At 40.4% G+C, this 288,358-nt stretch overlaps 1 protein-coding gene and 1 pseudogene across 4 annotated transcripts; one reads left to right on the forward strand and one right to left on the reverse strand.

The window, feature by feature from the left end:
- Positions 1–29,533: 29,533 nt before the first annotated feature.
- Positions 29,534–231,022, reverse strand: CCDC85A (coiled-coil domain containing 85A). Of its 4 annotated transcripts, XM_036873890.1 has the most exons (6): positions 230,150–231,022; positions 221,146–222,127; positions 70,098–70,174; positions 42,322–42,456; positions 39,034–39,153; positions 29,534–31,442 (listed from the first exon to the last, which is right to left on the reverse strand). In XM_036873890.1, exons 1-6 carry the CDS (start codon positions 230,411–230,413, stop codon positions 31,353–31,355), a joined length of 1,668 nt encoding a protein of 555 aa, XP_036729785.1. In that variant the 5' UTR covers positions 230,414–231,022; the 3' UTR covers positions 29,534–31,352. The 4 variants fall into 4 exon arrangements, with proteins under 4 accessions (XP_036729785.1, XP_036729782.1, XP_036729784.1 ...); XM_036873887.1 differs by lacking the exon at positions 42,322–42,456 and having other exon boundaries at positions 29,537–31,442; XM_036873888.1 differs by lacking the exons at positions 39,034–39,153; positions 42,322–42,456 and having other exon boundaries at positions 29,542–31,442.
- On the forward strand, positions 51,226–52,295 carry LOC118906389 (annotated as a pseudogene).
- Positions 231,023–288,358: the final 57,336 nt, after the last annotated feature.

Consider the following 288,358-nt stretch of genomic DNA (forward strand, 5'->3'; position numbering starts at 1 on the left):
GTATTGACACTATTAATTCTTCTAATCCATGAACACAGTATATCTTTCCATATGTTTGTGTCATCTTCAATTTCTTTCATCAGTGTCTTATAGTTTTTGGAGTACAGGACCTTTGATCTGAGGTATGTTTATTCCAAGGTATTTTAGTATTCTTAATGCAATTATAAATGAGATTGTCTCCTTAATTTCTCCTTCTGCCAATTCATTGCTAGCATATAGAAATTTAACAGATCTTTGTATATTTTGTGTCCTGTGAATTTACTGAATTTATTGATGAGTTCTAGTAGTTTTTTGTTGGCACCTTGAGGATTTTCCCTGTATAGTATCATGTCTTCTGCAAACAATGACAGCTTTACTTCTTCCTTTCCAATTTGGATTCTTTTTATTTCTTTTTCTTATCTCATTGCTGTGATGAGGACTGCCAATACTATGTTGAATTAAAGTGGTGAGAGTGGGCATCCTGGTCTTGTTCCTGATCTTAGAGGAAATGCTTCCAGCTTTTTGCCATTGAGTATGATGTTGGCAGAGAGTTTCTCAGATATGGCCTTTATCATGTTGAGGTATGTTCCCTCTATTCCCACTTCCTGGAGAGTTTTTATCATAAAAGGATGTTAAATTTTGTCAAAAGTTTTTTCTGCATCTATTGATGATTATATGGTTTTCATTCTTCAATTTGTTAATGTGGTGTATCACATAGATTTTATGAATATTGAAAAACCCTTGCATCCCTAGGATAAATCCCACTTAATCATGGTGTATGATTTTTTTAACATATTATTGGATTTGGTTTGCTAATATTTTGAGGATTTTTGCATCTATGTTCATCTGTGATATTGGCCTATAATTTTCTTTTTTGTGATATCTTTGGTTTGGTATCAGGGTGACACTGGCCTCATAGAATGAATTTGGAACTTCCTACCTCTGCAAATTTTTGGAATAGTTTGAGAAAGATAAGTGTTAACTCTTCTCTAAATGTTTGGTGGGATTCACCTGTGAAGCCATGTGGTCCTGGACTTCTGTTTCTTTGGAGATTTTTTTATTATTGATTCAGTTTCATTACTGGTAATTAGTCTGTTCATATTTCCTATTTCTTACTGGTTCAGTCTCCAAAGATTGTTCATTTCTAGGAATTTGTCCACTTCTAGATTGTCCATTTTATTTACATGTAATTGTTTGTAGTTTCTTATGATCTTCTGTATTTCTGTGGTGTCAGTTGTAACTTTTCTTTTTTCATTTTTGATTTTATTGATTTGAGCCCTCTCCCTTTTTTTCTTGATGAGTCTGGCTGAAGATTTATCAATTTTGTTTATCTTTTCACAGAATCCACTCTTAGTTTCATTGATCTTTTCTATTGGTTTTTTAGTCTCTTTCATTTATTTCTGCTCTCATCTTTTTTTATTTCTTTCCTTCTACTAACTTTGGGTTTTGTTATTTTTCTAGCTCCTTTAGGTGTAAAGTTAGGTTGTTTATTTGAGATTTTCCTTATTTTCTTGAGGTAAGCTTGCATAACTATAAACTTCCCTCTTAAAACTACTTTTGCAGCATCTCATAGATTTTGAATCATTGTGTTTTCATTTTCATTTGTCTCTAGGTGTTTTTTGATTTCCTCCTTGATTTCTTCAATGATCCATTGGTTGTTTAGGAGCATATTACTTTTTTTGGGTTTTTTTTTTTTTTTTTAGGTTTCATTTGCCATATATTAATGTATTTGCCCAACTTGAAATTTACATTTATTCAATTTGGATAACTCCTTCTAGTGTATGGTAAATCTGAAACTGCTGTGTCTCTAAATGTACCCAATAAAGGATTTTTAAAAATTACATCCTAATTGTAAAAACATGCTTACTGCTCACACGTTGGTGTGGATTAATTAGTGTAATTAGTCTTGTGTATATAACCACTGCCCAAAATGTCCCCGACAGCTAAAAAGCAACCAGCCACATAGTGCCTGGTGGACAACTTTGCATGTAAGGGCCAGGCAACTGGTGATTTACATTTTTGCATAGTTGTCAGAAAAACAATCGAAAATCTGGCACTTCAGATTTCACTTTCTGAAAATGAAGACAAATTGTAATATATTTCTACATTAACCTGGCTTTAATCTGCGAATTTGCTTTATTGGGTGTTTGGATAAATTCAAGGTTACTTCTTATCTGAGTGAAGGTTACTTCTTCTCTGAGTGAAGGAGCATATTGTTTAGCCTCTACATTTTTTGCAGTTTTTTAAATAGTTGATTTCTAGTCTCATAGCATCGTGGTCAGAAAAGATGCTTGATATGATTTCAGTTTTCTTACTGACTCTTCCTTTGTGGCCTAGCATGTGATCTCCCTGGAGAATACTCCATGTGCATTTTAAAAGAATGTATATTCTGCCGGTTTTGGATGGAGTGTTCTATCTATATATCTATTAATTCCATCTGGTCTAATGTATCATTTAAGGCCAATGTTTCCATATTGATTTTCTGTCAGGATGATCTGTCCATTGATGTAAGTAGAGTGTACCCTACTACTATTGTGTTACTGTTGATTTCTTCCTTTATGTCTGTTAATATTTGCTTTATGTATTTAGGTGCTCTTATATTGGGCACATATATATTTACAGTTGTTATATCTTCTTCTTGGATTGATCCTTGATCATTATGTAATGTACTTCTTTGTCTCTTGTAACACTCTTTAATTTTATTTATTTATTTATTTTTAAATGACCTTTTTTATTTCAAATAATTTCAAATCTGCAGAAAAGATTATAGAGCACACTCTTTATTTTAAAGTCTATTTTGTCTGATATAACTATTGCTACCACAGGTTTCTTTTGATTTCCATTTGCCTAAGATACATTTTTCCATCCTCTCACTTATAGTCTGTGTGTGTCTTTAGATGAAGTGAGTCTGTTGTAGGCAGCATATATATGGGTCTTGTTTTTATATACATTCAGCCTCTCTATTTCTTTTGATTGGAGCCTTTAGTCATTTACATTTAAAGTAATTACTGACATGTATGTTCTTATTGCCATTTTGTTCATTGTTTTGGGGTTTTGTGTAGGTCTTTTTCAGTAGATTCCTTCTTTTGTTCTTTTATGATTGGATGTCTTTATGTTTGGTTTCCTTTTAGTTTGTTGTGTGTATGATTTATTATACATTATTGATTTGCAGTTACCATGAGATTTATATATAGCCATATATATATATATATATATATATATATATATATATGATTAAGTTGCTGATCTCTTAATTTCAAATGCTTTTTAACAACCCTGCATTTGCACCCTCCTCTCCTCACAATTACTGTTTCTTATATTTTACATCTAATTGTTTTGTGTATCCCTTAACTGCTTATTGTGGATATAGATGATTCTATTATTTTGTCTTTTAACTGTCCTACTAGCTTTGTGCATGGATGATTTTCTACCTTTACTATATGTTTACCTTTACTGATGAGCTTTTTCCTTTCATAATTTTCACGTTTCTCATTGTGCCCCTTTCTTTTTCTCTTAGAGAAGTTCCTTTAACATTTCTTGTAAAGCTGGTTAGGTGGTGCTGAACTCTTATCTTTTGCTTGTTTGTAAAACTCTTATCTTTTGCTTGTTTGTAAAGCTTTTGATCTCTCAGTCAAATCTGAGAGACTTGCCAGGTATAATATTCTTGGTTGTAGGTTTGTTTTATTGATCACTTTCAATATATTGTGCCACTCCCTTCTGGCCTGTGATTTCTGCTGAAAAGTCAGCTGATAGCCTTATGGGAGTTCCCTTGTACCTAATGTATTGCTTTTCCCTTGCTGCTTTTAATAATTATCTTTAATTTTTGCCATTTTAATTATACTGTGTCTTGATGGGTTCCTCTTTGGGATTCTCTGTATTTCCTGGACTTGGATGTCTGTTTCCTTTCCCAGGTTAGGGAAGTTTTCAGTCATTATGTCTTCAATTATGTTCTCAGCTCCTTTCTCTTTTCCTTCTAGGACCTTTTATAATGCAAATATTAGTGAGCTTGATGTTGTCCTAAAGGTCTCCTTAACTGTATTCATTTCTTTTCACTATTTTTTCTTCTGTTCAATATCAGTGATTTTCACTACTTTCTTCCAGCTCACTGACTGTTCCTCTGTATCATTTAGTCTACTGTTGATTCCTTCTAGTGCACTTTTCATTTCTATCCCTGTACATCCATTCTACTCCCAAGTTCTTTGATCATGTTTACAATCACTACCCTAAACTCTTTCTCTGGTAGATTGCCTACCTCCACTTCACTTAATTCTTCTTTTGGGGTTTTATGTTGTTCTTTCATTTGGAACATGCTCCTCTGTCACCTCATTTTGCCTGAATTCTTGTTTCTATTTATCTGGTACACTGGTTACATTTCTCAACCTTGGAGAAGTGGCTTTTTGTAGGCGGCATCCTATGGGTCCCAGCAGCCTACTGCCCTCATCACCAGAATTGTATGCTCTAGGGGTTCCCCCTATGAGGGCTGTGTGGGTCTGCTGTCTATTGTGAAAGACTGTATGGGCAGTGTGGTAAGCCTTGTTGGCCCCCAGTCTGGTTGGTTGCCAGGTCCTAACTTGTGGGAAGGCTGCTGGTTGGTAGGATCAGGTCAGGAGGCAGCTGACTGTGGAACCCCAGGATCCCTGGGGCTAGTGCTAGGTTACTTGTGGGCAAAGTCAGGGTCCAGGAGATCCCAGGGCTACTGCCCACACAGTGGTGGATGAAGCCAGTCCTGGGGCTAGTGCCAGCCTACTGGCAAGCAGAACCATGTCCTGGGGTCTGGTTGCAGAGCACAGGGGTCCCAGAGCTGGTGTCAGATCACTGGTGGGTGGGGCTGGTTCCTGAAACAGCTGGCTGCGTGATTCGGGTGTCTTGAAGCTTATATTAGCTTGCTGGTGGACAGGGCCAGAGCCCAGTAGGTCACAGGGCAGGGTCTGGCCTGCTACTGGGAGAGCTTGGTCCACAGGCTCTAGGGCTACAGTTTTGTTGCAACTGGCATCTGCCCACTGGTGGGTAAGGCTGGGCCCAAGGCTAGAGCAGGCTTCCTGGAGGACAGGGCCAGGACCCAGGAGATTCTGGGGCTGATGCCTGTGCACTGGTGGGTGGAGCTGGGTCCCAGATTGTCTGGTTGGAAGTCCCTGGAGGTTTATGGTCTAGTGCCTACATACTGTGGTGTGTGGTTGTGTCCTGGGCCTTTTGGTGGGCAGGGCTGTTTCCAGGGGTGGCTTTAGGCTCAGGGAGTCTTAAGGAAGCCTGTCTACTGGTAGGTGGGGCTGGGTCCATGCCCAGTTAGTTTGGCCTGAGGCGTCCCAGCACTGGCACTTATAGGCTGTTGGTCCAGGGTGCGGCTGGGTTCTGGGGCTAGTAAGCTAGAGGGAGTATTCTAAAATGGCGCTTGCTAGCACCTGTGTCCATGTGGTAGAACAAGCTCCCAAAAATAGCTGCCACTGGTATCTGTGTCCCCAGGGTGAGCTGCAGTTGTCTCTTGCCTCTCCAGGAAACTCTGCAAGATAAGCAGGTAGGTAGCACAAAGGCCTGTGCCCTTTGAGATTGAAGTCTCTATTTCCTCCAGCCCTCTGGGACTCCTAAAAGTAAGCCCCACTGGCCTTCAGAGACAAATGCTCTGGGGTCTTGTCTTCACAGCGCAGGAACCTCGGTCTGGAGAGCTCAACGTGGGTCTCAGATCTTTCACCCCTTTGGGAGAACCTCTGCAATTATAGATATTCTCCCATGTTGTGAGTTGCCTACCCAGGGGCATTTGGGACTTGACTATTGTGACTCCACCCCTCCTACCTATCTCACTGTGTTTCCTTCTTTATATCTTTAGTTGTAGAAGATCTTTTCTGGTAGGTTCTGGTCTTTTTCATCTATGGTTGTTCTGCAAATACATGATTTTGATGCGCCTGTGAGAAGAGGTGAGCTCAGAGCCTTTATACCCCACCATCTTGGCCAATCTCCTTAAGATTTTCTTAAAATGTAAAAAAGCAAAAGTCATAAGGGAATACTAAAATTTTTACTACATAAACACTAAAAGCTTCTCTACAAGAAATAATACAATGAAAATAATTAGAGAAGATATGTGCAACGCATAAAACCCTCAAAGACATAATAAATAGAATATACAAAGCTCCTAAAAATTAAAGACAACCTAGTAGACAAATGATTAAAGTACATGGCCTTCAAGAGGAAAACCTACAGGCCAATAAACATTATGGTGGTTAATCTCACTAACAATAGGGGTAAAGCAGACTGAAACAACAATGAGATATTATTTTGTACCTATCAGATCAGCAAAAACTGTAAAAGGTAGTATGTACCAAATGTTAACTACGTGGGGAACTAGATCTCCTGGATACTCTACTGATAAGTAGGCACAACCACTCCAGAGGACATCTGGCAATATCTTGTAGTTGAAGACATTCACACCCTGGAAACAAGTTATTCTACTTCCAAGTGTATACTCTAGAAACTCTGGCACAGGTGCACAAAGAGAATTGCACACAGGTTTTCACTGAACATTGTTTATTTTGCTACTATAAATTATTTTGCTATTATAATCTAAAATAATCTAACTTTGGGTAATAAGTTCTTTCAATGAAAATTATGCAGCAATTAAAAAATATGAATTAGATCCTCATGAATTAATATGTACACATCTCAAATGTTGCATGAAAAAGTTGCAGGATGACATTTATGTAAATGCATAAAACCCAAGAATAATTTTCTATATGTATGAACATATTTATGTTATAAATCTATGAGTGGAAAGGACACATATCAACTCTGGAACAGATTTTGCCTCTAGAATTGGGAGAAGGAGATGAATAAGGAAGAGAGTTCAAAAGAGACTTTAAAAAATGTTTTCTGTTAAGAGTGACTCAAATATTAGCAAAATGTCAGCATTTGTTATAACATTTTTCACTAAATCTTTGAAATATTTTATAATTTGAGAAAATGGGCAAACTCCAAGTCCAGAGTTTTATTAACATCTCTGGTCCACTTTTATTCTTGGAAACTCTAAAACTCCTAGGATTCCTTCAGTCTCTTCAGGGGCCCTCTCTCATCCACCATCCTGGTCCCTCCATCTCCTCTCGCCCTGACTCCTCAGCCCCCAGCATAGGGGCTGAAAATACTGCTTCTCACTCTCCCCACTGCATTGCTACAAGTAGTCTTCATTTACTGTTGAGACTGCCTCAGCACTGTTTTATTTTTTTCTCCCAGATGCATTGGAGGAGGGGAGGGGTCAGGAGAGGAGTGACAAAATAGATGAAAATAAGGAAAAGGAATGAGGAAGGCCATGAAGCCCCACTTGTAATTTTTTTTTAATCAAAGTATAGTTGACACTTTCAGGTGTGGAGCATAGTGATTCAGTATTTTTGCAGATTATACTTACAAAATAATGGCTCTAATATCCTGTGCTATACAGTAAATCTTTGTTGCTTATCAATTTTATACATAGTAATTTGTATCTGTTAATCCCATAACCCTATCTGGCCCCTCCCCACTTCCTCTCCTGTTTGGTGACCATAAGTTTGTTTTCCATATCTATGCGTCTTTCTGTTTTACATATACATTCATTTCTGTTTTTGAGATTCCACATATAAGTGATATCATACAGAATTTGTCACTTTCTGATTGATTTCACTAACCATCCTAAGCATAATATTCTCTAGGTCCATCCATGTTGCTGCAAATGGCAATATTTCATTCCGTTTGTGGCTGATATACCATTGTGTATGTATATATGTATGTATGTACCACATCTTTTTAATCCAAATGTCTGTTGTTGGGCAGTTGGGTTTCTTTCATGTCTTGGCTGTTGTAAATAGTGCTGCTATGAACTTTGGGGTACAAGTATCTTTTCTAATTACTGTTTTCATATTTTCTGGGCATATACCCAGGAGTGGAATTGCTGGATCAGATGGTAGTTCAATTTTTAGTTTCTTGAGAAACCTTCATACTGTTTCCATAGTGGCCACACCCATTTACATTCCCACAAACAGTGTGTGAGGGTTCTCATTTCTCCACATCCTCATCAGCATTTGTTATTTATAGACTTTTTGATGATGGCCATTCTGATAGATGTGAGGTGATAGCTCATTGTTGTCTTGATTTGCCTTTCTCTAATAATTAGTGATGTTGAGCATCTTTTTATGTGCCTGTTAGCCATCTGTATGTATTCTTTGAAAAAAGGTCTATTCACGTTTTCTGGACATTTAATGATTGGGTTATTTTTTCTTTATTGAATTCTGTTTGACTTACAATATTGCATTAGTTTTAAGTGTATAGCATGGTGATTCCTTTTTTTTTTGCAGAGTATATTCCATTATAGGTTATTACAAGATATTGGATATAATTCCCTGTGCTGTATAGTAAATTCTTGTTGCTTATATATTGTATGTATAGTAGTTTGTATCTCTTAATCCTATACTCCTAAATTTGTCCATCGCCCCCCCTCCCCTTTGGTAATCATAAGTTTGTTTTCTTGTCAGTGAGTCTGTTTTTCTATACAGATTCATTTGGATTATTTTTGAGATTCCACATATCAGTGATATCATATAGTGTTTGTCTTTCTCTATTTCACTAAGCATAATATTCTCTAGGTCTATCCATGTTGCTGCAAATGGTAATATTTTACTCTTTTCTATGGCTGAGTAATATTCCATTGTATATTTATTGAATATATACCAGTTCTTCTTAAACCAGTCATCTATTGATGGGCACTTAGGTTGTTTCCATATCCTGGTTATTGTAAACAGTGCTGCTGTAAATATTGAGGTGCATGTATCTTTTCGAATTAGAATTTTCATTTTTTTCCCAGATCGATGCACAGGAGTGAGATTGCTGGATAATATGGTAGCTCTATTTTTAGTTTTTTAAGGAACCTTCGTATTATATTTTCCACAGTAGCTGCACCAAGTTACATTCCAACCAGCAGTGTATGAGGGTACTCTTTCCTCCATACCCTTTCAGCATTTTTATTTGTAGACTTTTTGATGATTGCCATTCTGACTGGTGTGAGGTGATTGTGGTTTTCATTTGCATTTCTATAAAAATTAACAATGCTGAGCATCTTTTCATGTGCCTGTTAGCCATCTGTATGTGTTCTTTGGGGGAAAAAAATGTCTTTTAAGTCTTCTGTCCATTTCTTGATTGGGTTGTTGATTTATTTTTTATTTTTTTGATATTGAGTTGAATGAGCTGTTTTTATATTTTGGATATTAATCCTTTGTCAGTTGCATCATTTGCAAATATTTACTCCCATTGTATATGTTGCCTTTTCATTTTGTTGATGGTTTCCTTTGCTGTGCAAAGGCTTTTAAATTTGATTAGGCCCCATTTGTTTATTTTTGCTTTTATTTATTTTGCTTAAGGAGTCTGATCTAAGAAAATATTGCTACGATTTACGTCAGAATGTTTTGCCTATGTTTTCTTTTAGGAGTTTTTTGGTTTTTTTTTTTTAATTATTTATTTATTTATTTATTTATTGGCAGTGTTGGGTCTTCGTTTCTGTGCGAGGGCTTTCTCTAGTTGCGGCGAGCGGGGGCCACTCTTCATCGCGGTGCGCGAGCCTCTCACTATCACGGCCTCTCTTGTTGCGGAGCACAGACTCCAGACGCGCAGGCTCAGTAGTTGTGGCTCACGGGCCCAGTTGCTCCGCGGCATGTGGGATCTTCCCAGACCAGGGCTGGAACCCGTGTCCCCTGCATTGGCAGGCAGATTCTCAACCACTGCGCCACCAGGGAAGCCCTCTTTTAGGAGTTTTATGAGGTCATGTCTTATATTTAGGTCTTTAAACCATTTTGAGTTTGAGTATATAGTGTAAGGGAGTGTTTATTGATTTACATGTAGCTGCCCAGCTTTCCTAACAGTATTTGTTGAAGAGACTGTCTTTTCTTCATTGTATATTCTTGCCTCCTTTGTCATAGATTAATTGACCATATGTGCATGGGTTTATTTCTGGGCTCTCTATTCTCTTCCATTGATCTATATGTCTGTTTTTGTGCCACTATCACACTGTTTCGGTTACTGTAGCTTTGTATTATAATCTGAAGTCTGGAAGGGTTATACATCCAGCTTTCTTTTTTCTTGGAATTGCTTTGACAAGTCTCAGTCTTTTATGGTTCCATATGAATTTTGAAATTATTTGTTCTAGCTCTGAGAAAAGTGTCATTGATATTTTGATAGGGATTGCATTAAATCTGTAGATTGCTTTGGGTAGTATGGCCACTTTAACAATATTAATTCTTCCAATCCAAGAGAATGGAATATCTTTCCTTTTCTTCTAGGTTATCCAATTTTTTGGCATATAACTGTTGATAGTATTCTGTTAGGATTTTTTTGTATTTCTATGTTATGGGTTGTTATTTCTCCTGTTTCATTTCCTACTTTGTTTATTTGCATCCTCTCTCTTCTTCCTGGTGAGCCTAGAGGTTTGTTGATTTTGTTTATCTCTTCAAAAAACCAGCTCTTGTTTTTATTGATCATTTCTATTGTTTTTTGATATTTGTTTTATTTATTTCCTCTCTGATCTTTATTATTTCCTTCCTTCTGCTGACGTTGGGCTTTGTTTGTTCTTATTTTTCTAACTCTTTTAAGTGATGGATTAGGTTGTTACTTAAGATTTTTCTTGTTTCTTCAGGAAGGCCTGTATTGCTATGAACCTCTTACAACTGCTTTTGCTTCATCCCATAGATTGTGTAAAGTTGTATTTTCATTTTCTTTTGTCTCAAGGTATTTTATAATTTCTTTTTTTTTTATTTCATCATTGACCCATTGGCTTTTTGGTAGCATGTTGTTTAGTCTTAATGTGTTCATTCTATTCCCATTTTTCTTTCTGTGTTGACTTCTAGTTTCAAATATCTTGGTCAGGAATTACGCTTGAAATAATTTCTAGCCTCTTAAATTTCTTGAGCCTTGTTTTTTGTTTGTTTGTTTGTTTGTTTGTTTTAAATAGGGAGCATTTTCTTTTTTCTTTTTTTTTAAATTTTATTTATTTATGGCTGTGTTGGGTCTTCGTTTCTGTGCGAGGGCTTTCTCTAGTTGTGGCAAGCGGGGGCCACTCTTCATCGCGGTGCACGGGCCTCTCACTATCGTGGCCTCTCTTGTTGTGGAGCACAGGCTCCAGACGTGCAGGCTCAGTAATTGTGGCTCACGGGCCCAGTTGCTCCGCGGCATGTGGGATCTTCCCAGACCAGGGCTCGAACCTGTGTCCCCTGCATTGGCAGGCAGATTTTCAACCACTGCGCCACCAGGGAAGCCCCGAGCCTTGTTTTTTGACCTAGTATATGGTCTTTCCTAGAGATCATTCCATGCACACTTGAAAATAATGTGTATTCTCCTCTTTGGGGGTGTAATGTTCTATAGATATCAAGTAAGTCCAACTGGTCTATTTTGTCATTTAGGAGTTCTGCCTTATTGATTTTCTGTCAGGATGATCTGTCCATTGATGTCACTGCAGTGTTAAAATCTCTTATTATTACTGTATTACTGTCGCTTTCTCCCATTGTCTGTTAGTATTTACTTTATGTATTTAGGTGCCCCTCCATTTGGTGCATATAGGTGAACAAGTATAATATTCTCAATGAATTGATACCTATATTGTTATATACTGCCCTTCTTTGTCTTTCTTTATGGCCTTTGTTTTAAAGTTTATTTTGTCTGATATGAGTGTTGCTACCCCCACTTTCTTGTCATTTCCCTTTGCAAGAAATATTTTTTCCCACCCCCTCACTGTAGTCTGTCTTTCACCCTGAAGAGAGTCTCTTGTAGGCAACATATTGCACGTTCTTTTTTTTTTTTTTTTTTTAAATGCTATTCTTGTCTGCTTACATTCTTTTTATGTATGTATGTATGTATGTATGTATGTATGGCTGTGTTGGGTCCTCGTCTCTGTGCGAGGGCTTCCTCTAGTTGTGGCAAGCGGGGGCCACCCTCCATCGCGGTGCGCAGGCCCCTCACCATCGCGGCCTCCCGCTGCCAAGCACAGGCTCCAGACGCGCAGGCTCAGCAATCGTGGCTCACGGGCCGAGTCGCTCTGCGGCATGTGGGATCCTCCCAGACCAGGGCTCGAACCCGCGTCCCCCGCACTGGCAGGCAGACTCCCAACCACTGCGCCACCAGGGAAGCCCTGCACGTTCTTTTTTAATCCAATTTGCCACTCAGTCTTTTTATTGGATCATTTAGTCCTTTGTTATTTAAAGTAATTATTGATAGATATATACTTACTGCCATTTTAATCCTTGTTTTCTAGTTGTTTTTGTAGTTCTTCTTTGTTCATTTTTTTCTTCTTTTTGTTTTTTCCTGTTGTGGTTTGATGATTTTCTTTTGTAGTATGCTTGAGTTCCTTTCTTTTTGGTTTTTATAAATCTATTGTATATTTTTGATTTGTGGTTACCATGGAGTTCAACAATGTTGACCCATAACTATATCTATTTGCTTTAAATTGATAGTCATTCAATTTCAAACACATTCTAAAAGATCTACATATTTATACTCCCCTCCCTCACATTTTGTGATTCTGATGTTCTATTTTACATCTTAATGCATATCCTTTTACTTCTTATTGTAGTTTTAAATACTTTTACAACTTTGACTGTTTTTAATCCATATATTGGCTTATTTAAATGATTTTCAATCCTTACAATATAAGATATTTGCCTTTTGCATTGGGATTTTCCCTTTCCTTTAGATTTTTGCTTCTTTTCTATTTAGAGAAGACCCTTCAGTATTCCTTTTAGGGTAGGTTTAGTATGGCTGAATTCTTTTAGCTTTTGCTTGTCTGAGAAGTTCTTTATCTCTCCTTCTATTCTAAATAATAATCTTCTTGGGTAGTGTATCCTGGATTGTAGGCTTTTCCCTTTCAGGGCTTTGAATACATCATGCCACTCCCTTCTGGCCTGTAAAGTTTCTGTAGAGAAATCAGCTGGTAGCCTTATGGGGATTCCCTTGTATATGACTTTTTCTCTTGTTGCTTTTAGAATTCTCTTTTTATATTTAACTTTTGCCATTTTAATTACAATATGACTTGGTGTGAGTCTGTTTGGGTTCATCTTGTTTGGGACCCTCTGTGCTTCCTATCCCTGGATATCTATTTCCTTCTTTAAGTTTGGGAAGTTTTCAGTCATAATTTCTTCAATCCCCTTCTTTCTCTTCTCCTGGAACATGTATTATGTATAGGTTGCATGCTTTATGTTATCCCATAGATCTTGTGTGTTACTTTTTTTTTTTCATTTGTCTTTCTGCTGTTCTAATTGGGTGATTTCCATTATTCTATTTTCCAGAACACTTGAGCATTTTTTTGGGTCATTTAGTTGACTGTTCATTGCTTCTAGATTGCTTTTTATCTCAGCAATTGAATTTTCTGTTCTTGATTGGTTTATCTTTATACTTTCTAGTTCCTTGTTACAGTGATCTGCATTTCTATTGATAATTTTTCTTAATTCAGTTAGCATTTTTATTATGACCTTTTTGAACTCAGGATCTGTTCATTATTTGTTCTTTCAGGGAATTTCTCTTGTTCCTTTAGTTGGGAGTAATTCTGCTGCCATTATATTTTCCTTAACTTTACTGTGGTCTTGAAGGGATGTTTTTACATGAGAGCATCCTTGTGTAGACTGTGTGTGTTCAATGTCTTTGGTGCGAGGGCTGGTTTTTTGTTTGTTTGTTTGTTTTTTAACATCATTATTGGAGTATAATTGCTTTACAATGGTGTGTTAGTTTCTGCTTTATAACAAAGTGAATCAGTTATACATATACATATGTTCCCATATCTCTTCCCTCTTGCATCTCCCTCCCTCCCACCCTCCCTATCCCACCCCTCTAGGTGGTCACAAACCACCTAGCTGATCTCCCTGTGCTATGCGGCTACTTCCCACTAGCTATCTATTTTACGTTTGGTAGTGTATATATGTCCATGCCACTCTCTCACTTTGTCACAGCTTACCCTTCCCCCTCCCCATATCCTGAAGTCCATGATCTAGTAGGTCTGTGTATTTATTCCTGTCTTACCCCTAGGTTCTTCATGACCTTTTTTTTTTTCTTAGATTCCATATATATGTGTTAGCATATGGTATTTGTTTTTCTCTTTCTGACTTACTTCACTCTGTATGACAGACTCTAGGTCCATCCACCTCACTACAAATAGCTCAATTTCGTTTCTTTTTATGGCTGAGTAATATTCCATTGTATATATGTGCCACATCTTCTTTATCCATTCATCTGTTGATGGACACTTAGGTTGCTTCCACGTCCTGGCTATTGTAAATAGAGCTGCAATGAACATTGTGGTACATGACCCTTTTTGAATTATGGTTTTCTCACGGTATATGCCCAGTAGTGGGGTTGCTGGGTCGTATGGTAGTTCTATTTGTAGTTTTTTAAGGAACCTCCATACTGTTCTCCATAGTGGCTGTATCAATTTACATTCCCACCAACAGTGCAAGAGTGTTCCCTTTTCTCCAAACCCTCTCCAGCATTTATTGTTTCTAGATTTTTTGATGATGGCCATTCTGACCAGTGTGAGATGATATCTCATTGCAGTTTTGATTTGCATTTCTCTAATGATTACTGATGTTGAGCATTCTTTCATGTGTTTGTTGGCAATCTGTATATCTTCTTTGGAGAAATGTCTACTTAGGTCTTCTGCCCATTTTTGGATTGGGTTGTTTGTTTTTTTGTTATTGAGCTGCATGAGCTGCTTGTAAATCTTAGAGATTAATCTTTTGTCAGTTGCTTCATTTGCAAATATTTTCTCTCATTCTGAGGGTTGTCTTTTGGTCTTGTTTATGGTTTCCTTTGCTGTGCAAAAGCTTTTAAGTTTCATTAGGTCCCATGTGTTTATTTTTGTTTTTATTTCCATTTCTCTAGGAGGTGGGTCAAAAAGGATCTTGCTGTGATTTATGTCAAAGAGTGTTCTGTCTATGTTTTCCTCTAAGAGTTTGATAGTGTCTGGCCTTACATTTAGGTCTTTAATCCATTTTGAGTTTATTTTTGTGTAGGGTGTTAGGGAGTGTTCTAATTTCACACTTTTACATGTAGCTGTCCAGTTTTTCCAGCACCACTTATTGAAGAGGCTGTCTTTTCTCCACTGTATATGCTTGCCTCCTTTATCAAAGATAAGGTGACCATATGTGCGTGGGTTTTTCTCTGGGCTTTCCTATTCCATTGATATATGTTTCTGTTTTTGTGCCAGTACCATACTGTCTTGATTACTGTAGCTTTGTAGTATAGTCTAAAGTCAGGGAGCCTGATTCCTCCAGCTCCATTTTTCGTTCTCAAGATTGCTTTGGCTATTCGGGGTCTTTTGTGTTTCCATACAAATTGTGAAATTTTTGTTCTAGTTCTGTGAAAAGTACCAGTGGTAGTTTGATAGGGATTGCATTGAATCTGTAGATTGCTTTGGGTAGTAGAGTCATTTTCACAATGTTGATTCTTCCAATCCAAGAACATGGTATATCTCTCCATCTATTTGTATCATCTTTAATTTCTTTCATCAGTGTCTTATTATTTTCTGCATACAGGTCTTTTGTCTCCTTAGGTAGGTTTATTCCTAGATATTTTATTCTTTTTGTTGCAATGGTAAACGGGAGTGTTTTCTTAATTTCACTTTCAGGTTTTTCATCATTAGTGTATAGGAATGCAAGAGATTTCTGTGCATTAATTTTGTATCCTGCTACTTTACCCAATTCATTGATTAGCTCTAGTAGTTTTCTGGTAGCATCTTTAGGATTCTCTATGTATAGTATCATGTCATCTGCAAACAGTGACAGCTTTACTTCTTCTTTTCTGACTTGGATTCCTTTTATTTCTTTTTCTTCTCTGATTGCTGTGGCTAAAACTTCCAAAACTATGTTCAGTAAGAGTGGTGAGAGTGGGCAACCTTGTCTTGTTCCTGATCTTAGTGGAAATGGTTTCAGTTTTTCACCATTGAGGACGATGTTGGCTGTAGGTTTGTCATATATGGCCTTTATTATGTTGAGGAAAGTTCCCTCTATGCCTACTTTCTTCAGGATTTTTATCATAAAAGGGTGTTGAATTTTGTTGAAAGCTTTCTCTTCATCTATTGAGGTGATCATATGGTTTTTCTCCTTCAGTTTGTTAATATGGTGTATCACATTGATTGATTTGCATATATTGAAGAACCCTTGCATTCCTGGGATAAACCCCACTTGATCATGGTGTATGATCGTTTTAATGTGCTGTTGGATTCTGTTTGCTAGTATTTTGTTGAGGATTTCTGCATCTATGTTCATTGGTGATATTGGCCTGTAGTTTTCTTTCTTTGTGACATTTTTGTCTGGTTTTGGTATCAGGGTGATGGTGGCCTCGTAGAATGAGTTTGGGAGTGTTCCTCCCTCTGCTATATTCTGGAAGAGTTTGAGAAGGATAGGTGTTAGTTCTTCTCTAGATGTTTGATAGAATTTGCCTGTGAAGCCATCTGGTCCTGGGCTTTTGTTTGTTGGAAGATTTTTAATCACAGTTTCAATTTCAGTGCTTGTGATTGGTCTGTTCATATTTTCTATTTCTTCCTGGTTCAGTCTCAGCAGGTTGTGCATTTAGAATTTGTCCATTTCTTCTAGGTTGTCCATTTTATTGGCATAGAGTTGCTTGTAGTAATCTCTCATGATCCTTTGTATTTCTGCAGTGTCAGTTGTTACTTCTCCTTTTTCATTTCTAATTCTATTGATTTGAGTCTTCTCCCTTTTTTTCTTGATGAGTCTGGCTAATGGTTTATCAATGTTGTTTATCTTCTCAAAGAACCAGTTTTATTGATTTAGTATTTTGTAGTATAGTCTGAAGTTAGGGAGCCTGATTCCTCCAGCTCCATTTTTCGTTTTATTTAGTTTTATTGATCTTTGCTATTGTTTCCTTCATTTCTTTTTCATTTATTTCTGATCTGATCTCTATGATTTCTTTCCTTCTGCTAACTTTGGGGTTTTTTTGTTCTTTCTCTAATTGCTTTAGGTGCAAGGTTAGGTTGTTTATTTGAGATGTTTCCTGTTTCTTAAGGTAGGATTGTATTGCTATAAACTTCCCTCTTAGAACTACTTTTGCTGCATCCCATAGGTTTTGGGTCATTGTGTCTCCATTATCATTTGTTTCTAGGTATTTTTTGATTTCCCCAGTGATCACTTCATTATTAAGTAGTGTATTGTTTAGCCTCCATGTGTTTGTATTTTCTACAGATGTTTTCGTGTAAGTCATATATAGTCTCATAGCGTTGTGGTCGGAAAAGATACTTGATATGATTTCAATTTTCTTAAAATTACCAAGGTTAGATTTGTGACCCAAGATATGATCTATCCTGGAGAATGTTCCATGAGCACTTGAGAAAAATGTGTATTCTGTTGTTTTTGGGTGGAATGTCCTATAAATATCAATTAAGTCCATCTTGTTTAATGTATCATTTAAAGCTTGTGTTTCCTTATTTATATTCATTTTGGATGATCTGTCCATTGGTGAAAGTGGGGTGTTAAAGTCCCCTACTATGATTGTGTTACTGTCGATTTCCCCTTTTATGGCTGTTAGTGTTTGCCTTATGTATTGAGGTGCTCCTATGTTGGGTGCATAAATATTTACAATTGTTATAACTTCTTCTTGGATTGATCCCTTGATCATTATATAGTGTCCTTCTTTGTCTCTTGTAATAGTCTTTATTTTAAAGTCTATTTTGTCTAATATGAGAATTGCTACTCCAGCTTTCTTTTGATTTCCATTTGCATGGAATATCTTTTTCCATCCCCTCACTTTCAGTCTGTATGTGTCCCTAGGTCTGAAGTGGGTCTCTTGTAGACAGCATATATACGGGTCTTGTTTTTGTATCCATTCAGCCAGTCTGTGTCTTTTGGTGGGAGCATTTAATCCATTTACATTTAAGGTAATTATTGATATGTATGTTCCTTTTCTCATTTTCTTAATTGTTTTGGGTTTGTTATTGTAGGTCTTTTCCTTCTCTTGTGTTTCTTGCCTAGAGAAGTTCCTTTAGCATTTGTTGTAAAGCTGGTTTGCTGGTGCTGAACTCTCTCAGCTTTTGCTTGTCTGTAAAGGTTTTAATTTCTCCATCAAATCTGAATGAGATCCTTGCTGGGTAGAGTAATCTTGGTTGTAGGTTTTTCTCCTTCATCACTTTAAATATGTCCTGCCACTCCCTTCTGGTTTGCAGAGTTTCTGCTGAAAGATCAGCTGTTAACCTTATGGGGATTCCCTTGTGTGTTATTTGTTGTTTTTCCCTTGCTGCTTTTAATATGTTTTCTTTGTATTTAATTTTTGATAGTTTGATTTATATGTGTCTTGGCGTGTTTCTCCTTGGATTTATCCTGTATGGGACTCTCTGCATATCCTGGACTTGATTAACTATTTCCTTTCCCATATTAGGGAAGTTTTCAACTATAATCTCTTCAAATATTTTCTCAGTCCCTTTCTTTTTCTCTTCTTCTTCTGGGACCCCTATAATTCGAATGTTGGTGCGTTTAATGTTGTCCCAGAGGTCTCTGAGACTGTCCTCAGTTCTTTTCATTCTTTTTTCTTTATTATGCTCTGCAGTAGTTATTTCCACTATTTTATCTTCCAGGTCACTTATCCGTTCTTCTGCCTCAGTTATTCTGCTATTGATCCCTTCTAGAGTATTTTAAATTTCATTTATTGTGTTGTTCATCATTGCTTGTTTCCTCTTTAGTTCTTATAGGTCCTTGTTAAATGTTTCTTGCATTTTGTCTATTCTATTTCCAAGATTTTTCATCATCTTTACTATCATTATTCTGAATTCTTTTTCAGGTAGACTGCCTATTTCCTCTTCATTTGTTAGGTCTGGTGTGTTTTTATCTTGCTCCTTCATCTGCTGTGTGTTTTTCTGTCTTCTCATTTTGCTTATCTTACTTTGTTTGGGGTCTCCTTTTCTCAGGCTGCAGGTTCGTAGTTCCCATTGTTTTTGGTGTCTGTCCCCAGTGGCTAAGGTTGGTTCAGTGGGTTGTGTAGGTTTCCTGGTGGAGGGGACTAGTGCCTGTGTTCTGGTGGATGAGGCTGGATCTTGTCTTTCTGGTGGGGAGGTCCATGTCTGGTGGTGTGTTTTGGGGTGTCTGTGGCCTTATTATGATTTTAGGCAGCCTCTCTGCTAATGGATGGGGCTGTGTTCCTGTCTTGCTAATTGTTTGGCATAGGGTGTCCAGCACTGTAGCTTGCTGGTCGTTGAGTGAAGCTGGGTGTTGGTGTTGAGATGGAGATCTCTGGGAGATTTTTGCCGTTTGATATTACGTGGAGCTGGGAGGTCTCTTGTGGACCAGTGTCCTGAAGTTGGCTCTCCCACCTCAGAGGCACAGCCCTGATGCCTGGCTGGAGCACCAAGAGCCTGTCATCCACATGGCTCAGAATAAAATGGAGAAAAAATAGAAAGAAAGAAAGAAAGAGGATAAAATAAAATAAAGTAAGTTAAAATAAAATAAAGTTATTAAAATAAAAAATAATTATTAAGAAAAAATTTTTTAAAAGTTAAAAAACAAAAAAAATGGACGGACAGAGTCCTAGGACAAATGGTGAAAGCAAAGCTATACAGATAAAATCTCACACAGAAGCATACGCATACACACTCACAAAAAGAGGAAAAGGGGAAAGAATAATCTATCTTGCTCCCAAAGTCCACCTCCTGAATTTGGGATGATTCGTTGTCTATTCAGGTATTCCACAGATGCAGGGTACATCAAGTTGTTTGTGGAGATTTTATCCGCTGCTTCTGAGGCTGTTGGGAGAGATTTCTGTTTCTCTTCTTTGTTCGCACAACTCCCAGGGTTCAGCTTTGGATTTGGACCCGCCTCTTCATGTAGGTTGCCTGAGGGCGTCTGTTCTTCGCTCACACAGGATGGGTTTAAAGGAGCAGCTGCTTCGGGGGCTCTAGCTCACTCAGGTTGGGGGGAGGAAGGGTACGGAGGAGGCGGGGTGAGCCTGCGGTGGCAGAGGCCGGCGTGACGTTGCACCAGCCTGAGGCGCGCCGTGCGTTCTCCCAGGGAAGTTGTCCCTGGATCACGGGAGCCTGGCAGTGGCGGGCTGCACAGGTTCCCGGGAGGGGCGGTGTGGAGAGTGACCTGTGCTCGCACACAGGCTTCTTGGTGGCGGCAGCAGCAGCCTTAGCATCTCATGCCCGTCTCTGGGGTCCGCGCTGACCGCCGCGGCTCGCGCCCGTCTCTGGAGCTCCTTTAAGCGGTGCTCTGAATCCCCTCTCCTCGCGCACCAGGAAACAAAGAGGCAAGAAAACATCTCTTGCCTGTTCGGCAGCTCCAGACCTTTTCCCAGACTCCCTCCCGGCTAGTTGTGGCACATTAGCTCCTTCAAGCTGTGTTCACGCCGCCACCCCCAGTCCTCTCCCTGGGATCTGACCGAAGCCCGAGCCTCAGCTCCCAGCCCCCGCCTGCCCCGGCGGGTGAGCAGACAAGCCTCTCGGGCTGGTGAGTGCTGGTCGGCACCGCTCCTCCATGCGGGAACCTCTCCGCTTTGCCCTCCGCACCCCTGTGGCTGTGCTCTCCTCTGTGGCTCCGAAGCTTCCCCCCTATGCCACCCGCAGTCTCTGCCCGCGAAGGGGCTTCTAGTGTGTGGAAACCTTTCCTCCTTCACAGCTCCCTCCCACTGGTGCAGGTTCCGTCCCTATTCTTTTGTCTCTGTTTTTTTCTTTTGCCCTACCCAGGTACGTGGGAGGTTTCTTGCCTTTTGGGAGGTCTGAGGTCTTCTGCCAGCGTTCAGTGGGTGTTCTGTAGGGGTTGTTCCACATGTAGATGTATTTCTGATGTATTTGTGGGGAAGAAGGTGATCTCCTCGTTTTACTCTTCTGCCATCTTCTCAAATCTCCGAGGGCTGGTTTTGATATAGACCCCAGCCACGTCTTTCCTCAGGGTGTGCTGGACTTTATCCCCTTGATAGGGGGTATGGTTGGTGTTGGGGGATATAAAGCCTGTGCAGGGTGTGATGTAAGACTTGCTCTCTGCTCTGTGGCTGTCACTGCTCTGTCAGGAGTGGAGTCTGCTCCCCAGTTGTTGGAGTAGAAGCCCTGAGGGTCATGTTCAATCAGCCTTCATTGCCCTTGAGTGCATGTCCTGCCCCAAAAGAGGTGATTGCTGAAGTGATACCCATGAGGTCACAGAGGACATGTGCACTGCCTGTGTAGGTGTCTGCAACTCTGCTCAGAAGCAGACCAAAGACACATCCCTTCCCCTCTTGTGTTCATCCCAGATCTAGTGCAAGGCTGTGGTGTGGAGTAGGCTGGGGCTGAGGGTAGGGCATTCTGAATGCAGGAATTGAGGTGGCTGCAATGCTGCCTAAGACCTGGGCTGCTTCTGTGGTAGTCTTCTCCCAGGACCTGTCTGCCCCAGATCCAGCACTAAGCTTTGGTGTAGAGTGGGCAGGACCAGGGTGGTCTCACTATGAGATGAGCCATTGCATGCTCCTGCACTGCATGGCTGGCGCTGCCCTGCCTGAGCCACACCCAAGTCCCCCAGGCTGTCTCTGCACAGCTAGATTCTGAGTCCTCCCTCAGGGCTTGTGTGCTAGTGTTCCAGCTCTAAGCTGCAGTGTGCTCCTGTGCCATTGCCTCTTGTGTGTGCTGACAGTGGCCCCCACTGCCCCACTCGGATCACATCCCAGATACCCATCTGTGTCTGTGTACCTAGACTAAGTCTTTTCCCAGGGCCATGCCAAGCTTTGGTGTGGAGTGCACAGAGCCGGGGTGTTTGCCCTGTTTGGATTGGGGAGTGTGGCAGTGAGGTGAGAGCCCACAGTGCAAGGCTCTCTCCACCATGATTGTTGGCAAACTAGCACACATGCACTCCTCGTGAGTAGAGTCTAGGTTTCTCCAGCCCTTCTGTCTGTCCCAGTGGTTCTCCCAGCAGCCAAGGCAGCTTGTCTCCTCCACATAGGCCCCCAGGACTGGGATGCCCAGATTGCGGCTTGACCTGCTTGTTCCCTAGGGTGAGGGTTCTCCAGAGCATACCTTCTCTTCCTTTCGGATCCTTCATAGGGGTGCAGGTCCTAACCCAATGCCTTTTTTCTGTCCTACCCTCTTACATGGAGATCTTTCTTGCAGCTTTGGTTATATAGGAGTTCTGCCTGTTTCCAGTTAGTTTTCTGTAAGAATTGTCCCATATATAGATGTATTCTTGATGTTTGTGGGGGGAGATGAACTCCATGTCCTGCTGGTTCACCATCTTGATCCTTCTCTCTCTAGGTTATTTGTTTTTTTGGATATTGAGTTGTATGAGCTGTTTGTATATTTTGGATATTAACCCCCTGTTGGTTGCATCATTTGCAAATATTTTCTCCCATTCTTTAGGTTGTCTTTTTTTTAAATGGTTTCCTTTGCTGTGTGAAAGCTTTTAAATTTAATTAGGCCACATTTGTTTATTTCTGCTTTTGTTTCTCTTGACTTCAGAGACCGGGCCAAGAAAATACTGCTACAATTTATGTCAGAGTGTTGTGCATATGTGCTCTTCTAGGAGTTGTATGCTTTCCATTCTTACATTTAGGTCTTTCAACCATTTTGGGTTTATTTTTGTACATGGCACGAGGGAATGTTCTAATCACGTGGCTGTCCAGTATTCTTAGCACCACTTGTTGAAGAAACTGTCTTTTCTGCATTGTATATTCTGGCCTCTTTTGTCGTAGGTTAATTGACTGTATGTGTAGGGGTTTATTTCTGAGCTCTCTATTCTGGTCCATTGATCTATATGTCTGTTTTTGTGCACATACCATGCTGTTTTGATTACTGTAGCTTTGTTGTCTGATGTCTGGGAAGGTTATAACTCCAGCTTTCTTCTTTTCTCTCAAGATTGCTTTGGAAATTTGAGGTCTTTTGTGATTCTATATGAATTTAAAGATTATTTGTTGTGGTTCTGTGAAAAATGTCAAGGGTATTTTGATAGGAATTGCACTAAATCTATAGATTGCTTTCAGTAGTATGACCATTTTAACAATATTAATTCTTCCAATCCAAGAGCATAGGATATCTTTCCATTTCTTTGTATCATCTTCAATTTCTTTCATCAGTGTTTTATAGTTTTCAGAGTATAGGTGTTTCACTTCCATGGTTAAGTTTACTCCTAGGTATTTTATTCTTTTTGATGTGTTTTAAACAGGATTTTTTTTTTTACTTTCTCTTTCTGATAATTTATTATTAGTGTATAAAAACACAGATTTCTGTATATTAATCTTGTATCCTACATCCTTGCTGAATTCATTTATTCTAGTAGATTTTTGTTAGAGACTTTAGAGTTCTCCATATAAAGTATTATGTCAACTACAAATACTGACAGTTTTACCTCTTCCTTTCCAATTTGGATAACTTTTATTTCTTTTACTGTCTGATTGCTGTGACTAAGACTTCTTATACTATGTTTAATGAAGTGGTGAGAGTAGAAATCCTTGTCTTGTTTCTAAGTATAGCAGGAATACTTTAAGCTTTTTCACCTTTAAGTATGATGTTGGCTGTGGGTTTGTCAAAAACGGCCTTTATATGTTGAGATTTGTTCCCTCTATACCCACCTTGGTGAGAGTTTTTATCATGAATAGATGTTGAATTTTGTCAAATGCTTTTTCTGCATCTGTTGAGATGATCAGGTGGTTTTTGTCTTTCCTTTTGTTAATGTGGTGTATCACATTGATTTGCCTTATGGGGATTCCCTTGGATATGACTTTTTCTCTTGCTGCTTTTAGAATTCTCTATCTTTAACTTTTGCCATTTTAATTATGTCTTGGTATAGGTCTATTTGGGTTCATCTTGATTGGGACCTCTGTGCTTCCTATACCTAGATATTTATTTCCTTCTTTAGGTGGGGAAGTTTTCAGCCATAACTTCTTCAATCAGTTTTTCAAAACCCTTCTTTCTCTCTTTTCCTTCTGGAACCCCTATAATGCAGATGTTGGCACATTTGATGTTATACCAGAGATCTCATATGTTGTACTCATATTGTTTCATTTGTTTGTCTGCTGTTCTGATTGGATGATTTCCATTATTATTCTATCTTCCCGATCACTTATGCATTCTTCTGTGTCATTTAGTATGCTATTCATTGTTCCTAGTATGCTTTTTATCTCAGATATTGAATTATCTATTTTTGTTTGCTGCTTCTTTATAATTTCTAGTTCCTCATGAAAATGATCTGTCTTTAGATCAATCTTCTTCCCTAATTCAGTTAGCCATATTATTACCAATATTTTGAATTTTCTGTCTGGTAAATTGCCTATTTCTGTTTCATTATTTTTTCAGAGGTTTTCTCTTGCTCTTTCAAATTAAGCTTAGTTCCTTTCCCTTTTCATTTTATTTAACTTTCTCTGTCTCTACGAATTTAGGTGAAATAGTTACCTACTTTGGTCTTGAAGGGGTGTTCTTATGTGGGAGTGTACCTATGTAAACTGCATGTTCAGTGTTCAGTGCCTTGGTGATAGGGCTGAATTTGATGTGGATGCCAGTTATGTCTTTCCTCAGGGAGTGCTGGCAGCTATCGCCTTGGTAGGGGGTGTGGCTGGTGATAGAAGAGCTAGAGTCTGAGAAGGGTGTGAGGTGGGACTTCCTTTCTGCTCAGTGGCCATCACTGCCCTGTCAGGGGTGTGGGTCTCCTCCCAAGTTGCTAGAATAGAAGACCTGAGAGTTGGGCTCAGGCTAGCTCTGTTCGCTTTAATTGTGTGTTTTTCCTTCTCCCCACACTGGGACCTTTGCCCCAGAGGAGGGGAGTGCTGAAACAAGGAGAGCTTGTGTGCTTACAGAGGTCCAATGCTCTGCCTGTATAGGCATCCGGGGCTCTGCTCAGACAAAGCCCATGGTGGCATTTTTCCCCTGCTGTGGCCACCCCAGATCTAGTGCTAGACTATGGCAGGAAGTGGGCAGGGCCAGAGCGTTCACTTGGCTTGGGCTAGGGACCTTTCTCCGCCATGCCTGGGGGCAAACCAGCACCTGCACACTCCTCAGGAGTAGAGTCTAGACTTCTCCAGTCTATCTGTCCCAGTGCTTTTCCAATTAGCCAAACGGGCTTGTCTCCTACACATAGGACCCCAGGACTGGGATACCCAGTCTGTGGCTCGACCCACTCACTACCCAGGGTGACTGTCTGCCTGTGCAATCTCCCTTTTCCTCTTGGTCCCCTCCCAGGGGCACAGATCCTGACCCAATGCTTCTCTTCCCATCCTACCCAAATACATGTGTATCTTTCTTGCAGCATTGTTTTTTTTTTTTAATTTTATTTATTTATTTATTCATTTTTGTCCATGGGATCTTAGTTCCCGGACCAGGGATCGAATCCATGCCCCCTGCCTTAGAAGCACAGAGTCTTAACCACTGAACCACCAGGGAAGTCCCCTCAGCATTGGTTTTATAGGAGTCTTTCTAACAGTTTCCAGTTAGTTTTCCATGGGAATTGTTCCAAGTGTAGATATATTTTTGAGGTGTCTGTCGGGGGAGATAAGCTCCGTATCATCCACCATCTTGATCTCCCTTCTTGCTAATTTCTTTTTATTCGACTACATAAAGATAACATAGAACCTCTCTTTTGTGACAGTAGTTAGAGGAATCAGTTGTTTGAACACACTCCTTGTTCTTCCCAATACAACTAAGCCATCATCATAGAATATCCTGCAATTTTCTACATCAGGAGACCAGATATTCAATTCATAACATTTAAAGTGTACAATATTAGTCAGTAAAAGAATCCCAAATCAAAAACAGTAAGGAAAATTTGAATCTCTCTGAGAGTCCAGAAGAGGGTGGACTCCAGACAAGGTATAATCAAAGTTCAGCTCCCTTTCTCCACAGTTCTCTTGTCCCTACCCTTAACTGTATGCATGCTTTCTCCTCTGGATGACTTCTCAATAACAGCCAATATGGCTTTTTGCAACAGACGACTCTTCCTTATACACCCAACAAGAGAAAAAAAAAGCCTCTCCCCTACCCACAAAATAAAATTTCTTCCCCAAGAATTTAGATGAGCCTTGTTAGGCCATGTTGCCTCAGTTGGGCCATAGGAATGCTGTGTGCTGATTGGCTGAAGATTGGCTTCCTGAATCAATTACTAGCAAGTAGGATGAGATTACCAAGATGGACTTTGTGAGTCTAGGCTTTAAAATAATCCAGATTCAGCTATGGAGTTGGAAACACTTCTCCTGATTCTCTTGGACAGTGTAGAAGAGCATTGTCTTTCTACAGCAAAGGAGAACTGTCTTAGGAAAAAGAGAAAACAATCTTGGCTAGCCAATCAATGTGTTCAATATTGAGTGGTAGGGCTAGACTGAGCCTGGGGAATGGTGATGGTTATAAAAAAAAAAAAAGAAAAGAAAGGAAAAAGCCCTAGAGACTGTTATCTGGACTGTCAGAAACCCATTCGTACCTAACCCAGATTTTTGCAAAGGGAAAACAGATTTTGTATATGCTGTATTAAGCCCATCCAGCTTGGCCCATACCCAACAATGGCCCATAGGATCAAAGGCCAATTTTAGAGGCCTTTGTGCTTCTATAAAACACAAATGTGCTGCATTCCTGATTAGCATATGAATCTGTTGTTGCCATGGCAAGTATGATGTTGTATATTGTATGCTATCACTTTAGAACAGGATCTAGAAAACTAAAGGTCCTGGGATAGGAAATGAAAGCCTTCTTGGTAATAAGACCAAATGGAATTATAACATGGGCATCAAAACTCTGAGAAACATTTCTGCAAAATGAGAGGATACTGCTTTTTAAAGAGACATTCTTAAATTTCAGTTAAATGAGACTATACTTCACTTATGATTTATCCTTACTTCCAAATGGTTTTGAAGTACCTTTAACATTTAAACTCATAAAATAGGGCAGTTAGAAAACAACTAGGAAAGAGAAGGAAGGAAGGCTGAAGGAAATGGAAGACAGTGAGAGAAATGTTGGGTGATGTTTGGTTATATACTCATGTTAGTATTGAAACTTCCCTATTAGCCTGCTGTGTTTATTCTACCACTTGCCTAAAGAAGGTCAGGACGCTGGGTTTTGGAGATACTTCAGCCTCTCTAAATTAAGTGCAAAGGAGGTGGTGGGACAAACTTCTAGGCAGGGTGTTATCAGTAGCTAAGGATCCGAGCACAGAGGGTCCCTTTTCCTCTGGGTGTTACCAATCCAAAGGCTTTGCACTGTGTCTGATTCAGTCATACTTACTCTCTATTCCAGCCTGTGAGTAATTATCTCTTGTTCTATGTCTGACCCAAGGAGGGAAAGGTCATATGCAGGAGTCAAAACGTCTGGCTATTGTCAATTATCCCAGAATCTCCATGCAATGCGTGTATCAAACTCTTCCGTGTTTGAAACATCCTTGCAGCCACGCATCCTTTTTAAACAATACCCTCCATCATGTACTTTGAATTATGGATCCATTCTTCAACAAGATACTGTTTGTCTCCCTTCTTTCAAGAATTCATCATAATTGCTGGTCCATAGAGTACAGTGCTTTTTACGTTCTACTGGAATTATGAGTTTATTAAGTATCTTTTCAATCATTTTTAGGGTTCAAGACAAGAGGGGAAAGCTGCAGCAGGTACTCATTCTGCCATTTTGAATTGAAAGTATTATGCCTACAGTGACATGAAAAACAAATACAGGATTAAATGGTTGTAGAAATTGTTTTTCGAACATACTGTTCCTGTATGAGAATCAGACACATGTCCTTTTTCTCCATTTCCAAAATCACAATATGTGATTGGTCGTAACAAGGCCTGTGGTAGGCTGATGATATGTAAAGAATAGAGCTTGAAAGTACGAATGTGCAGCTAGAATCTGTGTGGTAGATAGAGTCCCTTCAGTGTTGTGGTTCCTTCCCCCAGCCTAATGGTATAAACTGCCACAGCTCACGGGTCTAGGCTCCTATGTCTTAAAGGATCGCCATTGTTTCTTGTGGACTGTCAAGATCATTGAGCTTTGGAACTAGGAAGGCTACTAAGAACCTTACAGTAACTCAGCAAGATAGATGTTATCTCCACTCAGCACATCAGGACACTGAGGCTCAATGAGATTAAGTCTCAAATGCACAGAGCTAATTATAGTCACATGCTGAACTTGCCGCCCCAAAGGCAGCCTCACTAAGCCAAAGGCCTTTATTCAATGCTGCACGTAGTAAAGCATACTTTATATTGCTCCAGCTCAATATGCTGACACAAACTTCTATTGTGTCTATTCCCACCAAAAATCTCTTAATCATACCAAGTTGTACCATATGCTGTTTTGGTAATCCAAAGATGGTCAAATATTGGCAATCTCATATGGTTCAATCTGATAGATTGTCCTTTAATTGTGTAATGAGATGGAGAAATTTTTCTTTTAGAGGTCAATGTATGAATTCCTCATAGAAGTGTCTTGAGCTTGTTGGGAATTTACTTTGATAAGCCAGCTTGAAGTAGGCAGATCCTTTCCAAGAATGGGTGACAAGATTTCTAATGGAGAATCAGTTTGCACTTGAGGTGAAGCCGAATGAGGCAACAGGATGCTTACGTAGAGTGAAAACTCTGGAAATGAGTGGAAGGCACTAGGAGACTTAGCACTTCCTCAAGATGATGAAAATAGATGTTTGAGGCAAACTTATCTAGATCTCAAGGATAAAGGAAGCTTCTGCTGGTATCCAAGATACTACGGTTCCATGTATTTCTTGAACAGTCAGCATCCTGAGTGAGGAACCAAAGTGTGTTTACTCATATGGTAGTGGTAGGCATTCGTTAAAAGTTAACTGAACTGTCAAAAAAAAAAAAAAAAAAAAAAGTTAACTGAACTGTCAAACAAACAATCATCCCAATTAGACTGTCAGCATTTTGCTGGATGTCACATATGATCTAAGTTTTCTGTAGTGCCTTGAGCATGTGCTAGAAACTTACAAAGCATTAATTTAAGAAGCTTAGATTCTGGTAGACTGACAATCAGCTTCAAGGCTGGTAAAGATCATCTACTAAGACATGTAAATTAACCTTTGTTCCAGGGAAAATGAAATCATAAACTAATAAACTGGCCATGTAACAGAAGGGTGCCACTCACTCTTATTGATAAACATATTGGGCAGTAGCAAGATTCAGGCCCTGGGCTGTCCATCTACTATGTCATTTAAAGTACAGACTAATGCTAAGTGTAGGAAGCCTTGTTCCACAGTTGTGTGAGTGATTTCCAAGTTCTCTACCTGAGCATGTGTGTGTGTGTTCTCTAATTTACGTCTTGGTCATATGTGTGTATTATCTTTCCTCAATAATGTATAAGCTTCTTAAATACAGATGCAGAGTTTTCCATTTCTTTAATATTTTCTCTCTGGTGTATTTCCTTGTGATTACTAATATTTTAATAATAAATAATTGAAGTTTAATCTTATTCTATATGAATTAGAAGAGCAAGGGAAAGAGTTTATAACTAATTTTTAAATATTCTTAAATATTCTAAATTTTTAACTGCATTATACTAGAAAATAATGAATTGAGGAATCTCAATATTAAATCCCTCATTAAGAGCATATTTAAACATGCCTTTGTCTTATATTTAAGATAATGAATCATCTGTATTACTATCATTACTGTCATCATACAGGAGTAATATGATATTTAGTGACTATTAGAAATCTCAATTTAGGAAAAACATTTTGAAGAAAAAAACCACTGCGATTAAATAATTTATTATCATTGCTAAGATGAACACATATACTTGATACTCAATTTTATGCAGAACTTTAAAAAAATAGTTTTAATACAGTATCAAAATCTACACATTTTGTCAAAAGACCAGTGTTCCTTGTATTAGCTTCTGCAGGCTCTACTGCAGGCACAGAAACTTGTTTTAAATGTCTTCAGAGTGTAGGAATACAACAATTTAAAGATGAAAGCTTTTCAAGAGAAGGTGTAAATATAGCAATTTTCTTTTATAGAGTAATAATATTCTTAAAATATATAACATTTTAAAAGAAAAGCTTAAATGATAACCCAATTACAATAATTAGAGAAAATTCTATAGCAAATTAATTCATAAATATTTTCTGAGACCAGAGGGCTGCTTTTTCATCACAGTAACATTCAAAAAAGTGTAACAATTCCTTCACCAATGACAATTAATACATGTCTAATGAGCCTGTTTAAAAACAAGAGCAACAACAGAATATCTGCTATGAATCAAATCTGAGTAATTTAGAAGAAATCTGGGAATTGTTGCATTCCTACTTTTATAGTCTTAAACTACAATATAAACTTAGCATTCGGTCACAGGCCTCTTGCACATTCATACAAGAAACTATCGTTGCATTTAGATAAACACAAAATACCTATCATAGCATTTCCAATACACACAGTCTGTTATATATATATATATATATATATATATACACACACACACACATATATATATATATATATACACCAAAAATAAGGAAAACTAAGCAAAGCTAGCACACCTCCTTTTCAAACCTCAAGCAATCTGAACAAGAGCTTTTAGCTTCAATAATGAAGGACATGCGTCAGTTTCATAAAATGTTACATAGCTGCTGTAGGCTAAGAAAGCTTTTTTCATAAATGCAGTGCAATATTTTAAAGTTTACAGAAAGTTTATTAAGTATAACAGCATGTCTAGAAACTAAATTGTAGAAATTGACATCTCACAGCTGGAAACACTTAGAAAAATTGTTTGCTTGTTCTTTAATTGAAACTGTTAATATTAACATTAATGAATACACTGAAGATGGAGGTTGATATGTTCCCAAGATGTGTCTTCATGAACAATACATTAAGATGAAAAGAAAAGATATATTTACTTTTATCAACTGAAATAAATGATACTCACTGATAAGCGCTTGACAAAGTCTTGCTACCCTCCTAGCTGATAAGGAAAATTTATGTGGTATTTTTAGCACCTCAAAAGTCAAAACAAAATCCCAGAAACCTAATCTTATCTTGCATTCAAATCAATTATGCATCAGGAACTAGTATTTTATTAACTAAAATATAATAGGTGACCAACTCTCCAACTTGGGAAGCTGGAAACCACCTCTTATCTGGAACAATATGGTAGAACACTCCCACCATTATATGCAATGATTCAATTCTATCAAAACCGCAGAGGCTCTACTGGACTCTTCCAATCATGCAGGTTTCCCAATTACAATCTTCGATCTGTAGAGTCAAAAACTTTTAGTTCTAATGAAAATATTGGTACCAAAATGGTGATTTTCAAAGCTACCTTGTTTGAGATTGACTGTTGTGAACATTGAAGTGAGAGACAAAATACAACTTCAGTTATACAACTAAAGGTTTTAGAGGGAAAATATGTGCAATGTACAATCACTCCATGTTATTCCATGAGTCCAGGTTTGTGGAAATCCACTCTTTTCTTCTATCTCTCTTGCAGTGGTGATGTCATGTTTGAAAGAGAGTCCTTCTCACATGGGTCCTTTGTACTGGTTTCCAGACAAATGCTGCCTAATTCCAGGACACGAACCTGCAGCATCTCCAAGTTTCCTCCATACAACCTTAAGAAAAGAAGAAAAAAAAGTAAGCATCTTAATTGTTCTCTTCCGCAAAGACATGTGTATGTTTTTTTTTTTCTTTTTTTAAGCGGGAATCTATGAGAGGGACAAAAAGGAATATAAGACAAGAGACAAAATATTCACATATTTTGTCAAACACAAACACAAAATGAAATGTGATGCAAGTTTCTAAATCACAAGAACTGCTCAACAGATGGGACTACTACACTTTGTTAGCAACCAGGGTCAGAATTAAAGAATGATGTGCCAGCTTACACTAGCTATGAGAGTGGTCCTCAACTTAGTTGCACACTGGGAGTTACTCTCAAACAGGTATGGTCATCTATTTTTTTTTTTTTTAAAGCTTTCAACATGATTCTAATATCTAGCCAGAATTAAGAACACATGAGCAAAATCATCCTGGTTCCTATACTATACATCTAAAATGAGGGATACCAAAATGTTAAATAACTAAGAACAAACGCTCCTTCATTGTCCTTAGTGGTTTAAAGTCCTGAGGTGGTAGCCTTAAGGGTCAGTGGTAGATTTCCCCTGCGAAATGGGGGCCTCAGTTATCATAAATCTTAGCTACCCAACAGTATGGTATCTCGGATTACCACAACAGAAAGCATATAGATGCAGGGAAAAGATAAGAATAAATTCAAGAGTCACTAAAATAGATACAATTACAGTATGCTAAAAATTGGGCCATTTTAAAGGGACAGTAGCAAAAGGTGAGATTAATAATAATTGTCACTGAATTCAACAACGACATGCCAATATACTAACATTAATTAGGAAACACACACAGTAAGTCATAACCCTCTTAGAGTGTTTCACTATTAGGATTATGATCAGATTGATTAATTCCACAAAAGTTTGCATTGCTCTAACATGAATACAAACCCGTTGGCTCATTAATTATTCATAGATTGTATTTCTCTGTTTTCTCTTTTAAAAAGAGCAGATACTCCAGGGAAGCCAAGTACTATTCACAGTACTACATAAGAATATATAGGGTTCTGTCTACCTTCATTTCGAAGCCCATGTAGCTATTAGTCTCTCTGTTTTAGTAGGCACAACTATGTGGTGGAGATATTCTGTCATATTTGAAGGGAATTGTCGTTATGGTCCTTAACTATTTGGAAAGGAATGATATAGCAATGGATGGCCCAAATTGTACCCAAGGGAGTTAGGAAAGTGTCATTTCTCAGTACACTGACTGAAGAGGCACAAATTCTGAATCAGGAAGCCAAGGTGCTATGGACTTTGCCTTTCTAGCCCTTAAATGGTATACACAATTACATCTACCCAGAACGCTTTGATGTCTTGGTTAGAAGCAGAGGATAGAGTCAAATGATCAGGGACGTAAGGCAGTAGATGATTACAACTCAAAAGTGCAACCCCTCTTCAAGTATTCAAATGTAGAATGCAATGGGCCTTAACCCTGAAATTACTATGTGGTGAAAGGAAACTCAGAGAAGGCAGAACTCTGAAATAAGCCAAGGATACAGAATACTAAGGCGGACACAGAGTAGTGACTCATTAACTGAAAGCAGAACAGGTGGGTATCTGAGATGGTCACTGAGATAACCAGTCAAGTATTTCAACTGTTCTCAGGGAAGTGACAAGAGCCAAACAGACAAACCTAAGATAAAACCATTACTACAACAAGATAGATTTACTATTTCTTAGAGGGCAGTGTGTGTTTGGGGTATAGCTTGGGAAGAGAATAAAAGCACTTAGTGCTGTGAAGAAGAGTCTTTCCATTGTATAGATGTTGACAACTTATCTCCAGAAAGAATACCAGAGACTGAGATAAAACAAGTTCTATCTGAGTCTTTTAACGGCTATCACATTATGAGAAAGCTTTACATTTCTGTGACGTTACTGTAAAAGCACATAGTTCCTCTAATAGGTTTCATAATCTTATGTAAGTTTTTTCTTAGAAACTATGAAACTGTCTCACAATCTGTATTTTTCTTTAATCTCCAATATTTGCTGTGTTTTTGATATTGATATAATTTACCATGGTGACACAAATATTTTAAATCAACACTTTTTTCTCTTAGCTTTTAAATAGTTTCCAAATATAAGAGTGCTAATAATCAGATTTGAACTACATTTTTTTCTCAAATTTCGGTGATCAAAGACAAAAGCAGACAGTGAGAAAAGATGCCCTAGAAAACTTTTGAAGGTAAATGAAGAGGACAATGAAGGATTTTTGGAAATACAGGCGAACAAAAATCAATGCAAAACTCATCAAGATCCAATTCATTAGTGGGTCTCTTCTATGACTAAGAAATAACTTTTCTAATATCTAAAAATCTTTCCTCAAAAACAGTCCTGCTGTTTCTTTACAGAAATTCTGCCATTAAGCACAATGGAGATGGTCTCCTCTGCAAGCTATTGGGTTGGCCAAAAAGTTCGGTCTGGTTTTTCTCACAGATGTTACAGAAAAACCCAAACGAACTTTTTGGGCAGCCCAATACGTTGATTTTCATTCTTGAGGAAAGAAAATGGCAGTGCCTAGATTAACTACACTTGGGAAAGTGGAAAGGGCTGGTCCTCAGAGAAAATCTGGGTATATGTCTGACTCCACTGTTCATTAGAGAACAATTTGGGCAAGTAACTTAGTTTCAGAATCTTAGTTTCTTCAAATATAAAATGCAAGTACGGGGTTCTTACCTAGGAGTTCCTAGCCCAACTGCCCATGATCTGGGGTGAAACCCAGACCTCTGAATTATGAAGGAGCCTCGTATGACTCTTTGAGAACCACTGGAGGTACGACCTTCTATGGTCCCTTCTAGTTTTACAATTCCTAATGTCTGAACTTTTTAAAATTTATCTGAGGGAAATGTTCAAATTGAAAACCTTAAGGACAGGCAGAAAGCTACAGAAGATGAACAGTGATGCATTAAGGAAATTATGACATCTAGAACGAACGACCTTTTGAAAACAGACAAAAACAGATATGTAGGAAAGAAAAACAGCCACAACGCAAGCAAGCAGGAGCCTAGATGTGCTGGGGCAAGAGTGTTAAAATGCCTGTGGGACTTAATTTAACATTTACTGGATTCCAGGAACACCTTAGGGAGGTACATAAATGAGATATCTGGTCGTAATAGCCTAAAGCTGAAGGGTATTTCTAAGCCATTTTGATACCCTAATGAACAAAGACTATAGGGATAAAAGTACAGTATAAAGCCAATTCAAATCAGTGCTTAAAATAATCGGCCATGAATTTTTGCTTTTAACAAATGTCTTCCCCTATCATATTCTACTTAGCTTTTTAACAAGCTTCACAAATTATATTCTTGATCAAATGATATATCCAAGCATATTACTAAAAAACTAAAATTCAGTTAATGAAATCCAAACTGCAATAATGATTACATAGGCTATGCATTGTGAAAATAGCATGTCTTTTTTTTTTAAACTGTGTTTTTCTATGACTTCATAAGGTAGATTTCTGTGTGGCTATCTCTTAAGTTCATATCTATCTACCTCTTACTATTTTGAGCTTGCATCAACCACTGAGAGGTAAAGATACTGCTTGGCATGACAGGAGCACACATATCATATGCATGAAGAACTAAGCAAATATTACCTATTAAGATGGTGATTTTTTTTTTCCCCAAGTATAGTTACAAAAAATCTGAAGAAGGTTGCTTTCTCTTTGTTTATCACAGGTTTTTAAACATAATTAAGGAAAATTATGAAATGGAAACTGATTTATTTTATCAAAACTAGTAACATTTTAGAAAATTTATTCAAAAACTTTCACAATTCATTCTGGAACACAGAATTGGCTGATTCTCGCTTACCTGAATATTTTACAACATGATTACTGTGTTAATAAAACTGCAATAAAATTTACTAAAGAAAATCAAGGGAAGGTTGGTTTTACTTTCACATAAAAATATAAAGGCATTTGGCCAGCATTTTTAAAAGAAGGTATTCATGAAGCAATAACTAAGCTATGATGAGGCTTTCAACACAGAATACACAATAAAGCACATTAAACTTACATTGCACATTTCTCTGACTATAGCTTTTTCTGTCTCACTAAGGTCATGTTCATACTCTTTACCCTGTTGACGATCTATAGTTTCCTGAACATCCAAGACCTGGATTTGTTGAAAAAGAAAAGCAAATTTCACATGGAAAAAAAACTTGTCAGTTATGAATAAAAATCAATCATCAAGGAGCTCCACTTTGTAAAAACCTTTAGTTTTCTCCATGTCTGCATATCAGAGTGGATTAGCATATGGCAAAATCTTATAAAAGAGTTGATTGTTCTGAAAGCTATCTGAATCCTCCTTGATTTTCAAATGGCCATTAAGAGAAATCTATTGCATCACTAATAGTCAATTGAATTCATTAATGATTAGATGCATTTAGTTAATTTGGTCATTAAGACAAACTTGACTGTCAACCATTTGGAGACAGTCAATAATTCTTGCTCCATTGTAAGACTGGCATGTAATTAATTAATTATATTGCTCAACAGTCCAAATGATATGTAGACACAGCCTATAGAAAAAAATGACTAAAAAAGATAATAGTCACAGCTGAAACTGGTCAGAACCCAGGAGTATGTAGCATAAGAACCTTTGTTAACATTAACACTAGTGACCTCACAGTTCCTGCCTGGACGTGTTTCCGGTGCCTAGGAAAGGACTGTGGACACAGCTCTTTGACAGAAGCAAAGAGAGGCAATGGCTCCCCAGTTGTGAAAATATTTGAGCAACACTAAATTTTTTTCATCTGGGAATGAGATGCTTTTAAACAATTTTAGGTTCTACTTCTCTAAATTATCACTAAATGGATTGAGAATACAATTCTGTTCAAAATGTCTTTAAAATTTTCATGTCAATACTTTCTGTAGTAAAAAAGAGGGCAAAACTTTGGCTTTGAGTGCTGTTTATTTTTCTCTACATCAGCTTATAAATCAAATCATTGATGTAGCATAAAAAAAAAAAAAATGCTTTTTCTAAAAGCTCCGGTAGAATCCACACTGAACTGTTAACACTGCTAAACTCCCTGGTTCTGTTGTTGTCAGGGTCAGTGCTGATAGCCACACCTAAAGGTGTCACCTGAGAATTTGCACCAATGAACAGGCGGACCAAAAGAAATAACTTAGGCCCGAAGTGGGACCTTCATGTCGAGTTCATGGATACTGAGACTACAACGATATTTACCCGAGTTCAAATCTATAATAAATAATCTCACAAACTACTTTCTCATTAACTCAAAACTTCTGGCCATTATTACTCTGTAGGCACTACTTCTTTAAAGAAGGATATGACAGTGGTAAGTAAGTGAAAGCCTCACCCTGGTACTCAACTCATATTAGAGTCAGTTCACATTTTTTTTTATACTTCGAGGAAATCACTGACGATGCTCAGTGAATATTCATAGAAAACTTACTTACGGAACTCCTGGAACGAGCTCATTTGCCTACAGATTCGATTTATAATGTACCTCAGAGAAGTGTACTTAAATTCAGTTAATTTCTAATAAATGAAGTGAAGCTCCAGTTAATAGTTAGGAATTTTAAAGCAAGAAAAATGTGGTGTTATCACAAGTGGGCTAACTCCTCACACTGACTTACAACAATGCTTTCCCCACAGCTATGACCATGGAGTTTATTAAAGCCTAGACAGATATTTTAAAAAACTTATCAGAACATGAGAAAAGGAGCCATTGTCCTGACTATTCCTTTCAGAACAGAACACCCTTATGATATAAATCAGCTCTAGAGTGGTAGCTTTTAAAAACAAAACATGTTGAGTGGCTACATTTCTTTTTTTACACTGAGATGTTCTGAAGATGCATTTCCCAGAGGCTATGTTTGCACATATTTCTGTTTCAACTCATGGAAGCGAATGTGTATTCTATATTCAAGAGCTTCCAGTTACCCAATCAAGACGCTTCAGTTGCTTGGCATTACCCATCAGCGAAGTGAGGACACTTAACGTGTTCTGATTATAACATAGTATCTTCCTCTCGAGATAAAATTTTCGATGAAAATTAGAGAATGAATTCAGAGAAAATTGAATAGCTCTTCCTTGCCCTCCCCTTCCTTTTAGGCCATACTAACACAGCTGCATCGAGAAATTTGGGAATGATGGCAATGTGACCCACTGCACTGATCTGATTCCAACTGCACTTGCCATTGAATAAGGCAATAGGCTGAAACAGGTTTCAAACAGTTTGGAAAGCAGGGCAGCGTGTTGCCTTTGGAGTATGTGCAGATACTAATACTACAGGATTGAAGCCACTCCTGCATTTTCCCATTTCGAAAATGCTTTTCAGATCGCTAGTGCCTGATTTACACGAAAGTAACAAACAGCTTCTTTAGCATGCTGTTCGTACTAAACAGTATCCAAATGCTGTTGCAGAGAGCAAGGCAGCTGATAAACCAGCAGCCCAGACACAGGGCAGTGCCCAACCAGTATGTGCTTCAGAGAAGCAAACTCACTTCATCTAAGCTACAGCAAAATATAACAAGGGAGCTAAACCGACTGCTAAAACAATCATCCTCAAGTCAAGTAAATATTCTAAAGTTCTCATCTACTTCTTTGCTTTCTGCATGCCAAGGAAAGTGTGGTCCCCTTCACAAGAGCGCATCATCAGGCTGTTGATAAGTCATTCTGAAACCAAAACAATTTTAGAAAAGTCATTGAAACCCACGTGGCAAAAGCAGGACTGAAGCACTCTGCTTACTTTATGACTCAGAAAGGTTTGACCAAGGCTACATGTTAGGAATTATAGATAATTTGGAGGACAGTGTTTTACACTTTGGAACTGATGAAACTTCAAGGAACTGTCTCAGTTTTTAAGATGATTTTTATTGCCTGCCGTTTCTTCTCAGAGAGGTAAATATTTACACTGCTTATTATTACTTATTGGAAAGCTCATTACTGGTAAAGAAAAATAAATGATAAATTTCATCCAAATCTTTTTTTAAGTCATTGCTGAAGCTGAAGTATAAGCAAAAAATAAAATATCTTCATGAATAAGACCATATATCTATTTTCTAATACTCTATAAAGAAGCATTAAAGCATTAACTAGAGTTTGAAGACTTAATTTCTATTTAATGGTGAACAGAGTAGGTTTCTGTTTATTTGAAAACTTTCAGTAAGTTGCACAACGTACTTCAGTTGCAAAAAGAAAGAAAAATATGGTATCTTTCCATATTTTGGCCAACTATTAACTTCCTATATTTGAAGACATCCATGCTACAAACATTGCACAGAAAATACCTGTAACAGTATTTTACATATATGGATATACATGCACATCAGACTTCAACTTCGATGCAGATAGATATGAATCACATTACTCAAAACAAAATGATAAAACTAAAGATTCAATTCAACCATAAGTATTCAAACCCACTATTAGTTTAAAAAAATTAAAATCATACTTTAAAACTTAAGATAAAAAAAAAAAAAGTTACACCATAAGGGCTCAAAAAATAAAGTATCTATGGTTAAAACGAGACCGTGAGGATTACCAGACTATAGCAAACAAGCCACAACACAACTGAAGTACTGGATAAATGGCTGTACACAGTTGGTTACCTTAAGAGAGTGTACCACGGGTTCAGGCTGCTGAGAAGGTGTGGTATGTCCACTGAAGCTAGGTGGAGAGTTGGGTGAACTGTTATTCCCATCAGCCCCTGATGACAACCTAAAAGAACCCTTAGTAGAAAATCAACAACTTTGTTATTAAAACAAAGGTCGTTTATAACTGCAGAGATGTCATTCAATATTCAATTTCACTGCCAAACAAGAATTAGCCATTTTGTTAATTTTTTCTAGCCTGTCCAAAGATGCTATCAACCTGTTAATTGGAAGACACTTGCTGCTTGACCAGCAAAAAAAAAAAAAAAAAAAAAAAAATGTAACCAAGAGCCATCTCTATGCATTTCCAGATGTCACTTCTGATTTACCGAAGAGAGCAGTGCCCCCTAAGGAATGCCCATTAAGAACATTTCAAGAATGATTTTTGAAACTTAAAGATACTCAAGAGTAGGGAATTTGTGAGTTACTCCACAGCTGAGTTAAACATGCTCACTCAGCAAGACAAATGCCATATTCCATATGTCTCAGAAAATGCAGACACATCACCATTTCTCAAATGCATATTGCTGCATTCGAGAAATGGTGTCCCTTATAAAACCCTTCTTTGAGGGAAAGACCTATGCTGGAACATTTCCCAAAGAGATTTAACCATATTCAACAGTTTCTTCAAGAATTCTCTCATTTTATGAACTTTTAAAAACTGAAAAACAAAACAGATCACAAATTACATATTTGTAGATAAGTGACTCTTCAGCTGAACTGCTGGGAAGTCAGAACCTGGGCATTATTAATTTGACCTGTGAGAGTCACAGTCACCCCATACAGGAACTGGGAAAAAGTAAAAAACGTCACTTTTTCTAGGGGTTCCTTGGGAAAAAGACTAATGGATCAGGAAAGAAAAAGAACAGCAGTGATCTATCCTCCTAACAAAAACAGTCCAATGGGAATTGCCCAAACCTGTTTTTAGGGCCTGAGAAATTTTAATTTCTGCCCATCAACAAATCTACAGATTTTTTTCATACTTAATAGATTAATAACTGTTCCCTTTAACTTGATCTTATAAGTCTAACCCCCCGAGAAGGAGCCACGGAAGGTGCATCACGTGTGAAATCATGAAAGGAAGAAACAACAGTGATCTGGGATGTTAATTTTCCAGCACCTACAGGAGAGCTTCTATGTTGTGCATTTTGGGGACGGGAGGGAGAAGCTGAGCACAGGTTATAGGTATGGGTTTTACACAAACCACACTATTTGTAGAGAAATTAACTCTTCCCGTTGACTTTTACAAAGGTGATTATATATATGCAACTTGGAAAATCTCTCTTCCCTTGTCACTGTCCTTTCTTCCTATGTCCTTGAAGGCTATCCTTGCGACCTCACAAGCCAACTAAGGCCATGTTCTTTTCCTAATGCAATCAGGTCAGGTCCTGCCCCCGCCCTCACTAGCCAACAGGGAGAGGAAGGCATGGAAGCTGACATTTAGGTGACCTCTCCAGCTTCTGTCTGCCGTTGCAACTAATGATGAAATTAACAGCAGGTGATGAACAGAACATACAATTATTATAGCCCCAACCCCCCTCTGGGAAAAAATGTTTATAATATTTGTTTTGCTGTATTTGTAATTCGGATCGAATCAGACATGATAGCACCCAAAACAAATAATAGAAAGGAAACTATTTGAAGTTTAAAGATGGTTAATAATAGGCACACACTCCCCCCACCAAATGTGGGCATCCCCTTCCTTTGTAGAGATCAAATATTTCCAAAGCGAAGGAGTTATAAAGGAAGCTCTTCTTCCCTGAAAAGCTCTGATCCTCTACTAGTCTCTTTCCTTACTGGTATCACCCTTATGAACTCTTTGCAAAAGGCTTCTGAGGTTATACAGAGTTCACATCAACCCTCTCATTTAGACTCCACCACTGCAGTGCTGTTTCCTCTGAGTGGTAATCTAACTTGGCAGGCAACAATCCTTCCCCACTCTGGGATACACTCCCTTCCAGTTCTTCCTTTCAAATCCTTTTCTGCCCAGCCCTTCTGTTTCAAAGGTTCCCTTCCCAGACCTGGCAAAATGGTAGGCACGTCAAATTCTAGCTTGCTATTCCTTGGGCACGGGACCTCTATCTTTCAGGGTATTTTGGTTTAAGAGAATTTCTGAAATCAATGATAAGCAGCTTCCCTAAACCAAATCCTCTGGGCAATTAAGCATTGTTTAAACTTAAGGAGAGTCCTATTTAGAAAAACATACTCTTTTATTAAAGAAGTTTCATCATCATCATCATCATCATGAAGGCTACAATGGAAACTACCCAGTGGAGAAAAACTTATCATTCAGGGATTAAAGTTCTACTTCAAACTTGCTTTGCGAGCCATGGACTGGTAATTACTAGAAAGGTCAAGGTTTATATTGTATGTAGTTTTTGTGAAGCCACAAAGGTTACTGAATGCTGGTTAAGTTGTACACTAACAGGTGCTAAAGAGTTTTCTAGATTATAACAGAAACAAGCACCTCATTCTATCACATCTTATTTAGTTACTGTGAAATAAAAGGTTAGATTTCTATGTGCTTATTAGTAGAATCAGACCAATACCTGCAGTTTTCTCTGGGCTCCATCAATACATATTCTCCATCGAATAATACATTTTTCACTGAAGTATTTTTTAAAATATGCTACTGGGTGAAATACTAGCACAACAAATAATTTTAAACAGTCCCTTGGAGTTTATTTCAATAAGATTTAGCCTGTTTATTTAAACTGTATCTTGGCTGGCTCAGGAGACAGGGAATTTAAAAAGAAAAAAATCTTACTAAAATTGGAAATGTGACTCCCAGCTTCGGGGTTGCTTATTTTCAGGCTACACATGATCACACAGTGCATGCACCACCTCTTGGGTCAGCAGTCATTTTGAAAGGGCAAGGAATAATTTTCTGGGCTGGTCGTGAGACATCTGATGGTGTCTAACAATTCATTTCCATGGCCACTGACCTTTAAACTCCTTTTCAAAAAAGGTGCAGGTACTTTCCTCCTCCTCCAGTGTTTGGGGTTATTCAACTTTCACCCCCAGGTTCAGGGAAAAAAAAAAAAAACACTGAAGGCGACCATTTAGGAGGTGAAATAGACTCTACTCCCGCCTTCCCTCCCCTGATTTGGACACACAGTGACTTTCTTTCATGTGTACAGACTTATTCTCTCCCCCCCACCTCCCCGGCAGTACGACTTTTCCTCTAGCAACAGAAGCCATCTGGTTATGCACAAGCAAATCAGCAGCTGACTCATCTTCACTCACCGGGAGAGTGGGCAGGCATCGTCCTATTCCTCGGCACCCTTGCCACCACTGCAAGACCCGCCGGGCTCTGGGCCCCCAGCCTTTCTCCATATTTGAGCTGTTTCTAGTTGGAGGTTGCCTTCTATTCTGGGTGGCCTTATATTTGGAACAATATAGTACAATCACTCAGAAAAATACTGTTTCCCAAGTCTCAAGAAAGCAGATAGAACAAGAAGCTTAATGAAATGAACCACAATGACCACAATGGCAAGCTGTAACATGCACCTCTAACTAGGGAAAAAATTAAAATAAAAACTCACTGAAGTCCTGTATATAAGAGCTAATACTGATTTTTTTTTAACAAGTTTTGGGCAAAGGTATAACTAATTCTCAAGCTATCAAAAAGAGACAGATGATAATGCCAAAATTCCAGATTAAAAAAAAAAAGGAAGCTATTTATACAACTTAATTTTGTTGGTTTTATTTGTGAGAAACAGAATTAACATAAATCTTACAAGTATTTAAAACTGCAACTTAGAAATTATTTAAATGCAGTTGGGAGCACTCTGACCTTATGTTAAGAAACACAAGTTGGGTAGATATATTCAACACTCGGAAAAACTGACACTGCATCAAATTCTCAGCAAAATTTCTGCACACTGAAGAGTATATAATGAACCAAGAGATCACCATTGCATTAAAATAACTTTTAAATGGGACATATACACAATTATCAACATTTCTATTAATTGGTTAATTCCCAAATTTCTGTACTGGTTGGAACTAGAGACATCACAACTGACATAAAAAGAAAATACAAAATTTTTTTTTCCCTGAATTTCAGGTTTTTTCCATGACCAAACTGTGTAATTTTATTAAAATGATCAGAAGCAAAATGAACTAATTTGAACATAATTTCTTTTCCCTGCCAACTTTCACTAAGACCTGTATCTAAGAATGCTATATCCTAAGGAATAAGAAACAATTTTTAAAATATAGAAAATTCGCAAATACAGTCCAAAAATTCCAGTGTCCAAATGTTTAAGTTAATTTTAGGAGATTGAAAATGAGAATATAATTTTTTAGTTCTCATTAATCTATTATCCTAGAAGTATGTGCTTTACTGTGAATAGCACTGGTCTAATCTTGACTTTTCTCTAACTTTTGGAGGCTGAACCATAAAGGCAATGTACCATCGTCTTAAGCGAAGTAAAAAAGGGGAGCAATCTTGACCAGCAGTTGGTACTCACAAAACTTTTTCCTGACTCTACAAAATCAATACCAGTTACCTATTAAATAAGTAAGTCACACATATTCCTCACATATAACAGAGAAAATTATATATTTACACTTGGACCATAATGATCATTTCATCAAAGCAACACTGATTTAAACTTTGCTCTTTTAGTAATCATTTCATATGTCAGTGTCTAATTTATTTCCATCATCAAAAGAGTTATATCCAATAATTTATAATATGGTTGATGGCTTAAAATTCACCTCCCATCCCAATCTGCATAGTTCTGTTTCTGAGATGATCATTAACAACTAATGCAGATTTTTTACAAGTGAGTTCTATCTTCTAAATTTGGTTCTCTCCAAGTCTTACGCATCTCTCAGATCTCATGTTTTTTGGATTCAACAACCAAGTAAAACATAGAAACTTCCTTCATTCTTCCTTAGTGTGTAGCGAGATTAAATCCCAATGCCTCTCCACTGTAACAAAGCTTATTATCATAACCATGAAATCTAAGGTAACATCTATAACCATTTAGAGCCCTGCTGAAAAGAGCAGTCATTTATTTTCCCACTTTCAGAAAGTTGATACAACATGCAATAGCTACGCCTTTCAGTATCTTGTAACAGGTTCTTTTTAAACATATTAAATATAGATTATACAGTATTATTAATCTCATAAGAGGGGGTGATATATGGGCCAGATTTTTTATGGAAGAATAAACTACTTGATGATATCATTTTAAAGGAATAGGTCCTCTTTTAGAATCAGGATTATTGACTTTCTACTCACGTCAGCAATTTTCTTGTTTTAATTCAGGTCAAGGAAAAATGTGTCCAGACCAGCCATCATTTTTGACCTTCGAGTAAAATATATCTGAATAATACTTATATACTAATGAAGGCTTAGCTCTCTGCTAGTTCTACCATTGTCAATCATGACATTTTTTGAAGACAGCTTCATAAAACATAAGCCTTCAATAATTCAGTGGTTGGAGTTATTTCTGGCAACTTCAGAGCCTGAAGTGGGGAAACCCAGATTCCAGCCATCAATTGGGAGAACAGTTCCCAACAACCTTAAGAAAGTCACTTCCTATTCTCTGAGGAATTCTATTTTGCTTTGTTTTCTGGAGTTTTCCAAAAATCCAGAATCATTTAAAAAAAAAAAAGAAGCATGTGTGAATGACCCTACTACTCCAGTAGAAATCTGTGTACTCATCAGCTACTTTATATACAGTTACTTAGAGTAATCTGCAAATTATCTAGTACTCTGCAAATTATTTTACTTTGCTATATAGCAAAGTAATGCTCTGCATCAAGACTGTGGGAGGTGACTTACAGATCACTTACTGTGTGCTAAGTACTCATTATAGAAACCACAAATTCTAATACTCTAAGCAAACACCATAGATAAGGAAATAAAAGCACACCTCAACATAACATAGGCCATATATGATAAGCCCACAGCTAACATCATGCCCAATGGTTGAAAGCTAAAAGCACTTCCCCTCAGCCATAAAAAAGAATTAAATTTTTACATTTGCAACAACATGGATGGGCTGGAGGGTATTATGCTTAGTGAAATAAGTCAGAAAGAGAAAGAAAAATACTGTATGTTACCATTTATATGAGAAATCTAAAAAATAAAACGAATGAATATAACAAAACAGAAACAGACTCATGGATCTAGAGAACCAACAAGGGGTTACCAGGGAGAAGAGGGAAGTGGGGAGGGGCAAGACAGGGGTAGGGAGTTAAGAGGTACAAAGTACTAGGTATAAAATAAATAAGCTAAAAGAATATATTGTACAGCATAGGGAATATAGTCAATAATTTATAATAACTTTAAGTGGAGTATAATATATAAAAGTTTTGAATCACTATGTTCTAAACCTGAAATTAATATTGTTAATCAACTAAACTTCAATTTTAAAAAAACAAAAAATTAAAAATAATTTTTAGTATTAGAATTATTATATAATGTAAAAATGAGATGAAATAAAATAAATCATGAATTCTAATACTATAAGCAAACACCCTATATGAGGAAACAAAAACATCCCTTCAAATCACTGACGAAGATAAAACATATTGGTACTACTATTCCTCTTTAATGACATGATATCTGGAAGATCTTTTTCCATGAAAATTGAGATTTGGAATACTTTCTAGTATTGTCCTTAAAATAACTGACTTCTCCTTCAAAATTAAGGAAAAAATATGAAGCCATTCAAATTTTTAAAAGATCATCTAAACGAAAAGAGAATACTTATATTACTTACAGTCTCACCGAGGAAAATTATAATTCACAATGTGAGTTTTAAGAGAACTAGCAAGATGAAGCTATTGTGATTATCTTCTTGCTACTTTATGGTTATATTTTATTTATTACTCTTTTAGTAAAATTATTTTAATTGATACTCTGGAAGCTTCCATTCTTTTGCCTTATAGAAATACATTTAAAAAACATCTTTAACAAGAATAAAAGAATACTATGTTTTTATATTTTATTATATAAAATACAGGCTTCCCATTTAGATATAAATCAGATGTAATGCATTTGTAACAAACATTAGAGCTCAGCCCCTCATCTATTATAGGAAGCCAACTATGAAAGCCTGAAGATTGATCGACTAAAGTGGTTTCCTGTTAGTTAAAGATGTTTAATATTTTATAAGTCCTGAAGCTAGGTCAAACTATCAAACAGTGCATCATACCTCATGAGAATGCATACCTAGTTTAGGAGGGAGGATGAATTCTCTCTTTCCCTATTATATGGCAAGAGCAGATGCTTTGCTTAATCTCATCAGGAAAATAATATTTTGTTCAGTTTGATCAGTCTTCATTCTGAAATGTTGCAATACTGCACCAGCACACAAATAAATGCTCAGATCAGAAGAGATTTTAAAGGTCACCTTGACAAATCTTTTCCAAAAGATTCCTGTCAATGGGCTTAGAAATGCTAAGAGACCCTCTGCTTTGCTCTAATAGATAATAGTTGACTGTATTCAGGGAAAAGTACTTTTTAATTTAAATTAACTAAAGAATCTATTCAATACTAATTTAAAATATTAGATAATTTCCTGGATTTACAGATATTCATTTATTCACTTAACAAAATATTTACTAAGCCCGTACCAAAGATAATATTCCATACGATGCCAAGTAGGTCTCTATTCCAGTAAATTTTTGTTGAAAGAAAAGCACAGTGAGCTCAGATCATTGACTATAGGGTCACAATGCCTAGGTTCAGATTCTTTTTTTTTTTTTTGATGTGGACCATTTTTAAAGTCTTTATTGAATTTGTTACAGTATTGCTTCTGTTTTATGTTTTGTTTTTTTGGTCGCAAGGCATGTGGGATCTTAGCTCCGATGAGGGATGGAACCAGCACCCCCCTGCAGAGGAAGGCGAAGTCTTAACCACTGGACCGCCAGGGAAGTCCCTAGGTTCAGATTCTGGATCTGACACTTAGCAGCTGCATGACCTCTCTGTGCCCCAGTGTCCTCGTCTATAAAATGTGTATAAGTCATGGTACAATGGTACCTCAGTCTGTGGGTTTGGTTACTTACATGAAAAGAGCTTTTCCAGCAGTGCCCGGCCCACATTAAGTGCTAAGTATTTGCTGTCATTACCACGAATGGTTTTGCTTTGCTTGTCAACACATTTATAACTTGTTTGTCAATCTACTTTCACGTGTTTATTATTTAGAGCAGTTCTCAACCTGAAGTGATTTGGCCCCCAGCAGGGGTATTTGACAAAAATGCCTTGCAGACATTTTTAGTTGTCAAAACTGGGCAGTTTCTATGGGAATCTTGTTGGTAGAGGACAAGGATGCTTCTGAATGTCTGACAATGTACAGGATAGCCCCCTACAGTTATCCAGCCCCAAATGTCAATAGTGCTCAAGTTGAGAAATCCTGAGTTGGAGAAAGAAGTGTGCTGGGAAACTGCAAAACAAAATTTCTGGTGATAGCTCCGTAGCAGATTTTGCATATGAAGGCAAGTCGCCCACAAGATTTGGAGCTTGTGATGATTTTAAAGGAAACTCTCTGGGCTTCAGCCCTCAAAGTGGTCTAAGTATAAAGACATCTTTATTTCCACCCCCAAAAAGGAAATTACTCTTTCTAACAAAAGGAATAGAATTAAAAATACCTGATACATCCTACTGCAGCAACACTAGCAGAAACAGAATACTGAATGGGCAGGCTCAGGGCAGCATTCCAAAGAACAAAGAGCTCTTAGAGTGGAGAGAGACAGCATGCTGTAGCGCCATGAAAACGGAGACACCAACCCCACAGAGAATAAAACTGGCAGAAGATGCTCTGTGGACATTATGGAAGAAAATGAAACTTCCTTAGCAATACAACAGGTAAAGATGCTGCACTTAACTTTAAGTAGTCACACTAGGAAAGAATTAAATTGCCATCAAATAGAAATGAGGGCCCTGACACATGAAACATCCCAGTGCAGATGAGAGCATCCTGTGATACGCAGAGGGGAATCAGAGAGAGAGAACACTGGACCAGGACAGGGACCATTCTCTCCTTCATGCGTAGCTAAGGGTTGTGGTCTCTTTACATACGTCTCCTCAGTAGAAAGAAGACTCCTTGAGGGTGTGTCTTAGTAATAACAGCTCTCAATTACTAAGCCCCTACTACATGTTAGGTCTCTCCTAAGTGCTGTCAGTTAAAAGATTATTAAGACTAGCTAGCTCCTACTATTTATCTATTAAGACATGAACTGTTGGCCTGGCGCTTGTTCTCAATAATTTATACTCCGTAGTGATTGTTTTCTTTTTGGTTGGGGGCCCTGAAGGTCATCTTCTGTCCCATGTACTCACTACTTAGCTCCTGGGCTGCAAGGAGATCCCGTAGATCCTGGGGAGGATCAGGACAGTTTAGAATGGCCGAGGGGCTTGGGGAGGTCAGAATAGAAGCGTGTTAATATTAATAACTGATGCAGAAGAACTGGTACACACCAGCTAAACATCACCTCTGGGCCCTTTTGACTTTGTCCACTCCAGACCCAGAACTGTGGCCACAACACTTACTTAAAGCCTGTAGCTATAATAACCCAAAGATTTTGAGACTTGAGATTTGATAAAGTTGCCTGAAGAACTTGTTGAGAATTGCTAACAACTCACTTTGGAATACTATGTGAGTCATGGTATTGATATAAACAAAATACACTAGGGTTCCAGCTAAATACAGTTACCAAGAGAATAGTCTATCTCCTGTTCTTTCTTCTCTTGGGTTTGGAGTTCCAGTGATACTTTTCTGGATCCCATGCTTTACTTGTCCCACACTGGTGTGAACCAGGATGTCATTCTCTTGATTCTGGTTCCTTATTCATTCATATTCTTTCTCTTATTCTGGAATAGGTATTGAAAAAGCTTGCTTCCATCCTGGCTCTGATGAACAAATCATGATCATGTGGACTGTACTTTCATGGTTTGACAGAGGGTGTAATTACCCTGACCACTCACTGTAAGGTGAGCTGATAAGACTCTTGTTCATAGCCCTATCCTGTTTTACAGTAATATTTCATGTATCTTGGAGCTCCCTGAGGTCACCACACTTGACTTTTATTATCTCTGTAATCACAATGACTAGCACCCTATCTACATGTAGTAGTTGCTCAATAAACTTAATATATTAATGGATGATCAAAATCTATGTGTGAGACTGTGGCTTTTCCTCTGTCATCTCAGAAATAGTTGTGTAAATGCTTTACTTGTGTGCCTGTGTACCTGGTAATTAGTAGGTACTCAGCTATTTGTTAACTAACTAAAGCACACTTCTAGAGTGCTAAAATGGCCTGAAGTAAGTGAAACTGACGTTACTATGATGGCCCATATAGCCTTTTTTGGCAAGTCTATAGAATTTAAACACAGACTAAATTCCCACTATTTTTCCTTCTCATTAGCCAGTTATTATTTGAACAAAATAAATTTATTCTGAAAATCTGGACTCACTTCCATCTATTTCTAAAGCTGCAGTGAAGCTCTAATATGTTAAAAAAGAAACAACAGAAAAACCAAAAAAACAGTAACTGAAAAGATCACTAGGAATGGTTAGCAGACCAAAAGTAGAAATAAGACCTTATTACTGAGGCATCCAGAGTATATGCTGATTTCCATCAAAATCATTATGTAATGCCAGACATCAAGTGGTGAATATAAAAAAAGTTATCATCAAGAGGAATATTATTCTCAACTTAATTACGTGTAGGCCAATCAATCTGTAAGTATCCAGGCCTTCCCAGCTAAGGAAGCCGGAAGGGAATATTTTTTCACTCACTCCTCATTTATTATGCCAAATAATGGCTAAGATTGAGGTCTGTGGAGTTGCAGTTGAGGCTGTGAGGAACTTCAATTCAGAGAACCTGAAATATTAAACAGTTGTCACAGTCAGGGAAACAGAAGTTCAGAATGATGTGAGCCTAGGACACAAGGGACAGAGTAGCAAGAACTGAGGCTGACATGAAAGGCAGGAGGTCAGATGATGGAGAACCTTCTATACCATATGAAGGATTTGAAATTTATTCTCTGCTGAGGCATGAGCTACGTGACAAGACCTGATTTGGTTTGATAGATTGCTCTAGGAATAATGTGGAGAATGATCTGGGTGGGACAAGACTAGGTAGGATAAAGTCCAATTAGGAGATTAACAAAGAAGTTCAAGTAAAAAATGATTACCCATCACCTACACTGGACAATAGCAGAAGGAATAAAAAGGATATTGATGGATTACAGGGCAGGACCTTTTGAGCCTTAATATTTATTTCAGTGGAGGCAGGGAGGCTGAAAGAGGACTCTGGGATGAGTACCAGCTAAATGGTCATGCGATTAACCAGGATAGGAAATGCCAGGGGAAGTAATATATCTCATTCATCAGATTTTAGAATGAAGATCAAAGAGGGAATTAACAATATTAAACACAAAAGCATCTTTCTCACAAATACCCCCAACAAATGGTTTTCTTCTGACATGTAAAATAGGAGTTTGCAAAATACTTAAATTGTAAATGACTTTAACTTCATGCCATAATGAAAATATGTTCTTGGAAAAGAAAATAATTCTGAAATATCTATCACTCCAGGTGAAACTTGAAGATATTTAAATACAGTTTCCAGAAAAAAAAAAATAAATGAAAGTAATTACAGAGGTTAGCAGGATGCCTTTTTACAAGAATGAGAGAGGGCAAACCCCAGGAAGAAAAGAATTAATATCTTGAAAGGGCCAAAACAGCAAACACCCTGTATCTCTGTAGCCAGAGCAATAACAGACAAAGAATAACAATGAAGGCCTGGTTAAAAAAAAATAGCTGTTAAACAATAGGTAGGAAATGTGGACAATTAGATTTACGTGCATTCTGCTTCTAAGTAAAGAGTTTATGTGCTTAATTCTTGTCTTTTATTAACCATACACCTCCCTGTGAGAAAGATTGAAATTTCTAGAAAAAAAGAAAGATCATACATCTAAATGAGTTTCCAATCAGGTTGACATTAAATAGTAAAAGTTTATGGCATTCTTGCTGAGAGAAACATATCTGAATACTTTTAGGTCTTGAGCTTATAAAAAAAGGGGCATGAGAGGGGCATGAGAAGGAGTGAGAGTCAGGGCATAGAAACGAAATGCCCATGTAGATGCAAAAGCAAAAAAGTAATTCTAGCTCTTTTCACTTTCAGACATGGGCACACTGCAGAAGGATGTTATTATCAAGTCAGATGCACCCGACACCCTATTACTGGAGAAGCATGCAGATTATATAGCATCCGATGGCTCAAAGAAAGATGCTTACATTCTTACTCTCTCTGATAGTATTAATGTTATTGACGTAAATAAAGTTGTGGAATAAGTTCAGAGTCTACAGAAAGAAGATGGTTCTTTCACTGGAGATATGTGGGGTCCCACTAAGCAGCTGGTCTAACTGGAGTTAATGGTCTGCTGGAAGTTCCAGCATGCACTGTGCTAGTTATATCAGCATACAGGAGTACTGGAACAGAGGGGGCCAGTCTAAAAGATAAGGGCTGAATACAGTGCAGGCCGGAGAGACCAGCTGCTTCATGGGATGTGAAAATCTACTTTTATATAATAGGGAGAAATCGATACAAGATTCTCTTTTTGTGCGGCGGCAATTTGGCTCTATTGGGGAAGCTGGATGCTATTAATGTGGAAAAGGCAATCGAATTTGTTTTAATCATGTATGAACTTTGATGGTGGGTTTGGTTGCAGGCCAGGTTCTGAATCCCATGCTGGGCAGATCTATTGGTGCCCAGGATTCCTGGCTATTACTAGTCAGTTGCATCGAGTAAATTCTGATTTACTTGGCTGGTGGCTTTGTGAACGCCAGCTTGCGTCAGGTGGATTCAATGGAAGGCCAGAGAAGTTACCAGATGTATGCTATTCTTGGTGGGTGTTGGCCTCCCTAAAGATAATTGGAAGGCTTCACTGGATTGACAGAGAGAAACTGCAGTTTCATCTTAGCATGTCAAGATGAAGAAACGGGAGGATTTGCGGACAGGCCAGGAGATATGGTAGATCCTTTTCATACTGTATTTGGAATTGCTGGATTGTCACTTTTGGGAGAAGAACAGATTAAACCTGTTAGCCCTGTTTTTTGCATGCCTGAAGAAGTACTTCGGAGAGTGAATGTTCAGCCTGAACTAGTGAGCTAGATTAGATCCCTTGATGCAAAAGTTGCTTAGTGTAGTTTTACTGTTTTAACATTTCAGTATTTGAAGTGCTTAACAAACTTAATGACTGCCATGTTAATATTCTGTATATGAATTGTGTTGATTTTAATAAATTATATAATTATACATTTAAAAAAAGTAATTCTAATTAACATTGCTTTTCGCTTGCAGAGCAGAGCTGAGCAATGATTGTGTTAAATACCTCAGCACTTCAGAGCCCAGTGGAAGACATGTAGCTAGAGCCCCAGGGACTAAACAGATATTTAGGACAAATCCTTGCTGAGGTTACTGAGAAATATACACTGTGAGGTGGTGTTCACTGGCCTGGCTTTGGCAAAAGGAAGGGTCTACAGTATCTTCAAGGAGTGTTCCAGTCCCCGAAGCTCCCACACAAAATGGGGAGGTCAAGATATGAGAGAGGTCAACAGAGAGGCAGGAAGAGTCAGCTTCATCCAAGGGCAGCTACCACCCTAGGACACGCGTTCGTAACACAAATAACAATGGCTGCCTGTCAAGACTGCAGTTCACCCGTGCCATTTTGTGGAAAGCTCTACCTCAGAGCAATTCACAATGATCTGACTGTTAAAGGTTTACAAAAACAAGAGTGGTCCAAATGAATCTAGGCCCCATAGTCTCTGCACACATGGTAGTAATGAAATCACCAGCAGGGAGAAATGAGATCTCCCATTAGTGACAACACCATTAAAGCACAAAAGGAAACATCATGGGGACATGAGCTCAATTTTCACAAACGGCTCTTACTAGGGGAGGAAGAAAATAAGTGATTTAAAAATATGTTTATTTGTGCACTACTTCCTAACATAAATAATTTAGGATGCATTGTACGCCTCTCTCATTCCCTACCTTTAAATCTTGCAGTGTCCCAGGGCACAGTCCACAAACCACTTTTTTTTTCTCAACACTCATTCACAAAAATTTCTAATTCAGTCCCATAGCCATGTATTCTTTCAAATTTTTATATCCAGCCCTGCCCTTTCCCGACTTCCATATGTATACATCTAACTCTGCATCTGACATCTCCTCGTCAATGTCCAACATCTCAACTTTACCACGTCCCCAAAGAACTTGATTCCCCTGCACCCCTTAACCTGTTCCCCCCAATCTTCCCCATCTCAGTAAAAAGCACCACCAATCATACAGTTGCTTAGATCAAAATCCAAGGATCATCCTTCCTTGATTCTTCCCTGAGCTGCCATTCACTGCACAGTCTCTGTAAACAGTTCTTCCTGGGGTTGTCAGTACCCAACCGGTGAAGCCATATGCAGTCTCTTTCCCTTATATTCCACATCTAATCTGTCATAAAGCACTCCCAGCTCTACTTCAATATATAGCGTTGTGCATCCATGCCTCCTCACCATTTCCACCCCTAGTTCAAGCTACCATCAGCCCTCTCAGTCTACCAAAGTAGCTCCCTATTGAGTGTCCTTATGTCCCCTCTCCCTGCCTCTACTATCTTTAGTCTGGTTTCAACCCAATATTCGCAGAGACCTTTGGGAAATGTAAATAGATAATATCATACCCTCACCCAATTCCTCCAATGGCTTTCCATCAACTCAGACCCCAAATCCACACGCTCGACCTTGGTCAACAAAGCCCACAGGGTCTGTTCCCTGCCCGTCTCTGACTTCACATCCTGTTACTCTCTGTCTCACTCATTCTGTTCCAGCCACTCTAGCCTTCTAGCTCCTGTTTCCTCAAACACGCCTATCTCATTCCTGCCTAAGGCTTTTGTCTTTGCTGTTCTCACTTCTTGCAATACTCGATTCTAGCCATAATCTTTTCCTTCCTTCGGGTCTCTTTAGATTTCACGTCCTCAGAGAGGCTTTTTCTAACTCCATGTAAAATACCCCCTTACTCCAGTCACTGCCCAATTCTGTTCCCTGCTTTTGTTTACAGTGATTATCACTTCCCAATAATACGTATTTATGGTTTTAAAAGAATAATCCACCTACTAAGATGTAAGCTGCATGAATTTCTTATTCAGGGCTGTATCCCCATTGTCTAAAGCAGTATCTCTATATAAGGGATGCTCAAAAAATACTTGGGTAAAATATTGAATGAATGGTCAATACAAGTCATCAGCCTTCCATGACCTATAGAAATCCCATTCCCTATTTGTTAGGGGTTGTTTTGGTTATATTAAGAAAAGCAGAGAAAGCCCACTAGTCACTCATCATTGAATGAATATCCCTGTACTAATTGAACAATAAATGTCAACATCTCTCATTCCAAAAAGTGAGGTTACTGCTTTTGTCTAGCCTCTATGAGATTCTGGGAATACAAGACAGAATAATTGAGGGGCTTCCCTGGTGGTCCAGTGGTAAAGAATCCACCTTACAATGCAGGGGACGTGGGTTCCATCCCTGGTCAGGAAACTAAGATCCCACATGCCGCGGGGCAACTAAGCCCACGCACCACAACTACTGAGCTCGCACGCCTCAACTAGAGAGCCTGCGTGCCGCAAACTACAGAGCCCATGTGCTCTGGAGCCTGCACGCCACAACTAGAGAGAAAAACCCGCAAGCCACAACTAGAGAGAAGTCGGTGCGCCGCAACTAAGACCCGACGCAGCCAAAAAAAAAGAAAAGAATAACTGAAATATAAAAGTTTCACCTCATGCCTCCATACAAATTTTGACCACAGCTAATGCCACAAACCAAGTCTTCCTAGTTAAAAAATTTTATTTCTCCTGAAGTCTCTCCTGAAGTCTCTGGTTGAAGAACTTAAGAGGAATAAAAGGGCCAAAATTCTGAGATCGTTACCTAAATAAAGGACTTGGCTAAAGTTTAAAATGCACAGCTAAATTTTTCTGAAAAGTGACATTATGAAGCTTTAAGAAAGGCAAATCTTAAAAAAATATTTTTAAGTTAGAATTTTTTACAATAGTATCATCCTGGAAAACAATCAGGTCTACCAGTAGTAATAAGTTTTCCAAGGCTGGCTAGAGCTGGTTTTAGAAAAAAAAAAGGAAATAATATTTTGCTATCCCACAAGACTGATGACCCAGGGACTAATGAGCTCCATAAGCAACTCACTGCCTGACCCTCAGCAAGTCACTTGTCCTCAGTGCTAAAAGGGAGAGGCCTATCAACTAGCTTCATGTGGTGGCCGTGAAGGGTGACTAAGAAACCTGATTGCAAAGCACTCTGAAAACACTAAACACTATAGAGACAGGCTTGCTGATAGCCAGGTTGCCACCAGTCACCATCTAAGCATTGCGAATGCCCTTGGCTCTTTTTAAGCTCCCTTCTCCCTCTTGGCTCTTCTGATGTCAATCGCTCCTGGTGGCAAAGACAAAAAGACAAGTGAGGATTCTTCTCACTTGCCTAGTCCTCTCACTCACTTCTCACTTCCTGATCCACAGGAAACATGCTGGAGACTTGAACTAGCCTCTGTGTTCCTGTTGTTTCCAAAGCAACTTGCAGAGCCCCTATGAAGGAAGAGACACTGTACAAACAGCCAACTAAAGGCCTTTCTTTCCTTTCCTTTCCAGGTACACACAGACCACAATTAAAACCACATATTTAACAAAGATCATGAGAGAGGAGAAGATTAATATGAAGGACTTGAAAATACAGAATTCACTTAATTCTTATCAGTGATCTTCCTATTTCTTATTCTTTCATGAAATGCCCTCACTTAAGGGAAAAGGGAGATTAATTGATTTCCGACCTCCTCCCAAGCCAGAAATGGCTTTCCTCATTCATTGATAAACACTGATTTAGAATTTTGCTTGTCTGTGAGGGACTATATAGCAATTCACGTTCTTCCCAAGCCACCAGCTGTACGGTATCTATTTTAAAGACAAGCCTGCCCCATGTTATCTTCCCAGCAATTTCTTGAAGGCATGCAAGAATAGCCAGGACACAAAAGCAATATAATCACTCACTCACTAAAGTATACATTCAGTCACCATACATATGCGTTTCAGAAAACTACAAATTTCCTATCTGTTAGCACCACAATTGTCCTTCCTGTATGGGAGGACTTGCCTTTTCAAGTCAAACGCAAGCATGTCGATCCCCAGCAAGATCATTCCAAAGCTACGTGGTTTGCTAGGAAAGAATACCTTTACCTCTTGCTCAACTACTCCTCTGGTTCAATTGCAACACTTTCCAAATACCAGCTACTGATTACTCAGGGCAGGTTTGGGGATGATAAGACAAAGGAACTTAAACCAATGAAAAAATAAATAATACTTATTGAGAAAAGTATTTGCATACAATAAATTCTCTATGTACAAATGCAAATTTATGTAACAATATGCGAGACCAATTTTTTAAAAATAATATTAACAGATAACCCAAGCAATTGACACATAAATATTTTTAGTGTAGGACAAGGGTCAGCAAACTACTGCCAGAGTTAAATCCAGCCTCTTTCTCCTGTGTTATAAACAAAGTTTTATCAGAACACAGCCAAACCCATTCATTTAGATACTCTGCATTTGTTTTCAGCTGTCTTGGTGCTACAGAGACAGATGTGTAGTTGCAACACAACATATGGCTCACAAACTTGAAAATGTTTACTATCTGCCCCGTTACTAAAAAAGCACCAACCCCTGGTTTAGAAGATAACAAGGTCACTGCAGATTGGAATAGTCTGGGAAGTTTCTAGAGAAGGAGGCAAGCAGCTTAAAGAGAAACTACAATTGAACCAGAAGATAAGTGATAAGTGGACAAATATTTTTTCCTGAGTAATCATTTATCTATAGACTAGAAATGTCCTTAAAATTGATAAAAGGATGAGATCTTCCTATGCTGAGAAGATCATTATTAGAGCGATGAAACTCTCAGTGAACAGCAAAACAGATGGACTAGAACATAAACTGGGTTTCTTGGCTAATTCCCAATTCACACCCCAATGATACCACACCAGAGGTTTGTTGTGGATGGAGGTGGTGGTGATGGTCGTGGTGTTTTCAAAGCTAACTTGCTTCAAGAGAAACATACTTGCCACATGACAAGTTTCAGCAAAATGGGAAGAATGCTAGACTAGTGGTAACAGAAAATCTGGACACAAACCTTGCCTCTGCCTATTAGTGAACACACACTCACCTGCAATAGAGATAATCATAGGGGCCAAGGTCAGAATGGGAATCAGTATCCCAAGATAGACTCAGTGGCAGTCCAATACCCAGGACATCAGCTGATACTCAGGCTGTGGTTAGTGCTTGTAACCTAAACAAGGCTTCAGAGTAGAATGGGTGATTCAACCATCACATCCTGTGCCCTGAGGCAGACCCAGCTGCAAGGGTCACAGATTTTTCTAAATCATCCATCCTGCTGTGGTCCAAGCTGTTTCTCACAGAAAGAAAGGTCCATTTTAGGTTACAACCTCATCATTTAAAAGAAGAAAGAACATATACAAATAAAAGAATTGGACACTATCCTTTTCATGACCTATAATGGGGTCTCTCCTGGGGCCCTAAAGACGTAAGATTCTGAACAAACGCTTAAAACCAGTAGGATTGATGCCTGCAAACAGAATTACCATAAAGATACATCTAAAATAAAAAGCACAGTTTAATAAGGCAATAAGGTATTAAAAATCAATGTGAGAACGAAATTGAACATTTTCTACTGGTTTAAAGACTAGTTAAAGTCTATTGACTCACAAATTACTCTGGCATCATTTATAGCCCTGAAGCCCTGAGAAACCACCTAGAATTGAGAGATGTCTTATCACATTCTGGTAACTGACTCTGAAGAACCTTGTCAACATCAAGATCCTGAGCAGGGCGCTTATTTTAAGTGAAAAACATTGGAAGGGCAGCTGCCCTTACCTGCTCTCATGCCCATTTTGATCTTGTTCTCAAGTGTCAAAGGCTCAGTATAACTGGTTTCCCTAACCAAGAGAATCCTCTTTAATAAAACGAATGCTGTGAGGCCACATAAGGCACCTTCTTTACAAATGACCATTTAGTAGAGGGTCCAGTCTTAAATGGACCTCTCCAAAGTCCTTTTCAATTGGCAATGAATGTGAGCTGCCATCACTAACTACCTTACCATTTGCGGAACTCATCAACAAACGCATGTGAGTTTTGCCGGTCAAGGAATTGTGCATTAAAATAGGAGTGGGATGAGAACAGGGGCTGAAAAGTGAATGGAATTTGTCCCAAACAATATAACAAATTTCAAAATGCAGTTGCTAAAGTCTCCTCTGTCTAAAACTCTGTCGGAAAGAAAGCATCCAAGTTCTAACTGTAGCTTCTGTTAACTTCTGGCACTCAATACATGCCTGGCATCCAAAAGGATACAGACCCATCATTCCCACACAATTTATTTGTGATCAAATTTACTGGAGTTGTGATTTATTTCTGAGTGTGTATTTTATGTTTTACTTTTATGATATTTCTGTAGTTAGGGTTATTAAATTTCCTAGCATATGGAAATACTTAAATAAAAAAATTCTCTTTTTGACATTAAGACACACCGGTCTTGAATGGCAAAAACAGCTGAAATAGTTTGACTATTAAAAAGCCTTTCTTAGAGCCAGCTTTTATGTAAGTCCACGATGGCTCCCATCTGCGCCTGGGTTTATTAGTTATTTGTTATCTGTCAAACATTAGAACTTCTGCTTCACATGTTGTTCTGTTGCAAATGAGAGGCATCTTAGGTCAAGAAAAGACAGTATCAAATTCCTTTATTTGCTATACTACATTTACATCAGATTTACATTTCCTCCATGATCCTTACATTTCTGTATCCAATCTTTTTTCTAATAAACTGCTAAGGGCAATAGCTGTATGAATAAAACTACCAAAATACTAATTAGTCCAAGGGTTTTAAAGCAAGGTTAGCTGTCTCCTTGTGTTTTATTTTTCTCTTTTAAAAAAAAATAAGAATTCAAAAGTTGCTTCTACTCCTCCAAACTATATTACGGAAATTACAATAATCTGTAAGTGGATAAAAATTCTGAAAGAGGGCTCGATGATCCATGTGCCTCAACTAAGCACTCCTGAGATCACAAGTATCTGAGATGAGTGGATTTTTGTGAGATTTCGAAAAGTTTGAGGACAAGACGTTCTCCCAAAGGAAAGAATTAGACCAGGGAGAGACACCTGAAACAAGGATAATGAAATACGTCCAGAAGGGAGGAACGATCTTTGAATAGACTGTCCCTTCACTACTAGTACCTCTTCCTTCCCACCTCTGATTCTGGGCTTAACACTAGGACCCTGTGGTAAGAAGTACTTTTTCTATAGGCTTTGGGCCTGGAACAAGGTGGCTTGCAAGCAGGAGTTGGGGAATTTTCTCAGCCCAGGGAATGTTGGGAGACATGATCGTAGGAGCCTTGGGGAAGGGCCAGGACCTCACTGTAGCAGCCAGTCAACAGCCAAAGTCAGGACCAGACTATGGAGGCCAGGGAAACCTGTACACTTGAGGAGGGAGCAGCTCCCAAAGGCAGGCTCCCAGGGGCTGAGTGCACAGATCCCATCTACCCACCCAACCTGTGCTGGCCTGGCCTGAGCAAACACAGTCTACCATGACTTTCAGGAATGCCACATTTACACGTGTGGGCGGGTTGTTTTTTCCAAGTACCCCATTGCTTAGCAATACAGAAACTACGTTGTAGAATTTCTAGATTAAACTCTAAAATAACCCTAAGTCTACTAAGAATTATTTACCCAGCTACTAAAGGCCCGTAAGTCATAAAACAATTAAGGGGAAGCCTGTAATTTATTTCATACGCTCTCTTTCTTCATACTGCTTCTCTACACATGCTTTAATTAGCTTCATGTGTCAACATGCCACCAGTTTATACAGGCTCCATGGCACACAATCTAAAAGATAATAAAGAAAAGTTCCATGTGAACTTTTACTGATTACTGGCTCGCAATGGACCTCCTACCATTTTTCTTTCATTCTCTATGACAACCACAGAATCTAAAGAAAGGCCCAGTCCACTTCTTGCTGGCTTTCATTTCAGGTGCTTTAGTCTACAGTCTACAGTTGTCTACAATATATAAGTTTCCTTTGAAAGAACATTGTCTTCTTTCTGTGTATCCCAGTATAGCTGCCATTTGATTCATATGCAGGGCCTCTTGCGTTATTCTCCTCAGTCTAGTCACACTGCAAAAGACTAATACCTGATATCTCGTATCTTTGTCATGTCTTTTGCACAGTAATCTATTTTGGCTTCTTTCACAATTGAATTCCTGAAAGGTATGTTACATTTTAAAATAAAGAATACATACTGTTTTGGTATAAATTAGAGGTAAATAAAAGTTGATTTTCTAACATTTCCTATATTGATGATCTCTTTCATCATAATTTTAAAAACTTTGTGAAATAACATTCTCCATTTATTATATGAAATCCTTTGAAATCTTTTTAAAGACTTTTTATTCATTTATTTATTTATTTATTTTTGGCTGCGTCGGGTCTTTAGTTGCGGCACGCAGGATCTTCGTTGAGGCATGCGGGATCTTTCATTGCGGTGCACGGATTTCTCTCTAGTTGTGGCATGTGGGTTTTCTCTTCTCTAGTTGTGGCGCGCAGGTTCCAGAGTGCATGGGCTCTGTAGTTTATGGTATGCGGGCTCTCTCACTGAGGCGCGCGAGCTCAGTAGTTGTGACCCGCCAGCTTAGTTGCCCCACAGCATGTGGGACCTTAGTTCCCTGACCAGGGATCGAACCTGCATCCCCTGCATTGTAAGGTGGATTCTTTACCACTGGACCACCAGGGAAGTCCCCCTTTGAAATATTTTTCACGGTGATTTGTAAAAAAACATTTACATTGGTTTATGTGCTTAGGAGAGAATATCTGAAGTTCTGGGGATCTTTATCATTGGTACCAACTTTGAAAAGGCATTTCTTTCTCAAATGATAATACCTAATAGGTAATACTGAATTTTTAAAAAGTAAGAGGACCATTCATACTTTTGGGCTCCCTTTGAAATACTGTGTTCACAAGCTGGGTGTAGAGTACAGCGCTCAACGATGCTTGTGGAGCACCACGGAGACCATGGCAGATCGAAGAGCCTGTGCTCGCCAGGTGATGAGTGATACCCACGCATACTTCCCGAGGGCTCCTCTTGATCACCGGATAGAACCAACTCAATCTTCACTGCATTTCTCTATCTGTTCTTGACTACAGACCCCTTCATTCTGGGACTTGGTAACTTTGCATGGGTATAAGACAGACACACACGCTTTTATTTATCCTTGGGCTTGGAATGTTCAGGGTTGAAAGGAACCACGCTTACCAATGAAGAAACAGAGGCCTTTGTATCTGACCAGAGAGAAATCCATAAGCATTCCTTACACTCATCTTGGTTATTTTAAAATGTGTATAGTGTTAGGGAAAACTAGTCCCTTTATGTTCATTACATATAATTTTATATAAATAAGGGGATTGCACATTATCTCTCAAAATATACATAAGCTAACACTGCCCAGACTAGTATGTGAGCCCCATTACATGCATACTTGATATGATATGAGCCTCAAAGATTTATACATAAGACTGTACGTTACTTAAATTTAATAGCTGTCTGATGAAATTTTATTAGCTCTAGAACACAGTGAGGAAGAATAACCCAAAATGACGTAAATACACACTAAATACACACCTGTAAATAAAAGATCCAATATGGTGCCAAGCTGTAGTTTTAGGGAACTTTACATCAAAATTAAAAGGGGCACACCTCTTTCGTGTATACATTACACATATACACAAATTTTCTCTGGATAAAGAGTCATGGATTTGCAGAGCTGAGCAGAACCTTCCACCTCACCTTTGACAATCCTCTTTTCTAGTCAAGACATTTAAGGTTCACATTTAAGAGGTTAGGGTATCATCCTGGTCCAGCAGCTCTTTAGGCCAAGTCCTAGTTCTTGTAATTCCCATTCAGTGCTTGTTCTAACATATTCACAGTGACTCCTTTAATTACTTGATTATTAACAGAGTCCAAAGTCACGGCTGACGATGTCTCAGCTTTCTAAAAACGACTTAGTTATGTTTTGCTTATTTTTCACACAATGATAGCTTTTTAAGTATAATTTAGGAAAGTCTCAAATCACTTAGAAATTTATTTACTTAAACTGTCTTACTTTGTCAAAGAATATAATTATTTGCCTATACTACATTTATTATCTATACTGTATTTATACTTAGGCAATATATAGGCATTGCCTATATTACATTTATATTTGCCTACTTTACATTTTGATATAGGTAACTATCAGTTATTAAGAGGCACCAATTTTAATTTTTATTGTGTTATAAATGTGATCCTTTTCCTCAGGCTACAGCGAAGAAAGAAACTAGACGTTTAGACCCTTACATGAAAAATGCCTAAACCCCACTGTAGGAAAGATTTGAACTGGAAAGAAGAGGACAGCACAGTTCAGATGCCTCTTTTCCATCAGTCAGAGAGGTAGTGACCTCCAGCGGGAAATGGAGAGCAAAGTGAGACTGTGCTCCAACGGCAGTCTCCACACCTTTACGAGTGTCGACTAAGCCAGGTTTTCATCATTTTCATCATTTTTTGATATCCATATTTCAATAGTATTTACATTTAATTTGCTTAATTTAATCCCCAAGTCAAACATTACGCAGTACTTTCTACCACTTTCTCTGAGACTGTTTTCTTACCCTTAGAAAAAGCAAGAAAAGGGAAGACTGTTTCATCTTTACCTCATAAAACATTTTTGACTCCACTCTGGATTAAAAAAAATAATAATAAGAGTAGAGAGCCATTTCTACAGGACAAGGTAACATTAATTTCTCTTGTAGTTCCATCCCAAATTTTCCCCAAATATTCCTCCATATTGCTTCCCATTCAAGTATCTATGATTCTAGTTGATATTACTATACAGCAAAACTTTGTGCTAAGAGAGTCCCATTGTTTTTGGTGACAAATTCTGCCAAGGACAGGTAACAAAAATGCTACTATTTTTATGGCTACTACAAATCAAAAAAACATCTTAAAAAATATGCCCTAGTGATAGAATTACTAAGATACCAGTATAGCTATAAAAAGGCAACACTGTTAAATATGAATTATTGATACCACAGTCCCTAACAGTGGAGTACCTTTTAAATTCAATAATTCTATTAATAAGTTTAATAAGTAGTATAGCTATGTTGCCTGTTGCATTTCTATTACACCTATTTTCCCTCATGAGAAATAAGATTTCTCATCATGTAGCAGATTCTCAAACAAGAATCCTTAAGCATGAGGGGGTGACAGAAGAATGTTGTAGATCCCTTCACTCTGAGAGACTCCATGTTGCTTTAGACATTTTTGCTGTGAGCTTTACTCTCTTTGATATTTTCTCTGATAGATTTTTGCTTTTCCCTTAATCCAGTCTCCATGTATTTAGGTTCTCCAGCATGACTTCCCCCCATCAACTTACTTCCCATATCTATTTGTCTCTTTTATTCCAATACACCCACGCCACTTGTGTAGTACCCGTCTCCTTTGAAAGCTCTATACAGAAAAAGCTTTTTTTCCTTTTCTTTAATTATATAAATCATGGTGATTTAGAGAAAATTGTAATCCACAAGCACTATTTCTCTGGTGGAGTCCATTTTTCCCCCAAATATGACTCTAGCAGCAACCAACCCTTAATGGATTTAACTAATTTCTTCCATCAGTAGCATCCAGGTTCTACTCAGGTTGTGCGACATAATTAGAGTTGCTATCCATGAAAAACTTTTTTGCACAAGTTGCTCCTCGTGAGTGCCACAAAGGTAATTTCCATGCAAATAACAACTGAAGGATACCACCATTCGCTCTTAGCACCCTCGAAAGCACTACTCTGTGTCTGCTTTTGTGCTACAGTTACTGAATTTTTCTTCCAGAGCAATTCCAACCCTAGAAGAGCCATATATTTATGACCCGATAAGGCAAAAATGACTTGCAAAACATAAAGTCAGAAAATGTGGAAAGGAGAAAGAGTGACACAATAAATAAATACTTCCATAGCAAAACAGGAAAAGCACAGGAGGGAAATCTACATATCAGAGAGAAAACAACCCTCCCCGCCCCCCCAATCTCTGCCCAGCATGCCGGCAATCTGCACAAGCACACAGGTGAGGGAGCTTTTTCCGAGATGAGATGCTGGACCTGGGGTGTGTTGCCATGGAAGTGAGGGGCTCGATTTCTTCAGCTCCTGGGTACCCTCCTCAGCACTTCTGGCAATGGTGACAGCTTCTTTCCTTTGTTCAGGAACTGCTCTGAAAACGGCTCTGACTCTTTCCCAGCACTGAAAGACTGCATTGTTGAGGCCACATTGCAACCGAATTACATGAGAGGGAGATTTTTCATTTCCACTCCTAAAATTAGACTCCTGTGTGTGTGCTAGCACAACAGAAAGAGAAACACTTGCTGAAAAGGGCCCACTCAGTGGTGCTCCAAGTTGCCAGTGCCTTTCTAACACATTTGCTGAACCCACAGCACAGGGCAGGCATAGGACACCAGGCACCTACACTGATGCTGGAAAACTTGCTCTAAAACCTTGGTCTCAAGAGGTGGGTGGTTTGTTCTGGAGAGGGTCTCTGGGGCATAAGGGACACAGTGCTTTCCAAGCAAATGTTGGTGCCAGAGTATTAGAGGAAATGACAGATTTCCCAGTAAGACTTGTAGCAAATGTACTTAATTGACTTTGGATTTATAGCAAACTGCTTGCTTCTTGTCTTTAGCCTTCTCCATAATGCAAAATCCAAACTCAAAACAAGATAGGTGAAAATAGCTTTAAAAATATTAGTTTTTACCTTATGGTTGTATCTGAAAAGTAACTGATGTCTTCAAAGGATAGTATTATTTATAATAAAATCATCAGATAGGTATTCTTCATTATCCACTTTAAGATATTTTCTCCTTGAACAGACTGCATTGCAGACATAGCACATAAACCTATCGGCTAGGTCTGGATTAAAAAACCTTTGTGACCGTCAAGAAAAGGACAATGGAATGAGCAGAGAGATCCAAGCAAGGGTTTTGAATTTAGGCTAAGATATCAAATGTCACTGGGAAATGCCTTGAAAACCACTACCGTATCTATGTTTCCCTACCCACCTACCTCCAAATCATCTGAACGGAAAGACCTTCTCTGACCACATTCTGTTAAGTATGAATTTTTCATGCAGATATGGGTCTGTGGGTTTGTACAATAAAACTTTATGATTCTGAAGTATCTGGGAAATATGTCAGGGAGGAGAAGGCTCTAAAATGCATTTTTCTTTCATTTATGATACTGCGGCTTGACGAACAATACTTCCCTTAAAAGCAGGAATAGAATAAACGTCTAACAAATCTTAGACGGCTAAGCAGATCCAATGTTAATTTTTAAGATAAGGGTTAAAAAAACAATTTGACAATAAGATAAAAATAGATTTAGCAGCTTAATTCCAGTGAATTAAGTTAATGGTATGAAATGATTGATGGAGGCACTGTGTGTGAAAGAACACACAGTTTCTAGTGCCTCTTAGTGAAAGAGGCACTAGAAAGAACACTGAATAGGCCTGTGTCTTAGCCTGAGTCTGTCTGTAATCAGCTGTCTGCCCAGGGCTATACTCCCAGACTCTGTGAACCTTATATGCTTTTTCTAAGGGAGGGGATTGTCCAATCTCATATGTCAGGTTCTAGTCAGATTTGAAAATTAATGCCTTTTTATCCAGAGCAAGCTTGTGTTCATGTGTAAATATACCTGAGATAGAAATGTTGCTTTTAAATTTGATATGAAATTCCTTTACAACTACAACTTTACACCATCTCAGGTCTGTAATTTATAAATGCTAACTTATGACACTGTGGGTGACTTTACCTCATTGGATTTGAAAGTTAACAAAATTTCATAGCTAGCGGCTACATTTATTTAAGTAACACACAATCTTCATTTAGGGTTCATATTGTATTAAATATGTACATAGTGGAGCTGACAGACCAGTCTGAGCAGTTTTAGCATTACAGGTATATATTATGAGAGGGTAGATGCAATCATGTGAAATATTTTTAAACGTAATCTGCAAAAAATGTTCATGTTAGTTTATATGTTCAAGGAAGAATATCCCAGGTCCAGGTTTATCTTTAGTGATCACTTATACCAACTTTCAAAAAAGCATTTTCAAGGTTTATCCTTGTTGTCTCATATGGCAGGATTTCCTTCTTTTTCAAAAGGCTGAATAATGATCCATTATATGTTTATGCCACATTTTCATTATCTATTCATCTGTTGATGTACCTTTAAAGTTGCTTCCACATCTTGGCTATGGTTAATAGTGCTGCAGTAGACACAGGAGTGCCAATGTCTCTTTGAGATCCTGACTGCAGTTCTTCTGGGTGACTATCTGGAAGTGGGATTGCTGGATCAAATGGCAATATTATGGCAAGAGAAATAAGCCAGTCACAGAAGGACACACACCCCATGATTCCACTTATATATGAGGTGTCTAACACACTCAAACTCACAGGAGCCAAGAACAGAGTGGTGGTCGCCAGGGGCCAGGAGAGGGGCAGGGAGAGATGGGGAGTCACTCATCAGCACGTATAAACTTTCCGTTATGCGAGATGAGTAAGTTCTGGAGATCGGAAGTACAACATCATGCCTACAGATAACAATACCGTATTAAACGCTTAAAAATCTGTTAAGAGGGTAGACCTCATGTTGTCTTCCTCGCAAAATAAAAACAAAAGTAAAAAGGCATTTTCTTTTCCAATAATACTGCATTTTCGGAAATTAATGAGACTGTTCTGACTTTAGGATACCTTTGAAATATTGTGTTTACTAACTGGACGTACAGCGTAGCTCAGTGATCCTTGGAGGATGTTGCAAAGGCTGCGGCAGAGCCAAGAGCTCTGTGCTTACTAGGTGCTGACCTGCCATGGCATCCATACTGACATTTCACCCGTGCCTTCTGTGAGCTCCTCTTCACCACCAGATAGAACCAAACTCAGTCTTCACTGCATTTTTCTATCTATTTTCTAAAAAAAACCCCCTTCCTTCTGGGACCTGGTAACTTCGCATGGGTAGAAGGCTGGACCCAAGCTTTAATTACACTTAGGCCTATGAAATACAAGAGCTGGGAGGAACCTTGTCATTTACACATCAAGAAATGGAAGCCTTTGCGCCTAACCAGAAGGATATCCACAAGCATTTATGACACTCATCCTGCTTATTTTTAAATATGTATTTCTAGAGCAAAGTTGTGACTTTCTGTTCATTATACACAGTTTTATATAAGGAATGAAAGTAAGCATTAAGGAAATTTCTTCATCCAGGAAAAGGTTTTATGTAATTAGTCTAAATACTAAACTAACAGCAAAGGACCTTGCTACAGATATCACAAAAGATATCTGATATACTTGGAATTCCAATTGCCAACTATATTCTTATTACTGTTTATCCAAAGACAAGTGGACATATTTTTATAAACTTGGGAGTAAAAAATAATACCTTCTAATCAAGGCACAGTGAACAAGCTCTTATAATTGGAAATCAAGTGTTCAGATACTGATACTAATTTATGCAAGGATGTCAGCTTGTCACATTGAACTGACCTTGCAAATCAGCTCACATCATGCAGTCATAAATCCTTTCTGCAGGGAAATCTCACGATTATTTGTTTTAGCACCAATAAACATCTAAGAATAAATTACATATGTCTTTGTGCTAGTCGGCCCAAGTCTCAGAGTTCCACGAGGATTCTTGGCATGATTTCCACTGCTCTAAGGTCCATTTACTGTTTTCCAACCTCAGATCTCACCTACTGTCCCTGTTCATTTCAGTTGTGTTTATACAAGTAGTTGCAAATCGTGGTTCTATCATATCTATCTTAGCTATAAATGAAGGCAACGCTCTCAAATACAGAAATTTAACAGAAATAATGTTTATGAACTGAGATAGATATTCGTTGCATTAAGTCCAACAGCATATTTCACGCAACAGATTTTCTTTGCATTAAAGTGCTTTGGACACGTGAGACCTGTTTAATTCTAAAACATTGTTTTTCCATTTTATCATCACTGAAATCAGCAAGAATTGGACATGGTATAATTGACAACATTTTTTTCTTTCTGAATAGTACACATGATAATGGTGCTTCTCACATCAATAACATCTTAGGTTCAATAAAACATGGTCTTTCTTAGCCATTTCTTGTGGGGAAAAACAAAAACAACAACAACAATCTTCTTAGTTAAAAAATAGCAATGCGTTTAAAATTATATGAATTTGGAGAAAATAGTTTAATTTGGAAAGCGGTTTAATCTCTTCTACTCTTAACTACGCAAGCATTTAAATACGCACACACATATCAAGTATAGTTGAGGACTCTTCTGATTTCCCTTCAAGGCCTCTAACACTCACTTTCACAGATTTTTAAAAATCAATCTTATAATTATTTTTGTGCCTCTTTTTCAGTAAGACAGCACACATGCATTCATTCAATACTCGGTATGAGTTTCAATTCTCACTCAGAGAAAAACCAAGAAACATATCTCTTTTTTTCCTCTTTCTTGTCACTTACATTCCCAGTTGCCTGAGAGATGGTATAACCGTATATAAAATAAATACATCTTTTAGGTTTCTTGGAACAGAGACGTTAGATGTTGTCAGTTAAGGGTATTAGCACAGTCATACTCTGAATCCAATATAAAAGGGAAAATGGCAAAGAAATTAAAAAAATGAAAAGTGTAGAAGAGCACAGGAAAAAACTCTACCAGCAGTATTTTATTTCATAATGCAAATAATCCTTTCTGTCATCATGAGCATTGATATATGTACAGTTTGAGAAGGGTGAGAAATAGACTCATTTCATTTAATCTCGTGATTTCTAGCTGGATGGCTGGCCAGTGGAAGAAAGAGAGAGGCATTCCCACATGCAGTACCTGACAGCTCAAATCATCATCAGTGAGCAAAACTAGTTTAAAAGCGAAACAAGATTAAAAAGACCTAAAATATCTTTCCAAAGCCTTTGCATTAATTAAGTCTTTGTATTAATGTTTATATGTCTTCTCCTGAATTATAAACAGTCTTTGTCTTGACACTTAAACTGTTTACTAGCTGTTTGAGGTTTAATTTTCTCTTAGTCACTTATGAAATAGAAATAGTCACCAGAATGTAGAAAGAACACTAGTGACTAAATGCTGAGAAAACACCTTTTTATGAAATATTAAAATACATTACTGTTTACCTGGCTGTCAAGGAAACCAAGCTAGAATGAGTAGATTTGTTCAACTCTTCAACAAAACATTTCCCAAGAACCACGACCTCAACCAACATCATTCTCACCAAGATATCAGCCCATGGAAAAAGTTTTTACAGTAAAACATATGGCAAGGCGTTAAATCCCAGAAAAAGTGCCATTTTACATTCATCAGGGAAAAAAAAATTAAGCCCCAAAGTAAAAACTGTCAATTACTGTGATTGCTTTGTTGCACTGAAAGAGTTCAATAACATCACAAAGAATTTTAGAAAGTACTCATTTAATTAAAATATGAACTCTTCAAACTACCTGCAGCTTTCCCTAGCTCATAAATGAGCACATTTTCCATTTAAATAAGAGTCCGTTCCCTATATTCACCAACAACATGCATGACGGATGTGAGCAGTACCATCAAAGCACTTTCTACTTCTCTTCATTTTCTCTTTCTTCTTCCTTTCAAAATGATTTTACATTCATATTTTAGACATCTGTGCCCTTTAGTATCACACTTAAGAATCTGGACAATATGATGGGTAAGTGGTTGATTACGGAAAGTAATCACGCTCTACGTTGACGAATGGCTGTTAACAAAATGATTTCTATCATGTAACTGAGACTTTAAATTCCACATAAAATGCTACAACTCAAATGACACTGACTAGCTATGAGCTTCTGGAAGTCACCCACCTGGGGCAGCATGCGATTTTCCTCCTCCAGCTGTCTTACTCTTGCCTCCAGCTGCCTAACATAGGACAAGGTTGATTCTAAAATTGAAAAGAAAGAACTCACATTATACACACAGGTCTTGTTTGGTACACTGTCAGGATGTTTCTGGCTCCATTTATTCAAATCAGGTAGTGACTACTTAATCTGATATTTAGGAAAAAAAGATTTCTCCCCAGAAGAACAATAACAGAAGCCATTAAAACCATAAGCAGTCTGAACAACTGCACAGTGTTAAGGAGAATCAGAGAAATTTACAGGTGGTTAAGACTGTAGGCGTCTGCACACCATGCAGCCTTCAGAACATTAGACACGTTGGAGACAGTTATTCTCTCTTTTCTACTTATTTTGTGTATGTATTTTAAGCTTTCCCACACATAAGACTTTTTGTAACATTCATTATAACAGAGAAATTACAAGGTTTTTTAAAAAAAAATAGAAAATAAGAAGATATTTAAAATATCCGGCTCCCTTCATTTTCTCCATAAACTTTTCAAGTCTTAAGAGCAACATTTTGTTCTTCTCACAAATCTATAGATAGTGTGACTATACCTAGAGAACAGCTACAAAAGGGCTAAATAATTTTAGTCTGAATTTTGACTTTGATTTTGGCTGAGCATGACAGAGACTCAAGCTTTTCAGGGCAGACTTGAAATTTGTTGTTTTCATTTCTTCAACAAGCTCAGGTGTGTGCTGACAGCTCAGAATCAGCATCATGCTTAGTATCTGTTCCATAGCGAAACTCTCTATTTTATAGCTTTACATTATGAAAAAGTTCACACGTGGAGCAAAGTGGAGTTTTCTTTTTGAGGAACCATCTGACAGTGACTCTTCTTCATTAAATCCAAAATAATCAACTGCACAGCATCATACTGCAACATAGTTGCAATGCATTCATTACCCAAGAGGAAACATATTTCAGGTATAGTGAAATGTACATGACCAAAGAATCCCTCCAGAGCATATTTCCACAGTTAATTTTAAAGCAGCAGATCATGTGCATGTTCCTCAGCCTCAAAAAACACAAAAGAGCAAGAGGCAAGGCCAAGAAGGTAGTGCATTTTAGAAGGAAACATTTGGAGCCCCTAATAATCGGCAGTTAGGATGGATATGTATGCAAATTAATACCTTGATCTGAAATTCATCATGGAAACTCTTAATTTTTATATGGAAATCGGTTATATGAACCCAATTCCATTTTGTGACCTCCAAAGCAACAAGGTAACATTTTATTTTCTTAAAATACATAAGAAACTTAAGTCCTTAATTCACAAATGTAAAAATTGAACTCATCCCTAACCGGTTTACAGCATGCCTGTTTTCACAAATGTCTGCAGAAAAGTCCCCATCACTAACATTAATATAACCATCCACTGATCTCACACCAATGGTGACGACTTGCCTTGAGCATTTCTCAACAAGACAGAAACACAAGGTAAAGGAAGCTGAAGACATTTGCTAGAAATATGCTCTCATTTTTTTTTAGCTCAATGAAATGTTAAGTGTTTGCTTTATGGACTCTTCAAAAGGGAAAAAAAAAGTATCCGGCATAAATGAATAACCAACTTATTGATTTCATGAATCCGCTTTACTCTAGCAAATGAATTAAGTGATTTGCTGCTCATCAAAATGTGAATGTAGATTGCCTGATTTACACAGTTTTGCAAGCTCCCCTCTCTACGCTAAAAAAACAACCACTTGATAAGGGTCATTCGAGTGGAAAGTTGCTCAGAAATAGCCTATTTAAACCATAAACAAATAAAATTCTTTTTTCCTTTGTTCACAATTTACACTGTATCTTTATTGTCCCTATACTGCATCATCCTTAAGGCTGTGATACTGAAAGCAGCTGAAATGACTCTATACAGAGTGATTCAGGTGACATTTGAAAAATGCCACTGAATGGATTTTAATTCAGTAACTATCTTCAGTCACTTTAATCTATTTCTCTTCTTTAAATCTTTGCAGTTTACATATTTGATGGTTTCATTACGTTTCTGCTTACATTACGAAAGTCACATCATGTCAGTTCCAAAAAAAGGGTAAATTCTTGAATTTGGAAAACATTCCTTAACTACAATTTTTAATGTCAAGTTACAACAGATGAAGTCCAGATCTCTGTTTCAAAGCATTCACTGCAAATACGGGCAGGGACAGGAAATGATAGGGAAGATTTTTGGACAGGTAAGGTAAAAAAGCAAATTAGCTCCAAGGTAAAGGCAAAGCTAAGGAAAGTTTTGAGTTCATTTGCTCCACAAATATTTGTTGCGTCACTGATGTGTGTTGGGCACTACTAGGGTTGGAATGAAGAAAAGGCCAGTTATTGCAAGTCTTAAGTTTCTCAGAATGCAAATTTCATTTTAGGATTACACACCCATGTGCTGTGTTCCAGAAGGTCCTGTTGTTCCAAGCTCACTCTCTTTTGCAATTATTATTTAACAATGAACAGATACGATGAATGAAAAAACTCGTGTGTGTATGTGGGGGGGGTGGAGTTTGGGGGACAGGAAGTATAGTTAATCTGCATGAATAAAAGAGAATTCACGCTGTTAGTTGTTTAATTCATCAAGAAACTTTTTATATACTCCTTTTATATGGGAGTGGAGCAGGCAAACTTTTTTCTGGAATATACTGGAAGATCATCATTGGGTCCCCAAGTCCCTATATGAAGAGCCATTGAGGAAACCATCCAATCCTTCAATTGTGACATGAGAGAAAAATAAACATTTGTTTTGTTAAACCCTCATGATTTCAAGATTTATTTGTTATTGCATCATAGGCTAGCCAAGCCCAACTACTAGTACATAACCAATAATGGGACAGAAAATATGTAAACATTTTAATAAAACAGAATAGAATAAAGTGTAAGAACTTCCACTTTAAAAAATACACCGCAATCCACATCCCAGTCCTAGCTGATCATTAGAAAAAAAAGATAAAATCTTCTGTGTAAGAAAGAAAAGGAGCCCCTTGTGTGCTGGAATATATTTGACCATGTCTGCTACAGTCCCTTCCCCAAGCTGCTGCTTCCTTTTCCTTGCTCACACAAGGACCTTCCAGAGTGGTGTCAACTATAAGATACACACTTCCATTACACCCAGGACGTGTGGAGTACCACTGTGCTCCCAAGAGAAGTACATGACAAAAATCGGTGCTTTTATTATAAAGTGACACACACATGCATGTGCATGCACACACACAACTGCATTAGAATGTACTATCATTTGAACTGATCATTACATTTATACCAGTGCCTGACAGCTGTTAAAACAGATTTCAGAATGTCATTTTGGCTTTCAGAACTCTGAGAATGAGGTTCCAAAAGAAAAATCAAGCCTCCTGCAGAAAACAGCCAAATACGAGGCTATACTCTACATCAGGGGTACCCAGGAACCAGGAACCAGGCCTCACAGCAGGAGGTGAGCAGCGGGTGAGCGACAGAAGCTTCATCTGTATTTACAGCCACCCCCCATGGCTCGCATTACCACCTGAGCTCCGCCTCCTGTCAGATCAGCGGGCAGCATTAGATTCTCATAGGAGCGTGAACCCTACTGTGAACTGCGCATGCCAGAGATCTAGGCTGTGCTCTCCTTATGAGAATCTAATGCCTGATGATCTGAGCAGAGGCGGTGATGCTAGCGCTGGGGAGTGGCTGCAAATACAGATTATCATTAGCAGAGAGGTTTGACTGCACAGAGACCATAATAAATCGCTTGCAGACTCCTATCAAAACTCTATCAGTGGGACTTCCCTGGTGGCACAGTGGTTAAGAATCCACCTGCCAATGCAGGGGACATGGGTTCGAGCCCTGGTCTGGGAAGATCCCAGGTACTGAGGAGCAACTAAGCCCGTGTGCCACAACTACTGAGCCTGCGCTCTAGAGTCCATGAGCCACAACTACTGAGCCTGTGTGCCACAACTACTGAAGCCTGCATGCCTAGAGCCTGTGCTCCGCAACAAGAGAAGCCCCTGCAACGAGAAGCCCTCGTACCACAAGGAAGAATAGTCCCCGCTCGCCACAACTAGAGAAAGCCCACGTGCAGCAACAAAGACCCAATGCAGCCAAAAAATAAATCAATAAATAAATTTATTAAAAAATAAAACAAAAAACCCTATCAGTGAGTGGCAAGTGAAAACAAGCTCAGGGCTCCCACTGATTCTGCATTATGGCGAGTTGTATAATTATTTCATTATATATTACAATGTAATAATAATAGAAATAAAGTGAACAATAAATGTAATGCGCTTGAATCATCCTGAAACCATCCCCCCAACCCAGCTCCCGTCCGTGGAAAAACTGTCTTCCATGAAACGGGTCCCTGGTGCCAAAAAGGTTGGGGACGGCTGCTCTATGTAGATATACAATATATTAAAGAAGGATCCTATCTTCAAGAAGTATATAACCAGTTGAGGGGCGATAAGGAGGAAAAAAAGCAATAGGTAATATGATATTCACAGCTAAATCATGTGAAGCAGGAGTACAAAAAGATCAATATTGGCTGCAGTTCTTCTGAAGGAGAAACTTGACTAATGGATCAACAGAAGCTTGAGAGACAGAGAGATGCTAGTAGAGCCACAGGACGGACAAGAATGATCCTCTTGTAAACAGGGAAGAGAGAAGGAATTCACATGAAGGAAGAGAGAGGGACATACTGGAAGCAGGAGGAAAAGCCAAGTTGCATCCCACATTCAGGGATCTAAAAAGCCAATGTCAAATCACAGCTATGCAAATGGTGAGATTTGCTTTTAACTTCCCCCAAGGGCATTTTATTTCTCTTTCCTGGGAAATCTATGGACATCTGCACATTAGAAAAGCCAGGTTAAGCAAACAATACCAATGTGAAAATCCAATGACATTCTCAAGAGGTTCTTTGGGTAAATCTTGGGCATGTTTTCAAAGCAGAAACCATTTTCTCCATGTATCCTCACTTTTCTCTGAACCTACATGTAGAAGTTCACAGGACCTCTTGTAATAAAACAAGTATGAGAAACAGTCATAAGAATTCCACTAACACACATCTAATTGATTCCAATTTGAGAACTGGAATGTACCTAAGAGATTCCCTAATCCAACCAGTCCCCCATCCTGACTCATTTGGCAGATAAGAGAATAAAGCCCAGAAGGTAGTGAACTTGGCCTCTAACACTGGGGATTAGTTATACATATACATTCAAAAGATTCTGTTTCATTCCTGGGGCATCACAGGGATTCCCATCCTGGATCTTCTAATCACTAAGATGTCAAGCTTCTCACATAGACAGTTAAATTCTAACTTCTCCTTTTTTCTTCCTGATTTTAGATATTCTGGATGGACTTTTACCTTTAAAATAACTTGATATTCTCCTTGGACAATATCCTGGACTTGATTTCACTTCAATTTACCTGAAATGCATTCAATCATAGAAAGTAGCTCGACTTTCTTCTCTGCTAGTTTGAAAATACTCTGGTTGAAATATTAAACCCTCTAATTTCCCCCTTGATTTCTAAAGCAGTGTTTGTCTCCCTAGGGGAATCCCATCCTTGAAATCAGCCAAGGATTACTCTGATTATTGTACATGAAAGGTTTACTGTTGATATTTGCAACTGTCTAAGGTTGGTCAAACTTCTGAGTAGTTTTGATTAGATGAAGTGCCGTCTGGTCTTCAAAATTTCAGGGCGAAAAATAAAATCTGGTAATGGTCCATTCTAAAACAAATTACAGCATTTGGAAGAATATAAAGGAGGACAATCATCTGGAAGACTATTGCTGCTGTGGGTTCATAGATGTTAGCTTTTCTGTGACTGAGTTAGTCTCCCTCGGCCAGAGAGAGTCCAACAGTCACATGATTTCAAATCTGGAGGCAATCTCTTTAATAAACCCCAACGTCTAAAGACACTGCTTGAATTAGTTCCAAATTAATCCCACCATCCACAGGCTTTTACACATTCCGAAGGAAATGACTTCAGAACTATATAGTTAAAAAATTATTACTGTTCTAAAAGTGTTTCTCTTTCTTCCTCAGGCAAGCAAAGTTCAGCCTCCTACTTAGAATTCGTATGAGCTCCAGAAGTATAAGTGATTACATTTCTCACTATAATTTGATGCTTTACTTATTAAAAAAAAAAAATCTTGTTGGCATCAGCAGTTTCGGATTTGCCTGGATATTTAACTCAGGCTGCTTTACTGGCAGAGGTAGAATTTTTAAATTTTTAATGGGAGCTTTAATTGTCCTAAGTAGGTAAAAAATGATGTCAGGTCTTGCTCTGGTCCCTCATCTATGAAGCTAATTCTACTCTTGTCAGACCCTTCTCTCTGTGGCAATCTGAAAGAAATAGGAGATAGTTATTTTCTACCCGTTCCTCCCATGTAGAAACCTGTTCACTGTTATTCACTGGCCCCAACTTAGCTCTGGGTCTCTGCCCACACCTTCCCCTGCCAAATAATCATTCTCGGCCTAGTCCATACTCCTTATTTCTCTATGCATGTTATGAAAAACAACCTTCTAATAATTAGAATATCCAAAGATTAGAATATACTGCTTCAGATGATAACGTGATTCGTGTTCTTGGAAATGTTTGGAAACGCTCAATGAGATGCTGCAAAGATTTCTACCTGTGTGTGCTGCTGGGCTAGTCCCTTTACCTCTGAAGATCAATAGTTCTACAGTTTTAAATTCTGCTCCCTCCATAAATCTCTTTCATTTTCCTTCTTATCATTTGCCAAGAAATCATATATTGAGTGCCTTGTGGTGTTCCTTTACCTAGTTGTCTGTATGTTATTTATTTTCATGTTTTCATTTTTTGCCCAAATATGCTACTTGAAAATATTCCCTTAAACCCTACACAGTGACTGTTGGTGTTTCCCGTAGGGATTTAATACATACTTACTGACTTCCTGTAATATCAAGACTTGGTCTTCACCCAATACTGATTATCTGCTGTGTGCCAGACACTGTTCTAGATAATGGAGATACAGCAGCAAGCAAAAGTGATAAGGTCTGTGCATTCACGGAGTGCACATTCCAGAGAGGAAGACCAACAATGGAGAGCAAATACACTCCTTTGTGAAGGCAACATGCGCAATAAAGGCAATGAAACAGAGAACTAGCAGAGTTGAGCGGAAGTACAGCTACATTAGGGAGCGTGGCCTAGAGGAGCTCTCTGGGGACTACAGCCTGCAAATGAGCCAGCTATGCAGAGAGCTTGGAGAAGAGAGTTCTAGGCATCAGGAAAGGGGGGTGCACAGGCCCTGGCTGGGAAGACTCCTCTGCTGGAATCCAGCTGGGAAGGGGGAAGGGACAGCAGCTTGAAACTGGGATCTGTTTGTCTTGTCACCTTCCTCCACTACTTAAATTTCAAAAAACCTTGTGCTCCCTTAAGTGCTGTTTACACTTAAACCTAGACTTTAACCCTTTGACGATTAGGTTTTCTTTGTGACAAAAACCTTAGCATGACATTTGGCTCCACCCTCTCACACACCCCACTCCCCATCCATTGGGAAATTCTGTTGACCCTGCCACCAAAATATCCTGAAAATCCAACCTCCCACTAGTCTCCTAACAGGTGTCCTCACTTCTCTCTTTGCCTCCTCTCCCAGGTCTACTATCATTCAAAGTCTATTTCAAACCCACGGCAGCCAGGGTTTTCCTTCTAAAATGCTAAGTCTGATCGCGTCATTCTCCAGAACCACACAGGAGCTCACCATTTTGCTCCATATAAAAGTCAAGGTCCGGGCTTCCCTGGTGGTGCAGTGGTTGAGAATCTGCCTGCCAGTGCAGGGGACACGGGTTCGAGCCCTGGTCTGGGAGGATCCCACATGCCGCGGAGCAACTGGGCCCGTGAGCCATAATTACTGAGCCTGCGCGTCTGGAGCCTGTGCTCCGCAACAAGAGAGGCCGCGATAGTGAGAGGCCCGTGCACCGCGATGAGGAGTGGCCCCCGCTTGCCACAACTAGAGAAAGCCCTCGCACAGAAACGAAGACCCAACATAGCCAAAAATAAATAAATAGATAAATAAAATTCGGAGAAAAAAAAAAAAGAAAACAGGTTTAAAAAAAAAAAACAAAAAAACAGTCAAGGTCCTTAAAAAGGCCAGCAGGGCCCATGTAATCTGGGGACCTGGTGCCTTTCCGACTTCATGACGTCACACCTCTGCTCCAGCCACAAGGCCTCCTTTCGGCTCCTGAACACCCCAGGCATACACTAGCTTTAGTCGTCCACACTCTCTGGACTGCTCTTCCCCCAGGGAGCTGCTTGGCCAATTTCCTCACTCTTACAAGTCTTTGTTCAGACCTCAGCTTCTCAGTGAGACTTACCAAGTCCTCTTCCTTTAATCCTGTAAACTACCCCCACCCTCCGTCCCACATTCTCCTGATCTCCTTTGGCCTGTTGTGCTTCTTTATTTTTCTTCAAAATACTTTATCACTTTCTATCATATAAATTAGCTTGTTCATATGTTATGTTTATTGTATAAGCCCTGTCTCTCTCCATCAGAATGTCAACTCCACAAGGCAGGGATCTTTGTCTGTTGTGTTGAGTGATGTACTCCAAGCGCCTAGAATAGTGTCTGCACATTAAAAAGTTATTGAATGAGTCAATCAACCCATTACACAGATAGTGCCCTGAAAAGAAATTATTTCATAGTACAGGTCTACAATTGTCAATCACTCCAGGTAAGACTGGGTTTGTATCTGAATGGAGCCTAATATCAATTCTGTTGTGCCACTGAACATGAAGAACATTCTAGAGAACATTAAACTTTGGATGGAAACATTGGGGAGGTTCTCAAATTATGTCAGGTCTAATCACTGGTGGGTAATCTCAATAAGAAAATCTGGGGACTTCCCTGGTGGTCCAGTGGTTAAGAATCCACCTTCCAATGCAGGGGACGTGGGTTCGATCCCTGGTCGGGGAATTAAGATCCCACATGCCACAGGGCAACTAAGTCCGCGCACCGCAATGAAAGATCCCACATGCTGCAATGAAGATCCTGTGTGCCACAACTAAGACCCGACGTGACCAAATAAAAAGAAAAAATAAATGAATAAATAAAATCTGAAATGTGTTTTCACCAGGCTCAAAAAAAAAATGTCTTATGGGGGGGGGGGTGGCACACTGGGGGGGGGGGAAGGCGAGGAGGAAAGAGAGGGAGAGTACAAAGAGGGATAAAGAGAAAGAGACACATAAAAACAGTTATGGGAAATGTGCAAAACATGAACCATTTCTGCCACTAACATCTTGGAATACAATATAAATGCCTTCATCTGGACATCTGCTTAAGTTGATAGGATTCCCCCTTTTGGTTAGAAATACCACCGGGAGGAATTTAAACTTCACCTGGACATTCTCCTTCCAGACACTCCCTGCGAGGGAGGGGTGTACCGAGGGGGAAGGCACAGGGCAGGTGCCAGCTGGGCCCTGAGTGAGGGTCTCTGAGCTGCGAGAGAGCAGCCTGAGGAGGGAAGAGAGCAGTGGTCCGTTCAAAACAGGTTATGTTTCTTCGTGAAGAGAAAAACCTGTCATTTCAAAGGAAAAGGAAACAGAGCAATGCGCTGTCCTGTTCATTAGAATGAAAGCTGGAAATACTGTATCCTTTTCCAAGAAAGCGTTGACAGAAAAAAAATCACGAGTGTTATCCCCCTAGTGCCATGCAAGTGGTATGTTTTTGGAAACAGCCCAGATTGTTTTCACTTATTATTTTCTATAAAAGAGTAAATATAATAGTTAAATGGATATTGAAATCCAATGATTTGCACATAAACCAATTCAGAAAACAGAAAAGAAAATCAGGGTCTATGTCCTAACTTTGTTCCAGAAAATAATTACCAAAAAATTTTCAAGTTTCTCCTCTTTCCAAATGAGAGTGTTTTTAAAACGGGAGAGAATGGCATTTTGTTGCCTATTTGCTATCATCTACCTGTCCCTATTCCTTGGGAATCGGCACCTGGTTGTTTCAGCTTCCATTTCTCTCTAGAAGCTGGAGGCTCCATGTGGCAAGGCCTTGCCTTATAGTTACTTTCCGAGCTGTCCTGTGATTCGCACAGCGCTATGTGCTAGAAGGTGTCCTGTCAATTTCTGATGAACGAATGTCCTCATCATTCGGTTCCCAACTGCTCTGGCTGCTACTCCAAGTTTGTTGCTCCCCGAACAGTTTCAGGCAGTTAACTCAAAATGCAGGCAGATTTCCACCAAAAAAATCACACAATAGCAAGCCATTGAAACTGAAGTCTGGCTTACAGGAAGTTTGTGCGCCCTAAAATTGCCTTCACTTTGACTTTTCCCTTTGAAAGCATCAACTCCATGAAGGAGACACTAGGTAAGTAGCACTGAACTGGCCTAAAGGACTGGGGACTCTATGGAAAATATTTCCAACTCTAAAGAGCTGTTTAGCATGAGTACCATTTTAACAGCTATTCAGGGTTAAAATGTGTCTTACTTTCCATTGTTATGTTGCTGCTGCTGCTGTTGTCATTTCCCAGAGAAAATGCTGCCTTTTCCCAATGCCAGAGGATAAAAGTTGATGTCATTTTAAGAAATGTAACAATTTCCTTCCGTGTGTGCGGCCCCCTTGTAAGTGCATCTTGTCAGCATTGTCAATGAACGAACAAGGAAGCAAATCTATAAGAAAACCAAATTTTCAAAAGACAGTTAAGTCTATAAAAATTTTATTTTCTCTTAGGATAATTATTTTGACTTTTTCTAAAGTTTTAGAAGCCTATGCACAGTTGTTTTTTTACTGTCATACACTGCAGCAAAATAAAAATATTTTTTATCATATTGTACAGCAAAGCGTCATTAATCTGGATTCTATCAATTGGGAATTCATAAAAATGTTGTTCAATTCAGCCTATATATACTCTCTGCAGTGGCTACGAAACGGTAGCTGGCCAAACAAACTCATAGTGTAACAATTCAGGAATAGTTGCCTTACATAAGAAAAGCAAAGTTTTCACAATGTTTTAGCATTATCTATCCGTACACAAAGTGCTATGAATAGATAATGGATGAATGCAGTTAGATAATGGATAAGTATAGTTAGTTTAGATAAACAAAATTGGAAAGACCACATACTGTGGAACTGTTTTTTTTGTTAGCTATTTAAGCATGTATTAACAAGCCCTTTCTAATCAGTCAGTTAACATACATTCACTGAGCACTCACTATGTGTTAGACGCTCTTTCATGTGCTATAGACAGTCCACTGCAAACAAACAAAAAGGGGTCCTCTGCTCATGGAACACTCTAATACGGAAGACAGACAAGACAGACAGACATGCAGACACACACATAAATAAGCACACTGCTCCCCTGTACACCCTTCACCCCTTTAGCTTAGATCGAGATCATCTGAGAAGATCTGAGGCATTCAACTTGAAACTTGAATGTAAAGATTCTGGGAATGAACTCTCCAAACAGCAAGAACAGAATTTGCAAAGTCCCCAAGATGGGAGTGAGCCACAGGCGCTCAAAGAAAAGAAAGAAGACTGAAGTGGCCAGAAAGAAGTGAGGAAAGTGAGGGGAGATGAGGTTGGAGCAGCAGAGACAAGACCCACGGTGTCAGTGAACCAATGTAAGGAGCTGGGATTTTGTACCGTTTGGAATGGGGAGCGGTTGGGGAAGGGGGATTGGTACATTACACTGGCACCATCTGATTTATACTTTAAAAGGATCGTCTTGGCTGCTCTGTAAAAGACAGAGAAAAATAGGATGAGAGTGAAGTTTGGGGGATGATTGAGGGGACCTCTGTAGGAGGTGGGCTGAGAGGTGACTGTGGGTTGTAAAGGAGCCATAGCCGTGGTGCACAGAGAAGTGGTCACATTCAACAAGCCTCCTGGAGAAAGAAACTAAGGACAAAGCATAGCTATGGAGCAAATGTGAGGTCTTACGAAGAAAAGGAATCAAAGATAATGGCTACCTTTCCGGCAAGGGCAACCAGGGGATGGGGAGATGGCTTGGAGATGGAGCAGGAGTGGGGTTTGAAATCAAGAATTCTATTTTGTTCATGTTAGGCTTAATCTTTCTACTGGACATCTAAGGCAAGATCCAGAGTAGGCAGTTAAATATATGACTCTGCAGCTCTGAGAAGGGATGTGGGGTGCTTTAAATGTGGAAGTCTCCAGTAGAGAGCTGCTGTCAAAAGCCTGCGGTTTGGAGGAGGGTCTGAATAGAGAAGCCTGGTGGAGGGGAAGAGCCACAGGGCAGGTACCCAGCCACGGCCCCCTCCTCCCCAGCCCTGAGCCTCAGAAAGCTAAGCAAGCACCCGGCTGCCTTTGTAGACACGGCCACAGAGCTTGTGTATCTTCTGCTCAGGTACCTTTTAATTAGATCTCTCTCTCTCTCCTTTACTCTCACTGTGTTTCATTCCCAAATCCAATCCTCCCACTTTGCTTTTCTCCTGCTGCCCCCTTTCAGCATGCCTCTCTTTCTCCTCCTCTTGGGGCCCCAAGCCCTCCCACAGTAATTTTGGAAGGAGTACAGCACAGTGGCTAAGTGCTAGCTCTGTGGGTTTCAGTTTTCACACAAATATGCATATAGAAATAGATGATCTTTAAGACTCTTTAAGACCCACAATTCCTGGGTTACAATTATCATGTATTTTACCGTAATCCATATTAGTGGTTTAACCACTAAAGGCAGCTAAGATAAGATTTCTAACAGTATATGTAAGTTATGTTGCTATTCTTTCATTTATTCATTAAACAAACATTTATAGACTATCTACCATGCACAAAGCCTTGGAGAAGTAGAGAATATTTAAGATGACGTTGTTATGTTCTGAGAAAGGGAATAAAGCACATTCATGCGACAGATGTACACCAGTTCTGATTAGGGCAGTTAAACATGTTTAAGTGAAGCTTATAAACATTTAAAAATTCTATTCTTTAAGAACACCTACCCTTACAGATTTCTTTCCTCAACTGTGTACTTAAAAACTCCTTCCACTAAAGAAAGTTACAAGGCTAAGAAAAAAAAAGACTTATCTCAATACAACAGAATATTAGTTGATGACATTGTTGAGAACAAATTACTGAATGTTTGCAAAAACAAGGAGCCAAAAAACTATAAAAGCACTACTTAATCTAAGCATTTTATTTGACAATGGTATTCTAAACTTAAGATATCAAGCTTTTTTTTTTCCACCACTGGAAAAATTGTAATGGGAAATAAATCTCAAAAGTCCTATTAAATACAGCCAACACAGGGCACCCTGCATGTGTTCACATTGGTTTTCATGCCCTTTGATTTTAGAGACACTTGACCATAGGGCAGGAGGGAGGGCAAGTTCTGGCCAGGAAAACTCCTGCTGACCTCAAAGTTCATTTGGGCTCTTCTCCATTCCCAAGGATTCGATCATTTTGTCTTCACTGAACAGTTATTAGGCGACAACAGACTAATCAATTTGGTCAAGCAAGTATGTCAGAGGACACACATAATGGCTAATAACTTTAATTTGATTTAGCATGTATCAAGCACTTCACTAAAAAGGCACAGGCATTTTTCACGTGCACTAATGCATTTGATCCTCACTGCAAAACTAAGAAGCAGGTATTATTATTCCCATCTTAGAGATGAAAGATTGAGGCTTAGAGGTGTTGAGTACCTCCTCAAAGTCACAAAGCTAGTAGAGTGCAATTCTGGACCTCAAAGGCCACTCCTCACTGCTGGAGAACACAGACCCTGCGAAGAGACAGAGGGAAGGCCAAATTAAGCAATGGCCAAAGACGGTGATCAGCACCGATAGAGTCTGATTGATTTAAAGTCTCTTCCTCATCATTACACTTGAACGCTACACCATCACTCAATGAATGCATTTGTTGAAAGAAAACTGTTTTCCCTAAGACACACAAAAAATACATCACCCCTTCAATTCATGCGGTTGTTCCTTCAAGTAAACAAGAGTCAGCCAAAGTGAAGGCAGCAAGTTTCACGGTCAACAACCACCAAACCATCGCCAGCTAAGTACCTGGATCTGCTAAGTCATTAGTGGGCTTAATAAATATAGATGGCATTCACAATGCAATCGTTGGACAATTTCACAAACTTCTTACAATTCAGAAACCTACAGGCTTAGAAGAAAATACTGGACAAAGGCAAAGAGCAGATTCTTCTGGCTAATGTCTAATCTGAGTTGTTTTCAAAGCAGCTGCTTTCCTGGATTCTCTTCTGAACAGTTGGGGAACCCAATGAAATGTTCACTCTGCTTAATTTAATGTCACGGCTACCAATGCTGTTTCACCTTCTTCCTGGTGATAACAAAAGAGAATTTGATGTATTGTATATCACTTAACAGAAGTACCCAGGAACATTAAGGTAGAATAAAACAACAGGCCCAGGGCCCATGTAAATTCAAATCCATGGAGAATGACGGACGCCTCTTACATCTACAAATGTATATATCTTTCCATAATGCCCATTTTAATGAACTGACTTATAAAGAGATTAATCTTCTTAGTCTAAATAGCAACTCACTCGAAATTTATTTTCCTATTGCTGTCTGTGCAGGGGTAACTGAGAGAGAATTCAGTCTATCATCAAGAGACACCAACTTCTCTTATCCTATCCCTGCTATCAAGCTAAGAATCTAGCTCCTAATATACATGGAGAAAAATGAATTACTCAGAAGTGCACATAATTCTGAAGATAGTGCTCAATTCTGTGTCAATAAATTCCAATCAGCTCTATTTTTTTAGCAGCCTAGAAAAAATACTTGCTTTGTAATCACCACCATCACTAGGTATTTGATACATGCGCAAGGAGGAAAAAATTTTTAGAAGTTTAGTCAAGTCTTCCACATCAGAACAGACAAGGTTCTAGCCCAGGAAGGAAATACCAAATGGAACCTTCTCATAGCCACAGAATCAGGATACCTTTTACCAGCATCTGCTCACTCAGATCTAAACAGCAAGCAGATGGTACAGTAGTTCGAAAGTTAACTTCAACAGGGCATCTCCCTGGAGCTCTAACCAGAATCCTTGACAGTGGAAGGATTCGGCCTCTGCTTTTTACGCTTTCAGAAGCTAAGGTCTGTCTTCCGTTCAGTTCGCAGCACCTGGGTTCTACACTAACTGTCCAGTCACTTTGTGTGCGGGGTCCAGTGACCTCCCTAACCACTCTCCAGGACATTCCACAGGGTCCTGGTCCCTGGTACTTGAGTCTTCTGCATGCTTATTGTTTCTTTTATCATGTTGTCTTTTCCACATATTTTATTCCACTTTTATCAGCACCTGAAAATATGCAATCTTTGTTTACTTCAAAAACAACCTTTGTCAAGAGTTCATGTGGTCTTTTAAAAACTTGTCTGGCTCTTAAAAGTTACTCTTAAATAAAAGGTTTTTAACTTTTTAAAAAAGCTCTTCATTTATGCTACTGGTTTATATATTTTTATGCAATGTTTTTATAGTAAAATGGAGCATGTTGGATCCAAAGTCTTAGGATACTCTTTCCTGGACAAAGGATTGTGGTCTAGGGGTTAGAAGACCCTGCCTGACTCTGCCCAACCTGCAGGACTCTTGAGAAGCTGCAACACTATGAATGCTTTTAATTTGCTCTGACAATCAAGACTCTAATCCCAGGACCTGCACCCAGACTTAAGCCACAAATCCAATGTCAGGCTGGGGACTGGAGCACGGCACCTTGAAGGAAAGCAAAGGCCAGGAAGGAAGGCAAGCAGTAGACCTTTCAAGGACATTTCTTAGGAACAAAGCTCAGGCATGGAGATGACTGGGATTGCCCTGTGCCTGATTTCCAGGACCAGGCCTCTTTCCTGTTCACTGGCTTCTGCTAAATTTAGCTGGAAACCTTCCAGACAGTTCCAACCTCTATCTGACCCCACCCTATCTGTGCAATATTCTCTTTATGCTACTGTTAGAATCAGCCCCCGAAGACACTCATCTGGGATCTGGCTTAGACTAGTAGTTAAGAGCATAGAGCCAGACTGCCTGAGTTTGAATGCTGACTCAACTACCTCCTCTGTGGCCTTGAGCGCGTTATTAAACTCCTGCGTCTCCGTTTCCTCATTTGCAAAGTGGATGAATAACAATCTTCCACTCAGAGGTTGGTACTGAGTGAGTTACTCTGTGTAGGCACTGAGGGCAGTGGTAAGGAAGCCCCAGCTATGACTAACACCTGCCTCCCTTCCAGTGCTAAGTGTCGTTGTGAGACCACCACCGCCGGCCCATGTCTCTGGCCCTCTGCAGTGGAGCAGAGCGCTTGCTCTGCCCCCTGCCTCCGGCACTGCGATGGCAGACAGGGCTGCGCTCCACGTTTGTGCCGCCTCCCCTGGTCCTATGCATACGTGGTTCACGGGCTCTTCAGCCTCGCTTTACGGGCTGCTCTGCTCTCAGCCATACATACTAACACTGGTAAGTCACAGCTTCCACTGAGTGCAGCCTGACCGCTGCATCAAGCACTGAACGTCAGCAAAGAGAATCTGTGAAATGGGAGTAAAAAGCAGCTGAATACAAATGGGTACGATGATTCAAAGGAAAGGGAATGCCTGTGTTTGGGAGCAGCACTGACTCAATGTGCACACACTTTGTTTGACTAGTCTTTAGAAAGTGACTAGTGACCCTCTGGCCGCTAATAAACACTGAATTTAGGCCAAAACAGCATACTTATTTATTCAGCAAATATTTGAATGTTTCAGACACTGAGCTATAACGGAGAACAAACAATAGATAAGAAGCAAGAAAATAAATAAAATCATTTCAAATGTGTTGAGGGTGATGAAGGAATGATTGGATGGTTAGGGAAGGCCTCTCTGAAGAATGGGTGTTTAATAAAGAATGAATGAGAGCCAGCCATGGTTAGAGGATGAGCATTCTACAAAAAGGGGAAGTGCATGCAAAGGCCCTGTGGTAGAGATGAGAAAAATATTTTGTTAAAAATAGAGTACAGTTAGAAAGAAGAGTGTTAGGCATCAAGTCTGTATCTGCCTCAAACCAGCTTGGTGATTAGGTTCATGTGATCCCTTCCAGCTCTAAAATCCCATAAATGTCTCTAGGAAGTGATGTATTGATTGGTACAGATAAGGCAAATTATACTGGCTCTAGCACCCTGGACTGACTATAAAAAATGCCAGAGGAAGGCATCTCAGTAGATGACATGCGTAAGCAGTCATCTGCTTTCATCACAAGAATAAATAAGATGAATTGGATTTCAGAAGCTTTGTTGTGATCTGGTTAGTCAAAGAAAGAGTAAAGTGGTCATAGACAATCCCCCATCTCCACAACGTAAAAGACCACAGGACTTGAGAATGGAGGGGATGTGGAGAGAGAAAGTGGGACCTGGAGATGACACCACAGACAAGCAGATTCATGAATGACCTGGAGTTTAAAAAATCATTTAAGAAAGTTTAAACTCCAAAGGCTATTCAAGAGAATCAGTCAAACTGCTCTGCAGGGGCTTTGAAACAAACACCCTTTTCAAGTCCCTTCTGAAAAATTCATTTCCAATTATGAAGACAACTCCAATATTTCAGGTAAAATTCCTCTTAATGAGGGAAGAGAAGGAGTCTGGGGACAGATGAACTCAGTTGCCTGGCTAAGTATTTAATTTCTCACTTATGTTAGCAAGTCAAGACAGACAGCCTTAGTTCATACATTAATATTTATGAAAAATGGCACAACGTTCCATTTGGAAAGAAGATCTGGGGGAAATGTTATATCCAGCAATGGCGGCCCAGACTCTCTGGACTGCTACATGCTGGAGGAGGTGTGCCCCTCGATACAGAAGGTAAACTCCCAATTAATGTGGCATTTATGCTGTGAAAATATCTTTACAGATAAATTGCTCAAATGGAGGCCTCGGAAACCATAGCAACTATACATTTTAATTAAAGTTTGCGGCTTGAAAGGAGAACCTTAAATAATTGGTGCCTCCAAGTCTTTGCTGAATTGGCTTAGCTACGGGAAATACAGGCTTTTAATAATAGGAAAAGAAAAATCTTCCACTCTACCATCTTCCAATTACTATGCGCCTCTCTTAGAATGTGAGATAGCCTGAGTTATATTGGAGTTAATTCTCCAATATATGAAACTAAAATATGCCCTCTGAATAGAAAGTCCGTTGGAACACAAAATAGAAGAAAAATTATAACTCTGGCTTAGGAATGTTTTTCCAGCCACGGGTAAGACACATACAAAAGACATTTTAAAAATCTTTTGACAACTACCATTAATACTTTCAATTTATTGAATGACATTGACGTCTGTATATCATAGAAAAGTGACATTTTGCTATTTTGTGAATAACTGCCTGAAACAGAAGTGGAAATCTTTAACCACACACTTATTCAACAAATATTTATGGACAGTCAACCATGTGTCTGTACTGAAGACAAATATCCTAATAGAATATATTTAACAGAACATTCCCGTACTATGTGCTTTCTGGACACTTTGTTTTATTCTCACAATAGCATCGTAACTATTCAACAGATAGGGTGATAAGGATCTAGCAAAGGTTAGTGACTTTTTCCAAGTCAAGTACTAACATTGGGTCTACAATTGCAAACCAGTTCAAGGCTTCAAGAGAACTGGTCAGTTAGCTTCATCAACAGCCTATCAATTTCTGTCAATAGTAACAATGCCAAAAATAAAACTCAGGTAAATCTCTGGAGTGATCTATCTGTGCACTCAGCAGGAGAGAAAGGTCCTTTGTGTGGGTCCTTGTGCCCAGTCAAAAGCAGAAATAAAATTCTGTGGCTCTAAATATACAAAAGAAAAAAATCCAAGATGGGATCAGATTGGTTTTGTCCCTAATATCCAAGAACAGGTTATAGGAGAACAATATAAATGTCCATATGATCATATAAGCGTCCTGGCAAAGATTAATAGTTAAATGCCATCCAAACCAAATTTGGCACTGGGGCAGTTCTTGGAATGATTCCAAAAGGAAACAGGCAACATTTTATTTGAAATTTATAATCTCCTTGGCTATCAACTGATCCAAATATCTATCGAAGTTCTTTTAACAAATACAGGAATGTATTGCTATTATTTATAATTAGCATTGTGCTCCCCTGTCACCACTCTATCTGGTCCCAGGTCTCCCAACACCAAGTCCAGCACTGAGCCGACTCCTTCTAGGTGGTCTGTGCACTGCCACCAAGCTGGGAAAGTTCCAACTTTCAACTAAACAGGGAAGCTGGGATTTGTTATTTTTTCTGCCTGGGGTGGCTCTATTTACACATTCATTCTCCCAGGTCCTACACATCCACTTGCCACCTCACAGAGGAAGTTCTCATGATCATCCCCTGCTACAAAACACACAGCCTAGCACACAACAGGGTTTCAAAAGTCTTTTCTTGGAGGAGGTTTGATTTACTTATGCTTTTGCCCATTTAAACACTGGCCCTTTTCTTTGTAAAATCTATAAATCCCACCTATCTTTCAATACCTGGCCCTCAAGTCCTTCCATCTCAGCAGTCCTTCCAACTCCCTTGACTAAGTTAGTCTGTCATGGTCACTCCTGTCTCTGAATTCATACCATACATTGCCTTAACTCAATGAAATGCTATGTAGAATAACACTGGATTCCATTCTCATGTATCCATATGGTGGTTTTACTTCCCCAGTTGTGTAAGTTCCTTGAGGGCAGGAGCTTGGTTGATATCCCACTATGTCAGGCACAATGATAGACACGTGGTATAAGCTGCAATAAATACTTGCTATGTGGGTAAATATTTTCAGTCTCAAAGTCATTTCCATAGCTTGATTCAATCACTAAAAAAATAGTCACTTTTACTTCCACCGAGTTGTTTTATGAAATTTCCCCATTCTCAAAAGGCCACTGGGAAAAAAGTTATTTATGCAAAATGCAGCCTGATAAAACAATTAGTATTTTTTTCCTATTCTTGATTAGAAAATGTTTAAACAGATTGCATTTAAGAAACTACCTCAGCCAACCCCATGGGAGGTGGGGTGAGTGGGCAGAATTCCAAAAGTTTATTTGTAAACCACTTGTTGGGGAAGAGGAAAACACGTTCCCAGTGACTGAAATAATGCCCTGTGTCGGGGGTTCATTTTCCAGAAGATGTAACAGATGCAGCAAAAGGGGCTGAGAGGAAGAGAAGCTACTTTGGGGAGGCTGACTTGACTCCCAACACCAAGGCTCTGGGAGAGGAAGGAGGAACAATCACAGGCACCCTCCACACCCCTTCCTCTAAATCATGATTGGGAATCGGGGACCAGTGCGCTCCAGGGCTGGGGGACAGGAAATTCCAAACAGCAGCAAGTCTCCACTATAACTTTCAAGACGGAAGGGACACCAAGTTAAAGTTGAAAGGAAAGGACCACTTGTGGCTCTCCAACTGGACAAGCCATTTGTGTATCTGCAGCCTCATAAATGAGCAGCGGATACACTTAGGGTATCCTCCACTGGCAGGCACCTGGGAGATCACCGAACCCAGTCTTCCTCAGACTGTGTGCTTCCAAGCTCGAGATTCCCTCACCGAGTCAACAGCTGCCCGGGGGAAAAGACACGCTATGGTCAATCAGTTTGAGAACCACTAGGCTAAATAAAAGTCATCACAGGTCATCACTGGCTACTTGAAGATAATAACAAATACTGTAAATCTTGTCAATGTTGAAGACAGACCATGCAGCATTTCCCAAACTATGTTAACACAGAATGCTTTTCCCAAAGGACAGCACCATGCAGGTCATAGGTTGGAAAACGCACCTCAAACCATCCTCTGCATTTTACAGATGAGGCAACTGAGGCCTAGAGAAGCAAAATAATTTCTGGAGACAACAGGGTTAATATGTGGAAGAACAGGGACGAGACTCAGAATTTTCCTACTCCAGGTCAGTACTCTTTCTTCAGAGCACCTCTCAACTTCCAACTCCAGGTTCCGTTTTGTTAGGCAGCTGTGCCTCAGCCCCACCTTCTCTCCGCACCCGTTGTGAGGCTCTGCCTTCCCCCCTCCCTCCATAGCTAAGTGCCCAAGCTCATTCAAGACTGCCCTTGCCTCCTGGCCCTCATCTATCCTACTTAACATCAGATCTAATCTCAACTGCCAGCTCACCTGGATCTCTGCAGATTACCTGCCGCCAGAATCCCCATTGCAAGGTGGCTGATCACCAGCCAAAACACACCTGCTGCCCTAAGCAAACCTTTTCAGTGCTGATTACTGCCTGCAGCAACACGATCTCCTGACACCACACGCTTGCTCCCTCCACAGGCCCAGCGCCGACTATCCGACTAGAAGACTCCCCAGCCTCTGCTGGGTGCAAGCAAAGTCCCTGCCCTCCCTGTGAATACCTAGTACTCACGTCCCATTCCTGTTCCTCTGCCACCCAGCTAGCTATTTGTTGCCACAGGCAACATCATGTACCGGTGCCTGTAGGACAACCTTCTGCCACGGCAAGTATCCATGGCAACCAGATGAGGCCAGCAAATAGAATTAAACTCCACAGATAATTCCCCAAAGTTAGCTTAGCCGATAGATGATTTATCAGAGCAGTGAACATTTTGGCAAAACTGAGTATATTGGGCTCCAAATCCTCTTTGTTGTATCATGGTCTGCTGGGCAAAGACATGGCTTAAAGTGAGAACCTGGAAAAGAGAAACAGCAGTCCCAGCCTTGACTGACCTAGAGAAAAAAGCACTGCCTAGGAAATGAAACAAATGAGGGCAGGATGCAAATCATTTTGCATGGCAGGATATTAGTTCTCCTTATTCCCACTTAAAATTCAACTAAATTTATCGAGGGCCTATGAGGCACCAGGTAATATAAGGAACATAAAGAAATATAACACACATGAGATTTGCACAGGCTATTAGGAAAGTAAAACTGAAATGTATACAAAGATAAATATGATATAAATGACTATTAAGATAAAAACAGAAGACAAAGTTACCATAAAAAAGAACATGACTAGCGGCCAACTGGATAGTACAAACAGTAACAGCCATGAACAGTCAGGCAATAAAATGACAATTGATCATCTCTGCTCACAACAAAAGACTTTCAGGATACAAAAGACAGTAAGACCATCTGACTCATCAATCCTTCGATCAAATGAGCATGTTCAACCCTGACCCATGTGAGGGTTAAACAGCATGGTGTATATGAAGCATTTTGGAAGCATAAAGAACTCTACAAACTTAGTTATCATGCTCTTGTATTTCAGGATCAAAACCTAGACCACAAGTCTATTCTCTTCATGTGAAACTCCAGAAACATTATTATCAAATCAGCTTCAGGACTGGTGAATACTGTCAGATTTTCAAAATTAGAGATGAAAGTGATTAGCACAGAGTAGGCACTCAATAAATATCAAATAAATGAATGTTAAAATGAAAGTGCTGTGCAGATAGTAATTCCTTTTCGCCAAGTTAAAATACTTACAATCACTTTATAAAGTGGACTCTCATAAAGCAATCATGTTTTCCCGCTGAGACTATACAGTAATTGGATGCTTATTTCTGACCAAGGATTCGGTATTACAGCTGTCACAAATACGATCTACAATGTCATAAAAGCAAAGATAGAATAATCATAAATCTTCATAATCATGGAAAGCACTAAAGTTCTTCTTCAAAGCCTATAATAGGGACATCATGCTTGGTACACATTGATTACACAAAGGGCCCAATTCATCATAAGTTGTAGCTATATCAGAATACAACCGCATTACGTTATAAATGTAAACCCAAACCACTGTGGTAACTACAATAAACATTTAATTAAAAATGATTTCCTTGCTTTTTTAGCACTGTCTCCAGCTACTCAAACTCAGTCCAAGAAATTCTGATTTAGGCTCCCATTTTCTCCCGATAAATGTCTCATAACAGACAGAGGCATTCTAAATCATTCCATCAACTGAGAGCTGCCATTTAAAGAAGGTTTTAATGGATGTTTACTAGTGATAATGACAGTGATGATGGTGCTTCCACACCCCAAAAATCACTCCTTAGGTTACCATTACCACAATGCTTCTCTTTGTTTGCTCCTACCTCCTGCTTCAGACACAGTTCGAAAAGCAAACGCCCAACATCACACCTCAACAGCACCACCAGGAAGCAAGTGTCCCGACCCTCCTGTCTACTGCAGTCTCCACTTTATCAGACTTCTGAGTGCAGCAGTGCTTCTCAAGTATTAATGTGCATTCAAGTCACCTTTGGATTGCCTTAAAGTGTAGATTTTTGGTTCAGTAGTTCCAGGCTGAGATGACAGTCTTGTTGCTAGTCTGGGGACTACCCCTGAGATGTAAGGTATTACAGTGCTATGGATGCTTGAATCCTTGCTCTGCCCTCTAACAGCTGTGAGACCTTGAGCAAGTCATTCAGCCTTTAGAGCTGGTTTCACATCTGCAAAGAGGAATTTCTACTGCTCCATTCTTAGAATTATTGTAAAGGTGAACTGAACTCACATAGAAGCTCTTAGCATGGTGCCTGACACATGGTTAGATTCTCATTAAATATTAGTCACCATCACTTTATTGCAAAGGCATCAAAACCAACCAAACCAGGACAATGCTTAACAGATCATTAGCTTGAGCTTTCAGAAGCAATCTGTAAACAATTCTTACCAGAATTTCTAGAAGCCAGCAAAAGCCAAAATCCTATGTTTAAGTATTGATGGAAAGTGTCAAATGGAAAAAGGCACTGGGACCTGAGGGATGGTGTGAATGCTGCAGTGTGATGAGGGCAGGAGGGAAATGGGAAACAGTCAAAGAAGGCTGCCCCTGATGATTAACTCCAGAGTTTGAGACATTAAAGTCTGTACTCTCTTCCTCTGTCTCTTCCCCTGAGCCTTATCACCAGAAAGGACCAAGAATTCTGAAGAATTTAAAAAACTGGAACACTATACAAATCAAAATTATTCTCTCCCTTCTATATTTCAAGTCAAAATACCAGCATTTAAGAATAACATACCCATGGAAATATCTAAGGACACTGCCACTGAACTTACAGGAAATTTGGGTAGAAAATGTCATAGTTGACATTCTCTCCCTAAATTAAAAGTTGCCAGCATTGCAAGGATCAAGAGTTCCTTGAAGGTATGAATTCAAGAGAGAGACAAATGGCTCAAGCTGTAGGATGAATAGGGATTTAACAGTCTTCATTTTCTGTCTATTCACACCTGTAAACCTCAAGTGAAAAATTTGATGGGACTAATCCTTTCTTCCTAAAAAGCACGTGCAGTTTTCCATACAACCTTGCTTCCATTTTGCTTCCTGGAAGAATTCCTGGCTGCTGCTTTTTCTCAGCGGTACAGAGTGCTGTAGACCTCACACACTTAGATGTGAAGGGAACAGGTTTAACAGTAGGAATCTCATTTTTCCTTTTCCACTTCTGGGGCATTCTTAAATGAGCAATCTCAGATGCAGCCATATAAAAACTTCAAAAAAAACTTCTAATAATCAGTCAGAGTAATACTAAACCCAGGGAACATGAAATCAATTAAGAATGTGCTCAGATAATCCAATAAAGTAAAGTGGAAGTAGATCAATTTTTTGTTTTGTTTGCTTGATTGGTCTGGTCGGATTGATTTGGTTCTTAATATAAAATCATCATCGTGGTCCAACTTTGTAAGGGCCTTGTTATAAGTTAGAATAAAAGAAATCCATTTTATCTAAACAGACTTGCTCTGAGATTCCTGTTGTGTCCCACACGAACCCTGGGACTTCTTGTTGCTTCTGGTGGCTGCAGTTGAGAGGAGTAACAGAAAGGTAGATTCCAGCAAGGATATATACTAACCTCCACTGCATCCTAAACTGGTCTTTGATCCACTAGAAACTGCTTCCTGTACTTGGGGGGAACACTCCTCTCTGGACTTGTCCCCCCACTTCTCAAGATAAGCAAACATCTGCTCAACAATCAGTTGCATCAGTGAACATGGCCATGACATTACATCCAAGGCACATCCCTGTCTCCCCTGAGACTATAAGTATGCAGGTTAAACAGTAGTTGGAACTGGAGACAGCAAATGACTCCAGCCCTGCCACAGTTGGATGGGACCAGGAGTATGCCATTTCTTTAAGCCTCTTGTTCTTCATATGTCATACGGGGTAAACTGAGGTTCTTGGTGCGAACAGTATGACTCCTCCAGGGCCTTGTACAAATATACAAGGAGGAAAAAAAAAACACCCTTTTTCTCTATCAGGCAAAGTGTACATTATAGTATAAAAACTCAAGAAGCAACCCTAATGTCTAGGCATGGAGCTAGACTTACATTCAGCCAACCGTGCTGTGAAGCCAACCTCAATCCCCACTGCCAAAACCCCAGGCCTTCTCGGAAGCATTCAGCTTTCCGGTTAACATCCTTTCCTGCCTTCAGCTAGCACAATAGTCAAAGTCAGTGACAACTTTCCCAAGGGGATACATGATGGCTTCTTTATTTGTTCAAATCCTTCCTAAAGCTATTTAACAAATGTGACAGTCAAAACATGAACCAATAACAAGTAGGCTCATTTCCCCAGTTCAAACTGCCCCAAAGTTTCTTTTTTTTTCTTTTTTTCCTAACATCTTTATTGGAGGATAAATGCTTTACAATGGTGTGTTAGTTTCTGCTGTATAACAAAGTGAATCAGCTATACGTATACATATATCCCCATACTCCCTCCCTCTTGCGTCTCCCTCCCACCCTCCCTACTCCACCCCTCTAGGTGGTCACAAAGCATCGAGCTGATCTCCCTGTGCTATGCGACTGCTTCCCACTAGCTATCTATTCTACATTTGGTAGTGTATATGTGTCCATGCCACTCTCTCACTTCGTCCCAGCTTACCCTTCCCACTCCCTGTGTCAAGTCCATTCCCTATGTCTGTGTCTTTATTCCTGTCCTGCCCCTAGGTTCTTCAGAACCATTTTTCTTTTTTTAGATTCCATATATATGCATTAGCATGTGGTATTCGTTTTCCTCTTTCTGACTTACTTCACTCTGTATGAGAGGCTCTAGGTCCATCCACCTCACTAAAGATAACTCAATTTCATTTCTTTTTATGGCTGAGTAATATTCCATTGTATATATGTGCCACATCTTCTTTATCCATTCATCTGTCAATGGACACTTAGGTTGCTTCCATGTCCTGGCTACTGTAAATAGAGCTGCAATGAACATTGTGGTACATGACTCTTTTTGAATTATGGTTTTCTCAGGGTATATGCCCAGTAGTGGGATTGCTGGGTTGTATGGTAGTTCTATTTTTAGTTTTTTAAGGAACCTCCATACTGTTCTCCATAGTGGCTGTATCAATTTACATTCAAAGTTTATTTTCAAAATCACTTCTATTATTAACCAAATGTTACAATCTTGTCACCTCTCCCATCAGCATCACCATTACTTTCTGAGCAATATTTTATACAGTGCCATTAGATAAGTTATCACTATACCATAAAACATTTTAGAAACTGAGCCTGTGATACCAACTAGGGTCTGTGAAGCTTTTATGATCATTAAGCTGGCGGTCTCACTTACTATGTTGTAAGCTGAAGTTCATAAAACTTATTTACAAAACAGCTGTATCTGCGTAGTTGCCTATCAGATTGAAGAGCTGGTTCTGATGTCAAGAAAGAAATTTAATTTTAACCATTACAAGGACTCATGTCATAAGCTACATATTTTCTTTCTTCTAAAGTCTTCAAACAAGAAATAAGATCTAAAATTTTACTCTGTAGTTACCTTCTTATGAAAAAATTTTGACACAGGGACTTCCCTGGTGGCTCAGTGGTTAAGAATCCGCCTGCCGATGCAGGAGACACAGGTTCGAGCCTTGGTCCAGGAAGATCCCACATGCCGCAGAACAACTAAGCCCGTGCGCCACAACTACTGAGCCTGCGCTCCAGAGCCCTCGAGCTACAGCTACTGAAACCCGCATGCCTGGAGCCTGTGTTCCGCAACAAGAGAAGCCACTGCAATGAGAAGCCCACGCACCGCAACGAAGAGTAGCCCCCACTCACCGCAACTAGAGAAAGCCCGCATGCAGCAACGAAGACCCAACGCAGCTAATAAATAAATAAATAAAAATTTTAAAAGTTTTGACACATAAATTCATATTCTACGTTTTTTCTCTTTTTTTCCCCACAGAAGGAATGCCTAGGTTTCCAGCTAAACAAAATAAATCTTAACTCTCAACACAGCAGAATTATCATATTAATAATATTTTCAGGTTATTTCTACAGGAAGCAGTCTCAAGGTCTAGTTTAGAGTCTGGAACTTTGGGATCTAGGGAAGCCACCTCTCCTTTCCACCTCCAAAAGGGAATTCTGGTTTTTAAAGGAGAAGACTCCCCTAGCTTTCCCAAAGGTACAGCCTTCTCTCTCTCCAGGCAATAGCCTGTAAGTTGCAAGGCTAGGACTGCATCGACTCCAAGGCCAAAGAAACTTACTTTGGACTGTACAGTGCACCGTGCACAGATTCAATGAGACTACAGATCTGCCAAAGGCCTGGACTCAGTGGACATCTAATAAATACCAGTTCTCTTTCCTTCCACTCACAAATAATTGCCATTCTGGCTGAAGGCCCCTCTTTGCTTTCAGTGAATGGTAGTATCAACAGTGAATAAACCTTACATAAAACATCCACAGTAGGTATTATTAGGTTCAATTTTCCAGTTGAGGGAAAGTGAAGTTCAGGTAAATTAAGTCTCCCCAACCTTCACTAACATTCAGATAACTAGAAGATAGCAGTCAGGATTTGAACCCAGATCTTTACGAGTCCAAAAGAAAGTTCAATCTTGTTAACTCCCGTCTTAAGTGGATCTTCACAGTTCCACAGTGCCCTAAAGAAATTCCCGTTCCTGAGATGACATTGGCTGAACCCAGAACCCTTGCATGTATCAATTGATGAGAGCTCCCCCAACACTGTCTTCCATTTTAGTCCAAAATAGTTTAGGCAGGAGCAAGGAGTTCTTCCTACAGAGGTATAGACAGCCCAAAGAGTGAGTTTCAGAACAGAAACATTCTAATGAACATCAATTAAATCTCTTTCTTGTGGAAGCAGCTCAGATGTTCTTCTTCAGTAGAATGGATGAACAAATTGTAGCACATCCAGACAATGAAATATTACTGAATGCTAAAAAGAAATGAGCTATCAAACCATGAAAAGACATGGAGGAATCTTAAATCCATATTATTAACTGAGAGAAGCCAATCTGAAAAGACTACATTACTGTATGATTCCAACTATATGACATTCTGGAAAAGGCAAAACAATGGAGACAGTAAAAAGATCAGTGGGGCTTCCCTGGTGGTGCAGTGGTTGAGAATCTGCCTGCCAATGCAGGGGACACGGGTTCGAGCCCTGGTCTGGGAGGATCCCACATGCCGTGGAGCGACTAGGCCCGTGAGCCACAACTACTGAGCCTGCGCGTCTGGAGCCTGTGCTCCGCAACAAGAGAGGCCGCGATAGTGAGAGGCCCGCGCACCGCGATGAAGAGTGGCCCCGCTTGCTGCAACTGGAGAAAGCCCTTGCACAGAAACGAAGACCCAACACAGCCAAAAATAAATAAATAAATAAATAATAATTTAAAAAAAAAACAAAACCTCACATTATTTAAAAAAAAAAAAAAAAAAAGATCAGTGGTTGCCAGGAAAGGGGTGGAAGGATGAACAGGCAGAGCACAGAGGATTTTTAGGGTGGTGAAAGTAACCTATGTGATAATTAAAATGATGGATATCTGCTATTATACTTTTGTCCAAACCCACAGAATGTACAACACGAAGAATGGACCCCAAGGTAAACTATGGACTTTGGGTGATTATGATGTATCAATGTAGGTTCATCAGTTGTAACCAATGTACCCCTTTGATGAGGGATGCTGATAGTGTGGAAGGCTATGCATGTGTGGGGCAGGGGGTATATGGGAAAACTCTGTACCTTTCTCTCAATTTTGTTGTTAAGTCTAAAACTTCTCCAAAGTATAAAGTCTTGGGAGGAAAAAAGTCTCATTTGAAAAAATGTCTGAAAATGGTGAACTACACCGGCTTCTCATGATTAGTTTGAGGAAATGTCGAGATTTGCCCACAATGGTTTGGGCTGCTGTCAAACCACCAGGTCATGTCCTTAAACGTCTAGTCATGCTATGAGAGTAAAAACAGGACGCTCTCAGAGTGAATGAACTTCAGAATGGGAGTGACTCATGGAAAATGTGCTTCCTGAAGACATTTAAGTGTTTGCTACTGACAATGACGTCATGAGGGCTGTGCTCAGAAAGGCCTTTCTTCCCTGTATTGTTACTCAAAACAAGCTTACCTCAACCGTCAATTGCCGCTGCTCAAAGCACTCAAGAAGTCAGTCCTATATATGAGTCATATCCACCTCTCTGTACATAACAGATGTATCTGGAAAAGAGTTTTTTGCTCTGGGTAAATCCAAGTTTCTTTATGTCAAATCATTTTATATCAGGTTTGCTTCAGTCAAATGTATTACATCTTCTGCAGCAAAGCCGGAAGCAGGCAGGAACATCTTGACATTGGAAGGAGTAGAACTACATAACAACCATTACAGGCTATTCTATCAACTTTGCTTCACTGCAGGCCGGTGCTGGGATGCACTTGGGCCGTGTGTGTATCCTGCTCTTTCCACTTGAGCCATCACTAGATCCACCATCTTGCTTGCTAAGTAAAACAGCCCAGATACGGACAAGGGGTGGGCCCTGAAGCCACAGAGACGTTTGTTCTAATCGTGGTGCTGCCAATTATTAGGTACACTACTTTTAATCTCCCCGACTCTCAGTTTCCTTGCCTGTAAGATGAAGGTAACAATATTTTGTAGAATTGCTGTAAGCATAAGAAATAAATAACTGGTACAAAATAATCAATGATAGGCTAAGTATTATTACTTTTACGTGCATACATCCATAAAGAAGAGCAAACCCGAAGTCTCCACGTATCAGTGTCACTCAGTAGAAGAAAAAGGGCCATTTATTCAACAGCTATTGGTTCATTAAGTTTCTAGACTACCTCTTATCATTGGGCGAGGCACCAGGGTCACTCCTACGAATGAGCGAGGGTTGCATGGAGCTTGACTCCACTGAAAAGCTGATCTGATTACACTGGACTTAAACCCAGCTTTTTAAAAGCACAGATGATAATTTCTGTGTTATGGAATTAATATATTTCATCATGGTGAATTTCATTATTTACTACTTTTCTTGTTTTGCATACTTAAAAGCAGGCAATCCCTTTAACTCGTAAGACTACAACATGCAAGGAAATGAAGAAAAATGAGTTTAAAAACATTTATAATAAACTACTCAAAAAGACTCCAATTTCAACTATTCAAGGCACAGGAAGTAAATTATGAAGATGACCCCCTTAGATTTCTTTGGTTTGGGCTGAAGTTCTAGAAATTCTTTAAATGTTTAACCTTATCTCCAGCTTAAAAATCTAAATTATTAAGAAAGTCACATAAATTTTGAATCTAGCAAAATCACTCATTCTGAATTTTCAATCAATCAACCTGAATTAGGCAAAATGCCTTTCTAAGATAACAACAGCTAGGAAAGAGAAAAATGTAACCCACTTTGGACGATAATCACATTGAGTCTGGCAGTATCTTACTAGATCATCTTGTGTGGAAGGAGAGGTGCTGCATCTTGCTCACTGCTATAACTCAGCACCCAGCCCGGCCCTGGCACATAGTAGGTGTCCAATAAATATCTATTGCCTAACCAAGTGTCAAACATGCTCACTTGAAATTTTATTACACACGGCAGCTCTCCAGCTAGAAACAGTGTGGACCATGCTATGGACTGAATGTCCTCAAATCCCTAGGGTGAAGCCCTAATCGGCCCCCCATGTGATGGCATTTGGAGGTGGAGCTTTTGAAAGGTAATTAGGTCATGAGGGTGGAGCCCTCATGAATGGGAGTAGTGCCCTTAAACGAAAAACACGAGAGATGATCTCTCTTCTCTATCTAGCATGTGTGGATACAACAACCAGGAAGAGGACTCTCACCAGAATCCTATCATGCTGGCACCCTGATCTTAGACTTCCAGTCTCTAGAACAGTGAGAAATAAAGTTCTATTGTTAAGCTACTTAGTCTGTGATATTTTTGTTATAGCAGCCCAAGCTATGACAGGGGGTTACTACATGCAATAAACACAGTAAATAAAACATTTCTAAGTCATTATTTTCACTAACTTAAACTCACACCACCACAATTTCTCTGACCTAATTAAATTAGACATATGATTGTGTAAGTGGTCATGCAATGAGTTAAAATTTGAATATTTCTATAAAATATTTTCATTCCAACTCAAAAATTGCTGTTAAGAAAGACAAGTTTTTCTGTGCTGAAGTGTCACAGGACTTATAGTATAGAAGGAGAGGCCATGACCATCCTGTTCATAACCATATCATTTAGCACAGTCTGGCACGTAAGCATTTAATACAATTTTTGTGAAGAAAGTGAAAGAAGAAAAAAAGAGCATGAGAAAGGAGGGAATCTCTTCTTGGAACAAGTTTATAGTTCGACTGAAAAGAAATGTGTCAATCTTCAAATTGTCATTTTTGGTACCTAATGTCATTATCTTGGAAACAGGGGTACTTGATTATTAAATCAGCAATGCTGATTAGAGAATAAGAAGCACTCTACACAGAATTAAATTCAGCAATTAATCAAAGCCAATGTGCCCACTTGTAAATATCAATATTGAATTTTAAGCATATAAACCAGCCAATCAGTTAAAACTGAGACCATGACTTTAATCAGTGAATGTTGAGATGCAATTTGCTGAATTCTGCAAGTAATGAAACTTAAGTCATTGTTGAAACCTGTTAAAAGGTAAACTAAGGCACATTAAAATTGTGAAAAATCTATGAGCAAACATGCACTGGCCTTGAGCAGTACCAAACCAAAAGTGGTTGGAGCGCCTCCACCTAGAGGAGCTAGGGGCAATGTTTTCATTGTGAAAATGTGAAAGCAAAGAATTTATAGTCTTCCCTCGGTATCCACAGGAATACTGTGGACTGGTTCCAGGACCCCCTACAGACACCAAAATCCATGGATGCTCACGTCTCTTATATAAAATGATGTAGTATTTGCATATAACCTACGCACATCCTCCTGCATACTTTAAATCACCTCTAGATTATTCGTGATACCTAATACAATGTAAATGCTATGTAAATAGTTGCAAAAAATTCAAGCTTTGCTTTTTGGAACTTTCTGGAAGTTCTTAAAAATTTTCTATCCTAGTTGGTTGAATCTGAGGATGCAAAACCCACAGATAGGAAGGCCCAACTGTACTTGACTGCTTATAGCGTTAAGTGGTTGCCTTATTTGAAAAAGTCTTGTTGGCTGTTTGTGATTGGGTGTCCTTAAGTTTCACTTTCTTGGATTCAAGTGTATTGACTCTGGCTTAAGTTTTGGTTTGCTCACCTAGGTGACCAAGGCATCAGTCACCTGAGTCTAATGGCCTCCTTACTGAAATACTTTAACAACCCTGATCTTACGGCCTTTGAGGCAGATACACAAATTACAGAATTTCTCGGTGCTGTTATCTACCAGTTGTGCCCTTGCTTTTTGAATAAATCTGGAAGTAAAGGTTGTGTACTACAAAGAGAACTCCCACAACTGCAAACACAGAGCAGTATGTTTTAATGTTTAAAAGCACAGGAACTAGATATTGTCCAAGTTCAAGTCCCAATTCCACTACTTACCAGCTGTGTGACCTAGGGCAGGTTACTTGACATCTCTGTGCTTCAATAAAACGGGGGATAATAATAATACCTACCTCACATACTACTTATTGGAAGATCAAGTTAACACCTGTGAAACACTTAAAACAGTATCTGCTAAACTGTTAACTGTTCAGTAAATGTTAGCTATTACTAATAAATGTATGTATTCGCCCTCCCTTCCTTAAAGTGAGAATGTGTCAGAAGCATTATATTCTAAATATATCCATACTCTTTTAAAAAATTTTCCTAATAATCCTGAGGATAATCTTCCATGGATTATTAAAATATTTTAAAATTTTTAAACATTTAAAAATAAACTTTTTAAAGGAAGTTTACTAAAGTCAGACTTTTCTTTAAAATATTTGAGACATGTTTCTGTCTCCCAGATTCCCCCATGAATAAAACTGAGAGTGAGCATGAGGTGAATCTTATTTTTTCGTCCATTTGCTATTTCAACATTTCTGAGTTTCACGTTCATCACAATATTATTGCAGGTGGCCCAACAGTTCTTCCCATAATTTGAATTTCCTATTCTGCCCCCAGCACAGATGCAAATAAAGTCAAAGAGTGTGTCATTTCACCTCATAATTAAGTCTACTTGGCCCGGTGAACTCTAGTATAAATGCACCAGTCCTAGAGGAAATTATCAATGCCACTGCACAAAAGTCAAACTTGCATGCATATCCTCTTCCTCAGAATTAAAATTCTACTCAGAACCCATCTTCAGCACCATTGTTTAGTGTGAGCATGGCAGTGTTTCAAAAACGTTATTTATTTGAAATGTCAGTTCTGTGGATTTCCCCTTAAGTCCAGAAAGCCCAAATAATAGGTGCTATCATCCATAAAAACTACAAAATCTAAGGTGCACTTTATTGTCAGTGGCACTGGTCATGAAATGGGGTGGGATTTCAGATAACGTGTCATATTTCCCAACAAGAATGCACTTACAACAGCCCGGTTCATAGCAACGCAAGGAACCATCACAATTGCTACCTAATTGAAATAACTTATGTAATTGCTGCTTTCATTTGAGGAAAATAAGTAGAACAAAGAGATCTAAGATCCACTCTTTGCTCTTTTTGTTCTCATCTTTATCTCTTTCACAGCTCCTCCTGGCTTTCCTTGATATGATGAGCCTCCTCAATTCTTAGGGTCATTTCCCAAAAATGCCCTTGCAGACTCTTAGCTTCCAAGCAACCTTCACAGGAGATACATCAGCCAACATATTACTTGTCCATTAATGATGCCAGAACATAACAGCCTAAACCATACTTTATACTTATCAAATAATTGTTCTTTGCATTCACCGAAGACAGTTCAATACTTTTATGGGTATAGTCATTTTCTTTCTGCAATCAATCAGAAAAAAAAAAAACACCTGGTAGTTTTTCATCTGCACCATAAACACAGCAACCATTCAGAGAGGAAAAATAATGATCCAGCTCCCATAAAGGCAAACTCCTCTTCCTCCCAAGTGTTTTGCTCATAATAATTACCAGCTTTAGAATGCCTTCACTGGTTGCTGCCTTTCAAGAAAACCTACTTATTCTTCCAGATCCAGGGTTCAAATCAAGTGCTTTCCTACTCATGATACTCCTTGTTGATCTTCATCCAGTTCTTTATGCAACAAATACTGATTAAGCACTTACTCTGTGCCAGGTCTCCGGCCAAGAATTGAGGGCCCAGCAGAGAGGAGAATAACAGTTGATACCCTCTGTGTTCCTAAAGTCCAGTATTATGTCTTTTGAACTATTTTAGTTTGAACCATAAAAGCACGCACATTCTTTCATTTAAACATTGCATAATGATTACTTACTACGTGCATGCAGGCCGTAAAGTATAGACAGGACATAACTGTAGGCCTTAAGCAGCTTACTCTGAGTCCAGCACAGGGGACAGACAGACAAGTAAAGAATTGCAATGCAATGAGATAGGTTTGTGAAAGACTGGTACAGGGGGATATGAAAACATGGAGAAGGATTATTTTTGGGTTGAGGAGGAAGCTGGAGATGCTTTCACAGTGGTAGCACACAGACAAAGGGCAAGAATGTTGTATCTTAATGCAAGAAAAATGCAGAGAGACACAGGGGGCAAAAGCACTGCCAGGGAATTGGCAGAGAGGCCAGGAAAGTGGGCAGAGGCCAGGGGATGAAGAACCTCTGCCTGTCTTCACCATGCCCTTTGGCCAGGGCATTGGAGAGCCACTGGAAAGTGATAAATGGAAGAAGACTAGACCAGATTTGTATAACAGGAGGATAGGAATACAACAAGTTAAGAAACTAGTACAGCTTAAGAGGACAGTATAATTCTATAAGTAGGTAATGGGGTAGAAGGGAAAATTTTAAAATATTCAGAAAACTAATGGAAATTAGGACACAGTCCATATTATGAAGGGTGAAGGAGGAAGGTAATGGATGAGAGAGACATCTATGTTCCTTGATGGTGGGTGCTCTGTTTCAAATTTCTTTTTGTATCATGGTGTTCACCCACTGCACAGCACATAGGAGAGAGCTTCAATAAACTTTAGCCATTTGATCCTTTAAGAAAACAAACCAGCAAAACATTTATTTTAATGGGTCAAAGTCCAGATTAAAACAAAAGAAGAACTAAGATATGGTGAAATAAAAATAATGAGGAAAGTCATGTCTACTAATAAGATATTGAATAGTAACATCACTTCCAAATGGCTGAAATCTTATTTGAAATGGGAAAGAAATTATTCCCTGGAAAGTTTAAACCTCATTCTTTATCTTCAGCCCTACAACATACATTCAAAAATGTTATGGTAAGCTTTGGGGGACCTGTGATCTACAATCCTACATAAGCCCCAAAATGCCTTGTATGTGGAAGTGACTAAATTAAAAAATGAAGGATTTCTGTGAAACTTCAATTATCAGAAGTATATTCAATTAGAAATCTCTAAACCCACTAAAGCGCATCCAATTTGCAACCATCAGCATGTCCTATGAGTGAGATACTATAATCAGCATCTCAGAAGACAGTACACTACAGAGTCACACAAGAGGAATGACGGCCATCGAGTACTCACATCAGCAACATTTTATCCCAGCCTGAAGAGCCCCAAAGAAACTTTGTTTTTCTTTTCTTTCCATCCTCCCTGTGCAGTCTTACTCAAGTACTTATCAGTTCTGCGCCTCGGTTTCTTTACCTCTAAAATAGCCATAGAAATAGTTCTTACTTCATAGGGTTAAGATAAGGATGAAATAAGTCAATATGTATCAAGTGTTTCGAACAAGAATATAAGTGTCCAGTATTTCCTATTATGTTTTCTTTTAGATGATAAACCTAATCCTACGACCAAAGTCCAAAGAATGTTAATAAGTCTCTGAATTTTGTAAGAAATCTGTGACTGGAAAACAATGATTTCCAGCAGTCTATAGGCTTTACACTTGTGTCAAGGACAGAATATCCCTAGAGTTCCAGAAAAGAAATCAGCGGGTCCATTCAAAGGAGGCATGGCAAGTGGAGAGGAAAGGCACTGGCCTGGCTTCTCCCTCATTTAGCTCTGCAAGCCACAGAGCACAAATCTTAGCTTCTCCCCGACTCAGGTTCTCAGCTTAAACGGGCTAACAAAGCCTGTCAATTTCACCTGCCTCACAGGGTTCATCTGAGCACCAAATGAAGGAAAAAGAGGGAAATGTAATTTACTAAGACCCCTATTCTCAATTCTTATACTAGGCTGGTTGCAGAGAAGGGAACAAAAGGCTTAGAAGAGCTGTCCTAATGTATGCTAATAAACACAGCACACACTCTCACAGTGAGTATGACAGAAGCATTTGTAAAAATGAGCTTTACGTTGAAATTATGATGTTAGTCTAAGATTAGGTTCATGGCAGAAAACAGTGGAAACAAAGATATCTTTGTATTGGGAAGATGTTATCTGAACACATTCACCTCTGTCCAGATCTTTCTGTCTTAAGCAAATAGCTCAAAACCAAATGCTTTTCTCCCAAATAGTGTTCCTCCTGTAATTATGTGGTTAGTTTTTCTGGTCCAAAATTCTGGAGGCCATGCCTATTTCACTTTCTGACAGGTGGGAAGCAGGAAGGAAACTTATGGGGGCCAAAGCATCACATGTTACTCTCAGTGGTTTTACAGCCCAGTCTCATTCCTGCCTCTCAATGCCCCATCCCAGTATCTTCTACTGCCCTAGGGTAAACAAAGCCTTCACTCTGATGGTGCAGGTCTATTTACCTTCTTTTAAACTCTACCTTTTGCTTAAGCCACTCTTTGTGCATAAAATGTCTATCTCTTGTCTCAGAACCTAAAAAAAATTCAGATTCCACATTGTCTATAAAGTTTTTCTCAACACCTCAAACACCATCTCCAATGACCTTACCCTTTCTTACTTGCTATTCACTTCGTGTTAATCACATATCGTCCAAAAAAATCACTCATCCTGATATCCCCTATGTGTCAGAATCATGGGAGGTGCACTTGTTTAGAGATTCCCAGACTCCGGCCTCAAGAAATTCTGATTGGGAAAGTAGGGCCAAAGAAGCTATATTTTAATGGCACCCCAGGTGATTCTGTCTCTGGTGGTAGGAAGGCCACACTCAGAGAGCGTCCTGCCACAAATTCATCCCATGACAGAACTCTGCACACGCATGGGTGTACACACACTCACACACAAATACACACATTTATCAACCACTGAGTAATTTGATTTGCCTCACAAATACTTTGTACGACATGTTATTATTTCAGTAAAAGCATCCAAAGTCTAGAGGTTGACTTCTTTTACAATTTCTGCTGCAAAAACTTACTTTATGCAGCTTGGACTGATTAAAAAAGAGGGAGTTGAGTATTACTCTTCCCATTCACTGTTGCTTATAAAGTAAAACCAGGGTTTCAAAACCTGTATTACTTAGATGATAATCTAGACTGAACTTCACAGTTTGTGTTTGTAGAAAAAACTTAATGTGATTAAACGTGACTCAAAACATGGACTCGTAGTGCAAGATTAACTGACCTTCCAGGGCAAACGTCACAAATGCAGTCACACGCAGAGAAAACCCCATCCCCAGATGGGAGATGACAAAAGTGGGCCAGCCCATGCACACGGGCTGGAGTGCCCAATACTGTCACCTGTTTTTGTCATATCAGGTTATATGTAAGTACTCTGGAACGCTTCCTTAAATCCTCTGGAAAAATAGAGAGAGTATAAATTCACTGAGTTTACAAACCGAAATGTAGTCCATCCTCGAAAATCAGGCAGTAGTGTGCTAGAGTAACCTGTGTTTTCTGCGTCTACCGTTCTCTTCCACTCAACTAGAACACCTTGATCAGGCTCTAGCGAGCTCCCTTTCCCCCAGCCAGGCTCAGCCTGTCCTGAGGTGACTAAAGCTGCCCTTACGGTAGGGGGAGGTAGGGAGAGGGTTGCTGGTGACATCTAAGTCAGCTCACTAGCAGATCCAGCGTTATATTACACTTGCCGATAGACTACCTCTGAGTCTATTCTCAACATCAAGAAACAGTTTTTTCCATGTTTACCTATTCAACAAATATTTAGAACCTTCTTTGTATAATATATGGTATTTACCTTCGAGTGTCTCATGATCTAGACACTAAAGTCAAACTCCACACATCTCTTCCCCCTAGAAGAACCATGTCCTACCTTTATCCTGTAATATCTTACGTTGTGTCTTGGTAACTTGTCCGGCAGCCAGTTCCTTTAGGTCTGGGAGCCATGGAATCCTTTCTGTGAACCTCAGTCACCCTGGAGGGGCCTGGTCTGCCTGCATCTATGTGTACTGTCTCGGAACGCTGGCTGCTCCTAGGGTCACCACTAGGATACACATTTATGTCACCCAGGTGCCTCTTACCTGCCACCATTCTTTTCAGACACCACCGTCCTTTCTTCCCCAGAATAGGGCCTACTGAATGTGCCAAAGGTCAAGTCTCCTCTCCAGCTGCTCACCTCCTCCAGTTTTTCCCAGCCTGGTCAAGTTCAGTCTTCTATTTCCCATTATGCCCTTTGAGTCACTGCACCTGGGACCACTAAAATGTGTCCTCCTTGTACTTGTACTTGAAATGAATCACTGCAGACCTTTAGTTAGTAAAAACCCACTCCCCAGCCCCATGTCAAACACCTTAATTCAGCTTGTAAAAAGCAATGGGGTGGGGCAGGGAAGCATCTGTTGATTTCATGAAGACAACGGCAGGGATTCACAGCTAGTGTTCCTTCCGGGAGCTAATTTGGTCTGTGTTTTTTTTTTTTTTTTTTTTTTTTTTAAATTTATTTCTTTATTTATTTTTGGGTGTGTTGGGTCTTCGTTTCTGTGCGAGGGCTTTCTCCAGTTGCGGCAAGCGGGGGCCACTCTTCATCGCGGTGCGCGGGCCTCTCACTATCGCGGCCTCTCTTGTTGCGGAGCACAGGCTCCAGACGCGCAGGCTCAGCAATTGTGGCTCACGGGCCCAGTTGCTCCGCGGCATGTGGGATCTTCCCAGACCAGGGCTCGAACCCGTGTCCCCTGCCTTGGCAGGCGGACTCTCAACCACTGCGCCACCAGGGAAGCCCTGGTCTGTCTTTTTGCTTATAATGATCTGTTCCTCACCCTGCTCAGTTTCTTGATTCAGGACACTATCCTTTCTAATCCACAGCAGCTGGAATCTCCTCTTCTGAGTCAGACAGACTGTAACTGACCAACCTCCATTCCCAGCATTTTCTTTCTCACGTTCATGCTGCTCATCCAACGCCCAGCCAACTTGCCAGGATATTTGTTTCCAGTGGCAAAGCTAGGAAACAAAAGACGTCTGGGCTCCAGAACAGAGTACAGCCTCAGGATCCCAAACAGAGATTATGAATTTTAATTCTCTATTGCAGCACAGACGCACCCAGGCAAGAACATTAGAAAAGACTAATCAAGGAAGAAATCAGCAGGGGGCATCCGTGCAGTGGATCACTGACAGCACTCTCAGCTCAGCACAGCCAAGGCTAATAGCCTCCTTATATCCTCTCCACCCATTAAAGATGCCCTGAAAGCAAGCTACCCAAGAATACTGCTGCAGTTATCACCGTTACCAAATTGACAGGCCATCTTCTCTAAGTGCACTAGGCCGAGAGCTGAGGATTTCCTGTGCACCCTTCACTCTTCCAGATGGAGTGCAGTTATAAGCAGAGTAAGAGCAGAGGTACAAGCGATAAATAATGCATGAGAACTACAGGTGCACAAAGCTTTATTCAGACCTGCCAGGCTAATGCACGCCTAAGCCTGGCATTTGCTACAATGTGACTGGATTTGCTACTCTGTGTGTCCGAAATGGTAATGAGAATGGCAGAGTTGAGGAAGGATCTGTACCTTTGATCTGGTCCTTAGCCTCTCTCCAGCTGGTCTGTCCACTCTGCATTGCAATCCCCTCCCAGGTCTCTCCCCTCCAGACCTTTGCAATTTGCCTAGCTGATAAAATCACATTATTTCAAGGCCCATGATAAACAGAACTTGATGTGTGTGGTTAAATACACTTTATTAGTAAGACCACAAATTTCTAACCTTGCAAAGCTTTATTTGCAATTAAATTAGCTGCCTCTCCTAATTTCCAATTGTTCTCTACTCTTTAGGTTAGTGATGTCACCACAAACCATTCAAGAGATTGCTTGGACTTCAGTTGTCCTAGAAAGAGTTGAAGAAAATCTGAAAATGGAAAAGGCAGAGTAGGCTTAAAAGATTCCTTAAACTCATCAAGTCCTCAGGGAAGGCATGATATCACATATATTGGAAAGATTTTCCTCAAACATTTCTGAGTTAAGAAATTCATTTGGGCAGAAACAGAAGTAAGGATCTAAATACTTACTGAAAGCATTAATACGTGCCTTTAACCAACTGTGGAACAAGATCACTTTTTCTCCATAATGCAGCCTATCATGTGGTTGAAATGAAGGCTCTCCTGCATTTACGTTGCTTCAGGATCTGAAATTCCATGATGCTTCCTAAGCAATGGAGGCATTTGACTGGAACTTTTTCACACACCAGAACCCTCACTTCTGCAATTACCTCTGCATCAAACTCAGAGCGTTGGATATCACTTCAGTCTAGCATATTCTCTCTCCTGCTGCCATTTCTCAACCAGGACTATTCAGTCAGCTTCAAATTATCCCCAAATAGCACAAGCTGCCATTCAGCGAGTGCACCCACAAACAAGGAAGCATCATTTTTCAACATCACATCAACCCCAGGAAGGTTCCATGGCTACGCAAGATGGCTCTAGTGCCTGAAGCATGACCTTGTAAATTTCTGCAGCCTGTATGGAATGGCACAGCCCAGGAATCATAGCTAAAACCTTTCCCAGAGATGAATACGTAGTTGATAGCAGATCACAGTGTTTCAAACATGGAACAGGTTGAAAGGTACTACCATTTTCACAGCCTTTTTTTTTTTTTTTCCTAAACAGCCCTAAACACTGCCAATGGTTGGTGCCAAGCTCCATCTACCAAGTGCCACTCAGTTTGGTCAAATGGCTGAGGGAGAATGCAGCTATGGACCCAATTCCATGCACCAACATCCAAGGCTCCCAAATCATCTCAAGTAGCAAGCTCTGACACTCACCTGAATTTAGTGAAAAAATATTTTTCCTACCGTCTATGCTATTGGAACTGACTGTGAATAGGGCATACCCTGTCCTTGAGGACATCACAGTTTAACACAGAAAACCTACCAATGAGGAGCCACTTTCCTTGGCCCTGCACTGTGATTCCATTTGAAATATAGCATCAGTCAGTTGATTAACTCTTGCTTATTAAGTAGCTACATCACAAATGCCATAACTCTTGGCCCTAAAACTTGAACAACCACATATGCATGCTTTGGAAATAGAAAAACACACATACATCACACAAAGGTCACACAATGGAAAACACAGACCAGTACAAAGACTGGTATCCAAAAAAACCTAAGAGAAGGATGTGTTCTTCTAAACACAGAGCTAGAGGAGAGGCACTGGCTCTCTGTTGTCCTGAGTAAGTTTCCCCAACTCATCCATACTCCACTTAACACACTGATAAGAATCCATTTCAATGAAGCAACATGGCCCGGCTTGCTTCTCACTTCCACTGATCATTTCAGTGCCACTGTGGGAAGCATCTGTAATGTGCTCACAGACACATGTCCCCACCTCTCAACAAATAAGTATTTCCTCAGTAAATCCCGCTGAGAATGCACTCCAGGAAAAGCAGTGCTTGCAAAACCTCTCATGTTCATTTTTCAGAATTCAGAATGAAGTGACTATACCCTGATATACAATAAAAAAGATTAAATGCAAACACTACTGAGCCTCTGTAATAAATATTTTATAAATACATTTTCAAAAGTCTTATTTCATTTTTACAGCTTTTTGGTATGGCATTTTTCTATTTTAGTACATGCAATGAAATAACCTTCCATGAAAAAAGTAGGCTTTTCTGGCCCATTTTAAATAAACAAATGGATAATTATTGTGCTATTAATTTGCTATGTAAATTGTTTAAATTGCTAACTCTTTCCTCTTTCCATTATTAGAGATGGTTCAATCCTTCCCAAGGAAAATGGAAAATTCCTTTCCAAGGTAAACTGTTTCCTCCCTCATGTCCAAGATAAATAATCCAGGTGCTCTCTCCTATGATTCTTTTTCAAAACAACTCATAAACTCGTTATGCCTGCTTAATGCTCATTCAATGTCAAAATCCACCAAAATTCCCTTCCCTACTCTAGAAGCTACCACCTTGCTTTAGGAGAAAACACTGGCTAGGGACCACCTGATGCCTCCATAGAGTAATAACAGGTGCCTGGTGATGCTGCCTTCTCCTCTGACAGGCTTAATTGTGCTTTAATAGTCTCCGTTCCTTGGACCTAGAGATTATTATGCTAAGCGAAGTAAGCCAGACAGAGGAAAAACTATATCATATGATATCGCCTATATGTGGAATCTAAAAAAAAAAAAGAATAATATAAATGAACTTACTATATAAAAAGCAGAAATAGACCCACACACAGGGACTTCCTTGATGGTCCAGTGGGTAGGACTCCATGGTCCCAATGCAAGGGGGCCCAGGTTTGGTCCCTGGTCAGGGAAGTAGATCCCACACACATGCCGCAACTAGGAGTTCGCATGCCACAACTAAGAAGTCCACATGCTGGAACGAAGATCCCGTGTGTTGCAACTAAGACGCGGCGCAGCCCAAATAAATAAATAATTATTAAAAAAATAGACCCACAGACATAGAAAACAAACTTTACCAAGGGGGAAAGGTGGGGGAGGGATAAATAAGGAGTTTGGGATTAACAGATACACACTGCTATATATAAAATAGATAACCAACAAGCACCTACTGTATAGCACAGGGAACTCTACTCAAATATTTTGTAATAACCTATAAGGGAAAAGAACCTGAAAAAGAAAATTTATATATATATATATATATAAAACTGAATCACTATGCTGTACACCTGAAACTAACAACATTGCAAATCAACTATACTTCAATAATAACAAAAAAATAGTCTCCATTCCTTGTTTTCATTTGCTGTTATGGAAAAGGGAAAGAAGAAAACTACCACATTCCAGGGACTCCTCAGTAGGTATGTTGTAAACAGTTTTTATAACATCCTGGCACAGTTCAGCAAAAAATCCTTTTTTAAACTACGAATGACTCTTTGCAACAAACCTTTTATGCAGGTGCTGTGATGGTAGCCAAGGAGGCACACATGGCCGTTAGACACATTTAGAAGCTTCTGTTAAGGACTTCCCTGGTGGCGCAGTGGTTAGGAATCCGCCTGCCAATGCGGGGGACACGGGTTCGAGCCCTGGTCCTGGAGGATCCCACATGCCACGGAGCAACTAAGCCCGCGAGCTACAACTACTGAGCCCACGTTCCACAACTATTGAAGCCCATGTGCCTAGAGCCCGTGCTACGCAACAAGATAAGCCACCGCAATGAGAAGACCGTGCACCGCAACAAGAGTAGCCCCTGCTCACCGCAACTAGAGAAAGCCTGCACGCAGCAACAAAGACCCAATGCAGCCAAAAATAAAGAAAGAAAGAAGAAGTTTGTGTTAAGTGGGAAATATTAAGGAAGAGAATAAAAAGAGGCAATGAAAGCTATACCCATGAGATGCTGCCCGTGTGCTAAAGTTCCTGGTGTTATTTTCACATACAGGAAAGGAAAATTGCTGCCTGTAGATTTCACATTTTAAAAACTGCCTTCTTTTTCATTTTCAGGACTGCTTGCCTCCCTTCTCCTTATCATATATGTAAAAAAGATGTCAACACTTTACCGACTTAACTGAAAAGTGGTAGAAAACCCTGTCAGCTACATCTGCAGAATCCTGACCCAGAAATCCTCAGGCTCACAGCACCTGGGCAGCGACACTGGTGGCGTGGCACCTCTCCCCTCTCACCAGGACTTTGCCTGAAGCCAAAAGCTAGTAGGTGTGGGCGGGAGAGGGATTCCCCCAGGCACAGCCTTCTCATTCTATCCCCCAAAGAGTTTCCAGACATGAGATAATGAGGCTAAAACTCCTGGGAAGAAGTCACCACACAGACAGAAATGATCTGGAGCAAGAGTGAGTGGCAGCAGAGACCCAGTCCTCAGAGAGAGGGGTCATTTCTCTTTACTGGAGCCGGGCACTTGCCACCCACTCCGACTGCCACCCTCTGAGGGCCCTTAGGGTGGACTCCAGCAGCATCCTTTCAGAAAGAGGTCAACCTCCTTTCCATTAACCATGTGTAAGCTGAGTTTCTGCATCAGAAAGAGAGAAAAGTTATCAGCATGCAATCAATCAGTTATACTTATGGCACAGCCCATATGCAAAATCTAGCCCTCTGTAAAGGAACCAACCCATCTTGGAAGATCACAGGTTAATAAACACAAAGGAAACCTTGATTTATGTCTCACTACACAAAAGAAAACAAAATGTAGGATAAAGTTCAGAAATAATGATCTAATGCTCTTAAAAAACAAGTGTGAGGAAAAATAAATAATAACTCAATAAATATGCTTGTCAAATTGACTTCTTCCTTTGAAGCTGTGAGACTATATTTAAGGGGTGGCATTTAGGGAGGTGTTTGACTTATTTATTAAAAAAAAAAAAGAAGGGGCTTCCCTGGTGGCGCAGTGGTTGAGAATCTGCCTGCCAATGCAGGGGACACGGATTCGAGCCCTGGTCTGGGAGGATCCCACATGCCGCAGAGCAACTGGGCCCGTGAGCCACAATTGCTGAGCCTGCGCGTCTGGAGCCTGTGCTCCGCAGCGGGAGAGGCCGCGATAGTGAGAGGCCCGCACACCGCGATGAAGAGTGGCCCCCGCTTGCCGCAACTAGAGAAAGCCCTCGCACAGAAACGAAGACCCAACACAGCCATAAATAAATAAATAAGTAAATAATTAAAAAAAAAAAAAAAAAAGAAATACAACTGGTCAGTTAAAAAAATCTGGGCAGAAAAAATGTAATATCTGGCATATTCCTTCAGCAATCTGGATGTTATAAATACAATGTTTTGAATCCTACACTCTTATCAGGTAGATACATACAATTCCATACAATTCAATGACTCAAGTTTTTGCTATCACGTGTTTAGTCCTCATGACTACCAAAATCACTGCTTAATTATTACTACTGTTAACAACACCAACCCATCTGGGGTATTTTGGGTACCTAGCAATGGGAGGTACTGGCCTTGGGAAGCACCATGTACTTCTTCACAGCTAAAGCTCTCTTCAAAGCAGCAAGTCTTAGATTAGATTCAGGATCTCTCTCTCTTTTTTTTTTTTTACTTGAAGTGTAGTTGATTTACAATGTTGTGTTAGTTTCTAGGTACAGCAAAGTGATTCAGTTATATAGATATATTCTTTTTCAAATTCTTTTACATTATAGGTTATCACAGATATTGAATATTATTCCCTGTGCTATACAGTAGGACCTTGTTGTTCATCTATTTTATATAAAGTAGTGTGCATCTGTTATCCCAAGCTCCTAATTTATCCCTCCCCCGTCCTCTTTCTTCTTTGGTAACCATAAGTTTGTTTTTTATGTCTGTGAAGACTTAGGATCTTGAATGTGTGATTTTCCAGAAGTTCTCCCCTCCAGCCCAGCAATCTGGAAACACTATCCCCTTTTCATATATAAATCCCCAAGTTCTGACACTACTTAGGTAAATGTTTTATCTGTCACCACCAGTCAGTCCCTACATGATCATAGATCAAGTGATCGAAAAAGATGTGAATCCTCAGTTCTGAATAGAGTTATCTGGTTGGGATGAACAAGAAGATAAACTAATTCCAAGAGGCCACTCCCAAACTGAGAATGTCAGTGACGAGATAACACTGGCTGCAACCATTCCTACAGAATGAAAAGCAAACTCCGTGACCTGGAAAACTGACTTGTAAGTCCCATTTCTGGTATGCCCTTTGGCTTTCTCTTCATGCAGTCCTCCAGCCTAGAACATTCCAACTGGGACATCTAGTGGGCAGCAAATAGGTCACTAACAGGCCACAGACATTGATCCCCTTCCCCACTGGAGCAGCCATCCGGTGCCCAAGGGGCCTGAGCCCTGACTCTGGTCTTCTCCAGCCTGGTCCACTCACTCCACGGTGCTGCACAAATGCTATCATTTTCTACGTGTGCCATGACATGAAAGGCTGAGTGCTGTTCTAATCCTCCATCTGGGCTTCACAGGATTATTTACTTTTGAAATATCTGGAAAAACTTACACCTATATAGGTTTGCACACTACCTCATTTTCAGCTTCTTTTTACAGATGATCTCATCAATGTCAGCCATGATGGGATGGGCTGGGAAAGAACTAAGCCAGGGACCAAAATCCACAATGCCTTTGTGGCCCCTCTGGAGGATACAGGTATAAATGCCAGGTCCAAGGGAATTGTGTACCCCCGTAGACCCCTGGTAACCCAGAACAGATCACATGGAGTATTTTTCATTTTTTTGCCTCGGTTTGAAACAGGTACAAGTGACTTACAACGCTAAAAGCAGGCCAGACTAATTTCTTGCCCTGCAACCTACCTTAAATCCAACTGTTTATTCCTATCACCCTTGCCTTCCCAGGGCACTGAGAAGAGGGCTGGGGAAGGCAGAGGGGTCTGGAGCTCCCTGAGAAGGCCAAAACAGAATGGTTTAGACCAGAAGGAAATAAGAGAAGATGTGTAGCCTTTCTCAAGTTTAGAATCATGCTGCAACTCAAAATGTGCCTTTGCTGCCAAAATAAATGTTGATAATGAGGCACTGGTTTTACTAAAGAATATGTCTCAAATTTGCCTAATCCTCTGCATCTCCACAGACATCACCCTAGTCCAAGCCTGCCTCTGCCATCTCTCACCTGGGCCCGCACCAGCCTCCATTGGCCTCCAAGCTTCCACTCCTCCTTCTCCAATTCTCTGTACTCAGGAGTCAGCATGAGCTTTCCAAAACTGTCATTCAGGTTATGTCATCCCCCTCCTTAAAACTCTACTTCCCATTTTTCTTTGAATAAAAGTTAAACATGGAACTCATCCATGTTTATGTCTGAATGTCTGCTGGGCCTGACATAGTCTGTCATATATTTCCAAGCTCATTTCATGCTATGCACCCATTATCCTGCAAAGCTCCAACCACAATGGACTCCGACATCTCCTCAAATGTTCTTTTCTTCTTCAAGGCTTTTGTATATACTGGTCCCTCTGATCTTCTCCCAAATTTTCAAGGGGACAGCATCTTTTCATCCTTTAAGTCTCAGCTTAAACTGCACCTACTCAGGGAGGCCTTCTCTGAGCACCCTAGCCAGGGCAGCCCCCATCCTCGTATCCCCTCTCAGCCACAGTCCCTTACCTCACATCTCTTACTACCTGCTGTTTTCATTGTCTATTGTCTACTGATGTGTTCTTTCAACCTTTATCTCACTCATTAATGCTGTGTGTTCACTACTGTGTCCTTAGTGCCCAGCATAGTGCCTGTCTCATAGTGGAGGGTCCACCAGCACTTCAATGACTAATAAGTGAAGAGATGAGCCACGACAAGGCTGGAAACATCTGTGCATATTTGGTTGTCATTGGGCCTCTACTCAAAGATTAAGACATCAAGATTTCCTTAATTCTCTCACTGCTCTATTTGTATTCTTCAATATTTCTCTCTGAAATACATTTTAAGTTTTCCAAGGTCAGAGTTTCCCAATTTATCATCAGCTGTGCTAATAATGTCTACCTACACAACAATTTGACTTCTGAAAATCTTCCCTCCCCCACCCCCCCCAAAAAAGAATTACATGATCAAATCAATCTGGAAAACACTCCACATTTTTTTTTTTTGCCTTGGAAATTCACCATGCACATTAACGTATTAAAGGCTCCGAAAGAATTTCAGTAAAGAAGACTGATTATCCGTGTTTAACCCAAGACTTTCCATACTTATTTGACAACAGAACTAGTTTTTCTACCAGTACCAATTAACATCCTTAAGAACTAGTATTTCACAGGATACACTTTGGAAACAATTTTCTAGATGAATATATAGAAGATGCCAAATGTAGTTTTCTTAAGAGACATTTGCTGAGTTCAAGGTAAATATGTTAGTGATATAAATTTGAAACACTAACAAAGATAGTTAAAAGTCAGTGATCTACAGACCAGAGGTTAATTATGTGATTTCAGAATTATCTACACTATTTCCTTCTTCTGTTTGTCTTCTGGACAGTTAAATGATCACCATGTTATGTTAACTAACTCAATCCAAAGCTGAGTAAGTCTGGAAGAATTAAGGAGCAAAATTTCACCACAGACACAAACATAATTCATTTACTCTCATTTGCTATAGCTGCGAGGCAGAGGGTCAGGTGTACTGAATCATAAACACGGAAAATGGCAAAAAGCTATTCTCTCCCCCTCCCCACCACAAATGATGAATCTTCCTAGGGTCCCCTTCTAGCAAAACCAGGAAAAAAGCACACTGAAAAATATAGAGATGTCACGTTAGTATTAGCAAAAAGTTACAACTTCAGCATCTACTTGGATTATATAGTTAATAATTAAGAACCAAAATAGCTAGAATGACAGATAATGGATTCAATTTCAGAATGATCTTTGAGTGATTATAGACAGAGAGATTGAGAACTCACTACAATTGATGTGTCAGCACCGATGCAAGAATAAGAGAAGGGAATTGGAGAAGGATGTGGCCCACAGTAGAGCAGAGCAAAGAACCAGATCACAGCAAGAAAAGGAGGTCTGGGTCAGAACCAGGAATAATCACTACCCCAACCCCTCCGGGATAGGGTCTGACTGAGACCCTAGAGCCAGAAAAAGCTCTTCAACTTGATCTGTGGAAAGAAGATGGCAGAGGTGACTACTGAGAGGGCCCTTTAAGATCTGATGTGTGTCTACCTCTCCAGCTCCATCTTTCACGGTCCCCTACTGTCACCTCTGCCTTAACTGTTTTGAATTCTATATTCCAAGCATCTAAACTACGTAGCTTCCCAAGCATGCCACAATCTCTCAGGCCGCTCCCTCTGCTTAGAATACCTTCCTACCACCCACATCACCCCCTCTTTGCCCAGCTAAATCCTGTTTATCTTTCCAGACTTGGCTCAGATGCCTTCCATGAGCACCCTTCCGTTTCAGTCTAAGTTAATTGCATTTCCCAGGGCTCACACAACTACATCAGAATATCTATACTATGCTGCCTGGTCTATTTACTTGACAATTTATTGTCATGCCTATAACCCCAGTGCCTGTCACACTGAACAGTAAACAGTGATACATATAGGTAGAATGAATAAATACACGAAAAAAATCCATGCAAAAAGAGAGACAAAGTAGTGATAATGTGAAACTGAATTCAGCCACTAATCAGAAATCATGGGTCCTGGTGCTTACTGACTTACGAATCTATATACTTTCATTGGACATGCTAATTGCAGCTTAAGCAGCTCTGCCTATACTGTAATCTTGGTCTGCCTCCCAGGCCCCAGTCCCCTCCCAGTACTACTTTTATGCCACCTCTGCTTACACTGTTGAGCCACTTATTGCCATGTCAGTGAATCCCTCAGCAACTAAAGGGTCACTGTATATGGGCACAAGGTTCTCTGCACACCGACCTTTAGAAATAATTATCACTTTTCCACTACAGAGAGCAAATGCCATGCCCACTTCCCCAAGCCATCTGAACTATTAATGCAGACACTGAACTACAAATTTGCAAGGTTCATCGATTAGGAAAATGGTGTTAATTGTGGTGCTCTGGTCTTAAGATCTACAATTTCGTCATAACCAAATCTGATTTTTTTAAAAAATATTGATTTGAGGGCTTCCCTGGTGGCGCAGTGGTTGAGAATCTGCCTGCCAATGCAGGGGACACGGGTTCGAGCCCTGGTCTGGGAAGATCCCACATGCTGTGGAGCGACTGGGCCTGTGAGCCACAACTACTGAGCCTGTGCATCTGGAGCCTGTGCTCTGCAACAAGAGAGGCCGCGACAGTGAGAGGCCCGCGCACCACGATGAAGAGTGGCCCCCGCTCTCCGCAACTAGAGAAAGCCCTCGCACAGAAACGAAGACCCAACACAGCCAAAAATAAATAAATAAATTTATTAAAAAAATATATATATATTGATTTGAATTCATTGATGGTAGGGAGAAGTGGAAACAGGGGCCCAGGAGATGAAATGTATTTCTCTAGTGGTGTGTTCTAAAATACACCACTAAACTTAGTTCTAGAAATATCATTTTCATGCCAAATTAAAGGTAAACATAATTATGTGTAATACATCAAAAGTGCCTAATTAAAACACTCTTTGAGGCTAAAATATGCAGACAAACATAACTAATTCTAACTTATTTCATAATAATTTCATTATTGAAAAGTGTCAGTCAAAAACATTAAACTGGATTGTGTTTATAAGAAGAGCTTAAAAACTGGCAGCGACTTTCATTGTAATTCATTCCTGGTTTCCTGCTTTGGGAAATCTATAAACATCTGATTATTTTGATGCTAAAAGGGGAAAAAAAGAACAAAAGGAAATTTTAAATATGGAGAGGTAGTGAGTAAAGATAAAGCCTGGTGAGTAACATGGAGCTTGCTTCAAATAAAAATGCTGGGATTGTAACCAGATATAAAACTATTCATCACGCTAATATAAAGACCTCAGTCTCCCTCAGTCCACTCCATCCCTCTGTGATGAATAATGACCATGGCATTAGCACTACCTCTCAGCAGTGGAGAGTGAATTGTCAATCAGCCCCAAAGCATTGTATTCGGAGGTGAGGCTGTTACCAGGCTCTGTAAAGGAGGGAGATAGGTCCCAAAGCTTCCCCAGAGAGCCTCTTCCATGATTCATGGCAGTTCTCTGGGGAAGAGGGAAAACCCAAAGATAACAGGGAAGGAACTTAAGAGGCCTAAAGCCCTGCACCAAATTGGGAAGAAAAGGCCACACTTCCTAAAGTAGTTCACACTTATGTGCACAGAACGTTGTGTGTTGGGTGCTACAATGTCCCATTTCTTAAAATCAGGCCTCACTACACACCTTAGCCTTCAGTTAAGACCACAGAATGGCTACACTTTGGAAAAACACCACTCCCTAAAGAAGAGTCATGCCCTAGCACTAAGAACAAAACCTAAAATAGAGCAATCCTAACAGAATAATACCAAGTCTGACAGGATCAAGAGAATCCACCAATAATTTAACTACAGGCCAGAAGAAAATCCAATCTCCTTCAAAGATGACAACATAATCCAGACTCCCTACAAGGATTGTCCCAGATGACTTATAATACAAAAATTATAAGTCATAAAAAGTAGGAAGATGTGACTCATAATAAAGAAAAATAAGCATTCAATATAAAGACACCAAGAGATGATGCAGATGTAGGAATGAGTAGATGAGATTTTAAAGTAGTTTTTATAAATATGTTCAAGGGTTTAGAGGAAAATACAGACACATGACTAAACCAAATGATAAAGAGAACCAATTCTAGTACTATAAAGTAATAAATTTAAAATTAAAAATTCACCAAATGGGCTTAATAGTCAGTTGGAGACTAAAGAATAGAGGATCTGTAAGCTTGAAGATAGATCAATAGAAATTATCTAATTTGAATAACACAGATAAAAGTATTTTAAAATATAAAAAGAACCTCAGTGAAGACAGTCTTAATGATACCAATGGTCTAACATATGCAATTGTTGGAAGAGAAGAGAAAAGAGAGAATAGGACAGGAAAATATTTAAAGAAATAATGGCTGAATATTTTCCAATTTGATTTAAAACATCTACCTACATATCCAAGCAGCTCAGTGAACCACGAACAGATAAATACAAAGAAAAATCACAACTAGCCACATGTCAAACTGCTAAAACCCAAGATACAGAGAACTGCAAAAGCAGTCAAAGAAAAACAAAGATACTACCTACAGAGGAACAATGATTCAAATTACAGTTGACTTCTCATCAGAAACAAAGACCACCAACCAACAATAAACTAACTATTTATACTGCTGGGTGGTGGGGGAAACCTGTCAAGTCATAATTCTATACCTAGTGAATATATCCTTCAAAATTGAGGGTGAAAACAAACACATCTGCAGAGAGACAAAACCTAAGAAGATTCACTTCCAGCAGACCGGCACTACAAAAAGATAGTTCTGCAGGCTGAAGGAAAAACATAACCAGCTCAATACTCACAGTATAGGAATGGAAGAAGAGCACTACAAATGGTAAGTTAGGTGGGTAAATTTAAAAGATATTAAGTTTTATTTTAACAAAGTTAAGGAAAAAAATTATTTAAAAGCAAAGTAATATCATTTCCTTGTATGGTTTATAAAGCATACAGAAGTAAAATATATGATACAACACATAAGGACAAAGAGAGTAAATGTAATTATATAATTATAATTCTTACACTGTACAGTGTACAGTATAAATTCTGAGAATACTGATGAATTCAATATGTATAGTGTAATTCTCACAGCAATGATTTAAAAATATAAAGGATTATAGCTAAAATTTTGATTAATCTAACAGTAAATTAATCTAAATACTATATGAAATAAAAATGAAGCAAAGGGAAAAAAAGGGAGGGGGAAGGAAAACAAGATGAAAAGATGGAACAAATAGAAAACAAATTGCAAAACGTTAGACCTCAACTCAACCAGATCAAAAAAAAGTACATTAAATGGAAGAGGACTAAATACTCTATAACTGAAAAGCAGAGACTACCAGACTGGATGAAAAGGCAAAGTCCAACTATATGCTGCCTAAAAGGTATGAGAACAAAAAAATATACACCATGCAAATGATAGGCATAAGAAAACTGGTGTGACTATATTAACAACAAAAATATAGACTTTAAGACAAGCAGTAATACTGCAGATAAAGGATAATTAATAATGATTAAAAGGTTGACTTTTCAGGAAGATATAACAGTTATAAATACTTACATGCATAATAACAGCACTTCAAAATGAAGTAAGGGGCTTCCCTGGTGGTGCAGTGGTTGAGAATCTGCCTGCCAATGCAGGGGACACGGGTTCGAGCCCTGGTCTGGGAAGATCCCACATGCCGCGTAGCAACTAGGCCCGTGAGCCACAACTACTGAGCCTGCGCATCTGGAGCCTGTGCTCTGCAACAGGAGAGGCCGCGATAGTGAGAGGCCCGCGCACTGCGATGAAGAGTGGCCCCCGCTTGCCACAACTAAAGAAAGCCCTCGCACAGAAACGAAGACCCAACACAGCCAAAAATAAATAAATTAATTAATTAAAAGAAAAATATATATATGGTATTTAATTTAAAAAAAAATGAAGTAAGAAAAAGCTAATAGAACTAAAGGAAGAAAGACAAACCCATAATCATAGTTGAACATTCAAATATACCTCTCTCAATAATAGAACAGTAAACCAAAACTTAGTAAGGATTTAGGAGATCTGAACAACACTATCAACTAATGGACATTTAGAAACAGCTACATCCAGAAATGTCAGAATTCATTCTTTTCAATTACAAATGGGTTACTCAAGAAAAAGCAATGTAAGTTGTAATAAATTTCAAATGCTGAAATATTAAAGAGTATGATATATAAAAACAATGGAATCATTATAAATCAGTAAGAATCCTATCTAGAAATACCCAAGTATTTAAAAGTTAAACACTTGTAAATAACTTTTTTATCTAAAAAAAAAAAAAAAAAATCACCAGGGAATTTGAAATTGATGAGTAACAAAAACACAATATATCAGAATGTATGGGATGCAGATAAAGCAGTGCTTAGAGGAAAATGCAGTTTTAAATACTTAGAAAAGATAAAAAGGCTTAAGACCAATTATCTAAGTTTCTTTTTTAAGGAGCTAGGGAAAGTGAAAAAAATATTAGGCCCAAAATAATTAGAAGGAAATGATAAAGATAAAAACTAATGAAGTAGACAACACTAGTAAAAAATTTAACAAAGCTAAAGGTAACTCATTTAAAAGATTAGTACAATTGATAAACCCCTAACACTGCTGATTTTAAAAAAAGAAAAATATAAATTGCAAATATCATAAAGGAAAGATGTTATATCGCTATAGATCCTACAGATACAGCAGCCGCATAACAGAAACTTTAGAAACTTAGATGAAATAGACATTCCATGAAAAATGCAATTACCAATATTTATTCAATAAAAACTAGCATAACTCTGATACCAAAGCCAACCAAAAAATGATTTTTAATTACATATCAAAATTCTTCATAAAGATAGACTGAAAAAATAATCTTAAAAAATCCAAACACAGCAAGATACAAGGAAAAAAAAAAAAATTTCATGACCAAGTAGGGGTGGTTCCAAACACCAATTTGGTTTAACAGTCAAAAAATCAATGTAATTCACTCTAACAGAATAAAGAAAAACCATATCATAACAAGAGACACACAAAGCTTATTTGACAAAACACCCATATTTGATGAAAACTCAGGAAACTGGAATAGAAGGGCACAGCATTATAAAGACATCTACAGGGCTTCCCTGGTGGCACAGTGGTTGAGAATCTGCCTGCCAATGCAGGGGACACGGGTTCGAGCCCTGGTCTGGGAAGATCCCACATGCCGCGGAGCAACTGGGCCCGTGACCCACAATTACTGAGCCTGCGCATCTGGAACCTGTGCTCCGCAACAAGAGAGGCCGCGATACTGAGAGGCCCACGCACCGCGATGAAGAGTGGCCCCCGCTTGCCACAACTAGAGTAAGCCCTCGCACAGAAACGAAGACCCAACACAGGCATAAATAAATAAATAAATAAATAAAAATTAAAAAAAAAAATAAAGACATCTACAAAAAGTGACAGGGGTGTGGGAACAACTGGACATGCAAATACAAAAAAGGAAAGTGAGTCTAGACCTTACACACTTCATAAAAATTAACTCAGAATGGTGCACATAGAAGAAAAACTCAATCACATTTTAAAAAAACCAAAAAAAAAAAACCCCAAAAACCTGACAGTTAACATTGTGAAACATCAAAGGCTTTCCCCCTAAGATCAAAAAGGACTCTCTCATCACTTCTATTCAACATATTATCTGAGTTCCTAGCATGGATATTAAGGCAATAAAAATAAATAATATAGATTGGAAAGTGAGATAAAAATGTCTTCATTTGTAGACAACATGATTCTTTTTTTTATACAGAAAATCTTAAATATTTTACTTAATACTACTATAAAAAGAGAATCTAATACTGTCACAGGATACAAGGTTAATATACAAGTATCAACTGTATTTCTACATACATGCAGAAAAAATGGAAAATATTTTAATACCCTTAACAATTCAATAAAAAATAAAACCTTTAGGAATACATTTTTAAAAAGATATGCAAGGCCACTGTTCTGAAAATTACAAAAAAAAAAAAAAACTGCTAAGAGAAATGAAAGAAGCCGAAATAAATGGGGGATAAATTGAAAGACTCTGTATTATTAAGATATATAGATTCAACACAACCCAAATCAAAATCCCATCTGGCTTTTTCTTTTGTAGAAACTAAAATGTTGTTCTGAGATATATTTGATCTCAAATGATGGAAATAATCTTAACAACAAGGACTTGGGCTATCTGATTCCAGGACTTTCTAGAAAGCTACAGTTATCAAGACAGTGTTGTATTAATATAAGAATAGACAAATATAACAGAATAGATCCACAAAAACATCCGCACATATATGGTCAACAGATCTTTAACAAAGGTGCCAGTGTAAGGTATTCAAAGAAGAAAGAATACTCTTTTCAACAAATTGTGCTGGAACCAGGATATTTATATGGGGTACGAAGGATCTTAAATTCCTTACATGACCAAAAAAAAAAAAATTATGACTTTAAATGGATATTAGATCTAAAAAGGTAAAACCTAAAATGATAAAAGTTCTAGTTAAAAGGAAGATAACATAGAGGTTAACATTTACAATACTGGAGTAGGCAAAGTTTTCTTCGAAAGGATATAGCAAGTACAAACCCCCAATTTTTTTAATTGATACACTGAACTTCAAATTTAAGAACTCTGTTCATCTAGAAAATGACAAGCTAAAGATTGAAAAACAACTATCCACTATATATGTATCAAATATGTATATGTGACAAACGACTTGATTGCAAAATATATAAAGAGCCCCAACTCAATAAAAAGATGAACAATCCAACTTAAAAACCCAAAATACATGAACACACACTTCATTAAAAGAAATACAAATAGCCAACACACACAACAGAAAGTGCTCACCATCATTATTCATCACAAGAACACAAATGAAAACCACAAGGTACCATTATATACTCACCAGAATGGCTAAAAGTAAAAAGCCTGAAAATACTGTTTGAGTATGTGGAGCAACTGGAACTCTCATACGCTTGATGATGTGAGTGTAAAATGGTACAACCACTTTCAGATATTATCTGGCAGTTTTTATTAAAAAATAAAAATAAAAAATTCAACATACATCTATCCTATGACCTGTAATTCCACTCCTAGGTATTACCCAGAACAAATGAAAATATATGTATACACACATAACACACACTCATATATGGCTTTATTTAAAATAATCCCGGGACTTCCCTGGTGGGGCAGTGGTTAAGAACCCGCCTGCCAATGGAGGGGACAGGGGTTTGAGCCCTGGTCCGGGAAGATCCCACATACCACGGAGCAACTAAACCCGTGCGCCACAACTACTGAGCCTGTGCTCTAGAGCTCACGAGCCACAACTACTGAGCCCTTGTGCCACAGCTACTGAAGCCTGCACGCCTAGAGCCCGTGCTCCAGAACAAGAGAAGCCACCGTAATGAGAAGCCCACGCGCCGCAACGAAGAGTAGCCCCCGCTCACCACAACTAGAGAAAGCCTGCACGCAGCAACGAAGACCCAATGCCACCAAAAATAAATACATAAATTAATTAATTTTAAAAAAATAAATAAAATAGTCCCAAACTAGAAGCAACCCAAATGCCCACCAACACCATCATGTATAAACAAGTTGTGCTATATTCATACAACTGAACACACTTTTTAGAAAATTAACTTGTGATACACGTAACATGACTTAATTTCAAAAACACTATGTTCAGTGAAAGAATCCAGACACAAGAAGTAATACCAGATGATTCTATTTATCTGAAGCTAAGAAAAGGCAAAACTAATCTATGGTGATGTAAATAAGAACAGTAGTTGCCGAAGTGGTTTAGGGGTTGACTGTAAAGGGATACAAGGTTACCTTCCGGGATGATGGAAATGTCCTACATCTTCATTGAAGTATTGGTTACATGGACACAATGTCTGTCAAAATTCATTCACCTGTACACTCAAGATACATGCATTTTACTCTATTTAAAATTTTACCCCCAAGGGCATTGACCTTCACCAGTGATGTCAGCAGTTGTATCAGTTAAGACAAAAATGATCTCGCCCCTTTTCCCCTAAGCCTCCTGCTTGTCCTAACACATACACTAGAGGAAAAAGGAGCCTGGAAGAGGTGAGAATAAAAAAGTAGACCCTGCCCCCCCTTCCATGCCAAGCCCCTCCGATTGAATGCTGGGCACTGCTTAGAAGGATAGGAGGAAAAGGTAAGCCCAAGTATTCAGCTGGACCAGACTGCGCTGGACTCTCTTATGTACCTAGAAGTGACCAGAAACCTCATATGATCATTAAAAGACAGCAAAGAGCCATTCAACATAACATGGTTGAAGGCTGTGACTGGAGAAAAATGAGACCATTTCATTTATGTACCCAGTCCTGCTCAGACTCAAAAAAACAGTTTATGAGGAAATCATTTTCTTGATTTTCTTCCCGAAAAAGGGGAAGAGAGGAGAGTAAATACTCAAGCCATTACAGAGGGTCTAGAAACTCTGGCATGGGGGAAAGACACTACAGACACACAGGTTCTAATGACACATCTACACTGACCATTGCCTGCCCATTCCCCTAGCTAGGACTGATGTCCTGAGCTCCTGACCAAAAGAAAAACAGCTGCCCACTGGACATCTCACTCAGGTATTTAAGTTTCCCACACTCAGTAAGTTCAAGACTGAAATTGTCATCATCTACCCCCACCTCACTTTCTCCTCCTATATCCTCAGTTGATCCAACCGTGCAGCTCCAGAGTCCTTACTAATCTTCATCAGATCCTTCCTGGACTGCTGTTTTCCCCAAATCACGCCCACCCCTGAGCTGCTGCTCTCCTAGAGTCTTAGAGTCTCCAGGCTACTGTCACCTTGATCCTTCCAAAAAGCAAATATGATTACATATTATTCCCCATCTATGATCCTTCCAAAGTGTCCTGGGGCTTCCTTCAGCATCCAAAGTCCTTGAAGATATGGGTCCTGCCTACTTCCCCAGCTGCACCTCCCATGCCTTCACACACTTCCCTAACCCCAGCCAGGCCAAGCTGTTGGAACCCGTGACCTCTCCTGAGTTACTCTCCTTGCACGCTACTCTGTCAGGTATGTCCTTTCCTAATATCTTTGTCGGAGATACTCCTACTCATCCTTCCTAAACTCAGAGCAAGAGTCACCCCCTCTTAGAAACCCAGCAGAGGTAAGTGCCGCTCTCACTACATTATGGTGTTTCCTAAGAAGAAAATACTAAACGGCAGCTCCTTAGGACAGGGGTCCTCAACCCCCGGGCCACGGACTGGTACCGGTCTGTGGCCTGTTAGGAACTGGGCCACACAGCAGGGGGTGAGTGGCAGGCGAGCGAGTGAAGCTTCATCTGTATTTACAGCCGCCCCCATCGCTCACATTACCACTTGAGCTCCGCCTCCTGTCAGATCAGCAGTGGCATTAGATTCTCATAGGAGCGCAAACCCTACTGTGAACTGCACATGTGAGGGATCTAGGTTGCACGCTCGTTATGAGAATCTAATGCCTGATGATCTGAGGTGGAGCTGAGGCGGTGATGCTAGCGCTGGGGAACAGCTGCAAATGCAGATTATCATTAGCAGAGAGGTCTGACTGCACAGAGACCATAATAAATCAATTGCTTGCAGACTCATACCAAAACTCTATCCATGAGTGGCAACTGACAAGCTGCATCTCATGGAGTAGACTGGACATATGCAACACACTTCGGGGGTCACTGTCTCCCATCACCCCCATCTGGTTGCAGGAAAACAAGCTCAGGGCTCCCACTGATTCTGCATTATGGTGAGTTGTATAATTATTTCATTAAATATTACAATGTAATAATAATAGAAATAAAGTGCACAATAAATGTAATGCAGTTGAATCATCCCGAAACCATCCCCCCCACCCCACCCCCACCCAATCCGTGGAAAAACTGTCTTCCATGAAACCTTTTTGGTGCCGAAAAGGTTGGGAACCGCTGCCTTGGGAGACTCTGAGGCCACAGTCTCGAGCCTCATCTTACTCATGTTTGCATTCCCTATGCTGAGCAGAGTGTCTTGTACATAGAAAGGGCTAAAAATTTTTATCTGAGAGAATAAGTGAGAGAACCACTGAAGATATGAATTCTGTCAGGGATTCCTTCCAGAGAATGCTAAAATGTAATATAGGAAGCAATCATTATAGAGCAAGTCAAACTTTGAGTACTGCCCTATGACTTTAAAGAAGTCAGGTGAATTTTCTTATGCTTCCATGTCTCCAGTGTCAAATGGAGAGATTGGTTACATCATCTCTAAAGAATTCTTCTCAGTTCTAAAAGTCGATGGTGCTATGATTCTGTGTTAACACAGAATCAGGAAGGAAATGGGCTTAATTTAGAGCAGGAGAGATTCTAGATGGACATAAGAAAGAACCTCTTAACAAGGAAGAAAATGAGGGACATTTGGGGTTTTCTGTTCCCAGAGTTTTCAGGAGAAAAACAACCAACCACCTGCTTTAAACGGGTGCATCATGCCCTGAACATGAGGGGCCATACAAGGTTTTTAAATTTTACCTCTTTTCCTACTTCCTAATTATTATAGAATGCAGACATCAAAGGCACAAGTAGAAACTCCCCATTGGGAAAGACAGGAGAAAGTTAATCAAAGAACTGCCAACTTGGCACTAGGATCCAGCTTCCTTGTTTAAGCTACTGAGCTATTGTGAAAGACTCAAATAGTCACCGAAGGCACCGTCAGCCACCCAGGGAGAGAGCCCTCACCAGACACCAGACCCTGCTGATACCCTGATCAGGGATTCCAGTCTCCACAAATGTGAGAAATAGATTCCAGTTGTTTAAGCCACTCAGTCTATGGTATTTTGTTATGGTAGCCCAAACAGACTGAGATACAGGTTATGCTAAACAGATTTTGATGGGTAACTTCATATGTCAACTTGGCTAGGCTATGGCACCCAGCTGTTTGGTCAAACACTAGTCTAGATGTTTCTATGAAGGTATTTGTGAATGTGATTAATATTTACAATCAGTAGACCAGATTATCCTCCATAATGTGGATCCAATCAGTTGAAGGCCCTAAGAACAAAGAGTGTGGTTTCCCTAAAAAGAAGCAAGTCTGCCTCAAGACTACAACATAGAAACTCTGCTGGCCTGCCCTACAGATTTTGGACTCAAAATAGCAACATCAACCTTTAACTAAATTTCTGGCCTGCTGGCCAGCCCTACAAACTTCAGACATGCCACCCCTCTCCGACTGTCCCTTAAAATAAATCTCTATTTCTCTCTTTCTGTGTGTGTGTGTGTGTGTGTGTGTGTGTGTGAGACATATCTATGCTCTTTGATTCTGTTTTTCCCTAAAACTCTGCCTAGTACACAAGTTTAGCAAAACGGTGTAACACAAACATGGGCTATATCAAACAATATACCAAATAATCATAACTAAGAGAGAGGGGAACAACGAGAAAGAAAACAGCACATCTTTCCCAAGTTATCTACAAGGGTTGGGGGTAATTTACAGAGCTACAGGACAGCTATTTTAGACTTAACTAACTTGGTTGATAAGTCTAAGTAAATAGAGTTAAATTAAACCTTTTAGTATTGTCTACTATGATCATGTTTACTTTAACCAATTTTGTGTTTTCCTTAGAGATAATAATGGCCTTAGAGATAAAAAAAAAAAATGGAGTTTTCTCATTTGCACAGTTTTCAATTCATTCATCTTCAATACTTGCCATCAGATATGCTGTCATATGCCTGACAAAAGATTTTTTCCCCACAATGAACAAACGTCAGATATCCTATCAACTCTTCTTTCTCTGGCGTCCTCTCTTGCAGTTACCTCCCAGCCATCCTACTTCTCACACCCAGCTCTGCTGTACAGCTGTCCTCCTGGGACTTCCCTTTTCCTTTCTCTTGTGTTGCACTGTCTTTTTTCTGGAACGCATGTCCTCCTCTTTCTTGGTTTATTTATTCATTTTGTTGGAGCACATCTTTCAGTAACATTCCAAGAAAGATTAGATGGAAGGTACATTTTAAAAACACTTTTATCCCTGAAAATATCATTATTTTACTTCACAGATGTTTGATCATTTGAGTATGAAATATTAAGTTGAAGGTAACTCCCCCTCAATTTCAAAGGCATTGTTCCTTTGTTTTCTAGAATCCAGCTAGTGTTGTTATTGTAAAGTCTGACTCCAATTCTTTCCTGTTTCTCCTTGAATCCTCCAGTGGTTTTCTTTGGTCTAGGTTTTACCCCATACTAAAGCATTCAATGTACCTTTCGGAAATACATGCCTTTCTGAATTTTGATTTGTCCAAAAACACATGTCTTTCATTTTATTTATTTTTTGGTTTTTTTTTTTATTGCTTCTGTGTTAATTTCCTATCCTTTTTTGGTGATCTCTCTAGAACTCACACTGGATGTGAACCTCACAAACTGATCTACTTTTCTTATCTCTCAACTCCTTTTTGCCATGTTTGCTTTTTTATTTACTTTCTAGGGGAGTTATTTTCCAAATTGTCCTTTGAATTTATTTTGGCTAAGTATGTTTTTATTTACAAAACCTCTGTGTATTCCTTAATTGTTCCTTTATCATAGTATACTGTTCTTAATTCATAAATAAAGTACCATCCCAAATCTCTTTAAGAATATTAATACAGTTATTTTGATATTTTCTTGTTTCTAGTTTCTATACTTTTTTTTTTTTTCAATTTGTTCATATCAGTGCCTCTTCCACGTTGAAAGCTTTCCTCTAATGCTTGTGATCTTTGCTTGCATATTCATATTTACAAGTAGAAGCTTGGAATATATGGGCTGGGCATGTTGCCTGGAGGCTTCACTGAAGAGGAATCACAAAGAAGACTTTTTTTCTTCTTTATAGAGAGACTCTCAAATGTAAGGATCTGGAAATCTTCCCATCCAGGAGTCATTCTGTTTCTCAAGACACCAACTTTCTGCTCTCCTGCCTCAGGAGTACCTACTATATAGATTTACTGAATCTCCTTGTTTTCAACCCTGTGATTTATCTTTGCCCTTTGCTGTATACATGATACCCCTGAGTACAGAGCTTCCCAGTTAACTTCTCAAAAGAAGAACCTCAGTTCTATGAAAGAGAGATGGGAGGCCGGTGAGAAGAGTATCACATGACCATGTTATGTAGAGAGGGGCCAAGGATCCAAAAACTCCCTCTTCCTTATGAGCCTTTTCCCGCTTTTAAAATTCAATTTTATTTCTACATATAGCAACAAACATGTCAATAAAAATTTAATAAAAATTTTAAATGAAACCATTTACAATAGAATCAAACAAAATCTAATATCTAGGAGGACATCTAACGAAATATGAACAAAACTTCTCTATGGAAAAACACAAAGAGAAAACGAATCCTGAGAAAAATTAAGGAAAGCTAAATAATTCGACTGATACACCTTTGATCATGGATTGGAAAGCTCAGTAATAGTAAATATATCACTTTCCCCCAAACTGATGTACAGTTTTATTTCAATTCCCCAAGAAAGACAGAAGCAGCTCCTGACATCTGGGTGCCTGTCAAGTCCTATCAGCTAGACTGGTGTTGCTACAAGCTGGCCTAGTCCTCACATACAGGCCTTAGTGTTCTCCTGATAAGCATAAACAATTCCATTGAACGCTAATATTAGACAAGAACACCCAGTGCCCATGGCAGATCAAAACATTCTACTCTGTAATCAAGTCTGGAAAGAGACAGGACATGAATATTGTCCAAGCCGCAAACTACCAAAGAGTCCCCTATCCTGGCAAAGATGAAATTGTTGCTTCTTTACCAATTATAGCTTTAGTCTCAGTCTAGTCTTGCCTCTTAGGTAAGATTTATTAAGATATCCAATAATAGAATTAGCTCCATTTTCTGACAGCGTCTGGAGCCAGAGCAAGCACATACTTCCTTAAACTTTCCATAAAATCATGTAATACAACCATAAATTCTACAATAAATCTTTTTTAATACCGTCTAACTGAGATATCCTATGGTTCCCCGTGAGGTACATTCTCTCTCGCTACAATGAGTAATAAATTCGACTTATTCAACTACAAGTATATTCCTGGTTTACTTTGGCTGCAGGACATTGCATTTGGTAATCTTATTCCAAAAGCTGAAATATTACTGTCTAATGTCAAAATTATTTGGGTGTTTTCTAGTTATAAATTTCTTTGAATTTTTAGCGTAATTCTACTGTTACTGGAGAATATACTATTAAATAACAAAATTCAAATGAGTAAATTTTAAAGATATTCTTGGTCTTATTCAATGATTCATGAATTAGGCAGCATCCCATCTAGCAGACAGAAAGGAGCTCTGAGGAGCTGTACAAAATGTAAGGTTTTTATAGGCAGAAGGGAGTGGGACAAGGAAGTTATACTAGCAGAAAGGGGATTGGCTGTGGCAAGGTCATTTTCCTTTAGGGGATGACAAGGGTCTACCTCAGTAGGGCTGATCAGGCAGCTCCTGACCGATTGGTCTAAAATTCCACTTCTGGGAGAGGCCAAAAGTGTAATTAAGTCAACTCTCGGTTTGGTAACATGGGGAGTAGCATAAGTGACTCCACCTTGGGCCTGCTGTCTTGTTCTGACAGGCATTTTGGGCCTGTGGATTTCAATGGCTTTGATGTAATAAGAAATCTGTTCTCATTTTGGTAAATGTTCCATGTTCATTTGTGAAAAATGTATATAACACTGCATATGAAGGAATATAATAAAGAACACATATTCTTTAGTTGCACATTTTAATATTCTATCTATGTCAATGAGGCTAAGTTTATCCGTCATTTTGTTCAAATTTTTCATATCAACTGGATTTTTCTAACAGCTACCAGGACACTTATATTAATGCCGTGCACCTTTTTTTTTTTTTTTTGCATTGGTCCTTTTAGTTCAACCTTATGAACCTTCTAAACAACAGTACTTTGGCAGCTTTCAGACCTATCACTCTGCAACCATCTGTAGTTTCTACTACTTCTAAGACCCTTAGGTTCTATAAGGTGAATCTACTTGCTTCTGGTCAGAATACCCCTTTGTAAGATGGGAGGCGTTTTGCTAAGTTGGTTACCACTCCTCTTTCTGCTTCTCATCTTGCTAACCTTTATTAATGTCTCCTATCCACTGATGCCCCCATCCCATTTTCTTTAGCTTTTGCACAGCCAAGGAAGCCATAAACAAGACGAAAAGATAACCCTCAGAATGGGAGAAAATATTCCTTAGCCTTGGGGATTAGTATCATTTAATAACTTTACTAGTGTTTGGTAGTAGTTTGGGTGGAGAAGGTGAGAAGAGAAAAAAAGAACAAGTGGTCAACTTGTCATATTAAATTGTGTCCAAAGCCCAGGACTGTCGTATTAGCCTCACACACACAGCCTGGCTAACATATTTAGAAATGAAAGCCCACCCCACCCACTCCTCTTAGCTTCCAACCAGGTTCAGGCAGAAATTGGAAGAAGACGTGAAGGAAGTTCACAAATCTAAACGGTGCATAACTTGCACCTTTCCCTCCATGTCATCAATGCCATCATTTGTCAAAAACAGCAGGGACCTGGCCAGGGATGGCCTGCCACTGGTAGAAATAGCCCAGATCTGATATATTTATGCCCCTGAGAACACTGTCTTTATGCTGTATCTGAAGCTTCCTGATCTGAGGCTTCTCACCCTCCCAGATAGAGGAAATGCCTGCCCCTGTCTCTGTGCCTCACCTCCCATCGGACACAGAGCTGTTCAGCAACAGAGACCCCCTAACTGGTCCAAACTCTGGGACAGAATGATGGATCAGAAGTTTTTTCCAGGAGAAAAAAACTGAAGGACTTACTATCACTCGCTTGTCTCTTTATAAGGCAACCCCCAGCATCTCTGCCCTGAACCTCACCTGCATACCTCCGACACGGCTGTGTAGGGTCTGTGGACCCAAAGCAAACAGGCTGTATAAAATAGGGCGGAAAGAAGCTCTGGTTCAAATACAATGCCTCCCACTTCTAGTTAGCACTCTTGCCTTCTTGGTGTCTGAGTCCGGCCAGCCCAGCCAATGATACCTGTCTGCTCCTCTCCACTACAGCTTCGCTGTCTGGTCCAATCCTGTGCTTGCCTTAGCACACACAGAATCTACCAATTCTCCCACTGTGCTCTGTCCAACAGTCATTCACTACTCAAATTATTCTTATCTTTACTGAAGACAGTTCCTGATCAAACTGTACAGCTCCTCAAAAGTGACCCACATCTGACCCAAATCTGATTCTAGCCTCACAACTCCAGTTTAGTAAAAATCCTACAGAAGAGGTGATGTAGTGTACTAGTAATGGATTACACATTGGAGCCAGATAGACCTGGATTCAATTCCAGCCCTGCCACTTAATAGCTGTGGGATCTTGAGTGAATTATTGCAACTCCTTAAGCCTATTTCCTCATCTGGAAAATGGAGATAATAAATCCTAATTCAAAGGGTTGTGAGGATTCAAAGAAATAATACAGCAATTATCAATTAGAGTACGTGAAACAGAACAAGCACTCCATCACATCAAAGCCGACTTGAACCAGTAATAAATCAGTAGTTTCCCCCGGTGGACTACTTAGACTGTCTGGGAAGCATCATATGGACACTGCCTGCCTTGAGTTCCTAAATTAATCACCTTTATCTTTAGTGCTGATTTCTGAATGCTTCTAAATCCCTCGACCTCCATCTAAACACAATGCAAAGCAAATCTTTCGGAGCCATTATAATACACAATGCACATTAAAATAGCAAAAAAAATTAAAACGGGAAGTTGTTAAAATTAATTTGAACTTGTAAAAATAACTACAAAAATAAGTCCTCTAGGTTTAACAGTTCTTGATTTAAGTGGAAAATCAACTATGCTCATGGGTACACAGTAATTGACATAATATTGCAGATATCTACAAAGTATAGGTTACTTTTCACCCCAGGTGTTTAAATGGAAATGGTAGGACACTATTGCATTCAAAGCTTTTCTTGCTCTTTGGTATTTTATGATCACATTTTCTTTGGAAATCTGAGTGGCAGTTAACATTCTACTCAATTACCCGGGACTCTTAAAAATCAGCCTTCAAAGATACTTAGTGAATTAATAGGAGAATAAACTATTTTTAAGGTATTGTTCTCTGCTATCAAATTATGACATTATATGAATACTACTTATAAAAACAATGCTAATTCCGCCACAATTCTTGAAATTTTGTCAATTTCCAATCACTAAGAAATCAAACCTTTCTGTATTCTACCACTAATTAATGCAATGGAAAGGGGCAAATTAGCCAGTCCCAACGGACACAAACACATGTATACATTCACCCACCAAGATCTTAATTCCTGCAGTGGAATGAAAACAGGTGGGGTATACTTGACAGACTATTTCTGCACAAAACGAATCTGACACTCACTTAGCCTGACAATGCCATTACTGTGAGAAATCATTTAGCAGACAAGACTCCTAACAGCAGTCCAACTGACAGATATGCATACCCCATGTTGAGTATAAAATAAAAATCACCAGCAAAGCTAATGTGGAAGGAAAAATCTAATAGTGCTGTTTCTGGTAATGGATCATCTGAGATAACCCAAGGGAATGAATGGGTGTTAACTCCATCTTATCCTCACTTTAAAAAAAAAAAAAAAAAAAAAATATATATATATATATATATATCTTCACTTAAAAAAAAAAAACGGCTTTCTTGGTACTTTTTTAGTGGGGTGGTGCTAATGGGAGGAGTAAGACAGCATCAATTAAATACTAGGAGATTTTCAATCACACGCTTAAATTATGAGGACTGAATGTGACCCTGGGGATTGGTGTTGCTGGTGAGGCAAAGTGCCATACTCTTCCTCTGGGGAGCACTCTTGGTGATGGATCTGATGAATCATCAATACATATTAGCAAAGGCAAATTTACTGTGACGATAATGAAGCTTAAGCTTTAGGACTCTCACTCACATGGGCCTCTTCCAAGGACTTGGGAGGAGCCCTAGCAATGTGTTCATAACAGACTTAGGTTTTTGTCAATTCTGCAAAAGTGAGATCTGTTACCACTACCACTGAGATTGCTTCCTTCTACTCCAATTTTTCCTCCTTCACACACCCTGTCAAACACAAACACCCTGACAGGTGGTGTGGTAACATCTATGGGCATGTTGGGATCCAGATAAGGAGAAACTGAGTTGGGAGTACATTTAGCTGGGATTTAGGAGGATACATTTATGTGCTTCCGTGTGAGGTAAGTTATTACTAGGGGTCCTGGTGGAAAAATGGCTTCCAGGAACGCTCCTGCCATACACGGTCCCGGTTCCCCCTGCGTGATGACCCAAAGGTGCAATGCCAGGGATTGCAAAGTAAATGTGGCCTACGTTGCCCAGCACCAAAAAAAGAAATGGGGTGTGGAAGGAGAAAACAAAGCTTAAAATAAGTGTTCAGAGCCAGAAATCAGTCTACGGAAAAGTCTTCCGAATCTTAGAGAAAGAGATCTTCTGTGAAAGAAACTTGAGTTTCCCAAATTTGACAGCTGTGCTAAAAGATATATGACGTTGCTAATAAAATCTACAATTTTTCTAAACTAACAATAAAAAACAAAGTCCAATCAACCCTGATAAAGGGAAGACAATTATCTAAGCTCTCCGTAGAAAATATTACAAAAATCATTATTGTATGAAGTGGTCAAAGACCATGCAGCCAAAAATGTTTTTCGAAAATCAGACAATAGGCAATTAAAATATTACATAATTTTTCTGGATATTATATGATAATGGTGGTATTTGTCATTTTTTTTTTTAATTTGTAATTTGTTGTGATTTCTTTTCTCATTCTAAATAGTTCATTTGTACTTAATCTGTTGTTCTTCCTTTAAGAAGTCCTCCAAAATTTTGTGTTTCAGGTCCCATAAAACCTGGATCTGCCTCAGCATGGTAGATCCTTGTTTTCAACATTCCATAGGATAACTGAATGTCATTCCTGATATATATGTGAAAACCCCAGAAACTTCGAAATTTGACTTAATGTTAACCTGAAGAGCTCATGTAAATCTTCCAAAAAATAATGAATACATTAACCCAACTTGTATGAAAAGCATAATTGGATCTAACATTTCCTTTAATTTGTATATAAAGCTTCAAGGGCATCGTTTAACCATCATACAGAAGAGTCAGCATATAAAGTCTATGAGATTTATCCTTGAAATTTATTTTTAGGAAAAATCATTGACATAAGACTTCTGAGCCTACCAAACTTCACACCAAACAGCACTGGCTCTAATACCACTACCATCTAGCCTGTTTCTCTAAATTATGTTCGAGGAGAAAGTCCAGATATTTCTAAATCCTGATAGTTCGATTTTTGGCTAATTAAGTTTATTGTAAGTGTAATTCTGGGCGGGAGTTCAAAATAGTCCTTAATTACACTGAATCCCACTCCCTAGTGTTTCCAGTGAAATATGGGTCTACTTGATTGTCTTGTGAGGTTAGCTGTGTAAGACACAGCCAGTTTTACATTCCATGAGGGCTGTGAGCACTCAATAAACCTACCCCAAAGCCCCCCAGGCTCTCCCTGGGTTCCAGCACACCCAAGCCATGCTGGCGTCTCACATCTGTCCCATCTGGTCCCTGTCAGAGTGAAGGTGAGGGTCTGTGCACTGGGATAAATACACCAATTACCTTTTTGAGGAAGAATCAAAAACCACGTGGATCAAAATATCGTTCAAATTATTTAGGTGTGCACCATATGTAAAAAGACCGTAAGCATTTGAAACACTATCATTCCTAAGAGGTTTAATCAATCTTTTCAAAGATCTGCATTTTTTGTTTAAAAAAAAAAAGAGCAGAAATAGTAGTTCTGGTTGTTAAAGAGATCTGCCCAGGGAGCTGGCTGCTTGAATCCTATTCTGTAGCCTTGGCTGGGGATGGCGCGAACTGGCAGGAAAATGGGTCTGGGGGGTGGTGGAGGAGGAGTTCATCTCTATATTTAGGGTCGGTGAAAACTGTTCCATTTTAGAACAGCTTCTACTTCACACTTGGAAATACCACAAACCAAGCCCATGAACATATTTCATTGTCCATAATTACACATTAAACTATCTCTACACTGTATATTTTTTTAAAAAAGCTAAGGCTGTCTTCATGTGTGCAAGCACACGGAGAGTCACAAACAGAAAAATCTTCAAAGATCTTGTTCTCAGATACTCACTTTTTATTTAAAGCAAACCATACTCCACCCCATTTAATGTAAATGGTCTTTATCCTATTTTTCATATAACAGTAGAGAAGGCTTAACTAACTGCTAATGTATCTTAAACATCCTCATTTGGACAACTTGATAACAGTCCTTCTTAAAGAAGAGGATGTAACTAAGGGTCGGGGCTATAAGTGGTGACAACAGCAACCACAGTAAGGCAAAGGGACAGAGAAACGTGAACAACAGGATTCAGGAAGCTGCTGAGCCCAGGAAGACCCTCAGTGAAAATGTTGAGTCATGAACCCTAAATTACAAATTTCAAGGCTTTCTTCAATTCATTTCATATACATTATGGTTAATCTTCTTTGGTAGCTGTGTCAGTAGAACTGTTCTCACAGAAAGGATTACTCTAGGAAGGTGATTCAAGTATAGGCAACTTTGACACTGCTGGCAAAGTGGCATCACAAGGACAGCTTTTCTTTCTAGAGCTTGTCCTTTCCTTCCAATACCTCTTCTTTTCTCCCTTTCCCTCTTCCTACTCCTTGAGTAAGACTTGAGAGTGCCAGCAGCACTCATAAGCAATGCCCACCCCCCCACACCCCGCCCAACTGGCATTCTGGTTGATTAAGCTCACACAGTGGTATGCACTACGAAGAAAAATAAAGGAAGGTAAGGGACAGAAGTAACACCAGGATGAGGAAGCCATTGTGTCACCGGCAAGTCCAGGAAGGCCTCTTTGAAGAGGCGACATTTTACCAGAGATCTAAACAAGGGCCTAAATCATGCAAAACACCTAAAGGTAAAAGGCAGAGGGAATAGTACATGCAAAGGTCCTGAGGCAAAAGCATACTGGGTGTGACTGAAGAGCAAGAATGCGAGGATGGCCTGGAGGGAAGTAAGTGAGGTGAAGTGGGTTGGGAGGTGAGATCAGAGCAAAAGCGGGGCCAGATCACAGAGGGGCTGCCTTTTTAGTCCTTTAAGGACTGCTTTCAGACTGTAAGAAGGGAAGCAATTAGGAGGGTTGCAAACAGAAGAGTGATATAATGGCAGGCTCACTCTGGCTTCTGTGTGAAGAACAGACAATGGGGAGCAAGGGTACATGCAGGGAGACCAGCTAGGAAGCTACTGCAATACTCCAGGAGAGAAATCATGGTGGCTCGGACCAGGGTGCTATTAGGCTCGGCAGGGAAAGTGGACGGATTCTGGGTATGTTTTGAAAACAGAGCTGATAGGATTTGCTGGTAGTTTGGATATGAAATTTCAGAGGAAGATAGGATGTGAAAGTCAAAGGTGACTCGTGGATTCCTGGTCTGAGAAACAGAAAAAATAGTGTTGCTTTCTATGAAGACAGGTCAGGCAGCCCAAGGGGCGGGTTCTGGGGAGATGAGGATATCAGAACTTTGGTTCTGGACAAGTTTGAAAACCTACTGTATATTCAAGAAGAAATATCAAATAGGCAGTTAGATACAAGAACCTGGAATTTCGGAAGAGAGGTTCAAGCTGTAGATAAAATTTGAAAGTTGAAAGCATAGAAATGATCTAAAGACTGTATGAGTGACACGAGATGGGATGAAATCATCTATGGAACGAGGGGAAATGGAAAAGGGAAGAGGCTAAAGTATTGAAACTCAGGGCAGTCCAGTGTTTCAGTTTGTAAACTGGGGGAGATGAAAAGAAATCAGGAAAAAGGGGCTGAGAAGGAGTCCCTCATAAATCATCCTGTGTGCCCCACTGTAAAAGGAGAATGAACCAGTTCACATTGCCCAAGAGCCATGCTCTCCACTGCAGGAAGAAGGCTGCTAAGGTGTCCACACTGTCCTACTCATCTCTCGCCAACACACATTCCTCCCATACACACAGACATACACTCTCTCTCTCACACTCGCCAAGAACACACACTCACACATCTTCACATCCAGGATGCTCATCCATGGGACCACCCAATACACAGCTCGAGTGCAACCATGGGAACGCACTTGGGATTTTCCCAGCCAGGGCTCCATGGAGCCAGGAACTACCTTGAAGCATCACTCTACTCACCTGAGAAGGCAGGCGTAGAGGGAGAAGGGGTCGGGAACTCTGAATTTCAAGGTTGTGTCCTGATTCAATTACACAGAATATTCTCCCAAAGGAAACAAAACCCCAAGAGTAAATTATTCTGCTTGTCTCCAAACATTCATTCAAGTATTAAAGAAGAATTTCTTACTAAAACTTACAGAGACTAACACTATCTAGAAGCCCTATGAGTGTGCAAGGCAGTGAAGACAAAGGGCCCCGGGTCATCAACTCCCCTTATGCGCCAGGACTAAGCAATCCCAAGGCTGCTGGGCTCTCTGTGGAAACTCTGTGCCTCTGGAGTATGCTGCATTTCTACAAAATGTCATAGTGCCCAGCAAAGGTCAAGTTTTACACACTCTAATTAAGTACTTTCACTTGCTTTGTGCTGCTTGCAGTATTTCTAGTGCTATTCTGAACAAAGTATTCATTTGGTCTCTGCTGGTCTCTTTGTTAATCAACGCTTTACGTGGTCTTGAAAAAAAAAAATGTTCTCTGAGGCGTCTCTTATTTTCCAAGCATTATAATTGAAGCTGTAGTTATACTTTGCCAAAGTAATGGAATGATCTAGTCAGGGCAGAAGTGGGCAAACCAAATGCCCCATTTAGAGACATGTGGCCGAGTCCTTAAATTTTCTATTTGTAAGCTGTTGTGCTGGCATCATACGGACATTCTCTGTGCCGTGGATCTTGCCTATGATGACTCTACCGGAAAGCATAATACTGAGAAGCAAGAGACAGCAATGCCCTGCCTTAACCCTACTCTGAACACAAGGTCTGACCCTGCTGCAGCCTCTCACAGATCTCACAAGTCTCTCTGCCACTGGGTACCAGATACCACAGAGAACTTAATGAACCCTTAACAATGTGTGGATTGTTTATTGATGGCCACTATTGGGAATGAGCATCTCCTAGGGAGGTGAAGACAACCCTTGATTACCTGGGGGTATTTGAGTTACGCCAGTTTATCCAACAGCACCTAATTGCCCAATCCTGGGCTTCACACGCAGAAAAACCCTTAGAAACTAAGGAAATCTGGGTGAAAGCCAATTTTGTATTAGACTGAGAGAGGCATTTCTAGCAATTATTTACAGAAAAAAGTGAAGCAAGTCTTTATGAGCAAAGACTGTCATTCTGCTTGAAATAAATCCTCAGAATATCCGACGCACTCCTGTTCATACCAAATTCTTTTAAAAATCCAAAACCAATATATTAAGTTAGTCCTGAATAACCCACCCTTCAGTTATCCAAACCTCAATCAAGACTTAAGTAAAAAAGACTGAAATCTTGCCATTTGCGACAACATGGATGGACCTTGAGGGTATTATGCTAAGTGACGTAAGACGGAGAAAGACAAAATACTGTATGATCTAACTTATATGTGAAATATTAAAAAACGAACAAACCCCAAGTTCCTAGATACAGACAACAGATCAGTGGTTGCCAGAGGCTGGGGTTGGGGAGCAGGTGAAATGGGTAAAGGGGATCCAAAGATACAAACTTCCGGCTATAAAATAAGTCATGGGGATGTAATGTAGAGCATGGCACTATAGTTAATAACATTTTGTACCATATTTGAAAGTTGCTAAGACAGTAGATCTTGAAATTTCTCATCACAAGAAAAAAATTTTGTAACTACATATAGTGACACTAGTCTCATTGTGCTGATCATTTAGCAATATATACAAATACTAAATCATCATGCTGTACACCTGAAACTAAGTAATGTTGTATATTAATTATACCTCAGTGGTAAAAAATTAAAGGTGGAAAAAAGATTTTTTTCAAAAATCTTAAACAGAAATTAAACCTAAAGTTATGCTGACTTTAGGCATAGGTCATAACAGTAAATTCGCAACAAATCAGTGAAGTTAAACAACAACGAAAAGAAGACTAAAAGAGTTCAGTTTAACATGTAAGAGGGGTAATTGAACAGCTATAGGAGACTAGCCCATACCTTCGCTGACCCTCTCAAATTTCCTCTACAATCCTATTCCTGGCATGGAAATTTCACCATTAGAGTAGAACTGGGTTCATGCAGTTGTCTCTTCTTAGCTTCAAAATACTCCAAAATCCTATAGCACGGTATATGGCAGATGTTCATTGAGTATATCCTGAGTGAATGTACGGTTAATTACTTTCATTAGCTCTTTCCTAGTTGCCAGGATGCCAGAGTAGCTAGGACAGTAGATGCTAAGAAGGGGTTAAGGGTGAAGGGCCAGCATGTGACTTGGGTTGAATCTCTGGGCAACTGAAAGCTACAGTACATGAGTCAATGGCACTGTTAAAGGGTATATGAAGACTGCTCCAAAAATTCATTTCACCTACAACACAAATTTGCCCCGAGTCATTAGCACTGTTTCTACTTTTCAAACAGCAAATTTATAGCTAGCTTATCCTCATTTCACCAGATGGGAAGTCCTCGGGAACTGGGGCCAGGTCATACACCATACCTTACATATATTTGATGCTCACTCAGTAAACGTTGGCTAAAAGGGACTAACTAAAATGAGGCACAGACTGTGTGAATACAACCAAAGTGATCCCACTGGGCTGTAATGAATGCATGCAGAATTTCAGACTGGCTTAAATGTGATCAATCTTAGCATATGAATTTGGTTAAGTGATATATGATCGTTCAGAATGGCAGCAGGGCTTTGCCTGAGTCACTTTGGATGCAGGAGGATGTGCACACAACATCCATAAAGGAAGGAAAGAGGATGGAACACTCGAGCTTATAAACTACCAATCTTGCTGCCCTATTTCCCTCTGCAAGGCTCAGGGTTTCAGTTCTAGCCCAAGAATACCACCGTATGTTTATACAGCCCTGTGGTTTTCAAAGTGCTATCGCAGGTTTCTTCACAATCTCCCTGATGGAGGAGGTTTCATTATCCTCATTTAAGAGATGACAAAACCGCATTTCCAAGATGCTTTGCAAATTTCCCTAGATCACTCAAGGAAAGGACTGATCTAAGATGCAAACCCAGGGTACTGATTCATGACTATTCAGGGCTGTGTCAACTTCATCCCTAAAGCAGATTTTTTTTTTAAGAGATGAAAACAAAAAACTAAATTGTATAAGATGGTTTTGTAACACCAAGGTGCATTTTAAAATTTTTGTTACTTTTTTTTTTGCAAAGCTCTATGAGAAGCAGATCTAATAATCAAAGGCTAAATGCCCTGGAACAGTACAGAGACTATTCAGGCTAAATAAGATATTTAGCCAACGAATTCAATCACTAGGAATGTGTTTTTAAAATGACACTGTTTTATACGTCCGATCGACCTTTTCCTTATACTACAGTAATTACCTGCCAGGTACAGTAAATATATTTACTTCCAGAGCCAGTAGACTTTATGCTAACTCCAGGCAACCTAACCCCCAAAAGACACTTCCTGACAGCAGCACCTAGTGAAGATATTACCCAGGTCATGAATGCAACACGATTACTAACACAGCTGTGTCCTGCTCATTATGCTAAACTACAGAACCACGGCACATTGCTACTCCTGCTGGCAGATAAGTAGCCATGACATGAGAGCAGCTCAAGAAAAATTGGACAAATGTATCAAGTTCATGTAAGCCCAGGTTTGAATAAACACGTTCCACTAAAGTTTTATTTCAAGCATGACTTCTCCCATTATAGGCAGTGGCAAACATCTTCTTGAAAGCACTGATGAAAGATTCTTGTGATTCTTTGTCAGAATCTACCTTTTTTTTTTTAACCACTTCCCCTAGCCTGATTCAAGCTGAAATCACTAGGAAAGCCAAGCTCCAGAAAATCTCTTCTCCAGCAGAAGGCCAAATGGTGTTTTGGGAAGAGCAAGTGTTACTGATTATCTTTTGTCTGTTGCCCTGTCCATTTTTTCATTTTTATTTGTTTTTGGTTCCATACTATCTTTCTAGACTTCAAGATGCATGCTGATTTTCACATTGGTATTTCTCTGCTCACCATCAGTCTTCCTGTTCCTCTGAACCTCTGGTTCCCTTTACATCCCACTTTTCTTGTCTTAAATGCTAGTTTGGTTGCTAACCCACCACCTTAAATTTCCCAACTCGATATGGACATTTGAGCAGGTTTGGCCAAGGGAGTACTGAGGTCTCCATAGCATAGGTTTGTAAGGAAGCAGGTCTACTGGGGTTGGTGGAGATGATCCAGCTATCAGACTGTCCCCCAAGATGAGTCATGGACTCAGTCATGGGACTTCAGCATTCGGTGTCCAAAGAGACAAGGAGAAATCAGATCTGACCTGGGCCATCAGCAGTATATCTGAAGAAGCCACATATGGCATAAACGATAAAGGAGCTTCGTGGTTTTCAGTCCATTAAAGGCAGAACTTCAGCCAACAGCTAGGTCTCTAGTACCTGGAGAATAGGCTCCAGGAAGACGTAGGAAGGTGACAGAGGGCCAGCAATGCAGGTAGAGTTCCGGGCGATCCCAAACTCAGAGAGGAACACTAGGCAGAAATAGAGGCAGATGCCCAGACTGCAAATGCCGAGGGGATCAAGGGAAGGCTACAAGTCCGTGGATACCCAAAGGCCAGGATCTACCACATCCCTATCAGACATGGGAGTACAGAAGCAGAACTAAATCCACCTCCACCCACCAGCAGACCGGAAGCTCCCAGTATGCACATACCCTGTCCTGCTCAAGGTGGTCAGGGATTGGATGGGCTTGAACTAGAAGTGAGAGGCCTGGGAGGCAAGGGCCAGGAAGTGGTGCTGGGAACACCAGGGCCCACTGGCTCTATAGCCATAGCTTCCTCTCATGTCTCCTTTGTTCTCTACCATCCCATGACATTAATTCTGATATGCCAGCCTCTAGGAGTATGGAGGAAAAAAGCAATCAGTGCCTATGATCCTGTCTATAAAAAATGAGCCACATCCAAAAACAGCATCAGTGTACCCCAATGCTCATTACAGCACTATTTACAATAGCTAAGACACTATTTACGATAGCTAAGACATAGCTAAGACACTATTTACAATAGCTAAGACACTATTTACAATAGCTAAGACACTATTTACAATAGCTAAGACATGGAAGCAACCTAAATGTGCATCGACAGATGAATGGATAAAGACGACGTGGGGTGTGTGTATGTACACACACACACACACACACACACACACACACACACAATGGAATATTACTCAGCCATAAAAAAGAATGAAATAATGCTATTTGCAGCAAGATGGATGCACCTAGAGGTTAAATTACTAAGTGAAGTAAGCCAGAGAAAGACAAATATCATATGATATTGCTTATATATGGAATCTAAAAAAAAAAAAAAAAGATACAAATGAACTTACTTACAAAACAGAAATAGACCCACAGACACAGAAAACAAACTTGTGGTTATCAAAGGGGAAAGGTAGGGGACAGATAAATTAGGAGTTTGGGATGAACATATACATACTGCTATATATAAAACAGATAATCAGCAAGGACCTACTGTATAGCACAGGGAACTATACTCAGTATTTTGTAATAACCTATAAGGGAAAAGAATCTGAAAAATAATATATTTCAGGTTCTGCTTCTTTGTTATCAATGCATGAATCATTATACTTGTAAATAAATATAAATTTCTTTAAAAAAAAGAAACAAAAACTAAAACAATGTCAATAATGTATCCCTCCTACCCCCGGCTCCCAGGTCCCTATTCACCAACTTCCCTGCTCTGTTCATCCTCAGTACTAGGTAACCTCACTGGTAAGCCCAGCACTGCCCTCAGTTGAAGGAAAAAGCTATAACCTAGGTCACTATAACTATATGGCATTCAACCTCACTTGGCCCTCAAGGTTGCCTAATCCTTATTTTATTCATCTCACATTGACCCTGAATCACCCAACCTTCAGCAATTATTCTGAACTTTCTCAAAGGCCTCAGCTCTACATCTTACCCACCCATTTACTCTCACAGAGGACTTTATTTCACATTTTACTGAGAAGACTAAAGAAATCCAACTTGAAGTGCTCCAAATTTCCTTCCAGATGTTTCAAAATCACTCTATTTACCTTCTCCCTCATATCTCAGGAAGAAATGTCCCCTCTTCTTGCCAAGCCAAACCCAGCCCCAATCTCTTCCCCTCTTGACTTTGCAAAGACGCAACTTTATCAGTTCTTTTCTCTCATAATTCAACCTCGTTTTTCTACTGACTCCATCCTTGTCACAATCATATTCAGGTCTCTCCTGTCCTAGATCTCATTTTCCCTTTTAAACTACAACCTTATCCTACCAAAACTCTAGATGGAAGAGTCTACACCAGGATGCCAAACAGTATCATCCCACGGCTACCTTTGTTTGGCACAATTCTCTGTGCAGAAGGACTCAAGCCAAGGCCAGGCCGTGGCTGATGGTGGAGTACGATGGGGAAGGGGAGCAGTGCTCAACACACTGGCTGTGTCTTCCTAACACCCACTCGGCCCTGAATTTCTTGCATCCTGGCTTTCAGTGAGATCCTAATGGATAAATCCACAGACATTTTTTCATTCTTCGTTTTTCTTGGTACCCTCCTTCTGCAAACTTTCTTCCACTGGCTTCATTCTTCTTCTCCCTCCCTGGCGGTTCCTCCCCATCTCCTCCCACAGCCACGCTTGCCTCCTCACTTTTTAACTGCAGAGGTGCTCCTAGACCCCGCTCTCTACTTTCTTCTACATCCTCACACTCCGTCCTCAGAAGCTGATTTACTCCTTCAATGCCATGTCCATGGCTCCCAAGTTGACATCTCAAGGAAGAACATCTCTGATAAATTCTAACATGTCTATGATTTAAGAAGTAGAAATCCAAACTTGTCACATTAGCTGATCCCAAATAAAAAATAGCCCTTCCTCCTGACTTACCTACTTCTGTTGATGAAAAAGATGTCAGCATCTTATCACCATCTTCAATCCCTGTTTCTTCCCCACCATCAGTAGCTAACACACAACAATTTGACATCGATAGCATTTTTGTTTCTTCTCCTTATGTCAATTCAAAGAGCAACTATCCTTTAGATCTTTGTGATTTCTCATTTAGACCATCAAAATAACTTCCAAACTCTTCTCTCTGCCTCTAACCCATCTTATACATACCTGAATACACACCTGGTTAAACTTCTTAAATATGTTTTATCCCACTCCTCAACTCAAAAAAGTTAACTCCTCGTTCTGGCATCTAAGAACCTCCAAATTAGGCCCAAAGCTACTTCCTCCCAGATGTTTTTTTATGAGACTTCTCTACCCCTACCCCTTGCTTCTGCTGGACTGAGTGACTGCATACCCCTCACCTCTTCCCACCTCATGCTTCACTCCCATTGCCGTCTGCTGTTCACTGTAACTTCACCCCATCTCCCCCTTTCACTAACCCACCATAATTTGGGTTCACCTTGTAACTTAGGGTTTACTTTAAATACTATCTCCTTCCTAAAAACTTTCCTGATCCCCTGATTGAAGACATTACCTTCCCTTTTTGAACTTCTACAGTACTCTGGGCCTCATTTGTGTCACCCATTACACCCTGGGTTGCATTAAGATTATTTATGCCTGTCACCACCTCCAATACACATATGTGATAATATGATACTATAAAGTTCTCTGAAGTCAAGAATTGAGTCTTATTTAAGTTTGTGCTTCCAAAATGTACATACCACAAGACCTTGCTCATGGAGGGTACTTGTTAAATGTTTTACAAACTGATTAAAAGTAAACTGAGGTCTATAATATGGTAATTTCTAAGGTCATGGGTCATTTGAGTTATTTTACATTCATGGCATTGGAAGGGTGGTACTCTGTGGACTTAGGTCAATGCTCCCCATATGAGTGAACTCTCTCCTTTTCCTTCTCAAATATTTTGACAAGCTGAATCTGCTTGAAGTTACTACCAGTTATTTTTAAAACTCTCAAGCACAAAATGAAAAATAAATGGCATTCATCCAGCAACACTTCACAACTGGTGCCTGGTTTTTTGTTTGTGTTTCGTTTTTAATACCTTCTCAGATGAGTCTGCAGGACTGTTCACTCTTTTCACAACTTCTCAAGTCACAGGGAGCTTACCAAATGCACGTGGCAGTCATTCACACAGCTTAGGCACTGGGCCAGGAGGTCTATATTTATCTGGCTGGGCAAGAAAGTCTAATCCAGACAATACCTGAGTCACCTGTGTGGCTCTTAAATTAGGATAAAAATGGCTTGCCCTACTTTGAATTTTTAAAGTGAACACTGAAGACCTAATCCTCTAAAATAAAAAAATATCTGACTTAATACTGCAAATGAATTCTGATGGGTATAATTCATTCCCTCCTCATTCCTGAGTTATTTTAGTCAACCACTTTACAATTAAATTTTCTTTAGGCAATTCACAGCTAGGCTGACTGACAGGTTTTAAAGTGATAACACTGATCAATAGGCCACCAAGGACATGTTGTGCCCACTTAATAAATAGTAATAATAAGGTGCCTGACACCTGAAAGATAGTGTCGTTAATTAATTCTCATACACAGTCCTACAAGGTACCTTGACTCTGCTTAAAAAGATCTGTAGTCTATTACGGCCAGAAGATTGGTTCTATGTTCCCAGAAAAAAACAAACCAAAAAAACAGCACAATAATAAATGTACAATTATTCAAAATGCAACACTTACTATTATTTTTAATTTCCCAATAATAGCCCTTTCATAGAGTCCTCAGTATTTCAGCCTGTAATCAAGATATTTTGGAATTCTGATCTTTGTGAGCTAACTTGAATATCCACCATGCAATTTACTGTATTTTTCAGGATCATGAACAGGAAACCTCTAAGGACCTTGAATTCTACGTAGGCTGTGTACCCCTTCTCATCTCTCCTATCAACCCTCTCATCGCCTCACATGTTTCTCGTATTTTCAAACTCTCCTCCCATTGACTGTTCTTATCTCTAAGAAAGAAATGCCCCTCCTTATTACCGAGGCTAACTCTGTATTGTCTGCTCTGGTCTCCTGTAAATACTATTCTTCCTGTGTTTTCATTTTCTCTTTCTCTACGTAATCTCTATGCTATGCCTATCATCATGTCCAGAATTTACTCCCTCCCCACAAAACATCCCTGACCCATGACTTTAATAATGGCCCATGGTTCCATCATTTCTTCCTCCCTCCAAGCAGATCATCAACAACCTTCTCAGTTCCCTGGACCAGATGACTGGTCTCGTTTTCTCTGTTCTTTAATGTCTACAGCATTTGACAGTGCTGGTTGCTCCTTCCTTCTGAAAGTTCCCTTACCGGCTACCATAACTCCGTGTGCTATTCTCCTGGTACCGGCTGCAGGGAAATGCTCTCCAGGACAGTTCTTACCACCTCCATTCTCTCCTTTAGTTTCACCGATCGCTCCCTATTTGTATTTCTCTCAAAATGCCCTCTCCACCCGCCTCCACCCCCACTGCTCCTGCAAGGTCTAGCCCTGCACCCCCAACTGCCTGTGGGCAGCTTCTCCTACCTAATACGCCAGACTAAACATGACCTCAGCCAGACTTACCCCCTTCCCCCCTAAGAAGCCTCTATCACTGCCTTAACCTTACGAATTATACTTTAACTCTACATTCATCCAGGAGCTAAAGGTCACTCCTCCTCCCTGACTCCTTCCCCTCCTTTACCACCCACATTTTATTAGCCACCGAATCACTCTGAGACATCGTTTTCATGGTCATTGATACGCTTTCCTCCTCTGACGTATGCATAATCATTACTTCAGTAAATGTCATCTGTATCTCCCAGTCCCTAGGAGCTAGCTGGGGTCAAGCGATCAGTCTGGTAAATGGGTGGTGAGCAGAAGTAGGTTACTTCTGGATGGGAATAAAGAAAAGCAAGGCATGGGAACTCCGTGTGTTCTCTTCTCATTCCTCAGCAACCAGCAATGCTCTAGAAGAGGAAGCCTCCATCAGCTGGGGTCCCCCAGTACCTAGGAAGAACAGAGTCTCCTCACCAAGGTACATCATTCAGGTAGGGAAAGGAAGAAACAAGCCTCTTTAATGCTAAGCCCCTAGAATCAGGGGGTTAATGTGTTCTTCATACATAACCCAGCCTGCTTTCTCTCTCGCCTCTTCAAACTGCCCTATTAGATAGAATGCTTTTCTCACCACCCTCTCCTGTCCAGATGATTACTATTCTTCTTGCAGCTTAATCATCAACTTCCCCAGGGAAGCCTTTGCTGAGATCCCTGGCTAGATCCAATTCCTATTTGTAAGCTCTCATAATACCATGTATTTCTCCCTTATGGGATACATCACTAGCCTACAAGTGCCATGAGAGCAGAGATGCCATGCTTGTTTTAGGTCACCATGGAAACCCAATGTCCAGCACAGCATAAAGAAATTAATAAGCACTTGTGAATTGAGTCCATGTTGCTCATCTTTCCATCTACAGTGTCTAACACAGTGTTTGGTACAATACTTGGTTTTTTATATGAATTAATTGATAAGGCACTATCATACACAACAGACATTGAGTAAATGACTTAATCACCTCTATTCAATTGTTTCAGGGCAGGATCCACATTTTTATCCTTGATATCACTGCTACCACCACCACCACAAGTACTGGGACATGTCCCAGTACTGGGACATCAATAAACCCTGTACAGTGTCACCAAAGGGACTGCTGGGCCCCTCTGTGAGCCTGCTGAGAGTGCTTTATGAGCTGCGAACAGGAGGTGGGTATTCATCCCTTCATATTCATCAAATTCAACAGACCTCATCGTTCCTCCAAATACCTACTCTAGCTAACTCCTGTCTGCTAAAAGGAAAAATATTTACAAACTTCACGTTAACATACATACATTCATCTATCCACACACATATATTTGTGTATATGTATATGCATGTATAGATGTGTGTGGGTGTGCAGGTATGCGTGTTTGTGTATCTCTTCCTCAAGAGTAGAGAGGAATAAGTTAGGAGATATATGAGGAAATGTGACACATTCTTTTAATACCCAAATGTACCAATCTATGACTTAGAGCCACCACTGCCAACAACAGCTTGGATGAGCACAAAACTAATCACACCTGTCCTTGGTTTTGCCCACTCTGTCCCAAATCTGCATTCTGCAGAGCCATTTTAGTTGAGTTGGCAGATAACCTCAGTGACTGACATCACCCTTCTTCCACTTTTCCAACCAGAAACCTCGAAGTCATCCTTGACACCTTCCTCTTCCAGCCCCTGTAGCTGATCCAGCAACAAGTGGGGTCAATCTTTGCTCTGAAACATCTCTCAAATCCACCTACTTCTCTGCATTGCTAGCACTACCCTTGAGCAAGCCACCTCCTCTCCAGCTTAGAATATTGAAATAAGCTCCTAACTGGTCTCCCCTTATTCACTCTGATTCTTCTCCAATCCAGTCTTCAGGCTCTTCATAAAAAGAAATCTGATACCCTCCTCTCTCCTACTCCACTGCTTTTAGGATGAGACACAACCCCGCGGAAAGGTCCACAAGACCCAGCATGGTCCAACCTTACCTTCCTCTCCAGCCTCATTCTGCACAAGCCTCTCTCTGCCCATCCCATGCCAGTCTTCTCTCAGTTCCTCAAATGCTTCCTGCTCTCTCTTTCCACAGTTCCCCCCACCTGGAAACTCTTCCCTCAATCTTCACCTGGACTCCTGTCCTCCTCACCCTTCAGCTCTCAGCTCAAACACACTTCCTCGAGGAGGCCTTCTCTGGCTTCCTATTTGATCCATTCTCCAAACCAACCAACACTTTTACAAGTTGCCATCCTCTGACAGAGAGCAGGAACTTGAAGAGGATGTGAGGGGAGCACTTCTGAGTGCTGGTAAAGTTCTGTGTTCTTGATCTGGTGCAACACAGGAATGTCGCGGTTCTGAGAATCCATCAAGCCATACACTTATAATATGTGCCCTCTTCTATATGTATATCACACCTTAACAAAAAGCTTTTAAAAATACCCAGGGCACCCTGATCCTATGGTATTTCTTCATTTGCATATCGTGTCTTTGCACAGCTGCAATTTTACATCATTAGATTAACGTCTAGCGCTCTCCCATTAGACTGTCAGCTCCGCGGAAGCAGGCTGGGTGTGCTCACCAGTAACCCCACAGGGCCCGGCCTAGGTAAGTACTCAAGAAATACTGGATGCTTTGGCTAGTTGAGACTCTGGGGAAATGAATCGCACAGAAAAATGTAAGAACAGGTCGAATTGAACGGCACAGACTATGTGACAGGAGAAGTAACGGTCGCTTTCCCTCCAGCTGGACATTCTACTCTCTCAGGGTCCCTCCCGCACCAGTGCACATCTGGTGTGATGAAGCCCAAGCTCCCCATCCTAGAGACACCAAGACCTGTGTCGTTCAGGAAGGCAGAATGAAGAATCCATAAAGGCACTGAAGAAGGGAGGGAAGTGGAGGCATCTCAATGACAAGGGCAGGAACAGCACGACGAGGCCGTGCAGGCAAAGAGGAAGCAGGGAGCTGGCGCAAGCCAGCCGTGGAAGGAGGACACAGCCCATGGAGGCTAAGCTAAGAGGATGGTGCAGCTTGGTGTAAACAACATTAAGAATAGAGAAGGGGGGCTTCCCTGGTGGCGCAGTGGTTGAGAATCTGCCTGCCAATGCAGGGGACACAGGTTCGAGGCCTGGTCTGGGAAGATCCCACATGCCGCGGAGCGACTAGGCCCGTGAGCCACAACTACTGAGCCTGCGCGTCTGGAGCCTGTGCTCCGCAACAAGAGAGGCCACGATAGTGAGAGGGCCACGCACCGCGATGAAGAGTGGCCCCCGCTCGCCACAACCAAAGAAAGCCCTCGCACAGAAACGAAGACCCAACACAGCCAAAAATATAAATAAATAAATAAATAAATTTAAAAAAAAAAAAAAAAAAGAATAGAGAAGGGAAAAGAAACAGCAGAACCCACCGAAAAGAAACCATTGTGAAAGAGAGTCCAAGACTACACAGCAGCCCAAATGGCAAAATGGCAAAGCCACCATTCACAGAGGCAAATCCAAAGGAAACCCACCAACACTTTTCCAAAGAGCAATCCTTATCTTCCGCTCTTACTGGCCCACCTTTTTCAGAGACTACGGCCGCTTGTTCAGACATTCAGTAAGCCCCTAATATGTGCCAGGCGATGGGCCGACGTGGCCTCACTAAGCCCCTAATATGTGCCAGGCGATGGGCCGACGTGGCCTCACTAAGTGTTTGCTTCCTACCAGGAGGAAGCAGAGCCATGCCAAGGCAGAACTGCCTCAGGACCATCCAAAAAGAAAGACAAAACAAGACAACAACAACAACAGAAAAGAGGGGAGAGAATTAAAGTAAAGTGGAAAGAGAATAAACAGGAATCAGAGTGAAAAACAAAACAGGAGAGAAGGGCGGTCAGGTAGGCGTAATGGAAATCTGGCAAGAAAAGAAAGGAGAAAAGATGACATTTACAGTAAGAGGCCTCTGCCCCTAAAATCCTTCACATATTCCTCTACTTGTTCCAGACTCTCTCTGGAAACAACAACTGGTCAATGAACAGAGAACTGACTGCTAAAATTAACCAAATGCCTCAGTTTTTCCAGAGATTTCGGTACCTTTAAAAGAAGCATACATTAGCAATTTGAATCACATTATTATCTTTCCTCTGACATATTCACTTCTCAAAACCAGGAAAGAAATCCCTACTCACTGCTTCTCAGGAGACCTGGAATTCTCTGTCCTCAGCCTGAATGCCCTGGCCCTCAACTCCCTCTGCTTCCCTCCTGGCTTCTTCCTCATTCATCCACCCTGCCAGGGGCCCAAGGAGAGCTTTTCCTCACTTTTATCCGGGCCAGGTCTGAATCATCTGATTCTCGATACACAGTGCAATAGCCCTGTCAACAATGTACCCTACAAAAAGTTTGCATGTTTTCTAACTTCAGTCTAAGAACACTTTTCAAAGTGCTCGTGCATAAGCCTGGGCGCATAGGAATAATTGCAAAACTCCACTGCAGTCTCTACACCAATTTCAGAATAGGATCCAGGGGACATTTCTATTGCTAATGCTTAGAAGAGCAACCTAACTTAAAATCTTACTGTATTTTGAGCAGGCTTCCCCCAAATGAAACAAGTACCAAGCCCTTAAGTGAATTAATACTGGCTTCCAGATGCTTCCTGCTGTCGCACAAGGCCCTGGCCATCCACTGCACTCTCCAATAACCCCATAGTCCTTGCCCGTGTACGGTAGGGAAGGGAAACCTGTGAACACACAGACTTCATGGACAAGGCCGCACCTGCCCTTCATGGCTGCTGGCTGAAGGCATTTACTGCCTCAAGATCCTCAGAAGCAGAGGCAATGCAAAGAATGAGGCAACGAAGCCATTTAAACAAAGCTATGGCTGGGCTTGGCAGTGTTACAGCAAATTAAATTTTAATGAGACACGGAAAACGGAAAATGCTGAACCTTTGGAAAGTTTATCAGATGAAGGGGCATCTGAAGGACACAAATGCCCCAGGGCCCAGGCATAGACACAGAGGGATAACTACACGCCAGCACCACTCAAGGTCAAGAATTTGCAAACTACACAGACATCCAGAAGGGAGGAGACCAGCCCTCTGCAAATATGCTGGCTTTTACTCAGAAGGCAAAGCAAATTGATGCGAGCTTCCTCTTAAAGGCTCAGAGAAAACTGATATGTAACAAGGTCAAGTGAAAGATGCTGTACATACAAAGGCAAGTGACCTAAACACAGCTGCTGACCGATGACCCAAGTGACCTCCTCATCTGAGGTTGCACTTCAGGGACGGGCTCACAGATGGGCTATGAGCAAAGACTTTTTCAGCGTCCCCGTCCAGATTCACTCTCCCCTCCTCCACCCTGCTCTGTGCCCCAGCAAGCTGCATCACCCCAGCTTCCCTGCCTTTTAGTGCTGGGCTCAGCCAGTAAGAAGCCCTAGCAAGAGATGGGAGTAAAGAAAGAGAAAAGCAGGGGTTCTCTCCCAGCCAGGCCGTGGTTTGGCAGTGGCTACATCCCTCTACCTAAGGCAGTGCTCATATCTGGTGACCCCTCTCCCACGGTGACAGCCAACTCTTCCCCTTGTCCCCTTGTCGTTGAGGGTCTGATCTGTGTGGATTGCAGCCGTGGGTTCTCCCGGCCTCTGGCCTCCTCCTGGGCTGTCACTGAGTGACATCTGCAGCACACTGGACAGAGGGCAGAGAGTGAGGCCCTGGCAGTTCATTCTCCCGACAACTGCGTCCAGTGGCACCGTGAGCTGCGGCATCTAACTCTTCACTGCAGGTTACAGCACTTGCCTTTACCTTTACCGAGGAGTCCCACTTGTTCTTACCAGAGCCCCGACACAGCCAGCCACCTGACACGATCTTCAGGACAACTACGATAGCTATGAGTGTGGGCTTTGGGGTTCAACCCCCGGATAACAGTTTTGACTTTTGCCAGTCAATATCTCTGCGACCTTGGACCAGTGACCTGCCCTCTCCAAGCTTCCTCACCTTGAGGATCCTAATGGAGCCCAGATCAGAGTGCTGTCATGACCATTATGTCGGGCACGTGGCATGGAGCTTACCCTCACCATGTAAAAGTGCTGGTAAATGTTAGTCATTATCATCATTATTATTTACAATGATTCCTCCCTGTCTCTTCCCTCGCTGACTGGTACCTGCCTGAAACCCTCACTTTTGTGATGAGCCTCTGCATTGCTAGAAGGCACTTGTTAAAACAGAAACACCTTGAGAGTATAGGGGAAATCTCTGTACTTGCTGCTCAATTTTGGTACCCAAAACTGCTCTAAAAGATGAAGTCTATTAAAGAGAAAAAGTAACAACACCTCAGGGAGACAGGACACATTCGGCAGCTATGACCACCGATCCCTTTAAGCAGTTATGCACCCAGAAAGGACCAGCATGTCAGGATTGAGTGGGCTGCCACAAGAGCCCTGGGACGCCAGGGCCTTCAAGCAGAAACTGAGGTCTCGAGAGACAGGCCACCCACAAGGCAGAGCAGCCGGCGCCGGGAGGTGGACAGCCGCCAAGGGCCTGTGTCACCTGCTTCCCTGTTTTCCCAAGGGCGAGCCATCCTGGACCAAGCAGCATGTGACTCTCCTGTGAGTACCACCCCATCCCAGCACCTGCTCAGGAGACCAGCACTGTCCCCATCCAGAAATCACCAAGGCTGGAGACCCGAGCAAGGGAACCCCTTCCAGAGCCAGCCAGGCCCAGAATAGACCCTTCACCCTAAATCCATCATCCTTCCTGCCAGCTGGCAGGACATTTTCCCTCTAGAGCCGATGTTTCTGTGAAATATTTAGAGAGCAAAAGCATTTATCACAGTGATATATCCTGAATTCCAGAAATGGAGACATCTAGAAACAGCCATCTGAGTAATATCACTTACATCCCCTGTCACTTTCTGAAATGATCCAGGAGAGAGAAAGATAAAGTTGCTGTAACTTTCCGCCAAGCAGATAAAGCATGAGTACCCCTGACGTGTCTCCCTGCTCCCCGTGGAGCATTTCCGAAGCACTCTCCTTTCCCTCTCTAAATAGCTTCTGGTACCAGCAAAACATTGGTCCCAATTCCAGTATCCCCAGATTTCCCACTTGTTTATTGAATCAATGCATTCCTTCCTTTCTTTTATGATCTAAAGGAGAGAATTAAACAGGGCCATATTCCACAGAACTGTATTAGAAGGGAAAATACATCTTCTATCTTCCGTGTCCTTCAAATCCTTTATGATGTCTTTTTATTTGTTTATATTTTTAACGGTCTAGTCTTTTCCATTTCACATTTTTATCAAAGTATAAAAGGAGACACTTATCAGTCCCCATCAAGACAAGGCAGTTTGGAAATACCCAAACAAAACACTTCAAATTTAAACAAGGTGGCTTCAAGGACCCTATTTCTTTTTGTGGCCTCCTACTGCATTAAAAGCCTAAACACTCTCAATGAGAAAAAGCAGGACAACACTCCGACTACTTGAAGATTGTAGAGGAACACACCAGGTGTGTGATCTATGCAAGGCAGAATTGCAGGAAAGAAATATATCTTCCAAGTTTCTTTCCTCTTCCTCCCAGGGACAAAAAATTTTACCTGTCACATTCCATGTCTATAATTCCCAGATAAGTATTAAAATAAAGTTGAAATTTCTCAGTACCCACTACCACTAGATACCAGTGGGTTACTGTTACTCTCCCAAGCAACTTATTTTCATGGCAACCCAATGTCAGAGAGCCTCAGTGCCAACCCAAATAAGGGACCATGACAAAACAGGAAAAGTTCTGGAAATCCACTACGTTCTGGTCACCTTCAAATTCCCTCATATTAGGCAGTCACACACCCTAGTCAGTCATGGTTCCTAGGCAGAACCTGTACCATGGCATAATCATGTTTTGAAAGGACATCATTTAGCATGTATCTTATCTGATTCCTCATAATAAAAATATTATAGAGTGGAGCTTCATTGAATTTTTATAGGAAAAAATAGTTGAAGATTATTCTAACCACAACTCCTTCAAATCCTTCACACACACTTCAGCTGCAAGGATGACTGGGATGAATTGTTCTTTCTCAAAAATAAATACTTTCAAACCATGAAGTCAGAAGTAAAAGGTCCTGAAACCATCAACCTTCAAAAATAAAACAGGGCAGAAACAAATACAAGTAAATTTTTAGCTTTAAAAAAAAAAAAATCTCAATTAAAGAAATCTAGGCATTAAAAACTATGTTCAAATCTAAGCTAACTATCCTCTCATGTTCTGAATCCCCCCTTCCTCTTATGTGTCCTCCCTCATTACTTTACACTGACTCTTCCAAGAAGTTGTTTTAAAACAAGTTGTCCTTTTTCCAAAGGTCACCATTTAAAGATGTCAAAGGTGGCCGCAGATTAGGAAAGAAGAACACACAGACACACTAGGGAAATGTCTCTTGGCAAGAGCACAGTTCCCCTCTACTCTTAGCATAGTCTGGCCTTCCAGTGACTCATATTGAATGTCTAAAACCAAATGAAGCAATGATCCTCTAATGGATACCCAATGTTGATGCTATGATCTGCCTTCAAATGCTAATTCGGATCATACTCCTCCATCATCTCTCCTTGGGACAAAAATTTCACTAAATTATGTTAAAAATTATAGAAGGCATTCCAGCGTAAAACCTTTTCCTCTCAAGACAGTAGCCTGAACATCAAGTTAAATTTAAATTATACACCATGACCAAGTGAGATTTATCTCAGGAATGCTCGGCTAGTAATACACCATGTTAATAAAGAACAAGAAACACATGTGATAAAATCCAATACCTTTTCATAATAAAAACACACAACAAGCTAGCAATAAAAGGAAATTTTCTCAAGCTGATAGACAGCATCTACATACCCACAGCTATCATCACATTTAATAGTTAAAAGACTAAAATTTTCCTCCTAAGATCAAGAACAAAATAAGGATGTCCCCTTCTCACTACTTCTATTCAACACTGTACTGGAGGTTTTAGGTATGGAAATTGGGCAAGAAAGTAAAATAAAAAACACCCAAATTGGAAAAAAAGTGAAACTCTCTCTTTCTGAAGATGACATGATCTTGTACATAGAATCCACAAATAAACTACTAGAGCTAATTAATGAATTCAGAAAGGTTTCAGGATACAAAAATCAATTGTATTTCTACACACTAGCAATGAACAATCCAAAATGAAATTTAGAAAACAATTTACCAAGGCATCAAAAGAATACAATTTTTGGGAATAAATGTTACAAAAGAAGTGCAAAATATGTACACTGAAAACTACAAAACACTGTTGAAAGAAATTAAAGAAGACCTAAACAAATGGAAAGATATCCCAATTCACTGATTGGGATTGCTAAGATTGTTAAGATGAACACAAGATTGTTAAGATGTTCAGATGATCCCCATACAAAAATACTCCCCCAATACAATCCCTATCAAAATACCAGCTTGCTTCTTTGCAGAAATTGCCAAACTCATACTAAAATACACACAGAAATTCAAGGGACCCAGACCAACCAAAATAACCTTGAAACAAAAAAGTTGCAAGACTCATACTTCCCAACCTCAAGACTTACTACAAGCTGCAGTCATTAAGACAGTGTGGTGCTCTACCCACCACCAGAGCCTCCCATCAAGCCTCTTAGATAGCCTCAACCACCAGAGGGCAGACAACAGAAGCAAGAAAAACTATAATCCTGCAGCCTGTGGACCAAAAACCACAGTTACAGAAAGATAGAGAAGATGAAAAGGCAGAGGGCTATGTACCAGATGAAGGAACAAGAAAAAACCCCAGAAAAACAACTAAATGAAGTGGAGATAGGAAACCTTCCAGAAAAAGAATTCAGAATAATGATAGTGAAGATGATCCAGGACCTCGGAATAAGAATGGAGGCAAAGATTGAGAAGATGCAAGAAATGATTAACAAAGACCTAGAAGAATTAAAGAACAAACAAACAGAGATGACCAATACAATAACTGAAATGAAAACTACACTAGAAGGAATCAATAGCAGAATAACTGAGGCAGAAGAACGGATAAGTGACCTGGAAGACAGAATGGTGGAATTCACTGCTGCGGAACAGACTAAAGAAAAAAGAATAAAAAGAAATGAAGACAGCCTAAGAGACCTCTGGGACAACATTAAACACAACAACATTCGCATTATAGGGGTCCCAGAAGGAGAAGAGAGAGAGAAAGGACCAGAGAAAATATTTGAAGAGATTATAGTTGAAAACTTCCCTAACATGGGAAAGGAAATAGCCACCCAAGTCCAGGAAGCGCAGAGAGTCCTATACAGAATAAACCCAAGGAGAAACACGCCGAGACACATAGTAATCAAAGTGGCAAAAATTAAAGACAAAGAAAAATTATTGAAAGCAGCAAGGGAAAAACGACAAATAACATACAAGGGAACTCCCATAAGGTTAACAGCTGATTTCTCAGCAGAAACTCTGCAAGCCAGAAGGGAGTGGCATGATATACTTAAAGTGATGAAAGGGAAGAACCTACAACCAAGATTACTCTACCCAGCAAGGATCTCATTTAGATTTGATGGAGAAATCAAAAGCTTTACAGACAAGCAAAAGCTAAGAGAATTCAGCACCACCAAACCAGCTCTACAACAAATGCTAAAGGAACTTCTCTAAGTGGGAAACACAAGAGAAGAAAAGGACCTACAAAAACAAACCCAAAACAATTAAGAAAATGGTCATAGGAACATACATATCGATAATTACCTTAAACGTGAATGGATTAAATGCCCCAACCGAAAGACATAGACTGGCTGAATGGATACAAAAACAAGACCCATCTATATGCTGTCTACAAGAGACCCACTTTAGACCTAGGGACACATACAGACTGAAAGTGAGGGGATGGAAAAAGATATTCCATGCAAATGGAAATCAAAAGAAAGCTGGAGTAGCTATACTCATATCAGATAAAATAGACTTTAAAATAAAGAATGTTACAAGAGACAAGGAAGGACACTACATAAGGATCCAGGGATCAATCCAAGAAGAAGATATATCAATTATAAATATATATGCACCCAACATAGGAGCACCTCAATACATAAGGCAACTGCTAACAGCTATAAAAGAGGAAATCGACAGTAACACAATAATAGTGGGGGACTTTAACACCTCACTTACACCAATGGACAGATCATCCAAAATGAAAATAAATAAGGAAACAGAAGCTTTAAATGACACAATAGACCAGATAGATTTAATTGATATATATAGGACATTCCATCCAAAAACAGCAGATTACACGTTCTTCTCAAGTGCGCACGGAACATTCTCCAGGATAGATCACATCTTGGGTCACAAATCAAGCCTCAGTAAATTTAAGAAAATTGAAATCATATCAAGCATCTTTTCTGACCACAACGCTATGAGATTAGAAATGAATTACAGGGAAAAAAACATAAAAAGGACAAACACATGGAGGCTAAACAATACGTTACTAAATAACCAAGAGATCACTGAAGAAATCAAAGAGGAAATAAAAAAATACCTAGAGACAAATGACAATGAAAACACGACGACCCAAAACCTATGGGATGCAGCAAAAGCGGTTCTAAGAGGGAAGTTTATAGCTATACAAGCCTACCTAAAGAAACAAGAAAAATCTCAAGTAAACAATCTAACCTTACACCTAAAGAAACTAGAGAAAGAAGAACAAACAAAACCCAAAGTTAGCAGAAGGAAAGAAATCATAAAGATCAGAGCAGAAATAAATGAAATAGAAACAAAGAAAACAATAGCAAAGATCAATAAAACTAAAAGTTGGTTCTTTGAGAAGATAAACAAAATTGATAAGCCATTAGCCAGACTCATCAAGAAAAAGAGGGAGAGGACTCAAATCAATAAAATCAGAAATGAAAAAGGAGAAGTTACAACAGACACCTCAGAAATACAAAGCATCCTAAGAGACTACTACAAGCAACTTTATGCCAATAAAATGGACAACCTGGAAGAAATGGACAAATTCTTAGAAAGGTATAACCTTCCAAGACTGAATCAGGAAGAAACAGAAAATATGAACAGACCAATCACAAGTAATGAAATTGAAACTGTGATTAAAAATCTTCCAACAAACAAAAGTCCAGGACCAGATGGCTTCACAGGTGAATTCTATCAAACATTTAGAGAAGAGCTAACACCCATCCTTCTCAAACTCTTCCAAAACATTGCAGAGGAAGGAACACTCCCAAACTCATTCTATGAGGGCACCATCACCCTGATACCAAAACCAGACAAAGACACTACCAAAAAAGAAAATTACAGACCAATATCACTGATGAATATAGATGCAAAAATCCTCAACAAAATACTAGCAAACAGAATCCAACAACACATTAAAAGGATCATACACCACGATCAAGTGGGATTTATCCCAGGGATGCAAGGATTCTTCAATATACGCAAATCAATCAATGTGATACACCATATTAACCAATTGAAGAATAAAAACCATATGATCATCTCAATAGATGCAGAAAAAGCTTTTGACAAAATTCAACACCCATTTCTGATAAAAACTCTCCAGAAAGTGGGCATAGAGGGAACCTACCTCGACATAATAAAGGCCATATATGACAAACCCACAGCAAACATCATTCTCAATGGTGAAAAACTGAAAGCATTTCCTCTAAGATCAGGAACGAGACAAGGATGTCCACTCTCACCACTATTATTCAACATAGTTCTGGAAGTCCTAGCCACGGCAATCAGAGAAGAAAAAGAAATAAAAGGAATACAAATTGGAAAAGAAGAAGTAAAACTGTCACTGTTTGCGGATGACATGATACTATACATAGAGAATCCTAAAACTGCCACCAGAAAACTGCTAGAGCTAATTAATGAATATGGTAAAGTTGCAGGATACAAAATTAATGCACAGAAATCTCTTGCATTCCTATACACTAATGATGAAAAATCTGAAAGAGAAATTATGGAAACACTCCCATTTACCATTGCAACAAAAAGAATAAAATACCTAGGAATAAACCTACCTAGGGAGACAAAAGACCTGTATGCAGAAAACTATAAGACACTGATGAAAGAAATTAAAGATGATACCAACAGATGGAGAGATATACCATGTTCTTGGATTGGAAGAATCAACATTGTGAAAATGAGTATACTACCCAAAGCAATCTACAGATTCAATGCAATCCCTATCAAATTACCAATGGCATTTTTTACGGAGCTAGAACAAGTCATCTTAAAATTTGTATGGAGACACAAAAGACCCCGAATAGCCAAAGCAGTCTTGAGGCAAAAAAATGGAGCTGGAGGAATCAGACTCCCTGACTTCAGACTATACTACAAAGCTACAGTAATCAAGACAATATGGTACTGGCACAAGAACAGAAACATAGATCAATGGAATAAGATAGAAAGCCCAGAGATTAACCCACGCACCTATGGTCAACTAATCTATGACAAAGGAGGCAAAGATACACAATGGAGAAAAGACAGTCTCTTCAATAAGTGGTGCTGGGAAAACTGGACAGCTACATGTAAAAGAATGAAATTAGAATACTCCCTAACACCATACACAAAAATAAACTCAAAATGGATTAGAGACCTAAATATAAGACTGGACACTATAAAACTCTTAGAGGAAAACATAGGAAGAACACTCTTTGACATAAATCACAGCAAGATCTTTTTTGATCCACCTCCTAGAGTAATGGAAATAAAAACAAAAATAAACAAGTGGGACCTAATGAAACTTCAAAGCTTTTGCACAGCAAAGGAAACCATAAACAAGACGAAAAGACAACCCTCAGAATGGGAGAAAATATTTGCAAATGAATCAACAGACAAAGGATTAATCTCCAAAATATATAAACAGCTCATTCAGCTCAATAGCAAAGAAACAAATACCCCAATCCAAAAATGGGCAGAAGACCTAAGTAGACATTTCTCCAAAGAAGACATACAGACGGCCACGAAGCACATGAAAAGATGCTCAACATCACTAATTATTAGAGAAATGCAAATCAAAACTACAATGAGGTATCACCTCACTCCTGTTAGAATGGGCATCATCAGAAAATCTACAAACAACAAATGCTGGAGAGGGTGTGGAGAAAAGGGAAACCTCTTGCACTGTTGGTGGGAATGTAAATTGATACAGCCACTATGGAGGTTCCTTAAAAAACTAAAAATAGAATTACCATATGACCCAGCAATCCCACTACTGGGCATATACCCAGAGAAAACCGTAATTCAAAAAGACACATGCACCCGAATGTTCATTGCAGCACTATTTACAATAGCCAGGTCATGGAAGCAACCTAAATGCCCATCAACAGACGAATGGATAAAGAAGTTGTGGTACATGTATACAATGGAATATTACTCAGCCATAAAAAGGAGCGAAATTGAGTCATTTGTTGAGACGTGGATGGATCTAGAGACTGTCATACAGAGTGAAGTAAGTCAGAAAGAGAAAAACAAATATTGTATATTAATGCATGTATGCGGAACCTAGAAAAATGGTACAGATGAGCCAGTTTGCAGGGCAGAAGTTGAGACACAGATGTAGAGAATGGACATATGGACACCAAGGGGGGAAAACTGCGGTGAGGTGGGGATGGTGGTGTGCTGAATTGGGCGATTGGGATTGACATGTATACACTGATGTGTATAAAACTGATGCCTAATAAGAACCTGCAGTATAAAAAAACAAACAAAACAACTAATACTAAACTTTCATTGGGTTATTTGTATGGAAATATGTTAATATAAATGTTTCAGACATTACATGAAATTTCTAAAAATCTTGTATCTGTATTTGTATGGAAATATGTATGGAAATATGTTAATATAAATGTAAAAAAAAAAAAAAAAAAGACAGTGTGGTACTGGCATAAGAACATATAGATGAATGGAATAAAACAGAGTCCAGAAATAAACTCTCACATTTACAGTCAACTGATTTTCAACAAGGGTGCCAAGACAATTCAATGGAGAAAGAACAGTCTTTTCAACAAATGGTTCTGGGACAAGTGTATATCCACATTCAAAAGAATGACGTTAGAATTCTACCCCATATCATATACAAAAACTAACTCAAAATGGATCAAAGACCTAAAAGTAAGAGGCAAAACTACAAATCCCTTAGAAGAAAGCATATGCATAAATCTTCATGACTATGGATTAGACAGTGGCTTCTTAGCTATGACACCAAAAGCCCAAGCAATCAAAGAATAGGTAAACGTGACTTCATCAAAATTAAATTGTTGTGCTTCAAATGACACTATCAAAAAAGTGAAAAACAGACCCTAGAAAGAGTAAAAGCATTTGCAAATCATATCTGATAAGCAACTTGTATCCAGATTATATAAAAAACTCATAATCCAAATAAAAAGAAAACCCAATAAAAAAAATGGGCAAAGTATTTATCCAAACAATATATGCAAAAGTCCAATAAGACATGAAAAGATGTTTATTAGTCATTAGGGAAATACAAATCAAAACTTTAAAAGCTAGCATTTATACCTACTAGGATGGCAATGGTCCAAGGGACAGACAATAACAAGTGTTGGCAAAGATGTGGAAGAAATTGGAACCCTCATATATTGCCAGTGGGAATGTAAAATAGTACAGCCACTTTGGAGAACAGTTTGGCAGTTGTTCAAGAAGTTACACAGAGTCACCATATGGTGCAGCCATTTCCACTCCCAAGAGAATTCAAAACATATGTCCACACAAACACCTGTGCACAAATATTCACAGGAGCGTTATTCATAATAATCAAAAAATTGAAATAATCCAAATACTTATCAATTGACAAATGGATAAATAAAATGTGGTACAAATCCACACAATAGGTTTAGTAAGGGCTAAAGTACTGATACATGCTACAATATGAATGAACCCTGAAAACATTTTGCTAAGTAAAAGATGCAGACACAAAAGATCACATATCATATGACTCCATTTGCATGAAATGTCCAGAATAGGCAAATTCACAGAAACAGAAAGTATGTTAAGTGCTTCCTCAAGACTGAAGAAGGAAGGAATGGGGAGCAACTGCTGATGAGTATGATGTTTCTTTCTGGAGTGATGAGAAGGATTAGACCTGGGATTAGATAGCATTAGTGGGTCCACACGTCTGTGAATTTACTTAAAATCACTGAATTGTACACTTCAAAGGGGCATATTTTATGTTACATGAATTATACCTCAAAACTTTGAACTTTAGTGGCATGTAGACTTTAAGAGTATGCAAATCTTGGGCTTCCCTGGTGGCGCAGTGGTTGAGAATCTGCCTGCCAATGCAGGGGACACGGGTTCGAGCCCTGGTCTGGGAAGATCCCACATGCCGCGGAGCAACTGGGCCCGTGAGCCACAACTACTGAGCCTGCGCGTCTGGAGCCTGTGCTCCGCAACAAGAGAGGCCGCGATAGTAAGAGGCCTGCACACCGCGATGAAGAGTGGCCCCCACTTGCCGCAACTAGAGAAAGCCCTCACACAGAAATGAAGACCCAACACAGCCATAAATAAATAAATAAAATTTTTAAAAAAAGAGTATGCAAATCTTGGTTAAAAAAAATCAAGCAATTCCATTAAAAACTTACCATGAAACATATAAATATATAAAATGACAAACTAATAAAAATATCTAAAGTTATGACAGTCCTTAAAAGTATGATTCCAGAGAACTTCCAAGGGAATTCTCCAACAAATTATCACATCATATTACCAGTAGCTGTCACTGAAGGGTCAGGACAATGTGCTCGCTGAATGCGGCCAGACCAGGCCCTTTCCAAAATCAAAACCTGGAAAGAGTCTTTAACTTGGTCTGAAGAATCAAACTCAGTAATTGTTGAAGAAAACGCTTAGCAAAACAAAGTTCACCACCGCCCCCCAAATTTTTTCTTTTTAACAAATCTTCCTCATAAAAATGAATACTGTCCATTTATTTCTCAAAAAAGTAATGTGCCTCAGTGAGTTTTACAAGGCTTCAGACCCTAACCTAGTTGGTGATTCCAACAGAAATGTGCTTGGCCATCTCCTAGCATCATGTAGCTTCCTACAAAGTTACTCTGAAGAGGGAACAGTCACACACCAGATAAAACCTACACAGAGTAATGTGTCCGCCAATACAAGGCATTAGTCAGCCTGGCTTCATAAGCCTATCACTTCATGCCATTTCTCTTTTGGGCTTCACCATCAAGAAGTTTCTCTCTCGTCCACTTTTAAACAAAGAATAGTATGGCACATACCTTGAGTACAAGGACATTTAATTATCTCTTTTTCTAACCCAAACAGGCTGTCTGTGCGTACTCCACAGTCTTATAGTGACCTTGACAACTGGCTCAATAAAAAGACAGTGAAATGTCTACTCGGGGAACCTCAAAAAGCACACTCTTCTCTCTTCAGGATTTTAAATTTTAGCACACTTTATACAGGGAACCTGTCTCTCTTTAAAAGCTGCTTTGCATTTTTCTTTTTCAGCCGCCAAGGGAATTCTTAAGTATAAGGATCCATTTTTCTCTTACAGAAGTACCAAGTATATGAATATGATGCCCCATCTCACGGGGAAAAGCATAACATAAAAAGATAAAAAGGAGTTAAGTAACTTTTAGCTAACATCCATTTCACGTGTAAGGTTACATGCGTACATGATGCTTATCAAATGAATCAATCCTCTGTGAAAAGGACTGGTTTTTTGTAGACTGAACCCATGATTCAAAACAGTACAATTAATCACTCTTGCACAGAACTTAATACATGCTCTTGTGTTAAGAAAATGATCAATTCTTTGAAGGGAAAACAAATCTCTGATTACATGAACAAACTGCACAATTTGGTCATTCCAGTTAACCAAGTATCCCTATAAAAACAAAGCCTCCAAATAATTTTCAAAGTTTTTTTCATATTCTCAATGTACTTGTACAATGTTCAACAAACAAAAATATGGGCTACAGGACTTCCCTGGTGGCGCAGTGGTTAAGAATCTGCCTGCCAATGCAGCGGACATGGGTTCGAGCCCTGGTCCGGGAAGATCCCACATGCCGCGGAGCATCTAAGCCTGTGAGCCACAGCTACTGAGCCTGCGCTCTAGAGCTCGTGAGCCACAACTACTGAGTCCACGTGCCACAACTACTGAAGCCCGCGCGCCTAGAGCCCATGCTCCGCAATGAGAAGCCCGCGCACCACAACGAAGAGTAGCCCCCACTCACCGCAACTAGAGAAAGCCTGCGTGCAGCAGCAACGAAGACCCAACGCAGCCAAAAAAAAACAAAAAAACAAAAAACTGTAAAAAAAAAAAAATATGGGCTAAACAGACTGTACCAGAAATGAGTCGTAAATAATGAGCCCTATTTTTAACAAAAGGATGTGTTAAAAATAAAGGGTATGTTTGTAATTTTACAAAGAAGAAGTTGAATGCTGAGTGCTGTTTTTATATGAACCTGCTACCTCGTTGCAGCACACCACAGCAGAAAGAGCAGAGATAAACAGGACAGTCAGGCAGACCTGGGTTCAAAGCCCAGCTCTGCCACAAATTGGCTGTGGGTGTACTTGAGGAAGTCGCTTTACCTTCTCAAACCTCAGCTTTTAACTCCGTAAAATGGAGATAATAATATCTACCTTTTATGGGTGCCGTGAGGATGCAATGATCAGTATTTCACGTAACACAGCATGTGGCACTAGAGCCACCATCCATCTCTATTAGGTCACCTATAAGAGGCACCCAACCAATATTCTTTTTTTCATTTACAAAAGAAATGGCACTTTATTAGGCATTTATTACAGCAAACTTGTTTTATTATTATTATTCAATGGTTAGAGGTAGTATAGCATCACAGTTAAGAGTTCCAGCCAACCAATGATGAGGCTTAACTTTTTTTTTTTAAATAAATTTATTTATTTATTTTATTTTTGTGTCTTCGTTGCTGCACACGGGCTTTCTTTAGTTGTGGTGAGCGGGGGCTACTTTTCTTTGCTGTGCGCGGGCTTCTCACTGCGGTGGCTTCTCTTGTTGCGGAGCATGGGCTCTAGGCGTGCGGGCTTCAGTAGTTGTGGCTCGCAGGCTCAGTAGTTGTGGCTTGCAGGCTCTAGAGCGCAGGCTCAGTAGTTGCGGCGCACGGGCTTAGTTGCTCCGCGGCATGTGGGATCTTCCCGGACCAGGGCTTGAACTCATGACCCCTGCATTGGCAGGTGGATTCTTAACCACTGCACCACCAGGGAAGCCTGAGGCTTAACTTTGAATCTTAGTTCCACTGCACACTGGTAAGTAGATTTGTACCAAATTTCTTAACCTCCCAAATGCAGTCCCTTTGTCTCTAAAATAGGGATGAGACATTCACGTAAATTACTTAACAAAGTGCTTGATACACATTAGGGATTACTGTTACTACTTATCAAGATTCTTACATGAATTTTTTTTTCTACTAAATTACTTTAGGTATAAATCTGCTGAATCTCCATCACGGCAGCAAAAGCAACATCACCACAGAAACACCTGCAGACACCTGCTTTCTACCTCCTGCACCCAAGCTTCCCAGACAAATGAGCTAGGCCTGCCTGTTATTTGGATTATCATTATAATTGTAACAAAAAGAAGCTTGAAGAACTAATGGTCGATTATGCGTGCTAAGTCATGCCAGGAATCTAGAGAGGACATCCGGCTTTGGCAAAGTGCACAAGCCATATCTGAGCAAGCGACTCTCCGTACTGGCAAGGTCTGGGTTAGCCCGCTTGGTGAGGCTATAGATTCCAGGTCTACCCCCAGTGAGAATCCTGATAGAACAGAAATGCTGAATTAAGCACCATGTAGAAATGCCCCGTTGCATCAAAGCAGCATTTTGCATGGATTAGCAGCCAGCTAAAATACATATTGATGAGCCATGTAAGTAAGTCCTAGGAAAGCTGGACAAGACAGAAGAATATGATAGAATCCATATCCTTGCAGGGGAGGGGGCTTGCTTTATTACTTCCCTGAAAGACTTTGCATCATTCACACATTTGGGCACGAGAATGAGAATGAGAATAAGAATGATGCGGACATAAGAAGCCTGACAAATCTGCACAAATGTGAGGCTGAAATGCTGAAGCAGCCATTTACAGAGAGAAAAGAACATATTCAGGAGACCTGGGTTCTCTTCACTCTTCCACTAGGTAGACATGATGCTTGTTTTATCTCATCTGCCCTAAGTCATCGCCCCTTGTCCTGACACTATGCAGAATATTTTTAGATTCTGAAATGGAATGTGTAAAGTGTGGGAGCAGAGTTAAAGATATAAAAATGAATTTCTCATAAAAGATCAAAAAGTGCGAGGGCTCACACCTCCTCTGTCCTTCCATTCATTGCTCTTCCTCTTCCCTCCACAGAGAATCTTCTTTTCACCTGCTCTCTCCTTATCATCTGCACCTGACCCCAACTCTAGAGAGAGGCCAACTCTGGAAATGGATTACAGAAGTCTGCACAGGTCACACCTGGTTCTCTCGCCTGGTCTCCCAGCTACAGGTCCCTCCCCACTCCATCAGACACATAATTGTGTCACTTCTCTGCTCAAACACAGGGAACAGCTTCCGACTGCCCTCCTAACACCAGCCATAGGAACTCTTAGAGAGCGCACTCGAGGTACCAGGACTGTACACAAGGCTTTCCTTCGTTATTCTTGGCACTCACAGTGATCTTGGAAGAAAGTTATTATTCTGTTATTATTATTACCCCCAATATTATTCCAACTCTGTATCTGGTCACATCTGTACTTTCAGCAACATTCCCTGAACCCCCAACAAACTGAACTTCTCACTGCTTCGGATTCAATCCTTTGGTTCTTCCCCTTTGGTTCTTGCTTGTGGCTTTCCCTCTAACAGAAATGTTCTCTTATTTACCAGGCACCCCTCTTCAAAGGGGATCCAGACACACCTCCTCCACATGGACTTCTCATACCTCTTAGCCAAAAATAATGTTGGCTCTTCATTATCAGAGATATTTTTGTACCACCTTTATGGAACATTCCATTAGACTTTGTGCAGCTCTCTTCCCTCTGCTAGACTGTACATTTTTCAAGAGACTGAGCATCATGACATCGACTCCTGTGCTCAGCACTGGGTGCACAAAACACATTTGCTCAAGGAGTGTCTCAAGGAAAAATATAAACTTTGAGAATAAAACCTAATCTCTCTTTAGTGTCATATATTCTGCTTCTCTCATTGACAAGTTTTATCTTTTCTCTAATGTACCTTTTAAATTTATTTGTAAAAAACAGTAACAAAATAAGCCTCCTAAAGTATTATATGATTTTTCCAAGTACATCTATTAATAATGGTTAATCAAGGCTCTGGTTGGCTCTACAGTAAGCGGACCTGAAGAAATTAAGGAAGGAGGCTGTTCAGAAAACCTCCTGTGCCTACTCTCTCAACTAGTCCAAGGGATGAGATATCCACATTTTCATTTGGACAAGCTTGCAGATTAGGAGTGTAATAAGTCAATATCTAGCTTCATACCTTTCCTCTATCACATTGCACACCATGGGAGATGGCATTTCAAGTAATTCATTGAAGGTATTTTTAGCTTATTCAGAGGTCTCCATGGAACTTTAGTGGAAATTAATGACCCCAAAATCTTATATCTGTTTTGATTTGTTTCTGATTTTAGCAAACTGTTTTTCACAACCTGAGATCAACTCATTTACGCCCAGGCTTATATGTATTTGGGAACATCTACTAAGCTATTTCTGTTAGCAGAGATGATAGAACTGTTTAACTTTTCATAATGTGGTAATTATTATTCAACAAATAGAACATAGTGTCTTCCCTAAGTCAGCAAACAGGCAGGACAAGAAAAGAATGTGTAAACACTCAGGTGAAGGAAAATGAATACATAATCAAGGGGTTAGAAAGATTAGATCAATTCTGAATATCTTTAAGAAAGGTCTAAGCTGGCTCTGGGAAAACATGCATATTTGAAAGGGAAATGAAACCCAGAGAGGAGAAAAAGGTAGATGATAAATAATGAGTGACTGACATGAAACAGACAAATTTGAGAAAAAGACTGAGGAGTTACAAAATGAACCAAGATGGGAATAAGCATGAAACACAAGGGCAAACAAAAATCCACTGAGGCTTAATCAAAAAAAAAAAAAAAAAAAAAATCAGAAAAACAACTGTAGCCAAGACATTCTGAAATGGTTAGAGCAGTAGTTTGAAATGAAAGCTAAGAAAGCTCAGAAGGGGGCCAGTTCAGTTCAGCAGCTATTTACTGAGGTCCTGCTATGGATAAGATGCCATGCTAAGAGCTATGGAGCCCACAAAGGCAAAAAAAAGAAAGACCCTGCCCTCCACAAGTGTAGCAAAAACAAAGCTAGCATCATACCTAAAAACCACGATAGATGGCAGATGGAGATGACTGCCAGGAGAGAAGCACCCAGAGATGAGGAGGAAAAGGAGTAAGCTCCCTAGTGAAGGAAGTGACCCATCATCACCGACACACTTGACCATGAGCGCTAGTCTCATTCATGGAGAGAGTTCAATAAACACACAAAAAAACCTTGTATTAATAAGCAAGACATAGACTTTCTCATTTTAATGGGGTTAGGCTGGGAAGAAAGAATGCAGAAATAAAAGGAGGACCAGACCAGCACTATTTATCTATATAGTGTTGACACTGTTTAAACCGATAAGCCTCCGTTTCAAATGCTGATGAATACTACTAACAGATGAAGGATGTTCTAGCTAGCCTCTTAGTGGACAGCGCATTTCTCAGGTGTTCTACCACTGAACCTTTAAAGTTTACACTACCCCTGGGCTTCCCTGGTGGCGCAGTGGTTAGGAATCCGCCTGCCAATGCAGGGGACACGGGTTCGAGCCCTGGTCCAGGAAGATCCCACATGCCACGGAGCAACTAAGCCCGTGCGCCACAACTACTGAGCCTGCGCTCTACAGCCTGTGAGCCACAACTGCTGAGCCTGCGAGCCACAACTACTGAGCCTGTGAGCCACAACTACTGAGCCTGCGTACCTAGAGCCCATGCTCCGCAACAAGAGAAGCCACCACAATGAGAAGCCTGCGCACCGCAATGAAGAGTAGCCCCTGCTCGCCACAACTAGAGAAAGCCCGTGCACAGCAACAAAGACCCAACATAGCCAAAAGTAAATAAATAAAATAAATAAATTAAAAAAAAAATTTACACTATCCCTCAAGATCTTAGCTCAGAAGTTAGAAAATAATACTTGAAAAACAATTCAGCCCTTGGTGCATTTCCAATTTGAGTATGCCATCAGCTGACTGCTCACCCTTTTTTTTTTTTGGACCTAAAATGTAACGAGGATCTTTTTTCCATGCAGACCGCAAAACAGGACTCAACAAAATGGGATCAACTCAAGCAAGCATCAGTAAAGAGAAATACATCACAAGGGCCTTCCCTGAAGGAGCTTAGAGTAGCTGCAGTTCAGTTCAGGAGTTAGTCATGCGGCCATTCTCAGACTCACAAATATAGTATATGAGAACTCCGATAACATCCCTTAGAGCAGGGCTCAGCAAACTGTGGCCCCTACGGTAAATCCAAGCCACTGCCTGTTTTTATGTGGCCCACAAGTTATGAATGAGTTTTATATTTTTAAATGGTTAAAAAGAAAGTTTTTAAAACATATTTCGTGATGTGTGAGAATTATATAAAATTCAAATTTCAGTGTCCATAAATAAAGTTTTATTGGAACATAGCCACTTCCATTTGTTTACAGACTGTCTGTGGTTTCATTGGCATTATAAAAGCAGTTGAGTAGTTATGACAGAGACCTTTTGGCCCAGAAACCCAGCCTAAATATTTACCATCTAGCTGACAGAAAAAGTTGGCCGACTCCTGCTTTAGAGCGTGCCAGGACTCCTCAACACAAATGTTGAGCATGAATTCTCTCTGCTATTTTTCAAAGGATGAGACAAGAAAGCTGTGTAGTTTTGTCGTTACACAACAGGCTCTGTCATCACAGAAACAGGGCTCTAGTCCTAGTCCCTCAGTCACCAGCCACGTAACCTGCCAAGTGGTTTAACTTGTCAGAGCCTCCGTTCCATCTCCTGCCCAGAAAAGCACTATCAATCCACACCAACCAACCAGCAGCCTAGGTCTACCAGGAGCTGGACAGGCTGTGAGTTCTCGGCCTTCCCCCCTTAGCTCACCTACAAGTCCTTCTTTCACGTGCACATCTGAGACGTTGATATGTACACAACACAAAGGCATTGGCCATACAGTGGTACAAAAGACAAATCCCGAACCACAAATCAATTGTTTTGCTGACATCTGTCAATTTTAATGCCTTTTCAAATCACAGTCCCTTTGAGTATAATCATGCATTCACTCATCCAACAAATAACTGAGCTCTGTGCCTGCCAACTGATATTCTGTTGGGGAAACAGACAACAAACACAAATCTGTACCCTTATATACATTCATATATACATATATTATATATATTATTATACATACATATATAGAGACTATTTTATTATATACAGATATATGGAGACAGAGTTAACAGACTGCATGTGGAGGGTGAGGAAATGCAAGAAATCAAAACAAGTAGTAGATTTTTGGTGTGAGCCACTGGGGCCATTTTCTAAGGTCAGCAATTCCATGGGAGGAGCAGCTATGGGGAAGAAATCCAGAGTCTGCTTTGGGGCAAGATTCAGATACCAATTAAACATCCTAGTGATAATGCTGAATAGGGATTTAGAGAGTAGAGTCTGATGTCCTTCAGCGAAGTCATGGCTACAGGCACAGATTTGGGAGTCATCTGTATTACGTTCGCATTTAAAGCCCTGGGACCAGATGAAATGACCTAAATATGCAGGTAGAAAAGGGAGGTACACAGAGGAGCACCCTGGGGCCCTCCAACACTGAGAGGTCAAGCAGAGGAGTGAGGAAGGTCTAAGAGAAAGAAGAGGCAGAGAAGTAGGCAAGGGGAACACAATGTCATAAGCGCCAAGAGATGAAGTATTACAAGGAGGAATGGCCCTCCTTACCCACTGCTGCTGAGCGGCCAGCAGCACAGCATTCCCTGGGATCACCAGCATGGAGGTGACTGGCGACTCCCGTGGAGCCATCTCGTTGAAGTGGTGGGAAGTGAAGAGCTACTGGAGTGGCATCAGAAAAGAATATGAATTGAGGAAGTGAAAAAAGTGACTAAACATCTCTGATGAAACCAAGAACCTTTTTCCCAGACCAAACAAAAAAAGCACACTAGCACATGAAGCATCAAATGTCAGGGGGGGATTACATGGCAGACCTCTCTCTAGAGCCATGAACCCCCTAAGGTTCTAGGCACCCCATTAGAAAACCTTGCTCTACAATAGAAACACACTGCCAAGGTGAACTCCCTTCCCCCAACAGAAACCTAGAATCATGAAGCCATGGACAATTCCAGGTAAGTGGAGGTCTCCTGTCTTTCCCATGAAGCTCCTTCCCTTTAGAATGTGTCTCTTTTTCATAAAATGGAGTCACTGGGATTCAGAAAGAACCCACAGGCTCAATTACGGCGAGTTGAGTCAGATTTACTCCAGCTCTTTCACTGACTTGTCTAAGAGACACTGTTAGACTGAGGGGCCATGCAGGAGCCAAGGCCCCCAAGAGACTGTCTACTCCAGGGCTCAGCTACCTTATCCTGTTACCTAACTTGCTTTTCCTCCCATCTCAGGTTGGGGAGACTATGGCTAGCACGAGGGATTTTACCAAGAAGGCAGCTGAAATATTCTTATTTTTCCAGAAGAGACTCTAGCACCATGTTAACTGAATGAGCAGCCAGGACATCACACCATCAGACTCTACAGAGTGAGAAGTTTTAAAAGATAAAGTAGTATTCATGGAACTAATTTTCTTTTACACCCTCTCATTTGCTCCTAAATCTCAGCTTTGGCTGGCATGTTACCCTTTTGCACAAGGGAAAGATACCACACTGTGTATGACAGGTTTACCGAATTTCTTACAGCCATGCCGAGGTGTAAGAAACAGATAAGCAGGGCTTGTCTGGATCATGCTTTGCAACTCACTTAAGCACTGAAGCAGACTTTCAGTAGCAAAAGAATCTGAACCAGAAACAGTTCATTCTTGTTCTTTCATTTCCTTCAGCAATCCTCTACCAAGCACTTCCTATGCCCTTTCAGAAGGCCAGCACCAGGGCTGGGACCAAGTACCAAGTGCTGAGTGACAGCCAAGGACCTTCCATTCATGGAGCTCACATTTTAGTGATGGAAGAAAACAATAACAAGTTAAAAAATTATATATATATATATATTTATATATATTATATACACGAAATTTTCAAATGATATACACACACACATATATACATATATATATATAAGAAAATTTCAAATTGGATTATTGCTTTGAAAAACGTAAGTCAGAACAGGGTGGTCAGGGAAGGACTCTCTCAGAAGAGACCTTCTTCTGAGACCTGCATGACAAGGGGTTGCCACCATGGAAAGCTGAAGAAGAGTGTCCTGCTTATGCTTTTAAAATCTTGTTTCCAATATCAAACTTAAAACCACTGGAAAATTATCTAGACTTTGCCATTTAGCAGCAGTATTTCTAACAGCAGAAAAATAAATACGAACTCCTGGGATTGCCTATAAAAAGGAGTGAGTCATTACTTCTTTTATGAGGTTTTCAATGACTAATTAAGAGAACAGGGAGCCCAGAAAAATTACAACTGCTTGTACTTTTACTGCCTGTATCCAGGAATTACATCATCTGCCCGAGGTATCTATCCCCAGAGTAAGTCTATGTTCCTAAATTATCAGTCATGAGTTACGAGTATCATAAGCAGGGAAGGGTTCAGTTCAATTAGTCTAAGTAATTGTACAAATTTTATCCAGACTCAAGAAAAGGTTTGAAACACAGAAAATGAAACATGAGATACAGAAAGTAGAATGTTGAATATGCTGGGCTCATATCCTGTGAGCTGTTTCGCAGATACTGAAACCCCCACCAGGTGGAAGAAGGTAACCAAATTAACCGTATGCTACCCACAGCACATAGACCACAGACTGGTTGGAACCAAAAGGTTGATGATGTTGACTCCCACTTACCTTACCACCAACCAACCAGAAGAACGTCCACAAGCTTATCACATACCCCACAATCTCCCTCCCTCATCCTGTCTTTTAAAACCTTTCCCCAAAAGCCATCACAGAGTTCAGGTCTTTTAAGCACTAGCTGCCTGGATTCCTTGCTTGGCTCCATGCAATAAACACTGCACTTTCCTTCACCACAACCCAGTGCCAGTAGATGGGCTTCACTGCACATGGACGAGCAGACCCAAGTTAAAAAAAAAAAAAAAATTCTGGGCTCAATGTTGCCCAATAACTTGATAAATTTCATTGGCTGACTCTGATAATGACAGTGTCCAATATTAAAAAAATTTTTTGGCCCAGCAATACTTACTCAAGCATAATTTTATTGACAACATCAATATCTGTATCAACCTCACCAACATTCTCTGACAATAAAGAAACAAATTGTCAGAGTCAAAATTCAGATACATCTTGCTGCTAAAGTAAAGTTAGCTCAAGGTGAAAGTCATTGATTCCCTGGTGAAAACCCATTTGCTGGGACTGATTAATTTTTGCCTCAGATAAAACACAAAGATAGTGTAGGCTATTTAAGCCTAATTTGTACCACATACTGCTTTGAAAAACTGATCACTTTCATGTTTCATTTAGGGAAAAAAAAAATCAAGACTTATAGATTTAGCTCTTTGTAACTGTGCTTCAACATGGTTCTTCTATCTTTAACATTAAACAAGTTTATGATGACGTAGAGCAAAAATAAGAGGTCTATGACACCAGCAATATGCTGCTCCTTTTTCTCTTTCTCCTATTCTCCTCTCCTTTTCCTCTCTCTTACTTTTTCTTTCCTCTCCTCTATAGTCCAGGCTTGCCACCAATACCCAAGTCTTAGCAAATATTGCAGAACTAAGGTCTAAAATGACTGGCAATCACTCACTGGTAGCTTTTACCACAATTACTAGCTACAATGTTAACAATCTTACCTAAATAATGCTACTTTAAGGTCCTCTATTAAAAACTAGAGAAACATTACACATGTCTGAAACAGCCAATCAAAAGCAAGAAATAAAATGGATGAGCAATAGAATATTCAGATATATAAGTCTGTCTTGATCATGTAGGATTAAGCTCCTTATAAGCTAATACTAGGAGATTAAAAAAAAAACCCACTGGGTATGAAATGACAAGTGAAGCTTTAGCTACATCCATCCAAAGAAAACAAAATTTCCAAACAGGGGATATAGGTCACAATTCTGCTGATAAAAGCAATCGTGTCACAGCAATCCTGGACTATGTAGGAAAATCCTGTCATTGGCTGGGTTTTTGTCATTGGCTCTTGCACCAAAAAGAGACTCCTAAACAGGAAGAGGTTCAGGGTCTTCAGAACCATCACTAGCATCCAGGTCTCTTTTTATTTCAGTTGTGCAATGGGAGAGCCTTAATGTGAAACCTCATTATTTAAACATATTATTGTCCAATGAATATAGAGTTTAGAAGTTAGATAAAAACATACCTTCTCTCAACTTAATTCTGAATCTTAATATCATCACGTAGAGTGGAATTAAAGAAACAGAAGGAGGGGGACAGAAAATGTGTAGACTTCTATATTGTTGCCTTTCGACACTTATATCAAATAATAAAGGCAAACATATACTGTACACTTAGTATGTGCCAGGTAGTGTGTTGTCTCATTTAATTTGAGAAGCACTTTATAAAAGGTGGGTAACTATTATTATCCTCAGTTTACAGATAAGGAAACTAGGGCACAAATAAGTTAAGAAACCGTATCACAGAGCTTGTAAGTGGCAGAGCCAGAAAGTAACATCAGACTGGCTGGCTTCGCAAAGGAAGTTCACAGTTACATGGTTATTCCTTGACACTCAGTGGGAGAACTTTAGTCTTCAGCTCTGCTCTGTGCCATGTCCTTGGAAAAAGCTTCTATTAACCTCTCAGAAACTCAGTCATTTCTGTGATTCTGAAATAGAACAGATCTACCTTATAAGTCACAGTGAAAGCTCACAACAGAGTGAAAAATTCTATGGGGAAAGCACTGGTGTCCACATTACTGAGTCTTTCATACTTCTTGAAACCTAGGTAAGCATATTTCGAAAAGGGCACTCAGACCATCAACAAACCTCATAACAAGCCCACAGAGAGTTCTGAAAAAGACCTTCAGGGACCTTGAACTCTGACAGGGGAGACAGGTTAAACCAATATATAGTTGTCATAAATACACAACCATTACAATACACCAAGAAGATGGGGCAGGTCCCAACGAGTTAGGCAATGGGTAGGGTTAGTTTCAGGAAGGCTTCCTGGAGAAAGAGGGCCTGTGGACTGTAATTTTTTGGAAGGAAACAATGAAAAGAAAAAACAAAAAATGAATATTCCTCCATACATAATAGGTAGACTGGGCAAATCTTCAGATCATGAGCCTGAGTCCCAGCCAGAGTATCTATACAGCTCAAATGGACAAAAATTGATCCCTACTTAAAACATTTCTTTTAGAAGACAATGCAAATGCAAGAAAGACAAATGCAAGAAAGACAAATGCAAGAAAGATATTGCTGCTATGCTATGTTTTCTTCTCCCTCCAGGCTATTTTCCCCCAAATAATGAAATCATTTTAATAAAAAAATGAATAATAAAACCCTGAACTATTTTTAAAATCTGAGAACATTATATCTTTCCTTCTGTTGCCAAGCAACACACTTTTGCTATGATACAATCTGAGACCTTGATTAACATTCTCAGTTGTATAGAAAGGATACAGAAACAGGATATCTTGATTACAGAATGAATTTTTTAAAATAAAGAAATAAAAGAAAAGAGAAAGAAATGAAATAGGACTCATGTCAAGTTATTGCATTTTTACACTGGAAACAGCAAGCCATGAATTCTTCAATTTGAGAAAACTCAATGTACAGAGCTAATAATAAAGAGGGATTCTATGCAGATACTCAAATTGCTTCAGCCATGTGAAAATGTAGCAATGTCACTGCCACTACATTAGCTATGATTATGCGTTTTCAGTGACTGAATGGTTATTTGTTAACTTTTGCACCTTTCAGTGCTAGGAATCGCCTAGCTGATGGTAACTTAACTGGGTAACTGATGTTAAGCAGAGCAAAATGAATACAGTTCCTGCCCTCATGAAATGCACAGCCTAGAGGAGCTTCCGGTGCTTATCATCCTCATTTTATGGATGAGGAAATTAAGCAACTTCCCCACAGAGCTAGTGAGTGGTAGGCCTGGAATTATAACTCAAGTCTGTTTGACTCCAAAAACTACAGTCTTCTCCCTCTTGCAAGAGCACTGGAATCACAACTAACTGCTGAACAATCATCGACAGGAAGACACTGGAACTCACCAAAAAAGATACCCCACATCCAAAGACAAAGGAGAAGCCACAGTGAGATGGTAGGAGGGGCGCAATCACAATACAATCAAATCCCATAACCATTGGGTGGGTGACTCACAAACTGGAGAACACTTATACCACAGAAGTCCACCCACTGGAGTGAAGGTTCTGAGCCCCACGTCAGGCTTCCAGGCCTGGGGGTTCCGGCAACAGGAGGAGGCATTCCCAGAGAATCAGACTTTGAAGGCTAGTGGGATTTGATTGCAGGACTTTGACAGGACTGGGGGAAACAGACTCCACTCTTGGAGGGCACACACAAAGTAGTGTGTGCATCGGGACCCAGGAGGAAGGAGCAGTGACCCCACAGGAGACTGAACCAGACCTACCTGCTAGTGTTGGAGGGTCTCCTGCAGAGGCGGTGGGGGGGGGGCAGCTGTGGCTCACCACAGGGACAAGGACACTGGCAGCAGAAGTACTGGGAAGTACTCCTTGGCATGAGCCCTCCCAGAGTCCGCCATTAGCCCCAGCAAAGAGCCTGTAGGCTCCAGTGCTGGGTCGCCTCAGGCCAAACAACCAACAGAGAGGGGACTCACCCCCTCCCATCAGCAGACAAGCGGATTAAAATTTTACTGAGTTCTGGCCACCAGAGCGACACCCAGCTCTACCCACCACCAATCCCTCCCATCAGGAAGTTTGCATAAGCCTCTTAGATAGCCTCATCCACCAGAGGGCAGACAACAGAAGCAAGAAGAACTACAATCCTGCAGTCTGTGGAACAAAAACGACATTCACAGAAAGATAGACAAAATGAAAAGGCAGAGGACTACGTACCAGATGAAGGAACAAGATAAAACCCCAGAAAAACAACTAAATGAAGTAGAGATAGGAAACCTTCCAGAAAAACAATTCAGAATAATGATAGTGAAAATGATCCGGGACCTCAGAAAAAGAATGGAGGCAAAGATCAAGCAGATGCAAGAAATGTTTAACAAAGACCTAGAAGAATTAAAGAATAAACAAACAGAGATGAACAATACAGTAACTGAAATGAAAAATACACTAGAAGGAATCAATAGCAGAATAACTGAGGCAGAAGAATGGATAAGTGACCTGGAAGACAAAATGGCGGAATTCACTGCTGCAGAACAGAATAACGAAAAAAGAATGAAAAGAAATGAAGACAGCCAAAGACACCTCAGGGACAACATTAAATGCACCAACATTCACATTATAAGGGTCCCAGAAGGAGAAGAGAGAGAGAAAGGACCCAAGAAAATATCTGAAGAGATTACAGTCGAAAACTTCCCTGATATGGGAAAGGAAATAGCCACCCAAGTCCAGGGAGCACAGAGAGTCCCAGGCAGGATAAACCCAAGGGGAAACACAATGAGACACATTGTAATCAAATTGACGAAGATTAAAGACAAAGAAAAATTATTAAAAGCAACAAGGGAAAAATGACAAATAACATACAAGGGAACTCCCATAAGGTTAACAGATGATTCCTCAACAGAAACTCTACAGGACAGAAGGGAGAGGCACGATATATTTAAAGTGATGAAAGGGAAGAACCTACAACCAAGATTACTCTGCCCGGCAAGGACCTCATTCAGATTCACAGAGAAATCAAAAGCTTTACAGACAAGCAAAAGCCAAGAGACTTCAGCACCACCAAACCAGCTTAACAACAAATGCTAGAGGAACTTCTCTAAGTGGGAAACACAAGAGAAGAAAAGGACCTACAAAAACAAACCCAAAACATTTTAGAAAATGGTAATAGGAACATACATATCAGTAATTACCTTAAACGTGAATGGAATAAATACTCCAACCAAAAGATACAGGCTCGCTGAATGGATACAAAAACAAGACCCATATATATGCTGTCTACAAGAGACCCACTTCAGACCTTGGGGCACATACATTCTGAAAGTGAGGGGATGGAAAAAGATATTCCATGCAAATGGAAATGAAAAGAAAGCTGGAGTAGCAATACTCATACCAGATAAAATAGACTTTAAAATAAAGAATGTTACAAGAGACAAGGAAGGATGCTACATAATGATCAAGGGATCAATCCAAGAAGAAGATATAACAATTATAAATATATATGCACCCAACATAGGAGCACTTCAATACATAAGGCAAATGCGAACATCTCTAAAAGAGGAAACTGACAGTAACACAGTAGCAATGGGGGACTCTAACACCTTACTTACACCAATGGACAGATCATCCAGACAGAAAATTAATAAGGAAACACAAGCTTTAAATGACACAATAGACCAGATAGATTTAATTGATATTTATAGGACATTCCATTCAAAAAGAGCAGATTACACTTTCTTCTCAAGTGCACAGGGAACATTCTCCAGGATAGATCACATCTTGGGTCACAAATCAAGCCTCAGTAAATGTAAGAAAACTGAAATCATACCAAGCATCTGTTCCGACCACAAGGCTATGAGATTAGAAATCAATTACAGGGAAAAAAAACGTAAGAAACACAAACACATGGAGGCTAAACAATATGTTACTAAATAACCAAGAGATCACTGAAGAAATCAAAGAGGAAATCAAAAAATACCTAGAGACAAATGACAATGAAAACACGATGATCCAAAACCTTTGGGATGCATCAAAAGCAGTTCTAAGAGGGAAGTTTACAGTAATACAATCCTACCTCAAGAAACAAGAAAAATCTCAAATAAACAATCTAACCTTACACGTAAAGGAACTAGAGAAAGAAGAACAAACAAAACCCAAAGTTAGTAGAAGGAAAGAAATCATAAAGAGCAGAAATAAATGAAATGGAAACAAAGAAAACAATAGCAAAGATCAATAAAACTAAAAGCTGGTTCTTTGAGAAGATAAACAAAACTGATAAACCTTTAGCCAGACTCATCAAGAAAAAGAGGGAGAGGGCTCAAAGCAATAAAATTAGAAATGAAAACAGAGAAGTTACAACAGGCACCACAGAAATACAAAGCATCATTAAGAGACTACTACAAGCAACTCTATGCCAATAAAATGGACAACCTGGAAGAAATGGACAAATTCTTATAAAGGTATAACCTTCAAAGACTGAACCAGGAAGAAATAGAAAATATGAACACATTAATCACAAATGATGAAATTGAAACTGTGATTAAAACTCTTCCAACAAACAAAACTCCAGGACCAGATAGCTTCACAGGTGACTTCTATCAAACATTTAGAGAAGAGCTAACACCCATTCTTCTCAAACTCTTCCAAAAAACTGCAGAGGAAGGAACACTCCCAAACTCATTCTATGAGGCCACCATCACCCTGATACCAAAACCAGACAAAGATACTATAGAAAAAGAAAATTACAGACCAATATCACTGATGAATATAGATGCAAAAATCCTCAACGAAACACTAGCAAACAGAATCCAGCAACACATTAAAAGGATCATACACCATGATCATTGGGATTTTTCCCAGGGATGCAAGGATGCTTCAATATACGCAAATCAATCAATGTGATACACCATATTAACAAACTGAAGAATAAAAACCATATGATCATCTCAATAGATGCAGAAAAAGCTTTGGACAAAATTCAACACCCATTGTTGATAAAAACTCTCCAGAAAGTGGGCATACAGGAAACCTACCTCAACATAATGAAGGCCATATATGACAACCCACAGCAAACATCATTCTCAATGGTGAAAAACTGAAAGCATTTCTTCTAAGATCAGGAACAAGACAAGGATGTCACTCTCGCCACTATTATTCAACATAGTTTTGAAAGTCCTAGGCATGGCAATCAGAGAAGAAAAAGAAATAAAAGGAATTACACACTGGAAAAGGAGTAAAACTGTCACTGTTTGGAGATGACATGATACAATACATAGATCATCCTAATGATGCCACCAGAAAACTACTAGAGCTAATCAATGAATTTGTTAAAGTTGCAGGATACAAAATTAATGCACAGAAATCTCTTGCATTCCTATACACTAACAACGAAAGATCAGAAAGAGAAATTAAGGAAACAATCCCATTCACCATTGCAACAAAAAGAATAAAATACCTAGGAATAAACCTACCTAAGGAGGTAAACTACCTGTACTCAGAAAACTGTAAGACACTGATGAAACAAATCAAAGATGACACAAACAGATGGAGAGATATAGCATGTTCTTCGATTGGAAGTATCAATATTGTGAAAATGACTATACTACCCAAAGCAATCTACAGATTCAATGCAATCCCTATCAAATTATCAATGGCATTGTTTTTTTGTTTTTACAGAACTAGAAAAAAAATCTTAAAATTTGTATGGAGACACAAAAGACCCCTAAAAGCTAAAGCAATCTTCAGGGGAAAAAATGGAGCCCAAGGACTCAGACTCCCTGACTTCAGACTATACTACAAAGCTACAGTAATCAAGACAATAGGGTATTGGCAAAAAAACAGATTTATAGATCAATGGAACAGGATAGAAAGCCCAGAGATAAACCCACGCACCTTTGGTCAACTAATCTATGACAAAGGAGGCAAGGATATACAGTAGAGAAAAGAGAATCTCTTCAATAAGTGGTGCTGGGAAAATTGGACAGCTACATATAAAAGAATGAAATTAGAACACTCCCTAATACCATACACAAAAATAAACTCAAAATGGATTAAAGACCTAAATGTAAGACCAGACAGTATAAAACTCTCAGAGGAAAACATAAGAAGAACACTCTGACAGAAATCACAGCAATATCTTTTTTGGCCCACCTCCTAGAGTAATGAAAATAAAAACAAAAATAAACAAATGGGACCTAATGAAACTTAAAAGCTTTTGCACAGCAAAGGAAACTATAAAGAAGATGAAAAGACAACCCTCAGAATTGGAGAAAATATTTGCAAACAAATCAACGGACAAAGGATTAATCTCCAAAATACATAAACAGCTCATGCAGGTCAATATTAAAAAAAAAACAAACACCCAATCGAAAAATGGGCAGAAGACCTAAATAGACATTTCTCCAAAGATATACAGATGGCCAAGAGGCACATGAAAAGCTGCTCAACATCACTAATTATTAGAGAAATTCAAATCAAAACAACAATAAGGTACCACTTCACACCAGTTAGAATGGGTATCATCAGAAAATCTACAAACAACAAATACTGGAGAGGGTGTGGAGAAAAGGGAACCCTCTTGTACTGTTGGTGGGAATGTAAATTGATACAGCCACTATGGAGAACAGTATGGAGGTTCCTTAAAAATCTACAAATAGAACTACCATATGACCCAGCAATCCCACTACTGGGCATATACCCTGAGAAAACCATAATTCAAAAAGAGTCATGTACCAAAATGTTCATTGCAGCTCTATTTACAATAGCCAGGACATGGAAGCAACCTAAGTGTCCATCATCAGATGAATGGATAAAGAAGATGTGGCACATATATACAATGGAATATTACTCAGCCATAAAAAGAAATGAAATGGAGTTATTTGTAGCGAGGTGGATGGAGTTAGAGTCTGTCATACAGAGTGAAGTAAGTCAGAAAGAGAAAAACAAATATAGTATGCTAACACATATATATGGAATCTAAGGAAAAAAAAAAAAGTCATGAAGAACCTAGTGGCAAGATGGGAATAAAGACACAGACCTACTAGAGAATGGACTTGAGGATATGGGGAGGGGGAAGGGTAAGCTGTGACAAAGTGAGAGAGTGGCATGGACATATATACACTACCAAACGTAAAATAGATAGCTAGTGCGAAGCAACCGCATAGCACAGGGAGATTAGCTCGGTGCTTTGTGACCACCTAGAGGGGTGGGATAGGGAGGGTGGGAGGGAGGGAGATGCAAGAGGGAAGAGATATGGGAACATATGTATATGTATAACTGATTCACTTTGTTATAAAGTAGAAACTAACAAACCATTGTAAAGCAATTACACTCCAATAAAGATGTAAAAAAAAAAAAAAAGATGTGGTACATATATACAACGGAATATTACTCAGCCATAAAAAGGAACGAAATTGGGTCATTTATAGAGACATGGATGGATCTAGAGACTGTCATATAGAGTGAAGTAAGTCAAAAAGAGAAAAACAAATATCATATAGTAACGCATATATGTGGAATCTAGAAAAATGGTACAGATGAACTGGTTTGCAAGGCAGAAATAGAGATAGAGATGTAGAGAAGAAACATATGGACCCCAAGGGGGGAAAGCAGGGGGTGGGGGTGGGGGTGGGATGAATTGGGAGACTGGGATTGACATGTATACACTGATGTGTATAAAATAGATAATAAGAACCTGCTGTATAAAAAAATAATAAATAAAATTCAAAGCCTACAGTCTTTACCACAGTTCCTTGCATGTGCCCTGACTTGAGAGGTGATAATTCTATTGTACCTTGCAGTGATATCATACCTGGAAAACAGTAGTTTTCTGTTCTATGTGACTCATTTTAAGAAGAGTCTTGAGTTCCTCTAGATACTTTCTAGTCTGTCAATCAGGATAATGGTATATCTGGAAAATATATTAGGAATACCCTCCAGGTTGTTTGACCAGGAGAGAAGATTTAGGTGAAGGTGTGATAAACATCTACATAATGGAAAATTCTTAAATAGAAAAGTATGAGATTTACTCTATAAAGCCTTGAAACAAGAGTAGAATTAAAGAGAAAATAATGGGTGGAGGATAACAAGGGGCAGATTTCAGTTCAACAAAAAGAAGAGCTTTTTTGATACAAAATCTGTCCAGAATGGATTATAGGTGGTTTTAAAACAAAATGAAGTCCCAGGAACTAAAATTCCTCAAGTGGAGAATGACCAATAAACCATGGATGGTGACAGGGATGATGTATGTGAACTGGAGATTGAATCAAATAGTTTCTTAAAATCCATCCACTTTAATATACTATCACTCTAGAAGGAAGTCATATACTTTACTTTTTGACACATACATACATACAAAATTCAGGTAACTAGATAGATTTCTATATACAGAAGAAAATACTCTTAGTTTTAATTTTCTTTTAAAATTATGTTGACTACATCAAGGAGAAAAGGTTCAATTAGGTGCCTATTTATCTTTAACAGTTCCCTTTAATGCTTGCTGAAAAAACCAAAACAACAATAACAGTGAAAATATAGCAGGAGTGGGCTGAAGCCAACCCAAGAACTAGGAATCAAAGATGAGTCAACAAATATAAATGAACATTCAAAACTGTGAATTCTCTACCAGCAAATCTAAAAGGTTTCCAATTCTGACAATATATGTAATCCTATCACAGGACCACTAAGCATAATTGTGCACTTTATAGCCTCTGTGAATTGCACTCCGTGGAGTTGTTCAATGCATAATTTGCCAGCCCATATGCCCCAACACTGCATATCTTTCATAAACCAAGAGAACATAACTGACTCTCTTCTAATTAAAGGAAACATGTTGAGTTCCATGTCCACTGGTGCCCAGGGCCTTGTAAGTTCGATTTACCTTTTCAACAGCCCCTCATGACAGAGGATGGTACGTATTTACGAGACTCGCTAACACAGTGGTCAAATTAATGATCCCGATCTCACTGGCCCACTGCTCCAAGTAAATAACCTAAGCAAGCACCCTGTCTCCAAGTAAATAACCTAAGCAAGCACCAAAAACAAAAATCAAAAACAGCGCACCATTAATAAAAACAATAATAATTTCTTTTAAAAAGCTCACTACTATTCTGACCTTGGAAGATTTTTCTGGAGGTTTTTTTTGTTTGTTTGTTTGTTTTTTACAAATCAGCTACAAAAGATAGAATTTTTATTTTTCAGCCTGTCCTTGACTTGCAGTTAAGGTCTGATAATACAAAATTTCTTGAGGTTCTCCCCATATAATATACAGAGAGCTATTATTTAGCTCTCTGCCTTTTTGTCATCCTAAGAGATCTTCTTCTGAGAGCAGAGGGTACAGTTGCTGGAAAGGAGACTTAACTATGGTGTTAAAGGTCTGAAACAGTTACAGAGGGGAACAAAAAAAGATGTTAACTGAGTCCAATATATTTTTTTAATGCCTAACTTGCAGGTATGATGTTATACACAGAAAGTTCTAAGGAATCCACTGAACTATCAAAACTAATAAATGAATTCAGCAAGACTGCAGGATAAAGAAATCAATTCTAATTCTATACACAAGCAATAACCGATCAAAAATAAAATTAAGAAAAACCAATTCTATTGACATGGGCATCAAAAAGAATAAAGCACATATAAATAAATTTAATAACAGAAGTGTAAGACCTATACACCGAAAACTCCAAAACATTATTGAAAGACATTAAAGAAGATCTAAATAAATGGAAAGACATCCAATGTTAATGAATCAGAAGACTTGATATTGTTAAGCTGATAGTATTCCTCAAATTGGTCTACTGATTCACTGTAATCCCTATCAAAATCTCAGCTGCTTTTTTTTTTTGAAGAAATTAACAAACTGATACTAAAATGCATACAGAAATTCAAGGGACCCAGGAAAGCCAAAATAATAATGAAAAAAAAAAAAAAAAAGTTGGATGATTCACATTTCCTGATTTCAAACTTACTACACAGCTGTGGTAATCAAGACAGTGTGGTACTGGCATAAGGACAGACATATAGATCAGTGAAAGAGAGCTTTCATAAACCTAAGGGTTTATTTTTGACGCAGGTCCCAAATCCATTCAATGGGGAATAGTCTTCAACAAATGGTGCTAGAAAAACTGAATATCCACATGCAAAGCAATGACTTTGTACTCCCAACCTCACCCCATGCACAAAGATAAACACAAAATGGATCCTAGACCTAAATATAAGAGCTAAAACTATAAGACTTCTAGAAAAAAAAAAAAATAGGTGTAAAACCTTCATGAGCTTGGGCTAAGCAGTGGTTTCTTAGACATGACACTAAAAGCACAAGCAACAAAAGAATAAATTGGACTTCAACAAAATTAACACCTTTTATGCTTCAAAGGACACTATCAAGGAAAAGAAAACCAACAGAATGGGGGAAAATATTTGTAAATCTGATAAATATATGTATACTCGATAAAAGACTTGTATATAGAACTTGTATCTAGAACATATAAAGAAGATATACAACTAATAAAAAGACAAACCAATTTAAAAATGGGCAAAAGACTTGAACACAAATTTTGCCAAAGATGACATACAAAATGGTCAATAAGCACATGGAAAGATGCTCAACATCATTAGAAATCAAGGAAATAAAAATCAAAACTGAGATACTACTTCATATCAAGTAGGATTATAATAAAAAAAGACAGACAATAACAAATGTTCCCAAGAATGGAGAGAACTGGAACCCTCATACATTGTTAGTGGGAATATAAAACGGTGCAACCCCTTTGAAAAACAGCTGGAAGTTCCTCAAAGTGTTCAACATATATCATACGGATGCCATGTAACCTAGAATCCCACTCCTAGGTATTTATTCAACGAATAGGAAAACATATGTCCACACAACACCTTTTATACGAACGTCCATAGCAGGTTTATATTAGCCAAGATAAGGAAACCTAAATGTCCATTCAATGGATGAAGGGATCAAAAAATGTGGAATATGCACACAGTGATGTATTATTTGGCAATAAAAAGGAATGATGTACTGATATGTGCTAAAAGATCGACAAACCTTGAAAACATTATGTTAAATGAATGAAGCCAGTCACAAAAGAATGGTTATATGATTCTATTTATATAAAACCCATTATAGGCAAATCTATAGAAACAAAGTATATTAGTGATTTCTTTGGGGTTGTGAGGGAAGATAGGGATGGACTACTAATGAGCATGGGGTTAAATACAAATTCTTTTAGGGAAAATTAAAATGTTCTAAAGTCTGTGGTGATGGTTGTACAACTGAATATACTAAAAGCCATTGAACTGTACACTTTAAATTGGTGAATTTTATGATATAGGTTAAATATCTTTAAAGATATGAAAGGAGGAGAAGAGGTAAGGGGGATAGGAGGGGAGAGGGAAGAAGGGGAGAAGAAACAAAAAGCGCCACTAGACAGTTGAAGAGGATTCTAGAGGATTATTTAGGGATATGGAAAGACCCATCTCATCACATCTTTGGTGAATCCCTGATGTAGTCATTCCAGATATTTGTATGGCCAGACTTTGGGGCAGCAACAATAACAGCCAGAATAACACAGTGGTAGTGAGCACTTTTAGCTGATGAGATACAGAGGTAAAGTCCCCTTTAGACTTCTGCTAAGGCTACTGGCTAAGAATATCAGATTTTAATTTATGGTCAATTTTGTTTCATCTTTGATGTAACTAATTGTCCTTTAAAGTGATAGTTACTTATTGTATCAAAGATGGGAGCAATAATTTCAATTTATATTTTTGGTGGATGAGACCAAGATGGAACTATTGAGGGTCATTCATTTTTCGGGACGCTGTGAGAGCAAAGGTTGACAAACTATGGCTCAGGGGCCAAATTCAACCCGTTGCCTGTGTTTGTAAACAAAGTTTTAATGGAAGAGAACCACGCCCATTCATTTACGTATTGTGTATGACTGCTTCTGTACAGAGTTGAATAGTTAGGACAGAGACCTATGACCTGTGAAGTCTAAATTATTTACTCTCTGGCCCTTTACAGAAAAAGTTTGCTGATTCCTGCTTTAGAGCAATATAACTATTTTAACTTTTTAGCAAATAATTTATACATCCAAATTAACCATCTCCTCTTCAAAATATTCACCTCATTAAACGGTTTATATATATTTTCAGTGATGCCACCATTGCTCAAAGCTTTTCTGAAACTCCCCTTTTGGGTTGTCTTTCAAGACCTGAAATGCATGCTTTTTAATATCCTAGCAATGGAAAACCGAGGTAAGTAGCTACTTGGAAACAAGATGGCAAATCAAGACAGGTAAAACTATCACTGGTTTAAAATCAGGTATGACTCTATTGAAATAATTCAGCTGTCATTCTCATGAAGCATGTAAATTGTCTTCAAAAGCAATTTCGAATGAGTTCCAAAGATGATCTGAGTAGCGACAGCATCTTTTGAATAATTGTTGAACCTCCTACTGTCAGGATTTTGAAGAAAGCTCATTTGGATGGATAAATTCTGGTACATTGGTTAAATCTGTCTTTTTACTTCCCGGTCACATCTCATATTGGGGTCTTCGGATACATTTATTATCAACGGGTGGGAAAAGGTGTCTGATATGCCCCTGAATATTATGTGCCAAGAAAACAGATTTACAAAGTCATTAACTCTCCATGGTTCAATTATCCTTGATGGGCTCTTTGATAGGCTGCACATCTCCTTCCCTTGCTTAGGTCCAGAAATTCATTCTTCTATAAAAGGGAAGTGTTCCAGCCCAGTGATTCTAACGGAGGATACTCCTCTTTGCATGACTGTACATAAAAGGGGGGGGGGGGTCCCTGCATTTCAAATACTTCCCAAGTTTTTTGCCTAAGATATGGCCTAATAGGGGTCATTCCATTAATTTCAAAAGTTGGGAGTCATTTTTAAAAGGATAAATATAGGCAAGGACCTGTTCTCAGACTCTATACTGCTCACAAAAGCCAATGCAAAATGCATCACCTAGATTTTCTAGTTTTGCTTTCTTCTTTCAAGTGGAGAAATTCACACTTAAACATTTAAAAGTGGAGTGAGAAATATGTTACCTAGCAAAATCTTTCTAAATTTTTATGATTCTGTTTCCAAATATTTTACCACTTTCTTGCCCAATTTCTAATTTGACATCAATTTTCATTAAACAACTTACCTTCACTGAATCTTTCCATAGCATCTGATTTACTTTTCATAGAAAAATAACTCATTTTACAGTTAGAGTTCAATCTATGCAATATTTTAACCAAACTTCAAGATTACAATAACAAATGCAACTGACGATAAAAAGGTTTGGGAATGCCCACAACTAACTCCTGGGTAAGCAAACAGTGCGCCTAGAGCGAGTATCCTTCTAACTGCAAATGCTGTGGGCACCAGTCAGTATGTTTTACAGGATAAATGAAAGTTAAGTGCACATCTCCTACATTGTAAGTGTATATCAGGTTCACAACTTCATGAGGTTGACAGCTTAAAAAGCCTTGCACACAGGCTGATTCTATCTGAGTAGCTGTCTATAAGCCCAAACCTATCAAAGACATTTCTATGAAACGATCTGTGGTTCATCTCTTATTCATAAGCTAGCGCTTGTTATTTGTGTACCAGGAAAGCAAAAAACCCCAAAGAACACACAAAGAGAATTAGGACCTTAAATGGGGATGTTTTCACAAAATGGGAATTTATTTTAAAAAGAGAGGGAGATGTAGTCCGATCCAATGGGCCAGATGTCAGAGGGTGGGGAAGGTAGGGGGGTGAAGAAGGCTTTGGTGGGAATGGAGAAGCCACACTAGAGCCAATCAAGAGCCCCTACATCCTTGGCCACCTGTATATTTCTTTCCTTCTAGATTCATGGAAAAATTTATTATATGCTATTTTTGGCAGCCAGGAGACAAAAGAGAAGAGGTTATCAATGGAGACCAACTTTTACTGCTATTTTGTTAGGTAAAGCCAGTCTTACTCAGCTTTTAGACAATCCATTTTTCGTTGGTCCTATCATTAAGCACAGACATTGCTGAAGAGTGATCTTCTGGAATGCCACTTAGCTACTGAGAAGAAATGACGAAGTGCAAGCTGCCTTCTCAGAAATGTCTGACCTGCTAAACTGGCTGCAATAAAAGGAGTATCAGGTGAGAGAGTTTCTGGAAAACAAAGCACCACTCCCTCTACGTGGTTCTTTGGTCCTAGTTTATTCTTTGAAACTAATTTGTCTTTCTTCAGAATCATTATTACAAAAGGTAAGCTGTTTTCAAAAGCTTAGTGATAGCTTCCTGACTTACTATAAATAATCACATCTTATTCTCTGATATGTCAATAGTTTAGTATTTTGTCTTTATAGTCTACAAAGCTTGGTTTCATAAAAACAAAATCCCTAAAATATTTATTCAGCATGTGGAAGATATCTGACTTAGCAGCCTTTTACGGAAAAAAGTATAATGGTGGAGTGCTGGAGCTCTAGATTAAATAGAAAACGAAATCAAAAGGGATTACAGATGGAGTATTTGTGCCTAGAGTGACAAGAAAGGCTCTTCCAACAACACTAGCATCTCAGGATTCCCCGACTATGTCTTGACTTCAGAATACCATGCTTTTATACATACTGTTGCCTATATTACACTGGCCCTCCTCTTCTCTATCTAGCAAGTCTCAGAATCTTTAAATCTTTAGAATTAACCTCAGTGAAGCTCTCCCCCTTCCCCACATGGTTGATCACTCCCTACTCCTTGCTCCCATAGATCACCGCACTCATGTCTATTACATTTATCACACTCTATTGTAACTATTTCTGGCCATCACTCCTACTACATTTCAGTCCCACGAAGAAAGGGACAAAGTCTTATTCTCAGTTTTATCTACCCCACGGTCTAGCATTAAGCCTGATACATAATGAACATTAGAAAAATATTTACAAAATGGATGAAACTGGAAATGGAAAATATTTGCTAGTAGGGGGCAAAACAAAGATATTGTCTGAGTGGAACAAAAGAACATTAAGCTGACACTTTCTTTAGTAAATGGTGTTACACACAAGGGTCTCTGAGAGCACAGAGCAGGGTGAACAGCCAGGTGTGAGGCTAAAGCTGAGGAGTAAAACTTGCAAAGGGAGTGAGGTGGAGGGCATTCCAGACAAAGGAAAGAAGCAAAGGCACAAAAATACTGAACAGCGGGAAGGGCAAGAAGAAGGTGGGATCTGCGGTAGACTTCATGAGCAGTTGTTAATGAGCAGGATGAAGCAGGGGGTGGTCAAAAAAAGAAGCTACTTAAAATGGGCACATTTTATTGTATGTAAATGATGCCTCGAGAGGATTTTAAAATGTGAGATCATGGAGTATTTTATTTAACTATAGTTGATTTACAGAATTGTGTTCATTTCGGGTGTACAGGATCATAGAGTATTTTTAATGCCATCTTGTTCATTGTTGAGGGTATCCTCTAACACTGCATTTAGTTATTTCTTTATATAATGGTAGATCTTTTCTCCACAATTATTCTACAGAGATCCCCTAGGGAAGAGACTGCGTAGCTCATCTTAAGGTTACCCATCTTCACCTCCTTAACATCTGAACACAAGGCATGACACATTTTAAGTGTGCTATACTACTGTTTCTGGCAGGGGACCTAAGGGCCCAGAAAAAATATATCTGTGTGTGTGTGTGTGTGTGTGTGTATGTATACAGGTGCACACACACACACATATATAAAGTCAGTGTGAAGGCAAACTACAGTCTAAAGAGAATTCAACAAAGGCGCCCCTGTATCACTACCAACCTCTTTAGTATACTGATGCTTATGACTGTCCTAGTTAATATAGTAAAAAATGGAGATGCCAGAGTTTCACAGTTTGGGAGACATCTCATAAACTAAATACATAAATAACAAGTAATTAGCACACCCTTGCAGATGAAAGCATTTTCTCAGTTCAGTAATACACTTACATCTACCTTCCCTCCACTCCTACCTCTGGTCCTCCCTAAACCTCCTAAGAGTGAATTTTTGAAGATTCAAGAGGTTAAATGCTATCTCCCAAAATTTTAATATTAAAAATCTATGAGAACATGACAGTTGGCCCAGTTTCTTCTGGTCCAGGCTCTTCAGCAAGCCAGCACCACAGGAAAAAGGTGAGGACTGTGCTAGATGCAAGAACCATAAAGGGACGTCACAACTAGATGCAAAGAGTGAACTGGGATAGAATCTAGGCTGGACTAACAAGTTCTAAAGGATATTCTGGGGACAATTTTGAATATGGAGCAGGTAATATATAATATGTAAATTTATTGAGAGGAAAAGCTGGTGATCACTAACTGGAAAAACAAAAAGCAGTTCAAAAAACAGCACGTAGAGTACAATCTTTTTTGTTAAAAAAAAACATGTGCACAGAAATGGATTTGAAAAAATTGTACAGAGTATGAATAGTGGTAATCTCTGGTGGAAGAAGGTGTTTATTTTCTTATATTTTCTATTTTTCTACAATGTACATCTATTGCCATTGTAATAATAAAAGTAATTTTTAATTTTAAAAATGTGGGTGACTGACCTAGCTTCTTTAACACGCATAGTTTTGCTTTAAAATAACTTAGACTACTATATTAAGACTCTAGTTTCCTTTTTTGTTTGTTTTTAAACTCTTCTTTCTCACAAAGATATTTAGCACTGTATCCACAGTCACAATGTACAATATATTTGCTGAAATTACTTAAAGAGCATTTTGACTGGGGAAAAATTTTACGCTGAGGTTTATTCTTCTTTTTTGCTGCTTTTGTTTTGGTTTCTAAGCAAGATTTTTCACACAAAATGCTGTATCAGACAAGATGCCATATGTCCTCAAAACTCAGCCGGAACAACTCAGAGTCTGTAAAACAGATTTAATGATGCTTTTCCATAAATTGACTTCCCTATGATCCTTAAAATATGCACATATTTTAAGAAACCAATAATCAGGCAAATCTAATTAAGAAAGATAATTATAACTAACCAAAAAGGTTGGCAAATCACGTTCAGAGATGTATATTCTGATGTTTGCCATGATTTTCATGTTCAATAAATATAATCCTCGGATAATTAAGATACATTACATTAAGCTTTTAGAAAGAACATCATTATTTTGAGCATTTTGCTTTCATTTCATAGAAATATTTTTCCCTTCCATTCTAGATGTTTATGCCTTTGGGAAGAAAACACCTTACAAATGCTGGCTCTGTTTACATGGCATCAGCCCATCAGGATAAAAAAGTGAAAATTATCCACTTATTTTGTCTAACACCACGCATTTATATTTTAAAGCACCAAAAAGATATTTCATGACTTCCAGTAAAAAAAAAAAATGGCTAAGTAAAGGAATTCTCCTCCTTCAAAACCAACCAAAAAATTAAATATAGAGGAAACTTCTTTGGAACAAGGACATAGTGACAACTCACAATGAAAACTATGAAGCACACCTCAACCACAGAGGGTAATGTTACTACCCATACCCTCCTCATACATCAGTGGAAGCAGGTTTTCCTAAAAGCTCAAGTCAGACTAGGCCTACAGGTGCAGGAAGCCTATCCAATGACTAGGGCAACCAGATGAAGAGGTTGGTGTCTGGTGAAAGGGGGAGTTGGGGAATTGGGAGGGTTATAGGGAATATATCTGGAGGCAGTAAAGATACAGAACAAGCCACAGAATGTCATGGGAGATAAAGCTAAAACAGAAATCTCGGGGGGTTTTTTTGTTTTTGTTTTTTTAATCTGCATTTCTGTTACCTCTGACCTAACCTTAGAGTAGGGAGACTTCCAGGGGAAAAGCATCCAGGCCAGGAGATCACGCAGTCTCTTACTTTGGTGGTATTGCCATGAGTCACATCACCTGTTAAAGGCTAAAATCTCAGACAAGACAAACCCAAAGGGCAAAAAAATAGCGCATTTGATAAGAGGACTTTTGAAACAAAAACCAAAACTGAAACTAAAGCTTGTCCCAGTTCACATCCCCCTTGCCCCATAAGCAAAGATGAAGGACATAAAGAGAAAAACAATGAAACAGAGAAAAATTTCAAGCAAAGAGTTCCCCGTATCTGCAGAGATATTTTAGATAAAAGAGCTCATAAAAAAGAAACAAGTTTCAAAGAAATAAGATGGCAAAGTCCATATTAAAAAAGGAAAGAGAGAAATGAAAATCTTACTGAGATGAAAAACATTAGGAGGAAAAATAGATGGAATGAATACAACTAAAATCACAGTCAAAAACAAGGTGGACAGGATGGAGGAAGTCACCTTAAAAGGGAGGTGGGGGGGTGGGCTTCCCTGGTGGCGCAGTGGTTGAGAATCCGTCTGCCAATGCAGGAGACACGGGTTCGAGCCCTGGTCTGGGAAGATCCCACATGCCACGGAGCAACTGGCCCCGTGAGCCACAACTACTGAGCCTGCACATCTGGAGGCTGTGCTCCGCAACAGGAGAGGCCGCGATAGTGAGAGGCCCGCACACTGCGATGAAGAGTGGCCCCCGCTCACCGGAACTAGAGAAAGCCCTCGCACAGAAACAAAGACCCAACACAGCCAAATAAAAAAATAAATAATAAAGTTCAGAAGCATTAAAAAAAAAAGGGAGGTGGGGGAAAAACGCAACACACATATAACTGGTGTTCTGGAAGAAGAGAAAGGAATTAATTCAGAAAAATACCCCCAAACATAATGGGCCTCACTGGTGGTCAGGAAGGAACAAATAAACACCTAAATGAAAGACTAGGTTTCACCTATCAGACTGATAAATTTTAAATAATACAAATAGCCATTATTGGTGAGCATATGGAGAAATGAGTTTCATTTTCTGCTGGTCAAACTCAAATTAGAAATATCCACTCTGGAGCAAGTGGCATTATCTAGTAAAGCTAAAGATAGACACACTCCACGACTCCGCACTGCCACTCCAAAGTATATACCCAGCAATGGTACACATGCTTACATGCACCAGTATACAATTATAGAGATGTTCATGATGACTTTTTTCATAATCGCCAAAAATCAGTAACATCCTTAAGCCCATCAGTAGGAGAATGGATCCACATTTTGTGGACTATTTATGCAGTAGACTACTACACAGCAGGGGTCAGCAAACTTTCTCCTGTAAAGTGCTAGATAGTAAACGTTTTCTACTTTGCCAGCCTATGATCTCTGCTGCAGCTACTGAACTCTGCCACGGAAGCACAAAAGAAGCCATAGACACTACATAAACAAATCACCTGCCGTGTTCCAATTAAACTTTATTTATGGACGGTAAAATCTGCATGTCATAATTGTCACATCACAAAATATTATCTTTTTAGATCTTTTTCAATCATCAAAAAATTTTAAAACCATTCTCAGCTTGCAAGTCATAAAAACAGGCAGCTGGCTAGACATGGCCTGCAGGTCAGAGCTCAGCAACCCCCACTACACAGCAAGAAAAATGTACAAAGCACAACCACCTGCACAAGACTGATGAATCGTCAAACATAAGATTGAGTTTTTTAAAAGTGAGCAAACTCCACATATAAGTGAGATTGTTAAAAAGTTTTTTTAATTTAAAAAGTGAGCAAGTTCAAAAAGAATATATACTAAGGAAGAAGAATCATGATTATATCAATATAGATTAAAAAGCATTTAACAAATTCCAACACCCATTCTTGACAAAAACTCTGAACCCAGGAACAGAGGGGAACTTCCTTAACTTGATAAAGAACATCTACAAAAAGCCTACAGCCAACTTCATACTGGATCATTTGCCTCTAAGATCCAGGACAAGGCAAGAATGTCCTATCTCACCATTCCTATTCAACATCATACTGGAAGTCCTAGCTAGTACAATAAGGAAATAAGTAATATACAAATTGGAAAGGAAGAAATAACACTAACTTTGCTCACAGATGACATGATTGTCTATGTAGAAAATGCCAAGGGTTGGGGAGGGGGTGGAGGGGAATACCTCCTGGAACTAACTAATAAGCCAGTATGGCAAGGTTGCACGATACAAGGTTAATACATAAAAGTCTATTGCCTTCCTATATACCAGGAGTGGATAAATGGAATTTAAAACATAAAAAAAAAAAATGCAATTTACAATAAATGGAGAGATATTCTGTGTTCATAGATTAGAAGACAATATTGTCAAGACATCAATTTTCCCAATCTGATCTAATGGAATCCCAATCAAAATCTCAGAAAATATTTTGTGAATAACAACAAACTGATACTTAAGTTTACATGAAAAGATAAAGTCCCAGAATAGTCACCACAATGCTCAAGAACAAATTTTGAGGACTCACACAACCCAATTTCTATAATTACAAAGCTACAGAAATCAACACAGCGCAGAATTAGCAAAAGGACACATACATCAATGAAACAGAATAGAGCTCAGAAATGGACCCACATAAATAGAGGCAACTGATCTTTGACAAAGAAGCAAAGGTAATCCAATAAAAAATAGTGCTTTTAACAAATGGTGCTGTCCATACACAAAAATTGACACTGACCTTACATCCGTCACAAAAATTAACTCAAAGTGGATCACAGACCTAAATGTAAAACATAAAAGTAAACACCTCCTAGAAGATAACATAAATACTGTACAATTTAGTTTCATTCCACTTTCTCTGTTATGTTACAACGAGAATGTTAAATATTTTAAAGATATAATAGAAGAATATTCTGAAATTAAAAAATAACCTCATCAATGGGCCTCCTCCATCCCAGGAAAAACAATTCTGAAGCATCAACATCAAGACATATTCAGGGGAAGTTTACTGAAAACCTTAGGCAGAAAAAGTCACATTCGTGGGAAGGAAAAAGTTAACTTGGCCTTATATTTCTCTACAGCAACCTTCAAGAAGAGGGGTGGGGGAACAGACTTATCTCAGTTTATAAAACAATTTCTGTCTGCCTACCCTTCATCCATATTATGCATGGGAAGCTGTGCAGCAGGTTCACAAATGTGGATGATGATGTTTGTTTGTTTGTTTGTTATTTATTTATTTATTTTTGGCTGTGTTGGGTCTTCGTTTCTGTGCCAGGGCTTTCTCTAGTTGTGGCGAGCGGGGGCCACTCTTCATCGAGGTGTGTGGGCCTCTCACTATCTCGGCCTCTCTTGTTGCGGGGCACAGGCTCCAGACGCGCAGGCTCAGTAGTTGTGGCTCACGGGCCCAGCTGCTCTGCGGCATGTGGGATCTTCCCAGACCAGGGCTCGAACCCGTGTCCCATGCACTGGCAGGCGGATTCTCAACCACTGCACCACCAGGGAAGCCCTGGATGATGTTTATATCTGGATGATACAATTTTTGCTTTTTTCTAATTTTTCTGGGTCGCTTAAATTTTTTTATTATAATTATATGCCATTTTTACAAAAACAATAAAGTCATTATTCTTGGGGGTGGGGAGGAGGTACATCACTTTTCACTTAGAGTTTCAAAGTCCAGACTCTAGGCTCAAACTGCTCAAGTTTGAATTCAGATCTGCTAGTAAATAAAGTTAACTGTTAACCATGATTAACACATGCTCTTCATTCCTATTTTTTTTTAATTGTACTATCTTTAGCTCATCTTCGATACTAGCATTTATTTAGGAACAGAATATAGGAATTTGGCTAACAAGATGAAAGAAAATTCACCCACTGGGTAATTAGCCTCCAGGTAAAGGTTTTCACCTATGTTGTCACTGATCCTCACTGACAGTCTCTAAGTAGCGTGGCAATCAGTGGAAAATCCTAACCCACCTTAGACATTTATGCAGCCCTTACTACGTGCGCGTATCGATCTAAACGCTTTACATTCGTTGATTCTCCTACTATTCGCAACATCCCTGTAAGGCAGAAATTTTTACCATCTTCTTCCTTTCTCATTCCTATGAATGAGAAAAGTAGGCCCAAAGAGGTCATGTAACTTATCAAAGGTCATACAAGTAGCAAGTGGATAAGACTCAAAAATCCCGTGTGGCCTCAGATTCCAGCCACGTATAACGTATTATATATACACTAGCAATGACCTCTTCCGTAGGAAACTGTGCTTGTCTGCGTAGCCTCGTCTCAGGAGAATGTTCAACACCACCACGGACCATCAGTCAGCCTGAGTCCCTGATGCCTGTCCAGCCTTACTGGACACACCTGGTGCCACATCCTGCGGCTGACCATGCAGCCTCCCCACCAAAACTTCAGCTCACTGGTGAGGCTTGCCCTTCCCAAACCAGGCCACATAATTGTGATCAGCCCGCATTTATGAGAAGAGACTATTTCGGGTGGTTCTATTTTCAGTTATTAGACTTTGCTCCCTTCCATGCCTGAGGTAAGGCAAGGGAGAAAAGAAAATCACTTCAACAGCAACTTTTTCACACTTTAAATAAATACTCCTTAATATCCAGTCATTAAAAGTGCATTAGTCTTTCCAAGGGGTTCCTAGAGTGCATAATAATAAAAATTTTAAGAGGCAGCTCAATCCCTGTTTGGCCTAGATCCTAAAGTCTCGGTATTCAGTCAAAAGTCATCTATCTCCCCCCTTCCTCCAACCTCCTAGAAAAGGGCAGCTCCTAGAAGAACTCCTTTTGTTTGAAACCCAGGTAATTTTAGCCTCGGCTCTTGGCAACACAGAGAACCTGCTGCCAATTACAGCCAAGTCTTAACTCTTTGGTAAAACAAGACTGTGGGTCTCAGTTGCTCCCCTACTGCCTTGCTATCCAAGCCATTCTGAGCTTCCGTCTACAAGAGGTGGGAATGAAATACAGGTCCGTGTGAAATATTGACCTAATACCCTAGGAGCAGGCAACAGAGGCCCAGGACTAAGCAGTGAGCTTGAAACTGTGAAATTTTGGACACACTCAGAGCACATCTAAGTGCTTCCTTCTTAAATAAAGTAAGAGTGACCACAGCGAATCATTTGAAAGCTGTCAGCTGACGCAGAAGCGCAGAGCCCTGGAGTGTAGGGTCAGCTGAGAGCGCTTCACCTTTCATTCTCTTTATTCTGTGATGTTATAGCCCCTTTACACAGCATTAGTGACAATTCGCTTGCAGTATGAAGTTTACTCGCTTCTAAGTTGCTGCGATTAAAGTGACAAAATAAGGAGCTAAGAGGTGAAGGAAATGGCTCTCCGACTGTCAAGCAAATATAAAAAATAGGTGCACTATTATTTTCCCTCTGGAGGAAGGAAGGGACCTAACATTTATCAACTGCCACTATGATCTGCTGTTTACATTTTATAAATAAGGTGAGACTCTGAGAAATGAAGTGAGCTGTCCCCTAGGATGCGTAGCTTAAGGAGGAGTAGAACCAGAATTTGCATAGACTGTGTGTGGCTCCAAGTCCACGTCCTGCCCACTATACCAGGATGCTTCCGAGAGAATTTTTGTGAAAATTCGAGCTGCTCACTGAGGGAACTAAGAAATGGGTCACAAGTGTAGGTACACACAAAGGAAGGTTCTTCTTGACATTTACCAGGAAGGACTAGATTTCATACTTTCTTCTGTAATGTACACATATTATCAGAATATACAGATTTTAGAAAAAGATCTTTCATCCTTCAGTGTGAACAGCACAGAGAATGATGCCTTCCCCCTGCCAAACATGAACTTGGAATAGGATCCTCTCTCCCATTATAAGTACTCTCTACCGCAAGGGGAATTTTGGAATGGAATCACTGGTGGGCTTCAACCAGTCAGCCATTCCATGAACATTTACCAACAGCCCTACTTATGCCAGGCACTGATATACAGAGAAAAAAGATGGTTTCTGCCTTCAAGAAATCTAAATTAGAATTGGGAAGGCAAATGGTAAACAAATTATTATACTGGATAAACGCTCTGGGATGTCACAGAAGTCCAAAGATGAGGCGTTTGGCACAGAACGGGAAAGACAGAACACCAGCAATGACTTCCACTGTAGCACATGGCCAGGTGTACCTGGCAAGTACTTGGGAGCAAGCGGCCAGTTATGACCAGAGTAACTTAGGGTTACTCTGAATGTCCTGGAGGGGCTTAAGAGCAATTTGGATATGAGGTCTAAGATTTAAGCTGGGTTCAGATTCTGTTAGGATCTCCTGTACTGTTTACAAAAGGAGACTGAGTTTTATCCAGAGGCATAGAGATGCCACTGTCAGCTTGGTAGCAGAGAATTAACATGATCTGATAGAAATTTTGGGAAGATCACTCTGAAATAGAGGACAGTTTGGAATGGGAGATATTAGAGATGAGAAGAACATCTACGGAGGTGGTCTACTACCAGAAGTCCCAGTGATGAGAGGCTGAGCTAAGGGAGCGACAGTGGGGACAGGGGACACAGAGAAGGAGTATTGAGAAGAATAAATAAATTTGACAGTCTAGGATGATGGGCGAGGAAGAGACTGGATAACACCCAGTATTCCAACTAGGACAACTGCGATACCTTCACTGGAAGAAGAGAGGTTAGTGAAAATGAGAAGGAAGACAATAATACTGGTTTTAGATGCTTTTCCTTAATTTTTTTTAAACCTGTGGTTGCTTTATTTCTAACATTCCTACCACTGTAGCACCAATAGACAAGACTTCATTATTTACAATGAAAGTGATAACACCCACAGGATATTTTAAAAAGAATAAACAAATAAATGGCTTGGCCCATTTTCCCCAGAATAAGGAAATGCAGGAGGAAATGCACTAGCCAAGAATAAGAAATAAGGAAATGAATACATGAGTAAGATAACACATTTCTACAAGTGCAAATACAGAACACGGCCAACAAAAGCATGAATCACAGCTCGGCGGATTATCTCCCCCGGCCAAACATCATACACAGCTTCCCAAAGGGAGTTTGCAATCTGAGTCCATGTTGCCTTCCACTCCTTTCCCCAACGGGCACACTGAGATTTATCATTATGAATGTTGACAAAAGAAACTCCACCTAGAATTTATGGTTCATCAAAAATTTGGGGGCTTCCCTGGTGGTGCAGTGGTTGAGAATCTGCCTGCTAATGCAGGGGACACGGGTTCGAGCCCTGGTCTGGGAAGATCCCACATGCCGCGGAGCAACTAGGCCCATGAGCCACGACTGCTGAGCCTGCGTGTCTGGAGCCTGTGCTCCGCAACAAGAGAGGCCGCGACAGTGAGAGGCCCGCGCACCGCAATGAAGAGTGGCCCCCACTCGCCGCAACTAGAGAAAGCCCTCGCACAGAAATGAAGACCCAACACAGCCAAAAATAAATAAATAAATTTAAAAAAAAATTTGGAAGTACCAAGGAAGAGCAGTAATCCCTTACTCAAGTGCCCTCAGGGGCAGTCGGAGGATAGAAATGGGTAAAGCAGCCTGGATGTAATGTAACAGGGAGTGGTGAGGACTACAACGAATGGAAACGTGTCTGCCCCCTTGGGTGGTTTGAAAACAAAGTTGAAAATTCCTTGACACTTAGCCCATGGACAGGAGGGGTCTATGACTTTTCTCTTTACATCTTGGTGGGCTGGAGACTCAACCAATAGAGTACAAGGAAAGTGGCACAGTATGACCTCTGAGGATAGGTCCTAAAAGGCCAGGTGGCTCTTGCCTTGTTCTGCTGGAACACTTGCTCTTGGATCACTGTGCCGCCGTGTAGCAAGCCTGACTATCCTGAGGCTGCCAAGTCACAGAAGACACACAGAAAGACCACATGGAAAGAATGGGAGGTGCATACAGATTTGGGGGATACCCAAGGAGCCCCAAGTCATCCCAGCCCAAGCACAAGATATGTGAATAAGGACACCTCCAGATGATTTCGGCTCCCAGAAGTCTCCCCAGCTGGAGACCCAGACACAGTGGAATAAAAGCAAACCATCCCCACTATGCCTTGTCCAAATATCTGACTCACAGAATCCATGAGCATGATGAAAGGGTTACGTGCGGTTTTAGAACACTAGGTGCTGAGATGGTTTGTTACACAGCAATAGAAAACTAGAACACCTCCACTAAAAGAGGCAGCCACTACTTTGTCCCCCTGACTGGTGCCATGTCGGGATACAGGACCAGTGTCAGAAGACCCTCTCACTTATCAGGAGAAGTCAGAAATCTAGATTTGTACATGACTTTTCCAATTGTTAGAAGAATGTGTGGGCCAAATAAAACATGATTGTCACTGGATTTGGTCCTAAGACCATTAGTTTGCAACTCCTCATGTAGTATGTAGATTCTATGGAGGCAAAGGGATGTGCGCTTGGTGACGGCCACTTTCAAAGACCACAGTCAGTGGTTCAGACCACCTTGCCATCGCCACCCTGTACCACACTAGCTTTTGTTGCTACTTTTCCTTAGATGACATTAGGCAAGAGTCAGCTCTAGATAAGTCTGAGAAACTCTCCCCAAAATTCCTAAAGAACACTCTAGGATTTGCTTTAGTTTTAAATCTCCAATGGATTTTAAGGTCCACATTCTAACACCCAAAGCCATGGTGATAACATTAAAAGTCAAGGGCCAGTAAGTGTGGAAGTCACAAATATGAGTTCAAGCAGCAGGCCTGGAATCCATGGTCTATAAAGCAGAGCAGGAACTCAGTTGGGGAATAAAAGGTGAGCACAGAGTCTAGTACATAATAGTAGCTCAATAAAAGATAAGTGTATAAATGAATGGATGGATAAACAACCATTTCAACAGATGATTTGTCTAATCTTCCTTTAAACTGTATTTTGGCATCGCCACAAAGACAAAACCACAACCTAAATTCACTTAGGTCTTAAACTAATGTCAATTGTTAAGTCTCTAAAACAGAAATGACAAATTCTCCCAAGTTTCTATCTCTGATGGAGACTGACCAGTACAGCTAGTTCATTATAATCCACTATAGAATAAAACCTTTGCCAAAAATGAAAGCATTAAACAGACAAACAAAAAAGGCCACTCTCATTTAAACTACGAAGTAGGAAGTTTTGCATACAAGTCAACATTTACTTCTGGAAGAAAAAAAAAACAGACTCCTATTTGCATCTCTAAGTTTTACCAAATATCACCCATGCCTAAATTAATCTTTTGTAAGTGACTAGGGTTTTGTTTGTCTGTTTGTTTTCATTCTTTTTATAAGGAGCAGAGAACAGGCGGCACATGAGACTCCACAAGTATGTTTACTTTCAAATAGGTTGCATTCAACAAATTAGCATTCTATTTACTTTCTGTGAAATCACTGCACCACAGCCATCTGTAGAGGAAGCTATGATATAAATTATCATATCAAGACTGAGTATGTGAAAGACGACTTGAATATGAACTCTGAGAGCAAATTCAAATCTGCCACCATTCTGCGATCTGCTCAGAGAAGGATGGCTCAGAATGGCCAGACATTGACACCATGGCCAAAGGATTCCTTCCATTCCTTTCCTTTCTGCCTGAGTTTGGCCCCAGGCCTGCACACACAGGAAGTCCTTGAGACAGGTGAAGAATGCCTGCTGTCTCCTGTGCACATTATAAATGGGGATTTCTGAGATTCCATGCAGGGTACAGAAGGAAATTCTGGTTTCTTTGGTATTTATGAGAAAATGGTGAAGACCACGACGTGCCAAGAGTTTACAAGGAGATGGGAGGAAACATCCTTACCACCAGCTCTCCTGATAATATTCCCTCCTCCCCCACCTCCATTTTATCACATGTACTGGGTGAGCCTGGAGGAGGAGAATGAGGTGGAAGCTTGAAATTATCATCTTGAAGCGTATAAAGTCACTGTGAAAGCTTCTCTGAGTCAAGCTGGGTTCAAGACATTGCTTGACCCCATGGCAAGTGGTTCATGACGGGCCCAATAAATTCTAAGTTTCCAGTCATCACACCAGGCTCTTCTTGATTTATATGAACCCAGGATTCCAGAAGTCATGACTACAGGGAAGCAAAGGATCCTGTGTTGCTGTAACATATACCGCTGTTTCAACATGCTCCGCTGCAGTGAAGCTGCATCTCCAGTGAGTTAACAATGTTGGTGTTGGTACAGATAAGGTATATGTTTGGGAGAAAGCATGTGTGTGTAAGAGAGAGCAGAGACCTAGAACAAAGCTTCATTTTATAGATAAAATTAGCCATTTATCTTTTCTTTCTGAGCTAGTATCATTTAGTATCCTGAATACTACTAAAAGCTGGCTTTTAAATAAATAAATCTTCCAATCAGAGCTCAGAATTGAGGCAGACGGGCAATTAAACGACCCTAAAACTCAAACTCAACCTTTTCAAATGGCAACCCACTGATGTAACAATAAAGACCACATTTATCTAATTAAGCTAGTAAAACATAAATTCTGCCCAAATAGTTCCACAGTAAAGAAAGGAAAAGGGGAGATTCACACTGGAAAAAGCTGTGTGTTGATGGATTCAAGGATAAACATTAAACTAAATTTCTCTAGAAAAGTTTGTCACTTCTATGAAAACGATTCAAAATGATCAGTACCTTAGCAGCTCTAAGTAGAGGTTAACAAAAGCTTGGTTTCCTTTAAAGAATTTATATTTTGTTTGTTCTCCAGTCCCAGACGGCATCACAAAATAAAGAACAGATGGTGGAGACTAAACGAGGAGACCCTGAAGGTGAAAGTTTTCAAAGATGCACGAATTTAAACGTCTACCTCTGAAAAAGACAATCCCCATGTCTATGAATTAACCTGATTGTGTGTTTTCACATGCCTATCATCACAGCTGAGACCAAGTACACATCCTCGGTGACAAGAAGAATCAAGAAATGGTGTTATCTGGGACCATCTATTCACTGGTCCAGAAACCCAGCTCATGTATCCAAATGTTTGCTTCTTTTGGCGTCTCTGGGTTAGACCAGGGGTTTTCAACCTTTGTAAAAAGTCACCTTTGTTGCAGCAGAAGCTTAAACAGAAGTGTGAACAAACCAGTTAAATGCAGAGCTGCCCCAGCTGAAGGGTGCCTGTGGTGGTCTGAAGTGGGTGGCAGAGCCTGGCCTGTCCCCCGCACCCACCCTCCTCTAGGGCTCAGTGGAGCACAGTTTGAAAAACCATCTGAGACTTAATATACAGCACCATGGGCTAAAATGAGATCAAAACACTGAAGCGGAAAAACATCAGAATGAATGAAATGTAAAGGACAAACTAGGTTAATTTTTCTACATTAGACCAACCCAAAGGTCAACAGGTTCCAAGATTATTTTTCTCCCTTTAGTGTTTTAACAGAATTAATTTACTGATTTCCACTTAGCAGTATATGTCTGCCTTCTGGGCAACTAAGCCATGTTTTCCCCAAAACCTTATAACATCTTTATTACTGACCCAAAAGATATTAGTCAGAAGATGGGTTTTCTTAACTGATGACCCTCGTTGTAAAACTCTCCCACTAAATAAGAACAGTAATTCACCACAGTCTTTGCTAGAAAAATAAAATAATTGGAGAATTAAATGATAGTATAAATCTGGGCACATAAAGCCCTGAAAACACTGGTCACTGTAAAAATTCTTAGTTCGGGAACCCTTAAGAAAAGGAACAAACCATTAAAATTAAACTGAGTTATAAAATCCTAACAAGGGATTTTTTTTTTTTTTTTAATGCTAAGGAACTACCTTCCCTAGTCCACTTAGTTTAACCACAAGGTCTAAACAATTGAAAACATTTTACCTTCCTCCCCATATATGAGAAATTAATGTCGCTATTAGGAAACACTCTTGGAAAGCATTTAGTATCCTATGTAATCTAGCCTCTACCCACTTTGCAAAATCATCTGCCACAACCTAACAAAGATATCCAGCACAGACCTACTCACATCCTCATGTTTCCTCAATACTGTCTGCCCATTTCCATCTCATGCCATCTCTCCCAGACATCCTCACCCCTCCTGCCAACGAATCCAAATCCAACTCTTCCCCAGACTCAACCTGACAACAGGGCTCCCTTGAGCGGCCATCCCTGACGTGAAGGTGCGTGAGTCATCTCCCAGGCCCACAAAGGCCCAGAGCACCAATAGCTCATTCTGTCCCTTTGGCTCTTAATTGTACACCTTCTCTGTTACTCACCTCCTCCCACGGACACGGCAGACCGTGAACTCCTAGTATGAAGGGCCTGTGGCTCACTTTTCTGCTCTACCTCATAGAGGGTATCACCAGGCTGCACCCCCATGGGACACACAAACACTTGTCGAATAAATATGTATGTTTATACATGTATTATTCTCAATAATCACTCATCTACATGAGACAGTGCAGACATATATTACACAAAGAAAGTGAAACACAAGCAGAATTTTGTTTTCTACTACCACCTACACCCTTGAGTCTTTTACCAGCTCATGCTTCTCCCAACTGTCATTTATGTTTGTTTTGCTATGTTGTTTATCTCAGGACACACTCTGATTAGCCTTTGTTGTAATAAATCTCTATTATCCCTGACCTTGTTTAGAATGCGTGGCTGCCTGATGAGTCAAGGCAAAGATTTACAAGGAAATTGTGCCTTCCCTTCGGTTAATGGTACTGTACCCTCCCAGTTTCATTGAAGAGCCTCACTCCAAAGTAGTTCAAGCTCAAGCTGTAAAGTTATAGGATTAAAGTGCCAAAGAACGGAGAGAATGGCTCTTCTTCTGCCCCAAGGTTCCTGGAAAAGATGACCAAAATCTGGTTGGATGGGACATAACAAAAGTACACGAACAGCCTGGTGACACTGCCTTACCACTGGCTTACTCCCTTCCGAACTTGAGTTGATAAGCCACACTCTCTCATTCGGTACAAAGGTGGCAAAGAGACTTGAGAAAATCTAGTCTACAATGGAGTAGAAAGTAAAATCCTTCACTCTGATTTTCCAGAGCACTGTCCCCCTAAGCAACAGGGGAAAATAAGAATCTAGACACAGGATGCACGTTTCACACGTGGCCAGCACATCTGTAGCCTGCCATCTGAGACCTGCCCAAATAGAAGAAATCTAATATCAGATTTCAGGACTCCACAAATCCCAAGTCACCTCCGCTATAGCCTCTTTAGCTCCCTTGTCACCCATGAGGTGTCCAATCATCACTGTGGCTACGTCAAAGGGGACTGGGTCTATTTGGACATCGCTAGGTGAACTGCTGCAACCCCGACAAGTTCCCGAGAAAGCACGGTGGTGCAGGGAAGCATTTAGCGCCATGGCTCTCAGGTCATGCCATGCACAGTGAACCTTCCACCTGAGCCCAGAATCCCTCCCGGATAACATCCTCACTGCTCTGTTAGGAGCTCAGGCCCAGCTGCACAAACTCTGGAGGAAGGCAGGTGGGGTGGCAAGCAGGGAGAGGAGCCCCCAGTCCAAGCTGATCAGACCTCCAGGCTGTCCTTGTGAGAGGAGGGGCAAGAAGCTGGAAGTGGTACATGGGTTGTGGTTCCTGGTTTCCATCAGTTCGTCCAGACCCTGCCTAAGTGAAATGAACACTGCGGGTTCTATGTTTATCAACATGCCAAGCTGTGTGAAACTAGATTTTCTCTGATGTCTGGGATAAAAATAAAGTCCCAAAACATGTTGGACACAAGAAATGCACTTTGCATTGTGTTGTGGAATCTGAACCCTGGGCTATACGTTATTATTCAAAACAAGTTTATTAGAGATATAGAGCTGTATCAGTACAATGAGAGGGAGAAAAACTGCCCTTTAGTAGATACATATTTTTTTGTTTCTAAATATTCAAACGATTTTTTTATGCAATGATGGTGTTAATAGATGATTATTTAACAGTCCATACCTAACAAAAGTAAAAAGTTGGCAATTCCAGGTTTATTCTCAGGTTTTATATATCTGTGAAATCCAAATTCTGAGACTACTGACTTAGAAAAACTCTATTGCAGGCCCCTTACTTGAGGGATAAATTATTTTGCCTGCAGAAGTGGGTGGTGTGCTAAAGGTCACACAGCAAAGTATGACCTCGAAAGTGGCAGAGCCAATTCTGTACCCAAATGTCCAGCTGGGCAAGTGTGCCATGATGTCCTTTATGAAGTTAGGGCAACACACTGTAACTCCATGAAACAAATGTAATTATTTTTAACTGTTTTGAAATACGTGTTAAATAAATACCACTTTTACTCACAATTAAAATAGAATTTGGCTAAAGGAGGTTTATAAAATTGTTTCATTGTTTTAAAGCTATAAATAAAGTTTAGATGCCATATGCCGACTTAAGGATGGGTATCTACATATCACTTTAACATACGGGTGAAATTCCACAGATACCTACAAATGTAAAAATAACTAGCTATGCTTTGTGAATAGGTGTAATAGTACTAGCCTAGCTTTCTTTTTTCAATGAATGCCTGCTGTACACATGGCTGTGTAGAACTCTGGCAAGAACCATGTTTCTATCAAAGACAGATTCACGTGCTAGGCCAATAAAATCCGAAGTAGGCAATTCTGAGACTGCAACAGGAAAAAGCCAAATAAATTAAGGGTGAAAACCATGTGGCATATAGTTTGAGAGTAAGAAGGACTAAGTATTGGTCTTCATTTAAGTGCTAAAGGGATACTGTAAAAATAAGCAATTTTCAAGCCTGTTCTTCCACAGATTTTGAAAAGCTTGATTCCTAAGTGTTTCTCATGAAAGTCACTATACTGAGGGGGCTATTCATGGCAAACCACCTGGATAATGTTTATTTCTAGACCCCTAATTGATCATAATTGTAAACGTACTCTCTTCCAAAGTACCCTCATACGTACAATAAGCAGCTAAATTCAGCCAGTTCTCCCCCGACGGCTCCGTAACCAGGGCGACTCTGGTTGGGTCCTGTAACAATGAGGCGGCTGGCCCTGCCAGTCAACATAAGACAGGTGCCCATTAGCAACAAGGGGCACTACCAAATAGACAGACCCTTTGAAATTCTTCATGGCATCCCCCTCACACAGCCTCTGTCTGCTATTTTCACTCTCTCTCCTCCTTCCTGTAAGCTGACTCTTACCTCACTTTCCTGTGAGTCACATGGAATCCATCATCGGCAGATATGACTAAATGACTTGTCTTTCAGGGTCTTATTACTCTGTTTAGGTGCATAGGTGAACCAGCACTTGCTGTCTAGGAACATCGAAAAGATGCTGAATTCATGAGCATGGTTAATTTGAATTCTCAAGAGTGGTTCAACAGACCAGGCTGCTTGGAACAGAAATTTGCAACTCAGATATTCTGACCTTTTAAATGCCATCAAAAGTGTTAATGTAAGTGTACTTTACTTCTGCCTATAGTAGCATAAATCAGAATAACGGGCTTAATTAGTTTTGTTTGCAGTAAGCTGAGTTATTAAAAAAACACAACTCCTTGAGAGCATTTGGTGTTGCCATCTGGCCCATCCCCTCGCTCCCGGTCTTTCCCTTCTGTTTCTTGTGCTCTAGAAGCTGACACTTCTCCAGACAGAACCTTTTGGCTGTGAAGACAAGCGGATGTGTGAGAATGGGAATAAGGTCAACCCATAGTCACAAGGCTGTTTATCTGGAGGAATGTGGCCTTGGGGTTGGGAGAGTCTGTGTGGGAGGAAGAAGGGCAGGAAGGCTGTTGGCCTCTCAGGCCAAGAGCAGGAATACTCCTTCCACTAAGAGTACATCTCAAGACTTGATCATCCAGCTGTGAACAAGTGTACCCCGTCTAACCGAATGAGAGACTCCCAGGCAACAGATCCCAGGCTCCCATCTTGCATCTCCAGGTCTTCTCTGGAACCTCTCTAAGCACGAGTCTACTGACATGCACTTTGTCTCACTCATCATTGCAGGTCGCTGGTTTTCTCGAATTTCCAACAGGAATGGGGGAAGACTGGGTCCCTATTCCATTTAGGGTCTTTATAGTTAACATTACCCCTACATCAAGCGCCTTCAAAGTCTGGAAGATTAAACGTCTTCTTTATAAAAACGACACCTTGTCCTGGGAGTCAGTGGGATTCTAGTCCTCTACTAACTGGCAATTGGCCTTGGGTAATTCACTGAACATCTCTGGAAGTCAATTTTCTCAGTCAGAAAATGGGAAGGTTGAAGTGCATAAATTGTAGAGGACTTTACAGCTCCAAGTGTTATGGTTGAAAGTGCCCTAATTTCTTAGCGTTAAAATAGACATTCTCAATTAACCAAATAAAATAAATATATACATACACATGTATCTATGCCCCCAAATGCACCCAAATGCAATTCATGCTTTTTAACATTCTTGAAACAACTAGCAATTATGGACACTCAGGAAGCTGTAGCTGCACATCATCCAGATCAGGGGTTGCCCCTATAAAAGCCAAAAGACCCCTCAATAATTGGAAGAAAGATGAGACGACCTTTCAGAAGACCTTTCTTTATAATCGAGAATGAATGTACCTGACTAGAGAAACCAACTTACTCAGGAAGCATCAGAGATTGCCTTTGAATTTCTGGTCATCAAAAGGTAACCAGAACATTCTAACCCTCAACCATAGCAGTAGGCAAAAATGGGACTATATTTTGTCTGCAAGATTTTTAAATGTAAGGATTCACTTTGCTTTATGTAGCTGAAATTGAAATGAAAAAAGTCATTCAATGCATTTAATGATTGATGAAATATGCATACAAGAACACTCAGTACATGAGAGAGAGAAGCAAATAACTGAAATACAGATTTAGAGCAATCACCCAACCCAACCTTTCTCCATAACATACCCTGTCTCATAGAAAAGCGCACAGAAGGACTAAATAACTAAGGATCTGAAGAAGGAAAAAACTAAAATATCATTCCCGAAGTTTTCATTTATCTGTAATTGAATATGTGCCTAATTTCAATCCAGGGCCAAGACCAAATCCCAAGACTTTTTGTACCCTTCCATAATGATTCAAGTACAGTAGCTCTATAATACATTTAACTTTTTGTTACATGAAAACTGTAAAGGACCCAACTGTGTGTGAATAACCCAGTCATTGTCTTATCTTAAGGACAAACTAGTATTGCCTTTATAAAGCAAGCTACTATTCCTCTGCCATTTTGTCATTTCTAAACACCTCTCCTGCTTCTCTGCTGTTGAAGAATCCCTGGTCTCAGAAAGAGCAGCCACTCTTTCTATTGGAAACCCCTGAATGGCACTCTAAAGAGAAGGCAATTTATGTCAGGAGCAGCAGTAACTTGAACCTCACTCTTTTGCAGATCAGAGATGTATAAACTAGAGCTGGGATTTCATGTCTGTATCCTCAAGTGCCCCATGGTCTACTCCTAATGCTGAATTTGAAATTTCCTAGAACTCTTGAAAATCAGCCCATTTCAGAAAATGAAACTATTAATATCTCCCAGAATCAAATTCAAAATAAGTATTTTTCTTCAAATGTACACAAAGCTTGCCATAAACATTATGCATTAAAGTAGTATTAAGGCCAACCTGATTGTTCCAAAGTACCCAAGGAGTAAAAATAGCTGAGTTGTTACACAGGTTCCCCAGTGCTCCGAAAGGACAGCGTTCCTATGAAACCTTTCGTAAGCCGAAATGGGATAAAGTGAAGCAGCAGTTACCTTAGGACACATCTTGCTAACAGATGCACAAAGGAAATCGAGATAAAGTACAGATGCTCATAGACAGTTTAAAGCTACGGTGGCCTGAAGCTAAGTGTGGTTCCCGGGGAAGGAGCTTGGCGGTGCCACTCTCACTGCTCGGGGTATCCACTGCCTCTACAGGGGCTCACTGCAAAACAAATGCTGAATGCTATTTTTTGCTTTTCACCTTTTTCATAAAATTGAAAATCCGCTTTAGATTTCTTTCAGTTAGCGAAAACAGGTACACCAAGGTAGGTCCCTGATAAAGCAAACTTTTGAAAAGCAGGGGACACCTGTATTACAGAAATACTTCAATTCTCTGAAATATAGTCAAGACCCAGAAAACAAGCAAAAACTTTTTCAGCCCAAATAACTGATAGATGCATGACACATGTACCGTGCGCTAAAGCTCATGCACTTTACTCATAGAAGGATACTTCAAGGTCACTTACTCTTATTTTTCAACACAGTTCTAATCAGTGCGATTATCCATTTTCCCAAGGGAAATGGATAATCACATTAGATTATCCATTAGAAAGAGCAGAACAGCATTTAGAAACAACGAGGAAATGATGTTAAAACCAGGCCGGGCGAGGGCAGCAAGGAATATTGCTGAAGCATGCTGGTACTAGAAGTGACTGAAAATCTATTAAAAGTAGATACTGAAAAATAAATAAAGAAAGAATAGCCATCTGGGGCCATTTAATGTAGGGACTCACACTTCTATCTCGCTTCAGAGATCCTAAACATCAGACGTGGCTAAAATGAGAAATTTTAGAGCCTAGGGCCATAAACTTCAGCACACACTGGCCCAATGGTGCCATACAAGTAAAACTTTTTTTTCAAGCTTTTGCAAAGTTTGGCTTCACATTCTTATTTCTGAGCAGTGGAGCTTGACTACACTGATGCCTCCAGAATAATCTATCATTACTATGAGTAAATGTAGAGGCTTAGAGCACATCACTGCTACTGTACTCACTTGACACTTGTGAAAATGAGTTATCTGATGAAATGTAATACTCACCATAATTTTGTTCTAAGTTAGGCTTTTTCTGAATTATTTCAGTTGAAAAGATAAAGGCATTACTAACTCAATGGTATTTTTTCTATCACGTATATCTTCTGAAAAGTTGCAATGGATCCCAAAATACAAATGTTTAATTGATTTCAACTGGGTCTAAAGGGCACAACCATAATTAGCTGAAAGGGATTTCTCTTTGGCTTCACAGCATCAACTGGCTCATGTGACTGAATTCCGATGCACTTGAAGATTTGTTTGCTAAACAGAATCAACTGAATAGTTGGCATTGTTCACATGCAACATTAAAGTTACTGAAATGTATATACACACACACAGCATATAGATAATAGAGATAATCTCCTTAGAAGATTAAAATGGTCCCCTAGATTTAAAGAATGTTTATAGCTTTGTGCTGTTATCGCCAGTGCAGTTGAAAACCTTACATTCTACTAGAAATTACCTTTCTAAGCCACCTAGGTTTTCCAATAATAGTTCACCTCTCAGATATTTTGCAATATCTCAAACTATATTTTCAATATTAATCATTCTATGTCATTAAATCAAAATGTATTCTTATGATGAATGCAACATGCTTTGCACAAACAGGTATAGTACAAACGATTGTTTTTTCCAAAACGCCTTAAAATTGATGTCCTATCAAAGTGAATATAAGGCTACCAAATTACCATACTGAAGCTTGAAGACCAAAAACTATTATCTAGTTCTTTAACCATCTACGTGTCAGCTCACACAACAGAAAATATACTCAGAGGACCTCAGTTAAAATCAGTTCTGTAGTATTTCTATAACTGTTAACTGCTGACATTTTTCTCCCAAGAGACATTCAATTTCTATTCTCCAAATTCATTCATAAGTGATGGTCTGACTTTCTCTAAGCAAAATAAAAGTTTTATGAGAGCAATCACTCACGCCGTAGTGCACGACTACTTAATTCACAGACAGCCTTGCTTCAAAGAAACTCTGCTGGGCTCTTCCACACATAGGTTATCTCACCCCTAGCAGACAAGGCCATTTTTGTGTTATCAGCGTCTTTCATTTACTCATTAACAGAGAATAACAAGCCGTCTTAAAACTCAAGGTAAAACCTATAAACTGAGAGATTTGAAATGCAGGTTCTCTTGTGGGAAATATTCGTTAGGATTGCAGGTGCCGCGTGATCTACATGCACCATGAGCATCCACTGGAAATAGGTTAGAAACCCCTGTGCTTCTTTGTCCATCGGGATGTGAAGGCTTGAAAAGGTAGTCTTAAATGACTCATATGCCAGAGTTTCCCCGAATTAACCTAATAATCCCACCCACCAAAAACTCAAATTTTCAACCCATACCCCTGAAGAAGTACATTATCAGATAGCCTTGGTCTGGGGTTGGGAGGGGTGAGGTTTTCCAGTACCTGCTGGTGTCAGTCTTTCTCAGTCCTGGAGTTCAGCAAAGGAAAGGAAGAACTTTCTTCTTCCCAGGCAGCTTGGGTGTTTGAGAGCTTCACTCACACCAGCCCATTTTATCCAACAACCACGAACCTCAGCCAATGGTTTCCACCTGGTCTGCTCATTAGAATCACCTGAAGGGTTCTTTTAACAACGTGCCCAGGCCCAGGGCCAGACCAATTCAATGTGCATCTGAGTGTGGGATCCAGGCACCAGTGCTTTTTCAAAGTCAGCCCAGTGATTTTAGCCTGCAGCCAAACTGAAAAACACTGCTCTAGAGCAGTGATTTTGAATCAGAGTCAATTTTGCCCACTCCCAACCCCAGGAACATTTGGTAGCATCTGGAGACATTTTTAATTGTCACAACTGGGGGTTGCTTATGGGTAGAGCCCGGGATGCTGTTACACCTCCCAAAACGCACAAGACAACGCCTCACAACTTTCACCTGCTTTTTGTTAACGCAGAAACATTCAAGGGCTCATCCAAAACACTCACCTCTCACACCAACCCCACACAGAAGGATTCTGTAAATGACTCAGCAAATTTGCAGTTTGGGATCTACCTTGCTGCTGGGTCCTATCTGTTTATAAGACAATAATTCAACCAAAGTGTGTGGGGATTTAAAAATATGAAAAAGCCATGTCTCACTATCCATATCAAAAATTAATTTGTAACAGCAGGATAAATACAAGCTACCAGTGCCCAAGCTTATAGGCTGATGATCCATAAACATCTCATCGTGCCTCTTCATTTTCCAATTAATTATTGAAATAAAAACGCAATGCAAATGGACTACAAACACACTTTGGTGAGGATATCAACTGTCAGAAGATCCGTCACTTAAGAATGAGAAAACCCGAAGTAAACACAAGAATTAAACTACAGTGTCATTCTACATAATACGTCTGTGTTACATCAAATTTTTAACTGAACAAAATTGTTAAATTGAAAAAAACCATTTGCCTGACCATGAAATTTATCTGAACCCAGGCAATAAGATTCAATGATTAACACCATCCCTATCTAGAGATAGACCTTACTTTATACAAAGAATTGCTTAAAAATTGCACGTAAAATCCCTTCTTATAAGTTAAATCACACATCAGAGAAGTTCTTTATTTAAATAAGCCTTTTTGTAAGGAGAAGAACTGTTTTGTAAGTGAACCACCTGCCCTTAAGTAATCTTTATTTTGGTTCAAGATAAAAAGTTTCCTCAAAATAGTGCACACATTTACTTCTCATGCTCATTAAAAAGGAATCAAGAAATGGAAAAGTCATTAACTTTACCTTCCCGTTAACACATTCCCCCCCTGAAGACAAGTTTCATGGCCGATGACACATCTTGTGATAGTAACACAACCAAAATATCTTTTTAAATGACTTTCATCTCTTGTGAGAACTGCACAGCTGAGGCTGCCCACAGCAATCAGGGCAGCATCTCCTGGAAAGAGTGAGGGAGGGGTGCAATAAACAAAGTAAAAGCCCCAGCCAGCCAGGTGGCTTCAATACAACAGGTGAATTGGCTTCTCCCAGCTTTCACCTCCCAGCACGTAACAGAGAAAGCAACAGCGTCCGATCTTTCCCATTACTTTCTAGTTCCATCTGTGCTTAAAACATTGGATGTATTAGAAGCCAAGCTTCAGGAGTCAATTTTCAGCACTAGGAGAAAAGGACTAGGATGAAATGGAATCCAACAGGTAAATCCCCAACTACAATATTGAAAATTTACCCCTTCGTGTCACTGCTAAAATTGGCGGCCTCCACCACTGCTCAGAGCTGACTGCACACAGCCTCTGGAGCAGCTTTCAAATAAAGTGGAAAACCTCAGATATTTTGGATGCAGAAACCCCACTTCATAAAACCAATCGTTTTAGTTCTAACTCGGCCACAGATAACATAAAAAAAAAAAGACCCTCACAATTCTTTTAAGTTTTTTTTTTTCCTCTCTTGAGTTTCAAGTGGTTTCATAACAAAGATGCAGAAAAGTAAACCTCTTCCAAACGGTTTAGAGCTGCCTCAGCCAATGCAGTGGATGTTGCACTTTGGAAACCAAAGGAGTGTCCAAACACATCTGTACATTTTAAAGGGGAATATTTAAACAACCAGAAAGATGACTCGCCATGTAAAAAAGCATGCTACTCAAGCATTGACATCTATACACTACCAAATGTAAAACAGATAGCTAGTGGGAAGCAGCTACATAGCGCACAGGGAGATCAGCTTGGTGCTTTGTGACCACCTAGAGGGGTGGGATAGGGAGGGTGGGAGGGAGATGCAAAAGGGAGGAGATATGGGGATATATGTATATGTATAGCTGGCTCATTTTGTTATACAGCAGAAACTAACACACCACTGTAAAGCAATTATACTCCAATAAAGATATCTAAAAAAAGGGAAAGAAGTCATCTGATGCATTTCAGATGCAAAGGAAAGTCACAGATTCATGCTAAGGCCCCCAACACAATGGAAAACATCCTCAAGGAAAAGGAAGGCATATTTACAGACATTCAGGCAACCCAGCATCAAGCCTGTTTAAGGACACCCTAGTTCTTTTTTAATGTTATTGTTTTTCATAATAAATACTCATTTCTTTCTGCACATAAGCTGTTAGCTGGACTCAAAAACCTTTGGTCACCTGTTCCAAGAGAGCCCTTGCAGGAAACTGCACACAACCAGGAAAATGTTCAAGATAGAGAAATCTTAGATTGGTTCTATTTTTATCTTCAATGCCCACAGATCTCACCCTGACTACTCAGGGTCCCACGGAATTATCGTTCCTCTCCTTCCCCTGCCCCCTCCTCCCCAGTATTCTCCAGGCTACCTGGTAATTGCATAAACTAGAACAAATGGAGGGGGAGAAACACACATCATGGTTTGGGGGCAAACGTGTGTTCCTCTCCCCAACCCGCCTCCGCGCCAGCGCCTGCAGTTTCTAACGTGGCCGCAAAGCCCTGCATCATTCATAACTCTCTACCCAGTGGCCCCAGCAAAGCAGTTCCCCAGCACGTACTGACCCACCGTTCATGCCACTGTAGACGTTCCGGTGATGGGGTGACAGATCCTCTTGCGCCTGCCTTCGGAGGGTGCCCTCCCTGCTGCCACCGCCGCTGCCGCCTCCGCCACCGCCGCCGCCGCCGCCTCCGCCGCCTCCGCCCACGTGTTTGTGATCGGGGCTACCCCCGTAATGCTGTTTGAGGTGCTCCGGGCTGGTGCCCCGGGCTCTGGGTAGCTGCTCCAGGCTCCCGCCGAGGGCGTGTTTCTGAAGATGCTCGGGGCTCCCTCCGCTGTGCCTGGCGTGCTCGGGGCTGCCCCCGGGCCTGTGCTTCTGTAGGTGCTCCGGGCTCCCGCTCAGCACGTGCTTGGGCAGCGCTTCGGGGCTGCTCCCCGCGTGCGGGTGCCTTTGCTGTTCGGGGCTGCCCTTGCACAAGGGTTTGTGGTGCTCGGGGCTGGGTCCTTTGAGGGCTTTGGGGTGATCTGGGCTCGCGGAGGCCCTGGGCTTCTGCAGATGCTCAGGGCTGGCACTCCTGCGCTTGGAGTGCTCCGGGCTGCCCTCGGCCCGGGCCTTCTGCAGGTGCTCCGGGCTGCCGCCGCTCGCGTGATGCTTGTGGTCCGGGCTGTCGGTGCTGCCCGTGCTGGAGGTGCTGCTGCCGTCGCCCACGTCCCGCACGTAGGGCGCCGTGGTGGCGGCGAGCTGGCAGAGGCTGGCCTGGCTGTCGATGGAGCAGCGGCTACCCGCGCAGCCTGCGCCCTTCTCCTCGTCCAGCAGCACGCAGAGCTCCTTGAGCTCCATGTTCTCCTTCACCACCTCCTCCTGCTTCACCTCCAGCTCCTTCAGCTTCTGCAGGTATAAGGCCACCTCCTTGTGCATCACCCCCGCCGTGTAGCGGCCCAGCCTCTGCCACTCCCGGGACACCCTCTTGCCCTTCTGCCGGTCGTCATCCAGGAAACAGCAGAGGTCCCTCAGTTCCTGGTTGTCCTCCTGGAGTTTCTGGTTAATATCCTGAAAAGAGACACACAGCCATTCAAGCCAGGGACGCATGGGAGGCGACACCAGGCTCAGACTTCTGGGAGCCAGGGAGCCTGGAATGGGTGAATTCTCTGTGAGGATAGGGGAGGGAGGGAGAAGGTGAGAGGAAGCTAAAGATGTGTAGCTGTCCAAAAAAAACTAACAATAATGGGTATTGATTCTGCTCCCTGCCCCATGCTTTACTTGCATTATCTCATCTGCTTCTCACCAAACCCTCAGGGGATATTATGGCTCTTTTACAGACGGGGAAACTGGACCTCGCAAAGCTTCACCTGTCCAAGGTCATCCAGTCAGTCTTTAGGGAGCAGCCAGTTCATTAACAGGAAATCGGTAGGCTCCCTGCCCCACCTTCAAGGAAGAAAGATGGCTGCTTGTGATCTGTGAAAGGCTTACGAGCTCTGAGGCAACAGGCCTTTCGTCAGTGCAAACAACAAACACTGCCTGGGTGTTCAGCCCACGACCCGGAGAAGCAGCCCCAACCCCTGCATGAGGGAGCTGCATAACAGTCCTCTGGCGGCGTTTCAGTCCTGCCCATCCAACCCCGACTTGCCGTCCTCCCTGCACGGCTCCCAGGCATCTCACTTGGAACTCAGGTTCTTGTGAGATATTCAAACTCCCCCCCTCCCCGCAAATCGCACCTCTCAGCAAATGCCACCTCCACCCATCCTGTTGCCCTTTATAAGAACATGCGGTTATGCCTGGCACCTCCTTCTCCCTCACCTCCCAGTTCCGAGCCAAACACGTCTCCTGAACTCTACCTCCGAAATTTACCTTGTCACTCCCTTGCTTCAAACCCTTAAAAGGGTCTCACTGCCCTTAGGATAAAGTGCAAAATCCTTTAAGTCTCAAAAGGCCCCCAATCCTCTTAACTGGCCTACTTCTCCAGCATGAACGGTGATTCATTCATGAATATTTAGTAAGCATCTATTATGTGCCAGGTACCTGTCCAGGTGCTAGGGACAGATCAGTGGACACAGCAAAGCCCTTGACATCCTATGGCTTTCATTCTGGTGGGGAAGACTAGCAAAAAGCAAGTCTAGAACATAATGTCATAGAGTGAAAAGTGCTGGGAAAAAGACTAAAGCAGGCTAAAAAAATACTATCTTTTAAGAGAAGGCACCTCTGCAGAGAAAGAAAACATTTGAGCAAAGACCTGGGTGAAATAAAGGCGCAAACATTTGCTGGAAGATGATCCCAGGCAGAGAGAAAGGCAAGTGTAAAAGCCCCGAGACAAATGTGGCTCAAGTTGCAGCAAGGCCAGTGGGCCTAAAGCGGAGTGAGCAAGGGGGGAGGCAGAGCTGGGAAGGAGGTCTGGGAGGTGAGGTGCAAGTGGGGGGGCACCAGGGCTAGGTAGATAATGTGCGCCTCATCAGCGACATGAAGGCCTTGCCAGCCACAGGAAGACTTTGGATTGTTGGCAAGCTGAGGATAGACGACTGACATGATGTGATTCATTCTGCACCATCATTCTGTGCAGAAAACAGACTGCTGGGGGATGGAAGGCGGGAGGTGACTGGAAGAGAGAGAGACAGGATAAGGTGGAAGCTGGAAGACCAGGTAGGAGGCTACAAGGTTGGTCCAGGTAGAGGGAGATGATGGTGGCTGCTAGCCATGGTGGCAGTGGACAAGGTGAGACCATCCCTCCCCGTCACGCACAGAGCCCCACCCATGCTGGCCTGGTCTCAGGGCCCAAGGGACAAGCCCTTCCCCTCTTTCACTCGGAATGCTTCCCCCAGCCTCTACACGATCTTTGTTTCTCACTTTACGGCACTTCCCCATAGAAGCCATCCCTGACCACTAATCTAAAGGACGTCCCCTTCTATGCTCTGCGAGGAGCCCTTCAACTTCCCCTCTGTTGCATTACAACTTCTAATCACATATGGTTGAGTGTGACTATCAGTCAAGTCTCCATCCTCACTAGACCAGAGTCATGAGAATGGAGACCCGTCTCTTCTGTTCACCTCTGTGCATCCAGAACGCAGCACCCCTACTGTAGATACCTGAAACCAAGGAATTCAGAATTAACCGTGAAATCCCCACTTAGTCTCCATTCACACATATAGTAAAGGGGGTAACTGTTTCTTGAAGCACCATAGTTTGGTGGGGGTTGAAAAGGGGACACCTACCTAAGATTTCCCCTACTTCACAAAGCCTGAAAATCTCTGGTCTTGTGACTGTCATCCAATCCAGACCTAGAGGTACTCAGAGAGGGGACTTGATTCTCTCAAACTCAGGTTAATTGCAACACTTCCCCCTGATATTGACTAGGAAATAAACCATAAAACATCTGCCAACCATGCCTGGCATCTCCTGGCAGTCATGAGGCCTGAGGAGAAAGAGGCTCTGTGCAGCTTAGTTTGCAACTCAGTTCTAACTCTTAGCATCACCAATGACTCTGTTTCCTTGTGTCTAATGCCCATCTAGTCCTTTTGCTTCTCAGTGCCACTCTCTGACCTCAGACCCAGCTGTTTCCAAAAGCCTCCGGCGGGCCTCCCTGCCTTGGTCTACCCCAGCCCCTAACTTCCCTCGCTCACTCCAGTCCAAGCTCTCTCTGGCCAGACTGATCTTCAAACACTCTCCCTGCAGGTAGTGTCTCTCCTGCCCCTAAGCCCCCATCGCCTCCCCTTCGCCAAGGAAAATGAATAAACCCTTGGGCCAGGCCTACAAGGCTTTCTTCCTGCCTTTCTACCTTTAGCTCCCTCTAATTGTGAACCAGCTAATTATGAACCCTGATTAGGTCTAACTTTCCAACTAGAAAATACTATCTTCTGCCTTCTATGGACATACCTCAGAGGACAGATTGCTCTGATAGGACTCCACCAGCCCTAAAACAGCATCTGGTGTGCAGCAGCGCCAGGCTTGAATGAATGACTAAAGTAACTATCCCACTCACAGCTCAATGCCCGTAACACACACTCCCGAGAGCACTCATTGGGCATCTTTTTTTTCTTTCTTTCTTTTCTAATGTAGATACCTTAGCTTCTGGAGGGCAGAGTCCATTCCAATGTCTTTCTTTGCATATTTGACACACTTGACTTGGTGTGTTGCATACAGTGAATGCTTAATATGTGTTTATGGACTGACCAGCCCTTTAAAGCCCTAGGTCCACGGCCAAAACAGGGTACAGCTCTAGCTACTGAGAAAAGATTTCTTATTATTGTTTTCAGCTAGCCCTGCTGTGTCGGAGTCTGTAGTAATAAGAGAATAAATTATCCCTTGACACTGGTGCTTTATGGGAAATCAGAAGCTGTGGATATTCCGAGAAAATAATGCTAAACAAAATAAGTCATTCTCAGCTTCACAGCTCATGCAGCTCAATATCAAAAAAACAAACAACCCAATCCAAAAATGGGCAGAAGACCTACATAGACATTTCTCCAAAGAAGATATACAGATGGCCAACAAACACATGAAAGGATACTCAACATCACTAATCATTAGAGAAATGCAAATCAAAACTACAATGAGGTATCACCTCACACCAGTCAGAATGGCCATCATCAAAATATCTACAAACAATAAATGCTGGAGAGGGTGTGGAGAAAAGGGAACCCTCTTGCACTGTTGGTGGGAATGTCAATTGATACAGCCACTATGGAGAACAGTAAGGAGGTTCCTTAAAACACTAAAAATGGAACTAACATATGACCCAGCAATCCCACTACTGGGCATATACCCTGAGAAAACCATAATTTAAAAAGAGTCATGTACCACAATGTTCACTGCAGCACAAAGCCAGGACATGGAAGCAACCTAACTGTCCATCGACAGATGAATGGGTAAAGAAGACGTGACACATATATACAATGGAATATTACTCAGCCATAAAAAGAAATGAAATTGAGTTATTTGTAGTGAGGTGGATGGTCCTAGAATCTGTCATACAGAGTGAAGTAAGTCAGAAAGAGAAAAACAAATACTGTATGCTAACACATATATATGGAATTAAAAAAAAAAAAAAGGTTCTGAAGAACCTAAGGGCAGGACAGGAATAAAGATGCAGATGTAGAGAATGGACTTGAGGACACGGGGAGGGGGAAGGGTAAGCTGGGACGAAGTGAGAGAGTGGCATGGACAATATATACACTACCAAATGTAAAATAGATAGCTAGTGGGAAGCAGCTGCATGGCACAGGGAGATCAGCTTGGCGCTTTGTGTCCACCTAGAGGTGTGGGATAGGGAGGGTGGGAGGGAGACGCAAGAGGGAGGGGATATGGGGATATACGTTATACGTATAGCTGATTCACTTTGTTATACAGCAGAAACTAACACACCATTGTAAAGCAATTATACTCCAATAAAGATGTTAAAAGAAAAATCATTCTCAGCTTCAAAAATTCTTCCACATTTAGCTTAATCCTCCCATTTCATAGAAAGTTCATCATGTTCTTCTTCATCTAACTGAATTTCCGTGTGAAAATATTCCCCTTTGAGTATCCTACAACTATTCCTGTTTTCTCCAGAACTGGGAAGTAAATAGGACTTGTGCCACCATGGGCTCCTTCCCAAATGGAGTGAAATATATACAGTTGACCCCTGAGCAAACTGGGGTTAGGGGTGCTGACACTTGGCCAAGTTGAAAAACCATGCAACTTATAGTCGGCCCTCCATACACCAGATCCACAATCATGGATTCAACCAACAGCGGAGAGTAGCACTGCAGTATTTAGTAGTGAAAATATCCCTGTAAAAGTGGACCTGTGCAGTTCAAACCTGTGTTGTTCAAGTGTCAACTGTACTTCTCAGAACTGTAGTTGGGGTAGAAGGGGCGTGTATTGGCCCATTCAGTTTTCTTTATCACAGCTCCTTTTTTTCCGTTATTATTCTTGCAAATATTATTTACTCTCCAATTCTGAGCTATTTCCTCTGCCTTCTAATGAACAGCTAAGCAACCATTTTGATAATAACCTTGTGAGCTAGTTTTTTCAAATCTGTCACTTTAAGACTTGGGCCGTCTTTTTCAAAACAGTGTCTTTTTAACATTGCAGCAGGCTACTAGATGTTACCCATCTGTCTAAAGGGGGCTTTTAAAAGATTAAATCCATAATCACCTGAAATTCATATCATCCCAAATTTCATACATAAGAGTGTCAAGTACTACAACTGTGGTTAAAGAATTGTTTTAATTTGTTATTAATGTGCTGCAGATAAAAAATCTATAGAGATTCAATTGCCCCCAATTCCCCTCAAAGGAAGAGAACGATGCTCCCATCCCCCAATGTCTACAGCCACAGTACCACCTAGAAGCCTTGAAAATATTTAGATGCAATTTCAAAGGCAGCTCACCAAAAGAGGCATAAGAAAGAAAAGTGTTATGGCCTTAATTACCCTAAATTTACAGTCTTCAGCTGAGAGTCCCAAACCAACAGAGGCAAAAAAAAAGAAAAAAAAAAAGAAAAGAAAATCCCTTCCTTCCAATTAAATGAAAATAAATTTAAAATGTACTATCGTTATCTTCCAATTCCTCCCACCCCACCCCTTTCCTTTTCCCCCTTGGTATCCATACATTTGTTCTCTAAGTCTCACTATTGATACTATGTATAAAATAGACAACTGACGGGAACATACTGTATAGCACAGGAAACTCTACTTAATGCACTGTGGTGTCCTAAATGGGAGGGAAATCCAAAAGGGAGGGGACATATGTATACGCATGGCTGATCCACTTTGCTGTGCAGTAGAAACTAACACATTGTAAAGCAACTATACCCTAATAAAAATTAATTAAAAAAAATAAAATGTACTATCACTTATTCAGTCAACCGCATTTATGGATCACTATGGTGTGTAGGGAAGCTCAGAGCTGAGATGAGGAAGGGAAGGAAGAAGCCTGGCCCCTCAGAGTGGGCCAGAGGCTTAGGAGGGGCCACCACGTGGCTGCCCCAGGATGATGGGAATGAGGAGTAGGGGCTGCATCAGAAAGTAACCAATCCCCATCATTTCTGAACTTGATAAGGAGGTGGACTGGAGAGTCTTTTAATGCCAGGTCACGAATCTAGACCACATGGAGACTCCTACTTGAGGTGTACCCGCTCTTAACTGGCCTGATAGGTACTTCCCTAAATGAGGTTACTGGAATGAAGACCCGGTCCTCCCCTCCCCTACACCACTCACACACAGACCCCCACAGGCAATCCACACAACCTAAAAGAACTTCCAAGTATTTCTAAGCTCTATGTCAATGCTCCATACTATCAAAATCTCTAGGAAATTAATTACAAACTCTTCCAAGTTGCATTATAGTTCAAGCCATGAAAGAAGATTAAATTGGAGGGTTATGAACTATACTTGTGTCCAGCTTTGCCACGGAAACCCAGATCCAGGAGATGCATGGCTTTACGTACACTTACGCATCATCTCCTGATGACAATGACTACCATTTTTTGTAGTCAAGTCCAGAATTAAACCTTCACCTAAATTATCATAATTTATTGTCACACCCCCCTAGGAGGTGGTTATTATGATTTGCATTTTATTGATGAGTAAAATAAGGCTCTGAGAAATTACCCAAGCTCACCCTCCTGGCCCAATGAGGATTCTAGATGCAGACCCACCTCTGAGATGACCTTCCCCCTACACCGTCCTGCCTCTAATCCAAGAGTCTGGTACTTAATAGTCCATTAGTAATGAATTAAGCCAAAGGAGAGAGTAAGGCTTGGGATTTTTCTGAGAGATCCTCCTAACTGCATCCACTCTAGGGACTGTATATGACAGTCAACTGGAGCCTCAGGGGAGGGCCTTCTCCACCCGCACTGGGCCCAGCACCCAGGTGAGCATCTAGCAGTTCTCCCCCTCCCACTCCCCTTTGCCCGAGAATCCGAGGGCTGGAGCCGCTGAGGCAATTAAGAAAGTGTCTACTGCCTGAGAAGTGGGGTGGGAGTGGAAAGGGGACAAGAACAGCATGTGCCTGCGGGAATTTGCTCCCTGAGGTCCCTGCAGCGATTTCGTTTGTGTCTGGCTTCCTATAAACAAAAGAAGAACAATGAGAGGAAGGCATACCAGGAGGCACCAGCGCAAGCAGTAAGGAGAGGAAGTTTGTGGTACACTCGGGCAGGGCGGTTCCCCGCCACCCATCTGCTGCAGCCAGCCGGGCTGGCACCTTGCTGGCACACTCAGAACGCTCCAAGGAGAAAAGAAAGTTGGTGGGGGGTTGGGGTTTTATTGTTTTGTTTTTCTTTTGTTCTTTTCCTTCCCCTAATAGCAAAGAGGGAGGACTGGCTCCAAAGGAAAGCATGCCTGGATGGCACTTAGGGTCCACTTCCAAAACCCTGTGTTTCCTAAACTGTCCCTCTGCCCTTCCCCCCCTAGCTAGACGAAGTTATAATCAAATTGGGGGTAAATGGGGTGGTCAGGCCACCCCAGACGACGCCAGACAACGCCAGCCGAACTCGAGGAAAAGGAAAGCATCGGAGCAGGTAGAACGTGAAGGAAGAGGTAAGCTCCTCTGCACCATGCGACATAGCCCAATTCCGAGGGTGGCGCCGCGGCTTCACCCTGGGCGCCCCGCCAGCCCCTCTCCCCTGCATCGGCGCCCTTTCCTCATCCTCTGCCCCACGGAGAAGTCGTGGCGCCAGAGCAGCCATATCGTATCCCCGATCCCCAAGGGCAAAGGTGCTCTGGACTCGCTCCTTCGCTCGTTTTTTCCCCTCCCTGGCCGTAACCCGGCTCCCCAAAGCACTGATTTTCCAGGCTTCCTGGGAAATTAAAGGTTCCGCGTACCCATCGCTCCCCTCCCAGCCTTTCAGCGTCCTTGGCGCCCGCTCCTCCGGCCACGGAGGACCGCGAGCTCGACGCTAGTGCGCCCCATAGGGGGAAGAGGAGGGAACCAAACATCTCCAAAGTTTGGAAAAGTTTCCAAAGGGCTGGGGAAGGGGAGCAGGGGCTGCTGACAGGGAGAATGGGGAGGATCACCTGTTGACGGAGGGAGGGAAAGTTTGCCTGGCCCCACCTCCCCAGGGCGCCCGGCTCCCCGCCCCGCCGGGCCCGGCGCTCACCTTGAGCCCGCGGATCTCGCCGAGGTGTAGCTGCAGGCGGCGGTTGACCTCGCGGATGAGGTTGCTGTGGTCCAGCATCGCGCTCACCTTCTCCGCCTCCGCGCGCCGCAGGCAGCGGATCAGCTCCTCCTTGCTCCACTGCAGCAGCTCCTCGTCCGACACTTTGGACAGGTCCTCAACGGCAGTGGCCGCAGACGGGCCGGCAGAGGTTGGCGGACAACTTTCCGCCGCCGCCGCCGATGCACCTCCGGCCGCCTTCGACATGGTATCCGCGAGGTGGCAGGTGCGAGTGGGTGGAAGAGGCAAAGCAACTCCCGAAGACGCGGGCACGGCTGGGCCGCCTCCGCCCACACCCCAGTGCGCTCCAACGAGTCAGCTGCACCGCCCGGGGGCCACTGGGTTGGGGCGGTAGGGGTCGCACTGGACCGCCATCCTACCTCGCCATCCCTGTGCGCGCGCCCGCGCACCCCCAGGGCCGGGCAGCCACCCGCGCGCTGCGGCCAAGGCACATCCCAACTCCGCGCAAGTCCATGGTGAGGGGCGCCGGGAAGCTGGCGCCGCCGCGGGAGACCCTAGGGGGCCCCACCCCGGTTCCCCTGCCCTCTCTGCCGCCCTAATTCGAGCCTGTCGCCCCCCACACTCGGGCACCCACGCACTCACACACGGTCACTTTCCTCCCCCTTGCCCAGCTGCAGCCCCCGCTTCTCTCCTCTCCTAGCCCCGCCGGGGAGCGCCGGGCTCCGCGGCACCTCGGGAGCTAATCCAGCGCCGCCGCCGCCGCTGCCCGAGGGACTGGCGCGGCCGGCCGGCGGCGCTCCTCCTGCCGCCTTTGCTGCGCCCGCCGCCGCTCCCAGGCTGCTGGGAGAAGCCTAGGATTTGCAGCGCCGAGCCGGGGAGGCGTGGGGGGGCCGGGGGGGGCGGTTAAAGGCTGGACCGGCAGGAGGAGGAGCCTGGAGCCGGGGCGGGCCGCCCGCTGCTGCAGCCGCTCACCCGCCCGCTGGGATCCCGAAGCGCGCTGTGCGCTGTCCCGCCGGCAAGGCCGGGGGCGCGGCTCCTTCAGCGCCGGGGCGCGGGTCAGGGTGGGGGGCGGGAGGGGGAGAAGTGTAAGAAGCTGTGACACTCGGTCTTTGAGTGGCTCGCGCGCGCCACCGTGTGGCAGAAGCAACTCCCTCCGCCCCCTGCACGCCAGGCTCGTCACCGGGCAGGGCAAACAGCTGCGAGCAAAATGAAAGATACTGGTATTTTGAGAAATTGGGGTTCAGGAAGGATGGGTAGGAGGACCTGAAGGGTAACCGTCTGACTGTACTTTGGAGAATGGAAGAAGAGGTCGATGGCAAAAGCAAGGGGGAGGGCTTTGGGGGAAGGAACGTTTAAGAAAACCCCTGTACTCTAAGAAGGGGAGAAAGAGGCTTCTGGGCAATACTCTTTAGGGACCATCCACCCCTACCCTCACCCCAGGCCTTTATCTTTTCTAAAAATCAACGACTTTGTGTAGAAGCTTAAGGGGAGGTTCTGAATCTTTTATATTTTTGTTTGAAAAACACCAAAGCCTTAATTAAGGGAAAAACAAAAACCTTCATCTCTTGCTTCCCGAAGCCTGGATTTTAAGGTCAGCACAGTCATCTCCCCTCTGAGCAAAGCACAGCCCCTTACATAAGCTGAAATGCCAGCCAAGGAGATTTTCATTTTCCTCTGTGCCGCAGGCTGCCCTGTATTACTGCCTCGGCTGTTTATGATGGTAATTTCTGGAAGGGGTACTCTGTGTTCCTGAGTACTAACTTTGGGCTACAAGAGCCCCTTCCCCATCCCCAGTTCTACTCACACACGAAGTCGCATGGAATCACCTCTGAGCTGAAAACATGTTTTTTTGCCTGAAGAACTGGATGTATTTGGTCCTGGCATGTCACTTAGGTGAATACTCTCCTCTCCAGGATGGGGACAGGGTCAGAAAACTGCAGGGATTTGCCCCCAGGGGGGCTTCAGAAAACCAGAGTGCAGAGGCAATCATCTCCATCCAGTAGGATGAGAATCTAAGTCAGAGACCCTTACCAGCTGGTCAGTGTGTGTCCCCTAATAAAGCTGCCACCTGTTAAGAAATGATCACTTGGGGACTTCTGAGACCAGACTTCCTGGAGAGCCTGCAAGGTGGTGTTGCCCTCTGACCTAGATGGGCTTCAAGTTCCCCTCAGCTTGACTACACTTCAGACAGGTGTCTTCCTGACCAAAGGTCCCTGACCTCCCTTTTCATAGAACATTTACTTTAGAAAACTTTCCATTGTAAATTCTTTCTCTGCACCCTTGAGCTGTCAATCATCTCCCAGCTTCTCACCAGTTTTACCACCCAGGAATTCTTTCTCAAGGACCTGGGAGCCATCCCTTTGAAATGTGATCATCAAGGATGATGATCCTTGGATCCAAGGATGATAGATCATCAGGGATGATATATCTCTCTGGGAGGTAGAAGCCTAACCTCAATAAGTACCAGTTAGCAAACAGATGGCCTCATCACATTGACCCACGCCCCCCCCCCCCACCCAGCATCCTCTAGTACTGTTGACCCTTGAACAACAAGAGTTTGAACTGTGGGCGTCTGCTTATACATAGAGCGCCAGCCATCCATCTACATTTGAGGCAGGAAGAAGGTAGAAGCAAATGGCAAAAGTTCTCCTGTAATAGTAATATGACCCAGTGAATCTCATTTATATCCTAATAGCCCGGGTTTGCCATCTGACCACCTCGCAGCTTCAAGTGAAGCTAGGTAATTTTTTTAAGTTAAGCATATCAATGCCACAAGTAAAATCAAAGTTGTTTTAATAAGAAATAAGAAAACAAATATTGGATAGGCAACTAACAATTTCATATGCAAACCTTAGCAGTGGACTCTGTATACAGTAAATGGAGGTAGCCTAAAACCAGCCATAAAATGACTAAGTCATTAGGTCCTGATGGTTTTACCTCATTTGTTGTTTTGAACTAACTGTTCCATCACAGCTCACTAATTGCCCAACCCAGATTCTCACTAGGTCTCACCTGACCATCCTTACGGGTCCATCTGACTTCAGTATCACCTGTCTCGAATTTGGTTTCCACAGAACTGCCCAAGTGAACTACCTAAAAAGTCAAGTCCAGCTGCGTCCCCCCTAAGGTAGATTGAATCATTGTTCATAATTCTTCACAACCTCCCTGTATAATTCATACCATCTCTGCCATGCAACTTTGCAGTAGCTCCCACTGAGGGGGGGCAGAGTTTATCCTCTCTTGATGATATTGTGCTTGGCCACAGGACTTGCTTTGCTCCTGGAAAGTGGGTGCACCTGAGGGTGTACCCCTTCTCTGGTGAGAACTTACCCTCTTGTACTTCCACACTTCACGGGGAAAAGAGCTAACCTTGGGTGGCTGTTTTTGCTTCAGTCTGGGCCTCACACAGGGCCACCCTGAAGCACGGCCACCCTCCCTTCACAGACTCAGATCTGTGTGCAAGAACGTGTGATTGTTATTAGGCCACCGAGTTTGGGGGAGATTTATTGTGCAGCATGAATGCTATAGATAGCAGATACAACTCCCCTGCCTAAACCCCCTCAGTGGCATCTCAGTATCTCTCCACAGAGCAAAGCCACATTCCTTAGCAGAGCACAGAGGACGGGCAGTCTGCCCTTGCCTGCTTCTCCAGCCCTCCCCCCACCCTACGTTGCCTCATATTTCATACTTATCCAGTGCCAAACTGACCGTAGCTCCCTACGGGCGCTCTCTATACCTCTGTGCCCCACTGATGCTGTTCTCTCAATGCCTTCCCTGCCTTTTTCCTCTGGACAACTCACACTGTATCCTTCCGTGGGCAACATCTCCTCCAGGTCCCTGGCATCAGCCCACACTTCTCCAGTGGAGGCAGAAGTGAGTATCCCTCTCCACTCCCATAACCTCCATTGCGTACCCCTAGCTCAGCATTTAAAACAGAATATCAAACTACAGAAAATTATAGGTAGAGACTCAGACTAACCCAGCTCAGTCCCAGCAGAAAGTTTAGCTCCAGCCAGAATTTAATAGTCTATCTTTTCCGTTTTCTCCAAACCCTACGGACTCCCATCATGCCCTACAGAACTCCTCAGTGCAATGGGAGATGTTATTGAGGACATTGCTGAGTATATCCCGCAGTGCCTTGTCATGACACTGCACCCTAATCCATGAGGTTTCTTGGCAACTCATTAGTTTTAATCTTACAAAGACTGAATTATGCAACTGGTGTGTATTCTTCTTTGCACTGGGTGCTGGGAAGTCAGATCCAAACTTGTGGCCCACATTCAGTTACTTAGACAAGACTTAAGGAATATAATTTTTTGACTAATTCTGACTTCCAACATTTTTTTACTTTCAAATTTCCTTCTCCAAATTTCCAGATTTCTTTTTTTCCTTGCTCTGTATGTGTCTTTGTAAGTTACCAGATACATACATCTATAAGCACGTATACGTGTGTGTACACACACACACACATGGCAATAAAGAAAGGAAGAAGGGGACAAAAGGGAAAGAGAGGTCTTGTCTTCAATCATAGACCCTATATGTTTTCTCTCCCATTTACTTTGACGTCTTCTCCCTCTATTAGGCCCTAAACTCTGTGAAGACAAGGCCTGCTTCCTACCTAGAGTCCGCACTCAATAAGGAAAGGAGGGAAGGAGGGAGGGAACAAGTTTGCTAGAGGCTTTTGTTCAGAATTGTTTATCCCCCTGGTTTGGAATGCCTCTTCCTTTTAAAATATTAATTACTGTTTGGTATTTGCTATCTTAGAAGGCAAAGGAGTGATCTGCAGTTTAGAAAAGTTTTCAAAATTTTTCAAAATTGTTTCAATGTAGGGTAATATGGTGCTTTGATGAGTTCGTCTCAAAGGGCTACAGAATGCACTCCGGTGACAGGTTTCTTCTCTGATGATGCCAGCGTGAGTTACGGCACCGCGTGAACAAGGCTGAGGCTCGTCTCATTGTATCTGTGTCGTGTCAAGTAACACAAGCAGCCACTGAAACCTCCTATCTTGCTCCACCAAGAACCACTTTCCCAAGCAACACTTCAAAACTCAGTGGAAGTGCAACGGATCTTGGCTTTGCTCCCTACTTCTGAGTCCAGAGCCAGAGAACACGGCCGCTGTGCGGAGCCACGAAGTAGCTGGGAATCCCAGCTCTGGTGAGGAACCTCTGGGGGTGGTGGATGTTACTGCTAGATGCCTCCAAAACATGTTTCCACTGCAAGCCACTGCGGAAGTGCTTTGCCTTGATCCAGCCCCACAAATGGAATATTTAGCAGCTTGCTAGGTTTTATTGCACTCTGTTCTGCCAAGTACTAGGGCAGAAACTGCCAGCGAAAGGTTGATGTAACTGCCAGAAGCACCCAAGGAAGAGAGGTCCAGCCAGCCTGACCCCCACGGTTGAGATCCCTAGTGTCTTCTGGCTCAAGGGAGGGAGCTGTCCTCCTCCCACACCTCCAGGCTCACAGCTGCGCTCGCTCTGTGGGTGGGGGAGGTGTGCATCTCAGTGAAAGCAGAGGGTACTTCAAGGAGCCCCTATTTTCTGTCGTTTGCAAAGGAAACGGGCATACCCACTTGTGGTAATTCCTGGACCTTTAGTGCTGTTTTCACTATTAACCCTCCTCCGGGTCTCTACTCCTCGGATTCTCAGCCTTGGTTACATACTGGAATGACCTGGGGTGTTTGAAACATGCTGATGCCTGGCCCTCTCCCTAGAGATTTCTGATTTAATAAGTCTGGGGGGTGCAGCGTGCACACTGTTTTCTTTTTTTTAAACTCCCCACATGATCCTGCTGTGCAGCAGTTTGAAAATTGCTGTTGTAGATTGTATAGAACACTGTCCAATAGAAATACACTACAAACCACAAATGCAAGCCACAAATACAATTTTAAATTTTCTAGTAGTTGCTTTTAAGTGAAAAGAAACAGGTGGTACTAATTTTAATAATAGAGTTCATTTACCCTAAATATCCAAAATATTCAACAGGTAACCAACATAAACAATTATTAATGAGATGCTTTGCATTTTTGTAGTAAGTTTTCAAAATCTAGCATGTATTTACCTTTATAGCACATCTCAGCTCAGACACGTTTCAAGTGCTCAATAGCCACATGTGACTAGTGGCTTCCAAATTGGACAGCACAGCTGTAGACCATTTGGTTGGGGGGAGGGAGTGGAATAAAGAGTGGTACCTGTGGTGGGCTGAATAATGACACCCCAAAAGATATTCATGTGCTAATCCCTGGAACCTGTGAATGTTACCTTACATGGAAATAAAGGACTTTGCAGATATGATTACATTAAGAATCTTCAGATAGGGTCCTAGCTTATCCCAGGGGGCCCTACATGCAATTACATGTATCCTTGTAGGTGGGCAGCAGAGGCAGATTTCACAAAAGAGGAGACGGCTATGTAACCACATCAGCTGGGATTGGAATGATGAGGCCACAAGTAAGGGAATGCTGGCAGCCACTAGAAACTGGAAGAGTCGAGGAGCAGATTCTTCCTAGAGCCTCTAGAGGAAACACAGCCCTTCCAATACTTTGATTTCAGCCCCTAAGACTCATTTCAGATTCCTGGCTTCCTGTGAGAGAATAAATTTCTGTTGTTTAAAGACACTAAATTTGAGGCCACAATAGGAAACTAATACAGCACCAATTATAACAGAGCACTTCCTTTTTATCTGTATTATTGTAGTTATCACAGCCTGCCTTCTTTTATGGCTAGTTGGATACTTATTGATTTTTTCTTTTTGAGGCAGGGACATGTCTATTCCTTGATGAACCCTCCACCACACCTGGCAAGTAAAGTGTTGGTTGCAGGAGCATCAGCAAAGGTCGCTCAGATGCATCTGAAGCGCAGTCTTCAGGGTGCCCAGACTGTGGTGTGCACTCAGGAATAGCATGAAAGGAAGGCCTCCTCCAGAAGAGATCTCTATGTGGGGAAGTGACAGATCACAAACATCCAGATGCCCATTGGCCCATTGTAACGCCTGCCCACCTTAGTCCCTTGACATGTCTTTGAGAAGCAGTAACCCCAGGAGTAGAAAAAAGGAAGAAAGTGCTAAAAGCAGGAACTGCCTACCAGGTCTGACCTGCGAGGCAAACTCCAGCACACTGGCCCACCCCTGTCTGTCCCAGAGCAGACCCACACCCACACAATCAGGAAGTTGTCAGTCCCTTTGCTCAGCTGCCTGAAATAGACATAGTTAAGAGTCTCACAAGTGAAAATGCCTCTTCACACATTTGCTCAATAAGATTGCTTTTCTCCTAACACAGAGATCAGCTGCCCCGAGGGTGTGCAAGTTTGATTAGGAAGTCTGCTCTTAGGCAGACAGACAGTCTCCTGCCAGCATCAGTACCACCTGGAATGTTGGCTTATAATTGCCCCCATGTAGTTAAAAATGATAAATGGCAGAGCAAAAGTTGAGGTACACTCATTGCCTTTCAGAACAGCACCTTCCAAAGTGCCGTGGTCATACTGTACTGGAGGAGAACTCTCATGGACGAGGCACACAATCTTATTGAATCAACTATGGGACGGGCATTTGATCCCATTTTACAGATGAGGAGTCCAAGGCTCAGGCCAGACTCACACAGTTAATGTAGAGTGTCATCCTAATGATCATCTTCACCAAAAGAAACAGGAGGAGTATGAAGACTCTGCAGGTGACTCTCTGGGCCCCTAACCTTACATACAGCCTTCAAGAAGTGGAATAGGGGTCTTCAGTGGTGTATTCAGTGAGACCCAGGTTTTTGGAAATAGCAGTCCAGCAAGCAAAGAGTGAGAACAGGCTCTGAAGGTGACAGAAAGAGAGTCCTTATGCCTTTGCCATATTAATTTGCCAATTAGGACTTGTAAAGAAGTCCTAATTGCAGAATAATTTGCAAGGAAGGGAGTTGTAACTTGTTTTCTTTGGTTTGTCTGCTAGCATCTACAGAAGTTGCTAAGGCATGTGCTTTCCCATGGAGATGTTTGCATATGATGCTCTGTGCCTCAGCGCCACTGTGCTGCTGGTAATTCCTACCCCTTCATGTCGCAGCCTTAATGTCACTGCCCCAGAGACACCATCACTAATCAGGTCATCAAAAGGACCTACTCCTTCATCGTGGATTCATTGCCTTATTAGTTTCCTTTATAACACTTTTCATTTGCAATTTATGTTTTTTTTTTGTTTACTCTCCATTTTTCAGCTGGGAAAGGCATGAAGGGAGGAATTGTTTGTGTTGTGCCTGACCCATGGTAGGTACTCAGGAACTCTTTTAGTAACTGGATAAGTTGCAGATGTTAAATACTTGCTCATCAGCACAGCAAGCCCCAAATCACTCTGTGCTTTATAACAGTACAGATCCCCCAACACCGGAATGCTAATTCAGTTGGTCTGGGATGAGGTCCTGGAAATGTGTATTCAAAGGCTGCTTCTTGGCTGACTCTGATGTGATCAATCATTAGAACAGCATGTGGGAGCCCCGTGCCTGCCTCCTCACACAATTTTTATTTGTTGTCTTTGCAGTGAGAGTCATGGCAACCACCTAATTCACACACTCATTTCTGGGTCTTTGGGATGCCTGAGAGTATCTTGTGAATCCTATTTGCGTATGTACCCTTGTCTATCCACGAGAAGCCATGAATAAGATTCAGGGCTAATGTTACCCCTTATACACCGTGAGTTAACGCTCCCCAGCAAGAAGGAGAGACAAAGACCACCACCATGGTGGGAATCTGGGGAATATTCAGGGCAGCCGAGGAATTCTACTTTCTGGAAAATGCATTCCAAGTTCCTTGGAACCTGAAAGTGACATATATCTTTTGGGGGCTTGTGAAAGAACCAGAAGCTGGACTACCTAAGGATGGCCAGGGGAACTCTACGCAGGCTTGAGTGATAGGAGACCAACTTTAAATACTCTCTTAGCAATAGATGGGGAATGAGGCTGGAAATGGCAGCAATAGAGAGCAGAGGCCACAGCCACAGAGTGGTGACATAGAAAGAAAAATCTGGAAAGGAATCAAGTACCTGAGAAATTAACTTCACTCTGGGCCTTTACTGTTGTCCATGGGCCAGCAGCATTGTCTTCACCAAAGACCTTGCTAGAAATTCAGAATTTCTGTCCCTACTCCACAAGTACTGAATGGGAATCTGCCTTTTGACGAGCTCTCCAGGCAGTTTATAAGAACTTCAAAGTTTGAGAAGGGCTGACCTAAACCAATGGCATTTGGTGAACTAGAGGAAATTCCTTAGAATTTAGGAATTCCTTAGCTTAGAGGAAATTCCATTGTGGGCTTATTCAAGCCTCAATGACATCTAAGGCTGGTGGGACCAGGGAAACAGGGCTTAACCACTCTTTCCTTCCTGGATGTCTCATTTGATCAAGGAGGATGTGAGCTCACTGGAGCCAAGGAGAGTTCACTAAACTCCCTCCTGACCCTCCCAGGGTGTAGCCTAGGGAACTGGAATTGGATTTGTGATAAGCAGAGACGTCAGGTAAAGATGATTCTGAAGGGTTGACTGGGATCTGCTTCTACCATTTTCTCTTAAAGATTCTTGGCCTAGAACTTTAGCCTCCTAGGATGATGTGTGAATATGAAGATCACAAAACTTTAGAAGATGGTTTAGGAATCTGTTATTAATGCTCCTAGGTAGACGGTGCCATTCCTCAAAAGGGGGTCTTTCCAGAGCTGGAGGTGTGGCTGACTGTATTGCTTTAATCTGCATTAAATGGCCCAAAGGGAAGGTTACATAAAAGTGCAAGAAATCATGAAACCAATTTAGGTAGCAGCTGAAAACAAAACAAAAACAAAACATTGGTTCTCTGGTTCATTGCCTTTCATCTTCTCCCTGGGGCACAAAGAACTCTCATCTGCATCATAATATCATTGCCACTCATTTAGCCCCCGCTGGGTATGGGAACCAACAATAATTCTTATTTTGAGGCCAATGTGTCAGACACTGCAAGCACGACCTCATATTCACCCTCTTTTGTGGTGATCTGTGTGATACCCCAGTGCCTTGAGTAAGGGCAGTTTGAGGACTTTTTAGAAAATTGCTGAATAAAACAGTGTGATGTGTGAGATGTGTGTGTGTGTGTGTGTGTGTGTGTGTGTGTGTGTGTGTGTTTGCATTTGTGTATGTGTGGATTCTTGCCTTTACAGCAATTAGAAGAGAAGAGACTTTGGACAGTGAGAGTAGAAAACTAGATTAAAAGATATAATTACAATCCAAATAAATGTGGCCATTTTCTCAAAAAAATAAAAGAAAGTAAAATCTGCTCTAGCCAGGATCTCCTGTTTGTTCTTTAAGGAAATTATGCTCCTAATTATCACATTCAAGTTTTTCTAAGAAATGAAATGCTTCTACGGGCATATGTTTTAAAAATTTTAGTAGAATTCTTTGCATATGTGTAAAACATTCAATAAACAGTAGCTGTTGGTTTAATTACTGTAATATCCAAGGATGACAATCATGCATATTGTGAATGTTTAATGCTCAATTGATTATCTGAACGTTAACTTTGAATATTTGTGTCCATATCTTATCACCTGTTGCTATGAGGCAAAGTTACAATTCTACAATAAAATTTTCAAAGTCAGGCAGAGAGCAAATTTTCCCTTATTCCACCTTTGTGTTCTATTGTGGCATTCAGTGGATTGGATGAGGGCCACCCACACTGGGGAGAGCAGTCTGCCTATTCAGATATTAATTTCATCCAGAAACACTCTCACAGACACAGGTAGAATAATGTGTGGCCAAATATCTGGGCACACTATGGCCCAGTCAAGTTGACACATAAAATTAGGTAAGGTGCATGGTGGACCACAGGCTGCATTCCAGCCCCCATCTGCCCATCAGCTGGGCACAACAGTGTAGAACACAATCTATACAAGCACATGCAGTGACCCTGCCCACCATGTTAAGAACTGCTCTAAGAAATGGCCTCCTCTTCTCCAAATCCAGGGACCTCGAAGTCTTACCTTTGTGGCTCTCTCAATCCCACAGTTTCTGGACTGATCACGGTTTAAACTCCATATAATACCCCAACAATGGGTACTTCATTTTAGGAGCTATTCACATGAAGCCTCCTTTTAATTTTTTACCCGGGGCACGCAGATATGCATCTGAGTTACATGACTTACATAGGTCAAGGGTGCGATGTTGAGCCCTTCCTTTCAGTGGGAGAAGCACAGCTTTCCCCTGGACTGACAGGTCTGTGAGACACATTCAATTTCCCCTCAGTGAGGAATCAGAGAACAGAGGAAATCAAAAAAGAAAACAGCAGGAAGAGAACAAAAACCAAAATGAGTCCACAAAATAAAGAATCATGTACACGAACAGGGAGGTAAACAGAGATAACAACTGGCAAAGCATTCAGTGAGTACTGAGTCCCAGAAAGGACATGTGTGCAGAACAGCGGCACACAGAATGACTCACTGTTTACCGGCCACGGACAGGGTGCTGTCAAGTTCAACACACGTGAGAAAATTAGGAGCAGAAAGTGTGATGCCTGGAGAGCAGTGGTGTAGGGCTGGCATCAGAAAGCACACAAAACCTACCTTTATCAGGTCTTCAAAAGCTGGGAGAGTGGCGTGTAAAATTCCCCCACATAAGGTTCACACATACGGAATATAAATGTTTCATAAAGCAAAGGGCTGGAATAAATCACAGTTCCAAGCGAGTAAAAGAGGAAAAAAAAAAAAAAGGTTTAGATGTTGCTGGCTAAGAAATACAAACATTGCAACCAGGGAAAACTGGAGAATATAGTTCTTGCTGTGGTGACAGGTTTAGAAACCAAACATGACTCTGATGTGGAAATGCAATTATTTATGCTGGAAGAATAAGCATAACTTGGTTTGCCTTAAAATATACTTTCTGTGTTCATCCCTGAGATCTGAAAACCCAGAAGGGAATCTCAGACCCAAGAAGGCAGGAGCTTTGAGGATGGGGGTTTTAGGTGATTTTCCACATATAGAGTGTGAAATTCTGGCCTTTTGCCTGCCATGTAGAGATGTGTTTACAGCTAGTCTTGATTAAGTCTTTGCTTAATCATAGTGAGTAGAAAACAGTTCCAGGTCAGCTTACCCTCCAGAAATCAAGGACTGGGCTTCCAAATGCCCTTCATAATTGAGTCTCCACTCAGAGAACCTGGACCTCAACCTCCTAGGGAAGAAGGGTCATCATCTCTGTCATTCTCGCCCGTCCATATCCTTGCCAGCGTAGCCTGGTGTACTCTCCCTCCATCGACAGTTGCACATCCAGTGGGTTTCTCAACCTAACCCATCCAAACCCGAACTCCTAATAGTTTCCTAAAACTGCTCTCCCTGCAGCCTTCCCCTGCAGCAAATGACCACTCCATTCTCCCTGTTACACAGACCAAAACCATGGAGTCATCCTTGACTTTCTCTCTCATACCCTCGTCTAATCATCTGTAATCCTATTGTTCTACCTTCAAACTATATTCAGAATCTGACTGCTTCACACAACTTCTGTTGCTGTCACCCTAACCCAAGCCGCCACCATGCCTTGCCTGGATTATTGCTGTAGCCTCCTAATTGCACACCCTGCCTCTTCCTTTGTCACCCTTGTTCTGTTCTCAGCAGAGGTTAATGTAAGTCAGATCATGTCACTCCAATGTGCAAAGCTCTCCAATGCCCCCCTCATGAAAGCCAAAGTCCTTAAAATGACCTAGAAGGCCTTGGTCCATTCTCTCACATCCATTCTCCCCTCCCTCCGGTCGGTTGTCTGGCCTGATCTCTGTGACTTTCTCCCTTGTTCACTCTGCTTCAGCCACACTGACTTTATCTGCTTCCTTTAACACACCGAAGTCAGTCCCATGTTAGGACCTTTGCACATGCTTCTCCCTCGGCTCAGGCCCCTGTACCAAGTGCCTCTCATTCCCTCACTGCCCTCGAGCTTTCAGGTCTCAACTGAAACATCTCCCTAAGGGCTTCCCTGGCCACATTGCTTAAATGTGCTTAAAATGTAACCCACTCTTTCAACACTTCCAAACCCCTCCCAATGTGGATTGTCAGAGAAGGAAGGGTGGGATCTCTCTCTACACAGCTGCAGGGCCGAGGCTGTTTAATATTGCCATCTTGTAGCTGCACAGTCTGGAACGTGTGACCTCCTAGGTTGCCAGAGAAGGGAAGAGACAGCTCAGAGGTGGCACACTGCCCCTTACCTCCCTGGACATAGGACCGGCACAGGTCATTTTCATGTATATTTCATTGGCTTCAACTAGTCAGTTTCACCCAGTTGCAAAGAGGCTAGGAAGTGTAGTAGTACTCTAAGTGCTCAAGAAGGAAAGAACAAGACACAGGTAAATTCTATACCATGAACTACAAACTGTTTCCTTGGAAATCCTTCACAGCTTGGGCAGTAGGGATCCTTGTCTCCTTATCTTATTGTTCTAAGAGTCATCGTAGATTGATTCCTTTTCACTCATCCCATTCAACAAACATTTTTTAGTGTCTCCTATGTGCCAGATATTGTGGGTGACGCTGAAGATACAAGACAGCGGGTAGTGTTGTATTCCTGGCTGCGGTACCCCATGGCAGGGTGGGATAGGCACACCACAATATGTGACACCAAATTCCCCCACCCAAGGTCAGTGGCATGATGCACATGCCCTACTGGATGGGTGTGCAAGATGGACACAAGAGTCTTACTTTCCCCAGGAGTGTTGATATTCTAAAGGGATGCTACCAATGTAAGCTTTCCTGAAAGATCTTGCAGCCTTCTTAGAAACTTATAGATCCACTGTATACATAAGTAACCATATAACTTACTATGATCTCCTTTATTCAAGAAATAACACATAAATGTTCATTTGATCTTCCCAGAATGATGAATTCATCACAAACATTTTCCTCCTTCTTTGAACCACAGGTGTACACCATAGAATTTTTTGCAGCACTTAGAAGCAGAAATCCAAACATGCTAACAACAAGGGTAGAGTTTATTTTTTTTAATTTGCTGTCTAGTAGTGGAAAATGTAAAATATACAATATTTATAAATACAATTTATGTAAGTTAAAAATGCATATACTTGAAACCACAAAACACTATATATTCTTCAAGAAAAATGTATATCCTATATATATGTTAAACACACTAGAATGGCTGCTTATAGAAGAGAAAGAAAATGAAGTGGGGATCAGGATGAAAGGAGAGGAAATAATAAAATAAAACAAGAAAGCTTCCTGGCGTGGACCATAGTGATAACATGCCATCAACTGAGAAATATGACTAACGTGTCAAATATCAAGTTTTACATTCTAAATTCTTTTTCTTTTTTGAAGAGGCACTCAGAAAACATTTGTTGAATGGATTAATGAAAAGATATCAATCTAAAATTAGTATTTAGAGCAGTAAGACAGACTGACAATACTTCCTTCTGTACTTCCATATTCTAATCTAAGCCCAGAATTAAGCCTATAAGTAAATAAAAATAATATATCATACTTATCATACTTTTTTCTATCAAATTGACAAGCATAAAAAGTTGTAACACACTTTGTTAGCCAGGATATAGAGAAAAGAGCACTTTCAAATTACTGATAAGAATATAAAATGGTACATCTTTCTGAAAAGCAATATTTGTTGAGATCCATAAAAATATTTATAGTCTTTAACCCAAAACTTCCACTTTTAGGAATTTATCATAATAAAAATAATTTAGGTACAATCATCATATTTGTATAAAATGATTTTTGAGGCAATATTACTTGAAATAACAGAAAATTGCAAATAATGTAAATGTTCAGAAATAGAGGATTGGTTAAATGAATTTTGATATATCTATATGATAGAATTATATTTAATTAATATGTAGTGATATAAGAATATGTTTATGAAATATTACTAAGCAAATGTAGCACTCTAAAATATGCCATGTAATTCCAATTTTAAAAACAGGAGGATTGTACATTAAAATAATGTTAGATATCTCTGCATTAATATATTAATTCAATGAATATTGAGTGGTGGAATTACGTATGATTTTTATATTCTTTGTTCTGATCTATAGAGGATATGTATTTTAACTGGAAAAATACTATACTTATTATAACATAGTATAATAGTTATAATATAGTAGTTACAGTATTTATATGTAGCATGATAGTATAGTATTTATATACAGTATAGTATTTATATATAACATATAATAGTAGTTATATATGACAAACATCAGTGAATATATCAGATAATTCCACCTATTATACTATGTTATGTCTCAAAGCCATGAAAAAGCTGATTATCTTTAAAAATTTTTTAAATGAAACGCTTCCCTGTTTACAAAATTCTCAGATCTTTGTCACAAGTACATTTCAAACATTACTCAGTCATACATTGCTGTGTCATCTTGAATCACTGCATCATTCCCATGTTAATAATTAAAGAGAAAGTCATTTTGAGATAAGAATATGGATTAATAAAATATTCCCTGTAATTTTCTAGACCTTAACCAAGAATTCATTAAAACATTTTATGAAGGTTCTATTTGTGATTAAAATCAAGGGAATCCATTTTATCATCAACATGGGTGTTCTTCCAGTTCAATCATGTCAGGACAAAAGAAATGACAAAGCATTATGACCCATTTGAAGCTAAGAGTTCTATTAAAACCCATGTTGGCTTTTACTTTAATAATAAAGAATAAATGTTATTTAATTTTTTTTACTCTGAAATATAAAATCCTGGAGGGGTGGAGAGATAAGCAAGGGATGGAGGGAGTCAAAATTCAAACACATATATTTTCTATTCTTCTATGGGTAATGGCTAACTCTAGTATCTTATCACTTTAATAAATAAATCTTCTTGGGAGAAAATTTAAAAACCACACACATAAAACAAAAACTAGCCTGGATCAAGATTTAAATTTCACTGAGAGCAAATGTTACATTAAATTAAATTTTTTAATTCCACTGTGATGGGTATAGCCATAAAAACAAATATGATATTTTCAGTCTATTAAGGACACACCAATACAAAAATGAGGTTTGTTGGTAGTTAGAGGAAGGGCGACATATTCCAAGGCAAAATGTTTGCAGTTAATATCATCTGATGGATAGTACTTTTTTAGTGGTTAGTTACTAGGTGTTGCTAAGATTTAGAAAAGTGTACAAGCTTTTGTTAAGTATACATTTGCAAACCTGTCTACCACCTGTTACTTTGAACTATTGGCTTCTTTAATATAATTTTTTAAATTGCACTATGCAGATGACTTAAGTTATTATGAACAACCCATAAGATCAGATGTGTTTAAAACTCATAAATGCAGCTAATGTGAAAAACATTAATTAAGAAATCGATTTTGATGTCTTGCTTTTTTTAAAAATGATAACCCTGTCTAGATCTGTAACTCCTATGATATCCCTTTCTCCAAATAGGAGACATACACCTATCTTTTCTATCACATTTTGTTAAGGACTTAATATGTTCTCCCCAAATTCATATGTCGAAGCCCTAACCACCTCCCCACCATGTGGCTGTATTTGGAGATGGGGCTTCTAAGGAAGTAATTAAGGTTAAATGAGGTTATAAAGCTGGGGCCCTGATCCCACAGGGCCTTATCGCTCTCTTTCCTAAAGAACACAGAAAAGAGGTCATCTGAGTATAAAAGGCAGCCATCCATAAGTCAGAAAGAGAGCTCTCACAGGAACTGAATTGACCAAAACCTTGATCTTGGACTTCTAGCCTCCAGAACTGTGAGAAAATTAATTTCTGTTATGTAAGCCACCAAGTCTATGGTATTTTGTTATGGCAGCCAAAAGCAGACAAATACATAATTATTTCATATAATTTACATATTTGTTTGGTACTTACTTTGTACCAAAACAAATGTAAGTTATTGACTGATTGGATTCTACTAAATACAAGCTTCTTCTACTATCTGGACTTTGTATTCATTCTGCAAATTGGGGATTGTGAATGTGTGGCACCCATGCTACCATTCTCCATTCCTAAATAAAATGGTAGACATTGCTAATTAATCATAGCATTATTTCCTACTGAATCTAGACCTGGTCAGCAATCCAAGCAGCCATCATCGAATGATGATGAGGTAGAGATTTAAGTTGAAATCTATGCATCGTTCATGGATTAGACGATAAGCTCATTGAGTGCTTGGATATTATCTTATTTCTTTTTTATAGCCTATAACCCTTGACATGATAGAAGCTCAGTAAATATTCACTGAATTAAATAAATTATATCCTGAGTATAAACCTTCTATAAAGAAAGATCCCCACACAAGAGCTCTGGGCCTTGAGTCAAGATAAGCTTGTCTTGATTCTACATGAATGCATGAGAAAGAAAGTGTGTGTCTACTTTTAACTTTGACTGAATTTTCATCAGGTATGAATAATGAGTCATAATAAGGATCATAGGAATAATTCATAACAATAATACATAATTCATAATAATGAATGGTGCATTACGCATCATTATATACGAAGTTCAAAGCTGGAAGATACAAGGACACAAAGGAGTAGAAAGCTCAGCCCCTTGTCTTGAAGAACTCCCCATCCAGTTGAGATATTAGACTCTTACACATGAACATTTCACTCACAATATGAACAGAATGTGACAAGTGCAACTGCCAAGTGAATGGTTTTGACAATAGAAGCATAAGTGTTAAGAGGAAGATGGTTGCATGTTCCCCAAATAGGTGCATACTCTCTACACTGCCCTGCCCCATCATATGCAAAGCAGATGGAGGGGAATGATTTTCTTAATTCTTGAGCAGCCTGGGAGATGCAAAGCCTCCCTTTGATGACTCAGTAACCCATGGTCAAAGTCTTGTCATCCTGATTTAAGATGTTCTTACCTTCAATAGCAATTCACAGCAACAGAAAACACGTGAGGCTCCAAACCCATCTTTGGAACAAAAATTCTAAAAACTAACAAATTGGTGGCTTTCTTGCCCTCTGACAGACACTTCCTAGGGCTACACATACCTTACTGAGTTAAGTCAGGAGAGCAGCATTTAAATTTTTAACTAAGAATGAATTTGGCCTTGCTGAACTAGTGGTAATGAATCACTATTATCCTTAAAATCACCGAGAAAATAGCCTGTCACCCATCACATGTTAAGCAATTGGCAAATCAGCAATACATATTTATTAGCATTTGATTACAGAGAAACTCTAAATCGTTCTGTGAGTCTGATAATTTTCTTTTTAAGTGGAAACTAGATGAAGAAGAAAAAGTATCAAGTTTCCCATGCATGAGGACTCAAAATACCCTTTGAAGACACTGAAACTTGTACCAAGTGGCAGCCGGAGTTTTCAGAGCAGTTCACTATAGTAGACACTAAGAATCATGTCCCAGATTACTTTTTCCCTGGCAGTCATCCAGTTTATTTATAGAATGAGATAAAAGGAAAGAAATATCCCCAGGCTCCATGCTGGGTGCCATAAAGAGGCATCCCCTGTTCTCCTCTAAATTAAAAAAACAAAAAAACACAGAGTCTTGTTCTCAAGATGTAGAACCACATCTTTCCACCTTCAACCTTTCACCTTCAACCCCACTTCCCTAGGACATCTGGATCTCAGGATAAAAGGAACCCAGACTCTGGTTGATGGAGCTACATATTTTTAAGAATAAGGGTTAAAATGACCTCATGCTTGAGAAGAGCTGGCAATTGGTAGAGCTTTCCCTGTTTAAAAAGGAGAAAAGTTTTGTGTTACCAAGTGAATCACTTTCTCCAGCTGTAAACAAATAACTGAAAGAGCATGAAGGACAGAAATACTGAAAAAGGAGAGAAGGAAGGGGTAAAGGCTACCACTCTTATTCTTACTTTTGAGGAGGTAAATAGGCACAGGACTCTTTCTGGTCCTACCTCTCCCAGACCAGCAATGGACAGAGGCGGAGAAGGAGGGCTGGCAAGGGCGTGCATTCAGTCCCCCACACCACCTGCTCTCCCGCCCATCACCTGCTCAGTTGGAGAAATCATTGTGTAAGTGGTTTTCTGGCTCTTCTCAAAAGAGAAATCCCCAAAGGAATCTCCAAAAAGTGATGAGTTATTTGGCTGGCATCCCGGAGATGAGAGGGAAGAAGGAAAAAAAGAGGAAGAAAATCAACATTATTGAGCTCCTAGTTAAAGCCAGACACGTTTAATCTATTTAATTCTAGCAATCAGATATGAGACACTGAATTCAGATGAGACCTAGATTTGAATCCCAACTCTGCTACTTACTAGCTATATAACTAAACCTCTCTGAAAGTCAGTAGTCTCGTCTGTAAAGTGGGGTTGTTAATAATAATCTTCTAGGATTATGGACAAGATTATGTGAGGTCATGCCTGTATACTACTTAACGTGATAAATGGTAGTAACAATTTATCAAAAATGAGCTCTGTTTTATGCATGAAATACATGACTCAGAGGCGTAGGCAACTCTCCCACCAAGTGATACCCAAAAGACAGCACATTTCCTCCTGGGATGATGCCTGACTAGTTCAAAACATTATACAAGTATGCACATGTCTTTAAAAGGCACATACATTCTATACATTCAGGAGTCACTTATTAAAATCCCTTCATAATAATGTGAAACAAAGATCTTTGAAAGTGACCTTGAGATACTGCGTGTCAGTCCCTGCCCCAGGCCATCCTATTGGTCAGAGTGAGAACTCAGCTAGCCGAGGGCTCCTTGGAGCTCCTTCCTGACAAACCAGGCTCTCCTGTTGCCTTCCTCCACCTCTCTTTTGGATGGGTTCCCTTGCACTTACTTCCCTAAACTTCAGCGGCAGCACCCCTGCCCACTCCTGATGAGATTCTTACCCATGGATCTTGTGGTAGAAATAGAATTCTCACCAAATATTATACTTTCTCTCCTACATTTCCTGAGCCCCTTAAAGTTACAGGGCCATCTGATTAGTTCTAACCAGTAAAATGTGACCAGAAGTTACATATATCATTTTTGCACCAAGGAAGTGAAAAGCCCATGTCAGATTCCCCAGTCTTATTTCTCCTGTTGTGGAGCATAAAGTCTACATGACCCAAATGATGCAGAGAGTAAAATAGCAGAGACTTGGTTAGCTTGGGTCCCTGAGTGACTGTGTGGAACAGATCATCACACAGTACTGCAATGGATACCTTGTATAAGAAGTCAACTTTCATTTTGTTAAAACATTAGTTTTGGGGCTGTGTGTTATTACAGCACAATGTAGCATACTCTAATTTATACAAAACGCAATTTCTGCCTATAAATTAGAAGTGGATCTCTTGTTCTTGGCCACCTGTCCATGACTCCCATGTTGGTTCTCATTTTGCCTTTTTGATCCTAGCATGCTTTGCAGCAAGTGCAGAACCTGAAGCTCTAGTCACCCAGGAGTTAATTATCTGAATTCCTCCTTCTCTTTTCTACCCCAAATCCTACTTCAACCCCGAGCTGATCAGGAGCTGACCCAGCTGGAAATTAGTTAAGTCACCAGAATAGAGAATGGAACAGTGAGTTTTCAGCTGAAGCAGAGAGAGTCACTAGAGCATGGGAGGTGAAAGAAGAGAGAACTGACATCGCAGAGATCAGGGGGTAAATGTGCTCAGTCAGATGGGGTTGCTCAGAAGTGGGAATTAAAGTCAGAGTCTTGGATCCAAGAGCTTCAGGATGGGAAGATGAGGCCAAAGGGAAAGTGAGTCATGATCAAAGTTTTGATGGTCCTGGGAATTCCCTCTAGCCCTGGTTGGTGTACATGGCTTACCTCTACTGGGTCCAGCAAGTGAGTGTGCAGAGGTAGTTCTGATTGGCTTCAAGGATCAGGTGTCTACTAGCACAGAAGCACTGACCAATCTGCTGTGCTAGGTGATCTGTTAAATCCTATCGCGCATGTTAATGCACTGGGAAACATGGTTTATTCCATGCTCCTTGGTGCAGGATCTCTCTTTTCCCCCAAATGCAGCAATTCATACATCTCTTACCAGTGGTCTCCAACCTAACATGCTTAATAACTTGCTTCGTATTCTAAAAGCTTACAATCTTATTCACTTGCGTAATGCAATTTCCCCAGAATAAGCACAGAGCTAACTGAGGAAGTTAATGACTAATTTCTCAAGCCAAATAAGATGTTCACATTACCTTTTAACATTCAGGTTTGTGACCAGATTATCTGATTTGGCTATGAAAGCAATAATCACAACTTACACCCCAAATAACATTAAAAATTAATGTGCAGTGGAAAAGTTAATTAAGATTATGAAATATTAATTATCCTTTTTGATCTTTTCATTTAAAAAATCCATTCTCCCTTCATTTGCTCTATATTCATAGCTGAACTGTAGATGATGTATCTCTGAGTTTACAAGGCTATAACCAGTGATATTTACAAGATAAATCTTCATATCACACACTGAATATTCAATGAGAAGCAGCACACTGCCCAGTAGCTCCTCTATTATTGATACTCTGCATATCTGGAGAAACTGTAAATCTTTTCATATAGGCCAAATTAAGTTTGTGATTAAAGGAAAAGTCAAAAAAATCCATCTACTTCAGGCCTCCAGATATAGTGAGAGGAAATGTTGTCATTAACGAGCTTTATAAAATGATCCAATTTAAACCGAGCCAAATGCTTTTACTGTGAAGGAACACTGAGTTCACTTCTAGAGTGGTTCCCACATCACTAAATTCCACCTGACTATATTTAAGAACAGATTCCATTGTTCAATTCTTTTACCTTTCAGAAATTGTTTTTTCACTTTGTGCATATGGGACCTCATATATCTTATTCACCTTCTGCCAATGTAATAATCCCCATCCCTGCTGAAACTGAAGAAAGAAAGAGTTCATGAAAACGTGTGCATTTAAAATCTGAAATTTTAAGATATTTTCAAATTCTAAACCCCTTTCTTTTATACAAAGCTGGTGCTACTGTTAGAACCTGTGGAGGTGGTATCAATTTAATTTTTGTTGTGCTTTTCAAACCATATAACAGTTTTATTTGACGTTCTTGGCATGTTGGTTAGTATATTACTAAACAGACAAACCAAGTTGAAATGGGGTAGCTTACCAGAGACACACCCCCTGCCCCAGATTTTACAATTGTAGTAGAGCTCTTGTGAGAAACTTCTGGGGCTTCTGTTCCTAGATGGGGAGGTGTGGAGCACCCCCAGAACCAGTTAAAACTGCCAATATTATAAAAGGAAGAATGACTGGTCCACTGACCAGGGCCTCTGAGTAGGCCTCGTTGCTCCCCCACTCACCTCTACACTCCAGGGACTTCTTGTAACTCTGTCTAAGGGCTTTCCTCTAGCAGTGAGAGCATACTTGGCCACCCTTAGAGCAAGCAAGAGTGCTGAAGAGTTAAAGTCTCCAGGAGAAGCCCTTAACCAATGACTGACAGGAATTTGGTGTATAGATACCATCTTACTTGCCTTTCAGCTGGGATCATTCTGAAGCATTCTACACTACCTCCTAGAGTTCCCCAACAGGGTAACTCTTTGATACATTATCTTTCACCAGCCTCCTTCACCTCCTTACTTTACTTCTTAATTCCTTTACTGATATTTCCTAGGATCACCTCCTAAATAAACTACTTACACTTGAATCTTTGTCTAAAGGTCTATTTTTTTAGAGGAAACCAAAGGCAAATTCCTTGTGCTTTTGAGTGTTCAAAAGAAAAAGTCATCTGAATCCCTTGATGGATAACTGAACAGAGAAGGGGTGATCCTGGGTCCTTGAGGTGATTAACCACAGAATTGGCTCTGATCCTGACTCAATTACTGTAGTAGTTCTGGATGGTAGTTGTGCATGGAAACATGAATACGAAAACTTCCAGCCTTGGAGTCCAAGCATGGGCAGCTTGGCCAAGGTTAGCTGAAGGAGTGGGATCATATCCCCCAAGAGTTGTAGTAGGAAGAGCAGGGTTCTATCACCTCCTCTTCAAAGGAGGGGACCAGCAACTGTGAGCAGGCAGTGCAGCACTGAACTTCTATAAGCAACATTATTTGGTGGTGGGAACATCAGCTACTGTGGTTACCGAACCCAGTGATACTCAACTTGGGTGCAGAGGTTGGCGTAAAATTTTTGGACTGTGGAAGCTCCTAGAGCTATGCTAACCAATATGGTAGTCGCTAGCTGCATGTGGCTATTTAAATTTTAATCTAAATTAATTAAAATTAAATGAAATTAAAAGTTCAGTTCTTCATTTGCACAAGCTACATTTCAAGCATTCAATAATCACATGTGAGTAGCATCATGGCAGAAAGTTCTATTTGACCGTGTCTCCCTAGAGTTATTGAGCAGTTCAGGAAGAGGGGAAATCTCAAGGAAAAAAGACATATTAAACTCTTGACAATAGGGATCTAATATATAGCATGGTGCCTATAGCTAACAACATTCTACTGTATACTTGAAGTTTGCTAAAAGAGTAAATCTTAAATTTTCTCACCACAAAAAAGAAATAGTAATTATGTGAGGTGATGGACGTATTAGTTAACACTACAGTGGTAATCTTTTTGCAATATGTAAGTGCATCATGTCAACATATTATACACCTTAAGTTTATACAGTGTTATAAGTCAATTATATCTCAGTAAAACTGGGAAAAAAACACTGGAATAAGTAGTAAGATAGCCATTCTAAAAACAAAAAGATGTGCCTTTATAGGCACCCTAAGTTTGTTAGGGTGCATATAAGTTTTCATATTACAGAATTATAGAAGTTACAAAATTACAGAATTACTGCAAGAAAGTTTAGAAATTATACAGGCCAACCTCCTGAACTAATGCATGAAAATAAGATGAGTGTACCTATGAATACTGGAAGAAGTAATGCATAAATGCTAAGGGAGCTATAAAATCTCTATTGCAGTTAAAGAAGCAAGGGTTAATTTTAGCTGGGGCCAATAGAGGTAGGCTTTGTGGAGGAGGTAGCATCTTCAATAAGCCTTGAAGTATATGTAAGATTTCAGTAGGTGAAAAAGTGAGGATAGGACGGGCACTTAGACTGAAGTCAGAAGCCAAGTTCAGGGAAGTTTTATTTGTCAGATTGTCTCTGTAGTGTACAATAAAGATGGACCCGTGAGCTGCAGCCACTTAAAGGAGAATGAAGTCTGCTTCCTAGCACAAAGCCAGACCTAAAGACCCTTTCTGGGAAGACAGACTTCATATCTTTTTTCCCATTTATCCCTCCTTAGCTAGCTATTGTTAGGGCAACAAAAAGTGATTTCTCATCACAATACCACCTCAAGTGTTCTAATGATCTACACCCTCAGGGTCAGCCCCTGTCTACAATTCTGCAGGTCTTGAGGCTAATTCTTAGAAACTAGATGATGGTGGTGCCTTTACTCCTTTGCTCAGAGCAAACAGAACAGACTGCTCTTTCTATGGGGTGATTTCAGGAGAACATCCTATTATGATGCTCTGTCCTAATTCCCACCCTAAAACCTTATAAAATGGCCAATGAAAGAACTCTAAGTAGCTTAAGCAAATAGGGAATTTGTTGGTAGGATTCTGGAGGAGCTCAGAGAATCAGAGGGAGCTTATCTCCCAAGCTCTTAGCAGGACAGGGAGGGCAGCGCTGAAGCTCTCAGAAGAAAACAGACTTGCACGTCACCTGGGCTTTCCCTGTCCCACTTTTGTGCTGTTCCCCCTGGGGTGCTCCTCATCCTTTCTATCTGCAGACAGGCTCTGACACCCAGCTGTGGACATGGCACCACAGCTGCAAACTTGCATCCTCATGATTCTGTCATCAGAGAGGGCAGCTCCCATTTAAGTACTCACAAGGAAGAACTCATAGGGCATCTCTGGATCCATCACTGTGGCCAGGGAACTAGGGATGTGTAAAATGATGACAGTCTTCATTTAGACCCCATGACCAGGGGTCAGGAGAGAAGAGGAGTTTCCCTCAAAAGAAGGGGGTAAGAAGGGTAAGACAGAATCTGGCTCAGATATAACCACTAGAAAAACTGTTGTGGTCAGTCACTCAAAATATCAGGTACAGGGAGCACCAAGAACAGACTTTTGAGGAAAACAGGGGCAAGAGTTTGCAAAAGGATCCCCAGTGCCGAGTCCCACTGTGCCAGACTACCATCCCAAGAGGTACAGGAGGCCTGATGTTAGCCAAACCATGGCCTTCTCTTACTCAACTCCAGTCTTGTAACGCTAAGGCTACAGTGAAGGGTACAGGGCAATTGCCCCCAGTTTGCCAAGCACACCCATAAATTCCCAAAGCACAGAACTTTTCCAAAAGAACCTTGCTGCCATCCAAAGCAAAGCTAAGCCCTGATTTCCAACCCCTCCTCTATCAGCTTCTGGATATTTCTTAGGCATACTTTGCTTCTTTCATTAAACAAATACATTTTCTAGGATTTGAATAATAAACAAATGCAAAATGTATCAGTCTGACGGATGACAATATATTTTAAGACACAAGAATGCTAAAACTAAGGGTGACCCCAAAATGGGAAATCTACTCAAGGAGACAGTGTTCTTGGCTGGAAACAGGCGTCCACATCACGGTATTCACTGCATAGAGAGCCCGAGGCATTACTGACCTTTCTGGCCCCTGCAACAGTTTACCACATTCACTCAAATGCAAATGTATCCCTGCAGAGAGAATAAAACTTTCAAAGTCCTTTGGAGAAAAGAGCCTTTTAAGCTGGATCTGCAGCTTCCGGAAGGTGCTCATTTAAGAGGAAGGGACAGCAGTCTTGTGGGCCAGATCATATAAATCACCCAGCCTTCAAACAGAGACAAGCGATCCCATACACTGATTGTTCACAGCCTATATGAGCCTTGAATATCATTGCTGACTGCCAGTTTTATGGATGTTTCCACACTGGCCAAATCCAACTGAAAATGTGGTATAAACTGTGAAAACTAAAAGCAAATGCATTATTTGCCTCCAAAATCAGCTTCTCTTCCTGACTTCCATATAGTTCTCAATGAAAATACCATTCTCTCTGTACCCCAGGCTCTGAAACCCACCTCCTGATACCTTCTTTCTCAGTCCCTGCAGGTAGTCACAAAGCCTAGCAGTTCTTCATCCTTGGTCTTTCCTAGCCCATCCTTTGTGCTCCAGCCCACTGGACTGAGAGCCAAATCTGACCTACCACCTGTTCTTGACAAATAAAGCTTTACTCGTACACAGCCATTCTCACATTTCCATATTATCTGTGGCTGCTTTCATACCACAGTAGCAAGGTTGAATGGTTGAGACAGAGACTGTTGCCTCTCAAAGACTGAAATATTTACTATCAGGCCCTTAACAGGAAATATTTGCCAACTGCGGCCCTATATTATTGCAACAGGTCTGCCCCACTCTAATTTCTTTCCTGTTCTTCCTACTTTTTAAAATGTCCCTTAACCAATATCCTGTACTCAATTACTAATGGATATTATCACACACACACACAAAGACACACTGTTTAAAACTTATTAAAATCTTCTCATTGCCCTTAGAACAATGTTATGTTCTCCATGATTGGGCGTGGCTTACCTCTCCAACTTGCCTCCCTCCTCCACACTCCAGCCACTAGCTGTTCTCAATTTCTTCAGGCATCAAGCCCTTCCTGTTCCAGGGCCTTTGCACCTGCTGTTCCCCTGAGTGAAACCCTCTTCCCCGCCCACTTTCATCTGGACAATACCTCTCATCCTTCAGGTCTCTGAGTCAATGTCAACTCCTCAGAAATGAGTTCACCCTTTCTGATAATTTCTCTCACTCCGTTCTCTCCCAGTACCCTCTCCTTTTTGTCCATGGAGAGAAATGAAGCATTTATTTGTTTGCTTATTGGATTATTGTCTGTCTCACTGATCACAATAGCTCTAGGAGGCCAAGGGTTGTGTCCATTTTACTTAACATTCCACATCCAGCAGCTGTCAAATAGTAAGCTCTCAAATCATATTTTTTATGAATGAATGACCTTCTGTTCATTCTCAAATATTATTCACTCTTTGGCCTGGTGCAATCTGGCTCTATTCTACTTTGCAGTCCTACTTGTATGCCTCACTCTAGATGAACTGAGATAACCAGCATTTCCCACATACACACTGCACTTTTTCACCTCTGAACCTTCCTCATCCCTCTCCCCCACTGCTTCTTCTATCATTTTTGCTTAGGAAAATCTTTCTCTTCCAGGCTTAATTCAAGCAATTATCCTAGGAAGCTGTGTAATAATGAATAGTTTGAATAATGTAAAATCAAAGACATATTTCAAAAGGATGTTTCCTGAAACAATCTTTAATATAGTTTCATACCTTCATGCCAAAGTATACAGTTCAATAAAAGTGACTCTCTGTGGGCAGGCTGTGATGCATTCCTGATTCTTTGATAGGCTTTATTCAGGGACAAAGTTTAGAGTGTGGATGGATGGCTTGCATAACCTTCAGGTTGTTTTCCATTAATATTCTTTCTCTCAGCTCCAGTTTTGAAAGTAATTGAGTAATAATGAGTATTGACAGGTACCTTTACTCTATGTTTCAGTTAAACTGAGCTGGGAATAGAATTGATAACTTTGTGTGAAATCTGGGGATCCTGACTAAGACTCATGCCAAAGAACAAAGAACACCAACCCCCATTCAGTGATAATTCGGTGAAAAGAAAGTACATCCTTATATCAACCTTGATGAGGTATTGTACCTAGGATATAGCAACCTGTCTACTGAACATTTTTAACTCATCATAATAAAACTTTATCATTCAGTATCTATTGCTTATCGTCTCCATCCAGTTTATTAGAAGAGATAGCAAAGTATCCCTCAAAAAGTTAAAAAGGAGTGAGGCTATAATACATTTCTGTTGTGTGTGTACCTGTCCTCTCCCTTGTTTCATACATAAAGAGGGTAACTTTTTATTTCTATTGCTTCTGAACTGTTTACTCATAGTAAGTTTATTTTTGACAAGAACCCAAATAATTTTTTTATGTTGCTGCTAATCTACAGCTTCCTGTTACTTATGCAGTTGTAACTGTAGGACTCAAGTATAGGAATGTATACACACAAATACATGCATACCTAAATTTTGTTCTCCCTCACAGTCTCTTTATGTCAAGTGTGAATTTCATAGGTATGGACTCCATGGCTTTGTTCAAGACATTTATGACTCTTGAATCCAACAAGGGACACAATAGCTTCAGCACACCTCTAGTCTCTTCCAGTTGACATTCACTATCAATCAGTACCCTAATCAGTACCTTTGCCCTCATATCCAGTCCTTTGACATGAAAACATTAAACAAACAATATTGAGCTCCTACTGTGTAGCAGGCATCTTGCTGGGTACTAAAGTTTCAGCAGTTTGAAAAAAGAGACCACTTCTGACCTCATGACGCTTATAGGTAGGCCATGAGGCTATCTAACAAGAAGTAACATTTATTGAATCAGCTGCTATTCTAAGCACTTTAGATGTATTGTGTCATTTAATCTTAAAAAAAATCCCTGAGGAAGGTGACATTATTATTTATACAGAAGGAAACTGAAGTTTAAGGAGATACTGTATGTGGGACTATAAAATAGTGCAGCCACTTTGGAAAACGCTCTGGCAGTTCCTCAAAGTTTAAATATAGAGTCAACCTGACAATTCCAGTCCTGATTATATACTCAAGAAAAATGAAAGCATACGTTTATACACAAACATAGCATTATTCATAATGGCCAGAAAGTGGAAACAACCCAAATGTCCATCAATTGATAAATGTACAAATACACTGTGGTATACCCAGATGTTGGAAAATGTTATTTGTTGATAAAAAAGAAATTAAATATTGATACATGTTACAACATGGATGAATCTTTTAAACATTATGCTAAGTAAAAGAAGCCAGTCACAAAGGACCATATATTGTATGATTTTATTATGTGAAATGCCCAGATTAGGCAAATTCATAGTGACAGAAAGTAGACTGGTGGTTGCCTAAGGCTGGTGGGATTGGGGGAAAATAGGCAGTGATTGCTAATGGGTACAGGTTTCTTTTTGGGTTGACGAAAATATTCTAAAATTGATTGTGGTGATGGTTGCACAACTGTGTGAACATACCAAAATCAACTGAATTGTACACTTTAAATGGGTGACTTGTATGATCTGTGAATTATAATTTAATAAAGTTGTTACTAAAAATTGATGAAGAAAAGAGTGCGAGGGAGGGAGGAAGGAATGGGGGACAGAGTTCTTTAAATATGGAACACTAAACACATTCATTTATCTCTCCCAAAATACCAATAAAATACTGAGAAAAGAATTTTTAAAAAGGCAGAACCCCACATGGACAAATAATATGGGGAAATAATACTGCAAATAATACTGCAAAATGCCCATCATTGTGAAATTTCATAACACCAGAATTCTGGAAGAGCAGTTCCTTCAAAGTTCCAAGGGAAATTCTGTCTAACACAGAATTCTATACTTAGCAAAATTACTAGTCAAGTGTGAGGGTAGAATGTAGACCAAGGAAGAGGAAGTCATGTAATCCGAAAGATCAGGATTCAACACAGGAGAGAAACAAGCAAAGCTCCCAGATTGATGGTGAAGGGGAGCCTCTGGGTGACAGCTGGGCTTCAGGCCTGGAGAACAGCCAGAGCAGATGGGAACAGAGGGTAAGAGGATTCCGAAATGCTTGTCTCCAAGGTGAGGGAGGTTGGGAGGTAGGGAGAGCAAGAGATTACTTGAAGTGAAGACCTTGTAGAAAGAAGGGTTCAGCCTTCAGGAGTTTAGGGGTGAGCTAAGCAGATTAAAAAACTAACAGAGCAAGTTAATAGCTCTAGAGAAAACAAAGGGTGCTATAATAAAAGAAGGGTAAATTTAGAGGTATATAATTATAATTGCTGAATCCTTCCAAGATACCTGGTAAATCATTTTCCTCTTCCCCGTGTAAGTTCCTAACAATTTGATAAATAAAACTAAGAAATTCAGAGGAAAGATAAAATATCACTTTTTCTTTGTGATAAAGGTTGATTTGGATAATGTAGTTTAGTTGGGAAAGACAAAGGGGCTTTGAACCCCAGAACTGGGCATATTTTCTCACCCACTCCAGGGAAAGCTTGTTCCTTGGTAACAAACAGCTTCCAATAGGGCAGAAGGAAAAAGGGCTGATGAAAATTTACCAACCAAATTAAGCCACACCTTCTCCCCTAGAGAGAAGGGAATGAATAAATGAGTAGAGGGGCAGAAAGAACAGAGAAATCCCACCTCATGGAAGAAAATATCAGGAGTGGGGAATATGCTTCCTTCCTGACATTAATGATGCTGACGTGAAAAGTGATTTCACCAGAAATGATAATAGAACAATGTAAGAAGGGTCAGGGAATGTGGGTATTTATGACAGTGGTGGCGTAAGACAGCTAAATCCCCATCCTCAAAACAGAAATACAACAGATAGTGTGAAAATGGAAAGTCAAGAAATGACAGAAAAACATATTATGAGGCAGCAAGTAGCCAAAGAAATAGCTGAAAACAGCTCTAAGAGTGGAACGTGGCAGACTTGGGGAGGAAGGGCTGGGTGGGGAGATGGAGAGCAGAGAACTCCTGCCCTTTCAACGTGGACTTGTCTGTACTGCTGTTGAACTTTAAGACTTCGGGTTACGTTGGATCAGTGAATTTGACAATATTTGACTATTTATGGCCTAAGAAGTGGCAATCCCATGTATACGAACATATGTTCATACAGTTCGACCTAAAATTTTAAAAGAAATTCAATTTTAAAAACCTTTTTGGGGCTTCCCTGGTGGCGCAGTGGTTGAGAATCTGCCTGCCAATTCAGGGGCCACGGGTTCGAGCCCTGGTCTGGGAAGATCCCACATGGCGCGGAGCAGCTAGGCCCGTGAGCCACAACTACTGAGCCTGCGCGTCTGGAGCCTGTGCTCCGCAACGGGAGAGGCCGCGATAGTGAGAGGCCCGCGCACCGCGATGAAGAGTGGCCCCCACTTGCCGCAACTAGAGAAAGCCCTCGCACAGAAACGAAGACCCAACACAGCCAAAAATAATAAATAAATAAATATTTTTTTTAAAAAAAAACTTTTTAATGGAAGGAAAAGGAACGTGATCCCTGGAGAACTTTCTCTGCCCTTTTCTCTAGTCCGGTTTGCATGCCTCCCTGGGCACCCCTCCCCCCCGGCACCCGTTGATATACTTCTACTTACGTGGGTGGTTCCACAGCATTGCCATCGTCTGCCCCCATCTCCCCTGCACTGGCTGTGACTACTTTGAGGGGAGGGCTCCGTTTATAAAGGGAGCCCGCACAGCAGCAGGCACGAAGTAGCCAGTTATTTTCTAAACGACATAACCTGTGTTAACAACCTTTGCTGGGTGCTTGGACCCGATGCTTCCTTGCCCGGGTGTTTATAATAACCCTTTAGTTGTCTATCATAGGATTATACTCAGAATCGACGCCAAGTTCGTTACTTGCAATTTGTAGAAGCTACTGTAGTCTCCTTTTTTTTTAGAAAAAAAATATATCTTTTTAAACAGAAACCTATTTTCCCATCCAGCTGCTCACCATGGTCCACATTACATATCGGAAGTTCTCTCAGCAGCTGAGTGCCGTGTGTCCGCACCAGGAGACCTGACCTCCCTTAGGACCTCTGGAGGCCAAATAATTGCACAGCTTAGCTCTCAGACTTCAAATCAGATGGCCAGGGTATACGTTGTGCCCCTTCCCTTCCCCTAATTACATGAAATTTAAGTAGTTTCACCTCCCTAAGTCTATGGCTCCTAATATCTAAATACGATAGTGCCTAAAACCACAGAGATATTGTACAAATTCAATGAGATGATACAGGAAGCATTCAGATATGTCGCTGTTACTATCTGACATGGGTTTCCTCCAGTCTGGACTTCTATTTTCCTTTCATCAATATGTGTTCTATGCTTTTCAATCCAAAGATCATTCTCTGTTGTCAAAATGAGGGTGAAAGGAGGTGGAGGAGCGCTGATTGTTTTTTTTTTGTATTATTGGTTGGCACACAAGAATCACTCCAAGTAACAGGCCCACTCCCCCACTCTGCCTTAGGGGAGTTACTCTGAATATAATTTTATGGGGTTTGTTGCCCTGAGCATTTCTTACTAGCTCATGGGAACTGAAGCCTCCATAATACCGTTCCCACAGGTTTTGCCTCTCATCTCTGGCTCCAAGCACTCACTTCTCTCTGCAAGTATTCTTTTGAAACAAGAACTCATCAGAGAGCTCCTGTGTAGCCAGCTTGGTTTTTCTAAGCACCCATTTTTACCCATCATTGGGTGTTTGCATTTGTGTAGACAGAGCACCATGGTTTTGAGAGCTCCTCATCCCTCCAAGTACCTGCTTTTCTCTGAATTCCAGGACCCACGGTCTCGGCCTCACCAGGCCCAGCTTTCCTCCCTGGCCCTCACTGCCTCAGTGATTCTCACAAGGTTCTTCTCACTCTCCATCACCTTCTCTTGGCTAGAATTAGAGCTCAAGCAGCAATTCTGCCACTTACTTTCTAAATAAGCTGGAAAATAACAGCTAATCAGAAAAACCCTACTTGTGTGAAGGTGTTCGTGGAAACTTACAGTACAAATGAGTAAGCACCAATTTTCACTCAAAGAAGCAACTCTAATTTTGAGACTTTCTAACAGTTTGTTTAGCCAGCAAAAGAGAGAATGTTTGGGGCCCTGGATAACTTCTTGGCATCCTTTAAATCATGTTTATCCAAATGGCCACTTCCTCTAAACAAGAACCATCTTGGTGATGAGAAGATGCAAGTCCTCTGCCGTTACCCAGCTGGAGAGCATGGATGAATCCCTTCCCTTGAACCTCTGCTTCTCAACTGTAACATGAGGGTGTTGAACTTGACCCCAAGGGTCTCATCCCTATGAAAGTTTTGGGATTTTAAGTAGACTGAGGGTTTATTAGACTGAGGGTTTTTCCTGATATCTAATGTTTGACCTAATGTTAACCAAAATACTATATCAAAGAAGCCTATTAGGGTTCAAATAAAAATTTTCCAGTATTAAGCAAAATGTAAACATCCCATCTCTTTCCATGTTTCCTTTTATATATTCAAGTTCTCTTTTTCTAAGTATTCTCTCCTTTGCAATGAGGTCCCCACTGAGTCTGTTTTTAATCTATTGTTCTATTTCCCCAGTAGATGTCACTCAGTCACAACTTTCAAACACCTTGTTCTGCCTACAAACTCAGGGCAGACAGTCCAGAAAATAAGAATGTGGGGAGCATTTGTTTATCAAACACAGATAAATAAGAGGAAATTTATATTAAGCATGCACCCAAAATATTTATTGAGTTTCCTAAAATTTAAATAATAAATTAGGTTCTATGCATAAAGTGTCATAATTAGAGTGTTTTGATACAGACATGTCAGACTGTTGTATGTTACAATTGAGCGCTACCCTTCAAAATTATGCAGCTATGAGATTTTGGCTGATCCAAGTGATGCTGACACATTGCTATTTTTAAAACATTTAGAAAACCATTTTCTGGTAGATACCCCCAGGATCGGTTTCTAGCCTACATGAGAAAAACAGTTTCAATGCCTCCTTTTTGACAATCCCTGCCCAATAGCATCATCTTCCTTGATAATCCTCACATCAAGAGTTGTTTTTTTCTCCCCTTGGAAAAACTATTTCCAAATATTCCACCCTCCATGAAATTTGACCATCCACTTTTAATTACTTTGGAAAGAACAGAACTCAGCAACTTACTACATTTTCAGCCCATGTGCTCTGTCTCCCAGCTGGCTGCTTTTGCCATGGTGGGTAGAGCATGGCCCATATTGTAGGAGAATTTATTCTGGTACACTGGTAAGCAAAGAAGCCAGTAATAAATGAGGTAAGCAAAGAAGCCAGTAATAAAATAAATTTATTCTGGTACACTGGTAAGCAAAGAAGCCAGTAATAAAAAAAAAGGCCTCTAGCGTTGGGAACCATGAATCCTTACAAATTTGAATTTACTTTCTGAGAAAAGTAAGAAGGTGAGCAAACATCTCACCAGCCTCAGGCCATAAAGAACCAGCCCCTGCTTCAAGTCTGGCAGTGGATTAGGAATCCCAGTCCTACCGGTATAGGTCTTATAAGGATTGGTCTCGCTGCCCTTAGCCTACATGCAGAGCTCCTGGGACAGGCCAGGCAACCTGATACCCTTGGAGCTAGAACCAACCTTAATCTTTATCTGAGTGCATTCCTATTTCCCTATTGGAAGGAAAGCCCTGCTGTGAACTATTTCTCTGGGAATCCATCCCTGGTTCTTTAAACATGGCCAGCCCACCCCTTCAATGCACAGGGGGGATGCACAAACACTAACATCCAGCCCAACCAACAGCCCTCACTTCAAATGTGACTGACCTGTCCTTTTCTCCCCTTATCTCCTCAGGTATTGAGTTCCATGACCTTTATACTCCAGCTCCTAAAATCTACTACAAGCTCTGCTTATTATGGTGAACTTCTTTCTCCACTGCTGTCAGATTCTGTAAACCTCTGGGTTTGGGCTTCTCCAGGTATGAGATGGGGTCCCATAGGCCCCATCCTCACTTACTAACTCCCTGCTGTCTGCCAGGAGAAAGGATCAATACCTGACTCTGACTCCCTCATTTCTCGCAGCTGAGATCTTAAAGGATCGGGAACATCAACCCATCAATGGATTATACTCTGAAACCACCGGGCTGAGTTAACCCTAAAGATTGGTTGCATGATCTTCTAGACTTCTAGCTACATGAGCAATTAAGTTTCCTAGTTGCTTAACCCAGTTTGATTCAGGTTTTCAGTGATTGGCTCTTTCAGCTCCCTCTGGTGGTTGAAGCCTCACCCACAGGCCGCCGTGAAAGCTCACAGCTCTGAAGCTCTGCTGATTTACAGGCCCAGTTTAGTGGCTTCCTAAGGATATGAGGATACTCATTTCAGTTAAGTAGTGGGGGAACTAGGCCACCTGACTCCCAGGTTAGGTTTCCTTGGGCAAACCCTCACCGACTCTGAATTGCTTTCATTTTCACCTTCAATATGTTTTCTTCACAGCCTGAAAATCCTCTGCTCAAGGAACTGGCAAACTAGGATGAATGACAATTCTACCAACAGCCTATATCTCTACAGTAATATTTAAGTTTTCCTAATATTTATTGAGTATTTACTATGTGTTTGTCCCTGTTCTAAGCACTCTTCTTATATTATTTAATCCTGAAAACAACCCGAGGGGTTGGTATGATTATGATCCCCATTTTTAAGAAGAAAAGATTGTCATACATTTTCTCACATGCCACAAGCCAGAGAGAAAAACAAATACTCCTCTCTCAGATTCATCCACACAAATTTGTGACTCAAATGAGCTGTTTAGTCCATAAAGAGGCTTCAGGCTTACAGCAGTGGCCCAGGCAGGTCTTTCTGCAGGAGCTACAGAGCCCAAGGGGAGGTGGTTGGCCCATGGAGGACACTATCACCAAACTGCTCTCAGAAATTTTGAACCAGGACTTTTAGGAGTAACACATGGGTAAGGGCCAGCTTCCAAACAGACTTGGAACACAGAAGAGAAAGGATCTAGAGATGCATATGACATCTGAGACGTGCCACCATTGTGATCTTCCAATAGGGGGAGCAACTGTCCCAGTTTGCCTGGTACTGAGGGGTTCCCATCATGTGGAACTTTCAGTGCAGACACCAGGAAGATTCTTGGAAAACCGGGATGAATCACTCTGTCTTCCAAAGAAATTCAGTTCTACTTTGAAATATAAGAGACTTCAGGGGTCTCCTCTCTCCCCTCAAAGTACACAAGACTCCTAATTTCATTGGCTTCCATCTCCCTCCAACACACCTAAACAGGGATGGGGTCTACATATCAAGTTCTACGTCACCTGCTGAGGGCTTTCCTAGTTGGCTTTAGTACATAGGAAGAAAATCTCTTGCTTCTTGCAAACAGTAATAAACCTGTGGAACATATTACCCCCCCAAAATAGAACTGGAATAAAATATATTTTTTTAAAGTTTGGATGCAAAGGAGTTCAGAACATGCTACTCCAAAATATGGCACTTTGGCAGGAAAAGTGCAGGAAAGGTACTCTGATCTTCCTTTTCCTTCCTGAAAGCAGGAGATAAAGTTCCCATGTGAAAGTTGCCCTCCCTGTACAAGGAGGAAGAAACATTCTGGGGAGTCAGGCCAAGAGAAATCTGTACAAATAGACCTTGTTAAAATAACTCTCATCTTCCTTTAGTCATCCTGTATATTTTAGTTACTTTTCCACAATTGCCACATTTTGTTCAACCTGGAATATAAACACTTAGGCCTAGTCACTGCTTTGGATCTTCTTTTTTCTTGTGAGGGCTCCTAGGTACATATACATAAAATTTGTATGCTTTTCTCCTGTTAATCTGTCTTATGTCAGGCCCAGCTGGAGACCCTAGAAGGGTGGAGGAAAATTTTACCTTCCCTACAGATGAACTAATGAAATTCAGATCTCTAAAGGATTGGAAACATTAAGATGGGTGTAAGGAAGGAAGTGATGTCACCCTATGAATGTCCCTCAGGTCTCTGTTAGCCAATAAAATTGTAGCCTAGGTGGATCATGGGTCTGAGTCACTATAACAATTCTTATGTACAGCAATTATTATGGGTGTTAGGGGAGAAAACAATGAACAAATAACCCTGACTAAAATAAATACATGACTGAAAGACATCAAAATAGAAAACCAATTAGATATAGCGAAGCGATCTTTTTTTTATCCTTTCTTCCATTTTGCCAAATTTAAAATACAAGGACCAAGACGAAAGATAATTCCAGTTTCTGATTTTCTTATCTTCTTCTCATATTTTAACTTGTTGCACTTCAAATGGCAAGTCTTCCTGAGGTTAGGTAGGCACATAAAATTCTGTAGCATAAGGGACTCGCCAAGGATTACCCTCCTGGACAGCCAGGCCTGATCCTTTAGTAAGTCCGACCACCCAAGCCCCACCCAGCTGCAGTTTCAGACAACTGTCCTGGACCCTGTGCATTTCCGGCTTGCCATACTCGAATCTGTCTTCCAGCTGTTGAATTTTGGCTCTGAACTCTGCACTCTGCTTTTAGCCCCTGCCTTTAGCCCCTACAGACATAATATTTAAAGCTCTTCCATTATCAAGATTTTAGCTACAGGACTTTGTCTGGCTTGTCCTTTGGGTTCCTGGGATCCTCCATTGGCTTTGATAGGAAATCACATCCCTATCCTTGACCCCTCAAAACCTAAGCCACTCCCCGGTTACTTAGGTGGGCAACGCTGGCCTCTCCTATAGGAAGTAGTCAGGCCTGAGATTCAGGCAATCAGAATCTGGTAATAACTGTTTAACCCCATGGGCCTCCATATTTCCAGGTTAAAATAAGGGTAATCCCTGCCCTTGCCCACCTCTTAGGCTACTTGGACCCCTCAGAACAACTTCATAAACCCATGAGGAAGACTGTTATGATCCTAAGAACATCATTCTACCCAACATTACCCTTGACTATGTTTAAAAATAGGCCCTATGATTTCCAACTTTAAAAAAATAAAAGGAAAAAACCAGACAAGGTTTACCCAGACAAGCAAAGCAATTAGAAGGATTTAGGTAAATACCTTGAACAGTTAAAAAGAAAGATACTGTCTAAAACTGATTTCCAATCTTGATTTGCATTCACATCTCCAGCCTAGAACCAATCAGTAGTACAGCGTTAGGAAACCACCAATAAACCCCATTTGGTATAATAAAATGGTGACCACAATTTTTACTCCAAGGGAAAAGACACAGGTAGTGGAGACATTACTGCCTAGAAAATTGAATTAATAGAATTAATAGGATTAATGGAAATGATCCATGCAATTCCAGTTTTCTAATATCACTGAAACCATGTCTCTTGCTCAGCAATTTCTCCAGAAGTGTCTGAGTCAGGCTTTTGGTATCCTAGAGGTCTGGTTTTGTACTACTGCTCAGATTCCCAGGTTCAGAAATATGCTACCTGGTGAGAAGGGTCCTCATCCAAGAAATGAGACAATCTTTCAGATGAAATACCCTTTGTATCCTCCAGTGCCTCTTTCATTTGCTCTGTCTCCCTTATATCTCTCCGGGATAAAATTAATTCCATCTTTTAAATAAAACACATCTGCTTAATTCTGCCCAAAAGAAACTTCCACTGTCCTATTTAATAGTCATTTGATCTACTAATGAACGTCGAACAGCAGAGATTAAACAGGAACCCTCTCCCCAGTCGTGCTTTATCCATTAAACACGTGTGAATCTGTAATGATCTCGCCTCTCCTTGTACCCGATGACTAATTGAGTTTGAGACAGTGGCTGTCAAATGCTGGAAAAGGAATGATTTATGCTAAGGGTATTTCTGGTCTCTGATATACCCAGCTTCAGAGGGAATAAAAGAAGTCATTACCATATCAGGACTGTGACCATAGGCAGTTTCTAACAATGGAATTGCCCTCCTACAAACGAGCCAGTCTATTAACTGAAAGCATCAAGTTTCCATTTTTGCTTTCACCCCCTGCTCCTGTGCAGGTGATCCTGCAGATTTTTATTTACATTTATTTCAGCTGCAACATTTATGCCATTCCCAGTTATCCTTCCCTGAGATCTTATTGAAGCTGGGAACCATGGAAATAAGCGATAACCTCAGTAAAGAACCCAGCTGCTGGGCCCAGTCCACTGTTCAGTTGATGTATGATGTACCAGTTGGCCCCTCTCTCAGAAACAGCAACTCAGGAACATTCTGGTTACCCACTGAGGAAAACTATTCCCTGCCTATAACCTGATACCATTGCTCTTGCTTGGGACTGTAAAATGGCAGTAGGTGAATATAAATTTCAGGCTGATGTGTACAAACTGGGTTTACAAATACTGCCTTCTTGGAACAAAAAGGGGGGTTGAGTAGGGGAGGGGGGACTGATTTTTAATTGTTTTAATATACACAGGGTGCACAAGTCAGAACCAAAACTATGTCAACCCGTAAGCTTTAGAAATCCCAATAACAATGCTGAATGTTGGTGACTATATGTTGGCTTATTTTATCACAGGGATAGTTTAGTCAGCTAGCCAGATCTGAACAACTGGCATGGATCACAATGCGAAGAGACTTCTGACTTTTTGTGACTTTGCTTCACTGGATCTTCTGCTGCCCCTGGGAGCTGCCTCTCATGGATCCAGGAATAGTATAACCATTTTCCCATTTTCCATCTCCTCCAAGCTCCATTGCTCTTATGCCATCAATTCTGCCCCAGGTAACACTGACAGAGCACCCTCTAGCTGGTCTCCAGCTCCTCAGATGGGCCCTGAGGACACACTTCTCTCCGTTTCCCACCCTAGCTGTCTCTCTTAGCCCCAAATATTGACTCCTACAAGGTTTTTCTGATAACAGGTTAAATGGATCTTCAGTGATGTACATGGAAATGAAGGCAAAATTCCTCCAAGGGTTTAGATTCCCTGGGAGTGAGGAATTCAAAGGATGGATATTCACATCCCAAGGTAACAGAGGGAAATAGTTTTCATCTCACCTCCCTCCTCTCTCATGTTCTGCTTCTCCTGTCCCCCATCAAGGTATCCAGTGCCTTCAAGCTGCCTCCACGGCTCTGCAGCCTCTCTCAATACTGTTTGCTTCCCTATGAAAAGCCCATTCTTTTCTCTGAGCCCAACAACCCTGCTCAGAACATCCATCAGCAAGAATCACGCAGTGATTGGGCTGTGACACTCAGCTATAAGAGATAAACTTAACACAAAGGTAATTTACATAAATGGGAAGTTCAAGGGCAAACGAACTCCAGGCATAGCTGGATCCAGGGGTTTAGACACTTTTCAGAAATCTATCTCCATTTCTCAGCAATTCCTTTTTCGTCTTGGCTTCATTTTAAGGCACTGCCTCCCTGAGTTATAACAGGACTGCCAAAGCTCTATATTTACCTCATCTTTAGAGCTAGTGGTCTCGGTAATTCCAATAAAAATCCCAGGTTGGGCTCTGATTGGCCGAGCTTAATCATGTATTATCCCTGAACCATTTACTATGGCCAGGTGGACTGTATTCTAATTAGTCAGCCTGGCGTTCTATACCCACCTGAAAGCACTTGTAATGGGCTTCCCCACTGGAAATAAGGGTTTTGTTACCAAAGCAGTTAGGTCAAGAGGCAAGCTTGGGAAAACACAACTATAGCTATGCTAACAGTCCACTGATTAAATGGATTAGTTTAATTAAATTAATACTAATTAAAAAGCCCCATCCCAGATAAATAGGTCCATGATGGAGAAAACTCCTCCATTAATAACAGGCTAGGGCTTCCCTGGTGGCGCAGTGGTTGAGAATCTGCCTGCCAGTGCAGGGGACACGGGTTCGAGCCCTGGTCTGGGAAGATCCCACATGCCGCGGAGCAGCTAGGCCCGTGAGCCACAACTACTGAGCCTGCGCGTCTGGAGCCTGTGCTCCGCAACAAGAGAGACCGCGATAGTGAGAGGCCCGCGCACCGCGATGAAAAGGCCCCCACTTGCCGCAACTAGAGAAAGCCCTCGCACAGAAACGAAGACCCAACACAGCCAAAAATAAATATAAAAATAAATTAAAAAAAAAAAAAAACAGGCTAGTAGGAATCAGGACCTTTTAGAACCATTCTAATCATATTTCCTGCATTTGGCTATTTATTGCAGCCATATCTAACTCCCTCAAAATGTAATTATAATATGTGGAGTATTCATATTGGAATTGGCCCTGCTTGGGCATCATTGTCTAAGACAACAGTATTCAAATTTGTTTTTAAGCACCATCACTTTCTTCAAATAAAATTGTATGTAAAATTCCAATACATAAAATAGATGAACCTGAGCTGCTCTATTTACAGCTGAGAGTTGGAGATGATGAAGAGTAGAGGGGCAGACACAGATATGGGGACCCAGCCCTTTCCCACTTGTTGGCTCAGGGGTGGGTACATCCTTGGAACCCCTGGGGTTCCTGAGAGAACAATTTGAAAATGATAGGTCTGATTGCTCTGGACACCAGTCTCTTGACTATGAATGTTAGTTAAGCCTACCTAATTCTGTTTCCTTACCATAACTAACTGTGAAGGAGCTCATTTAAAATAATAATAATAGTAATAATAATATATTAAGACACTTATATTGAAATAACAGTAACCCAAAAGAAAATTACTCACATCACAACCTGAAGTCAAATCGATATTTCAATTTATCTATGTCAATCTGCTACGTATTGTCTAAATGAATGTTCAATCTTTAAATATTTATGATACTACCCATAACTGCATATTCTAAACTTTACATTAGCATTATGCTATGTATATTTTCTCTTCTTTTCTCTCTCGTCTCCCCCCATCACTAAGTAACCACTATTAACAGACTGTTTCCTATTTTGTACTGTACACCTTTCTTTAAGCTTGTACAATCATATGTAAACATATATACACATACATCTATGGGGAAAAGTAGTGGGTTTTTGTTTACAAATATGAAATTATTATACAGTAGATACTTATCTACATCTTAAATTTCTCACTGCAGAATTCTTTGTGGAAATCCCTCTTGCTCAACTAGTATAGACCTAATTCATTCTTTAATACATACCAATTCATGATATTGACATGCCAAAATTTATTCAACTATTTCCTACCAATAAGTGTTCAGGTTGCTTCTACCTTTTTAAGGTTTTGTTTTTATAAAATTTTGTATGTGTTTATTTTGTTCTGCTTTACTATTACAATGTAGCAGTAAACATTTGTATAAATATACCCTTAGATATCAGTGATTTTATTCCCAGATATGAAATAGGTCAAAAGATATGTGTATTTTAAAATTTGACATTTTTTATTGCTTTTTTTAAGCAGTATTGTAATTCACATTTTCACAAATAATGATTAAAATGTCTTTTCTCCATAGGCCCACTATCATTTGTTATTGTCATTCTTTTCAAGCCTTTACATTTTACACAATTCTCTATAACAGGTATCTTTATGATGGGCACAAATGGTTTTCCATTGTACCTTTCATTGGCATTTTCTTCACTGTTAGTAAGGTTGAGCATCCTTTCACTGAGATGGCAATTTTGATTTCTTCTTCTGTGGATTCCCAATTCATAGCCTTTTCCCATTCTACTATTGGGTCGTCTCTTTTTTTAACTACTTCATGGAGGTATGATTGACACACAGAAAGCTGTAGATTTTTAATATATAATGATGTGTTTGGAGATAAGTATCCCAAACCCATGAAACTATCATCATAATCAATGCCATAAACTTATCCATCCATCCAAAAGTTTCCTCTTACCTGCTTTATTTTTCTTTTTTTGTGTTTGTTTTGTTTTGTTTTGTTTCTTTTGTAGTAAGAACACTTACCATAAAATCTACTTTCTTAGCAAATTTTTAAGTATACAATACAGTATTTTTAATCACATATCCTATGTTGTACAGTAGATCTCCAGAATTTATCTCACATAACTGAGACTTTGTATGCTTTGACCAACACCTCCTTATATCCCCCTCCCCACAAAGCACCTGGCAACCACCATTCTGCTCTCTGCTTCTATGAGATTGACTATTTTAGATTCTACATATAGGTGAGATCATGCAGTATTTGTCTTCTGTGTCTGGCTTATTTCACTTAGCATAATACCCTCTAGGTCCATCTATGTTGCTGCAAATGGCAGGTTTTCCTTCTTTTCATGGCTGAATAATATTCCATTGTGTATATACACCACATTTCTTTATCCACTCATCCATCAATGGACATTTAGGTTATTTCCATATCTTGGCTATTGTGAGTAAAGCTGAAATAAGCATGGGAGTGCAGATATCTCTTTGAGATGCATATTTCAATTCTTATGGATATATACCCAGAAGTGGGATTGCTGAATCAAATGGTAATTCTATTTTTAATTCTTTGAAAAACCTCCATATTGTTTTCCACAGTGGTTTCACCAATCCACATTCCCACCAACAGTTTACAAGGGTTCCCTTTTCTCTACATCCTTGCCAACATTATTGTTCTTTATCTTTTTGATAATAGCCATCCTAACAGGAGTATATCTCATTGTGGTTCTGATTTTCATTTCCCTGATGATTAGTGATGTCAAGCATCTTTTCATGCACCTATTGTCCATTTGTATGACTTCTTCAGAGAAATGTCTATTCAGTTCCTTTGCCCATTTTTAAAATCAAGTTTTTTTTGCTATTGAGTTATAGAAATTCCTTATATAGTTTGGGTATATTGTCAGATATATTGTCTGCAATTATCTTCTCCCACTCTGTAGGTTGACTTCTCATTTTATTTTATTTATTTATTTTTTGCTGTGCAGAAGCTTTTTAGTTTGATTCAATCTCCCTGGTCTATTTTTGCTTTTGTTGCCTGTGCTTTTGTTGTCATAGTCAAGCAATCATTGCCCAGTCCAATGTCTAGAAGATTTTCCCCTATCTTTTCTTCTAAGAGTTTTATTGTTTCAGGTCTTATGTTTAAGTCTTTAATCTATTTTGAGTTGGGTTTTGTATGTGGTGTGAGATAAGGGTCCAATTTCATACTTTTGCATGTGAATATCCAATTTCCTCAACACCATTTATTAAAGAGACTATCTCCTCCCAATTGTGTATTCTTGGCACACTTGTCAAAGATCAGTTGACCATATATGCTTGGGTTTATTTCTAGATTCTCTATTCTGTTCCATAGGTATATGTCTGTTTTTATGCCAGTACTATACTGTTTTGATTACTGTAGCTTTCTAATATGTTTTGAAATCTAAGTGTATGATACCTCCAGCTTTGTTCTTCTTGCTCAGAATTGCTTTGGATGTTCAGGGTCTTTTGTGGTTTCAAATAAATTTGAGGATTGTTTTTTCTATTGACGTAAAACAAATGCCATTACAATTTTTATAGAAATTGCATTGAATCTATAGATTGCTTTAGGAAATATGAACATTTTAACAGTTAATACTTCCAATCCATGAACACAAGCTATCCTGCCATTTATTTCTGTCTTTTAAATTTTTCTTTTGTCAATGTTTTGTAATCTTTGGTGTACAAGCCTTTCACCTCTTTGATTAAGTTTATTCCTAAGTATTCTATTCTTTTTAATGCTATTGTAAATTGAACTGTTTTCTTAATTTCCTTTTCAGATAGACCATTATTATAGAAATGTAACTGATTTTTGTATGCTGATTTTGTATGCTGTGACTTTACTGAATTCGCTTATTAGTTCTAACATTTTTTTGTGTGTGTAGTCTTTAGGGTTTTCTATATATAAGATCATGTCATTTACAAACAGAGACAGTTTTACTTCTTCCTTTCCAATTTGGATGCCTTTGATTTTGCCTGATTGCTCTAGGTAGGACTGCTATTACTATGTTGACTAGGAGAGGTGAGAGTGGGCATTCCTGCTTTATTCTGGATCTTAGAGGGAAAGCTTTCAGCTTTTTACCATTGAGTATGATGTTGGCCATTTATAAATAACCTTTATTGTGTTGAGGTAAATTCCTTCCATAATTCCTAATTTGTTGAAAGTTTTTACCATGAAAGGGTATAGAATTCCGCCAAATACTTTTTCTGCATCTGTTGAGATATCATGTAGTTTTTATCCTTCATCTGTTAATGTGGTGTATCACACTAATTAATTTGCATATGTTGAACCATACCCATATCCCAGGGATAATCCTACTTGGTCATGCTGTATGAATCCTTAATGTGCTGTTGTTTCAGTTTGCCAGTATTTCCTTGAGGATTTTTGCATCTATATTCATCAGGGATATGGTATTTTTGATGGTGTCTTTGTCTGGCTTTGGTATCAGGTTGATGTCAACCTGATAGAATGAGTTCGGAAGTGTTCCCTCTCCTTCTATTTTGGGGGGGGGGGGTTGTGGTGATAATTTAAGAAAGATTGATATTGATTCTTCTTTAAATGTTTGGCAGAATTCACCCATGAAATCATCTAGTCCTGGGCTTTTCTGTGTTGTGAGGTTTGTTTTTATAACCCTTTTAATCTCCTTATTTATTTTTTATTTGTTCAGGCTTTCTATTTCTTCTTGATTCTGTCTTGATAGGTTGTATGTTTCTAGAAATTTCTCCACTTCTTCTAGGTTGTCTAATTTTTGGCACATAATTGTTCATATTAGTTCCTAAAGCTCTGTGGGGTTGTAATGTCTTCTCTTTCACTCCTGATTTTATTTGAGTCTTCTTTTTTCCTAGTTAGCCTAGCTAAACGTTTTTCAACTTTATTTCTTCAAGAAAACCAACTCTGTTTCATCATTTTAAAATTCTTTTTCTATTCTCTATATCATTTATTTCTGCTCTGATCTTTATTATTTCTTTAGATCATTTGGGGTTTAGTTTGTTCTTCTTTTCCTTCAGATATAAAGTTAGATTGTTTATTTGAGATGTATCTTCTTTTTAAACATAGGAATTCACTGTTATAATCTTCCCTCTTAGCACTGTTTTTCTTGCATCCTATAGGTTGTTTGCCTTTTCTTTTATTATTGAAGTATAGTTGATTTAAAATATTTTATTAGTTTCAGGTGTAGAGCATAGTGATTCCATACTTTTACAGTTTATACTCCATTAAAAGTTATTATAAGATAATGACTATAATTCCCGGTGCTATAGAGTATATCCTTGTTACTTATCTATTTTATACATAGTAGTTTGTATCTCTTAATCCTTTACTCCCATTTTGCCCCTTCCCCCCTTTCCTCTCCCCACTGGTAACCACTAGTTTGTGTTCTATATCTGTGACTCTGTTTCAGTTTTGCTATATACGGTCATTTCAAAATGGTTTTTTAAAAATTTTATTTAGTTATCTATCTGTATTCTCTTGTAGTTCACTGAATCTCTTTAAGGTGATTATTTTTTTAATTCTTTGCCAAGCACTACATGAGTCTCCATTTCTTTCCAGTCCATTACTTTAGCTTTACTAATTTCCTTTTACAGTGTCATGTTTGCCTGATTCTTTGTGATCCTTGTAGTTCTGCCTTGGTGTCTGTACATTTGAAGGAGCAGTCACCTCTTCCAGTCTTCATAGGCTGGTTTCAGCAGATAAAGACTTTCACTAGTCAGAGATTCCAGGCTGGTCAGCTGGCAGGGTCCATGAGTGAGCCAGCTGGTGGTGTCTGTAGGCAAGCTTACTGCTGGGATTCACAGGTGGGGCCATCAAGTCCTGGACAGGCGGGACTAAAGCCAGGTCATGGGGCTGCCTCCATATCTGCAGTCAGGTTCACAGTTTGTGGGCCTGCTACCGGGGCCATTGGCCCCCCTTCTCCAGTCAGCTTTCCTCAGTGTTGGGCTCCACCTGGGTGTCACAACCTCCTACCTGGATCCTGAAGCTTCCAACAGAGGCACTGTTGTCCATGGATGGTTGCTAAATTGGTGATTCTATGGGGGACAAGGTCTGGGGACCTTCTATTCTGCCACCTTGCTGACATCCATGTTGTCTTTTTTTTTTTTTTTCCAGTTTTATGGAGATATATTTGACATACAGCACTGTATAAGTGTAAGGTATGCAACATTATGATTTGAATGACATACATCATGAAATGATTATCACGATAAGTTTAGTGAACATCCATCATCTCATATAGTTATAAAATTAAAGAAATAGGAAAAAACTTTTTGTGATAAGAACTCAGGATTTACTCTCTTAACTTTCATATATAACATAGAGCAGTGTTAATTATATTTATTATGTTGAACTTGATAAATCCCTAGTACTTATTTATCTTATAACTGGAAGTTTGAACCTTTTGACACCTTCGTCCAATCTCCCCTCCCCCCACTCTCTGCCTCTGGTAACCACAAATCTGATCTCTTTTTCTGATGAGTTTTTTGTATGTTTGGGGTTTTTTTGAAGTATAATTGACATACAACACTATGTTAGTTCCTGTTACACAACATACTGATTTTTTTCTATACATTTCAAAATGATCATCACAATAAGTCTAGTTACAATATGTCACCATACAAAAATATTACTTAGTTATTGACCATATTCCCCACACTGTACATTTCATACCCGTAACTTATTTTGCATCTGGAATTTTGTACCTCTTAATCTCCCTCACCTATTTCTTTCCTCCTCCACACTCCCCTCTTGTCCGACAACCACCTCTTTGTTCTCTGGATCTATAACTGTTTCTCTTTTGTTATGTAGGTTCATTTGTTTTGATTTTTAGATTCCACATATAAGGGAAATCATACAGCATTTGTCTTTCTCTGTCTGACTTGTTTCACTTAGCATAATACCCTCTAGGTCCATTCATGTTGTCTTTTTAAAGTCCATTTTGTAGGGCTGCTTTTACATTACAAATACTTTTTTTCCCCCCATAGTGGTTTATTTGACTCAAGACTTTAAACATCAAAAAAGATTGTTGAGAACAGACACAGTATAAAATGAACTATGTGAATTATATATTGCCTTTTAAATGATTAAAAGCTCGAACATAAATACATGATTAGTAAATTAAAGATGATATTTAGATGTCAGTGTAGTATGGTTCAGGAGTTGACTATCAACTCTTCACGGAAAAGGTGCTGATCAATTCTTAAGCACTGCTGGGTGGTAGGTAGATCATTGTCCCAGCATCAATTTCTGGAGACCTGTTTTCACACCATGTCTCTGCCTCAGGTACTTTCATCTTTCTCTCAGGAATCAGAGGAAACATGTGAGGAAAAGCTCAGAGAAATTTTGTGACCCAAGGTGCAGTGTCAGTTAACTTACTCAGAGGCAATTTGGCCGAGGGCTGGGGCACAGCAAAGAGAACACTGAACAAATTTGTTGATCATACAGAAAATGAACGTGCAAGCATGTCATGGATCTTTCCACGGACATTTTAAGAGACTCTCCAGTAAGTGGAGACATGCAGTTGGAAACATTCCCTGGAAGCTCAGAAAAATTACTGTATTTTTGTCCCCATAAACAAGGGAACCAACCATTGTTGAATACTTACTATGTGCCAGGCCTCAACCTCGGCGTTTAATCTTTTATCTTATTAATTCTCCTAACAGCCTTGTAAGGTAAACAATTATCATACCAACTCAGCTGAGAAACTTCCCAAAGTCACACAGTTGGGTATGTAAGTGGTAAATTCTAACTCAGGTCTGCTTATTCCTAAGCCAGTACTCTTACCTCTATCTCATTATAAATGCAGCACCTAGGATAGCCTATTAATTGAAAAAAGCTGGCACAAAGTTGTATGTGTCTAATATGAGCCTACCTATTTAAAAACATAAAGAGATGGTTAAAAGATTGAAAGGGAATATACTAAAGCATTAATAGACCATCCATCTGGGTTGATGAGATTATAATAATTATACTAATAATAGCTCAAATCTAAGCTTTTACTACATGCCAGGCACTTTGCTAAGAACATTGTATCATTGTCTCATTAAATCCTCATAACAGCCACTTGAGGCAGGTATGATTATTTTTCTCATTTTCAGAAGAGAGGAAATGGTAAGTGACTTTTCCCAAAGCCACACAGCTTGTGAGTTCTGGACCAAACTCAGTCTCCAAAGACTTTGCTCAAACAATGTACCTGTGCCTTTTACTAATAATAGACATATACTTATTTTTTAATTGGAAAAAAAACTAACGATTAAAATGAAATCAGGGGACTTCCCTGGTGGCACAGTGGTTGAGACTCCACCTGCCAATGCAGAGGACATGGGTTCCATCCCTGGGCCAGGAAGATCCCACATGCCGCGGAACAACTAAGCCCCTGCGCCACAACTACTGAGCCTGCGCTCTAGAGCCCACAACTGCTGAAGCCCATGCGCCTAGAGCCTGTCCTCCACAACAAGAGAAGCCACCGCAATGAGAAGCCCGCGCACCACAACAAAGAGTAGCACCCGCTCGCCGCAACTAGAGAAAGCTTGTGTGCAGCAACGAAGACCCAACGCAGCCAAAATAAATAAATGAATAAATTTATTACAAAAAAAAAATGAAATCAGAGTTTTTTAAAAATCCAAATTTTTTTCAGTGCATGGTTACTTAGCAGGACATGGGAGCTTCCTGGACTTGGCCCATTGTTCACCATAAAGGTTAATTTGGGCTGCAGGGCCTTTGAGCCTTACCCTGGCCAAGTGCCTACAGGACACACAACCCTACAGTCACTTTCTCCAGCCAGCAGATGCCCTCCTTCACAGTGGCTCAGCACATGCCCTCTCTGGGAACACTTGCTGGGTGATCTGCTTCAGAACCAGGGTTCTATCCCAGGGATCTAATGACTGTTGGTTTGACCTGTGCTTCCTGTTTTTCCAGACCCAGATGCCTACCTCAGCTCCATTCCCCTTTTGCTTCCAAGTCTCTGGTTCACCTACAGGCAGAACCTATGTTGCTCACTTGTAGGTAGCCTTAGAAGAAGGGATTACAAAGTCCACAAATCACAGGCACAGCTTCAGAAATGGTCAGAAAAGAAGGCAAAGCTGCCAGCATAACTTCCCCTTGACCGGCCATCTCCTGAACTGGGGGCCACACCGTGACAGATGGCCCAGCACTTCTTGGCTCTGTCGACTTCCCTGTAATAGGTCTTCTCCAGGGGCAGGCAGCAGGGGATTGCTCCCATCCTGCCTGCCCCTGGCTTGAGCCTTGGCCATAGCAGCCCTTCCTCATGTCTTCAGCTGAACACTGAGCTGGCGTTGTCTCCCTGACACACTCAGAGCTGTCGTCCTTCTAGCTGAGCAATTCTGAGCGCGCTGAACTTCTGCATCCAAAGCAGGGTGGGTGGACACCCATGCTGCAGCCACTCCATCAGCCAGCTTACAGCTGTTCCTGACCTTCTGTGGCTTCCGTCTCATGGGAACTGGTCACACAGATCCACCTGGAGCTCACGTATGGCAGTTCAGAGGTGGCTAGCCCAGAGCAAGTCTGTGTGAATTCCTAACCTCCTAAGACTCTGATCTTTAGTGAATATGGACTCTCTCCAGCTTTTCTCAGGGCAACACCAAGTATTACAACAATCACCAAACAGTTTTCTTTACAACAATAGTGTCCTTTGAGAGGCTGATAATATGTTATAAGGGGTGAGGGGAGGGTCTGTTATTAAATGAGTTGGAAAAACTCTGCCTCCAAAACCTTTATTGGAGATTCAAAATTCGCATCAGAATATACAAGTGTCTGTGAAATCCTCCCATAAGGAAACCTGCTTAGATGGGCTGCATCCAGTGTTTTGCACTTATTTATAAGGCCACAGCTCACCCCTTTATTCTCCAGAACACCTATGGACCTCATATTGGACACTGATGTTCTAATGAACATAGCTTGGAAATCTCAGTGGCCTGAGAATGAGTAGATGAGGGTAATCATCTAGTGATGCCTCCAGCCAGCCTTACACAAGTCTCTTCACCTCTCTAGGCCTCAGTTTCTTCATCAGTAAAATGGGGGTTAGATTAAGACTGTTTTCAAACTAATCCTGAGGGAAATTTAAAGTGTCTATGGACCTACCTTACGAGCTTCCTCAAGGGGTGAAGTGGAGGAGAGGTCAGCTTGGAGCCCTCCAGATCCCCTCCCCACAACTGGCTGAGCTTTGTTGAAAGCTGTTTTATGTTTAATAAATTGTCCTTCTCAGAGAACCTTCAGAAACCTTCCTTTTGGAAGAGAAGGCAGTGGGAAAGGGATAGAGGAAGGGAGGAACGGTGTGAGGATATAGATTGCTATATTGTTCCCCTGACTCCTGTACTACTGTCTCACTCTCTGAGTTTGGACATTGGTTCACTACTCCTGCCCCAACTCCTCTGTCATCCAAAGGCTGGATATGACATGGTCTGACACCCCTGTTACCACAAGCAAACTCCTATTTCTCAAGGTGAGGCATATGGACTAGATGCTTCTTAAAATGCAGATTCCTGGGCTCCACCTCAGACCTAATGAATCAGAATAGGGGAGAGCAGGACCTGAGAATCTTCATTTTAACAAAGGCTCCAGCTGATTCATAGGGACCTGAAGTTTCCAGATCCACTGCCCAGACCATGGGAGCTGGTAAGTTTCCACCATGCTAGGCATTTGATCCCCTCCCTCCACTGATGAGGGTTACTTCTCCGGCAGGTGCTAGACAGACAAGGGGTTTCTTATTTGTTCTAGTGGAACTTGTAACACAAAGTAAAAAAAAAAAACCAAAAAAACAATAGAACAAATCAACCAATTTTCCTCATAAACAGGAAAAAACACACAGAATTCCTGGATGAATACTGGAAGGTACAGCTAGGAATCAAAGTTCTGAAAAGACACTCACCCTTCCTTAATGGGGACATGCTTCTTCATCAGCTCACCTCACTCCTGACTTCTTTTCCTGCCAATGCGCCTTTGCCTTCTGGATTGTGGTTCTGAAAGCTTGATGTGCCTCAGAATCACCTGGAGGGCTTGTTAAAACAAAGATTTCTGCGCCCACCCACAGAGTTTCTGATGCAGGGAGTCAGGGGCAGGGCCTGAGAATTTGCATTTTGGCCGGAATCCTCATTTCAAACAGCACTAGCCTAATTCCATCCCTTATGAGTTACTTAACCTCTTTATGCCTCAGGTGCTGCATCTGTAAATTGGGGATAAGAACATCTACTTCACTGGGTTCTTGTGAGGATTAAATTAGTTACTCCTCAAAAAGTACTTAGAACACTTTCTGTAATTGTTAAGCCCTCAGTAAATGTGGGCCATAATCCTAGAGAGAGGGTTGCAGTTAGGAAGCACTCTGCTGATGAAATCATCCACACTTGCTTTATAGAAGTCAAACAGTCCTGCAAAATGAATCCCTTTCTCCTTGCGCTCATCACATCATTTCAAGCTATATTGAAAATAAAAACACCTAAAATTTATTGAGTACTCGCTATGTGCTAGGAATACCAAGCAATTTACATGCATTCTTTCTGTCACCTTCACAATAATCCTGTGAAATGGGACTGTAATCCCATTTGCGCAAATAAGGAGAATGAGGCTGCAAGAGTACCTGAATTTTGTAAGTATCTTGCTCTGTCTCACAACCTCTAAGTGGCAAAACTGGGATTTGAACCCCCTAAACCCACGACTGCAAAGCCCATGCCCTTCACCATCCCAGACGCAGCAAATAGGTTTCATCCTCCATCATCCCATCTGCTAACAGCTGCCTGGGGAACAGGATTCTGAGGCATAAATATCCTGACTTAAGGGGAAGGATTGCTAGAATTGATTAGAATTGTCTAGCTGCCATGCAAGCTGGTGGGGGTGGGGAGGATGTCAAAACATAGACCAGATATTTGCTGCCCCTGCACTTTGCTATGACAACACAGATGGTGGTAAAGGTTTCCTAATTTTATTGAAGATTATATTTAAATACACACAAATCAGGTGAATGCTCTCAGGAGTCACTAATGATTTCAGATCTGTAGTCCAGCTCCCCTGCCCACTGTAATTTAATCCACATTGTATTTCAGTGCACACCGATGAAGGCAAATAGTTGTGTGACTAAGCCTCATCTGTAGATGATCCAAAACCATTTGTCTTTGGTTTTAGAGTTCCAGCAGGGATACGGTGCTTTAAAATTGTCATTAGACTATCTGACATGATTGATAGATATTCTAGCCAGTTTTTGGATAGTATGCAAGGATTTAAACGGGAAAGAAATAATATTCCATCTTCAGGTAAAACTTGAAAAAAACAAAGCTTTAACCTCCTGAACCTGATTCCTGATTGTGTCAACATATTTTCCGACTCCCTTAAGCCCGGGGTTCTCAATGCCTGGGAAAATTGACATCAGGACGTTTGTTAGAAAGCAGATTTCCAGTTCCTAGCCTGGGAGATTCTAATCCAGACTGTGAGGGGTGGAGCCAGGCAATTGCACTTTAAACAGGTACGACAGGTTTTAGGACTACACCTGGGAAGCCTTGCCTTAAGCAATGCTATAGAATGGCAGTTCCCACTGTTTTTCAACAGGAGGAAAAAACCTTTTCTATTCAAAACATTTCTTAGACATCACTTGATAGCAGCTGAGAAAACAAAGGATGGCAAAAAACTACAATTCATTTTGTAGTGATCATAGATAAATATGTATATGTTTACCACAATAGTGTGCAAATAGGTATTTGAGAGTGAGAAGGAACTATGTGCAAGAGATAGTGTTTAATTCATCTATACGCAATGTTTGATGCACATATAAATTTTAAATCTTTTGCAGATAACTCTGCAAACCTTTCCTCCACCCCTCTCCTAACCCTGCCTGCCTACAGAGGACCACAGGCCAAGGTGGGAAACCACTGACTCCAGTTTTAATTCCTGTCCATTCTAGCACAGTTTTCCCTTGGCAGGTAGATGGGCCATCACTCACCTGAGGAGAGAAGAAAAGTCACATTCATGGAGCGCTTACGTGACAAATGTAGATCCATATTAGCTGCTTTACATACAATTCCTTCTTCCATCATCTGCACCAACACAAAACCCAAATTTGATTAATAAATTCTCAATTTACTGTAAAATCAGATGTCTCCATCTCTTAAATCTCAATTCCAGTTTCTATGGTTTTTATGTCTAAAAGTCACATTTGTAAATAATATTGAATCAGGAAAAAGTGTTGGGTGTCTACTGCGAGAAAAGCGCTATACTGAGGACCATGAAGACTTCATTAAAAATCAGCTCGGGTTGAATACTGGGGATTCTCATCATTAAAGAAAGGTTCCTTTGGATGTTTTTGGATGGTTCCTATTCTGTTTGTCAAATTCAAAACTCTTCTCGACTTTAGAAATGGAGACATAGGAAGACAGGATTGTCTTTCCTTAATAAAGAGTTACTGGGTTCTAACAGATGTGGCTTAAATAAGATTATGATCCCAATTGCCTTTTGCTTAAACGCACATTCAAATCAACTGGGGAGCCCTGAGAAATCCCGGCATAGACGGTGGAAGGTGCTGGGCTAGAACTCAAAATTCACAGAGAAAATCTATGAAGCACATGTGGACAATAAGAAACAATGAATGTATGTAAAGACAAAGACACCGTAATTATCAGTAACCAGGAAGTTTTTGCCCCGTGTCTGTCGTGGCTGGCACTGAAGGACTGGCTGGACGTTACAGGTTTGTTTGATATTGTCGCAAATGGTAACAATGAGGACTTGGACTGTGGTAAAAACCCACACTTAGTAACACAAGGACAAAAGCACTCAGAAAGCTGTCTTAATCGATTCAGTTCTGATCGTTTCTGGCTAGGCTATGCTCGGATTTAAAACCGTCATGCTCATAGATGATTGAGCTGTAGTTCATTAAGAAATGCTTGAAGGGTGATGAGAAAGGAGAAAATGAGAACTGCTTCATTGGGAGAATTTTGTTAATGCTATTTGTCTTCATGACGCCAAGGAGAAGCACAAGGAGATTCGGCAGCCACCTTTAGTTTGTGATGACCTTTCACCTCTGCTGATCTCTGACCCAGCTGTTTCAATCACACAGACCGTGGCAGCTCGACAAGGAGATGTTTAAGGAGACAGTTTTCCTTTGTAGTGCAGTGGGAGGGAAAGAAGTTGAGAAGAAAGTCTCTCCAGCAAAACAAATTGCCTCTGTGCTTTAGCTGACAAAGGGTTAACAGACCATCAGGTCCAGTTTCTGCTCAGCAGTTTAATTGCTGCAGGCCAGGGAAACATGGGAGGGAGAGAGGGCCATTACTGGGGACCTCATTTTTCAAACACCTGTCAGAAAGCTAGGCCACGGCATGGATTTGATACAGAAACCAGGAATTGGGTCTCTTTCCCAAATTCAAATGACTTGGGTCCTATTGACTTGTTCCTTAGCAGGAATTCTCTAGTTGTTAGCTACCAGGCTCCTTTTATCTGCTAATAGATTGTTTCCCCAAAGAGGCACACCATAGAGAGAGAGAGAGAGAGAGAGATTGAGAGAGAAAGAGGGGAGAGAGAGAGAGAGAGAGTGTGTGTGTGTGTGATTTTTAAAGCAGGGTTCCCAAAGCTTAGGATGCATCAGAACCACCTAGAGGACTTTTTAAAACAGTAGTCAGCCCACACTGTTAGATTTGTTTCGGTAGATCTGGGTGGGCCCAGAAATTTGCACCTCTAGTAATTCCTACGTGATGCTGCTCCTGGTGGTCTTAGGACCACTTTGTGAGGACCGGTGTTCTAAAATACACTTTCCACTGTCTTCTTTGGGCCTTAATAATTACACTTACATACATATACACACACACCCCCCAGGATAATAAAATGTTACATATTTGAAGTTATAAAAATGCCAAATATTATCATTATTAATAATACCTACTTTGAGTACCCACTGTGCGCCAGTGCTATTAATTCTCCAAGGCAGGTATTACTGCCCATTTTACCAACTAAGGCCTGACCCAGCCCAAATCCAACTCCTAAGCCTACGGTCTTAACTTCTTTAATACTTTCTTAACAAGTAATAAAACGAGTCAGAATTAACCAACATGCAAGTATTTTTAATCAACATATTTTCTACATTCTAATAGCATACATACCTCTATTAACTCTAAGTGGAAGAGTATACTTTTCTATATATCACTTAAAGCTAAAAAAGGAATATCCAAGGAATATTGCGAAATCAACCAGCCAACAAAGGTGTACTGAGTTCTTCCTGATACTTGAGGACCACAGGACAAGCCAGCTTCCTGACCTAATGCACCTGAAACAATCAGGAAATAGTCTAAGATTAGTGTAAATGTCGAACATGAGTGCCGCGAGATTTTTTTTTTCTGCCTTGACAGATAGTAGTAAGTGCAAAAGATAACGTGGCACCCAAATGATATCTTAGAGCAGCGGTTCTCAAGCCCTCCCCAGTGTCAGAGTCACCTGGAGAGCCCGACGAAACTCACACAGCTGCCTTCCAGTTTCGGATTTAGCAGGACTGGTGGGAAGCCCAGGAATTTGCATTGCTAACCATTTCTCAAGTGATGTTGAATCTGCTGCTGCAGGGACCACACTTTAAGAACCACTGTTCTAAAACAAGCCTTCCTGGATTCTGATCCACTTTTTAGGCACTGATTCAGCAGACATTGCTGGAGTGCCTACCGTGTGTAAAGCTTCTTTCTAGCTCTGAGGATAAAGCTGTAAACCAAACAGACAAAAATCTCTGCCCTCAAGGAGCTATCTAGGAAGTACGGTTGACAGGAAATAATAAGTACAAATGGGCAGATAGAGGACTCTGTCTTAATGTGTTCACCTCTCTGAGGAGATAATATCCACCAGAACAAGCCAGTGTAGACATCTAGGTGAAGAGAGTTCCAAAGAGGAAGTACAAAGGCCCTGAGACAGAAATGTGTTCAGTGTGTTCAAAGAAAGGAGACTAGTGGCAGAAGGGGCGTGTGCAAGAGGAGAGTGGTAGATGAGATTCAGATTTAACAGGAATCTGCATTTTTAAAAAGGAGATTCTAATACACATACAGGTTTGGAAATGACTTCTCAGATGCAATTATTTCTAAAGCTCATTCAATTTTTTCTGTTTCTCATCAACACTATTTTGGTGTGAGATCTGAGAGTAGAAAACAAAGAATGCATCCTCATAGGGAAAGGTTTATTAGGCATGCCCAGGGACTGAGCTTTGCATGATTTTTATTCAAAAAAATCATTTCTCTCTCCTAAACAAGAGTCTGAGTCAAGCTTACATACTGAATGTGCAAATGGCAGAAATAACTGAATCCAAAGAGGAAAGGGAAGCTCTTGGTGACAGACAAGATATGGAGGGCAAAGGAAGGAACGAATAGATATGCATGGCTATAAATGAGGATTTAGAGAAGGAAAGGAATTTACATGGGGATGACAACAAGTCTGGTTCTATACCTAAGTCTATGTGAATCTAATGGAAGTGTGTGTGTGTGCACACGCACGGGCACGCATGCACTAGGAAGTAGGGGAGATAATAAGACATGGGGAATAGGTCACGGCTGTTTGCAAACAGGTGATAAATGAAGCCCCCTAATTAAGTAAGTTCCCTGAAGAAGTGAGCGTGGAGGGTGGAGAACAGAAGGTTGGAACTCAGCCCTGGTGAGGAGAGATGACCATGGGAGGAAGAAGAGAGAAAGAATCCACAGCAGAGTACAAGAAAAGTGCAACAGCCTACCAGCCTATTACCCTAAATTACTGTGTCTGACAGAACTGCAGCAAACACAAAATGGGCAAAGGTCAGTTCTTCTGTCCTTCAAGCATATGGGTATGTGACCAGCTGGTTTGTAAAAGGGAGCTCGTATTATGGAGAACACTTTATCCCATAAATAAGTCAGACTCAATTATTTTATATCAAAACAGTATCTTAGCTTTTAACGAGCACAACTGCCAATACCCAGAGTCACGTATTATGAATCACTATTTGCTCCTTCCTACACTTTCTAATTTCCTGCTAAGGAGACAGGGCTGAATGGGGTCATTAATCTGAATTAGAAATACTGTGACCTGCTCTGCACTTTGCTTGCTAACACTGTGGCAGAGCTTGATCTATGGGGGGGTTACTTTCCATTCAGTTCTGAGGAAGAGGTGGGGCAGACATGCGGGGAGACGCTGAGCTAGTTTTAACTTTTCAGCCCTTTTAAATTCCAGATACCATTTGGGCATCTCACTTTGGGCTTTGAAATCATTGCTGTCATTTCAATGCTTTTACTGGAAATGTCATCAAATGACAAGCTTTGCTCAGCCTCTGTCTGGAATTCTAGAAGGCTCACCTAAGCAGCCTAAAATAACATGCTGGCTTTATTAGAAAAGGGGAAACGTGTGTATTTTTCTGGCTGAATGGACGTGACTCAGTGTGTATTTCACTGGTGAGGCCGTGGAGGGAAGAATCTGGATGAGGCAGGGGCACCTGCAAGGCAGTTGGTTCAATAAGTCTCTCTCACCACTGCCTCCTTACTTCAGAGGAAATACAATGAACGGCCCTTGGAAAAACATAACTGCAAAGCCATCATTTACAGCTTTCAGATATTTATTTCACTTACAATAACTGCTTACTATGTGGGCTAGGAAAATACACAGAGAGAAAATTCAAGTTTTTAATTCACCTTCTTGTTTAGAACTCTGGTAAGAATTTTGATGGAATTACTGGGGCTGATGGGAGTTGGGAATTCTCTTCAGAGCTACGCCAGCCTTGTTCTCCCAAAGCACCTGGACCACAGTCGCAGATGATAGCAGACACCTAGTGCAGCAAACTTTGGTCGAAAGATGCCAGTGCCTTTCTTGACCTACCCAACCTGGCTCTACCCCCTAACTGGTCACAGCCCTTACTGCTAACAGTACCACTAAGGGAAATTCATTAGAAATAGAAGTAGGTTTCAAAAGGGCTGGATGAATTCCCAGCAGGCATGTCTGTTAGGGTGTCTGCAGGTACAGCCGTCAGCTTCTGAGGTCAACAGGAATGGCTGCATTCCCTCAAGT

The sequence above is a fragment of the Balaenoptera musculus genome, chromosome 13 (genome assembly GCF_009873245.2).
Source record: "Balaenoptera musculus isolate JJ_BM4_2016_0621 chromosome 13, mBalMus1.pri.v3, whole genome shotgun sequence".
Lineage (NCBI taxonomy): Eukaryota > Metazoa > Chordata > Mammalia > Artiodactyla > Balaenopteridae > Balaenoptera > Balaenoptera musculus.

Coding starts and splice junctions, on each gene's coding strand:
- CCDC85A (XM_036873890.1), bottom strand. CDS start 230,413: ATGTCGAAGGCGGCCGGAGGTGCATCGGCGGCGGCGGCGGAAAGTTGT. Junction 70,175..221,145: donor CGTCTACAGTGGCATGAACG/GTGGGTCAGTAC, acceptor TTTCAATTTTAG/AATCAACCTTGTCCTATGTT. Junction 31,443..39,033: donor CCGTGGTACACTCTCTTAAG/GTAACCAACTGT, acceptor TCTTTTCTTAAG/GTTGTATGGAGGAAACTTGG.